The sequence below is a fragment of the Chroicocephalus ridibundus genome, chromosome 5 (assembly GCF_963924245.1).
Source record: "Chroicocephalus ridibundus chromosome 5, bChrRid1.1, whole genome shotgun sequence".
Taxonomy (NCBI): domain Eukaryota; kingdom Metazoa; phylum Chordata; class Aves; order Charadriiformes; family Laridae; genus Chroicocephalus; species Chroicocephalus ridibundus.
Window position 1 is genome coordinate 68,564,797 of NC_086288.1, and position 249,209 is coordinate 68,814,005.

General features: G+C 40.1%; 2 protein-coding genes and 1 long non-coding RNA gene across 6 annotated transcripts; 2 read left to right on the forward strand and 1 right to left on the reverse strand.

Moving 5' to 3' along the window:
* The first annotated feature begins 60,625 nt into the window (after positions 1 to 60,625).
* SHISA3 (shisa family member 3) lies at positions 60,626 to 63,202 on the forward strand. Its single transcript, XM_063336001.1, has 2 exons — positions 60,626 to 60,943; positions 61,831 to 63,202. Exons 1-2 carry the CDS (start codon positions 60,655 to 60,657, stop codon positions 62,280 to 62,282), a joined length of 741 nt encoding a protein of 246 aa, XP_063192071.1. The 5' UTR covers positions 60,626 to 60,654; the 3' UTR covers positions 62,283 to 63,202.
* Positions 63,203 to 70,776: 7,574 nt separating this feature from the next.
* On the reverse strand, positions 70,777 to 195,653 carry ATP8A1 (ATPase phospholipid transporting 8A1). 3 transcript variants are annotated; one of them, XM_063335568.1, is made up of 37 exons: positions 195,367 to 195,653; positions 183,316 to 183,430; positions 181,198 to 181,297; positions 178,769 to 178,867; positions 174,400 to 174,445; positions 170,220 to 170,260; positions 166,613 to 166,686; positions 164,647 to 164,716; positions 163,892 to 164,019; positions 159,325 to 159,436; positions 158,248 to 158,413; positions 155,607 to 155,734; positions 153,856 to 153,933; positions 151,261 to 151,349; positions 149,259 to 149,303; positions 146,570 to 146,642; positions 143,713 to 143,818; positions 142,379 to 142,461; positions 142,238 to 142,287; positions 136,161 to 136,230; positions 135,064 to 135,148; positions 131,166 to 131,305; positions 129,127 to 129,265; positions 127,179 to 127,243; positions 121,427 to 121,599; positions 114,071 to 114,254; positions 113,860 to 113,970; positions 106,835 to 106,909; positions 106,555 to 106,677; positions 104,033 to 104,111; positions 100,299 to 100,360; positions 94,416 to 94,472; positions 93,824 to 93,931; positions 80,793 to 80,881; positions 80,294 to 80,386; positions 72,492 to 72,583; positions 70,777 to 72,141 (listed from the first exon to the last, which is right to left on the reverse strand). In XM_063335568.1, the coding sequence occupies exons 1-37, from the start codon at positions 195,413 to 195,415 to the stop codon at positions 72,044 to 72,046; spliced, it is 3,495 nt and encodes a 1,164-aa protein (XP_063191638.1). In that variant the 5' UTR covers positions 195,416 to 195,653; the 3' UTR covers positions 70,777 to 72,043. The 3 variants fall into 3 exon arrangements, with proteins under 3 accessions (XP_063191638.1, XP_063191639.1, XP_063191640.1); XM_063335569.1 differs by lacking the exon at positions 166,613 to 166,686 and adding an exon at positions 169,310 to 169,383; XM_063335570.1 differs by lacking the exons at positions 149,259 to 149,303; positions 166,613 to 166,686 and adding an exon at positions 169,310 to 169,383.
* A 257-nt stretch (positions 195,654 to 195,910) lies between these two features.
* On the forward strand, positions 195,911 to 215,270 carry LOC134515935 (uncharacterized). 2 transcript variants are annotated; one of them, XR_010071177.1, is made up of 5 exons: positions 195,911 to 196,139; positions 196,414 to 196,680; positions 205,314 to 205,418; positions 211,749 to 211,781; positions 214,865 to 215,270. It is a non-coding gene; the product is annotated as an uncharacterized LOC134515935 (long non-coding RNA). The 2 variants fall into 2 exon arrangements; XR_010071176.1 differs by lacking the exons at positions 211,749 to 211,781; positions 214,865 to 215,270 and adding an exon at positions 207,963 to 209,305.
* Positions 215,271 to 249,209: the final 33,939 nt, after the last annotated feature.

Here is a 249,209-nt window from a genome sequence, read left to right on the forward strand (position 1 = left end):
TGCTCTGTCCCCAGATTTCTTAATTTATAACTGAGGATTGTTGTATCATCTTGTATCATCTTGTATCTTGTACCATCCTCGGAAATATCTACTGGTTTTGGTGCTGGTTCTGCCACCCTTAGAGAAAAGGAGATCAGAATTTAGGTCATTTACATTATTTTAATCTGGACTAACATTTAAAAATTTATGAAAATCCTCTTCCCAGCTGGTAGGAAAGTGGCTCTTCAAGGAAGACAGTATTTCTTGCTCTCCCTCCACAAACATTCATTTCACTTATGTAGGATTTAACTTGCTAAGAAAAAAAGGTTTGTGGGTTTTTTTGCCAGTTTTTTTTTTTGTCTCTCTAGTTCTCTAACCCCTTTTATTTTATAATACTATCGTTACTGTCATTTTCTTTTGCTGGGATAAAAATCCTTTCTGAGCAGCTCTATTAATGACGGAGGAAACCTTGCTTTCCAAAGAAAGGGCGTTAGCTTCCCTAATTGTTGTTTTCAGACCATATATCTGTATGGTGTATTTTTAGACCATATATATGTGGAGACTGTGGCTCCTGGAAAACCCAAGTACCAAGAAAGATAACTGTCCAGGTTTGAAAGAAAATACATTGCCCAAATACATTTGGCCAAAGCATGAGCACAGACATCGCCTGCCTTTCTTTACACTATCTTGCAGACACCCGCGCATCCAGAAAACTGGAAAACTAAATATTTAAACCTGACGCTTGCACAGTTAAGATTGTACATGTTCGCTTACATAGGCATCTGATTAAAAATGCAAATGAAGCCGGCTTCCCTGAGATGCTGACCTGAGATCAAGCTTTCTGAAGACAGGCTATTTCCACTTTCCTCAGAAGAAAGAAAAAAAGAGTCGGGAGTTTTTATTCACCTGCATGAAACAAAAAAATGTGTAAGAACTATTTATAAATATGTATGAATAAATATTTAATTATATATATGCTGAACGGTTTAACTGTTGTTCAGCAAATACATAATTTGTTAATTTTGCCTGCTTCCACTGAATAATTTATTCATCAGATCATCTTTTTTAATATTCACTAGATGATCGGCTGATCAAATCCTGTTAGCTGAATATGTTATTTGATTTTTTTTTGCCCTTTTCAAAAATCACTTAGTCTACTGGAAGAACGCTGCTGTGATTTATTAGTGGTATATTCCATCCAGTCCATGGTGACATTCTTCAAGAGTAACCTCTGAAGACAGTAGATTTCTTGCTCCTGTCATATGATATTAACCTTTTGTAATCCCGACACGTATTAGATGTCTTTGACCAGGGAAATAAAACCCAATGTCCGACAGCACCCTTTTGTGTCACACATTCATGACAGCACATGTATGATGTGTTTTATTTTTCGTTCGATGACTGAATATTGAATTATTTAGATTAGCTACATCAATCAGTCCTATATTCTCATTCATCCAAGTGTCTTCCCTGCAGTTTGTTCAGTAATATGTCTCTGCAGAGGATTTCTTCTAACCCCTAAAATTACCACGTAGCTTCAGAGATACCCTGACATTACAGTGCGGGACAAGATGCAGAAAGGACAGTGTCTCATCCTTTACAAGTCAGCCTTGAAGTCAATCATCTTATAGCCCTTTGTAGCTAGAAAAGGACTTCTTACACTTACCACTTGAAAAGGGAGATTCTTAGCTTTCGATTGTACTGTCTTCGTACCCAGGGAGTTCTGCAGAGATCAGGAAGTAAAGCCATGGTATCATTATGTTTGGAAAATTATTTTATGGTTTTATAGTATTCTTTTACATTTTCAAAATTTTTAAAGCTTCTGAGGATGTACTTTTTCTCTTAAGTTACTGAAACCTAAATATTTGAATAAGGCCAGCTTTGTAAGGAGGAGGTTGTAAAAAGCAGCATCAATTCAATTGAAAAAAAAAAGTTCTCAAGCTAATTCTCTGTAACACTGTTCTATAAGACTTATAGTATACAAAGAATAAACAGATAAAATACCTAAAATCATTGAGAGCACCACTCTGAAATGACCTGTGTCACTTTGTGCCAGTCAAGACGAGCGCCGACATCTAGTACTCGGATGCGTGCGCCACAATCTGTGTGCTACAGCCTAATGTATTCCATATTTCAATATGCATGCATATGTAATAGGCTATATAATATTCCATACAAAAATTGCATTAAGAAAATGTTAAAGTTGCCTAATTCGGCATTTAAAAGTCAGGAAATAAAATTAAGGTTGTACATGCAACATTAACTCCATTCCCTAGTGCATTTGCCTATGATACAGTCTAATTACATGATCAAATATTATTTCTCAGATTATACAGTATAATATCTACATTTTTTTTCATCTTGCAAAGTGTGAGGTGAATTAGGCAGGACCCAGCTAGATTTCTCTAAACCTCGGTACAAAACGACTCCAAATAAATGCGGACTGGTCAGTCTGGAGAAAGCATAACTGCTTATAACTGGGTTATAATAAGGAGTTATAAAACCACGAGTGGTGTAGAAAAGGTGAATAAAGAATGATGATTCACTGTTCTTTTTGCTGTAAAAGCTGGGGGACATTCACTCAAGCAAGTTTAAAGCAAGCTTATTTTACATGCCACACGCGTGAACTCACCATCGTAGACTGTTGAGGAGTCCAAAGTATAATGCATCCAGAAGACATCAGAGAAATGTGTGGAGGGTAGAGCCATTGCTGAGTATTAGGTGTGAGTTACGTGTACAATGCCCAAGACGAGAAATCACTAAATTGTTGGTGGCTAGGAGCTGGCAGGATCTACCTGGGAAGGACTCATTTCATTCTTTTTCTAGTTTTTCTCCAAACAACCACTCCTAACCGTGGTTTCTAAAGAATGGCAATTACCAGTGTTTCCATACAATGCAAAGGTGATGATGATGACAACGACGATGATGACAGTAATATCCTGTATTTAGGATCCCCGCCACAAGGAAAGGAGAGGTGAGTGTGACACCTCTTGGTCTCAGGAAGGTGTAGCCCTTGTTTACCATCTAAGAACCCCATCCTCTGAACTACTCCTTACCGGACATGTTTCTGTGCACATAAATAACCCACCCCACATGGAGAATGGTCGGGGTTGGGAGGGACCTCTGGAGACCATCTAGTCTAACCCCCCTGCCAGAGCAGGGTCACCCAGAGCAGGCTGGACAGGAACGCGTCCAGGTGGGTTTTGAATGTCTCCAGAGAAGGAGACTCCACCACCTCTCTGGGCAGCCTGTTCCAGGGCTCTGCCACCCTCGAAGTAAAGTTGTTTTTCCTTATTTTCATGATTCTAAAGTTAACATAATCTTTTCCAAAATAGTTTTCTTCTCATGCTTATTTGATTTTTTCCATTTTTGTCAGTGCAATTGATAAGTCACTTTCTTAAATATGGCACCAACCTGGTGATACCAACCTAAAAACTATGCAGGACTGTCCTGTAAGTCTCCATTCCTGCTTGCTGCTCCCCACTCAAGCAGGATCTTACCTTAGATCTGTAGACCTGGGTGTTCTAAGCACCGAGTGGAGGACAACTGGATCCTTCTTCATATTTCCCTGCAGTTTGAGGCACACGCACCCGCACCTCAGTGGCTTCTCTCCCTGACTCAGGTGCCAGAGGTGTTGGTTATGGGGTTGTTGCGATCCGCTGCTGGCTGGCGTGGGGTGCCCTTGGTGGGCCACCCACTGATGGTGAGCATCCCTGGGAGCTCTGGGCCAAAGGTGCCCAAAGGGGCATAGGAGGTAACGCATGTTCCAGGTACAGGCTCAGTTCCCGCGTGGAGTGGGGAACTTAAGTGGGGCTGTTTTCCTGTGACATGGGAGAGCATGTCAGGAAAAAAAAAAAGGCAGGTGGAGATGACAGCCATGTGATAGACCATATTCACAATAAATTCCATTTACCTTGCATATATTATCTGCCTGCTTCACCTGCACTGTGACTGCTAATTCATTTCTACCAGGAGTCTTTTTCTTATGCTAATGAGGCTCTTTAAACAATTGTTGCTAAAAACTCGCTGGGTTGCTAGAGAAATGGTCCTTTCTTTTCCCAAAATGCAGAACAGTCCTTCCTTCACTCCCTGACAGGCCTGAAATGACAGTGTTTTTCCACTGGCAGTTTTAAGGTCTCTTATTTCACTCTTTGTTGGGTCTAGAAGTCAGTATTTTACATACTTAAAGATCAAGAAATATTAGTTTGGGGAATTAGATTTTGAGGAAGCGTTGACAGATAGCAAGGTATTATGTATAATTAACACCAAATAATCTACAATTAGAAGATTATGCATACACAAAGGTTCTTTTGGGGAAATTAATGATATTTTAGAAAATATATGAGTGATGATTTTCACTCCCTCTGAAGTCTGAGGTTCTTCATGCCTTTGCAGATACAGCAATACAAAAACAGCGTCAATTTTCCTTTTAAAAGACCTGAGTTGTTAATTTTGTATTCTGTAAAATGTCTGTAACCATCTGTAATGCTGATCTGTCTGTAACATCTCAAGATTACATACCAAATAAAAAAGCCAGTCTGTCTCTATGGAGGGAGGAGTTAATTTTCGTACGTGGGGAAAAACAAGCTCGAAGCTTACGTCTGCCATGCTACAGTGGCTCATACAATGGGATTTTCAAGCAGGGAGGGGAAAAGTAAATGTGAGAGGAATTACAATCTTGCGGTAAGGACACAAACTTAAGGTGCTGAGGGTATGCAGCTGATATCTATCATCAAATTTAAAGTTAACCAGGGCTCTGTAGTTCATCAAGTTTTATGTCCTGGCTCCATAGTTAAGGACGACAGTAGATAGTTGCTAAGTAGCTGCTAAGGAGAGGATCAAAGGGAATTGTCTGAAGGAACACGTGTGGCCTAATTATTTCCTGGGACACTAAGACCTTAAATGAACATCTAATCAAGATGTTTCTACAAACAATGCCAATTTGGCAGTGCAAACCCAAGTCCGGGCATCTTAACTGAACTGTCTTCATTCTAATACTAAAAACCACAGCCGCAGGTCAAGCAGACCCTTGCCCAGGTGAAGACCCTCCCTCCAGGCAGGCGCAGTGATGGAAGAGAACGACAGAGCAGACATTCTAATTCTATGCAAGTCACTGACTGATCATTGTAACTGGGAGTGCACTCCCTTGTGACTCCTGTGTATAAATATAAGGAGGAAACTGCCATGGGGTGTGCTTGATTGGTGGAAATCCACCGAGCACCCAGGCCCGAATATATGCAATCTCTCTCCTCTGGGTGAGAATTGGCTTATTGCACACCGGGCAACGAATCTGCTTTTCGGACAACACAGCTGTCCCGTTACTTACCTGTATGGTAAAGAAGAGGTCGTTAGTAATTTGGGAGGTTTCATTCCCTTTTGTTCTGCCATTTAGGTGGGGTATAAAATATTAGTGTCGTAGAAACACTTTGTCCTGGGACAAATCACTGCACAACACCCTCAGCACTGGGGAATGTAACTCTGCATCTCATTACATGTCTTTAGTGTGGAGATTGCAAACAACCCTGTTGACTCTCTGTTTTATTTTTCAACAGTATTTCTTTTCTTTGACAAATTAGAGACTAACCGTTCCAGTAACGGCTAGACAAGAGGCCGTCCATTTTTTTAACTCTGCGAGAGACCCAGCTACCAGCAGCTACTGTTACTGGAGAGCTCGGCAGCCTTGGTCTGCTCACAGTCCAGCCATGGGGGACCTGTATGAGTTCTCTGTGGACTCTTCCCATCTTGTACAGAAGAATTCCCTTCCAAAATAAGGACGCTAGAACTCTTCAACACTCAGCTCTGCTGGCTGATGTTCCCTCCAGGGACAGATCTGTGGAGGACAGCTGGACATGGTTGGAAGCAGCTCTGTCTCTCAAGAAGTGTCTCCAGCACCTGTGCCCTACTCTGTGTCATTACAGTTGTGCCTGGCCATGTGTGGCATTTGGCACCTGCCTCACAGGTGGCGACATCGCTGGAACATAGCACAAAGACATTTGGGCTACAATAGTTACTGCAACGGTGATGTCCACAGGTGGAGCTGGTACAAAGGCAGCTTCAGAAGGAACTCTTCATAGCTGTGTGACTTCGCAGCATACTTTGAAATGTCTACAAGCCTGAACCAGCAGTATGATGGGACAAAGCAGTTTCTTTTGGAATTGCTGGTGAAAGACAGGCTACAGGCAATATGATCAAAGTTTGGCCATGCCCAACACAGGTAGAGGAGCATTGGAGCTGCGTTTTGAACCTTCTTCTTATTGAACATTGCAGCTTTGGGGGATGGCAAATCCATTTTTAGGTCAGCTAGACTTCAGAAAATAAAAAAATCTCATGTCCAGCATGGAGAGGTTTCGCACGCGGTGGTCTGCGTTCGAGGCAGCTGGTGCTTTGCACTGGCCGTGCCCGAGCACCGTTTGTACCATTTACATGGGGTTAGTTGCTGCGCTATAAATTCAGTCGTTCCTCAGTACCAGTTAAATTCCCTATTTAGGGGGAATCCTCATTCCAGAACATGAAGCAACAAGTTGAACCTACACATATTTCCATTCCTCTTCTTTCATCTCTTCCTTTTTTTCTTACATTTACTCTCCTGTTTGTTTTTCTTTTGTTTTGTGAGAGTTCATTTACTGGTTCATCCCTCCAAGCAAACAGCCTGGGGTAGCAAAATTCGTGGGGGAAGGCAGCAATCAAAGATTTTGGACTCTGACTGCTGTTCTTTAAGAAATCACACCGGCCATTTTAAGATCTCAGCGCTCTCTCTGGTCCCGCCACCCGAGTTTTTTGTCCTTGCAGCCTATTACAGGCAGAATAAGGAAAGAACACAGTCCTGTGATGCAGCTGTGCAGTTCACAGTCTGAGCCTGCAAGTCGGTCTGTCCACAAAACCCCCCAAAAAGCAGCAACGTTCGAATACCTGAGACCTCACTGTCTCACACTTACAGGAGAAAGCAACCAGAGACTGCTTCTTTTGAATATCAGGTAAAAAAAAAAGAAAAAGATATTTAAACAGGCAGGAACTTATGGATTCATTTGTTCAGACTGATAGAAGCCATTAAATGTTTGCAAAGCAGTTTTTCTCTGTAACATTACACTTAATGGGAACAAATTAGCTGAAAGATACGATTGCAGGAATGGTAACAGCAGGATTCTGTATGAGCTTCAAGTTTACAGGGTCTTTTTTCTGTTCCTTCATAAAGTAAAGAGCTCTCAATGTATAACTTCTGTGGCACTGTAAGCGAATAAAAGATGACATAATTCTTTGCGCTTAAAATTAACTTAAGTTAGATGATGCACAGGCACAGATGAGATGTAACTCTGAACCATTGCATTCTTCAGGGCTGGCACAGTTCTTGTAGACTAGGACTTCTTTAATCAACAGGATGAACCTGGTTATAATAAATTAACAAAGTTACATGGCCCAAATTCTGTGTTAAATGGGTCAAATGTTAGTATTGGCTGTGAGAAAATAAAAAGAAGCTACAGAGAGAGCATTAATACGACACTCACAGAAAGAGCCAGATGAAGCTGTATCCAGACTTTGATGGCAGCAGTAGAGTTGTGGGAGAGCTGTCAAGCATTAAAGCATCAAGACTTCATGTGAGAGGACGAACATCTCAAACCTGAAGTGTTAAAGCTTTCCCCATCAGAACGTGCACTGACATCCAGCCACACACTGCAGTGCAAATGAACCGGCTCCGATGCTTAGTCCTTCGGTGTTGCATTTCTAAATGTGCTGTATTAAATAGGCTCCTGCTATTCCTAGCATCAGACCTCCACCCTATTACAACAAAGAAACTGCAGAGGATCTATGATTTCAAAACCACTATCCGATCTTATGTAGTCAGTGTGTATTGTGGGCTTATACAGTGCTCAGCTCTTCCGAAAAGTAAGGTTTAAAGGTTTGCCCAAGACCACATAAGAAAGCTGGCAGAGCAGAATATGATTTAGGATCAACCACCTACCATATGGCACTTACTTCTCCATCCTATGCTGCTTCTTGATCATGCTAAGTTAGTCACAGCTCTAGCAACAGAAATAGGAGGAGTTGTTTATTATCCTCGGCGTAGTAATGATACCTCAGGCCACAGTGACAAGTAATTGAAACAACAGGGGTCTTAGAGATACTTAAAAGCAGAGATCTTAAAATATACAGAAACCAGTGTAGACAAATGGAATGTGTAACTAATAAATTGCCAGCTACTGCAGTATAATATTACAGCCCAAATTCAGTCTTTCCAGAGACTTCCACAGTGCCACTTGCTACTCTTCAGAGTGTAAATCTCCCAAGCTGAGGCTAAAATAACAGCAATAATAATAATTAGTTATTCACACATACATTTGCCTGAAGGGATTTCCGCTTGTAAATGCCAGGCAGGTGAAGAGTAAATTTAACACCAAGGTGTGACAACAATCACATCCAATTAAGGACTCAGTGCTATGCAGTGCTGAATATCTATGGCCTAAAGCTGATGAGGAGTTAATCAAGTAAATAGCGATCTTTATAAATATTGTTGACTTATTGCATTGTGTTGTGCTGGCCTGAAAATATGTTATGTCAGACTGGCTACAGATTTAGAGATTAAAAACAAAGCAAAGGGATTTCTCCGCCGTTGTATTTGCCCTAAACAGATGTCATGGAGCCCTTTATTATAAGCTCTCAGGAAGGAAGGATACAATCTTCAAAGTAAGTCTTATGCCATCAGACCCACTGATGTGTATTTCTCTGTGTTCTTTATTAAATGAGATTGCATTTGATATTTTTCATTTGCCTTTATGATATATTAATAACACTTTACCTACCCATCACTCGGTATTTTCTGCATCGTTTTATCCAGCGCTTTCGCTTTTAAGATGGTCCTAGAATTTATAGTACTATTCCATGTACTGTATGCATTTTGGGCATATATTTTATGCTGCTGAGATATATCATACTTAACAGAAAGTTGTGCAAAACCATAGTCTCACATTGTAATGAGATACAGAGAGATTAAGGCTATTTTAGTACTTTGGCTACTGGATGGCAGATGAAGGGCAATATGATTAAACGCAAGATAAAACTGTGAGCTGAGTGATAAAGCCAGACAAGTACATGAAAGATTCTTCTGTCAGAGGTTTTTCTTATTTGTCATGTAAATATTGCCTGAATGCACTATTACTGAAACTAAAGTTTGTAATTTTGCAGATAGTAATTCTCCATTAGAGGTACCGTTTCATTTATCACTATGGGGTTGTCTTTGGAAGACCAGGAAATAAGACAAAGTCATATAACAGTGATGTCCCTTAACCCACGCTAATCTGACTGTACTGTGTATTTCTTGTCGTGTGCACCATTTGCCAGGGGTGAGGTCTAGCAAGGTACCACAAGTGCTGCCAATGTGGCTCTGCAATGTATAGAATCAGTAGCCGGCTCCAACAAAGTGCTAAAAAAAAAAAAAAAAAGAAAAAGGAAAATCAGTTTGCCAGGCTCTCTAGATCTTCAGTGGGGAGACATAAAGTACATCTGGTGAGGGGTTAATACGCAGAGCAGAGAAGCACCAAGGATTAGCCAGCCGGGTATGCTGAGCAGCAGGATCTACTCCGACATCCTTGTAGATTGTTTCTGCCATAAAAGTGTGGAAGAGAGGAGAAGAAATGGGTGTGACACTCCAGCAACCTCAGTTGACCTCCTTCAGGGCCCAGGGTGATATCTGACAGGCTGAGAGAGTTGGCGTTGTTCATCCTGGAGAAGAGAAGGCTCCGGGGAGATCTTATAGCCCCTTCCAGTACCTAAAGAGGGCCTACAGTAGGGATGGGGAGGGACTCTTTATTAGGCAGTGTTATGATAAGACACGAGGTAATGGCCTCAAACTGAAGGAGGGTAGATTTAGATTAGATATCAGGAAGAAATTCTTTACTGCGAGGGTGGTGAGGCACTGGAACAGGTTGCCCAGGGAGGCTGTGGCTGCCCCATCCCTGGAAGTGTTCAAGGCCAGGCTGGATGGGGCTTTGAGCAGCCTGGTCTAGTGGGAGGTGTCCCTGCCCAGGGCAGGGGGGTTGGAACTACGTGATCTTTAAGGTCCCTTCCAACCGGAACCATTCTGTGATTCTGTGATCTGCTTTGGAGAGGTCCCAGCTCGCTCAGCCCTGGCTTGGGGGTCCTGGTGCTGCACTGGGGAGTGTGGTGGGCTTTGGTTCCCCCAGCTTCAGCCCACTGCCCCAGAGTTGCTGGGGAAATTACTGTAATTTTGAGGGTGTCAATATGTAAAGAATGGGGATGTTAACGGTTGGAATTATCTCTCCGGTAACACAGCATTTGCACCAGGAAAAAATAGGAATCCCACCGCCAGCAATATTCCAGCTCCATTTTCACATCGTGCCGCAGAAACCCAGTCGGATCTAGGCTCCTGGGATGTGGTTGGAGAACCTAAGCCTCACACCACCAGTGCACACTAGCTCTAGCAGGGGAGGAGGTTTGCAGAGGTTGCTGGTGCCTCTGGCTGGAAGGCTGTGGGGGCCACCTGCCCACTAACGCAGCATTGGAGGAAGACAGCGCCCACCATAAGCTGCTTGTGCAAATTGTAGGCTCTGTGTGAGTTGCAAAAATTACTGGCCAAAGATTTCAAACAATGAATGCATTTTTTTTCTCAAGCTATTTATGAACAGGGGGAAAAAAACCCAACCATAAAACCCAGTGATGGGTTGAATATGCTTTGTTTGCCTGGCATTCGTGGATATCTGAAGGAGCTGGGTTGCATGACTCATTCAATCAAGCTGTAGAGATAATGGAAGGGGGTGAGAAATACTTCCAAAGGATCCCATTCTGCATTCTTCAGTCTCCCAGTGAATTCAGTACAGAAGAATTAAGATGAGGTTTCCATCCTTGCAGGTCTTCCATCTCCCTGGTACTTTCTGCATGGCAGAACTGAGACTAAACCATCTCCCAGAGCTCATACGGAAGCTGCACAATTGCCCCTTTCTGTATAATGTTTGTTACACGCTTTTCTTGTCCTACTGCTGCCGGTCCCCTGCCACGCTCTTTCCACAAGGCTCTCCCTGTCATGTGGGGATGGAGACCTGCTGTGCAGCCCCGGGTGTCCTGGTAACGAGCTATCTAGATGCTCTTGATGAAGATCTGGGGTCCCTCATGGATATGTGACACCCAGGAGTAAAATGGAATTATCATTATAAAAAAAAAAAATCTGATCTTTTCATGTCTATAATTTGTCCCTGTGTTTGTGTGTTATTGCATTGCATTAAGCTCCCTCAAAAAGAAAAAAGCTACAATTCATAATCAGAGAGAGAGAGAATAATGCTGGGAATCCCAGATTACTGAGAGGGGAAAAAAACAGCTCAAAATTGCTGCCTGAGATGATTAAAGACACTTCAAAATTTTATAGGGAACAGCCTGCAAAATTGCAACAGAAAATGGTGGGAGATAAGGCAGAAAGGGAGGTGGTTGTCAGAGGGAGAAGTCGGGGGTCTTTTTTTGAAAAAAGTTGCCATATGAAAATATCCTCTCTGGTGTCCAAAAAAAAAAAATGGTGCCAAGAGCAGCTATAACCAAGGAACATATAGATGATCAGTGTCCCATGCTTCATTCAATCAGGCAATCAAGATAATTAGAAAGTATGGGAAAGATTGATTAATGGCCAAGACAGACATTGAGTTGACCTTTTCTTTATTACTACAGCAGTACATTTAAATAGTCTCCACTTAGTAGGGTTTAAAATAGAAAAGTGAGCTGTTATAGGTATAGTAAATGTGTAACTAAGAATGCATGATCTAACACCCCTATACTGTAGCTTGCTTCCCACCTTTCATCTCCACACCATCTCGTCTGAATATCAATTAGTTTAATTTCTTGAATCCATGCTCCAGCAGCAGTACTAGTTACTATCTTAGGGACACAAATTTATTTAACGATAGTAAAATAAGTATAGTTCTAAATGTTTTTAAATCGAAAAATGCAAAGACCTAGGGGTCAGTGTTACTTTGTGAATTAGCATCAGTCGGGTTGTTTGGGGGAATAGGACCGGGGGAACTGAAACAGGGTCCTCATGCTGGGAGCCCCGGGCTCAGTGAGGAACGAGGGAATTTTTCCAGGGCTTCTTGGTGGTACCTGCTCCTAGGAGAACCTGGCATGTCTGCAGTTGGGTAACCTGGGCTGCTGCTTCTTCACGTCAGAGATTTTGGCTCAGTGACCACAACTGGGGACAATGGAGCTGCCACAGCTCCAGTGCCGGCAGTGGCAGTGGCAGAGCAGGGAGAGCAGATGGAAATCTCAAGGGGGAAGAAATTTTTCCAAGGCATCTTTAGCGGTATTAGCCAGTCTCCTGGGTGTGAAGGGAGAGCCACCAAGCAGGCTAGAGGGCAGGAACCGCCTGTGGTGAGGACTGGATGAGCGCATGGTAGGAAGGGGACACCGGTGTCGGAGGCGGAGTGAATAACTTCACTTGTAAGAGAGTAGTGAAATGTTTATTAACATAAAACAGTGATTTAACAAAGTTAGTAGTGAATGCAACAGTGTTTTAGGAGATTCGATGCCAGGGTACACTTGATTGTTTACTGCACAGGGGCCAGGGTCAGACAAGCTCTCAGGGAGACCCTCCCATTGAGCTGAGGTTCAGAAAGGACCCCCTTGCTTTCTAAACTCCTTCTCAGAGAGGAGTCTAGGTGCGGCTGGATCCAATCCTAGTCCCAGACTTGGTCAACGGTTTGTGTCTAAAGGATTATATATGCACAATCAATCCTTAGATCACTTAGCTAAGATTTCAAAGTTTAGCATGCTCTCAGTCACTTACCGAGAATCTGTTGCGGCAAGGAATCTCTCAACCTCGAGGAGAAGAATCTTAAGCGAGTGTCCCCACTCAAGGGGAGATCCTGTTGTGCAGCCTGCTGCTGTGCAGGAGAGCTCAAAGGGCTCTTGGGCTGTCCACTCTTTATGGAGTAAGATAATGGACCTATAGTCATATTCTCATGGGAACAAGATACCTAGGTTCCCACTCCAGACAGGGTTTTGGTTATGTTGCCAGCCATCTCCCACAGTTCAAGTGCAACTCATAACAACTCCTGCTGATGGCCATGGCTTGAGCAGGAGCCGGGGGGGGAAAAAGGGAAGAGCACACCGCCACAACCATGCAGGAGATGCTTGCAAGGATTTGCGTTACCCATAAAAAGAGGTGCTGAGCCAAAACCTGTGGCTGGCAATGCTCACCTGAGAGGGGCTGAAAGTATTACACGGGTTGCAAGTTGCAGGGGCTGGCTTGCTGACTTGTGCTGCTGGGCAGATGGCGTGGAGCTGGCTACCTAAGGCGCACTGCCCTGATCACACAGGGAAGCTGGGACCCAGGTGTGTCCAGGTGTCACGGTTTCAGCTGGGATGGAGTTAACTTTCTGGCTAGCAGAGGGTGTAGTGCTGAGTTTTGAATTTGGGATGAGAAATGGCATTGGTAGCACGCTGGTGTTTTTGGTTGTTGCCAAATGGTCAAGGCCTTTTCTGCTCCTCCCACCACCCTACCAGCAAGTAGCCTGGGGGGGGCACGAAAAGTTGGGAGGGGACACAGCCACGACAGCTGACCCCAACTGACCAAAGGGATATTCCATGCCATATGACATCATGCTCAGTATATAAAGCTGGGGGGAAAAGAAGCGGGGGGATGTTCAGAGTTACGGCGTTTGTCCTCCCAAGTAACCATTACACGTGATGGAGCCCTGCTGTCCTGGAGATGGCTGAACACCTGCCTGCCCATGGGAAGCAGTGAATGAATTCCTTGTTCTGCTTTGCTTGCATGCATGGCTTTTGCTTTACCTGTTAAACTGCCTTTATCTCAACCCACAAGTTTTTTTTCTCGCTTTTACTCTTTTGATGCTCTCCCTCATCCAAACTGGGGAGGTAAGTGAGCGTCTGCACAGTCCTAGTTGCTGGCTAGGGTTAAACTGCGACACCAGGGAATATCCCCCTTTGGAAAAGACTTTAATTTACCTTTTAATACAAAACATCCCGCACTCCAGTGAGAAATGCAGTGAGCTGGGTTCCATAAAGTGACCCTAATAGCAAACGTAAATGAGAAGCAGAGGTAGGTACAGACACGTCTCGGCAGCAAAGAGCAGGAATGAACGATGCTGGGTTTTGCCTGGAGGCAACCCAGGGCAGCAGTTTTGTCAGATCTCACACAAAGATAGGGCACTGTGTATCCTGCCCTCGACAAGGGCAGGTGGGTAAGGGCGCGCATCTGAGCACGCTGCAGAGGGCTCAGTTTCCCACCGAGGGCCGGTGGTACCTGGTGAGGAGTCACGGTGTTTTCTCCGCCACTGAACCGAGGAACGGCGTGTAGTGCTCCGGGCTGTTTGCTGAACAGTGCTCTTCCTCACGGGCAGGTCTGCAGGGAAAAGAGGAGGGAATTAATTAGTAAAACTGGAAGGCATTTAGAATAAAACCCAGTATATATTTGGATAAAAATCCACACCAGCCTCTGTGGTATAATGCAAGTGAAATCAATGGATTTTTACTGTGTTTTTTGCAGAAGTTTACAAAATCTGCAGGAAAATTGTGACATTAAGCAATGTTTACAACTACAGAAAGAAGTTTGAAGCAAAAGATGTTATGTGCTGTTCATTTGCAACAGTCCATTGCGTTCCCCTCTCCTCCCAAACTAGAGCATTTAATTTTGTGGAGTTGAGAGCCACTGACGTATTGTATGAAAAATTTTCTTCTGTTGGTATCTCTATTAAGCAGAAATAATCTCGATCACCAGCACTGGATCAGACATTCAGCTCATGTGAAGCAGCAGAACTCTTTTGGTGTCAATAAACCACCTTGATTTACAGTAGCAGGAGATCTGAGTGCGTATGGCTTTGAAAAATTGAGGTGTACGTTTAGTCATTGTTTCAGAGGCAGAGGCTTGATCTGCTCGGCTGGGAGAGAGCCCCGCTGTGTCAGGCAGCTCTGCCGAGGTCCCGGCGGGCTCAGGGGGACCCGGGCTTGCTTACGGCATGGACTTTGCAGAATCAGCTCCTCGTTGAATAGGAGCAAGTCCAGCACTTCCCGAGGAATGCCTCTTTACCCTAGCCCATCAAAAACGCGCTTGCAATGGCAATTAATTGGTTCTGGGATGCCCTCCAATGCAAATGGCCAGATCCAAAGCCCTCTGTTTTGCTGCTGGCTTCAAAGGGCACCAGCTTAGTCTCTAGGGTGTCAGTTTTGAGACTGGTGCCGGTGCTTTATATGCATCTAGGTCACATCTCATCTGTGACCAAACACGGGAGCTGTGATCCTGCGCTGATCTTGGAACGGGTGAAGGGCCACGTGGAGCCTTTTTTAGCCCCGCTCCTCCACGGGCTGCGGCGTGGGTATGACGAGTGCATGGAAGTGCTGATGATGCCCGTCTGCCTCTGGTGGACTGGACCCAGCCTTCGTAGTCCTGTTCCTATAGCACTGGCAGGTAGGTGAGACTCCACAGCTGGTCTCATTGAGAACGTTGCTCTAACTGAAATAAATAAGTTAAAAAAAAGACTAATAAGGAAATGCGGACCTCATAATATGAAAAGGTAGCTGCATTTCAAACAAGAGGGCAACAAATAACAGTTTTGGAGGCTGCAGAAGGTGCCATCGCGTTAGAGCAGGGTTTGGTTTGGTGTTTCTATTGCATTAAATGCCGTGGAACTGGCGGTTCAATGTGGTCAGATGCAGAGAACTTCTGTCTAGTGCTGGGCATTTTCCACTCTCATTGACTTAGCTGGAGGAAGCTGAGGGAGCTCCACACCTTGGAAGGTGACTGCAAGCTCTGACATTTGAATCATATTAATAAAATAGTTTCCCTTGGTGTGATACGCATTCCCCCTCCCCCTAAGTTTCAAATAATCCTACTCCTTAAAGTAGGAACAAACATTTTACTTATGGCTAGAATACATTTATTGGTAATTTTCACATAAATCAACTTATATGAAAATGTATTCATAATCCAAGCCTTCTCTATAGTGATAAAATGTTTCTGCTTCTGTGGTAGAAAATAGCTTATTATGCAAACAGCATTGCTGGTGTTACATTATGCATGGGAGTCACCTGGAGAACATCACAAAAGCTTCAACCAAAAGGAAAAAAAAGAGGGGAGAAAATCGGGTGTTCCATTTACTGCACCACTTGCCTATTATAATTAGCTGTAAATGAGCTGATATCTGTACTTTGAAATGTATTTCATATATGCCTTGGTAACACTATACAAATAAGAAAAGCAGAACAGAATGGAAGAATATGAAACTCACCAAGGAATGGCCTTGCAAAATGTCACCCCAATTAAAAAGCAGAAGCCAGTTGCCATTTTAAAACTGGTTAGTTGTATTTACTTTGAGAATACCTTGGTTATATTTATATACTACTTGATTTAATTCAGGATGCTGCAAGTTCCCGCTGGACTGTCATTATTATGAATGATATTGTTGAGAAGTTTGATTAAATAAGATCTGCTCGGACCAAAAGCCGTATTGCCTCAGATCTTTTAAAAATAATAATGAAAAAAAAGAATTAGTCCCAGCACAATCATTCAAGGCCCAGTGTCTCACGCGGCCTTTGTTATTGAGGATAAGAGGGTGGATTTAAAGCAAAGTGGGAGGATCACTGCAATAAGGGTAAATCCTCTGGAGACAGTGAATTCTTACAGTTGTTATTGTGTCACATCTTGTGTGAAGTTCTGGAGAGACATCACATATCCGAGCAGCTCTTGCCCAGAGTGGGTTTATGGTCGGGGTTGTTCAAGACAGGAAAGACAGGGCCTACAGGAAAGATGGGGAGGCACTTTTTATCAGGGATTGGAGGAATAGGACAAGGGGTAACTGTTTTAAACTGAAGGAGGGTAGATTTAGATTGGATATTAGGAAGAAATTCTTTACTGTGAGGGTGGGGAGACACTGGAACAGGTTGCCCAGGGAAGCTGTGGATGCCCCATCCCTGGAGGTGTTCAAGGCCAGGCTGGATGGGGCTTTGAGCAGCCTGGTCTAGTGGGAGGTGTCCCTGCCCATGGCAGGGGGGTTGGATCTAGATGATCTTTAAGGTCCCTTCCAACCCAAACCATCCTATGATTCTATGAAGACAAGGTCTCTGTGATTTTGTAGTCTGAGGACTAGCATGCAAGTAATTCTGACTGTTTCACAAACCACTCAGTTTCAGGAATGTACTTAACTCCCTGCACCAGCCCTATCTTCGCCACAATCTTTATGCCTACAATGTTGTTACATCTCTTAAACTTTCACTGGAGGGAGTCATTTGGCTGCGGTCTTCTTGCGGAGGCCAGATGTTTCCACTGTCTTCTCTGTATCAGCTTGTAAACAGTGAGCTCTTGACTTCTCTGATGTTCTTGGCTGTGTCTATAATGTAACTGAATAACTAGTATTTCCCTGAATCACTTGGTTCTGAAAAGTTCTGGCTAAGCTGCAGCAATCTCTTTTGTGATGTATTCGTTCGATCAGCATTTGCGGCAAAGGCAGGACAAACATAAGCAGGGCGTCATTGCCCTTCACAATCTTTTGGTCTTGCCAGCCAGCCAAGAGAGGAGCTTAGCCAGGAGAAAAACGAGATGACACCAAAGTGAGGAAGGGAGATGCTGTGAACCAAAACTGGTGCCCGGTGTCGCTGTTCTATGGCTCGCTGTCAGCCGACATCCATCCCTCTGCGTGGGGCTTCGCCGTGCCCTGCTGCCTGCTGCAGGTCTGCCGTTAGCGTCTGCCTCATCGCCCAGTCTGAGGCAGCCCGAGACCTTGTGCAAACCTCTTCGTCAATCAGCTGTTTGCAACAGCAACATGCCCCAGACAGTCCCCGGGTCTGGGCAGGATGGACTATAACTACAAGTTCCTGCTTTTTCTAGCCCAGCCCAAATTTGCTGTGTCTTTCCGTGTCCCTGGCAGGTATGGCTGTTAAGTTCACCTGATCCAAGGGAAACGAAAAAGTTATACGGCGCAGGATATTGTGATCTCCCCAAACCATGTGCACTGAAGGGGGTGGTCTGAGCTCACCGGTCACTAAGTGTTTGCTGGCCCAGGAAAGTGCGCTCTGACCTCTGAGAATGGCTGGTAATGTCTCACTGCAACCGGCTCGGTTGGGATCCAGGGTTTAGAAAGCCTCATGAGGTCTCACGGCAGCACCACAGCTGTTTTGCTTGGGTGAGAAGCTCGGTGGGGTTTAAGCTGCAGAGAACCGTAACTTCAAGCCAGTTCACACCAGCTGTTATGCAGCAGTGGTACCTGCTGATGATCAGGTAAAACCAGGTACTGAATGAAGCGTCTGTTGTACACTTTTTGGCTCTGCATGGCTGCTGAATGATGCGAGGCAGTAGGAGGAGGAGCAGCTGAGAAAGTATCCCGAGAAAAAGGCTGGAAGTTGCAGGTTGCAAGTTGAAGCTCTTCGAAAACGTGGCAGGGCAATCAGAGGTGGTTTAAATCTCACTTCACCATCCACAAGATACGGATGCCGGCAGACAAGAAGATAATCAGAAGGCAACTTTGTTACTGGCAACACTTTGATCTAAGGCAGCTCATGTGCTTAATGGTTTTCATTTAACTCTCTTTTGGAGACGTCGCTGGGAAGTGACGAAAACCATCACAGAAGAAAAACATGTCGCTACTATTGCTGACATATTCTCTATATAAAAAATACATAATATTTATACATATGTATACACCTGCAAGCATATGTGTATATATATACCTGTCTAAATTGATATCTAGAAATTCAAGACTCAAAAAAGAGAAACACACTCATTTAAAGCCAAAAAGCCAGTCCTGGGGTGCAAAGTCTTTAGTAAGAGACAAGATCATGACAAGAATCTGGGGCAAAATACTCACAGGAGTGACTGTTTGAGAAGCCAGAATTAATCAGTGGCAAAGAAAATAACATTTCTGAAAGGCGGTAACTGAAGCCTTTTTCTGATGGAGGCTACATGAGGTGACGCTGTGGCTGGTAAGGGCAATCCAGAATATTAGATGAAAAGAGAGTGGCAGAAAGTCACGGCCAACAAAAATAGCATATAGAGATGCAATGAAAGCAAATGTAAGCAAAGATAATGCCTGATATTTGGGAAGATATGCAGAATTGAAATGGATTATGTTACTTTGCAAGAGTGCATACGCCAGCAGAGCGTGCACAGCACGGAAAAGAAGATGACAACAGCATCACTAGCTCAGAGCAATTCCTTCCTTGAACAATGGACACTGCTAAAGAAGACGAGTGGAATATTAGCTTGAAATCAAATGGAACGTTTATGAATTTTAAGTTGGGTACAGGTAGACAAGCTGGTGTGGGGCCAGAAACACAGATACTATCATGGAGATAACAGCCACAGGCAGTAGGAAATGAGTTGGAAATGTTGGGGCTTACAGTGGAAAGCTTATCTCTGCCAAGGGAGTGTGTGAACTAAATGTATAAGCAAATAATAAATTAAGAAAAAAAGATATGCAGATGTGCCAAAGGTGGGGGGATCTATTTTTGACTTAAAAACATGTAATAAAATAGTACAGTTATTAAAGTGTAAAAAGACTAAATCTATTTGATAAAAATTTGAGCGGATCTTCCAGAGGGTAGACAAGGACGCAAAAACCCCCAGATTAAATCTGAATAAACCTATTTATCCCCCATCTAATGACTCCAAGACAGGGTGTTCTCCCACCCCAAACCAGAAGTCAAAAGCGCAGCTTGTGAAGTCGTTGCTACTGAATCGCAGAGTGAGTGAAGCATCCCGCCAGAGTGGGTACCATTTCTGGGCACTGCAGGGGAAAAGGGAACCTGTGGTTACTTACTGACATATTAAATAAGGATGTGAAAGCTGACGTCTGCTTCTCAGGGAGTGGCATCCTGGGAAACACGGGCAGACATTGCCAAAGATACTCTGCGTGTGATGTGCTGGTGCCGCCTGGGAAACCCCCCTAAGTGAAAAAGCGTTTGGACTCCCCACATCGTGTCTGCTTGAGGAGCAGCTGAGGAGCTGCTGACTGCACTAGATCATCACGTGTGCCCAGAGGACCAAGTTATGTTCCTGGGGAGAGTTCAGCAACACCCCCACCATCCCGCACGCAGTTTCCCCTTGTCTTTGTTGAAAAATTTGTCTCCACTTTCACAGTCATTTTGTCCTGTCTCTGCCTTGTTTATGATCCTACCTATGTTACAGTACTGATGAGGTGATATTTTTTTCCCCGTTCTGGCTATTATTTATTTAATTACTTAATGAAACTATATTTAATGAGAGCATACTTTGAAGCTCTGCTGCTACTCAGGCCTTGGGGGAGTGTGCTCCCGGTTCATTCTGGGGTCTGGGTTACAGACCTCCCCCAAATCCATGGCACCCTTTGCTTCTCTGTCACGGGACAGAGGCCTGTGTGGCTCTCCAAATGTTATAGAGAAGTCGTCTTACCTCAGCAGGTAATTCCTTTTTTTTATTTCATGAGTTCACCTCTGCAGATGGCTGGTGGGCTGGACCAGCTCACAGTGGTAAATCTGCAGAAAAGTGATTGAGAAATATTAACCGAAAACTCACTCTGCCCCCAAATCAGCACCATAAGTGCCCTGCCTGCCTTTACTAATGAAATGACAGGCCTGCGCAAAAAGAGGAGCAAGACTTAGAACATGCGCAGATCCCAATAATGAACACACAGTTACAGGATGGCGAAGATCCTGCTGCTCTCTGAGTCCAGCATAAGGAAGATGACTCCTTTCCGGAATACAAACGGCGATGTGTGCTGCCTAACTGGTGGTGTCCTGCCTGTGTGCTCCATAACCGGTTTTGCTTCTGCACGGAAATGTGTCATGTCTTCATATTCCACCAACCCCCAAACTTTGTCTTCGTTTTCTTAGAAAGTTTTATCTCACATCCTAAAAAATGATAAGTCCTTTAACATTCATTGTACTAAGTTTAACTAGAAATGAGCAAAAATTAGTTTTGAGGCACACCAGAGAGGCAGATACAGTTTAGTGGAGTGACCTTTCCTCTTCCCAAAGTTGGGGCATCATCAGAAATTGCTTGTTCCTTGAGAGAGGCAGTAGCTGGGCTGGAAAAGGTAGAGTCCCTGCATGCCTGCACCCTTCAATGAGATGCTACGGGTTGTGTCTGCTCCGCTGCAGGCTTTCAGGTCTGGCATGAAGACCGGTGGGATCACACTTCTTGTGATACAAGCTAGTTTTCCTGCTCTTTATTGGCATGCACATGCCAAGACAGAATGTGTTTAAAGACTTGTGTAATTTTTCCATTTTGCTAGGAAAAAGGATGGGTGTGAAAAGAAAAGGTCCGGTACTGATGTGACATATGGTGAGGAAAAAAACCCACAACTGCCAGGCAGCAAGAGGTGGCCTCAAGAACTGGAGGCTTCCCATAAAAGCCTCCCTGGGGAGCTAACTGAAATTTTTGGGTGGTGGCTGGGAGTCGGGGAGGAGCAGGAATTACTGTGCAGGGGTGGAGGCAGGTGGAAAGAAGCCTGTGAGACCACGAGATAAGGTGTCCTTTCAGGCTGCTAGAGAAGAGAGAACAGCGGTGCTTCAGACACAAGGCTGGGCTGATAGGGTAATAGCTTGCTATAGTCAAACTGCAGAGTGGGATTATTATGGCTTTGGATAAGAGCTATTAACTATTGTTAAGGTGATTGATCACTTTTATCATTTTGTTATGGAAGGAGTTTCACAATCAGAGCTAATCATGGGGCATTACCGTGCCCCTGTCTGCTTAAATGCTGAAATCCAGAGATAGATTGTGAGATGATTACAAAAATTGCAAGACTCTCATTTCCATATTGAACATGGACCGGGCAAAAATCATAACAACACATGTATTGCTCAGACACCCCATGTAGGGGAAAACACTTGTGAAGTTTGCTTTCAGCCTCCCGAGAGGGAAACAAACAAGTTTGCTCACTGTTATGTTTAGCTATAACTATATAGCTATATAGCTATATAACTATATAACTATATATCTTAAAACTATAGAAACCTTGTGTTTCTATAGTTTTAAGACTGCAGTACTGTGTATCTCCTATGGTATATGTATGTCTGGGTTCTCCGGTACTGACTTCTGCCACCACTCACAAGATTTGCTGAGGTTTCATCAGGGAAAGCTCAGAGAAAGGTTTCCCTGTACACGTGTTTAAAGCAAGGAGTAATAAAAGTGCACCTGACATGCAGAGGAACAGAGAGGCAGATTTGAACCCAGTGTTTCATGGCCAAAGAGGCATATTCAGGTGTCTCCAGAGCAGTGAGATGCTTTCCAAGAACACAGACTTCCATCTTTCTCTCTCACATAGTGTTGGTAAGGCCTTTTATGAAGCTTTAATCTGAAAAGTAGAAGACTCAAGCTCATGGCCTTATTCTGTCTGCTGGGAAAAGAAAAATCCATATTAATTAAAAGTTATGCAGGTTCTGAGAAGACCAGCTGGATCAAGTCACATAAGTTCTAGGTGAATCCAGTGTGGAGATCTGGTCAGAAATGGAAGAATTAGTCCATGAGACATGCTCTCCAGTAGCACATGGCTGATCCTACATTAAGGTTTGAGGTGCCCAGAACATATCAAATAAATTCACATCTACGCCTTGGTGTTCTCACTAGTGATGAATGAGAGCAAAGAGAATAGCTGTTACCCACACAATCAGTATCACTCGGGGAGACCTTATCGCTCTCTACAGCTATCTGAAAGGAGGGTGTAGCCAGGTGGGGGCTGGTCTCTTCTCCCAAGTAACAGGTGATAGGACAAGAGGAAATGGCCTCAAGTTGCACCAGGGGAAGTTTAGATTCGATATTAGGAAAAATTTCTACATTGAAAGGGTTATTGAGCATTGGAACAGGCTGCCCAGGGAAGTGGTGGAGTCGCCATCCCTGGAGGTATTTAAAAGACAGGTAGACGTGGTGCTTAGAGATATGGTTTAGTGATGGTTTTTGTCAGTGTTAGGTTGATGGTTGGACTCGATGATCTGAAAGGTCCCTTCCAACCTAGACGATTCTATGATTCTATCAGCAAAGTAGCATCAAGGAAGCAGCTCTTTCTGTGCTATTTCAAGGCTCATTTTCTCTCCCTGGGCATACCATAAACAATGTAATGTTCAGCTCCTATGGGAAGGTGCATGTTCAGCTTGACCTTGCAGAAAATATGCATAAACAGTAAACACTGTAGAAATAAGAGTCAAGAGACTGCATGAGGACTGGGCAGAATGGAAAAATACCAGTGACACGGGCCTGGCAAGTCAAACTTGGATTGAATTGTGCAAATAATAAACAGTGCAATAAGAATCCTTCAACGAAGTAGCATGTTATTGTGCACAACATTAATAATGTGCCAGACCAGCAGTGCGTGTGTTCACCAGTGCCATCTCTTGAAATGCTGTTTCTCTGCGATGACCGACTATTACAGGCAAAAAGAGGTACCTCCTACTACAGCGAGCCTGTGTCAGAGACCTCGTGCAAAGAAACCTTTCCCTGTCACTACCTTCCTTGTTTAAAGTCTGTTACCTCAGGCAGATCCTTCCTCACATCCTCCCTGGTATTTTTCCACTTTTGACGAGGAATATGAACTCTTCTGGCCATAAAGCTCCATATTGGCAGAATCTGATTTTGTGCATAAGAGGCCCGGTTCTGCTTTGCAATTATCAGCTTTGTAGTCTATGAACGGGAACATCAGTAAAGGCATGAGCTTTGTGGGGTCTTCTTGGATCGGTGGGTTTCATCACGAGTCCATGTACATGAAACGCCCAAAAGACGTTCATGTGGGTGGTCCTTTGTTCTCCTTTGACACGGATGACCACTGACCGTAACTTAAGCCATCAATTCATTGGTTATAACCCATCTGTCACCAACACAGAAAGAGTCCTGTTCATAGATACTATATCAATCGGTAGAATGATACACACATAAGATGAAATTGGAGATGTTTTATATGATTAAAGGTACCTGCGTTGGGAGGAGATGATTTTGCAGGGAATGGAGGAGAGTCAGTGTCGGCTGATGTGTCTGGATTTCAGACTGCTTTTCGAACAGAGGGGAAAACCAACTCTAAAGTCTTTGAACGTGCATGCTAGCTAGATTAGATTTGTACTGATAGCTTTTGTTTCCGTTCCTTTCTCTCTTGCCTAGTTTAATATGCATGGCTATATATGGAGAAAATGTGTCTCTGTGCTGGCATAGCAAAGATAACCTTGAAGAGTATAAATGAATGTACGTATTGATGGAGCAATTTGTGTTTTTATTGATTTCTTGCTGTGTCTCGCTGAATTCCTAGTATGTAGAATAGGCTGTAACTATTTTGTTATGAAGAATGCTACAGAATATATTTTCCCACACCAATTCTTAAGGGACACGGACAATTTATACATGAGAGTATGAAAGAAAGCATATGGTGTATATTGATTATTATTATTTATTACTATGAGTAGGATTTAGGGCTTCAGCTAGAGATACAAGACTTGAGATCAGAAAAAGGTAGCATATTTTCTGTATCGGAAGGCAGAGCTGCCAAAATGAAATAACAAGATTTTAAGCCTAAAATGCATAGCTTTTCCCAAAGTGGAGAAAGTTGAAGGTGAAAGGGTGACACAGTGATGTGTTCCTGAGAAGAAAGGATGTTGTCGTAGAGCAACGATTAATGCTATCAAAATGCAAATGGGCGGCTAGAAAAGGAAAGGCTGGGCTGTCTCTCCTCTCTGCTGGGGACCAGCTTGTGCTGCGGGTGTTCTCCCAAGCAGCTGAAGAGGGACAAGGTGTGACCAGCATGCAGGGCACAGGGCTGAGAGGAGGATGTTGACCAGATCCAGAGCCAGGTCCCACCCCAGGCCCTGATCCTGCACATCACAGAATCACAGAATGGCAGGGGTTGGAAGGGACCTCTGGAGATCATCTAGTCCAACCCCCCTGCCAGAGCAGGGTCACCCAGAGCAGGTTGCACAGGAACACGTCCAGGTGGGGTTTGAATGTCTCCAGAGATGGAGACTCCACCACCTCTCTGGGCAGCCTGTGCCAGGGCTCTGCCACCCTCAAAGTAAAGGATTTTTTCCATATATTCAGACAGCATTTCCTGTGCTCCTGTTGCCCGTTTGTGACCGTTGCCCCTTGTCCTGTCTCTGGGTGCTGCTGAAAAGACTGTCCCCAGACTCTCCAGAAGCACATACTTCTGGACCTGAGATCCTTTGGTTTCTTTGAAAGCAATTCTCTCCTACATGCACACAGGGGTCTGTAAATTATGGATCTAGTTTGAATTGGTGACACAGTGATTAGTAGCGTTAAACTGCAGACCGCGGATGCCTGTATGGTTGTAGCTTGGTTGGATTTTCTTCTGCTCCTCTGTGTTTTGCAATCCCTCCTCCTATTGCACACTCCACCTGCTCTGAGCAGAGAAATAAAGCAGAGAAAAGTGTTGAGTCCTAGCTCCTGTGAACCCTTGCTGGGCTTTGAGAGTGGGCACTGCAGAACCCCCAAGTGCCGTTTAAGGCAGCTCTATCCCACGTTTGAATCAGGCCTCAACGAAGCTCCAGGAGCAGAAACGACACCTTTCTTGTCTGGTGGCTCATGAACAAGGAGACAAGCAGCGTGTCCATCCTGCAGAAATTAGTGACATCAGAGACACCACATTGAGAAGAAGACACTTTCATTTGGCCCCATATTTGCTATATGAAAGTGCCTGGAAGTGGATGCCGAAGAAAGCACACAACTAAGAGTGCACACGTAGCACGACACCTCCCTTCAGATACCAAAGGATTTTCTAAGCTAGATGTTGCCTCGGAACCTGTGTTCAATAGGTGCCAATGGCACCATCCTCCATGAATTTGTCTTAATTTTGTCTGATCTCATTTAGGCTTTTGGCCTTTGTAACTTCCTCTTGTGTTAAACACCACAATTTAATTATACTGTGTGAGAAAAAGTAGTTCCTTTGATTCCTGCGTAGATCTGGGCCTCTTTATTGCAAATGAGCATACACGGCAATTAATGAGGCTTTTAAAAGGGAGAAGGGAAGCCGTGAAGCTGATCACACAGATCTGGCGTGTGAGGCTGAGCACAAACGTGGGAGTGGGCAATGCCGAAGGCCTGAGCGACTAAAGGCTGGGACCGACAAAACGGAATAGCAGTGCTGTACCAGACCTTGCTAGATTTGCAGGCTTCCAAGAAATAAAGGGAGTAATTATGGGAAAGCACGAGAATGTCAGATCAATGACTAACTGCGTGATATACAGCACCAGAGAAGTTGTGGGTCATCATGCAAATAACCATGCAAGATGAATGCCTGTAAATGAAGACTGTTTTAGGGTATTTCCTCTCCATTCATCTCCTTAACAAGACTTGAACTGCACAGTCCCCCAGATTTGTGTATACCATGGATTTGTACCATTGTATGGTGGTAGAATAAGTTCCTCTTTGCTCTGAGACCTACGTTATTGTTTCTTTCCATATAATACATTCTCGAGAGGAATACAGGACTTTATTTTTGAAGAGTGACAGTCTAAACCTAGGCCAGCTTTTAAACCATGCATTAATAGAGAAATACGCAGGTTTAACAGCAGTAACTTAAAACTGTGCAGTTTCTATGCATAGGTGAGCTGTTAGGCTCCGGATAAGTCAAAGCAGCTCATTCCTGAAGGTTGTGGACAAACCTGTTGATCTTTACTGCAACCTGGTGAACAAAGTGTGTCAGCCCATCCTGGCAGGAGGGCAGCGACTTTGCTGGTCTTCCCTCAGCAAGTGCCAGGGGGACTTCTGCTCAGACCCAGCACTGCTCTTGCCAGTTTGCTTGATCTTTAACGTTGTTTTGTTGGCTAAGTGATCTCTTATTGTCCAAAGATGCTAATTTCCTTCACCCTTTTCATCCTGGCTTTGTGGCATGCAGGGGTGTGTCAGTCTCACAGAGTGAGGGTTTCCAATTGAGAATGGGTGCTGGGGAGGACCCCAGGGCTGGCTCCCCTCACTCTGCCTCTGACCACGCCATGGAGCCCACCTCTGTACTTTGAGCACTTCAGAAAGGCAGATTTTTCTTCACAGCACTCCTGTGGAGACAAATTGGAGAGAGACAAGTGGGCTGACAGCTCATTTGATTTCATGGAAGAGCATCATTTTTGGTATTCTGTTTTGGAAAAGAGCTTGTGGTTCTCCACCCAAAGGAGAGGCAGGGCCTGGTGTGCTACCCAAATGGTCTTTCAAAATTAGACCAAAGGGCTGGTCTAAGTGCTTCCTTGTCTCCAACTGCATTGCTTCAGCTGGAGCAGAGTCTTTGGAGCCCTGCTGCATCTGCCCATGTGTTGCCCCTGGTTGGGCTGATGACCTCAGCTGAGCTGGCATCTCAAGGCACCTTCCTTAAGGTATCTCTGTGTGGAGCGCAGGAGCCAACCTACCTCACGGCCAACTCCATCCTGAAGCTCTGAAACGAGGTATCCCATGGTCAAGCCACCTTTTGACAAAATGCTGCTTTAAGCCCAAATCCATTGACCTTCAAGACACCATTTCTTGATTAACACTGCCACTGCCGGGAGAAGAGAGGCGATGCTAGGGAGAACAAATTCCCACAGAGCTGACTATAGGGCTGCTGTCTCTAATGAGAGCTCCACACAGGTTCCTGTTTCGGTGGGGAATTCCAGTGGCATTTCATTTCTGTGGAAGACACGGAACCTCAAAATTTCCTGTAAAGCAAGATAGACAAATGTTTTGTTTGGCACGGCTTATATTTACAATTTTATTTTTAATTTAAAATTTCTGAACTAAATAACTTGACGATGGAATCAAATTGTTCTAGACCAAATATGTTGCAACAGATGTTATAACTTCCTGAAAATGTTTTATTAACTGAAACAAAATGTTATTGAAAAATCTTCCTGTGAGACATTTCAGTTTCAAGTTATGGAATTTTTCTAATTGAAACATTTTCTGACAGAAGACTTTAAGCACACTTTGTATTCATTTTGCTTGTGCTTTTTTAAGGTTTTTAATGCATTTTTATAATTTGGAAGAAAATAAAAAAAAGAATGATGAAGGCAAAAGAAACTCTTTCTGGGACTGAGGACACTTAGTAATAATGACAGTGCAAACCCAGAAAGTATTTTTAAAATGGCCTGTACACTCCTACTGTTTCACACTGAAGAGTGATTGTTTTTCTAAGCTACCAGCCTTATTTTACACAATGCTCAGATGTTACAGTGCTTTGATTTATTTATGCTGACAATATTGTAAGAAAAAAAACCCAAAACAACCCTCCAGAAGTTCACAGAACAGGGAAACTTCCTGGGGAAGTTTCACATCTCATGTACCATTTGTACCATTTGCTTTTAACCTTAGAAGAGAGTTTCCTGTTTTCATGCATCTCTCTCTGGAAGGAGAAGAGCGGTTTGGTGACAAAGGAGCACTCAAAATACATCAACGTTGCCAAGGCAGAAATATAAAGCAGTAATTCGAGGATCTTGAGGGCACTGTGCAGACTATTAAACTAATGGAACAGCTGTTGCTGACAGAGGGGCAAGGTTTTCAGGGCTTTGGGAAACTCTTGCAATTACTTGCTAGGTTTGGTAGTATTGTTGCAGATGTTCGAAATTCAGACACTAACTGTTCAGCAACTAAATGTAGTGAATACTTCTTGTGAAAACAACTGAAGATTAAGGGGGGATGTATTATCCAACAGGATGATGCCAAAAGCCATTTAATGGTCACTCAAAAAACGACGCCATGTCCTTCCAGACCATGAGGTCGTCCATTCAGGGCTATTGGCTGGTACTTCCATCTCAAAGCCTTTCCTGCTGCTAAGAACATGCACCTGTTTCTCAAAAAGGTGGAGCAGAGTTCATTGTTTCTCTTTGGGCATTTCATGGCCCCTAGAGCATGAAAATCAGTCAGAGGATCTGTTAGCTCTTCAGCAATGGTCTATGGTTGGAATGACGACATGAGGAGCAGGAGGTCTGGGACAAAAGCGCCATTCAGCTTAAACCCACAGCTCCAGTCTAGCAAGACTGACCTAACTCTGAGGCTGTCGGGTACAAACTCCTCTGTCTCTGACTGTGGTGTAAAAAATCACTATCAACTGCTCTGAGGGCCTAATTCTGATGGTTTAGGTATTTGCAGAGACTAGCGGTCAGGAGACCTTTGGGGTGTAGGGAGAAAAGCCACTAGTTTCTTCTTGTTGGTTGTCCTTATAGAGGAGATCGATATGTGCAAACTGGAGGGTTCATCAGAGCTTCCCCAAGAGTTGCATTTCACTAGGCTAGCTGGATACTGAGAGGGGTTTATTTGGATTTTAGTAGACTTTTGGTATTAAAATTATTATTATTAGGTATTTGGTCATAATAGCAAGTTTTGAGTGGCTTGGGAAAACGAAGACCTCAAAGTGTTCTCCTTCTGACCATCAGCATTTCAAGGCAAGTGTAAAGTTGAATAAAGAAATGTGAAGGGCTTGTGGCTTTTCAGTTTGTAATAGCTCCCGTAACCTCTCTCTGAGAGAGGCGGATCAGTCTCCTCTGTATCCTGAACATTGCCTAGAGCCTGTCCTTCTACCTGACAGTGACAACACAGTAGCCACTGCTGGGACTTGTTTTAAAGGTTTTGTGATTTGGGCACAGACAACCGTGTCAACAGAAACTGCAGAAAATTTTCACTTATTTCTACACAGGTCCCTAAAGAAACTTCCATCCAGTTATGAAATACTTATTTTTCAGTACCTCCTGGATGACTGCTGGGTCAGAATCCCATCAGTCTGGATCTTGTATGAATCCACAGAGTAAACAGCAATTTGTGATTTCCAGGCTGAGAATGAAGCTCCTAAAGAAAAAGTCTGATCTTCACTGCTAACGCCTAGTGCCTCCCCTACCAAATTTACCAGAAAATTCTGGAATCATAGCATTGGATGTTCTTTCTTTTTTTTTTTTCTTCACTCTTTTAAAATGATAACAGAGAACTTTTACAAAAATGCATACATCCAAAGCCAATGCACAAATGAGTGTAAATAACACAGGAAATTAAGAACTGAAGGGCTGTATTTATATTGATTCTGTTTTTTTGCTAATAATTATATGGTAACAAAATGCTAAACCAATAGGACCAAATACAAAAGAAAGAGAAAAAAAAGTCAATACTTATTATATTCAGACTCAGAATGGTCAGATAGATATGACCACTTTTTGACACATTTGCCAATATTTCCTTCCCCCCTCCTGTTAGCAGCTGTCTGGTGAAACCCGACGAGTGGACACAAAGGGACAAATCCATCCAGAGCATAACATCAGAGGAATGACTCAAGGGACATGTTCCATCCATTACGATGAACAGGGAATGCAGGCTGATTGGCATCTCTCCCACCTTACAAGATTGTATTTAAAGATGGAGAAATTGCTTTTAGCACATGCTGTTTCCCCACCAAAATGTATGCCCAGCAGTACCCACTGTATTTTCAGGAATATGATTGCCTTTAAAAGATAAGCCGCTGTGGTGGGTTGGCCCTGGCTGGACGCCAGGTACCCACCAAAGATGCTCTATCACTCCCCTCCTCAACCGGACAGGGGGAGAGGAAATATAACGAAAAGCTCGTGGGTCGGGATAAGGACAGGGAGATCACTCAGCAATTACCGTCACGGGCAAAACAGACTCGACTTGGGGAAAATCATTACCAATCCAATCAGAGCAGGGTAATGAGAAATAAAAACTAAATCTTAAAACACTTTCCCCCCGCCCCTCCCTTCTTCCTGGGCCCAACTTCACTCCTGATTTCTCAACCTCCCCCCAAGTGGTGCAGGGGGACGGGGAATGGGGTTTGCGGTCAGTTCATCACACATTGTTTCTGCTGCTCCTTCTTCTTCAGGGGGAGGGCTCCTTACACTCTTTTCCTGCTCCAGCATGAGGTCCTTCCCATGGGAGACGGTTCTTCATGAACTTGTCCAACGTGAGCCCTACCATGGGCTGCAGTCCTTCAGGAACAGACTGCTCCAGAGTGGGTCCCCCATGGGGTCACAAGTCCTGCCAGCAAACCTGCTCCAGCATGGGCTCCTCTTTCCACAGGGCCACAGGTCCTGACAGAAGCCTGCTCCAGCACAGGTTCTTCATGGGGTCACAGCCTCCTTTGGGCATCCACCTGCTCCGGTGTGGGGTTCTCCACGGGCTGCAGGTGGATATCTGCTCCACCATGGACCATCATGGGCTGCAGGGGGACAGAATGGTCTTCATCACAGGCTGCAGGGGATCTCCAGTCTGGCGCATGGAGCACCTCCTCCCTTCTTCTTCACTGACCTAGGTTTCTACATAGTTGTTTCTCTCACTCCTCTCTCCTGGTTGCTGCCAGGCAGGTTTCCCCCCCTGCTTCTTAAATATGTTATCACAGAGGTGCTACCACCATTGCTGGTGGGCTCAACCTTGGCCAGTGGTGGGTCTGTCTTGGAGCTGGTTGGCATTGGCTTTATCAGACATGGAGGAACCTTCTAGCAGCTTCTCACAGAAGACACCCCTGCAGCAACCCAGCTACCAAAACCACGCAAACCCAGTGCAGATGCTTGGATGTGTTTTTTATTCTTCTCATGTATTTATGGATTTATAGGTTGAGGGGAAGTTCCTCTTGGTGGGGGAAGTTTTTTGTTTTGTTTGGGTCTGTTCCAGGAATTAGCATATCTTGTTTATAATAAGAAGGATGGAATCTGTAGGTGTTTAATTAACCTAAAGTAAAATGTGAAAGCTGGTGTCATTACAAAAGATCAGAAAGACCTCTTCAGGCTGCACCTTGCCTTCAGACACTCTTCAGAAATGCCAGTGACACTGCTAAGATCAAACCTGGAACAAATCCTCTTAGTTGGAATCAAATATACTTGTTTATAAGTGAACTGAACTTTAATGTTTCTGAACTTCAATACTTATAAAATTGCCTCCCTGGAAGGCCAATGAGCCAGAGCAGGAGCCACTCTATTGCTCTATTCTTGCCCAGTGGCTTGTACAGAGGCATCCAGGCTATGAGCAAGCCACTGAAGCGCTAGAGCAATGAAGAGGATTGCCCTGCTCCTTGCTCAAGCCTGTGCTTTGCTCTCCTTTTAAAAACTTGATTCTCCAAATATCAGCTATGGGCTTGAAAGAACTGACATACTGAAGCTTGCCAAACGTAAGATGATAGAATTGCTAAGATAGGAAAGGTTGTTATGTCTGAGAGGATGTACCTTCAAGTCTTTTAAAAGCAAACTCTTTGAGTGAACTGAAGTTAGGACGTGAAGCCAGATGGTTGTTCTGCTGAGGTGCGGTGGTGTTTTGTGGCCTTGCTTTATGCAGGATGCTGTCATGTGTCCTACACTTCAGAGTGACAAAGCAATGGGAAGGTCACAAATGGCCACAGTACCACAGCCTTCCTTTTCATGCATCCTTTTTCTGAAGAGGTATGTGGTAGACAGTTCTACTGATAATGTAACCAGCTGTCCAAAATTCATTTGTACCAGGGCAATCTGCATCGTATTATGTCTCTGAGAACTGAGAATGTCACAGGAAAACGTCTTTGGCAAGTGAAATACAGGTTTCTTGTAACTCTTACTTCTAAGTAAGAAAAGGTGCTGGATTATGTCTGGATTATATTAGCGCTCACTTTTGGGGATGATGCTTGAACTCTAAATCTTTGCTTATCAGATCCGTACTAGACAGATTCCTGTCACTGTCTTTCTTGTGGTCATGATTCAAACGTGGACATTTATTGCAGTAAGAAGTGTTACAATCATTAACTTTCTGCGCCTCGCAACATTACCTGGAGGTCATGCATTGCTATCTGGAAATAGTTTGCACTATTCCTAAAGGCTTTAGGGAGTTCCTGGAGTGGCTTTATGACCCTTGGAGGAGCTCTGGGTCATTCCCCTCCACCCGTCTGTGCCCAGCCGGTGGCTCTCCTCAGGTTTTACCCGGGTGATGAGCATTCCAGTTATGTGGCGTCGAAGCCTTGAGTATTGAATAGACAGGTCAGGCTCCGGGTGAATGAATGAGCATCTGCCAGAGGATGCTCATCCAGGGGATGCGGCGGAACACACCGAAGTGTCACGACGGGTTAGAACGTTAGATTGCCCACAGCGTCCGCAGGCTGAGACCCGCCGTACGGGAAGGGCTGATGTTTTTGGCGGTACCCCTAGAGGGCACTCCCAGATTCCTTTTGGAACAAGCTCGCCTCTCCCACATTCCTTTCGGAAGAGGCTCGGCTGGCCGGGCTCGGGGCCCGCAGCCCCTGCAAGGGCAGCAGCGCTCGCCCCGGCACCGAAACGCGCCCAGCATCCGCCGCCCCGGTGGCGAGACGCTGATTTCAACACATCTTGCATGTGCAGCCTGCCTGGACACAGAGCGTGCTCGCTAATGAGAGCTACTAACTTTCCTTAAAACATCACACTTTCCAGAAAAAAAAGCAGTAAGGTGTATAGAAAAGAAGGCTTTTTGTTTGTTTGTTTGTTTGTTTTTTCATTAAGGACCATTGGTTTGATTAATATACACAGCTCTTGCAACAGCTGGAGGATTACTACTGCGACGACCCTACACGGGGAAATGTGGCTGACATGGATGTCCATCAGCTCTTCATTCCAAGAAGCAACCAGCGCCAAAGGAACGTGGTGGTCAGTCTCACATGGGATGCCTGTGCTGGGACTCAGAGACATTTGACATGCTTCCTCCTGCTCTCCTCTCTCTCCTCTGTGCTTAAACTGCAACTGGTTAAAAAGACTTTCCCATGCTTTGAATAGTTTTGAGCATTGCTGAAAACGCAGATGCTGAGTGCTCCCACCTTTACTCCAAATCAAAGGAGCTGTGGAGTGAAGTAAAGCCTCAAAGAAAGCTTGGTACTTCATGAAATTTTATGAAAAGTACAATTTTCTGAATTAATACGTCGAATGAGATAACTTAGATTTCAGGCAGGATTTTTTTTTCACAGTTCTCTATAGCAGGATGATGGGAGATATAGGTAGGGTATACTATACTTCCCAATTCCAATACTTTGGCATTGCATCAATACCTTTGGGGCAGATCTCACTGAAAAGTTGTCCTGTCTTTCAGCTAACAGCGTATGGAGTTTGCCTGAAATAAATATGGATGCTCTTGTGCTAATGGTGAATTCAAAGTCTGCTAAAGTACCGATCTGGCTGTCTGAAAATAAAAGAATATAAAGAAAAAGTCAGTGGCTTTAATTTATTCGGACTACAAACAATGCGGTAAACTCCTATGAATGTTATGGATGCGTCAGTGTTTTCCTGAATCTGCCAGTTACGTTTTTTCAGGGCACAACTCGTATTTGTTTGCAGGCACCAGCAGGGGAGACAGCGTGTTCCGACGAGACGAGCTACAAGCACAGGCTGCTTCAGCAGATTCCAGGGATCTGCTCTCCCTGTTTATTCCACAAAAAAGCGCATCTCCTCCTAATAAATGTTGTATGCAAATACAGCTCAGTCATTTCTACATGAGATTCTAATTCATTCATTTAAAGATGTTCATTTCGTCGTGTATGCAAATTTGCGTATGTAATTCAGCCAAGGCAGGAGCAATCTTTTATTCTCATCACTTCTGACATTTTAGTCAATGATTTATGTCTTATTCTTACGTTTATTAGCCCTCCCTCAGAATGCTAAGGCAGATTATTATGCATTGGTATTTCTATACATACATAAAGCTCATTAAGACTCTTTGACAGAGGGAGGGGTCAAAGTGCAGGAACAGGGGGCAGGCGTTTGAGGGCTTCTGCTTTACCTTCTCTCCAGGCTGGTTGTGCTCATTTGATAAACAACTTTCCCGTGTCACCGTCCTTCCATCTGTACAACAGAGATAGCACTGACCACACTCAGGGGTGAGGCTAATTGGAGTTTTTAAAGCTTTTTTGAGCTCCCTGGCTGGAAGCTGCTATATAAATATTCTTCTAGTCACAAAGAAAATTAACGAGGTACAGTCCTATGTAATGGAGATATCATCCGTTATTTCTAGTTTTTGTCTGCGTTTTAAAGGTGGCTGCAGAAATGGCATCGTCTTCTTCTAGAGACTGCCCTTGTAGATATTCACAGTCACATACTCACTGACTTTTTGACAAAATGCAGCTTTTACTGCTATTTCCTTCTTCTGACTTTGTTGGCTTTCCAGATTGGAGAGACTAAACTGGATTTTATTACCTCCTAGGCACCATCAACAGAATAATTTATCTGGTCTCAATGCCAGTCAGTCAGTCTTCTGTGAATCCTTGGAGGGCAGTTGAGTTACAAGGATGATTGGGAAAGGCCGAATTGTAAGACAAGGAATTACAGAGGAGTCATTTTAAAGGCCTGATTTAACCTACAAGACCTTTACGGCTGGGATGAATGTCTGAATAGAAAGAAATCAGCTGGGATCTCAGATCCCATCTTGAGTCTCAACCAGGTCTCAGTATTTAGAAGAGTTAGTTGTGATAAGACAAAACAACAAGGGATTTTTCAAAAGTCTAATTGCAACTTAAAGAGTGGAAATACATCCCTCTCAGAGTTAGAGCTTTGCCTGCATGATTTTTGGAAATATGTCTATATTTCTATATGCAATAAAGGCAGCCCTGCCTCCTGCAGGAACCCAGTTCCGATTTCCAGAAATATAAAACCGTTGATGGTACCTCTCAAAAGCAAAATCCCAAGCATGTTTACTCTTAGAAATGGGAACTATAAACTCACACTTTGTGCACGGGTAAATGCCACACCATATTCTCGCAGAACACAGCCGTATGTGAGAAACCTGTTCTTGATTCAGCACAGCCACTGCGTGCAGAAGTATTTCACAGTGTCCCTGCAACAAGAAAATTTCTGGAGGACATCGAAGTCTCAGTTCAAACTCTTTTCAAGTAGTTTACCAATTGCCCATGCTGCACACTCCTGTCTGCAGGAGTCAGTTCAAATCACTCCATGTGACGGCAGCTACTGACTGGTCAGCCCAAAGAAAGGATGGCAGCCACAAGAGAGCTAGGATTGCAACTAGGTATTTTCATTACAAGAAAGTCCCATGTGACATCCAGTTCCACTCAGGTATTGTTATGAGTCCTATGACTGTCAAATACACCCAGATGGTTTTGATGCCATGCCCAGGATAATGGGGATAAATAACTTGCATTATGAGTTTCTTTCTAAGAACAAGTAACTACAGTGACACTTAGAAAAATAATCATTTTTTACATTCATCTGATGCTAAAGATCCTAAAGAGAGATGTGTGCACACATCCTGCTGTTCTTGGACATGTAGCTTAAAAAAGTTCCAGTCGCTACTAGTGAGGAAATGTGTTAATTCTAAGGAGGTGCTCGGGAGTCAAAGAAAATGGGGAAAAGAGGCACTGTAGGATCTTACCAATCATCTCCCCTCTTCTAAAATCATGAGTCAGACTCTCCTTTTCTCTCCTAAGCAAACTATTGTAAAAGCAGCCTAGTTCCACAACTCCAAGGCTAGACAACTACCTAAAAAAGAAAAAAAGATTTTTCTAAAAACGACATGATTTCAGGGGCTGGAGCTCTAAGAAAATCACTGTCCATCCCCCTCCTCCTCCTCTTTCTCTTCTCTCTCCTGGCAGGTGGGAAAAAAGCTCCAGTGTTTCATACTCTGAGGAAACACAGCTTGTTCTCAGCATTGCTATAACATTTCCTATTCCGTGTTATAAGGGCATTCCAAACACTTTTTTATTTTATTTTATTTTATTTTATTTTATTTTATTTTATTTTATTTTATTTTATTTTATTTTATTTTATTTTATTTTATTTTATTTTATTTTATTTTATTTTATTTTATTTTATTTTATTTTATTTTTTTATAACAAATGTGAAAAAAAGACAACAGGGATTGAAGTTCTTGCTTTTTCTGGTTTGTGTTGTTACTCAGGCTAGACCTCAGCACCTCACAGAGCTGGCAAAATGGAACAAAAGGAAGAGATTTCATTGTAAATGGAATGGTTTATTATTTATTAATCCTTATCCTACACCACCCTCCCACCTCCCACTTTCTGAGGAGCAGTAGCACACCCACTGAGACTCTCCAGCATCAGCCTCTTCAAAGGAAAGCTGGTAAACAGCTGATGCCTGTCAGGTAACACACACCGTCTGAGACAAATCCTAAAGTTATCCCTCCTTGTCCCAAGGGCTACCAGGACAAGACACCCAGAGCCCTCTCTGTGTCTTCTGCTGCCTCACCAGGTCCTGTGGGAGGGTCCCTGTGCACAGTGTCCCCTCCTGGCAACTTCACCTTCAGCGCCATCCACTGGTCCTGGATACCCTCTGGATATGGGCTTCCTCCAGACGTAGGGTCCCTGCCACACCTCTCATTTCAGGTCTGGAAGGTGTGGGCAGGAGAACACAGAGCTGACCCAGGCGGGTCCATGGCCAGGACAGCCCCGTCCCTCCTCACCCTTCACTCCTCACCCAGCAAATACACCACTGCCTCCTTCTAACTAGCAAACGCTCTGCCAGAGGAACCTTCCCCAGCGCTTCTCAGGGTTTCCTCAACCCGCAATTAAATAAACAGCGCTGCAAATCTGAATTAAGAGTAAACATGGCAGATATAAACCTCAAGGAAAAAGATGCTGGAGGGATGGATATAGTCTGAAGAGAATATACCAAACGATTTATAGGACTATTAAAAACAGAAAACAAAACAAGAGAACCACAACAGTACACAAGGATCACCATTGAATGGGTTTCTTGGGAAGCCCAAATATTCTTTTTATTTGCTCTAAAAATAACACTTTTTTCACGTGCTATAAAGAGACGTTCGCTGTCTCTGCTATGAGCAGACAGTCCCACAGCTGGATCTCCACCGAGGAAAAGGCACAGGCAGTGCAGTGCTGCCACGTGTAGTTAACATGGCTGTTGTCCTTTTATATATAGCACCTACCACCGTGTGGATGCCTTCGAAGAGGTGCTCCAGGACAGAGGCAAGGCTGCGCCAAGAGGGGCACTGTTAGCCCAGTGAGACCAGCATGGGCTCTGATCCCCCTTGTGGGGCGGTCCCACCCACCTCCAACGTCCCACGGGAGGCTGAAGACCCGTTCACAGGCCCTCTTGGTTTGGGGAGGACCTTCTGAAAAAAAAGACCTAATTAGTGCTGGGGAAGACAGGAGTTTAAGGGATGAACGGGGCCAGCGTGGACAGCAAGGAGGTGTGTGGACCACTGCTGAGTGCTTGGTTCTTCTCTCAGCTTGGAATTTGGGTAGAAATCTAACAGCATTTACAGCACTTTCTCTTTAGTGTCCATTGTCTGGTGCCAGGAAGGCCCTGCAGAGCAAACGCTGAACTTCCCTTACATGGAAAAAAGGAAAGACTATTGGACTGAAATGCAAAGTCCAAAGTGATTTCTGCTTTGGTGGCAGATGCCAACAAAATAGACACATTTCCAGGGAGGCACCTGTGTTTTGAGTTTTCAATTGCATGATACATAGTGTCACTGAAAAATCAACCTGGAGCAGCAGGTTCTGTTCCCTTGGCTCCCTCGGCTGCTCTCACTGAGCAGAGCAGGTCGCCCGGCACACGAACCTCTCCAGCCATTTGAACATTTCATAAAAAAACTGTGCTTCTGGAAGGTCTGATATGTTTGCCAGTATCCGCACAGGCCCCAGCGATTTATTTTTTTGGTAGTAAGTACTACTCATTCATTGAACTTCAGAGTTTTCCTGTGTGGTTTTAGAAGTAATTTGGCCAGAGGCAAGAGCTGCAGACCCCATGGGCTGTAGCCAACATTTCTTTCACATAAATCATAGCTTGCTTTAGGTTACATTTTCTTTGGAATGGAAAGCTAATTTGTTTAGTTTTGTTGGTCTGAGGGCATCAAATTGGACCGTATTGTCACCGGTAACAAAAACAAGCTCACAGGCTGCTCAGGACATCAGTAAAGGTCAAACGGTTTCACCCAGCCATAACTCTAAAGGTAGACATCTGATAAGTTCGTCAACGCTTCACCTCTCATGAGCTATCAGTTCATACATCACCCTCAACATGAAAAGGGCCTCATTCCCACAGCTTTAGCACCAGAAGGGGTTTTTTTTATTCTTAAAAATAGCATCTGTGCACAAGATAGTCTTGGAAATTTTATACCAGCAACTAATATCTTACTAACTCAGGCCTTAAGGATCTCCTGGGATATTTGAGTTTATATTATTGTACTATGTATTCACTGCAGTAACGCCTTTCAAATCAAACCTTAGTATTAAATCCAAGCAAAAGATGCAATTATGCTTCCAGCTTCTAAAGGTAAGATGAAATAAGATTAATTATTCAGTAAAATTATTTATAGACAAATTACTTTCTGGTAGCCTCTGTCATCATTATATGTCACACTAACAGAACAATTTTTTTTTTGAATTAAAAGATTCTTTGCTAATTTATCAATTATATGGCCTCTCTCTTTAAAATTTTAATGCTGCACTTTACCGTGCTGTAAAATAATTACAAGGAACAAGAGAGTGGCCTCATTCATGAATGACGTGAGGATGTTCCCTCTGTTCCTAGAGCAGGCGCTACCAAAACCCCACTGGTGACCACTGCCAGTGGACCCCAGGCCTGCAGTCCCAAAGCTTTCCTCCTTTGCTTTAACATGGAAGTGGTCCTGTTAAAAGAGCTATCTCTAACAGATAATACTGGGTATGGATTCTGATACCTTGCTTCTCTCCTTACACTGACTTTGCTGAAGAATTAAAATTTAGAAAGAGTAAAGACATCCCTGCCCCTGAATTTTGGTTTTCTTCACAAATGAAAAGGTTGTGCCACCATGTTACAATGCATTCACCTCCTGATCCTGATTTGGTCTTTTTTTTTTTTGTGATTGTCAAGATTAATAGGTCTGGCTGCATTGATTTTGATGGAATTAATGACCCCAGAGAATCAAAGTTGTTAACACGACCCTGGCTTTGTACGGCATTAAACAGTAAAACAACGTACGAGGTTTCAGACGCAGGAATTGCAGCCTCCTTACTCTGATGATCTTTTAATGTTACAAGGAAGAAAACATTAAGTAAAGCATTGGAGATGTGACTCATTAAACTTTTTTGTTCTAACACCATTCCTTATAAAAGTTTTCTACAAATTAAAAGAAATAAGTAAATTTTACTGTTTCGCATTCTTTTTGCATCCCGTCTTCAACAGGAAGGAGGAGAAAAGAGAGGAGAGAAGAGAGAGAGAAAAAAACCCTGAGCATTAAGAAGCGATTTTGTGTGCTGCCACTGGGATATCTTATTTTTCTCTTGGTAGATAAATAAGTAACCTGTACGCTGGGAAGGAGAGACAGGAGGGACAAAGCGCAACTAGTACCAGCTCCAGTGTGCAAACTGGGGAAAAGCAGATGCAGTAACTGCTCCTGGCAGCTACTCCGAACCCATCACGGTTGCAGGACCATACTCCTGCACCACATTGTTACCAGCAGTGACACGCCGACCGTCAGCCTGCCTTAGGAGAGACCTAATGGCCAAGGGACCTTGCATCCATGTGGCCCGTGGGTGCACCCAGGCTCTCCCCTGGTCCCCATCCTCAGCCGTGGCTCCACTGGGAAGGATGCGCTTCCGAACGCACCAGCCACATGCCCAAACACATGTCTCAAGGCTGCAAACACAAGTGCAAGGGGAAATCATGGCATACAGACATAACGCAAGCTCAGTCTCCCCCTCTGAGGCTTGGTGAGCTTGTACCAGGCAGAAGTTAAATTGCTTATGGTATTGCTCGTAGTTGTGCTTCCACTCACATCAGGTGGCAGTTTTGACTTTTCCTTGGGTGGAAGTTTTTTTCCCTGCAAGATAGTCTAGTGGTTATAGGGTTTGGGTTTTTAGCATTTGAAATGTCCCATCCCAAATCTTGATTAGCATTTTGCTAATTTTGTAGAATCGTAGAATCATAGAATCATACAATTATTTGGGTTGGAAGAGACCTTTAGGATCATCCAGCCCAACTGTTACCAGTCACCACTAAACCATGTCCCTCAGCACTACGTCTACATGTCTTTTAAATACCTCCAGGGGTGGTGACCACCATCTGTAGTCACCACCACTATAACTACCACCTGCTATTACTAGAAGATATAAAGAACCACTGTTCCCTATCTTTTAAATACCTCCAGGGATGTAGATCTTATGTAGATAGATCTCTTCACATGATTTTGCCCACTTCGGATGATTTATTTGTCAAGAACTAATTTGTTATGTAGATGTTGTTTTATCCTTAATTATTTACTAAAGGAGTGTCTTGCAGTAAATAATCTTTAGGCCTGATGACTAAAAAAATCAACATATAATCAACAACTCTTTAGCCTGGAGAAGAGAAGGTTGAGGGGGGACCTGATTAATGTTTACAAGTATCTAAAGGGTGGGTTTAAGGAGGACGGAGCCAGGCTCTTTTCAATGGTTCCCAGCGACAGGACAAGGGGCAATGGGCACAAGCTAGAACATAGGAAGTTCCGTTCAAATACATGGAAAAACTTCTTTACAGTGAGGGTGACAGAGCACTGGCACAGGCTGCCCAGGGAGGTTGTGGAGTCCCCTTCTCTGGAGATTTTCAAGACCTGCCTCGATGCAGCCCTGAGGGATGTGCTTTAGGCAATCCTGCTCTAGCAGGGGAGTTGGACTAGATGATCTCTAGAGGTCCCTTCCAACTCTGAAGATTCCGTGATTCCGTGATAACATATATTTAAAGTACCAGACACAAAAAGAAATATCTTTGGGTGACAGGATTTGTCTGTGGAGAGTAAAGAGATTATTTTTAATAGGTACATACAGTTCTTCAATTTTAATTGTCTCCAGGGGAAGTTGACTAGATGATCTCCAGAGGTCCCTCCCAACCCCTACCATTCTGTGATTCTGTGATTTCCTGGGCAGACAAAATGCTGGATGGCAATTCCCAGCCCACCAGGCTCAAGCAAAGGATTACCATTGCTTTTTGTACGCAACGCCACAGCTCGGATAATCCGAGAGACAGAAACTATCCATCAATTCAACAAATGTTTTTTTCACAGGTCTCCATATTAGATCATTCCCGGCGCCTTTCAGGATGCGCCGCGGCACAAGCAGCATCGTGCAGCCTTGACATGCAATCAAACCGCAACCACCTTATCACGCGGCGATTATCAAGCGGTTGGTAATCGTGCGGCCCCTTGGATCATTCGTCATTCACTGAAAGTGAGCGTTTCCTCTAATCTGCCTCATCTCAGCGAGGCCCTGCTGCAGGTGACTGCTACACCGAGGTGTGCTCGTGTGCTGCGCAAAGGAGCGTTGCGCAAAGGAGCGTTGCACAAAGGAGACTCTTTTTAGCAGATGAAGGGCCAGGCAAACTAAAGGCAGGATTATTGAGCAGTAAGTATTGGCATTTTTGGTGCAAAATGTTATCATGAAAATGTATTTCAGCAGCCCTCCGAGAGAGTAATTTTCAATCAATAATTATAGAAGTAGAGCTATTAAACCTCAGATGAGCAATTCCCCGATATCATAATGCCTCCATTTTCTTTTTCTGATCATGTATTGGAATGAGTTGTTGTAATGTAAAAACAGGTGGAAAAGCGAGACAAGCCATTATTGGGAAGGGCTAAAAGCATAATATGTCGTTCAGTTTTTTCAGCAGCTTGTACCCAAGTTTGAATGAAGAGAGCGAGAAAGCCTGACATCTCCTGTCTGCACATCTGCTTGGGTAGCGGCTGGAATTAAACTTTACGTTGTAGACTTTCAAGAAGAAACAGATTGGTTTCCCACGTACCCATATGTATTAAGCTCTGTGTAATGAAGGCTTGCATGCTGAGATCTACTTGGGATGTGTTTGCTCATTTGCCCATTTCTGATTATCATCAGGATGTTTGGGTGTTAGTTAGGTACTGCAGAAGTAGCATCCTTTGAATACCAGAACATGTGTAGGGAGCCAGAATTTCTACTAAATGATACAAACAAATTAGTTTAATTGTAAACTATGTAGTACAGACATATAAATAACTAGAAAACGCTACGTGCTGGAAGTGGTGATGAGAGGCTTGGAAAGACAACAGGACAACTGGAAGAGAAAAGAGCATGGTGCCAAGAGCGGGTAAACAGTATCTCCGTTACAAGGAATAAGAACAGATTAAGGCTATTTAGCAGGGAACAGAGACAGCATAGGGAGGATGCAGCCAAATTGGGAAAGGCATGGAAAAAGGCTAGGTTAATGGTTGGATTCGATGATCTGAAAGGTCTCTTAGAACCTAGATGATTCTATGATTCGTCTATTCTATGATCTCCTCATCACATGGTGTTTCTTGGAAGCCAGGTTCTGCCTAGCTTAGTGCAAGAATGGTGGCATAAGGGTCCCTTTGCCACCCAAGGCCATGGACCACTCACCATTGCCTTTTTCCATATCAGCAGCCTCCAACCTGGGGAATGTAACTATAAACACTCCAGCCAAAATATTAAGTGGGACAACAGAGAAGGGCTGCCATGCCGATGCAGGTGCTGGTGTGATGGCAGGAGAGCAAACAGCAGGGAGCGGGGAGGAAGGGACATTCCCAGGGTCTGGCTGCAGCCCGGCTGGCAAAGCAGCAGCAGCTTCAGGCAGGGATGGGGATTTGCGCGGCCTCCCAGGAAGGGAGCAGAGGGAACACCACCATCCAACTGCTAGTGGGCAAAAATGGGTCTATCGAGATGTTGTTTCCTGGGATTGTCCTTTCTTCCTCTGTGCTTCATAGAATACTTGTAGGTGTTGTTCCCGTTACTGTTATGTGCACCAGGTAGCGCTGAAGCCCGTCATTGGTTCAAAACCGAATCCTACAGAGACGCAAAAGTGGTGAGTTTCGAAAGGCATATCGCTGTTTGAGACTGTCAGGTGTTTTTTAATTGTGCAGTCAGCAGAAGTTTCAGTACATAGCTGTTATTTTTTTTTTTTTTAATGTGACCTGAAAAGTTTTGCTCCCAAAGGACGTTGACTAAAAATTTTAATAGGTGTTTTAACAGCCAAGCTACATGAAAATGCTCAGCCTTTAAGTATTGTCCCCAGCATTAATAAAATCAGAGGGAATACACATTTGTGTAACAATTATCCCCCAGTTTCTATTTTGTTCCTCTAGATCATCTTGCTTGCTTCAAGTATCCTGTCTCCATGATTTATTGCTAGATCTGCTTTGTCACCATCTGCTCTGCTGTTGCTCGAGAAAGAACAAATCCCCAGAAAACATTACTGTCCAGACTAAGCACCATATAAGCATCCTTCGCACATTCAGCCAAACATTGACTAATGGCGAGCTAAGCTATAATCACGAATTCCCTCCTTTCCTGTTCACTACAGTTCAAATTCATATCAAAAACTTGGTGGAATTCAGCTATCCTCCTTGGGGATATAGGTTACCATCTGTCTGGTTTCCAGCGGTACATTTAAAAAACATTTGTCCCATTTTCATAAAACATCCTGCTGCACAGCAACCACTTTAATATCTAATTACACAACATTATGTATCACATATGTCACAACCAGAATAATTTGACCTAAGTTTTTCTTATCTAGTCTAGTCTGTTTTGCTATTTTAAATTAAGTTATCCAAACACCTACAAATCCAAAAGAATGCCTCTAGCTAATGTAATTAAAAAAAATAAAATAAGTAAATATTGAACTGCCTGAGGAATATTTAGGATCTAATTTGGTAATTTATATAAGATTTTCATTTCAAAAGTAAGCTAGATTTTAAACTGAAGGTTAATGTACTTACCATAGCATAAAAAACAGTAATAAAAACCAAGTTGGTAGAAGCAGGCAAGAGAGTAGCAAAATAGATCGGTTTTTACACTGCCCACATAAAGACAAACACTGAAAATGTAAAATAATAAATTAATCTTCCCCACTCCTCAAATCTTCCTGGCTGTCCCCAGAGGCCTGTGCGGAGGACAGACAGTCATTCTGCGGTCAGCCAGGGGAGAGCATCTTCCCAAGCCGCGTCTACTCAGGCTGCTTGACGCGAAGCTCGCTCAAGTCTTTGTGAAGGTTCCCATTGACTCCACCAAACCGTGGTGCTGTCGGGGACCTCCAGAGAGGGGCTGGGGAGAGGCAGCCAGACTGTACTACAGCCGTGTCCCTCCTCCCTGGCCAACCCACGCGACATCACTAACTGCACCCCCGAGCACCTTTACAGTGCGGTTAAGGATGACCAGAGCACAGATGCTCTGGGAGCACTGTGATTCCAAGTGCACATGAAACTGCTTGATACCAATACCCCACGGGGTGGTGGCATTCACCATCCTAGAGCACTAGCTTGCCTTGCACCACTTTGCCCAGTTGTGCTGTATTTCTGCCTTACCCATGCAGGGATGATGCTCCAGCAGTGGAGGGATAGCACCTAGAGCACCCTGCTTCCCTTTCCCCTGGCCAGGACCTCTCTTCTTCCCCCCGCAAAGTGCTGAAGCAGACCAGAGTAGCCATGAACATGGGCTTAGAGAAGTCTGTAATGGTCTGTAGGTCCTCAGGGGCTTGTTGAAGGTGGGGGATAGGGAAAGTCTTGGAGACTCCACTCAGTTCCTCTGGAAAATCTCCCAGCCGAAGAGTCGGATAAGAGTGTCTCAGGAGTTGGGCCTCAATGAGAGGAGAAAGAGAGAGAGATGTGGGGAAGGAAAAAAAAATATCCTTCCTTCTTCTACCCTGAAACTCAAGTACACCCCTTGGCCAAAAATGTTGGTATCCAGCACTAAGTTGTGTCATGATACCTTTTTCTGCTATGAGGTCCTGGAAGATTCAAATAGTATTTCCCATGGCTACCCTAAGGAGAAGAGTTGCAGCAGACCACTCTTGAGACGACAAACAGATGATGGATAGTAGCAATTATTTTTTTTGAGCACAATTTTTTTTCTGTCTGTATCTACCCAGAAAGCAGCTATCTCATTCACAGCCATTTGTCTAAGAGAAGCTATAAATTTAACTAAAGTTCACAGGGAACATTCACTCTTGAGGGTGGTAGGATACTTCCCCTGTAATCACATCAGTTCTGTCTGCACTGAATCTGAGGCAAATTACTCAGAAGTCTCCCTCAATTTCTCTGAGTCTTCCAGATAGATATGCCATAGTTTGTCCAAAGAACCATGTTAATGGTGGAGTCTGTAGCGTAGGATTCTTCCCCAAAACTCAGAACCACCTTAGATGAACACGCGCCATCAAGAAGCTTGTCCTGAAAGCAGCCAAGCTTGATCATCCAGCCTCTCTCTGCTGAATTGCTTACGTGTTCTTCCACGCGAGGAAGAGTCCGGCTGCTTTGCAAAGAAAAGGTCCATTCCGAGGAAGCTTTATTGTTGGGGCGAGGGACACATGGGGTGACTGAATATAGAGGGGTACCTTGAGAGACTAACTCTGTAATTTCTGGAGCATGAATGACCTTTACGTGAGGTGTATGAGTGGGCAAAGGAGGCTCACATCCCCCGGTCACCGTCACAGTTTGGCTGCACAACGGCAAGCATCAGTTGTCCGGGAGCAATGTCCTGAACACACTGGGGACACTTGGCCAGGCTCCCCGGGGCTCAGAGGGAGAGGCAGTGGTGTCAGCAGCGCAGGCACACATATGGTTGGAGCTGCCCACCTTTGGCAAACAATGATTATTTTCATTATGTTATTAGCGATAGTCTGAATTCACAGCAGTAAATGCCAGATTTTATCTGATGCAATTTAAGAAATGGTCATTGAATTCTCAGGAAGAATTGCAGCCAAAAAAAAAAAAAAAGCAAAGTTTGTAAATCACTTAGATTTTAGAGAACTTGTTCTTTTCTACAGACATCCCAGTAGGACAGAAAAACCTCTTTGTAGGAAAAACTACACAGACATCATATAACATTTCGTTATACTGCCGAGCTAGTCAATGAGATTTAGAAAAAATTCAGACATTGATACAAAAGCCTATTTGCTAACTACCCCCAATGGTAACATTACAGTATCAGGCACAGCTAGCCAGGAGAAAAATAATCAGATACCCATTAAAATTTATCAGCTGTTTCAAGAGAGATTATCTGACCGAGATCAGTATGACTCTGAAGTTATCTCAGAGGAGACCTCCTGAGCTCTATGATATTCAAACCAACAGCTGAATGAGTAAAAAAGAACCCAGGTAAGTATCATAACTTATGAGATATTTCATTATGTCTATCAGTGGCCATCTTACCTCTCCAACTAACCAATAAACAAATAAAGAAATAAAGAAGGAAAGCGATCTCTCCATTTACCTTGGCGTAACCTTACACTTTTTGCTGAGTGACAGAATTTACAACTTCATGCCCAGAACTTCGTTTATGCACCCACTTTTGAGCATATTTGCTCATACAACAGCTGTGATTGCCTGAGCAATCACGCTTGCAGCCAAGGCACAAAATAACCCTCCATTTATGATTTATCTATGCACAGAGGTCTAAGCACTCCAATAGAGTCAGGATTTAACAGTTCATCCCACTTCTCACCATGGAATTAATCAGGACAACTGATGGTAAGGCAAGCCTCCCATTTAATAAGCAGATAATAGTCCTAAGTTTTGCACGCATGAAGAGACAGCATCTGATGTCCCTGACCTGTACAGGGGGGCAGAAGTCAAAAAGGTTTGTATAAACTTATTAGAGATGAGAGTGGAACAAAACAAATAAATTCCCTGTAGGATTAAGTTGCCCTGTGAATCCGAGTGGTCACAAGAGGCCATTGGAATAAAGAACTCACCAGTGCTGTGCAGATATATTTACTCCTCGTACTTAAGATGTTTTTAAGTGCAGTGCTTTTTTTTGGGGCCAGTTGATAACTAGTTTACCTGTGATGCTATTTCTTTAGAGAGAGATGAAGAAATCTGCAAAAGAAAACTGAACGTATCTAATCTTTCGCCCCAAAGCGATGGGAATGCTCTACAGTATTCTTTGCATAAACCAGAAGTACGCACTAAGACGGGATGTTAATTCCATTTTACAACTGCTGGTAAATGCAAGACAGAGAATACAAATATATCCATCCCAGAACATACATTAATAAATTCAATGAGTGTTTTAAGAATCTCAGGTGATCAAAACCAAAAAATAAGAAGCATTTTTTAAATGATTTTTCAAGTCTGATAATTGTTTTAGCATCTTGGTCTCAGTGCAACATCTCCAACTAAATAAAAATAAAAAGCCCTGGCTGGTACAATGAACCTGAGATATGAAAAGTGTCTTCAATTTCAAACATGGCTTCTGTTAACAAGAAGTTACCCAAATTTTGTTTTAAGGAAACAATTGATGAAATCTGCTTGTTAGTTAGAATGAGTCTGCAAAACCCAAGTGTACCTTTGATTACAAGCCAACATGACAAAATGAGCTGCGTTAGTAAAAATGGACCTGAGCATTGCTATATTTACGGTGCTAAAGACTATGATATCCCAAAGTATGTTTTTAATACCTGAGGGATATTGGACGTAGGGTGTGGGAACAAGCCATTGTGAAATCTGTGAACGGTCTGACAACTGCAGCTGAGAATGGCTGATGTGGTAGGAGAACGTCCAGTGTTTCATGTAAAGATGTGAGCTTATATCTTGACTGAACTCTTAGGGGTAAAGACCTTGCAATTCACTACCAGAGAGTTTTGCAGAATACTTTCCTCCTATTAAATTGAACTCTTAAATGCCTGTGTAATAGAGTAACGATGATTAACTGTACAGCATGTGAGCTGCAGAACAGCAGTTTAGGCTAAGAAAAAGACAAATAAGTGGCTGCGGAGAAGTACAATAATTCAGAATTTGAAAATTGTACCAAAGAGTGAAGCAGCTCCTGAGCGAATAAAAAACTTCTCACAGAAACGTAAGATTAACTCTTAACTAGGTTTATCTACATGGTGTTTAGCTGTTTCACTCCTCGGTACTCTAAAGAGTAGGATTTGTAATAGGTCTATTAATCAAAGTGATGGAAGAATAAAATCTTCACACTCAGCCAGGAAGGCATCAAGTCAATATCAAAATCATAACATTTTAAGTTAAAGCCGTCTATCTGGACTTTGGAAATGTTTAGACTACACAACCGAAAGTTAGAAACCAAACATTTGAACCAAGCTGATAACAAGCGATCATTAATTAAGCCTGAAGTCAGCAATCTGGCACTGAAAAAATTCCTAGGACAGTGATCCAAAAGTCTAAAGTAAGATGTCCAAAGTAAGTTCATAATAATTCATCGTCAATTTGAGATGAGATAAGCTCGTTGGAGGAAGCCAAACATGGATAATACAGGGGACTATGGGCAGTCTGTATGATAAATATTAACTTCTCTTCTGAGAGGGAGGCTCATGGGGACTCAAGCTTCAGCTAATTTAGGACCGTTTCTTTATAATTGGATAAACAGTAATTTAGGGCTGAGGCTACTAACTATTATTGATGTTGTCAAAGATTTGTATTGAGATGCCAGCTAACTACCAAACCCAGCTGTTGAACCCGGTTGAGCTAGGCTGTGTCCCAGCACATATTAGTGCCAGCCCTCGCTCCTCCCACCTCTTCGTCTAAAACCCGACAGTTTATCACTACAGGATATGAAAAAACAGCCTCAGCAACAAAGTAATAAACACAAGTGGGATGCGCTCAGTTCACAGCCATCCAGTAGCAAAGATCTCAGCAGCCAGGGTATGAGCAGAGTGTGCTCTTCTGAGCACTGGGGATTTCCAAGGGACAACCCATGGGCTGCTGGTGGTCTGCAAGACATGCAGAAGTGGGTGGTAAAAGTAGAAGCTGCACATATCACTAGTTCTTCCTCTGTGTCACTCTGTGCAATGGTTCCCAGGTTCTTTTAACCACCTACTGTCCTTCAGAAGCTTCTTGAAGAGGACAGTTGGGCATAGGTTAGAAGACATAGGTGGAGAGCTGAAGGAGGGCTCTGCAGTGATGGATTTCCTCTTGAGCTTTTTCATTTGCAAGAGGTAGCCCTGGAGAGGGAGTGAAAAGTTGCCCATGTGCTATTTATATAAACCGGGCGTGTGGTACGCTGGGCACCCTCCTGTTTCTCTCCCCCAGGACTGTGTGGCGTGTCCCTGTGGAGCTGGTGGCTCTGCCTGGGCAGATGCTTGCAGCTCTGTTGTACAGATGTTTTGGACTTGGGGGTGGCCCAAGACTGCCCTCCTGCACTCAGTGTAGACTGTCCCAACCCGGCTCTTGGAAAATACAAGTGGTGGGCAGTAGCGGCTGCTGGCAGGGAAGCGGGGTGAGGTGACAGGCAGCTGGAGAGAGCCAGAGACAGGGCAGGGGCCAGAAGGGAGAGAGCGTTAGTGTATGAAACAGACACTTCCACCAGCAGCCAGGACCTGACGTGGTGCTCTCATAACACAATGAGCAAACTGGGCTGCGGTGACGCCTCCAGCCTGGTGTCCCTGCATCGGGGGCTCTCCAGCAAGAAATGGGATGCGTGCTCCTCCCGCCCTCCTGCATGGTTTCACCCAGCCGTTCTCAAACACGCCCTTGATACTCTAAATGACATCGTTCAGAGAATTAATTACTCTCCAAACTCTGTTAATTCTCACTCCCCACACGGCAGTCATGCACAGTCTGTATTATAATGGCCCTTCTGCAAGGCATGCTCTGCACCAGTAGAAACTGCTGCCAGAAGATGAGAATTCGTGATGTTTTTTGGTTATGAATCCCCCCTTTCAGGTCTCCCAGCGACAGCTCCTGCAATACCCCCGGCCTGCAATGTAGATGGCAGTGCGCAGATACTTTCCTTGGAATATTTAGCCATTAGCTGATTCCTTGACATTTGCTAGAAAACTACTTCACCCTGTAAACAGCAAAAACGAGAACACCTGAGACTATATTTAAACACTATTAATTTCATATCTGAAATAGGAGTATTTGTTAAGTGTTTGCTGTAAACTTTAGTGTATCATAAATCCAGTTGTTTTTATAGGTCAGATCCCAGAAGAAATCCAAGGAAGGAGATTGAAACATAGATAAGCAAAAGAAAATTTCCTTGGGCTGTTGTATATAAGAATAATAAGTAAAATTTAGAAGTAAAGCTATTAATTCCCCAAACACATGACTACAATCAATCTACGTGAATACTTAACATCAAATTCAAGAGCTAAGTATTTTCAGGCAACATTACTACTCTCCAAAATACCTAATGTTTTCACCAAAACATTTTATGAATCTAAATATAGTTCTTTAAAGATTTAGTCCTTTTTAGGTTTCCTGCACCGCAGAACATAGCCTGTACTTGTTCTGCATTCAAAGACATCTTCCTACTCGATTTTTTCCTTGATTAACAACCAGACTTCATAACTCCATTGTACCTACATGGTGGTAAGGCTCTGAACTGCAAAGGGTGGTGGGCTTGTGTTTTATCTGGTTTCTTGAAGGGTAGTCCAAGGCAGGGGGCTGCTATCCCCAACCCGGGTACTCTCAGTCCTGCGCTTAGAGCATTGCCACGAAAGCTTTGGGGCTGGAGCTGGTTTGCAGGAGGTCCACTACCCACGGAGAGACGAGTGGAGAGCAGCAGCCCGGGTTCCGCCTGGGGCTGGGGTTTCAGACCCTGCAGCCTGTTGGTGTCACTGAAGTAGGGTGGATGCCAAGCAAGAGGGTTTGAGCTGACTTTTGCTCCTTAAAGCTGGGTTTCAGGAGAGTCATCTGGTGACCGGCAACTAAGCACATAGGAAGAGATACAAGGTTTTTTCCTTCTCCCGAGGGTTTTATCTCCCCAGCAGGAAAATTGGTGTGGAGACCAAGATAGAAAAGGACAGAGTGTGCATGGGACTGTCTGGCTTGAGCAGAAGTGAGCTCCCAAAGCTGAGTCAGGAGCCCCTAACAAACTCCTAGATCCAACGCTGCTGTGCCGCTGCTCTCCACTCCAGCAGAGCCATAAGTGCAGGGGATATTAGGCGAGAGGGCTATAAATCACACTAGTGGCTGCCTGCTGAAAGCTCTCCAGTGACACTTTTCGCTTGGATGATTCACCATTGCAAACCCTCCCAATCCCTCTCGAGCTGAGGCGCTGAAGGCCAACAGCGACACCGAGTTACCACTGAACACATGGTTATTGCACTTGCACACAAAGATGGAGGCGCAAGTGGTCCAGGCTCCTCGAGGAGCAGATAAGAGGTTTGGCAGTCACTACTCGCTAACCAGCCATGAGAGAAGAGCTGCTCAGGGACGCTGTGCCAGGGGACACAGCAAGGCAGGCCCCCTCGCAGGCACCCTCCAGCCGGGGAAAAGCCACCATCCGCATGAAGGAAGGTGCTATGGGGGACAAACACTGGAGTATGTCAACTCTCTGACGAAGGCAAGGGAGATGCACCAACTAACAGAAGTGGTTGCTCCACAGAGAGCAGTAGGACACAGACACAGAATGTGCCTGGGACTACTGAATTGTGTTCGTGATGATGGCGAGAGATGGTTTATAGTTTACCAGCTTGTTTGAGGATGACAGATGTCATGAGAGAGCCAAAAAGAGCAGCCACATTTGGAAGAACTGTGGCAAGACCTTAACAAACCAGGTGAGTGGGCAGCCCAAGGGCAAATAAAATGCCTGTAAATGCAGCTTAACACAGTTTAGAGAGGCACATTCACACTTCAACTTAGACACTTTACAGGACTTTCAGTTCACTGTATTATTTCAGAGAAAGGGCAGCTCAATGAAGACATCTGCTCAATGTTCAGCTGCTGTCAAAAAATTACCAGGAAAAATATTTTGGGAAGAGTATAAATGTGCCTGCTCCAGGACTTGAGTTAAAGCCAGTCCCCAATTATTACCGATCCAAAGTTTAAAACTGTTATATATTGGGATCACTAGATAAGACCCCTTTCCTCTACATAAATCCTGTTGGGGCAAATTTCAGGACTGTGCACTTGGGACCAGAAACCCTAAATACTTCCTCGGCGTGCACCCTGATCAGTCAAACAGCTTGCTCGCTGCATGGGGAGGAGGGGAGGCTTTTTGCCTCCCCTGAAGCAGTTATCCATGGCCAGAGAGATGAGTTTGGGTTAGGTGAATGGGGGGACCCATCTGCTTCGGGATCCAGAAATGCAGCAACGAGCAGTTGAGGACGACTCGCAGCAACTCTGCTGCCAGTCAAAGCGGCCCCGGGCTCACCCAGTCCCTGACTTGTCCCCAGACTGGGGGGAGCTGAGGTAAAGATCTCCCTTAAATCCTACCCACCTGCTGCCAGAACAAAGAATATGGGCCTCAGCCTTTAACCTCACCTAATCTTTCATTCATTGATTAGGTGATCGTAACTATAGATCTAATTTAAGTCACCAAATGCTAATTTTTTCAGACCTGTAGTGTTTTACGTACTTTGGGAAATCTGCTGTACATAGGAAGTATTAAGAGGCCGTAGCAAAACCAGGAAAAATGCAATGAATGAATGAAATGTAACTATCCTTTATGAACATGCGATGATATAAATGCAAACCTGAATGGGTGGTCCTCAGCTGGTGAGATGTAGCCTGAGGAAACCGGACTGGAGGACCTGAGCCAGAGGAACCGCGGGAATGATCCTGCACCAGAAGATGCAGGATTTGCTCTGGGTTTTCGCATTGGATAGCAGCTATTTAATGCTCAGAATAAACTGGCAACAGCAGTAATATAAGCATTTTTTAAATTCCTGTTTGTAGTATCAAAATATTTAATAAATTACCTAATTGGTTGCTGATTAAAGTGTCAGGGAACAGTTCAGTTTATCAGGTTCAGTGCTACAAAGCAATTATTGTTTTAGGTCCGGCGGATCCATTGCTAATGAGTTATTTGTGCAGAACTTTGATGTGTTCAAAAACATCGACTAGTGCTAGATATTAATGTATCCTACAGAACTGGTTCTCCTATAGTCCTGTAAAGGGAGCATCTTACCTGAGGCTTAAGGCGCTCTATGGCCAGTCCATCTGGAGATTTCTTTACACATCAATTGTCAGTTATGCTCACGCTTTAGTTTCATCATCATCATCATCATCATCGTAATAATAATAATAATGGAAAGTGTATATTTTTAAACCCAGGCACATGTTTATTAGGCACTCTGTTAATTAAGGATTAACCACTTACAGTGCCCTCATATTTAGCAGTATTTATTTTGACAAAAAATTGCATTAGTAAGTATTCACTTTTTCTTCTGGAATGTTCAAATGTTCTTTTTTCTCCGTGAGAGGGGAAAAACAACAGTCGTCTTCATTCCGTGTGAAGCACATTTTCTTTCTATACTCAGGTGTCATGTTCTCTCACATCCTTTCATTTTTTTTTTCTTTTTTTTTTTGTCATTAATTCTATTGCAAGGAAAAAGGAGTGCACACTCCACTATGGAGCAAAGCATGTCTGACTGATGCTATCTCTCTCCCCTGACCTTTCCGTAGCACTAGTCATTAATATGACTATACCAGTAAGTCTGCTTGGGGAATTGCATGGCAATGGCATATTGAGCTTTCCTCCTCTAGCTGGTACTGCTTAAAAATGGTGACAGTGACAAAGATTGTTAGAGAATATAGTTATTTACTAGCAATAACTCATTCTTTGTCCACAAGTTGCCGAGAAGGAGCTGTGTGCCAAATTGTAGCTGATTAGCATTTTTCAGGTGAAGCAGTGGTCAAAATGTGACCATTTTTCAGTCTCTTTTTTTGGTAGTCAAAACCTTTTCCCCTGTTCAGTGCTTTGAAAATACCTCTTAGAAACGCAAAGAAATGGTCATTTTTACACTTTATTTTGACTTCTTCTTTAGGATTTTATTGGCTATCGCTGTTGGGGAGAGTTGGTGGTGCAAATACTTAGTGGTATTGTTTTTTCATAATTGAGAAAAGTTGCTTGGAAAATTTGTTTCTGAATTCAAGAACACAGGAACTTCTGGTTTAAAAGCAAAGTAAACACCTCTTCAGAAAACCTTGCTCAGTAGCCATAAGACAGGCTATTTTTAGCTACAGCTGGAGTGAAGGAAGGGTAACTGCACATCCATAATAAGATCACCAATTCCTATCTCTTCTAGACATCTGTCCTTGCTCTTCTACTTGTAACAGCTCTATGCGCACCTGGATGCTGAGACAGAAAGCAGAGAGCACCACTGCGGTTGAGTACAAGAGATACATTCAAGACGTCATCCTCCCCCTCTACTCTGCCCTGGTGAGGCTACATCTGGAGCACTGTGTCCAGTTCTGGGACCCCCAGTTCAAGAGGGACAGGGAACTACTGGAGAGGGAACAGCAGAGTGCCACGAAGATGATCAAGGGAACAGAGCACATCTCTGATGAGGAAAGGCCAAGACCTGGGTCTGTTTAGCCTGGAGAAGATAAGACTGAGGAGGGACCTCATCAATGCTTGCAAATATCTGAAGGGCGGATGTCAAGAAGATGGGGTCAGGCTCTTCTCAGTGGGGCCCAGTGACAGGACAAAGGGCAACAGGCACGAATTGGAACACAGGAAATTCCATCTCAACACGAGGAAAAACTTCTTTACTTTGAGGGTGGCAGAGCCCTGGAACAGGCTGCCCAGAGAGGTGGTGGAGTCTCTGTCTCTGGAGACATTCCAAACCCACCTGGACGCGTTCCTGTGCAACCTGCTCTGGGTGACCCTGCTCTGGCAGGGGGGGTTGGACTAGATGATCTCCAGACGTCCCTTCCAACCCTACAATTCTGTGATTTGGTGCACATAAGTTACTGTATGTAAGGAAATCTCTTCATCTTTCATGACATGGTCTCTGTAGAGCTCAAGTGTAAGACAAGAGCGATCTCCTAAAGGATAGATGGGAGGTGGCAGGGATAATATGTCCCTTGAACAGGGAGGGCTGCATTGCTGGCTTGAAAATGTCTTCTGCTCTTGTTGCCTTAGAAGGAGAATAATGATTTCTGAAGTTTGAACCTAACTCCTCCACCCAGCAGCGCTACAGATTTCAGATAAGGGAACATCACTGCGATACGTATATATACATAGCAAGATATCAGTAACCCAACATCCTACTTCTTGAGTGAGCGCTGAGGCATTTATAGCGTGACTAATCTTGCTTACTTTGGCAGTTATGAGGCTGAGATAGCCTGACCCTGACATTTTTCTCCAAAAGCTGTAACCGGCTTTCTCAATGGGTTAGTTGTGGGCAAGTGCGTGTAGTGCTGCCTTTAATGGCTGGCCCATGTAACCTTCCCCCTCAAGGGTTCCTGACAGACTTCAGAAAACACGGTAACATTCCTGACTGGGGTGAAAAACAACGCAGCGCCGGCAAAATCCCAGCCATATTTATTCAGAAATAAATCATAGATCATATTAGAAATAGTTATTCAGAAATAAATCATAACGAGTTGACTCTCAGGGCCTGCGGGTCCCAACCCAAGACAGTCCAGCATGATCCCTCCCTCCCAGATAGGAAAGGATGCTGAAAAAAGCAGCAAGAAAGAAGAAGAAAAGAAGCATGTCTCCCAGTGATTGAACCAACCACAGCACGCTTTGTGGTTTTCACAGGTCTGACTTAATTTGCTGATGTAGGCAATGGGACAGGTCTCTGCAGCTGGAGGAGGAGCAGAGACGTGGTGAGAGGTTGAGGCTGAGGCACATCCCGGTGCTCCTGCCAGCCGTCCCGGGCTGGGAAACCTGTGTGGCCTGGCAGGTGACGGGGATGCGTGTGGCCTGGCAGGTGACAGGGATGCGTGTGGCCTAGCAGGTGACAGGGATGCACTTGGCCTGGCAGGTGACGGGGATGTGCGTGGCCTGGCAGGTGACAGGGCTGCGTGTGGCCTGGCAGGTGACGGGGATGTGCGTGGCCTGGCAGGTGACAGGGCTGCGTGTGGCCTGGCAGGTGACGGGGATGTGCGTGGCCTGGCAGGTGACGGGATGTGTGTGGCCTGGCAGGTGACAGGGATGCGCGTGGCCTGGCAGGTGACAGGGATGTGCGTGGCCTGGCAGGTGACAGGGCTGCGTGTGGCCTGGCAGGTGACAGGGATGTGCGTGGCCTGGCAGGTGGCTCTCCCAAGCAAGGGGGTTGCAGGAAGGGCTTTCTCAACAAGCAGCCAAGAATAAGGACGTAGTTTTAGAGAGCAGCGTACAAGGTTTTATTCAGCACAGTCCTTATGGGCTTAATGAAGCAACTCACATAGCTAAAGGGTTTGCAATTTCGATGGTACATTTTCTTTTATTTTTTAGTTTTAAAGGGAAATCTGCTTGTACCAGGCTGTTTTTAGAAGCTGGTAACTCAATTTCGCCTTTATGTTCTTTGAAATACAAGACCATATTTAATGAAGAGCCAGGGTGAAATGACCGATCCTGATGGTTACATCACGCAAGACATGAGCTGAGCCCATGTATCATTACCCTCGTCAAGACGGAAGCGTGACATTATTTAGGAGGGTTTGGAAAATCCAGTCTCTGCTCCGACTCTAGTAGCCAAGCCAAAGTCCTGGGGCTTTACTAACATCGGTAGTGCCCGCCTGAAGCGGTCTCTCAAGCTAGAGCTTCATGGCTGACTGACTTGCTTTATACTCTAAAGGAACCCCAAAAGCATCATAGCGAAAACAGAAAAACAAACAAACAAACAAACAAAAAGCCCAAACCCAGAAAACAGAGTGTAGTAAAATTATTGGTAGGAACTCTGAATCTGTTTAAGGAGATTTTAATATCTGATTTTTACAATCGATCCATTTGGCAGAAGTGAGGTAACTACTGCATGCAGGGATGCAATCATTTCAGAAGTCACTTCAGAAAAACCGTCTGCTCCTGCACCGAAGCAGATGAGGAGTACTATCACGTGCTCTCCCCATAGGTTTGCTGTGGGGACAGTAAGAAAAGCCCGGTAAATAATAATACCTGAAACTACACTGAAATTATCTTCTCCGCCTGTTGTATGACTAATCTCGCCTTCATTAGTTTTAATACCAAGCTTTATAAACAACAGCAATAGCTACATGAGCTTTCAAAAACAGTGTTTTCCGCTCAAAATTAATGATGACACATCACCTGGAAGCTGGAAGAATAAAAAATAAGCTAAGAATAAATAATAAGCAAAATCAGCATGGGTACTTGGCAGGAACGCTGCCCAAGAAAAAGCAGTCTAGAAGTGAGGTACTCAGAGCCATCTGATGCCCTCAAACTGCAGATGAAGGATGCTCACCGACAGTCTGCATGACATGTTTTCCTGTATTCTTAATTATTTGTGGGTTTAGTTTAAAGCAAATGACATAAACGGATGCAAATGAATCTGCTAGCACCTCATATTCTTAAGGATGCGGTTGCACAGATGCAACCTTTACAGAAGGGGAGCAGAGCAAAGGTTTTTGTCTCGCTGGGTCAGAACAACCCAGTTCACCTCCGCTAGAGTCACATCCCACTCTGTAAACTGCATCAATATTTCAGAGAAAGCAAAAAATAAGCCCAAAGAAGTCAGTTAAGAGCCCAGCAGTTCATAGGAAAATTGCTCCTGTATCTTCAAGGTTTCAAGGTTCGCTCTGTGTGTGCAAGAGCAGTACCGAAATCTGCCTCTGATTTTTATTTGGCACAAGTGAGATAGATCCACTCGGGTGATCGAAATGCCATTTATCCACACAAAAATAAACCACCCACATATGCACTTTCAAGCAAATACTTAAGCCCTTATGGGATTTTTCTTGCAGGATGGGGTGATTTGGGATTGAAATAAAGAGAAGGGTAATTGCGGCTGTTTGGGGGAGCCCCTGTACAGCTGCCACCGCGGGGCACAAGAGGGGAGCAGAGAGGAGCCTCTGCCTAAAGGGGACACAAAGACAAACTTTTTATTAACGATCCAAGCTCTAGAGGTGCAACACAGGAGGAATAAACCCAGGTCAAAACCTTGCTGATGCCTGTGGATTGGGACCTCCCCCAGCTACCTCCTCCCCGAGAAGAATCTCTCTGCAGTCCCTGCAGTAGCTTAATATCTAATGTGTATATATATAAAAATATATATCTATAAAAACATACATATATATAAAAATCAGAAGGATTTTTTTTCATTCCTGTTTTTTTTTTTTTTTGGAAGCTGGTGATTTAATTATCAAAATCAACATTCTTATGAAGACATTTACTCAGCAATGCCTACCGAACGTGGCTTTCCTGCAAATCTGACAGGAGGGATCTGTTGTCCCTCTGTCCCCTGCGCCTGAGGAGAGCTGAACATCCCGCGCAGACCTTACCCAGCTCCCGCTCCAAGCCTCATCCTGGTCAACAAAGAGATTCCTTCTGACCTTCCTGGAAGCTGGATTAGGCCTTTAAAAGCCATACATTTTAAAACATTCCATGGAGGTTATGTTTGCTCTAAAACCACAGTGAAGTAAATGCAAAACTATATTAATATTTAACATTGGCCTATAAAAACGAGGAACTCGGAGTCAGGACAGCTGGTACAAGTTTAATTCACATCATCATTTCAAAATGAAAATGCAGAAGAGGACAGAGTATCACATCTTCACGTTCGAAATCTATTTTCTTTTCTGTAAGGTCCGATTTCGTTATTTCTATACCTACACCTGTTAAATAGCCATGAAAAATATTTTGCGTTTATGCAATTTTTTTGATTTGCTTTTCCTATCTGGTAGTTCTGGTTATATTTAAAGAAATGAAAACAGAAAAAAAAATGGGTCAGAGGGAGGGGAAAAAAAAAAAAGAAAAGAGAGAATAGATCAGTTAAAAGAAAAACAAACACAAATATTGTGCTTGTGGACTGTATTTAGGGGTTGGCCAGAAGTCTAAGGTCTTGATAGATGGTTCTCGGTACACAGTTTTATTGCTGCTACACAGCACACTTTGTTCCTTTTGTTTCACCGAACCTGCCAACTTTGGAAATTAGTGACACGGGCATTCAAAATGTTTGACAAGTGGTCAGACGCCGATATACATATTCATACCCCAGCCGTAAATGATGGCAGGAAGTTTCAGATGCAGTAAAAATGAATTCTTTAGTTCAGCCCAACTTTAATATAAGTTTCGTAAGCGCTTTTACTGTGAAAGCAGGAGCGCCTCTTAGATAGCACACAGGGGACACATCATTTAAAGAAATGTTTCTTTGCTTGAACCAGAAGTCCAAATCTGCTCAGTTCATTTAAAATATTTTTTTTTTCTTTTTCCCAAGAATAAATGAATAAGCAGTTCCTTTTGTGGTTTTCCTGATGCTTGGTGACTTGCTATTATTCTTCCAGCAGAAAAAGGATCAGACGCTCATATGAACAGATGTGTCCCTCCTCCTCAGCCCCACGCTCGCCCTCTCCCTTTGGAAAATAAAGGTGACGGGGCCTGGTGTTTGACTAAAAGAGGCTATAAATCTTCTGGGGATATACTGCGATGGCTTTTTGCACGTAAAAAAAAAAAGTATCGAGGAAAGGAAATTGTAATAAATCATACGCCGTGCTTGTTGTGTTGTTTTGTTTTGTTTTGTTTTGGTTTTTAACTCTTGGAAGCGCAGGGCTGCTTTAATGAAGTGCCAATGCCAGAAACCCTTCTGCCGGGGGGCGCCGGGCTACGGGGGGAGGCGGGGGGGCATGTGCGGGGATGGAAGGTGCCCGCGTTTCAGCGCAGCCCGTTTTGCAGAGGGGCCGAGCCCCCGACAGGCTGAATCCCCCCCGCCCCGCTCCCGCCTCCGAAAAACCCTCTTCGCCCTGGCCGCAGCCCCCGCTCCCTCCAGCGGGGGGGCGGGCAGCGACCAGCGGGACGGCGGCGGGGGGGTGGGGGGTGGGTGATGAAGCCCCGACGGCAGCGGAGCGGCGGGGCCGGGGGGCGGCAGGTGAGCCCGGGGGCGGCCCCGCGGGGGGGGCGCGGCTGCGGGGGGCTGCTGGGGGGGGGGGGGGGGAGCTGCCCCCACCCCCCCGGGCGCGGCGCCGGAGGCCCCGCATGGCTCCCGGGGCCGCCCCCTGCCTGCCCCGGCGGGGCGGGCGGGCAGCGGGCCGGCGGCGGCGGGGCGATGGCGGGGCGGCGGCGGCGAGGGCTGCTGCTGCGCTGGCTGCTGGTGGGGCTACTGGGGGGCGGCGGCGGCGGCCAGCCCGGCGGCGGCGAGTACTGCCACGGCTGGGTGGACGGGCAAGGGGGCTACCACGAAGGCTTTCAGTGCCCCGAGGGCTTCGACACGGCGGCCGCCACCATCTGCTGCGGCTCCTGCGCCCTGCGCTACTGCTGCGCCGCCGCCGAGGCCCGCCTGGAGCAGGGCGGCTGCACCAACGACCGGGAGCCCCCGGACCCGGGAGTCACCGCCCGTGAGTGCCCGGTCCGCCCCCACCCCCACCCCACCGCGGGTCCCGGGGCGGGCGGGTAGCCGGACCCCCCCCGCCTCCTCCGCCGAGCATCCCCTCGGCCGCCGGAGCCCGGCCGGGTTGCGGGGCTGGTGCCGGAGCCGGGGTCGGGGCGCGGGGGGGCAGGAGGCGGGAGCGGCTCCAGGTGCGCAGCGGGGGGAGGCAGCGGGGGTGCGGGGATGCGGCCGCTGGCGTTAACTCCGCCGTCCGGAGGGGTCCCGGCGGCGGGGCCCGACCCACCTGGAAGGGACGGGTTGTATTTGAAGTTTGCATCGGGAAACTTGGCGGCGTCCGTTCAACTTCCCTTTTGTCCCCGGGGGTGAGACCGGGCTCCGGTGCGCTGCAGTCACAGCCCCACGGTGCCAGGGACCGCCGGGTTTCCGAACAAAAGGAATCCGGCAGCGCAGAGGGAGGCTGGTGTCCCAAGTCACACGCTCTGCCCTTATTTTCCACCTTAACAGCATCCGCAGCGTTTGAGCTCCGCCGGCAGATTCAGGCTGTTACACTGGACAGTCCCGACAGTTTTGGGGGGCGAGGGAGGAGGAGAGGAGGGCGATTCCTGAGCAAAACCTAACCGGAACCACCAACGGGACACGCTGTAGAAAGCTTTTACCATTGGTAACCATTAAAACTGTCACCAGAAAGTAATGTTGCCTGGTACGCGCGGGGTTTAAACTTTAATTTTGTGCTAAGGATCGTGGTAGGAAGCTCTGTCCTACGAGCAGCTCAGCGTGTTCGTGGGGCTGAAACGGTGCGGGGCTTCGTAGACTCTGTGGAGTTCGTTTCTGCACAGCAGACCTGTCGCTTCGCAGGCTAATGTGCGCGGCTTTTCTTATTCTTTCTTCTCCCAGAACCGATCTACGTCCCATTCCTCATTGTTGGATCAATATTTATTGCCTTCATTATCGTGGGCTCTCTGGTAGCGGTTTATTGTTGCACGTGTTTAAGACCTAAACAACCGTCGCAGCCCATACGGTTTTCTCTGCGGAGCTATCAGACCGAGACTCTTCCCATGATCCTGGCCTCCACCAGCTTCAGGACGCCGTCCAGGCAGTCCAGTACTGCCACGAGCTCCAGTTCCACCGGCGGCTCCGTTCGCAGGTTCTCCTTTCCCCGGGCAGAGCCAGGGTGCCTTGCGGCATCGCCACCCCCTCCGTACACATCCGGCTGCTTCCAGGCAGCCCACGCCGTCCACCTCACCCAGCCATCGGGATTTCTGGTGTCGCCGCCGTACTTTGGGTATCCTCTCCAGCCAGAGCCTGCCCTGGCTGGGAAGAGCTGCTCCGATTTTAGTCAGAGCTGAAAGGAGTGGTCAAGAAATGCCGGGCGTCTTGGGAAGCTGCTGCCGGGGCTCACCCTGACGCGCTCTGGGGCTGCGGAAGCCAGAACCGTTCCCGTGGGTGAGTTGCCCTTGGAAAAGCACAAGGTCTCGTTTGGGAGCTCATTTCCCGAACTTGGATCACACTCACGAATGAATTGTAAAATATCCCAAACTTAGTTGCTCTAAATCAAGTGACCGCTCTGAGTCGTTCAGTCTAATTTGCGCGGAACGTGTTCGGAGACAAGTAGAAAAACCGTTTTGGGATAAAATTACTCATTTCATGGTGTTATAAATGGCGTTTTAACCTTAAGTGCTATTAACTTAGTTAACAGACGGTGGCTGCGTTCCACTGGTAATAATCAGACTAGTTCTATAAAGCAGCGCTAAGCGTGAGAAGTCAGAGAGGAACTAGACTAAAGAGAAGAGTTTGCGGATGCCGAAAAGAGCTGACTGCTTCCCGCTTCCATGAGCAATGAAAATAAAAGAAAGTATTTTGCTATAGATATCAAAATGCGTGGGGTTTTTTAAAATACACATAATATACCTGAACTTACACCGCATATTTGCATTAGTAAACTGTAACTACGATAGGTAAAACTAGTACTAATTACGCTAGTTGAAAACGTGCCAGTCCCAAGCAGCCAAACCATTATCTATGAGAAAAGCAGAATGTATTCAGCAATATCACTAATAAGTTCTCCGCAGAAAATTCTAAAAATGGCGCTATATTAAAGCATATTTCAGAAGGAAGTATTTATTGTTGCCTTTTTGCTCAGCAACGTGTGTTAAGTTGGCCGAACCGATCGCGAAGTTCTATTTGTAAAATTAGCCATGTATGAAATGTAAAGACAAGCTTGTAATTTAAAATGTATTTACAGCATTGACAACACTAATTATTTAGTAGTCACACACACAAAAAAAATAATCAATAAACTGTGTGGTTGCAATGTTGTGTCATCTGTATGTCTCTGTACAGGTAGCGTTGGATGAGCAAGTTTTCGTTTCGATGGTGTAACTATACGGTATTTTTTCCTGTTAAAAATAGTTGAATTTTGCTTTTGTGAATGATTTACGTCTCTAACTGTGCACCTGTTGTGCAGGTTTAATATAATATAAAATTCTGAATATATAGCGAACTAGTAGATCAATTAACGTCTTTTATATGGAACTGTGGTAAAGATGTGGTTAAACCGACACTGATTAGTTGGGTGTTTTAATTTAAAACATCCTGCCCTAGGAATAAATTTTGTTTGCCCTTCTACATTCCTTCCTCCAAGTAAACCAACAAACCAAATGGAAGAAGAAGAAAAAAAAAAGGCATTTAACCAAACACGTGCAGCTAACAAATGGAAAATACACATATATACTTGTGTATGTATACTTATATATTATACTTACATAGACATGTATACTTATTTTTGTGAACAAAGTCGTGCTGTGTGTCAGAATCTGCAGTGTCAGGGGCTGAACTGTCCTATTTTATCAGCCCCAGACTCCCCGTCTATGGGATCTGTTGAAGGACGTTGCAGCTGAGCTGTATTCCACAAGTACCGGCACATCGATGCATGTGGAAATTACAGCACTTCTGAATTACAGCGTGCTTCTCTGGGTTTTAGAAAAGCCTCATTGGTTCTTCCTCAAGAGCTGAATACATATTTTTCCTTAGCAAATATCGAAAAATCAGTATCTTAGCATTTATGAAAAAAAAATAAATTTTGAAATAGTCCTTTAAATATGTTTTTTTTAATTGCATAATTAATATTACAATCCAATAGATTGTACTACTGGACATGTGGATTCTAAGCAGAAAGACCACTTAAGTGGTATACAGTGATTTGTACAACCTGATCTAGTTAAAGATGTCCCCGCTTACCGCAGGGGGGTTGGACTCGGTGGCCTTTGAAGGTCCCTTCCAACCCAACACTTTCTATGCTTCTGTGTTTTAAGTAACAGGTTTTAGCTTGAATGTTGCAATTGTTAATGACAAGCTGAAGTAACGATGCACAGGAGTGTGTGTTTGGTAAAAATCTAAAAAGCAGATTCTGAGTACTTGGGGAATTGCTTGAGAGGTAAGCGTTTTGGCTTGCAAATTTTTAAGAAACGGTCTTCAGGGAAGGGGACGGGTAAATTTTTGCCCATCTTTGATGGGGTTTCATAGAAGTCTCACTGTAAATTTGGAATGGGTAAGAAATACAGGACTGTTCATGAAGTAACTATTTGGAAAAATCATTTAATATTGCAACAGCTGTCAGCTCGGCTGTTTGGGAGCGTCCTGCGAGATCTGCTGATGATTCCTGTATACAGCAGCAACAGACAGTAAAACGATTCAACTGCATTTTTTACAAATAGAAATCTTCAATTAGTAGGAAAGTTGTTTTTTTTTTTTTTTTTTTTTTTATCTAGTAAACCAAGGCAACACAGATCCTGCTGGAAGCAGAAACTTGATCGAGTCTAGTTAAGAAGGTGCAATTTTATGTTCCTGTAAAGAGTGGTTAGCCATCGGAGCCGCCGACACGGGTGGTGGGCAGCTGAAATTCAGTGTTTTTCTCCAGGATGGGCTGTACCTGGGAGGCCGCGAGCTGGGCCCAGCGATTGCCCATGACCCTTTGGGGGTGTAGCCATGATGGTCTCAGCGGGCGGATTTATTAATGTTTTAGCGCAGGGACGGATTTTTGGCGACGCTTGTGTGCAGGCTTACAGATTGTAGTGATTATTCAGCCTAAGCAAAGGCTGTGCAGTTTGCCGCGTAGTGTGAAACTCAGTGCGAAGACCCCTCCGAGCTACTGCCTCTCCTCCCCGGGTGCTGCAAAATGGGTTTAAACCCCATAAAATGCTTGAAGAACTGGACGCACGGGAATAATTTCGTTGGATCGGACGTGGAGAAATCAGCAAGTTTACAGAGTGTGAAGCGCCTCACAGATGGGTGGCCACAGAGTGCAACAAATCCTGCGGGGCGGGGGGGGGTCTAAGGCTGGGGAAGAGGAGGGGTGACCTGTGAAGCAGGTGAGGTGGGGGGTATGCACCACCTGGAAACAGACGGACAGGAATCTATAAGTTGAGATGAATCTATGCACGATTGTTCATGCAGCCACCCTGGCAGTGACCCACATGGCTGAAGGGAAGGGACCAGAATAGAAAATAGGGACCAGGTGAAGGTGACCAGAAAATAGGGACCAGGTGAAGGTGACCAGAAAATAGGGACCAGGTGAAGGTGGCCAGAAAATAGGGACCAGGTGAAGGTGGCCAGAATAGAAGCCCAGGGACCAAAATGCCCATTGCCTGCGCCAGCCAGTTCCAGCTGGATTGAGGGTGCAGGTGGGAACGCCGAATTTCCCGCCTAAAGAAAAGGACCTATTGGCTCTAGATGCTTCTACCATTTATAGGAAATAGCCATTTTCCCGAAACTTGCAGACAGAACACGAATGGCATTCTGATACGCTGTTTTAATGACTGATAAATGTCAAAGATATCATCAAAGATAAACTTTAATGTTTGATAAAAAAAAATCTAAAAATTAGATTTTTGAGTACTTAAGTTTGAAGGGCTAGATGTACGCTTGAACCAAAAGAAATAACTGCTATCAGAAATAACTTTTACACAGTACTTGCTTTACTGCCATGCCGCTTCTTTAACACTATTTTTTAACCATTTCTTTTATAATACTGGAGTTAGTTCATACCCATTTTACTAGAGTGACACCAATCTGAAATAAATCAAAATGAAACAAAAAATCACAGTTAAATTGATTATTGTCATTCACGCACATCATGCACAAAATGCTTCGATTGCCATTAACGGGTAACGGCACATCTGAAACCCAGCCCTTCCCTGGGCAAAGGGTAACAGGGACATGATCAGCCGTTTGTTTTGTGTTTCTACATTTTGGGTGTCTTAAGCATCTATCTCCAAAGTGCAAAAAAGACTCTTCAGCGCAAAGAAAAACATTACATGTCCTTGCAGGAATGTCTGAAGGATTTTATTTGAAACTAGGTAAGCGGTATGATATGTAGCTACGTAAACTCATGGGTTATTTGTAAAACTAATCCCACTGGAATTAAAAAAAAAAAAAAAAGTGACAATTTCAAAATCAGTTGGTCCCTACTGTTCAGTTGCAGCTTGACAGTAGTATTATGGAGATGGAGTAAATTTTTGGCACTTTTTCTGCGTTTTGCGATGTGCTCGGTGGACGTGCTGCTCTGAACAGAGCTTCTGCTTTTGCGGGGGCTGCTGCTCCACAACACCCGTGTAAGCAGTTCCCCAGTCGCAATTACCCCGAGGCCGTAACTCCATGACACGCTACCTTCCTTAGCAAAGGCAGGAGAAACCCCTTTTTGTCGTTTTTATTCTCTCCATGTACAACTTGTGCAAATTCAGGGGGGCTGTGGTGTGAATCAGGTTGGTGAAATGATTCAGCTTAAAAATGACGTTTGCCGTAAGAAAGGAGGGAAAGGATTTGAAAGGGAGCCAGGATCCTTATAAACTGGATTGTAACCCGAGTAATTTCCATGGCTTCATGACTGCCAGCGTAACAGAGGTGGCGACAGGCCGTGTGGTGTAATCTTCTTACACCGGCTCTACTGTTAGAGGCTGGGTATCATGAAACTAACAGCGTGAAAGATGCATCTGTTATCAAACCTGCCTTGACAGGATACAATATCTACAAAATAAATTCATTGTACGGAGCGTTTATAAAGAATCCGCCACCTGTCTACGAACAGAACTCAGTTCAGGGTTGGATACACTGATTTTTGTTCAGTGGGTGGGCGCTGTTAGGGGAAAGAAATACCCGCTCGTATCGTAGCCAAAGGATATGGTATTTATCACTGTTGCCTGAAAAAGGAGATGACATTTCCTTATTCCCACTCTACGATTCTTGTACTGCATATTTCTTTCAAAATATGGCATCAGCCCCAGAGTATGTTTGGGCTCTGCTGCAAATCACTAAATTGCAGACTCATGTGCTCCGCCCCCCCCCCCCCCCCTTTTTTTTTTTCTAGTAACTTTTTCTGGACTTCACATGAGAACTGAAAAAGACATCTCAAAATAGGTGTTTAAAAAAAAAAACACCCTCAAAAACATTTCCTACTTTTTCAGTTTACCTTAATAACATAAGAATTCTTTGGTAATTTGTGAAACGCTATTTCTGATCTGTCCCATTTTAAAGAACCAGGAGCGATGGGATATATGTCTTCCTTTGAAAGTGATCCCTAGCATCTGCAACAATCAATTCAACCAAGCTTCTTCATTTAATGGCAAAGTTTATTCATTTTTTTTAACAATTAAAAGACAAAACATTTAAAATTTGCAGTTCAAAACATGCACGTTCACCAAATGCCAAATGACATGTAACACTGCATAGAACTGAATGTGTTACTAAAAGAGAAGAAATATTTATAAAACACAGTGCATTTAACATCCAGTTAAAACTAAACCTGAGAAACTACCATAAACACCGAGTCAAAAAGTCTTCATTCATGCAGCTTCATAATTTCCACGACAGTTTCAGCAGTAATGGCTTAGTGGAGCTGTAAAACCTCACTTGACCTTGAATGCAAATTTTACTGTTGCAGACCGACCGCTTTCTGCAGTGGTTTGCACATATCAAACACTGAAAGTCTTAATGAAAAATTAAGTCGAAGTAGAAAACCAATATTAATGCGTTTATGGCTTCTGTTCTACAATAAAGAAACACCATAAAATATGATTTTTAAAAAAACCCAACTTGTTCTGGTCACAGCTTTGCGATCACAAATCACTCTCTACATGGAAATGCTTTCGTTTAAGTTAAAAGTATCATCACCTCTCCAAAGCGCCCAACTTCGCACATCACCGCTGGGATGAGCAGTCTCTTACGCTCACAAACAGCCCAGCTGAAGCCTACGCAAGGAACGGTTTGCATAAGCAGGGACCAGGTTTGGAATGCTAAAATATTCCTTTGTTTAATAAAGATCTATTGGTTAACAGCGAGGAAACTGGGGGAGCGAGGGCAGAAGAGGTGGGGGGGGAGAGGGGGGGGAGGAGAAACTCATTTGTTGAGTTTTGTTACCAGTGAAAACATCCAGTACCAAGAAAGCTGAACCGACAAACTCGTTTGCTTACATAGCGCTAGCTTCTCGATATATTACGAGCAGACTTTTAACGAAGGCATTAAAAAAAACAGGGAACAGCAACCACCATGCACTGCCTCAGAACACTTAGCAATATTGCCTCATGCAGACGGAATGATAAATCCATCAGAACTACAAGCGCTTTTACGCAATACACAAGGAAAAAAAAAAAGGGAAAAAACTTCTCTTTAAATTTAACACGTATTCCAAATTACTCATCATTCAAGACGGGTTTAAGTGTAACGAAAGAAGTCTTAAGACACTTCACGCGCATCTTCGTAACACAGTGAATTCTATGAATGCATGTGGACATAATAGGAATCTTCAGCTATCTTTCACTGTTTCAAAATATTTTATTTATCATTTTATACAAATAGGATGACGACTAAGTATAAATCTGTTGAAACTGCTTTGCAAAAATAAGTGTAAAATTAGGAAATGGCAAGAAAAAATTCCAAATACAAATTACCAATAGGTTTGTTAAAATTTGTTTCCTGTTACTTACTCTTTTGAATCATTTATATATATCTATGTATATATTTAAAAATAATCAAGCAACAGTATATAAGACACCCGATTTCTAAGTGGCACTGGTGCAACTTTTTGACGGAAATTTTTAATACTAACTTGTAATTGCTATGCAGCGCATGTGAAACAGATGGAAAAGTCCGGGTGAATTCTGTATTTGATACAAACTTGAATTTTCAAACAATAAGAACAGAGGCATTGTTACGAAAATTTTTGCCTTAACTATTTTTTCTTCAAACAAATGACTGCGCGACCCCCTTATTTTAACAAAGATATGATGTACGAACAGGATGGTAACAGATTATAGTCCTGTGTACTCAACACGAAAATAAAGTGCTCACTGTATACTTGACCTGATTTAAAAATGGGCACACATAGCTAAGATGATCTTACATTTGCAAATGGAATCGTACGAGCAATCAAAACCCATAGTTAGAATTGCCACATTGTCTTTTTTTACTGTTTCCAAGAATTGGTATCATCCAACCACTAATTACCAGAAGTATAGATACAGGAGAAAACCCCATCAGAAGTAATAAAACCGAAAAATGCACTTTGTGAAATACTACTTCAAATTCTGTAAAGATGCAAGGATGAAACGCTGTGATAAGACTACCTTAAAAACCTAAATTACAGTCTAAATTTAGGATCTTAGAACTGTTTCAGTTGCTTTCTTCCTTTTTAAGATAGTTAAACTGGGGATACACAGTGTGTTATTTTCCACAAACTGTATTACAACTGTGAGACAGAATTTTAATTTTGTATCATAGGAAGAATCAGAGATCATATAAATCTCTCATTGTAAATATTTTACAACGTCCTCACATCCTTTTCTGCAAAATCAGCAATTAAACCATTTAGAACAGAAAAAAACCCAATAATAATAAAAAATTTACCCATAAAGAGAGTACGTATAGATTGAGTTGTTTTATACGAGTTGAGTACACCGAAAGATTCTAAAGGAGCAACAGTGTCATGGTTAATTTCAGAAATGTTTTGAAGTTGGTCATTGTCCCTCGGGTGACAGAAAATAGGGATCCCCATTTTAGGAAAGGGGCATGCCCCCAAATTTTTTCTTGCCTTAGGTCAAGTGATTTGGCCCTCCCATATTGATCCATCTATTTATCTATGCCTGCAATGGCTTTTCTGAAGGCAGTTCTTGTCTGCATGACTGACTGGCAGTACTGTTTCTAGTGGGATACGTTCCCTTTGTCCCTGGCTCTTCTGTTTTCTGTTTAAAGATCGCTCCGGGAAGGCGAGAGGAAGACACTGCATTACATGCATGTGAAATGCAGACTGCCTTCCCATTGATCCGCCTTCCTAAATATGTACTTTCATATAGTGCCTTTTGTTGGGTTTCCCGTGTGTATTTATAAGTTGCTCTTGGAATGGAGCATCAGAAACTTGGACAGTGCAATAACGTTCCGTGTTAAGTGTTTAGCTCTATGAACAGCAAGGAGGAAAAGTCAACCTTTAGTAAGTATATGACTACTGAAGGAGGGCAGAGAAAAGATGGGACTGGATGACTTGTTAAGTTGAAAGTGGATGATCTGGAGAGTAAAGAGGAAATTCTCAATTTAACAGATCATTGGGGACGTCATTGTTCTGTTTTTCCATCTAGTTGATCTCCATTCAAGGAAAATAAAGATCATATCTGTGCAATGCACAGAAATTTAATTAAAAACTGCTACTATAGAAAAATGTATTTTCTATAGTAATTATGTTGGGTTTTAAACTCAGAATGAAACATGGACCAAAAAGCTACAAAATTTAACTAAATTCTGAAGTTAAAGTAGCTTTTCTTATTTTCAAACCTGATGGTTGTTGAGTAGTAAGTTGAGAAATACCAAGTATAACTACTTAAAAAAGTTACCACAATGCTCTCATTTAACACCTCCCTCCTTTTTTTTTTTTTTTCTTAAACTAGGTGTGTCTCTTTTTCTGCAGTCACTTCCTCTCCATTTTTCATTAGAGGAGAGGGTATATTGGTATTCTGCACGACCAGTAAGTTGTAAAGAGGCTGCTGCAATGTATTTCACACCTTTATAGGAAGTGGCTTTAGTGCAAATAAAACAGTACATACCACAGACTAGCGAAGGGCATGCTTTGCTCTCTATTTCAACGTACGCATTTCAAATAATTTTAGTGTAAAAATGTCGAAAATTTAATTAATTATTTTAAAATAAGTTAAAACAAACTTTCTTTTTGAACCTACAGTACAAGCAGATACAACTACGCATCGCAAAAATAACTGGAGTTTGCAAAAGGGAAGTAAGGCAGAGCAATTCTTAAAAATTGAACGAAATAGTATGTGTACTCAATTTTACAAGGTGGCAGCCATTTTCAACATATGCAATACGAAATGAAAATAAGGGAAAAGCTTGTATAAGGCCAAAGGTGCAAAGACTTGCAGTTTTGAAAGCAAATGCCGTAAAGGCCACTCAAATTAGACTCACTGTACTGTAAATGTTTCTCCTCAAGTGCGGAGACTCAAGCATGCAGTTCTGAGATCAGGACTGGAGTTAATTTCCTTTCAAATTATTTCTAACAACAGAAAACATTTATGGAACTTCTTTGGCAAACGTTTTTAGGTTAGTTTGACACAAACATCTATAAACGTCTTGACTCAAAATCTTTCTCAAAGAAGGTGAATTAACACCAGTAAGATACTATTTTTTCAGCACTTGTTGAAATCAAAGGCTTGTTATCAACTGTATTTAAATATATTAACACTTGAAAACCTTCACAGATGCTAATGGCCTGCCAATGTAAAGTATGTTTAGCGATCTGACCATTGCCTTCTGAGTATATGACCACTATTGATTCAACTTCATTGTAAAATAAGCAAGCTGGCAACATACAAGGTAAATTCCAATCTGTTTACAAAGGCTAAGCAAATACTCGTTAAAAAATTTAGAGATGGTGTGTTACAGTATAATTGCACAGTGCTTATGTCTACTGAATACACAAATCCAAACTTTATGGAACAAGACCATCACAGATCTTTAAATCTCTGGTAACTGGGCCATGGTCGCAGGTCCCAGCAAAGATCTAGCAGTCTGTCTCACAAAAGTAACTAATAAGGCCTAAATCTCGAGCCGTGTTCCTTCACCATTCCTCCGGCCGTTGTTTTGTGGTATCGTAAGCTCTTATTACTTCAGACTGGGAAACTATTCCATTTTCGTCTTGAGAGAAGGCGTAGCCATCTGCAGATATAAAACAAAATAGAAGGTCATTAAGTTTTGATCAGATGTCTTTTGTTAAAAGCTTTAATAAAAACAATTTAACGAAGGTCAACAGGGTGGAATAAACGTCTTTTCAGCAATCAGTAGGTAGGAAATCCATGCCGTTTCTTACCTAATTTTGCAATTATAAAATAGCAGAAAGAACTCTATGCACTATCTTAGGAATGAAGAGAAACCTACCAACAGGCAAAGAACATGGTCTACTGGGTTTAGAATATTACATTTTTACTATAAACAAGTGCAGCGAAAGGTAGAATTTTACTTCTATATTATTAATGGATATTAATTTCTTTTTGTCAGTGAAAACTTACGAAGCAAGTTTTGCTGCAGAGAGTCAGAGCGATACAAGTTCACATGGTTCTTCTTAAAAACATTCTTCAGTAGTTGGGCTCTTTCAGTTAAGCTACAAAGAAAGTGGACATGTGTGAAAAATATTTACTTACTCTTTACAGTATCCCTTTGAGTCTGTTAAATGGGAAATAATAATTCATAGAATCATAGAATGGTTTGGGTTGGAAGGGACATTAAAGATCATCTAGTTCCAACCCCCTGCCCTGGGCAGGGACACCTCCCACTAGACCAGGCTGCTCAAAGCCCCATCCAGCCTGGCCTTGAACACCTCCAGGGATGGGGCATCCACAGCTTCTCTGGGCAACCTGTGCCAGTGTCTCACCACCCTCAGAGTGAAAAATTTCTTCCTAATATCTGATCTACATCTCCCCTCTTTCAGTTTAAAACTGTTACCCCTCATCCTATTGCTCCACTCCCTGATAAAGAGTCCCTCCCCATCTCTCCTGTAGCCCCTTTAAGCACAGGAAGGCTGCTATAAGGTCTCCCCTGGGCCTTCTCTCCTCCAGGCTGAACAACCCCAACTCTCTCAGTCTGTCCTCACAGGAGAGGTGCTCCAGCCCCTCTAATCATCTTCATTTCTCTCCTCTGGACCTGCTCCAACAGGTCCATGTCCTTCTTGTGCTCAGAATGAATTAAAGGAAAAGTGTACATTCTCCTTTTTCTTTTTAAATTGTGCCTGAACTAATTATTAAGATGATTACAAGCATGTGCGAGGGCAGATTATGAAGTCCAGATCCCTGGTAATGTTTGTACTCATCACAGCACAGGCAAAGCATCTGTTTGAAGCACTGTTCTGCGCTGACAGTACAAATAAATGAATAATGTGAACATTTGAGCATGACCCCTTTAGAAACATGCGGTGTAAAGGGAAGGCACTGGCTTCCTTGACATAGCGTGGCCTGATTAGTGCCAGGTCGAATTACAGTCTTTTTCTATTTTTTTTTTTTTTTTACATAAGACAGTGCTCTTAGCTCAGAAAGCTTTCAAAATCTGACAATTTTGATAACATATTCAAGATGTGCAAGGGACTATATTAAAAAAACTCACACAAAACTCACCAAAAAAGATTTCTTCCTCTAAGTTTGATATTCACTGCGAATTAGAGCTTGTGTTTGAGAGAAATACCCACCTATTGTTTAAACTTTTCCAATGCTGAAAAATCCAGCCCCTCCCCATGTGAACTGGTCTAAAAATCAGTTCACTTAAAAAGTATCTTATGTTTACTCTGAGTATATAGTGATTTAATGTTGTTGTAGTTTTGCCAGATTATCAAAGTTGTTTCTTGTGTAGGGATGTAGGAAGCATAACAGGTTCACATACCTATGTTACTGAATTTTGATCAGTCAAATTACTTTTTAATATTATTGTCAATTAGCTCAACAGACTTACCTTTCCAGGCTACTGACCAGACTAAGTGGTGAAAGGAATGGAACTAGACTGCTTCCCTTACTAGATTAGCATTCAAACCGTTATTACATTAGAAATGCTCATTCTTTCTTCAGTGAGTATATACTACTTATATATGAAGCTGAACCACTGTCTTAAACTGCAGAGACTAACAGTCTCTCTCTCCTTTCTGTTCCCCTCCAGTCTGGTGGTTGAAGCATGTACCAGGAAGTGAGAGCTTGGCTAAGTTGGAAGAGGGGAAATAAACCGATTATTCCCATTCTCACAGAGGAGTTCTAATTGCAAAATCTACAGGGTAAGGGAATAGGCAGGGAAAACTGCTTCTGTGGCAATGTTTTGAATCAAAAGATGGAATGAGACTTCCTTGTAAAAAAGGAATTAGGTACCAGTTCCAGGAGAGCAGTTGGCATCTGCTGACGGGACCAAGAATGGAGAGGCTGGAATACTGAGACACACCTTACTCTCACTCTTTTCACATGCTAGCTCTTTGGAGATTTATTTGTTTGTTTTCATAATTTTTTTTATCCTGATTGCTCCCCTAGGCTGTGTAGGAGCCTTATTTTTTAGTTCAGAGCTACAAACTGTTTAAGTGACAAGGTCAATAAAAAATTAGGGACCGAGGCTTAAACCACAAGGATGTGAATAAATATCTTCATGTAAGATGGAAGGTCAAAGAGGTGGAAGGCCATGCGAATACTTAGATACAGTTATCAGCTCTATCTCCTTTGCAATACATCTGAGAAACCCTTCTTACTGTGAGTTGAAATCAGCAAATTTCTATGTTATTGTCTAATAAAAAACTATTTTATTAAAAACATAGCAGGCCTATTCTGGCATTTTTCTACCATCCCTGTTCTTTGCTTGTGTTCCAGAATGAAATGTTCAGATTGCTTAAATGCTAAGCACTGAAAATACTGCCTTAAGTTTTACAAGAACATGAAGTAAGCACATTTCTTAGTTTATGTATAATGAAGTTTCCACTGCACAGATATGATTGCTGGTACAGAAAATACAAATAAAGTAGGAAATATGTTTGGGAAAAGAAAAGTGCTTCCAGCTATTCAGGTATTAAATTCTGCTCTATTTCTACACTTGAAGAAATACTGCAGGCATTTTATTATGAATCACTCTGTTGCCATTCAAAAGCATATTTAAAAATATACATGAGAACTCAAGAAAACGTGGTTTCGTAATTATCCAGTGGTAAATCATAGTAACTAAACGCCTATGCTCATTATGTGTACCAATATGGACAAGCAGAATATTAACTATTTTTGAATATGAAATGTATATATTGACAGGCAATTAATCTCACTTACAGAAAAAAACCAACTTTACTACTTTATATATTTCTCACCAACCACTTATCTGGTCTAAAAATAATTTCCAAGTGGACTGAATGAAAAACACTGATTATATGAAACAGCATTTGCAGTATGTATCTCTAAAGACATTTCCACAAGTTTGGGCTTTTATTCATGTTATTGTTAGTCTATATAGTATTCAACCCAGTAAAAATATTTTTGTGCTAAGTATTAATACAGTTGTGTCTGCTTAAGCATTACATACAAGGTATCAGAAAAACTGTTTTTCAACAATGGTTTATATACAAAAAGTATCCTTTTACCGTAGTCATTTCAATTTTAAGTACAAATGGCTTTGTGGCATTTCAATTACAATGGCTCTAATGATAGAAATCATACTTTTTGTGGCATAAATTTGTTAATCCACAGAAGCCGCTCTATTATTGATGCTATCAAGGCACCCTCGAGTCAACAGTATTCCAACATGAAAGTTTACGTTCTGTTAGAAAAGTGACCAGGCAAAATTTGCACCTTCTTGCTCAAGATATATTCTTACTTAACTGACAAATATATGTGACTAATTTCAACGTGTTGCCTACAGAATAACTGAATAAAGTCTTTTTGGACAGTTTTGGGGAAAAAAAATGTCTGATTACACATCCTTACACACACCGAAACAGCGAGATACAATAGGAATGCTCTTCCTGAGCCTTCAATAGTAACAGTTTAAAAACAGTTTCGAATCAGCACTGGAAAAATAGAAGGGATGACAGAATTTAAGACTATATTACCATGTCCTACTTTTAAAGCATATGCTAAAATACAATAAAGATCTTTGAAGAGCAGTATTTTAAATAATTTCAATGTAATGTAAATGTCAAATTTTATGCTAATTTTAAGAAAACAGATGAAAGTGCAAGTTCAGAATTTAAATAGAAAATTCCCATCCTAAGATTGTTTGGTAGGAAAATATCAAAAGCCAAAGCCTACAATCTTAGCTGTATTTAAATACATGCAATATCACATCAACACAGTTGCAGAAATCTGCCACAAATATATTCTAGCTGAAAAAACAGCCATAAAATTAACACTAATATACTTAGAATCACAGAATAGTTTGGGTTGGAAGGGACCTTTAAAGGTCATCTAGTACAACCTCCCCTGCCATGAGCAGAGACATCTTCAACTCGATCGGGCTGCTCAGAGCCCTGTCCAGCCTGGCCTTGAATGTTTCCAGAGATGCAGCATCTACCACCTCTCTGGGCAACCTGGGTCAGTGTTTCACCACCCGCATTGTAAAATATTTCTTCCTTACACCTAGTCTAAATTTACCCTCTTTCAGTTTAAAGCCATTACCCCTTGTCCTATTGCAACAGGCCCTGCTAAAAAGTCTTTCCCCATCTTTCCTGTGGGTCCCCTCTAAATACTGAAAGGCTTCGACAAGGTCTCCCCAGAACCTTCTCTTCTCCAAGCCGAACAACCCCAGCTCTCTCAGCCTGTCCTCGTAGCATAGATGCTGCAGCTCTCTGATCATTTTTGTGGCCCTCCCCTGGACCTGCTCCAACAGGTCCACGTCCTTATTTTGGGGGCCCCAGAGCTGGGCACAATACTCCAGGTGGGGTCTCAGCAGAGTGGAGTAGAGGGGCAGAATCCCCTCCCTCAACCTGCTGGCCATGCTTCTTTTGATCCAGCCCAGGATACGGTTGGCCTTCTGGGCTGTGAGTGCACATTGTTGGCTGTTCTCCAGCTTTTCATCCACCACTACCCCCAAGTCCTTCTCAGCAGCGCTGCTTTCAATCCTTTTATCCCCCAGCCTGTATTGATAGCAGGGGTTGTCCTAACCCAGGTGCAGGACCCTGCACTTGGCCTTCTTGAACCTCATGAGGTTCACATGGGCCCACTTCTTGAGATTGTCCAGGTCCCTCTGGCTGGCCTCCCATCCCTCAGGTGTGTCAACCACACCACTCAGCTTGATGTCATCAGTAAGCTTGCTGAGGGTGCGTTCAATCCCACTGTCTGTGTCGTTGATGAAGACGTTAAACAATACTGGTCCCAGTATGGAACCCTGAGGGACACTACTTGTCACTGATCTCCATCTGGACATTGAGCTGTTGACCACTACCCTCTGGATGCGACCATTCAGCCAATTCCTCATCCACCAAACAACCCACCCATCAAGTCAGTACCTCTCCAATTTAGAGAGAAGGATATTGTGGGGGACCGTAGGTCTTCTAAGTAAACATTCAGATACTGCCTGATTGCAGCATCTAGCCAATGGTAGAAAACCTGACCTGTTATCTGTGGAAGTTGAGCCTCTTATTTTGTGTTGTAGTATTTTTAAGATGGGAATGGACAGAGTGGAAAAACTCCTGAATTATCGTTCTCGCTATTTCCCAGTTAACTCTTAATCAAACAGTGATTTATATTTTCTTAGGTTATTTTGGCATTTCATGAAAACAAATCCCGTTTTCTGCTACAACATAAAAAGGTACTTCCAGAGGTATGCACATTAGATAAATATTATTTGGTGCTGAAGAATACACAGTAAGTTTGTCAAAAATAACTATTTGATCTTGCATGAAAAGCACTACAACTCAAGAATAAGTCTCATGCGTGTATTTAAAACAGATGTAGAGGACATGCCTTACCAATTTAACTACTGACTCTGCACTGGTTAAGTAGTTAATCCGGTCTTATGCAATTTAGGAGACCCAAAAATGTTTGCAATAGTTCAATCAAATTTCTGAAGATGCAACTAAGTCAGTTCATCAGACTGTTTCTTTAACAAAGAATACTTTCTCCATGAAGGGTGAAGTTTTGGCCCTTCTACCCGAATTAAGATGTAATGAAAAAAAAAATCATGGAGAGAATAAATCCTTAAGAGATTTTAAAATAAGAGATAAATCCTACTAAGATGTCTAACATCCATTGATTTGTATGTTCGGTGGATGCTTGTATACTTCAAAGAATACAGATCTAAAAATAACTTTGTGGAGAAGGAACGGATCTAAGACACTCTGGCAGATAACTAACCCACTGTCACGAAGCCCTCCTAACAACTTAACTGTGGGATAAAAAGATATTTGTGAAACTAGTGGTGAAAACACCAAGTTCCTCTTACATAAATAAGAAAGGATTTGGAAGACATTCCGTAGGAAGACATTCTAAAGGAAGAGCGTACTGCCTAGACAACCGAAGTAAATGTAGCTGAATTTGGGAATACAAGAGAAGCCTTGGGAATGCAAGTATGGAACACTAAAAAGGCACATTACCTTTCTTTCTTCTACACCCACAAGATGTTCCCCTTTTAGCACTGTCTAGTACTAATGTCTACTTTCTTTTCTGTAATTCATTCTTTTACAACTTTCGGTCTTTGCAAAAGAGCACACAGCATAGATTGCTTCTAGCTCAAATCTCCGCACATGGATATATGAGTTGGTTAATGTGGAGGAAGATCTTACCCTGAAGCTGCCTGAATGGGCACTGCCACTGGAGAGGCATTCCTAACAATCAATTTAGATCACATTTAAAGCACTGTTGGGTCTTGCAGTGATGAGGAAAAGCATGCTCAATGAAGGCATCGTCATCAACTAGGGGATTTTGCAGTACTTCCACAGTATGAAGCTGCTGCCACAAATACAGCATATAGAGCCTGACAGGAGACTCTATACAGGTATGTGCTCCTATGTAGCCCACCACACTAGACTAGGTGCTCCACAGGTGGTGGGATGAGCTTCCAGGCCTCACAGTACCTCCCCTGGTATTTGTCTATGGTACCAGGGAAGATGAACTCCACTAGAGACAAAACAGTCTTGTGAAAATAATTTCTAGGAAAAGAAAGGAAAAGTAGGAGCAAATACATGAGCTGAATATTCCACCCATTAGAAACGGTGGTCATCACCCTGGTATCCAATGTAATTTGGTCTCAACCTGGTAAATCCTAGTAAGCTGATTCCCACAGAACTGGAGGAGGGACACAGTAAGATTGAAGGAGAAAGGGAACTTAAGTATCTTTATGAACAAAAGGTGCTTCCTGAAAATTGAACCTACAGTAAAAGAAGTGGCTGTTTGTGTTTTTTTCTGGTCTCTTTCCATGCATACCTCGGCAGGAAAAGCGCGTTCTTGGCTAAGCCCTTTGCCATGAAGATACTAAAAAACCAGCAGTCAAAAGGAAAGAAAGAACAGGAAAATCAAGTATCAACAGTTTCAGCTTTTTGTAGACTTCACAAAACTCGTGAAAATGAAGACAAGGAAAGAAAGCTCTAGCTCAGCCAAATGGCACTAATGAATTGCAAGGGGGGAAGAAGGGGGCTTTGTCATCTCACACGGCCGTTCAGCAAGCACTTGCTACAAGTTCAGCTAGAGTTAAAAAGCCTCAAGTATTTTAGTGAGTGCACACCTTTATGCTGAGTTTACACATAGAAATTGTCCAATTGTTGAGTTCTACCTTCTCCCTTTTCAAATTACCTGCCTGACCCATGAAGGAGGATATAACAAGGGAATTCTTGTTGAGTCTTAACTTTAACCTATATGAGGTAAGAAATAATTTCATTAAATTTGTTTGCTCTGGATTGCATGAGATACAAAGCCAGCTTGTTCTACTGAATTTCAGCAAATCCCAGACAGATTTTGCTGTTTTCCCCTACGCTAGCAAGAGGTTTTAAAAATTTATTTTATGTTTTTATTATGCTTAGGTCCAATTTATAACTGTGCTAGTGAAGGATGCATGTTTAAACTCACTTTGTATTAACTGTTAACACAGTCAGAGGCGACAGAATTAAAAGTGTACCTCAAGTTTGTTCTCAATGTAATAACTAGAAACATAACAGTCAATTACAAAGAAACACATCAGCTAAAGCCCCCAGTAAAACTTACATTGAAGTGTATGAAAAAACATACAGGCTCAGCAGACTTGAAACCTCTTTACAGATGCCTTTTGCTTGTATGCATTTTGAAAAATAACCTTTTGCCTTTGATACGTGTATAAGGCTGAAAATATTTAGCTTTTTTTTAAGACAATGATCTAAAGATTTTTCAGATCTTTACAGTACCTCTTGCCATGCACAACTGCCCCAGGATCCTCAGACTTTGCTTCCAACTCCTGAACTTCATCCACCAGTGTCTTAAAAGTAGCTCTCTTTACTCTGTAAATAATACAAAATACTGCCAGATTTACTCTTCTTGAAAGTAAAAGAACAGATTTTTTTTAACACTTACATAAGCATTCAATTTACAAATCCATTTTCCCAGATGACTTAAAATTAAGCTTTACAAGAAGAAATATTATAAAGCAAGTCTAAATAATGTATTTTATCAGCTGTTCTTGCAAATTAGAAACAGCAAATATTTATAAAAAATACATGGCAATTATTGAAACATTTAAAATATTAATAACACTTGTAATAAAGTTCATCAAAAACAAACAAGGTGAAAAATAATTTTATATAATCACCAGAGCTGGTCTTCATTTGCTTTTCTTATATTAGTAATTAGAACACACGTTTAAAAGTCAGTACTTTCTCCCGTAAATGTCAGCACTTCCGTACTCACACTTTGTACACTACATCAAAAAGTAAAGCTGTCATAGGAATACATAGAAGTCCCATCCAAAACACTCCAGAGCTGAACAGCATAGCTGCCTGGAGGGAAATAAAGCACAAAATGTGATGGTGTTATGACAAGAACTAGGAAAAAAACCTTAGAAATATCAATTACTTGGTTGAGGGTATCAAAAGCAAATTTAAATGAACCACTCTGGACTCTCTGATGTGAAATACAACTTCAACTCCTTTCTAAAATTGCCTGAGTCGCTATAGAAATCCAGTAGATAGTAAGCGCTAATTCATGTTAAGAAGCTGGTAGAAAGACCACACTGCTTAACTCTTTGAGAGAGGGGGAATCTACCCCTCCACAGCCCTGCTCTACACCACTATGCTGACTGGAGACATTTCCATTAAAATCAGATTTATCGAAAATCCATTCCTCCCATCTGCACAATCTTTGTCAATACATTATGAGCACAATTTCTTATTTGCAATCAACCCGAACAGGATATAATGGTTCCTGACCCTTGATATGGATATTGGACACTGTTACAATCATTTTGCAATATAACTTGGATCAAAGTTCTCTCTAACATAATACACTGTACCACAGTTCCCACACTGCCACAGAACTGCTTAAAAATGAGAACTTAGAAAACTACTAATTACATAATTACAGAAGTATGCAACACATTGTTAAATGATGATCTAACACATTAACGCATGGTGAATTATTTGCAAATCAGGTCATTGCTTTCAGCTGCGTGTTTGCTTTTTTATACACTGCTTTATATTAATACACAGGAATTTCTTCTGTTCATAACTTGAACTTGGTCTGTAAATACACTCATAACTAAAACACACTAAAAAGCCAAAACAAACATCATAATGTATGGACATTAATCGAAAAAACCACTTTAATCTACCCTTGTAATTCATGCCCAAGTATCGACATCAATAATATTATGGATGCAAAGGGTATGATAAATACTTAATGAAGCATCTTACTGAAAGATTGTTTTGCAGTCAGTATTAAAAATACCTTTGTAATGTAATTAGATTGCAGAGAGATTGAAAGTAACATTGCTACAGAACAATACCCTTTCAAATCTTTTGCTTCATTACTTGGAGACTAATTCCTTTCAAAGGTTAAACCTCAGTACATAACTAAAATAAACAAGCTGAGATCTCACTAATATTAATTAGCAGACAAATGCAAGTAGCTGCAGTAACTAAAGTCTAATTTCTGAATGCATGTATGTGAACATTTTGGAATTATACCTGATGCGTTCATGTATAAAAACAAAAATGAATTGTTTTCAGAAAAAAATTCTCATTCTCATATAGGTAAAAAGTTATATTTACCTTCTTTTCGTATCCCAGTTCCTAGTGACACTGATTCTTTGGAAAGTATTAGAATGCATTTGAACTGAAGAACTGGTAAACTTTCCACAGCTACGTTAAAAGGACACAGATATTGCCCTGAGATTCCGCCATTTATTTCTGCCAACAGCTGTCAGCAAAGGTGTAAACACTGAGCAGGAATAGGTTCAAAATAAAACAATTTCCATTTTTGATGGAGGAAAAAAAAGACGATTTTGTTTCAGGAAGTGGAGAAGATGTATTAGCACGGTCACTTTATAAGCAAAGCATGACTTTTGACATACTTGATGAAATACCCATTTCCTAAAACAGCAGCTAATAGGAAACGTCCATCACAACTACATTTTGCAAGACTTGGTATAACTAAGTAGCAATTAGAGAGACGAAGTTTCCTAAAACCCAAGAAAAAACATAAAACATACAACTTGAAGTAACTACGACTCTTATTTCCTATTAGCAACAACATTTTTCAATATATAAGGACATAGCAAAGAGCTGTGCTTGCATTAGCCACCCTGTATTAAATGTTTGCTGGTGAAACAGCAAAAGTGATAATGTAGGTCTTAGGATGTTAATTCTGACCATTGTAATGCTAACTATGAATGAAGGAACAACTGGCGCCTACTATTCAGTCCATCCAGCCTTTGGCTTTACAAATGAACAACATGAATTGAGGGAAAAAAAAAAAGTTTTTCTGCGTCATATTTGAAAGCCTGTCAGATTTTTTTTTCTTTTACAGAGTTAATCCAAACCTAAAAGATTTAAAGCCGACATTCGCATTAAAGACAGAGGGCCTCTTTGTATTTTTTGGACGAAGAGGGGAAAAAATAAAATCCCACAGAGGTATTTCCTTCCTTTCTGTACAAGAAAGCTCCCCCCTCACTCTGTAGAAAACATTTTTGTCTCTAACTTTTCACATCTCTCTACACATAGGCAGGTCATCTGGGAAATGGCAAACCAATCCTTTTCAGACAATGGCACTAACAGGAGCAGCCTGTTCTGGGGACGGACTCTGGCTGCCTCTGTTCGTGGTTTACAAATTGTTCCTAATGTGAGAGATTTGTGGTCTATGCCAAGTTTTCCCCCTTTAGGCCTTGTGAAACCAAATGGAATCTGCCACAAAAGTGGCTCCCAGGGGAATTCAGAAGTAATCCAAAATAAGAGCTGGGAAGCCTAGTTTATTGTAGGATTTACAAATCCTGCAGGGAGGATAAATGATTTGTCATCTGTGGAGCTCATGCTCAATATTAGGACTTTCTAAAGTGAATTAACATTGCTTATTAAGTGCATTGTACAGATTTTTATAAAAGTTCTTATTTTTGAAAAAAGAAAGAAAATGCTGAGAATTACTCCCTTTCACGGCTTAGTGGCAGATTAGAAATCCGGGCTGCAAAACATTTTTAATGCACTGATGAAGATGTACCGTTAGGAAATAACATGCCAACATGAACAGAAAATATTCCCTTTTTCTTCACTATGAAATATTCTACCGAAACAGCTAACGCAGGTTTTAAAAAGCCTTCTGTAAGTAAAGAGAGAAAGATGAAAAGAGCAGGAAAATGCTTGCTGCAGAAAAGCTTATGAAAACCATTTTCAGTTTATCTATTTCAGGTGTCGTCTATGTATGTGGCCCCTCCTTATAAACTACAGAACTATTAAAATAATACCTCCTCAACACCATCAAACCAGCTACAGTTTCTCCTCTCAACAACCTACAGAGACAACTTCATCGGTTTTAGGTATCTGCATGTTTTCCTTCATGCACGCCAAAATACTCACTGTTGTAATATTAAAACAGATTTGCATTTAATTCCCAGTGCAATGAAGTTCCAACAAGTGGGTTCTTGTAATGCCTCCAGTCTTTCTTTGCTTTTTAGAGTTCAAAAAACATCTCATACGTCCTATTAATTAAAGAACTACGTGGGAACTCTGCTTATTAGGTATATCAAGCAGGGAGTCTCTCCATTTTCTGCAAATACCTTTAAAAGAAAACAAAGCCTTACTGGTACACAACACACAGTATAAGGCACTGAAACAGAGGGAGTACCAGGCAGTCAGGAGGCAGATAACTGTGGATATCTGCAGGCAGAATCTAGAAGTTCTTACTTGAACAAATCTCCTACGAGACGAGAAAAATGAGTAAGGATAGACTAACATATCTTCCCTTTTCCCTAGCTCCTCTCATTTTCTTCACCTAAGGATACTACAGACTGATGGACGCTTGTCCATTGCAAGATCACTGATTTCCTCACTGCAGGTGGAATGTATCCCACAGAGGCACAATTCAGATTCTGGTCTTAATTATACAAGGGCAAATAAAAAATATTATCAATAATAAAAATACGTATAAAAAAACCTCACAAACGCAGACATGTACTATAAATGCTAAAGCTTCAGGAACCACCTCTATGGTGACACAGAGTATATGAACGCTAATGAAGCCAGACAGAGCAATACAGAGAATTAACTGAGACCTCGGTCTCCCTCCTACAGATCTGTCCTTAGTTCAGTCCCTTGTTTCGATGATTACTTTAATATTCTAAGTATCCATCAGAACACACATCTTGCCTTTTCCTAAAAATAAAAAAATACAAAAAAACCAGCACATTGTCTCTTCTAATCCAGTAAGTGTTCAATTATTCCATGGGAATAAGAGCAGAAGACACAGTCTCTGTTCAATCACCTTTTCCACGGAAAGAATTACCCTGAAAGTTTCAAAGCACAGAGAAACTTAAATCTGCCTTTTGCGTAACATTCATTCTGGGTGAACCCAGAACGTTGTTCTAGTATTTAACTGTTGGATAAATGGGTATTTTAAAAAAACACAGGTGATAAGGGTCTAACTGTGAGAGGTAGTTCAGGCTTGTGAATCATCAGATTAGCACTTATGTCGAACCATAGTAAGGCATTCGAGGCCGGAAAGAGACGAAATGCAAGACTGCACCTTATTACATGTTCTTGTGGCTAGCTTCGAATGGTTGCTCATTTTCACTTTGTGAATTAAGTTCACAGGCATTTAACTGCTTCCTTGCATTTTATGAAAGCCTAGGTTACCTCAATAGGTATTTCACATTTGGAAAAAAAACCCCAAACAAACCAGCGATAAATCACAGTGCCAGCAATACCTCTTACGAAGAAAAATTACCACTTGCTATCTCTGTTGACTTCAGACAGAAACAGAGATGGAAGAGCTTTCAAAGATAAAAAGCAAGGAAAGAGTAAAGAAAAAAGGCTTCACGATAAATATGAGTACCTGGAAATTTCCTCAAAAAGCTGAAAAGGAGAATGACACAAACAAAAAAAAGCTTCCTCAAGAATCAGGAAGAGAAGCAGGTTCTTTTAGCTGAGAAGGTTGTACTACAGCTTGAACTAACGGTAAAAAAAACCCTTTAGAAAGTTGAAGAGAATTAGTCAGCCTTGATGTGAAATTAGACAAGCTAGAAAATACTGGCAAGGTGAGATTTATGATGCTACTTTTAATCATGCTAGCAACCAGAAAATATTAGTCATTCTGCAAGAAAAGGCTAGACTGTCCTCTTTTGCCTCAGAGTAAAAGATGCAGAGGGGAACCTATCCGAGTCGACCGAAAGATGACATAAGAAATAGTATCTGGCAAAGGAGATGTAAAGCCACGATGAGCACATGAGTTCTGGTGGCTCGACAGAGTTTGTTACCAGGTCAGGGGCTGTCTGCACTGCAATAGGTGGAACAGGAAGGAGTACAGAAAACACTGAGCTTCACTGGAATTTGTGAAGAACTGAAGTAATTCGTCACTACTGTGCTACTCAGGAGAGAAAGTTGTTAGGGAGAAAGGTGGCAGCTGAATATCATTCATCTTTTAAGTGTCATTGTATGCATAACTGCAGCAGGAATGTGTACGGAATTTGACTGTTTAATTATTTCACTGTTCTTGAAAACTGTATTTCAAACATCCTCTGTCAATAAGCAATAGTACCTTGCTGAAAATGTACTACACTAATTACTCCCCCCAAAATGAAATATTTGGGATAATATTTTAATCCAGATTGGTAATAAGCAGTGAGGCAGGAAAAAAAAAATTAAAAAAAAGTACTGGCTAACTCAGCATAACTACCCCAGATACTAGCCACTGAAGAACGGCTATTCTTCCACAAGTTTTGTGATAATGAAATGAGAACTGAGAGACTTCAGTATTTGTTTACCATATAGGGATTGAGGCAATTTTTAGAAATACAGATTGTCAACCAAGTTATCTGACAGGTTCCCTTAAAAGCATAGCACAGTACTTCTTTCACTGAAGAACTTAAAGAGAATCATTGATTTTCAAGTTTTAGGTGCATTATTTATAAGTCCCCCTGCTAATACTGAGGGAAAGTACCACAGCAATTTTCTTAAATATACAACTATTTGAATTTATTTATTATGCTGTATTCTGCAAAAGTTATTTTAATAACACTTGTCTTCTAAAAACGCAGGAGACAAATATCCATTAATAGCACCTTTTACAGCTGGAGGAACAACACAGCAGGGCATAAATCAGAAGATCCTCACAGAGAAGCTGCTGATGAATGGGCTGGATGAACAGACAGTGAGGTAGACTGAAAGCTAGCTGAATGGCCAGGTCCAGAGGGTGGTGATCAGTGGCACAAACTCTAGCTGGAGGCCAGTAACTAACAGCATACCTCAGGGGTCAATACAGCGGCCAGTCCTGTTCAACACCTTCATTAAAGATCTAAATGATGGGTCAGAGTGTACCCTCAGGAAGTTTGCTAATGACACAAATCTGGAAGAAGTGGCAGATGCACCAGAGGGTTGTGTTGCCATCCAGAGAGACCTTAAAAGACTGACAGGAACCTCATAAAGTTCAACAAGAAGTGCAAACTCCTGCACCTGGAGAAGAACAACCCCCTGCACCAGTACACCCTGGGGCCACCCAGCTGGAAAGCAGCTTTGCAGAAAAGGACTTGGGAGTCCTGGTGAACAACAGGTTGAACATGAGCCAGCAATGTGCCCTGGCGGCAAAGCAGGTGAATGGTATCTTTGGTTTCATTAGACAAAGTATGGGCAGCAGAAGTCAAGGGAGGTCCTCCCTCCTCAGCACTGACGAGGTCACACCTGCAGAGGTGCCAGTTCTCCCCAGTACAAGAGACATGGACATACTGGAGCAAGTCCAATGAAGGGCCATGAAGATGATGAAGGGCCCGGAGCAGCTCTCACACAAGAGGAAAGGCTGAGAGAGTTGGACTATCTAGCCTACAGAAGGCTCAGGGGGGATCTTACAAATTGAGGCAGATTCCGGAAGAGAGGGTATAAAGATGAAAAAGCTGGGCTCTTTCCAGTGGTGCCCTGTGATAGGACAAGAGGCAAACATAGGAGGCTCCATCTGAACATCAGGAAATACTTTTTTACTGTGAGGGTGACTGAACACTGACACAGGTTGGCCACAGAGGCTGTGGAGCCCCATTCCTGACGATATTCAAAAGCCATCTGGATATGGTCCTGGGCAACTTTATCTAGGTGTCATGAGTGTTGGACTAGGTGACCTCCAGAGGTCCATTCCAACCTCAACCATTCAATGATTTTGTATACTAGCTTGAATATTGGCTTTGCTCTCCACTAGACTAAAACAAATTCCCCCTTTCAGATCAGACTTTAGACAAATATCTCCCCAGATAAGGCCTGTTCATTAGAGATTGAAGTATCTGGACAGCTACTTTTGTAAAAGTGTGTAAAATAATATCAGGGGATTAAAGGATGTATATCTAGTATTTTAACAAGCGCAATTCCATATAAGCAGGTTATGTAGAATGAGGGAAGCAAGATTTAAGAAACTAATACTGATAACGTAGTATATTCTAATACATCTTTCCTATGTGGTGCAGCTAAGTCATCCAACAAGGAGTATTATTGTTTTTCACAAAGATTCTGCAAACCTCAATCAAATGATCTAAAATTCTGTAAAATACATGCTCGTTCCTTAACTTCAATTTCCGTCAGTAGTTTTATAGATCCCCTGGGTCAGACAGAGCAGAAACAGATGGTGTTCTGGAGAACTTTACAGTGCATTATCTACAGTACCACAATAAATTAAAAATTTCTTCAGATACTGAACTTTTGTTTATAATCTCAATGTCATACTTCTTATTCCAGTAAGTGTTATAATTTTAAGCTAAGTTATTAATCAGGTAGGCATATTAAAAAAAAAAAAAAAAAAAAGGCCTAACAACTCAGAGCACACAACAGTAACAAAACCAAGAGTCAAGAGCTGTACCAGTATGAAATATACAACAGGTTGGCTTATTTTTCCCTCCTCCCCGATTTGGTTTTCAACTCAAATCACAGCCATATTTATTCAAGAAAGAGGTAACCATACCCACCCAGAAATGTATCTATTTTATAATTTTAAAAATCAATCTGTTTTTTTTAAAGTGGCATTAAAAAGAAAATTAGCTTTTTGAATTGCAAGGATGGAAGCATTAATTGAAAGGTTTGAGCAGCTTTATGGCCTACTGACACACGAATGGCAGCTACTCTAATGAGCATGGTAAGTTACAGAGACTTCATTAGTTAATGCAATTATTGCAAGAGAACTACACAGACATAAAAACATATAACGGTTTAATCACAACATCATGTATTTCTTTCAAGTGGGTATAATGCACAACATGACAAAACATGGACAACAGGAAACGCCTCCTTGTAATCCACTGGATCACAGATTTAAAATGCATTTTGTTCAACATCACAGAACAGTTTTGTGTGTATTGGAGAGTCTCAAAAAAAGTTACCACCTACAAAGTAAATATCAAACATGAAGAGACTTGGCATTTACTTTCATATATTTATAAAAACTCCACATGGTTTAAACTGAGAAAATAATATAATTTGTTTAAAAAATACTGAAAGTATATGTCACTTACTCTGTTAATGTTACACATAAAAGAGAAGTATCAACTTCAGTTATATCAATGTAGCAGACAACAACATACGTGCAGTTGATTTACTCAGGTCTGCAATGAAAATGTTCTTCTAGTCTGTAGTGGCACCTTTTTTGAAATTAAATGGAGCTTGTTTCATGTAGTTGGTCAAAACAGCTGTCCCATGGTATGACTCACTTCTCCATAATGATGTTAAATCTAACCAAAAAATGCCTACAAAGAAGTATTTCTTTTTCCTTTCTTATGCATCTATACTTAAAAACACAACTTTAAGAGGTAAAATATTAAGAAAATTAACCTGCAAAGATAGTTGTTCAGATGCTTCCACTCTAGACAGCAGTGACAGACAATAAATAGAGGAATAACCATCACTGCCGATAAACACTGTACTGTAATAAAGCCTATGTTGAGACTGCAAAGTTGTTATAAAAATCACTGAAAATTTTGGAAATGTCTTCCACATTTCTCTCTCACACACTGTGCATCAAGTTCCCTCCAACAGAAATCACGTTTTGCTAGTACGACTAAAATCCTCCTGGTAGAAAAGGTATTTTAATACTTTGCTATAAGCAGATAAAACTTGAACTCCTAGTATTTTAGGATCTCTAAGACTAGAATATAGTCCCCAATTCTTAGAATAAACTCAAGAAAAAAAATTTTCAATGAATGAGTCTAAAGTACAAACAAAAATAATATGAAAGTAAAGAATAACTTCAGCGTAATTAATGATAAAAATTGTAAGTCTTGTTTCAGACTACTAAAAGACTCGTAACTTAAAGTTCATCTGCTCCAGTACCTGAACTAGCCATAGATACTATATGGTTAACTACTGAGGTTATCACACCCCTTTTGTATCGCATATCTTTCTTCAGTTTCACGGCCTATTTTTCCACTTTCTTCTGCTCCATAAATCCTGTTGCTTCTCTCCCATTTTCCATCCATTTTTCCTTCTAGCCTGTGTCTGCAGAAAAACTGGAATAGAAACTGTTTTAAGGCTGACAAAATGTAACTGGTTTCTTGTTTGAATGTCGATTCTAAAGGTTTTATCGGAATTTTACTAACGAAACATCTATCTATCTAAAGCTACTATCAACCAGATGCCTGTTGCCAGTCCCTAACAGATATCAGCTATGTAACTATCAGTTACTCATACCAGGAGAACACTTGTGCCAGGATACCTCTGCTTCTGTGAGCCAGAAGTCACACCTTTCAACCCTTCTGCTGCACTACTTACTTGGCAGCCTAGCTACCACTGTTTACAGGATGTGGGAGTACCATCTAGTTCCCACATGGTGAGGAACAGTACTCTACAGTTGGGAGAAGTTGGTCCAGTGTGGGAGTAGCAATCGTGAAAGACCAGAAACCAAAGATCTTGATGGCAGAAGTGCCTCAGCATTCTAGATCAACAGGGCATTTTGGATCAAAGGTGTCTTTGGCTTTTTTGGTAAAATTCAGAGCAGAAGAGAGAGAAAGAAAAATACACTTGATTATAGTATTAGGAACATGTCAAAGAAGAAGGAGGGGAGTGGCCTACATAATGAACAAAACTGCTGGCACTCTGTCAGAAAGTCATCATTTTTCTTTTCACTAAATTTTCTTTTAGAACACAGCGTTCTGTAATCTTTCCTTCTGTATTACTAACATAGAGCAACACATACGTAAAAGCCAACTTCAGTTATCTTCTCTACAATTGGAATGATACACAAAATGATGGAAACAAAATTAGTGTGCAAAGTAGGGAAAACTTGCAAAAATATGTGACGTACTTGTTCAGTAAGTGAAGCTTTGATACTAAGAGATGAACACAAACCAACAATTCTTATGATTTAACTTCGGGCTGCTAGCTTTGGTGCTCCAACATAAGAGTTTCGAAATATTTAGATGAAACCTTTCCTCTGCATCCAATGAATGAGTTTTCCATAAGCTCCATATGCTTTTTCTCTCCCCTTCAAGATTATTAAGTATTTTACTTTCTTGGAACAGAACCAGCAATAAGCAGCAAGGACCTTATTATTTTCATGACATGAATATGAAGAAGTTAGATGGAATCCTTAGGAGTGTTTCAGTACGTTCTTTTCTGTCTAAAAAAAGTCATGAAACAGATGTTTGTAGAAGACGGGTATCATCATCTAGTTAGGACTGAATGGCTGGATGAATATTGTATCAAGAACACTGACTGGTGAGACTATAAACCTAGTAACGTAGAACTCTCGTTACCAGCGCTAAGGAGCTGAAAGAGAATACATTTAAACTTTTTAAGGATTATAGTTGGTTCAATCTCCTTATAAATCTACAGTTTATTAAAAAGGGGCATTTTTAATGAACACATTCGAAAAAAACACCCCTGAAAAATCCCCTTCAGCATAATTTATCAGATCAAGCCAAGGTAAAACAGACAAAAAGCTTCAGAAGTAGAGGTCAGCTTTTGACTTGTTCATTTAATTTCTGCCAAATGTACTTGGATAAAGTCTTCAAGTCTGACTCGCACATTTGAAGAAATTAGACAAGTAGTATTTGCACAGGCAAGCAGAGATGTCCATATGGATTTGTTTCTATCACACCACAATCTTTTCCACAGTTGAATTTGTGAATCTTTCAGTTTGAATACTTATGGAAGGCCTGGACTTGCTTCAGAGAAACCCAGTGAATCCTGCCCTGCCAGAGACCACCCGGTCAGCCAGGGGGGCTTCCAGGAGAGCATAACAAAATCCTGCTTTCAATCTGAGCTGCAGTATTCGTTGACAGGACTTTTAGCCACAGACAGTAGAGCTCAAACAGACAGACCAAAGCTTTTAAAATAAGCTTTTATGGTCTATGAGATGTTTAGGAGACTTTATTCTGATGTTACAGACTTCTAACTACATTCTTTGAAAGAAAACAAAACCAAGCGTGACATCACCCAACAATACCCTCCAAACAACTGCATGAACCTACACACATCTAAGGCTACTATACAGGTGCATAAGCAAACACACTAGTAAAATAAGATCAGCTGTTTCAAGTACAGATACAGTTTTATCACAATAAATAAATAAACAAATAAATTTTGGGTTCGTAAGTCAGACTACTTTGGTGTCGCGTTGAATTCAAACCCCACGAGTATTTATTTTTGTTGACAGCTACACCTCTTTACAAACAACTGTTTTTCCAAGTTCATAGGAATTACACTCCCTTCAAACATATCTTTCGCTCACAAAAATTTCAGAGACTGAACATGTACTAAGTAAAATATTCAGTTATTTCAACAGTGCAGTAGTCACTTTTACGTCATACCAAGTATAACACAGCCTGCTGCTCCCACTGTGCTTATTGCTATAAAGTTCTTCTCTTAAAGAACAATGTATAAAGCTTTTAGAAAATCTCTAAAAACAACAAATTAAAAAAAATTATATTTCTTCTATAAAATACAGTACATTTAAAAAATGCAGAAGTATGATAGCTTCAATTACTTTAATTTAGTACAATGTACATAATTAATTTTGAGTAGTGGAGGCAACATGTTAATACATAAAAACTACATATATACATGGGTAGGCGGTTATAATAGAGAGGAAAATCAGCAAGAAATTGTGTAATTTCAGATTCATTTTTTTCTTAGGTGCCCAAGTACTTAAGTTAATTCCTTGTGCTTTCCATTAAGATGTCACAGTTATATAAACACCTATATACTAATTTTCCCATAACTGCTTATATGCAGGAGGTGAGATTTGTGGGTCTGAATTACCTCGAAATGAAGGAGAGAGATGCACCTAAATTTCCCACATGCTGCATGAGTTTTTACACTGCTGAATTATATCACAGAAGTGGAGTTAAAGGCACGCACTCTTTTACTGGTGTAAGGCTTGATTTAGTTGATACGCTTTGAGAACCATTAGAAGAGTATCCTTCTGAAACAAGCAGATATTCTCAGTTTCTGATTCCCACTGAGACTGCGCACCAAACTTCTCAGCTCAGGAGGTACAGGCCATGCCCAGAAGCAGACATTAGTGTTTGGGAAATTAATACAAAACTTGTATGTATGAAAAGACGTTTCAGGAACTGAGTGGTTTTGAGAATTTGGGACCGAAGTCCCAGTTTGATCAGCACAGGCAGCAATTAAGCTTCTTTTATGGATTCAGTCGCATTTGCAATATTCAGAGCAGGTTTACACAAACGGGATAATAAATGAAAGAAAAAGCAGTACCTTCTGTCAAAAGATGAAAGATAGAGTACAATAGTGCGTTCCAAGCAGAACATTAATAGAAAAGGAGAAGTCTGCAGGACAAGCAGCTGCTCATGCAATGATACGGCACCTCCATTTTTTTGAGGCATTTTACAGATTCAAATACTTACCAAATTTGTAAAATTGAAGAGGAAAAAAGCCTTAACCAATGCACTACTTGTGCTACCTCATTATAAAAAAACTCCAGCCAAATAAGCATTGTAATTCTGAGTTCTGAATTTGTTAAGACTTCTCTCTAGAAAATTAAAACTTACTAAAGAACTGCAAAGCAGCTTACCTGTCTATTCTTCCTTACTAGACCACATAATCACAGCCTGTTAGTTGAGCTCCATTTTCACAAGAGTAAAAATTCATTCTGTTTTATATAAACATGGCTACCACATTGAAGGTATAGAAGAAGCAACCCTCTTATGCACCTCTAGTTAGCAGAAGGATCCAACACAGACTATAACTGTACTAAAGACTGCAAGAATATTCATTGCGCACATTTGAATATTAGTTAAAATATACTTTTACCTCTCCTGACATATCAGGTGCCATAGGAATGACTGGCCACAAAGAAGAGTAGATCCCAAAAAACACTACCCAAAGTGCTATGCTGCCCCAGATAGCTATATGGCTGAACTGTTAAAACAAAAAAAGAAAACAGTACAATCATCACAGATGTATTATGACATAAAAAAAGATTTTTGCTACTTAGTATTTAGAGTGTCATTCTGACATATTGGATGAATTTTCCGTGCCTCGTAGTAATTTAACTTGGCTACTTCAGTTAGCTATTCCTTAAAGAAAGACAATACTTTCAGCATCAATATTACTGCATTTAAGCCAATTTAAGTTCAATTATAATCAGTTCAAGTAACTTGATTTTTCTAGTTTAAAGATTACTTTAAGCCTTATCCCAATGTCCTCCTTTTCAATATTCAACATCATTTTTTATACGTGGATATTCTGTCTTTCCACACAGTATCCAGAGTTTAGTTTGATACTGTGGGGCAGGCTGAAAAACTGTAAGGGCCTAATATAATAAATAAGAAGAAAATAATACAATTATTCACCCACTCTAATTTATAGAACATTTGAGAATATGGCAAAGTCATTTGCTTACCAAAGTCCAATATGAGGTCTCTAGTCCAGCCTTCAAACACACAGTCAGAACCACAAACTTAAAAAAAGAAGAAAGATAGAGAGGGTTCTTATTTAACATGGGAATCTTACTTAACATACAGAATTGGTTAGTTTTGTTAAAATTTCAGAAGAACAGAAGAAAAAGTTTAATGGTTTTCATACTTCTTGTTTACTTGCACAAATGAAATAAGGGAAAGGATAATCAGTCTCTTAAATTTAAATGTGAGCTCCTTAATAATACTCAACAAAGTACTGTGTGTGTCAGTGGACCTAGCTGTGCAATAGGATCCAAACCAAAGTTCATAACGCAGAAAGCAATCATTTCTATGGACCTGCAGAAGCTATGGAAAAGCCCTTCCGCTTCAATAGAATCTCCTCCCCAAAAATACAGCGGCCCCAAAGTGAAATTCTTCCAGACCACAGCTAGCTGTATTTTTCCTCTTTTTTTTGGTAAGTGTGTGCGCTTAGATCTGAAGTTTAAGTGCCCCTTCAAAATGACCACAGCAAAATGCTACTAGATGATTTAAACATACATTCCAGTAATAACCTAGTAATTGAACACTGAGAACGATTAGCTTCCATTAATAATCTCCACTCATTTGATTTGGAAAACTCTCCTTTTGTATTAGAAGTCTTAAACATTTCCCTTGCCTCCTGGAACTCTGCAAGTCTGGCTCTTACTGAGTCATAACCTTCTTTCCTGATGGTATTTTGCTTACACAGAAAGGGTTGTGAGAAGTGGAGTCCACTTCAGTAGAGACGGCAGTCCCCCTAGTTATGGGGAGGATGACTACTACTTTCTACATGAAGACAGATTTAGAAGATCTAGATGCTGGGCTGAAAACTTGCAATTGATCAAGCTTACACTAGTCTGTCTGAAAAAAAAAGGGGGAGGGGAAAGAAAAAGGTTTTGTTTACGTCATTAGTACTTTGTTAGTAATTGAATGACCTTTGCACAACCCTAAAAAGCCAAAGAGTTAAATGTTGGCAGCCCAAGACCTATGTTCTGCATACAAAATAACAGATTGAATGAGTCTTATGTCATTTTCATTCTTCCCTCTCATTTTTTACTCTGTTCTTATATTTACTCTCTTTATAGAGCAGTCACTGAAAATGTCATGTTATTGTCCTGTAGGATATACTCCACTTTAATTTAGAGATGAGCAGAAGTAGAAAGTTTATAATCCCACAGCAAGAACTAGTTGATTCAGGAAAACTGTTTATCTCCTTCCCTTGAAATTCACACAAACAAGTGTGCTGTTTAGCAAAGAAATAGTTATTACGTTTTGTAACTCGTGTGAACATGTATCACAAGTTTTGCTTTATATGCGATCTGAAGAACATGAGACTTGAAAAACTGAGTCACAAAGACCAAACTCCAACTGTAACAGCTGTAGTTTAAACTTGTTTGTTGACCAGGTTGGCAGCAATGATGTAAAGTAAGTTTGTCTGTGGTTGAACTTCAAGGAGCCTCAGAAACTCAGAAGAAATTTACTTCAATCAGAAGTTGAAAATAACTGGTTAAATATATTTGACAAGTCTTTCACTATGTCTGGTGCACAGAAGGATACAAATCCTGCCAGAAAGCTTTCAACCTAGCTGTAAGTTTATGCTTGTAATTCTGGAATCTCCTATTTCAACTATTGCTGCATTAAGGACAAAAAAAATCCCAGTGCCAGCCACAATTCCATTATCTAAAACATGTGTGAAATCTAATCAGAAGAAAATTAAGGACCATGATGAGTGTTATAATTTACTTATTCTATCCAGTTCTGGTGCTGTATTTGGATGAGTGAAAAAAATAAATTCTGGCCAAAAAAAAAAAATACTTCTCATCTAGTACACTTGCTTGCTACTTTTGAGTCAGTCGTAAGAAAAACATCCTTCTTTAGGATCAGATCAGTAATTCTCATTGCACAGACAAAATGAATACACAAAACAAACACTGCAGGTCTCTACAAAAGGAGACACAGACTACGTGAATATACACCCTCCTTGCATCTAAACTGATTCCCCTCACAAAGCTACCAACTACGCACAGTGGCTTACTGAAGTATTTGGGTTTTATTTCTCCCTCCTCCCCTTGATCCAAACTAACAATAGCTCACTGAATCCTACACAGGAAACAAGAAATGAAACTGGAATTCTGTATAAAGCACTGAGCTTCTTTTAAAAAGACCTCTCAAGAACGCTCACACAAATATTTTCATGGCACTCTAGTCTTATTTGAAATTTATGTTTGAAGAAATAATTCCAGGACATGATATGAATCAGTGCACATTCCCAGCTTTGTAGATCCAAAGAAACTGTATTAATTTCTGAATCCTTTTGCTATTGATTTTTGCACAAGAGATGAATGTAGACTTCCTAAAAACAGATGAAAAGAAGTGGGAAGAATAAGTACCTTAGCTTTTTGATTTTGGTATTTCAAGACAATGACTGACAACTGTCAGTGCACATCACTTCACACGTACAGATTTTTTTTTTTTTTTTTTAAATCTTCAAAATCCACCCTCACCCCCCAATTTTGAAAGTCTCTCAGATCTTCATGTGTACTCCAGACCTCCTTGAATTCCTGTGCAAGAGCAGGAATACATCAATTGCAACCCCCATCCCTCCCCAGATTTTCAATTTGAAGTGAGGGAAAGTAGAGAATCTGGAGAACAAATGAAAAAGCAGGTTGTCTAGACTTATTTAATGGTGAAATAATGTTTTCTTGGGAAATTCTTGGCCATTCTGCAGGTCAAGCAATTAGCCTCTCAAGATGGTGAAGTTTCAGGTCTCCTTGTTGAAAACTCGTTGCAGAAGGTGATAGAACAATTACACTGTGACCTCTGTTTTATCATTTATGGGTACAGCTTGACAAACAGTAATGAGCAGCTCCAGGTTACTATACTGAAAGTTATCAGAAATTAACTAATTTCTGAAGGTGGTGGAAAACATTGCTGCAAATCTGTCTTTGATGTTTTTGAGTCAGCTGATGTCACAGATGATACTCAGATGTTCTGCAGAACCGTAAGATTTCAAGACTTATCCATCAACTCACAGGCGACAATCTAAACGACAGCACTTTTCGAACATTCGGCTCCACAGGACCTAGTGTAATCCAGTAACTCTTAATACAGCATGTAACTTGTTTTCTCCTGGTGCCAAGTCTGGAAGTCCTGGAAGCCAAGTCCTTCTTTTGTAATGAAGCACGGAGCAGAGACTGAGTAGGATGAAGTTCTGAGATCACTTCAGGAATGAACTTCAGCTGTTGACTGCAGCAGTATGTTTAATAATTGTGTTTAACATGTACAGTGCTAACTCACTCCACAAAATGATGGGCAACACAAAGGATACTTTTAGAGCAATCACAGAAAAGGAGATGCTACGAGAAAACTTGGTTTAGGTACTAGGATAGGTGAAGTTATGTAACTCATGTGTGTGTATATATATACACACACACACACACACGTATACACACATAACATACATATAGTTCATAAAATAAGCTTCAGCTGTACTGAGAAAGGTTGCAACTTCTAAGTGCAGTAAACAATGAAACACTTGTAGATAGGGTGAAAACCCAGTGCAGAAAACCTCTCCCCAAGAAGAGCCTGTTTCACTTAGAACAACAGGAGGTTCTGGTGGATACTCTTATGAAGCATTTATCAATACTGGGGGAAGCAGTGACATTCACATAAATGACTGACTTCTAAACACTGCTCGGTGTTATGAGATCATAATACAAATAGACCTGGGTCAGTTGAACTACTTCTGTCAGGACTGAGCTACGGTAACGACTGTGACCTTACATCTTAATTTTATTAAGACTTGCACAGAAAACACTTACCCAGGATATTCCATCCATCCCTAATGGAGATGAGTTCATCATATGATAGATTGCATGACCATATGTAACCACCGCTGACAAAACATGCTGTGCTTGTCCTTTGGAACAGGGAAAGGGAAGTGTAGAGCAAATACACTTCTAAGAGAATGTGTGAACAAACGATTTTTCAATGTGCCAGAAAGAATAATTTTAAAGTCCATGTACAGACTGGCAGAAGAAATTTTATTTTAACTGCCACAGCAGTAGGAAATACACAGAATGGGCTGTGCTCACTCAGTACTTTATGCTCTTTACCCTGTCTGGTTGGTTGAGCAGAAAACACTATTCAAAATGTTCTCTCGTACACAGGAGATGTTGACAGTAGCTACATTCTCAAAGAACTACAACATATTCTATACTACTTTCCCTTTATTTCAGTTATGATGTTTCCCTATTCCCTAAGGAAATAAATTCTGATGTGACTTTCTGTTTGTATTAACGCCCCCTTATTTTGATGGAAGAATTAATTTCTTTTTCTTTTTTTTTGCCAACAACAGAGAGTTGAAAAATTAATCGAACTCTTAACGTTGAAGAACAGAGAAGAGTATGCACGTGCGCAATTTTGCTTCTAAGAGAGATCTTGGAAAACTCATCTATTGGGTAACATTGATGAAGTTCAACATGACCCAGTGCAAGGTACTGCACGTGGGTCAGGGCAATTCCAAGCACAAATACAGGCTGGGCAGAGAATCGATTGACAGTAGCCCTGAGGAGAAGGACTTGGGGGTGTTGGTGGATGAGAAGCTCAACATGACCCGTCAATGTGCGCTCACAGCCCAGAAAGTCAACTGCATCCTGGGCTGCAACAAAAGCAGCGTGGCCAGCAGGGCGAGAGAGGGGATTCTGCCCCTCTGCTCCGCTCTGGTGAGACCCCACCTGGAGTACTGCGTCCAGCTCTGGGGCCCCCAACATAAGAAGGACATCGATCTGCTGGAGAGAGTTTAGAGGAGGGCCATAAAAATAATCAGAAGGAGCACCTCTCCTATGAAAAAAGGCTAAGAGAGCTGGGGTTGTTCAGCCTGGAGAAGAGAAGGCTCCAGGGAGACCTTGTCACAGCCTTTCAGTACCTAAAGGGGCCCTACAGGAAAGATGGGGAGGGACTCCATCAGGGAGTGTAGTGATAGGATGAAGGGTAACGGTTTGAAACAAAAAGAGGGTTGGTTTAGATTAGATATTAGGAAGAAATTCTTTACTGTAAGGGTGGCGAGACACTGGAACAGGTTGCCCAGAGAAGCTGTGGATGCCCCATCCCTGGAAGTGTTCAAGGCCAGGCTGGATGGGGCTTTGAGCAGCCTGGTCTAGTGGGAGGTGTCCCTGCCCAGGGCAGGGGGGTTGGAACAAGATGATCTTTAAGGTCCCTAGCAAGTGAGAAACAGATATTTAACTTCATTAATTTATTCTAGGAGATAAAAGACTAGAAGAAAAAAAACCCCCACAATAGTGACTAATAGCTATGAGAGCAACAGGAGGTTACTGTTAAGTGTGGGTCAGGTGTAATTCTGGCAGTCTGGTTCTCTCCAAACTGATGTGGGCATCCCACAAACCCTGGTTCCATGTGTCTCTATCTCTCTTTCAAGGCCCCAGGATAAATTGAGAGGAAGAACAGAATTGTATCTTCATAAGTCCACAAACCAGTTCCATATCCAATAACCTGGGATTCCTCCAATGCAGAAACTTACCTTAAATTAATGAGCATGATAATTAGGGAATTACAATTCCCATTATTTAAAAAACAGACAGTCTCCAGTAAAGGACAGATGTATCTTCTGCATCTTTTATTAAACTGCTTTGTTTTAAAGACTGGAATTAGAACGCAAAATGCACTTCAAAGCATCTCAAAGAGTCATTAAAGCACCATTTCTTATTCTTGTACTCTAAGTAGAGCATTATAAATAATAATAAAACCACATCTCTTATTTAAGAGTTAAAGATAAAGCCAATATAGACAGTCAGCTGATAGCGCACTTAGATAGCTGCAGCAAGACTTACAGTGTACACAGTGTTTCCCAGGAGCAGGTAATCTGAAGTTTTACCATTGCCGAATACGGTACCTGGAGAAGGAAATAGTGATAGAACATTTAAACATTAAATATCCACAATAGCAATATACATATATAAAAATTTTATTTTTTGTACAAAAGAGATGGTAGCACTTTGGTGTGCTGCGCTAACAGCAGATTTCATGTTGAACTGCATTGAACAGTAGAGATCTATGACTTTTATAATTTTTACTCCTTTAAAACTTTCAGTGACTTCAGGAATTATCCTAGAAATAGGAGCTTTTTGTAACATCATATAACAATAAGAGTAATATTGTATTCAGTAATAATTCAATTAGAGTGACTTTTAAGTTCAGAGATACAGTATCTTACCTTCAGAAAAGTATGAAATATAACAGCTATAGTATACCTTGATAGTAACATGTAAGTAAACAGCAAGCTTAGAGAGTCAGATTTTCACTGATTCTGGATATTTTGGGTATAGAAACTTATCTTTGCTTCTATCCATATTTCTGAGATTCAAATTACTCAATTTCAGTTCTTGAGATGCTTGTTATACATACATTTTCAGAATTTACCCAACTCAAATCTGTGGATTCATATAAATTCATATTCATTTTGCACATATGCACATACACATGCAGCATTTATGCACAGGTTCAGTGCCCTGAAGAGAGATGCGTTTGCATAAAAATCACATCTATTGTGGTTCTTAAGTTCAGAATTCTGAAGTAGTGCATTTATGCTTATTTAACAGAACGTATTTTTGTGACTATTGCCAGAGCACAGGCTTTTCTGATCCCAGTTCTGTGAAAGTTCTTGGCAGACATGGGACACCACACAACTGAACTATCTAGACATGGGGATAGAGAAGAATAAAGGTGTTTTGGTTTGTTTTGGTGGACATGGGGATGGGTTTAAAACTCCTGATTGGGCTTGCCAGAGAAAGGTGACAAGCTGATAAAAACGTTCTATAGTTGAAAACACTTATTTTTCCACTATTCTCAGATAGCATATGGTATATTAAGTGCTGCTAATTAAGTATGTTTTCATATTTCTGTTGAGTGTTTTTCCAGCCTTCATATCACCTTTACACATGCTTGAAATTAAATTCATTTTAGTTGTGGATGAATAGTCACTCCTTTCTTTACTGGACCTGTGAGGCCAGTTTATCACAGAAAAAAAAAAAAAGAGATCTATTTATTTATATTCTGGAAGAAACAGCAGGTGAAAGTTCACACAAAAGACTAGAATAAAAATGCTTGCAAATAGTTCTCCTTAACCTAGCCCTCTCCCATTCCAAGATGAGGAGCTCACAGCGGCTGTCCCCTTAGGTCTAGTAATACCGATTGCATTCCCGGCACTTCCCCAGTTACTAGCACAACAGACTAGCACAACACAAAGGACTACAAAAGCTCTGGAAGCCGGAAAATAAAGCTGAAGCCATGTCTCACTTTAGAGGTTATACAAAAGGGGAAGCAGTTCATGGATCTACTTGTATACGTAAGTTTGGCTTCTGCCATTTACTGTTAGTTGACAAAGCTGCATCAGAAGAAGCTTCTGTGAAGATTTATGTCCTTGGCGCTTTTCATATGCACATGACAGTACATGGAAATTTTGTGTACCATACAATGGTTAGGTCCCATGCAAAAAATTCTGACAAACAATTCTTACAAACCCATACCTATTCTCTGATAGTATATTTCTTGGTAGACTCTACTACAATGCAGGCAGTTTGAATGTTTCCACTTACAGACAAGGAAGAGGTGGACAAGTGAGACTAAAGAGTAAACAGTAGAAAATGCTCAAAGAAAAGGATCACTGTGAGCTTTGAGAGATTTTCATGATCTTCAAGATTTGATTTGCAATGTTCTAATAAATACCTGCTCAAACATGCCACTCTAGTGCTTAACAATATATACCTAGCCGTAAAGAGCATAATGAAGATAAAACAGAGGAACAGGCCGGCAGCTAAGTCTGCTCTCATCAGTCAGAGTACTGGGACTCAGCATCATTATGCACAAAGCTGAGCTATCCCCCATCCTTCCCATTCTTCCTTTCATGTCCCAGGATCCTTCTGTGCCCCTTTGCTAAGAGAATGTGAAGTCTGAGACCTGTTCTCAGAAGTTCCTCTCTCTGGTGGATCTCTTTGGCATTCATCAGCTCCTCCCTAGGAAACTAACAGCATTATTTCCATTTCCTCTTTACACAAATAGCCATCAGAGATTTAATTAACAGCAGCTCCCATCCTGCGTTCATTTCGCCTTCATGCAGAACTCTGTGCACCTGCTGGACCCATGGCAAGTACTGGTTATAGCATCCACCATGTGCACAATCCCCAGGTCCTATTTCTGCTCCCCTTGCTCACCCGGCCTTTCTCTAGGCATGAAAGAGGAAGACAGAAGACAATTTGTTCAGACTTGCCAGCAGGTCAGTTCTAGCCCAGGGGCTGCGAGCCGAGGAGGCTTGTGCTACAGTGCTCTCACAAGTGCTCATGCAAGTGCCTCAGCTTTGCCATTCACACACGAACAATATTTATTCTGCTTCACCACATATACTCATTAAACACTTCTCCATCATTTCATGCATAAATCTCTCACACAGACTGTACAGCTTTGAACGGGGATTTTGGTTTGGATTTGAGGTTGTGGTTTTAGAGTATGCATTGACACTTTGGGACCTCTTTCCTCCTGGGCTGTGTAAACCTCTCCAATGCAAACCGCTGCCACTGAACTCACATCCAGTGGCCTTTCAGAGAAAACAGGTTGCTACCTACCTCCCCTTACTCATCAGAAGTCAGCGAGTACAAAATACTCTGCAAGAAGTTTTCCCCTTAACCTTTTCAGGCACAAGCAGCTGTGACCACCTCACTAACTAGTCTCAACAGTTCCAAAACGGCCATGAGAATATTTCTGTCCCCTACACCAGGGCAGACTGCTTGGCTGTATCAGGGAAACTGAGAAGACTACTAATTCTACAGAAAAGCTGCAGAGTATGTGCTTTTTTTTGCTCCCCACAAAGTGGAAGCGAAACAAAACCCTAGCCCTATGAGAGCTCCGATACACACAAACGTTCCCACAAACGGGAAGCAGTACTTTGAAGTTTCCTCTAATTAATACAGCTTTCCTCCCAGCCATTTCGTTCCTTTCTGGAACTGGTGCACATACAGGTGTGTGTGCACCTTTCTTTCAGGTGCACATACAACTTGAACTAGAAGACAGGACTGAGCCGTCCAAGATGTCCCAGTTTCCTCTGTCATAAACCGGCTCATACAGACATAAACTAATGGCTTAGTATGTCCCTGAAGTAACAGGAGAGAAGGTACGAACATCGGCAGTAAAAGCTTACAAAATCTAAGAGACAATGCAAGGGACAGCAGTGATTTAGGAACTCATAGGTATTTACCATGGTAGTGTATTCTATAAAAAAAATAGCATAATTACATAGCAACCTTTTTTTCTCCATCTCGTTTCAGTTTACTTCAAACTTATTTATACAGTTGTATGCATATGTACATCGTATTACTCCTACTTTATACAGATTTTAAATAAAACATTTTAAATATACTGCATCTGCTCTAGTTCCGGAAATGGTATCTTGAAATTTAATCACACAGAACTTTTAGTTTTTATAAAGCTTTCCTAAAAAAAAAAAAAAAAAAAGAAGAAATTTAGATATTTAGCACTTTTCAACATTTATATTTTTATTTTTCATAATACTTACCGTGCTGGAGGGCTTTTAGTGGAAACCAAAATAGAATGAATGAGTGGAAGAGGCCGTTTAAACAATGAACCCAGAAAACCTAAAGGAAAACAGAAAATCCATGAGAACCATTTGCAATAAACTAGCTCTGTGAACCCTGACCTTTCTTTTTATCTGTGTGTTAGATTCACAAAATGTGTTTCTGTCAGGCCACCACTGTGAAGTAATATAACTGACAGGCACTTTCTGCCTCTTAGCTCTTCATGGGTCATTTGTTTATTTTTATGTTTTGAAAAAAAGTGTGTATTATCTCCTCCTTTTAATTTCAAATCAGAAGGGAAATTAAAATGAATACATATGGGAATATCATCAGAAAAATTAAACTAAACCAGACAACTGGAACAAGCGCTACATTCTAAGTCGGGAATTAAAAAGGACTTTAGCTTTTATAATTTACATTTTGTGTAATAAGAAATTTGGAGAGCAGAACAATCAAAATCAGAGTTTTACGTATACCTACCTACATATTTCCACATATAAAGGAATTAAAACTGGACAAATAAAAGTATCTTCCTTAGACTTCTCCTTACATGCTCCATTCTTGAAGTGCTCAGCCTCATCATATTAAACCTCCTTTACTTTAATGTATTTGCTAAATAATTCAAATTTTACCTTCAAACTTATTTTCATTTGTAAAATATGCCTTTTGAAAAGACCTGTATTAAGTTTAAGCATAAACAACCTATTGAGGCTTTCCATAATACATTGTATAAAGACTTAATCAAAAATACATAATCCATCAGGATAGTAACCATGTTTTTTCATTAACAACGCTTTTGACAATCACAGCCTTTATTGTAACTAACTGATGTGTATTATGAGTGTTAAGGTGTTCAAGCAATTGCAATTAAGTTGCCTGCCTCACGTTTTCCATAATGTCCTAAAGTCTTTTGTTAGATTATACAACTACACTGGGTTGTATGATCCAATTTACACTCCAATACTTTGCACATTTGAACTTGTGCTACTCATTAACCTTTGTCTCTCCTTCTTGCTATGTCATTACCAGAAGTTTTTATTTGACAGAAAGCACAGGTGGGTGCAAGAAAAATTAGTTCTACTTTTCCATTTTCCTGACCAATTCTTATTGTCACATGCTAATCCTTTAACCTCTGTCACGACCTCATAACCTTTGATCCCTTTTACCATAACAAACATCTGCATCTACATTCAAGGCAGTAATGTTTCCAAATCTTCACCACCAACTATTCAACTTATATAGCTGGGAATTTTGTAGCTGGGAAGTTTGTAGATGTTTACTTGTAACAAGTGTCGTATGGGAATAGCTACAGAACTTCCAATGAAGTCCACAATACATCTGCGCAATAATAAAAATTATATTATAGACTTATAATTTAAAAAATACAACTCATGACTTACATTATTGCATTAAAACTACCACAACACGAAAGTGTCTGTATTAATGGATCATGAAAGGTCTTATATTTGTAAAGCATTCACAGTGAAAAAGAAACAATATTTCCCCTAGTTTCCTAACAATTTTTAGGGTTTTTTTTGTGTGAAGGGATGAAGTGAAGGAGAAAAATCTCATATGCTTCAGTGAACAAAGATAGTTTAGACAAATAATTCTATATACATAGGAGTACTCCAGTTTTACAGCCCAAGTGGCACAGAGCTAAGTCCGCTGTATCAGTTCCATGCATCTACTACAGACCATCACACGCAGGCGTTGTTAATTCAATGACAGACTGAAAATGCCCCCAAGTTCAACATACAAAGACATTACTTGAAATGTCCCAATTATATTTAGAAAAATCAAGAAGAATCAAGAGAAGGGATTCTTACAAACATCATGGCACTCATGAAACTGCAGATTGAAGAGAAAGTTTTACTAAGGTTTTTTAATAGATAATATTTATGTCTGTAGAAATTGTGTATTTTGTATATATTTAGAGTCATACATTGCTTTACTACTACTTATGCTAGTCTCTCCAAGATGAATGTCACCTGTTTTCCACCTAAAGTAGCCTCAGACTTCTTTTGATCCATCCTGACAATTCTTAACTGTCTCCCAGTATTTTTTTCCCCAAACTCAAAATTAAACCATAGAATCACAACTCCAAATTGACATAGAACAGTACCAAGTACCTCCCTCTACAAATCTAATGACAGTTCTTATTGTCCTCTGCAACACTTGTCCACAGGCTTCAGTAATCCATTTCCACATAACAGTACCAATACATACAGCCCAGAGACAGAGAGATCTAATCACTTCTGCCTGTAGAAGACAGCTTTATTACCATCAGAGAGAAAAAAAAAAAAAGAAAAAAAAGAATAAAGGCTTCCGTACTTGCTAAAAAAGGATAAGCGTTATTTGCACCATTCAAAGATAAGTAGACAACTGGAAATAGTAATAATAAAAATCCCCTCAACTTTTAATTATGAGCAGCACAGAACCAAAAGGATAACTACACTGAATTCCTATTAATTTCTGCTTTAATTTTATTTCATTGTTTATCTACCTTAGTATTAAAGTCCAGTGCATTTTGGGAAGTCTTGTATAACTCTGGATATTTCAGCATGTTTTCTTTTCGACAGGATCTCTCAAATATTCCAAGAGTTAGCGGAGGCATTGCTGTGAACATCTAGTAGGTGGATTACAAAAAAAAACCAAACAAAAAACAACAAACATAATGCAAAACTTTAGAGGTAAGGAATTCCTTAGATTGCTTACTCAAGAAACTTTCATGATTATGGCTGAAAATAGTTATTTTCAAACTGAGAACGCACAAATCATCTTACCACGTTGTAGAGACCAATACACCATCTTTCAAAAAGAATTTGTCCAGAAAACCCATTGACAAAAGCAAACCAGATCTGAAAAAGATGAGAACTGTATATTACTCAAACGTCCTGCAAGGTGTGATAAATAGATGTTTTTTTCCCTCAGCTTCACAAAAAGGAGTATTTCTAGAACACGTTTACAACTCAGTTGAGGATATTATAGCTTAAACCTATATGAAAAAAATATAAAATAAAACCAACTTGTGTTCAGAACAGATAATGAGCCATCTAGTCAAATATGTGAGCAATTCCACCTGAATATGAAAACATTTCAATTAGGTAGCTATTTTCAGAAAGAATTTTGTGGTTTTTTTAGTATTTAAGAGTGATTTACCTCACTGCATTTTTATTGTACCTAATTCTTAATGAAATAAAAATTCAGAGAAATATCAGGGGAAAAAAATACCACAGGAACCACCTAAAGATTAGAAGCAGTCATCTTCCAGTCATTAGCAAACCTCCTAACTAATAGAATTCAAACAGTAAGCTGTAGACCTGAACTGAAAATTGTACAAAGTCCTTTCTCATACATGAAACTCATGAAAAGATGAGGCTTTCCCAGAGCACTAAACTACAATCACTGCATAAGTTTTACCACTTTTTGATAAGAGGTAAAAAAAAAATCAAATTTAATTTGCAAGGCATAACGGCACATTTTCTTACGTTTTTTTCAGTGTAGCATGCAGCATGACTGCTTTCTTCTATTTCTTACTTCATGCTTGTATTAGTTCAGTGACAAAGTGGAGAGGAAGCATGCCTGATGAATCTTTATTAATAAGCTATACCAAAACTATATTGCCTATAGAATCATTTAGGTTGGAAAAGACCCTTGGGATTGAGTCCAACCATCAACCCCATTCTACAAAGTTCTCTCCTACACCATATCCCCTAACACCACAGATAAACGCTACATGCTTGGGGAAGAGTGGCTGGAAAGCTGCCCAGCAGAAAAGGACCTGGGGGTGCTGGTGGATGGCCAGCTTAACATGAGCCAGCAGTGTGCCCAGGTGGCCAAGAGGGCCAACAACATTGTGCTTGTATGAGGAATAGCGTGGCCAGCAGGAGCAGGGAAGTGATCGTGCCTCTGTACTCGGCACTGGTGAGGCCTCACCTCGAGTGCTGTGTTCAGTTCTGGGCCCCTCTGTACAAGAGGGACATTGAAGTGCTGGAGCGTGTCCAGAGGAGAGCTACCAGGCTGGTGAGGGGTCTGGAGACCAGGTCATATGAGGAGAGGCTGAGGGAGCTGGGCATGTTTAGCTTGGAGGAGACCTCATTGCCCCCTACAACTACCTGGAAGGAGGTTGTAGAGAGGTGGGTGTTGGCCTCTTCTCCCAGGTGAATAATGACAGGACCAGAGGAATTTCTGGTCTGAAGCTGTGGCAGGGGAGGTTTAGATTAGATATTAGGAAGAATTACTTTACTGCAAGAGTGGTGAGGCACTGGAACAGCCTGCCCAGGGAGGTGGTTGAGTCACCATCCCTGGGAGGTGTTTAAGAAACGTCTAGATGTGGCACTTCAGGGCATGCTCTAGGGGCAGAGAGTGTAGGTTGTTTGTTTGTGTTTTTTTTTTTTTTTTTTTAATGGGGGTGTGAGTGTGTATGGTTGGACTCGATGATCTCAAAGGTCCTTTCCAACCATGAAGATTCTATGATTCTATAAATGACTCAAACACATTCAGGGATGGTGACTCCACCACCTCCCTGGGCAAACTAAGTCGTAACGCGACAGAAACTAAACAACATTCTACTCAATTTAAGACTCATGTTTTTCAAGTGAATTTTTAGGTGCTGCTTTGTAGAAAGTTCAAATTTCATTTCACTTTGTTACAGAAGCATGAATTGCTACAATCAATATATGTGTTTATCAATATGTTCCCAAGCTCGTCTCCAGGTGATCAGATTCTATGACCAAGTTGATATTCCTTTATCATCTTGTGGAATGTTTGAACATGTTTGTGAATACTTTGAGATAGAAAAACCACTGAAATTAGTAACTATTAATGCTAAAAATGGGAGTTAAAATCCAGCTAAAATTGCTACTTGTTCAATCGATAAATGAAAAGTAAATATAGATTTTTTTGGTGGCCAATTATTGGAAAAAGATTGCATACAAAATCACACATATTAGAGGCTGCAATGTACAGACATAGAATACCTGTACAGAATGTACACAATGTACACAATGTACAGAAAATGGAATTTTCTGAAGACTTACAATGCTGAGTTTCTTTACTTTGATTAACAGTAACTAGCACCCTATTTTCTAACCTTTCAGTCCATTAACTAAGATGACAATGGAATCACTTATTCTGGTTGAATGAATTTTTATAAGCTCTCATGTATTTTCATTTTTGACTTTTGAAATAGGAGTTATGAATTAACTGTGATGAATTTAGAAGACATTTAGTAGCAGCAGTTTCTCAGTAGCTGAGTATGAGGGAGAAAGATGAGTGCATAATCAGTTGTTCAGTACTGAAAATTAATTATGTGCTCAACATCAGCACAATTTTTGGATGCTTTACAACTAAGCTAAATGTGTGCATCTAATCGAGAACCTCAGCATCACTGTTGGATACAAGTTGTGCTCCTCAACTGCATTCTCTCTTTTCAACCTTCTCATTATGCATAGTTCCTACATTCTTTTACTCCCAACCTAGGAAGACAGGTCTTGAGAGAGGAGTGAAGGACAGATATTATGTGATTGACCCGTACATTTTTTTTTCTTGTTTGTAACAAATACTGGAGTAAATTTTAGAATTCTTAATTTCAAAGGGTTTAGGGTGGTGGAAAATGACAGTTTTAATAGAAAATATGTGACTCAGTGGTTGAGTGTACATTTACATGTACACAGATGTGTACATAAAAATATCATTGCTGCTAATTTCAGACAGTTTAACAAAAGTACAACTCTCTAGGAAGAAAATAAAACAGACCGCAAGTAGACATATATTTGACTCTTCATAACCAAGGAGTATATGCAAAGAACATTAACTTTCTGTTGTGATTTATCTAACTGGCAAAATGTTATAAAACTTTAATTTAAAAAGAAAGGTCTAAATACATGTACTGACTCTATTCCACGTAGTCATTTCTATTAAAGGTAAGTGATGCTAAGCAACACTTGAAAATGTTTTGGAGTGACTGTTTTAAAGAAATGCAAGAATTTATCATAAAATTTCAATTTACAATGGAATGTCATATATGAAGTCACTAGCAAGCCTCTCAGAAATGCTATGCATCATTTTATTCCTTAAAAACCCAAGACTTTCAGTTTTATTTTGTACAGAATTTAAGTTAAAATTTTCAAGCTTTTTAAACTCTGAAAACTACAGTTTTACTGTAGAATTGTAAAGTTATTTTTTAATTTAAAAGTTATTTTTTTAAGTTTAAATTTAAGTTATAATAGTAACTTCCTGAAGCCTTAGCATTTACTTTCTTCCAAAGAAAGCACGCAAGTGACAGGAATTTCAGTTAAGTTTTAGTGTAATAAGGAACCGGAACAAATCTTGGTTAGAACTCTAGATACAAGCCAAGGAGAAATGAAATTTGGTAGCACCCCTGGGTTCTAAAGTTTTTGTTGAATCTATCAAACAATGGCTGGGAAGAGAAACCTTTTAATGTGGTTAAAAACAACGCCCTCTGTAGTAGAAACGCTACTATTTAGTGGAATACCACACATGCTACTTTAAGAGACTGAGCATCATTAAAAAACTGAGCAATTTTCTATTGTTTACAAGGTAGTATTTGCATGCTCACATAAAGAACACCTATGGCTCGAAAACAATTAGCAGATCTAGGGTGGAGGTGATAGTGCAGGGGAAGCAGCAAGGATAAATACAGCCCTCATCTCGAACTGTAAGAGAGGAAGAAAGTAAGTCACCCACTTCTGAACCTTGGACCCTAGAAAATAACACTCTTAACCATACATGAAAAACCTCTGGACAAGTGTGTTTCAGTCTGATATGATGGACAATGGAGGCAGCTGTACCTGCAAAACAGTTTTTAGGACATACTGTACACGATACTAATTTAGGAGCAGATTCACCCACTTCTCTCCTTGGGAGCACATCCTATTCTGACATCTCAAATGACTAATCCAGCCCCCCTAACAGAAGGGCAGGACATAGGCGTCCTTCAGAAGTGTTTTAGGCTATGTGAGGGAGAAGTGAAAATTCAGACCATTTTGTAGTTCAATTGCTACAGAATTTCATTGAAAATGGACTAGATTCATAGCCCATCTAAAATGAGATGGGTCTCAATGCAGATCCCGTATTTCTAAGTTTTTAAACCATATAATGCAAAAAAGTGGGCGTGAGCACAATCGCGTTCTGCTGCCATGTTTTAAACTGAACTTGGTGCAGTTTGCATACATTAAGTATGCCATGGCATATTGAACAACAGCACCGAAACTCTAAACGGTGAGTATATACAGAAAGCCTGCTCATGCTTGGGATTATGTGTGATACGGGTCTCAGTATGACCACAGGCATCCATCTGATCTGTCAGGCAAAGGAAATCGGGAACAAAATGGTAAACTTAAGCACATGAGCAGCAAAAAGCGTCTAACTCAGCAGGGGAGTGAAAAGGGCTTGGGGGAGGGGAAATAATAATAAAAAAATTGATAACCATCATCCAAAGTTTACAGAATGAGAAAGAGGCTGTTACAGCTCTAATTACTTAGTATAATTGAATTGTTTATGTAGTACCACTTAAATCATTTAAAAATCACTTAAATTGTTAAAAGTGGCCATGTTTAAGGATCTGTGACTGAACTTTAAATGTGAACTCCACGTATCTTTCTTCTGTTTGTGTCCTGGTCTTTTACTCTTTTGTTTGAATTTTCCCCTACATGAAACATGAACGACTTACACAGATCTCAAAAATTACTGTTTTCTAAAAATTATAAACCTTCTTTATTTAACATTAAAAAGGTTATTTTGTGTTATTATTAGTTGTTACTAGCTAGAGTAGAACAACAAGTAGGAATAGGAAAATTTTATCCCTCCAATATTGAAGGGAGATTTGTGTAACTTCACAAAATGAGTAGTTTTAACAAGAGCGTACACAGTAATGGGAATTATAAAACCAAAAACAATCCACAAAGGATTTCTCAGATGCTAGGATTGATCTCCACCCCAACCATCATGATAAGGTAATGACAGCTCCCTCAAAATAAGTATGAGACTCTGCATACACTTATCCCATGCAAGTGTGAGGCTTGGTACAAGTTTAAGAATGCATGTTAGCAGTCTATTAGAAATTCAAAGTTTTCACTCGCAATTTAGAATGATACTTCAGAATGTAACCTCTAAAGTTGCTGGGACTAGTCCCACACAAAAGATGAGGTCCATGTTTAAATATCTTTTGACTCAAGACACAGAGTAGAAAAAGTTATTACAGACCACTTCTAGTTTCATGTCATGTGAACAGGAGTTTAAATGCCTACGAACACTAATCAGTGCGCAGGAGTATTGCTATAGACCTTTATCATTTTCTGAAACAAGAATCCAATAGCACTTATTTTGTATGACCCTCCAAATGCCCAGGAAAAAGGCTGTATTTCAGATGAAGTGGAATCTATTACATTACTTGTTTGATTGGTACGGGGCAGTACCAATATATACTATTTAAAAACATAATATGCATCTATTAAAGTAAAGGTAGGTATTTTTAGTTATTGTCAGCTAATAAAAGGAAACTTAATTAAAGCAACTTCCAGACATGCCTTTCATAGTATTATTTTCTGAACTCCAAGACAGAGGAGGTGTGGCCACAAAAGCTTCACAGGCGTTTTCCTGATGAAGCATTTCTGCATATTAAGCAGCAGCTTACAAATACTCATTGAGCTCTCTGCTCCCACGCCTGATCCGTACAAAAAACTGAAAAGAGAGATTCAAGACTGGCAGTTGTCCTTTCTAGAGACATTCAATGATGAATTTCTACCCATTCACTCAGAGTATTGACAGGAGCTATTAACATCTGTGAAAGTTTTCCGAGCTGACAAACGTTGGGTGTACAGGAATTCAAGTAGAAGTCATCTTGTCTTCCAGAGAAGGTGTATATGGTAAAATGCTTGTATGCATGATATATAAAGGGTCATAAACCCATATAAAAATGATCTCTTTGCCCTTCCATCTGCTCAGGAGGCAGAGACTACCTCTTCTAGTCTTTTGTATTTTTAGACTATGATCTCTGTACCTTGCATTTAACTTGCTTTCACAAAGAATACAAATGGTGGGACATTTATATCTCATTTAAGTTATAAATCTACAGTGCGTTTGCAGGTGACAATGACAGAAAATTAGTAAGATAGTATGTTCTAAAGCCTATCTTTGCATGCTTTCCCTAAACATAAAGAATACCTTAATACTGTTTTTTCAAATATTTCAAAAGCTACTGCTAACCAGTATTTCTGGAAGTCCGATCATTTAATCAGATATTCAGCTTTTGAAATGCAGGAACTGAAGTCTGCCATCACTTCTAAAGCAAAAAAGGATCTTTAGTGGATTTGCTTTTTTATGGCTTTCTTCTTTATGTTTTTCTAAACAGGCTACAAACTTGCTACCACTTAGAATGAAATCTATTTACGTTAATAACACAAAAAAGACAAAAAAGGAAAATTTAAAAATGTAAAAAATATGCTAAGAAAAATACACAGTTTTTGGCTACAATACTTGTTCATAAAAAGATATTTGAAGTATTTTCAAATATTGCAACAGTGTAAGATCACATACATAAATACCAAACTTGGAAATATTAACCTAATGTTTATATTAGGTCTAACAGAAATAGGGCATTTTCTTTCAGTAAAAACTGGATACACACTGTGCAAGCTTAAGATATTAATTTAAAAATATATTAAACAAACTAAGAAAGTTTTACGAATAACCATTAACCCCATTGCGGTAAAAATACAGAAGACTGACCAATAAAGCTTATTTTGTGATCAAGCTTTGCAACAGATTTACTGTACTGTAAAATTACCTCGATAATATAAAGGACTATATTCTTGTAGAAACAATACAAGATGCATTTAGCTACTCTGTTATAATTCCAGGCTCCGTGAACCAACAACAAGTTCTTCAAATACTTGAACTGCAAAAAATGAACAAACATACAATCAGAACATGGACACGCCAATATTAAGCTGATATTAGACTACTTTATTGTAGTATTTTACAGTGTAATGATTTACCTGAGCAATTGAGTAGTCTGAAGAATTAGCAGCCTGTAGACCTTCATTCCCACTAATACCAACACCAACATGTGCTGTTTGTATCATACTAACATCATTTGCTCCATCACCAATCGCTAGAGTTACTACCTTAACTTGTTTTTTAACCATTTCTACAACTTCAGACTTTTGAAGTGGTGATACCCTAAGGGATAACAGAAAGAAGAAGGTTTAATACAGGACTTCCATACTTTCAAAACATGCTTCACATTCTGTGAAAAGGTAATAAACCCAGGACAACTAACATCCTGGTCAGTCACACGATGCTGTTATTGCCCTTTAGGCTATATGCTAAAAGCACACTCCCAGCGAAATTCATAGAAAACTTTGATTTGTTGAAGCAAGATGTTAACAGGACTGCAGACAATGTAGATCAAACACCAACAGGCCCCTAAAACAGAGTAATGGAAGAAACCCCAAACACTGTCTTCTTCAGTATTAACTTACAACAATTACAGATTTTGGCATATTTTGTTGTTTTGCTTTCTATTTTCCTGTTTAAATATGTATTTTATAAACAAACAAGATAGTTAAGACAGAAGTCAATGCAAACAGGAACAAACAAAGCGGACCACCGCTATCTTCACAAAGCCTACACTGCTAAATTTGAGGAAGCCAACTGCATCCTGGGCTGCATCAAAAGCAGCGTGGACAGCAGGCTGAAGGAGACAATTCTGCCCCTCTACTCCAGTCTGGTGAGACCCCACCTGGAGTACTGCATCCAGCTCTGGAGCCCCCACCTAAGAAGGACGTGGACCTGTTAGAGATAGTCCAGAGGAGGGCCATGAAGATGTCAGAGGGCTGGAGCACCTCTCCTATGAGGACAGGCTGAGAAAGTTGGGAGTTGTTCAGCCTGGAGAAGAGAAGGCTCTGGGGGGGACCTTGTCACAGCCTTCCAGTACTTAAAGAGGACCTACAGGAAAGATGGGGAGGGACTCTTTATCAGGGAGTGTAGTGACAAGACAAGGGGTAACTGTTTTAAACTGAAAGAGAGTAGATCTAGATTAGATACTTGTATTTTACAATGAGGATGATGAAACGCTGGAAGAGGTTGCCCAGAGAGGTGGTAGATGCCCCATCACTGGGAACATTCAAGGTCAGGCTGGACAGGGCTCTGAGACACTTGATCTAGTTGAAGATGTCCCTGCTTATTGCAGTGGGGGTTGGACTAGATGATCGATGACCTTTAAAGGTGCCTTCCAACTCAAACTATTCTATGATTCTAACTTTGAACATTGACTCTTGAACTCCTGATTCTCCACTTTGTCTAACTGCCAGTAACATCTCCCTTGTTCTTTTCAGGGCTGCTCCAATTATCTGTCATTAAGAAAATGCCTGCCCACAGTTGAGGGGACAAATTATTCCAGGGATGACCCAAAAGCTCTATTCACGAAACTCTATCAGTTTTGGTTCGATCTACCGCTCTGTGTGTCACACGTGTACCTTCCATTTCACATGAAAGTTCCACTCTGTAAACTGAAGTTCATTCCTTTGTAGTATTTGAGATGTGATAACTGAAAATAATATACAGAAATTATGTGCTAGGACTGATGTGTTTCACAGGGCGGGGAAGGGAAGGAGCAAGCCCTAAGCAGTGTGGCAATCCACCCTTGCGCTTCCTGGCACTGGAGTCAAGGATCAGACCCTGCCCCTCTCCTTTCATGGTATAAACAGAAACAAGAAGGAATGCCACCAGACACCAAAAATTCAGCTGTATTATGGCATTTATGCATTCCTAAAGATCCTCACAAACAATACTAACAGCAATGCAAGAAAACCTGTTTTACTTATAACTGACAGCTGAGGCTGGTGACTGATTTCATAATAACGTTCTACAAAAAAGTAAATGCATCAGAAAAAGTTCAGAAAAAAACCCCAAATCTCTGACATCACACTGCTATTATCCATTACCCATTATCAGTTTCCTTTATTAATAAATCCAAGTTACAAAGATCTGAGAAAAGCTGGGAAATCGTAATCTAGGAGTACAGCACAGGCTGGGATCTACTCAGCTGAGGAGCAGCTCTGTGGAAAGGGATCTGGGAGTGCTGGTGGACAACAAGCTCAATATGAGTGAGGAGTGTGCTGCTGGGGCAAAGAAAGCCAACAGGATGCTGGGTTGCATCAACAAGGGCATCACCAGCAGAGATAAAGAAGTCATCATCCCACTCTACTCAGCGCTTGTCAGACCACACCTGGAACACTGTATTCGGTTTTGGTCCCCACTATACAAAAAAGACGTGGCCAGGTTGGAGAGGGTCCAGAGAAGGGCCACCAAGGTGATCAAAGGACTGTGAAGCCTGACATGTGAGGAAAGGCTGAGAGAACTGGGTTTGTTCAGCCTCAAGAAAAGAAGGCTTAGGGGAGACCTTATCACCATGTTCCAGTATTTAGAGGGTGCCTACAAAGAAGATGGAGATTCCTTTTTTACAAGGAGTCATGTGGAAAAGACTAGGATTAATGGGTACAAGCTATTCCAGGGGAGAGTCCAATTGGACACAAGAGGAATACTATTCACAATGAGAACAATCAGCCATTGGAACAATCTCCCCAGAGAAGTGGTGGATTCCCAACATTGGACACTTTTAAGATTTGGCTGGACAGGGTGCTGGGCCATCTTGTCTAGACCATGCTTTTGGCAAGAAAGGTTGGACCAGATGATCCTTGAGGTCCCTTCCAACCTGGCATTCTATGATTCTATGATAAGTAATCAGGGCAAAAGCAGAAACAGTCTTTTGAGAAATTTTGGTGAATATGTCCTTTAGAAATGTAAATTTCACCAAAACAACATTAATTTCCTATGGAAGGAAAGCACTTTCCCACTAAAATAAAGACTATTTTAAGTTTTTAGCCATCTAAGGTTGATCATGATTATTCTGAAACATAGCTTAAAACTGCAGGGGAAACCCAAGGTTTTCTAGACATGCCTTTTACATCCTGAAACACACATTTATTCATGAAGAATTAAGTTTTGTCTAAAATAGTAAATTAAAGTAACAACCACAATTCTTACTAGTTAAAACTTACATAACATGTTGGAAACTCAGACTACTTAAGAGCTGAAAGAATTTCTCCACCAAACTATTCCTGGTGGAGGAATTACCAAGCGTAGTAGAGAGAACTGTTTTAAACCATCAAATTTAATGCAGAAAGGATTAAAAAAAATTTGAGACATTAAGATCTGTCTTCCTGCATATTATTTTATATCCAGATATACAACTTCTGAAATTTAAGCACACTCTCTCTTCTATAAATTCCTTAATATTACATTTGAAGCGTATTTGTTACATTATTTGTTTCAACTACAAGCCCCCTTGTCTTTGTAGAATGACATCTTATATATGCTCGAGGTCCCGCTCATCATAAGCGCATAACTTCACTCTGCACCATGCTTTCAAAGATATCAGTTTATGACTTCAGTCTCTATCACCAAGGCATTCATTTTACTACAGAACAGACTTACTCTTGATCTGATTTCAATGTCACAGAAGAAATAACGAAGGAACAACATGAGCTCCATAGATCATTTATAAAAGAAAAAAGAAAGTATTTTCCATTTTTCATCTAGCAAGTGTCACGATATTTTAACTTAGTCTACTGTATAAATTTATAGGAAGAAAAAAAAACCACAAGCGTTTCAACAAATAGACTAAGCCTCAACACCAGATGGGTTACTGAGTTCCCAGCATAGGGGTACCCTAACGGTGGTTCCTTCTCTCTTCTAGATGACAGTGCTTAACACTGACACGACGTTGTTAATGGAAATGGGGTACATAACATCTACACTGATCTTTGCTCACATACAATAGTCTAATTCCCAGTGGGTTCAGTAACATCTCTGTAGCTCTTCTGGTTCCTCCTCTCCATATGCCAAAGGGCACCTTCTCTCACAGTTCACCTGTGGGTGACACCTCATCACCTGAAAAAACCCCAATGCCTATTCTGTGCCAACTAAGTAAAATTTCTCAAGCTTTACATATATATCAGAGTAGGGTTGCAGAAAATTTAATTGCACAAATTTGCAAAAGGAAAAAATTAAAGGAGTGAAAAATAACACAGCTTTCAGATTGAAGGTAGCTATCTCGTTACTTTATTCAGGACGAGTACCGCCTTATGGTGAACTTGGGATGAAAGCTTCTGGGCAGCAGCCCTTCAGAAGAATTCTGTGGTCCAAGTATATCAAAATGCATTTTGATGATTTTTTTTATATGTTTTATTTGATCTCTGCTGATGAGTACTGTATTAGGACTCATTACAGCCAGCTTCTATAGAAGATTCCTGACATGAGAACTTCTTTTTCATCTTTTTTAAGTTTCCAGGAACAGTGGCTTATTTCCCTTTCAGACAATGTTATAGGGGCAGTGGGAACATAGCACTTACTGTCATTGCCCGGTGCATCAAATTATTGGTGAAACTAATAAAAAGTATCTTTTGTTCATTCTGTTCACTCTTAGCTGTACGTTTTTACTACAGAATAATCCATTTAACATTCTTCTTGCACACATTACTCTGAAGCCAATATGGAGTTGGAATTCAGTTAGTAAAGTCTTTAAGCCAAACATCTGCTTGGAATTAATAACATACACAGATTTTTGAAGTTAAATGTCTACTGAATATTTGTCAGCTTCATCTGTGTTATGGCTAGTCTTTGTAAGATCCACAGGTAATAAATGCTTCTGAACAAGTGAACACAGTCTGAAAACTTCACAGAAAGTGATGTAATTTGCATTTCTAAACCCAAGGAGGGCTTAAAATGTTTACTGCCTTTATATGGATGGAAAAGAGGCCTATATCTTCATTTAGTCAGGATGATGTTTAAGTGATTTACATTAATTAAAAATTACCATTTTAAATTTTTTATTTTCAAGCTCAACGAGGAAATGAAATTTTTGTTACTAATGATGGAGCATTAACAGAAACGTTTTTGTTTTTGGACAGAATTCTGACTTCTGAGAAGCATGTGATATTAAAAAAGCACATACTAAAGCAGTGAGTGCTACAAGCAAATATTGTAGTTTTAACCTGCAGCCAATTTTTAAACAACCACAAAATATGTCCGAGCATATACCTAGACATGTACTGAAACCAGCCGACCTAAGCATATTATGGAAACATACAAATGGCAGAGAGAACGCTACCAGAACAGAAACTTTCATTTTGCTCTGTTGTTCCATCAGAAAGATGCTACCAATAAAAGATAGCTATATGGACAAAATATCCTTCAATGCTCCTACAGATGAACAGAAATGGCAATATTGTCTCTTCAAAAGGCACAAAATATACTTTCAAATCAAGGAAAGAGAAGACACAGAAACGTAGTTTTGAAAGAGCAGTTCTACACGCATCTCCTGCTTGTTACTTACTATATGGAGCAAGACTGGAACTAATAGAACAAGCACAAAGCTCCAACTCGCCTGTCAGAAAGACTACTGCCGTTACAAAAATGTTTATACACAATATAAACTGTATACTGGTGTAAGATCTCAGTTTAAAAGACAGTAAGACCTTAGTTTGAAATTCAGGGTCTTTCATGCTGGAGCATGGCTACAAAGCTAAACCATTAAAAAATTAATAAAAAACCCACTTGGTGGCATAACGTATTGCATGACAGTATGGAAAGACGACAAAGCAGGTGTTTATTTGGATACTATAATCTCATATGCTTTTCCCTGTCCTTTTGCAAGACAAAAAACAGCGCCATTTTGAACGCTGATTTTTCAGATGAATCTGCTTTATCTTAATGGAACATTATTACACTTTCTCCCTGAACACAAGAACCTTACATTTATTTACCTTATTAATCAAAAGCAGACAACCTATTAAGGTTTATTTACAACAGTTTTCACATTTGTACAGACCATGTCTCTACCTTCAGGTACATAACAGGACAGGCAATAACGGGGTGGTAGGCAGTAAGCTTATATAATTTATTGAAAGAAGATGTGAATTTGGTAAGAAATTATGGTGGTGTTTTTTTTTGTAAAGCAACATTCCAATTATAATCAGACATAGCACCCTATTTAAATAGAATTAGACGTAACTTGGATACACAGATAACCCTAGAAATTTCAGTCCTACGTTAATTGTGAGAACTTGAATTCGTGACACTGTTGTATATTGAGAAACAGCAAGCTATAAGGCCTCTAGAAGAGCTTAAATACCTTGTTTCTGAGTTAATTTGTCCTGCTTTAATATAGGAATCAGCTTTTTCTATGCTACTACAAAGGTCAAAATAGTGAAAAATACTTTGAGAACATTAACTGGCTATCCTTGTAATAGTTACCTCAGACACTGATGAAAATAACAGCAATTTCCACAGTTCTGTATTGTTTGATTGCATTTCTAATATAGATATCCTACCTGTGTTGCCAATGATCTTGTAAAGAAAAGTCCTTGCTTATGCTTTTTGACAGATTAATCACTTGGCCTAAGCCAAGCTCTTTAAACATTAACAGCAGCAGTTCTTGTTTATCTAGCTTACCAAGCAGCCAACTCCCCTTTTTGTTCAATCATTCAAACGTAGAAAAGGTGACGTACTGCTCAGGAGATGCTTGCAGTTTTTGAGTTTAAATCCCAAAAATGCGAGACGACCCCAAAACACATAACCTGTCACTTATACAGTCCTACATACTCCTTAATATAAATCTGGAAATATTAGAAGGCAAGCCAAACTGCTTTCACATTGCGTATATTTAAAGAATGCAGACATTTTGTTTTCTTTGATCTGGAAAAAGTTCTCTTGTTATGGTAAGCTTACAGCTCCAATAGCTGATGTTTGAATATCTGATTGCACAAAAGAACCCTAAAACAATCATAATAACAAAAAAGGTGTTTTCATCAGCTTCAGGAAATAAAAAAATCACCCAGAGTAGTACTTTTAACATTTCTGTGCACTTCTCATGCAACGTAAATCATGGCTTACAGAAAAAGCAGATAGAAAATCTTGCATGTGGAGGAAGCTCTATAAAAAAATCCAGATGTGCTGAGACCTGCAGTCAACTGCAGTATGAATTTAAGGTTAAGATCATTGTCTCAGTCTTACTGAGACTACCCTGGATGGATAACAAGTAATTTTTCTAGTTATACACAACCTGAATGACTTACTTTGACAGGTACACCCTGTAGCAGACTGTTCTACAGAAATATTTTGTTTGAATGACTGTATTTCAAAACTTCAGCTACTAAAGTTTCGGTTTTTTAATATATATTTCATGGTTGGACAACATGGATATGTGCATTTTCTGTGAAATAAAAGAAGTTTCTTAACTTTAAAATGTCAATAAAAATACTGCAAAGCAAAAATAATGTAAACCTTACCTGCAACAAATAACAGCTTTACATGATAAAGCCAAATCCAGAAAATACTGTCTCACTCCAAACGTCAAAGCATACTTCAGAGATTTACCATCAATGATGAGAGCAAAATCATTTTCCTTTCTCAAAGCATCACCAAGAGTACTGCAATGATGGCTAAGCGTCTCTCTTGTTCCCTGTTGGACAAAACAAATTGTGTCCATTATTTTTAATTCCTACTGTTCTTAAGTCCAAATTTTTTTTCAGTGTGATCAGAAACACTGATATTTCCTTTCCTGAGGAAATTACCTCTTGATTATGCTATCAAATAGACAGTATCACACGAAAAAAAAAAGTATGCTCAACAGCTGTACTATTAGAAACCACAGTAGAAATGGTGTGTAGGACTGCTCTCATACTCTGCTGAAATAAATGTAAGTTGTGGTGAAACTTTTAATGCTCTTTGAATGGTAACAATACTTGCACAAATGTTTGCTGAAAGATATTGTTAAATAAGTTTTCTATATACCTATGCAAAAGAAAATTCATATATATATAGACAGATAACAGAAGAAACAATTTCTGCTCGTTATTATACAAAATGGTCCTAAATGTTTAGAAAAAAAGTACAAGTAAAAAAGATAATTCAGAACATAAGTATATGCATTAAAACTGATAATTCTACCCATCCTATCAAATTTATATTTTAAGATAAGCCCCCATCAACCACATGTTATATAAAGGATCATATTTTGTATTTTTCAGTTACAAAGAACAGTTTAAACCACACCTACACAAGTCACTATTCTGTGATCCAGTACTGAGAACTTTAGATTATATTCAGTAGACAATACATTCATAGAATCATAGAATTGTTGAGGTTGGAAGGGACCTTTAAGATCATCGAGTCCAACCTTTAGCCTACCCTGACAAGAGCCACTTCTAAACCATGTCCCTCAGTGCCCCATCTACCCTTTTTTTAAACACCTCCAGAGATGGTGAATCCACCACCTCCCTGGGCAGCCTATTCCAATGTTTAATAACCCTTTCAGTGAAAAAATGTCTCCTAATATCTAATCTAAACCTCCCCTGACGTAACTTGAACCCGTTTCCCCTCGTCCTATCACTTGTCACCAGGGAGAAGAGGTCAGCCCCCATCTCTCTACAACCTCCTTTCAGGTAGTTGTAGAGGGTGACAAGGTCTCCCCTCAGCCTCCTCTTCTCCAGGCTAAACAACCCCAGCTCCCTCAGTCGTTCTTCATAAGGTTTGTCCTCCAGGCCCCTCACCAGCTTTGTAGCCCTTCTCTGGACACGCTCCAACACCTCAATGTCCCTCTTGTAGCGAGGGGCCCAAAACTGAACGCAGTACTCGAGGTGGGGCCTCACCAGTGCCGAGTGCTTTTGTATTTGTGCAGAAGGACCTCATAGCCTGCTTTGGGAGGTCACTAATACCTATTTAATTATGGTACAGCTCTACCATTGAGTGTCATGAAGAAGAAAAAAAACCTGCTTGTTGCATTTCTTTCTTTTTGAATGGCCTTCATAGAGCTACAACATACTCTTCTATTGTTTCCTGCTTCACAGCCCAGAAGTAAGAAGGGTTTTAGAGGAGAAAGGAAGATGAAAACAAAACTTCAGCTTATAAAACATTGAATTTGGAAAACAGTAACATCCTATGGCAACAATGTTCCTTTATTTTTCTAGAAGATTAACAATCAAAATGTTGTGCTACTTCAGTGATGTCAGGCATACACGTAAATAAAATTTGGTGTAACCACCTAAAAATAAAACACCAAGAAGTAATAACAAATCTTAACCCTCTGAAATGAAATTAAAGATATTGCTTTGCCTTTCCCACCGAACTTACTCCACCCAGTTCCACACACTGTTGTGTCCATGTTTTTTCCCTACTTTGCTTCCACTGGCTTTCTAAAGATTCATTGGTTTAACTAAAAGGAGATCGGGCTGTTGGGGTTTCATGGCTCTTCCTCTGTAAAAACAGCAAGGGAAACGAAGTGCCACTGTTTAAAATTACATGTTAGAAAGCCTTTAAGATGACAATAACTGCTGTAACTATTTTCTCAGAATGTCTTTTCTGATTAAGAAATACTGCAACGCAAAGGAAGTACCAATTTTTCTCATCTCCATGGACTATTTAGCTTCTGACTAAATTTAAGCAATGCAAGAGCCTGAAACTTCATATTCCTGTCATCTATTGTTTCTTCTCATTCATGCAGTATAAACTCTTCTGTTTAAATTGACCTTAATTTTTTCTCACAGACAGACATGCCATCAGGTAGCTCCAGGCATGCTACATATTAAAAACAAACAAAAAACCCCAAGACAATACAAAACACTTACCCCTACTGTAAACTTGTCATATTTAAAATTCCTTTGTGGGCTATGTAGCCCTACACTGCAATCCAATGCCCAAAATTAAAAGCAGTATCAGAACATCCCTTGTTTGCTTCTACACCATTTCCATTAAATATTTCTCAGTAAAACTGAATAGTAATCAAACTATTTTCTATTGTTATTAATTCAGTTCACAATTAAAAGAATAATGCTATGTTCTTTATGATTTCTGTCTATCATTAACAGTACTATACTGAAATTTAGCACTCCATTAAGTTAATACGAAGGCAAAATAAAATCCAGTGTTCTATACAACTGTAAGAACTTACTAACAAAAACTCTTTATGAAGCTAAGCAGATGTTTTGAGGCTCCAGTCCCATGAACAAGTTATGTGTCAGAAAAGAGAGATACATAAATGCCTCCTGGAAGTCCTTCTAGTTCTATCCCAGCCAATGATAAGTGAGGAGTGGGAATGGGGTATTTTTCTTTTAATTCCATAAGTAAGGGAATTGGTTCACACAAAAGAAGATCTCTGATTACAGCATATTCGTTGTAAACTTACTTCACAGAGCTGGGATACAGTCTAAACAAATATTTATTTTTTTTTTTTTTTTATACTCTAACTTCTTCCATCTTGCATGCTAAGGTCATAATAATGACCAAACTGAGGAGGTATTTGTTTTGTTAAATCTTTATTACATGTCTTAGGGACAGGGGACTCTGCCTGTCCCTACAAGGATTAGAGTTGAGCTAGCTCCTTTTCAGGAGCAGCGACTGGTATGCAACAGATATTGTACTAGTATTGCAACAGCAGGCAAGAACCATCCACTTACTGCCACTCTTTTCAGTACTGTGAAGGGTATGCAGACCAAGAGAAGCCAACCTTCCTAACTCCTACGAACGTACCAACATCTTTATATAGCCCAGAGGCTATGCCCATACCTTGCAGAGCCAAGGAGGAAAGGACTTCCACAGAGCAACTCTTCTCCAAGATCCTAAACACAAAGGTCCCACTACACTGGGATTTTTTTTCTTCAAGGTTTCATGGCTGCTCAGTTCCTCCTGTCTGAGGTAACTGGGTTGTCCAGCAGCCCTCATGGGAGCACAGTTCCTTACAAGGTACGGGACAGAGACCCAGTACGGGAGGTGGATCTGTGCTGCTCACAAGCCAAAGTTTCACCTGTATTCCTTAACAGACAATATTCCAACCAAGTATTACAGACTCTTGCTAGCTGTTGGTATGCAGAAAGAAAAGAGGAATGGCATCCATCCTTGCAGCTGCACTGACTCAGGGTTCTGCAATCAACAGCAGTCCACCCCTCTCTCCATTTCCTGAGACCTGCTCCACTCCTCCATCAGAATTTTCAAGGCTGTTTTTGACTCAATCAGTCGGACTGCAAATGGAGACTGACATCTGATTCCAACCACACCAGCAAGCAAAAAGTAGGACGCAAGGTCTACATTAATCAAATGTGCACCATCAAACAAGGCAGAAAATTTTCAATGGAGTTTCTTGTTAAAATACTGGCAAAGAGTTAGTTTATTATTATTATCTGAACTGTCTCTTGCCCTCAAAATATTTGATTCCTACATTTACCTGCTCCTGAAAAAACATGATCTATGTTATCATCACAGACGGATTTGCAAGTGACCAGTTTGCATTTGCAATTTCAGCTGCATCCCCACGTACTTTGAAGATACTTTGTGCATGTAGGGAAAGGATCTCTCAATCTCCACGCAATCCAGACGCTTCAGTTTGAAACAGGGAGTACAGTGCAGTTACCATATCAGATACCTAAATTATATTTATATACATTTATTTTTAAAATATATTGCTTAATATATATTTATTCAACTTTCCAATCATTGCATTAGAAGTGATTAATGTGCAATGCTTGTTTAATGAGTTTTTATTGGACTCTTTTCAGTAGTTAAATAAAACTACCTCGCTTTATTTCATTACATATGAAGAAGTATACAAAGTAGTCAACCTTTTGCACTTAAAATCTATTAAGTATTGTGGTAGTTCTGAAATCCAGCAGTCTGTGTAAATAACCTAAATATGAGACAGAAGTTCTCCCTTCCATTGGTTAATTTTTACTCAGAGATTGGTTGAGGAGCAAAAAATTTAAAAGCAAAGTTAAGGGCTTGAACCAAAAACCTTTCCTGTTTTTTCAACAAACAACAATCGCAATCTTTCAAAAGCTACCCAATGAACTGAACTAAACTAAGAAAAGAAAATTGCCTCTTTTCATTAATATCACAGGCTACTTGTGTCAAAAGTTGCTTACTGTATCAACAGACTCTGGTTCCAGACATTAATCAACAGCTTCTGCCTGTCCCGTGTTTGGGATTTTATTATAAAATCTTATCAGCAAGAATATGTTGCTTAAAACAATTTATATTTGAAATAGAGTCATAATGATTAAATTCATACTGATGTTGAAAATACATTATTCTAAATGGGTCAAAACATTTAAATAAGCACTTCTCTAAAAAAAAGGTAGTATTTTAATTCCTGTTGTAGCCTACTCTTATATGCTACCATGGAAACCTTCTTACCGATTCTCATACTTTCTTTTCACTTTCCCTCCCTAAATCCTATCTTGAGCAATCTGACCACAATACAGAGTAAGGTAAACTTTATTTCAGGGTTTCCTCCGGAAGCCTTCTGGACAGTGAGTTCTCCCACTGAGGAAATTCTTCTACTTCTAAGTTCATTTAAGGCTCCCTTAGAGGGTGGTAAAAGGATTTAAGTTCTTTCCCTCATGGGATTTTTCTCTTAATATTGCATTCCTACCTTATCTAAAGGATCTCTTCTCTACAAAGCACTATATATTTGCAAGTTAGTAGTTTTAACCCTTACTTGTACTGCAATATCTGATTACCATTTCAGCTGTTTAACCACATAATAACAATTAATTTTTGGCAGATACTAAGTAGTCTGTAAGAAACAGCATTAGAAGGGAATTTAGGATTAGTTTGTTTGGGCCCTGGTAGGTGCTACTAGAAGCGCGTGAAACTCCTGACTTCGCGCCTGCATGGACATAGTCATTTCACTACATGGAATTTGTTTGCTCATCGTTCTCGAGTTCATTTGTGCAGTAGCTACACTGTGGTTTTGGAAGCTGTAGACAAAGTTTCTAGTTATTCAGTAACATTTTGTCACAAAGGCCATACACAATCTTCCAAGTACGCAATACTAAAATTAACTAAGATTATTATAAAAACAAAAAAGTAACCCCCCAAACCAAATAAACAGAAACAACCCCCAATCGTGGTTTTAGCACGTTTTTCTGTGTTTGTCCAGATAAACAGATGCTCCAAGTTATTTTTCAGGCCACCTCCACCATGACGTCTGGATATCTTAAGCAATAAAACAATGTTTCATTAACTGAAAACTTTGCAGATTTTACTTACATCAAGAGAGCCTTCATTTATCACAATTAGTCCCATGTTCTTTCGCAAAAGTTTACAGGAGTGACCTGTTGAAAACATTTTTGTTTTCAAAAATTTTTTCCACAAAACCCATTATAATAACACAAAGCATTTTCTTTTTCCTGTAAGAGAACTACAGACAGAACTAAAACTTCCCCAGATGAAATCAGTGGTAAAAAAAAAAAATAATCATACTGCATTCTATTAAAAATTAGCCAGACGTGTACTAAGTCAGAACAGTCAGAGTTTTCCTTGATGAAACTTGCGCCTGTTGTGCCATATTCGCAGAGGTGCTCAGCAGGAGGACATGAAACAGCTTTACAGGGAGTTACAGAAAACACCAAACAGATATCCCTTAGCCTTGCAAATTTTTGGAATGCAACTTGCATTTCATACAGAATTTGTGTATATCCATGTTCCCATTCTTTTCTTTTATTCTTTGATGCTTTAAACAGAATGTATGCTGCGTGCTAACGATGCAGGCTGCCTAGACAAATATATATAATAAAGTGAAAATCCTGGTAGTATGTGTATTGCCTGAAACCTGAAGGTACTAATGAAAATAACCTTAGATAACTGTATCACGTGCGTACGAGAAGTCTTTAAGATTAAAAATAATAATGGTAATAAGAAGGATCCATATGACCACCCATGTGATGGACTGCATCAAAAGCAGTGTGGCCAGTAGGTGGAGGGAGGTGATTCTGCCCCTCTACTCTGCTCTGGTGAGATCCCACCTGGAGTCCTGCGTCCAGCTCTGGAGACCTCAACAAAAGAAGGACATGGACCTGTTGGAATGGGTCCAGGGGAGGGCCACGAAGGTGATCAGAGGGCTGGAGCACCTCTGCTATGAGGACAGGCTGAGGGAGTTGGGGTTGTTCAGCCTGGAGAAGAGAAGGCTCCGGGGAGACCTTATAGTCCCTTCCAGCACCTAAAGGGGGCCTACAGTAGGGATGGGGAGGGACTCTTTATCAGCAAGTGTAACGATAGGACATGGGGTAATGGCCTCAAACTGAAAGAAGGTAGATTTAGATTGGGTATCAGGAAGAAATTCTTTACTGTGAGGGTGGTGAGACACTGGCACAGGTTGCCCAGAGAAGTTGTGGAGGCCCCATCCCTGGAGGTGTTCAAGGCCAGGCTGGATGGGGCTTTGAGCAGCCTGGTCTAGTGGGAGGTGGCCCTGCCCACGGCAGGGGGGTTGGATCTAGATGATCTTTAATGTCGCTTCCAACCCAAACCATTCTGTGATTCTGTTACCAAAATAATGCCCTATTTTGGGCACATATCCAGGCTACTGCAGACGTGCTGATAACGCTCACACGCAAAGAATATTAAGTCTTAAATGCAGCTTTCATGTATTACTATTTAAAAATACTGATTTATTGCTGTTGAAATTAGTTAATGCATGATTATTTTTTTTCCTCCTTTATAATAAAAGGGAAAAATAAAAGGAAACCTCTGACTGATGGTAAAGTTTATAGTACTTTAATGCACGATGTATATTGTTTTGCTTCAGTTAAGATTATGGTCCCTACTGGCTTTCTTGGAAAGAAGGAAAAATACAGAAGGAAAACTAAGAATACTTATAGTTTCTTAATGTTATTCCCTCTCACTCTCAAAACCCAAACAACGTATTATTTTTAATTCATTTTAGATGCTACAAAAAAGCAAAAATGCCTATTTTTTTCCTCTTCTCTATAGTAACATTAATTTTTCTTGCTCTTACTATTTTAATGGAGCAAGAATCCATTATTTCCTACTCTCCCCCTACCAGTGACTGAAAAATAAGCCAACATTTAAATTCTGGAATGACATATAATATTATTTCTTTTTACAAGATAACTTTCCGTTCTGAAAGCAATTTTACTCTAGCAACCTCTATCACTTTTAAATCTGTAACAAAGCCATCAAATAAATGCAAATATAATACCAATGTTAATGGCAGTCTCTTGTTTGTCCCCAGTAAGTATCCAAATTTTTATGTCTGCTTTCATGAGCGTCTCTATGGTTTCAGGCACTTTGTCTTGTAGTTTATCTTCAATTGCTGTTGCTCCAAGCAGCTGAAGATTCTGTGAACATAAAATATTCAATATATGCAGTTTTTTTGGTTTAAATTCAGTTTTAATCTTTCTGTTTCTTTTGTTTAACTTTCCATATTTACAGCAAGATTAATGCTCTCTAAATTCGTTAACCAGATTTGGTATCAACTAATAAAGATCTTCCAGTTTATTCCTATGAGCCTTAAGTTAAATATCTATGTGGCTTGACAAACTGCACAGTGTGACCACTCAGACTTCACCCAATTATTCACAAACTCAGTAGCTTGTTCAGCAACAGCTACCTTTTCCTGAGGGGCATCTCTCTGATTTGAATACTTAAGGAGTGCTATTATTATGTTTTCTCTTGCTTGTAATGATTTCTCTTCACCTTGTCAAAACCCCCCACCTTGTCAATTCATCTTAATCTTGAAACTATAATCTTGATTATGTTTGGTTTTAACTTCCCATGCAGCAAATCTGTATGGTTTTTGTGAATACAGCCATTTTTATACTTTGTATTTCTGTACCTTTATAACTAGCTAAAACCCTGTTAATGACACCATTATAAATCTAATAATATGCAATCCTGGTTGCAGCATGGCCTGCATACTACATACTGACAAAGTACTTGTGCAGCTAATACAAAAATTTGTAATGGTAGCAGCGTTTCCATGGCATTAACGACGGTATATAGTTTTAAGACTGTCTTGTGCATGTTTGGATAAACTGCTCATTTATGTAAACTGAAGTCCCATGAGTGACTGATGCTATATCCCCTCACTCTTCTTTTTCATGAATTAAGCACTGCAGGTTTTTGAGGCTCTGAATTTTAAGCAGTTTCATCAATGTAATCTCTCTTATCCTTTCCAAGGAAAAAAAACCCAAAACCTAAAATCCCCAAAAAGTCAAATATCAAAACTTCAAGCAATATTGGTCTCGTGAACTCCTTTTGCTTATACATTTAAAAGCCATGGAGCATTTTTGTTGAGGCAGTGAAGTCTAACCGCGTGCTTGGCTGCTCCTGCAGCAGCGGTGCCAGAAACTCAAGGGAAGTGATTACAGCTCTGCTCCTTGTGAGGCTGCATCTGGGTATTACCTACCTCCCTTTCTAGGCGTTCACTACAAAAGAGGTTGACCAAGTGGAGCAAGTCCAGTGGAGGGACACAAAAATAGGCTGAGGCTCGGCGCGCACTGTATTAAGAGCAGTTGAGGAAGCAGGACTAGTTTAACATGGGAAAAAATTAAGGCTAAGGGTAGGATTCCATGGCTTCCCTCCGCTAACTGAAGAAGGCTTGCAGAGAAGCCATCTTCCTCCAAGAGTTACACAGTGAACAGGCAAGAGGCAATAGTCACGTTGTGCAGCAGTAGAAATTTTAATTCAGAAAAGGAGGGAGAAAAGAATACTTGAGCACTAAAAAATTTGCTTACTGCAGCTGGGAAAACTCCCTCCTTAGAGATACTCAAAACTTCAACGCACTGAGCAAGCAAAATTAGCCCTGCTTTGAGTAGCAGGTTTGTGTCTAGATGACCTCCAGAAGTCTCTTCCTACCTTCACTACTCCATGGTTCTATGATCATCACACAAAGACGCAGATGTTGCTTGCCTGTTATTACACTTTTTTACACAACAGAGCAACTCTGAAAAAAAGCTTTCCAGTAGTTCAACTCCAAATCAATACTTTCTGGCAAGGTAGCTACTTGCTGCAAGAACTTTGTCATATTAATCTTTCCTTCATTTTGATCATCTGAATTGCAAGGACTACATGACACAGTTGTCAGTATATTGCTAGATTTTTTTCTGTCTAAGAGTTTTTCCTCAATAATGATTCAGATTTCATGGTATAGAAAGTAAGGACATTAATAAAAACCCCCCTTTTCCTTGCCCTTCCACCCCCAAAAACACCCCCGCCAACCAAGAAAGCTACACATACTTTTTCAATTAGTTCGTAGCTCTCCTCAAGTTTGAGCGCTCTGTTCTGTATAGCTGTAGAAGCACGGTGGTAGCAGTCTAACCACTCTTGATAGTCACTTTCTGAAATTTCAGCCACGGCAAAACACAGAGTTCTTAAGCCTAAAGAGAAAGCAGATAGTATGATTCAGTATTTGTTACTCCCTTCCTTGATATGCCTGCAATGAGTAACTACTAAAAGCTGAATTTATTCTGTATTTTATGTACGCTTATGCCTGATTTTCAACTTACTGCTGTATGTCTTGAAGAACTTCTTTTAACATAGATAAAGTAAAAAACATGATATAAATAGAAATTTATTCAACAGTACTGTTTCAAGATAGCTGAATGGAATACAGGTGATGTACTTGAAGAGAAAAAAAAAAAAGGACATTTTACACAAGATTTGACTTACCTTAAAGTGTAAACAAAACACAAAGCAATCCTAATTACATTTATATACATTAGATTTTTAGGAACATTAAAACTATAAGATTGAATTATATTTCTGAACAAAAATTTTATAAACTTTAACGTTGCTATGTTGGAAAGCAATGAAGTGAAAATATATCAGCATAATGTTACAGCTACCCTCTTCCTCACCCCTCCTCAATATCCTTAGTAAGTTCTCAGTTGAAGTTTGAAATTTACCATCTAGAAGCTGACTTGGAATCCACTCAGGTTTAATTTTCCCATCTCACAGATTCTTTCAGCTTTCCAAATTCTTACAATAAAATCTTTGTGGCAACATTTGGAGATTTTACTTAACAATCTTTGTGCTGGTTATACTTAACAGATTTTTTCCTCCAGTAGAAATCTGAAGTACTACAGTGAGAATTTGAGACTGCAAGATTATAAGAAACATCTATTTTTTGACAACACACATTTACATTCAATTTAAGTAGCTAGGTGTGAATGTTCTAACAGTTCATTTTCACATAGTGTCAGATTCTTAGATTTCCAAAGCATGAAATTGGCCTAACTCTTTATATACTGAGAAGAGTGTTGCTTTAGCCAAATGATGTCTCATGGAGCCACAATTCGCAGACAGATCGATTTAGGGGGGGACAGACAGGACTAATGTAGTCAGTGCCTTTGGTCATTTGCCCACTCTGCTCTAAGGAGATGAACAGCACCATAACCAGGGATGGCTAAACGCAATCTTCATTTGTTCACAGGTTTCTATTGTGAAAGATAGCTCAGCACCAGCAGCAAGTCCGAAATGATCAAGAGGCTGGGCATGAAACAATACAGACGTGTCTTACATCTAAGATAGTTATTTAATATCTTCAGGATGAAAACCGTGTGTAATCTTAACATCTTGACAACTGAACAGCATTAGGAACACAGCGTTTCACCATCCAGACCAAGAGAATAAACTTCAGGCTGACGGATCAACTGATTTTCTTTTTCCCCCTCTTTGTAATAAGGATATGCTAGCAAGGTCCAAAGCAATGAATATGAGGTGAAGGGGAGGAAAGGAATTTATGACTAACAGTGATATTATTTCCATAATTCTTTCAAAATATTTTACACAGATGATAAAATGAAGAAAAGAATGCGTGTACGGAATATCAGCAAACAAGGTCTTCAAGGCATTTGCTTTTTCTTTTTAAATCAGAGACTGATTTTTTTTTTTATTTTTAATTTTAGAAAGTTTCTTTTCATTGTGATTTAAAAGAATCTTCCAAATGAAACGTGGAAAACAAAATATCATTAAGTCTGCTTCTTAACAGACTGGAACAACAACACAGGAAAATTACGCACTTTTTCTATTTATCCAAGCAGGCATTAACACTCAAGCTTAATAAATGCTTAAGTATAAATGCCAGCCATGCTAACCACTTCATTTTTGAACAACACACCAAGAGCACGCAGCAAATGCCAAGGACATACTGTACTGCCACATGAAAGGCTACTCAGGAGAAACTTTGCAACGTCATAGGCTGCAATTTAAATCTGATGCAAAAATAAATACCGATTTCTTTAATCGATTCCAGAGAGAGACATACTTAATTTTTCTTTTTTTTTTTTTTTTAAAGGTTGAATTTTATGCTTTTGAAAGGTTAGCAATTCACTTTTCTGAACAGTAAGTCTTTTCATCTGTTGAAAAGAAGGGTACAAGAAGTACTTGAACAAACATTTTAACACTAATACGTATGTACAGTGGTTTTAAAGACGGATGGAATTTTTCATTTTTTATGTTGATTCATTCAGTCCAACTTGAGTGCTAAGGAAAAAAATTATATCAGCTGTACCACTGATTTAAGAAGAATGGTAATTAAGAATTGGATTGCAATTTTCATATCAGTTCACACAGGATGGCAGACATTGATCTCTGTTTACCTCTTCTGTAACCAAATATATAGTTTTATGACCCGAACTACCTTCACATCTAAGTAATTTTTCCTTAACTGATGCTGGTTAGGCCTTTATAAAACCCCAAACTGACCAATCAGCTCATGCAATTACATTCATGAGCTAAAGGAGGTCTATCTGAGACTTCACGGTGTACCATCAGACAAATATGTTTGGTTTTAGTTCTGCTTTCAACTTTATTGTAAAATTTATTATACTTTGATACTCTAAGATTATTTAAGGCTAACTAAGTGTTTCCTGGAGAGATCTTGATATGGAAAACTAAAAAAAAAAAGAAACAGATCTGCAGCTTGCTTCTGCTGTCACTGACAGAATCAGGAGACTAAAGGTGCTGACTACGACAACTAATCAAAATGCTAAATTCCATTGTAAACCAAATGAGAAAAATTAGACAAGTCACATGTATAATGGACACAAAAAATCTTTCCTGATACAGGAAAACTTGGCCAGACATCAGTTATCACAAGGTAAGGAATACATTTTAGAAGGAAAATATTTTAATAAAGTTTGCTTTCCAGTGTAAGCTTATTTCTTCAGATATGTTAAAGAAATTTAATGTTCGAATAACAGTGTATTAAAAAAACGAAGAGTGAACTGCAGTTCAGATTTCCATAGCTGTTATAATTCTGCTTCCAACTACTTTCTCACAACTCAGTGATAAATTAAAACACTGTGATACTTCACAGTACAACTCTATAACCCTTTACTAAGATACAGAAAGGGGCCATAGCATGGAAGATCTAGAAACTGTGCTAGAAGAACTTACATGAAAGCAGGAACTTTTCTACAGTCTGCTTTCCTGCTTACATCTGTACTGTGGAATCCGCTATTATTAAATAACTACCTGGCTGTTTGTTTCAACCATCTTCATTTCACAGTATTTTAAATTTTACTTACTATTCCTACCTCATGAACCCTCACAGAGGGGTTCCTCACCTTCAGCAACTGCTTTGTAGAAGTGATTGTTAAAACAGCAGAGATACTAAAACATACCATACCGAAAGCTAGTGCTGGCGATTCCTGTTACTGTGACTGGTGACAGAAATAATATAGCATAAAGCTACCTTAAAAGCGCTACGCTAATCAGCTCCAAGCATCTTCACTTTGGCCGCTTCTTCCTGTGTGCCATCCCTACAGATTTCACTGAGCGTGGGACACGGAAGTCATCATGGGAAATGAGATCTCCACAGAAACAAACAATATGACATATGTTTGCGCTCTGGAAAAATATATTTTGTTTAAAAGACTCCACTGGGTACTGTGTGGGTGTTGTTTGTGTTGTTTTTTGTTGTTGTTGGGGGGGGGCGGGGTTGGTGGTTTTAAGCATGAAATTATTACTGAAAGTTCTGAGGAAGAGGAAGACCTTTTTTAGGAGGCATTACTAAAAGATAATTTTCAAACTTAACACGAGTAAAACATTACTGCAACATAAAAATGTAAAACTGAAAGTTGAGCAATGACTGAATTTTGTATTTAGTTTTACATTGAATAATATCACCCACCTTCTGTAGCAAACTGCTCTAGATGTTTTAAGGTGATTTCTTTGTATTTTGAACTTTCAGCAAGACGGTCATAAATTACAGTATCCTACAAAACAAATAAAATGAACTCAGAACAATTTAATAGAAAAATCAGACAAATATGCAGTGCTGTACTAATTTATTTCAGCATCAAAAATGAGTAATTTTATCTCAGAGGAAGGAGAAAAAGGGCATTCCAAATCCTCAGGTTCTTTAAATTTACAAATTCTGCTATGATGCAGTTTTTCTCGCCTACATTTTTTGCCTTTATTTCCCTTAATTTTGAAAAGGGCTGCATCTTGCTTTGGCTTGCCACATGAATTCTTTTGACCTCCTAAAATGCTGCCTTCCTCTTTAATATTAAGCCCACAAGGTAAAATTAGTGTTTCATAATTGTCATTCTCAGGTTTTTGTAGCCAGCTTGATATACAGAATATTAACAACAGCTCCTTCTCTCCACTTGAGTGGATACAGAATGGACATTTATATTCAGTCAACTTCATTTTTTTAAAGCCATTTGGGAACTGGATTTGTATCCCCCTTCCCCTCAAACTTGACTTAAAATAGAGAACAAGAACTAATGAGCAACTCTGCCATTCTCAGATACATTATGATTAAGATATTTTCCCATAGATGCTGTTTTCAGGAAAATTTACTTCTGGCATAACATCAACGGTAGGTTAAAATTCCCATCTACTCACTTATGCTAGATTACCACTTCCACCTAGTGATTCATGCTCAGCTATTCCAGCAAGTAACTTATACATTAAACCATACGTTCATCCATTTTCTTGGTGTGCAGAAGGAAGCAATTAATAGGAAGCATAAAGGTATTAGTCCAGTACAAAGAATAGGATGAACAGGTCTGCCATACCCTCACAGGCAGTTACTAAAAAAAGACTTTGACTGGTTCATTACATTAAAGAGCTACCTAGTAAAACGATGTAAATTGAAAAAGAAATCAACATTCCTTCCCCCACATTTTCAATGTTTTGACTGCAGTTATAACAACCTTTTGCCTTCATATTTGTGTTGGTAGCACATGTTCTTTGACACAGTGAAACCAGAATAAAACTCACAGCTCCTTTGCAGTAAAGTCTTAACTTTCCTGATGGCGTGCGAACGATCACTGACATTCTCTTCCTAGTGCTGAAAGAGAAATAAATGCCCTACATAAGATGGTTTGTAAATATAAATATTTACCAACATTTTACCTAAGAATATCAATATATAGCTTATGGTTTGTAAATATAAATATTTACCAACATTTTACCTAAGAATATCAATATATAGCTTATATAAGACAAAGGAAGTGAAGTAAGGGCTACTTATTCTGAATTATATATTCAGGCAACAGGTATGGAAAATCAGTTTTGTTGTCTACTAATTAGAGTGAATGCTGTTTTCTGCGCACACTTCTGTAGGCCCTTTTCCCCATAAAAACAAATTTGAGAATCTTCATCTGAATACTTTCACTGATCACAAAAAAGGATCTTAAAGCACAAAGCAGCTGAGACCAATATCATAAAGAGGTAGTGCATCACTGACTGTTTCAGCTTTTCCCTCTTTCCCAGCCAACCAGAGTCTCTCATACACCGTACTGTGCCGCAATCCTATTACTGTCAGCCCAGAGTTTCGTTCATTACGCAACTATGCTAAGAATTTGAAAGGGGCTCACCTCATTTTAACTACTTTCTGGCTCTCAGTCATTAATGAGATCTAGTGTTGTTTTTTGGTTTTTGTTTGTTTGGTTTCTTTTTCCCCCCTCATGACTGAGGTAGGAATTGGAGGAAAGCATGGAGAAGACTGTCACTCTCTGCTTTCTGTCTTCCCTTTGAGGTCCTCTGACAAGCATACCTTAGGTTCAAGATCATATTCAGTCAAAACGTGTATTTATACTGTAATTCTTTCAAACCTTAGCTTTTTAAATAAACCCACAAAAACTATTCCAGGAACAAAACATGTCTTGCACAACAGTTCACCGTAAAATACACAAACGAGATGGAAGTAAATGGTCCTTTTCCAATTTTGGTTCCTGTTGGAACTGGATCCCATTTATACATCATCAAATAGCATTATTGTATGAATAGTTCCTGAAGTTCAGACTGACATGGAAAACATCCTGTAAGTGGGATGTATGGAGATAGATGGAGGAAAGAATTTTATAATCACTGGTGAAGTAACTGACCAAATACTATCTTCAAGAAAATATTTTCCTATTCCACCTGTGCATGCACTTTGCTTCAAGTACAGACAGCTGAACAGCAATATTAAATTACATTTTTACTGCAAATATTGCACAAGAGAGCATAAAAAGGTATTAACTACTGCAATTCCTTCTCCATTTCATCTCTAATCCAAAAAACCTCAGATAAGCTGAATTCCAAAAACCCTTAGACATTGTCCAGTTGGGGAATCTGAGTAGACAACAGTGGAGAAATTCAGACCAGCTAAACTACAGTTAAGTTTCCTAAAATAAAAGCAAGTCTCAGATCCACTTTGATTCTCACCAAGATTATCTAGCCTACTGTTACATAAACTCGTTACACTTGCCTGAATGTTCAATTAAGGAACTGTGAAGGAATTACAGTAATTTAGGGTTTGTATAAACAATAATTTGATATATATGCCCTTAACAGGTAAAAACTCATTAGTTTTGTACTTGTCTTGAAATCTTGAAGTTCTGCATGCAGCTGCCTATTGATCTACTGAAGACGTACCAGAGAATAACCAATGTTTTCCTGTAGCATTCTGAAACTTTAGCTATGAAGACAGATACCGAATCTTGACTGACATACATTTTCGTAGTAAAACTGCAATAAAGCTAATGAGCACGACTTACTGTCAAGGACTTCTATCTTTTTATGAGCCTTTTCATTGCAGTCACAGTTTTATTTTCTTTTCTTAGTGAAATACAGAAAACCACAAAATTGCACTACTACAAATAACTGTCAGTGTGAAACCATTTTTTTTTGGTTTGCTTTCTTCACCCATAGAAGTCACATGAGCTACAAAGGTGACCTGGTTATAAGGTGCAAAATACTGAACAGATGTCTGCTGAAATACTGAGAGAGAAAATGCCTGCCAGCCTGGGAACTGCTCGCCTGGAAACCAGAAACATCCTTGAGAAGCACAGCCAGCACACCTCAAGTACAGCTGGGTACCTAGAAACCATTAATATGCGCAAAACAAGGAACTGTAACTGCAACTTATTGTCTGGAAAGGTGAAAAAGTCTGGAAAAGGGAGAAAACCTCCTGAGAAAGTAGGAACTGGCAACTGCTATTGGTTGTTCTAGCTGAAAGAACAGGAAAACACTCTGGAAAAATAAAAATTGGTCTGAAAGAAAATAAAACACCATCATCTATTGGCTGTCCCAGGTGAAAAACAGAAATTAGCAGCATCTATTCACTGCTCCAGGTGGTGGTGTCTTACACCCCCTTATGTCTCTGCCATATAAAAATGACTTGCTTTTACCCAAAATGGAGCCTCTGTCTTTGGGAGCTCCCCCTGCATGAATTGTCGTCTGAGGTCTCCTAGACAGGTTACTGGACCACCACCAGGAACACCTGGCTGACTCCAGACTCTCACTCTTCAAAGTGAGACTTTGTGTGCCACCCGCTTTGAGGCCCCACTCCTGGGAGCAGTTTGGTGAGCACTGTACCCATATTATTTTGAATAATACGCGTGTGTGTGCACACACATAGAGGTAACTAATATTAAGTGTATTTCTTCACTAGTGGTAATTTAGTATCAACTTGTAATATACGGAAATATATAGTTGCTGCTACTATTGATTGCTGCTACTATTAAAATATGAACGTACTTCATTACTCATGAGTATACTTTATTTTCTAGTAGTAATTTGTAGTAATCTGTAATAAAGACATTTAGAAAATAAAGCCTCCACGTCCTTGTGTGTTATGGAATCCTGCAAACCCACCGTCGTGATCTCTATAAACCTGCAGGCTGGGTAGCCCTTTGGGTCATGACAAGAAGGCAAACAGCTGGTATTTCCCAAGGAGTTGCCATGGGATTAGAGATGGACAGAAACATCTTAAGGGGACAGAAACACCTCTCTCAGTCACAAGATTTGACACTTCCAGAATCTGGGAATGCAGAAGTAGCTTGTGATGGGCCCCCTGTTACTTTAAAATCTGTCTTAGGTTTAAGATGAAAATTCCTTCTGAGTGTAGGCTCACAACCACAGAAACAAACACTGCTACAGAGGTATCGGTACCTCCTCTGTCAGCCACTCACTCTTTTTCTACATTTAGAAGTATCAGTCTTTAGTCACAGAACAGGATCACCATATTCTGGACCTCTTTGAATGATGGAGAGGAGATAAGGTCTCAAATGCTCTAGGAGGGCTTCTGTCTGCCTGGTACAACAGCCAAGGCAATGTGGATTATTCATACAACTGATCAGACAGGGGACTAGTCAAGCTATTGTTGTCTTTCAGATAAATACATCAGCATTATAAATAAAAAATAATTAGGTTTTAGACAAGAAGCTTTACTCTGTAACTATGACAGATGGTTTCTGCTAGACTATGGAGGTAACCCCAGGGATACAGATTAGAATCAATCATTAAATGAATAGATGGTACACACTCCAGATATTGAGATACTACTAAATCTATACTCAATACTTGCCAATGAAATTAATTCTAGTGCTAAAAATTCAATTCATCCCTCTAACAAAACAAGCAGATACAAGTCAAAACCTCACTCAGTAGCACTCTAGTAATGACACATTGATGCAAGGACTGATGTGCAATTTGTGCACTGATAGTGGACATCACAGACGACATTCTATGCTTCTGGATCCTTATCTGACTCGGTGCCTTGCTTCCTCCTGCCCCATAGATACATACCCTAGGGGTCGGGTCTGGCTCCCAAGAGACAGCTGCGGTTTTTCTACTTGTTACAGTTCCAGGTGACAGAATACAAGAACAGGCACAACACCGCACAATTCCTTCCTTGACATTATGGAGAGAACCCCGAATAGCAGAGGGTCTGAACAACTCTTCACTTCTTTGAGCTTAAGGTACCACAGCAGTTGTGGCATCTGAGCAGAGTATCATCTACTGGCCGCAATCTAAACTCAGCGCAAGTTATCAAGCGATTAGCACTACATTTCAGGAATGATTGTCAACTGGTTAAGGATTACCACTTGCTTTCCGTTTAGCTACTTCCTTGCCACAAACAAAATATAATTAGCATATTGTATAAGTCTACTACTTCTCTTTTCACAGGCAGAGCTATGATATAAAAAGACAATACCATAAAAAGACAACTCTACCAAGCATTTCTCCAATTTTTACTTCCGTAACATACTTCTCCGAAAGACTATCCTATCAAGTGTTGACACTGTTGCACTCTACTTGCAGAAGAGTCTTATCTGGCTTGTACTGGAAGGTGGCAAGGAATTAGTTTGCATTTTTTCTGGGAAAAATTTGGAACACCTGGAAACTCTTAACTCAATAGTTTAATCGCTACAGATTACTTCTCTGATGGTACGTGCTTCTACCCATACAGATGGTGTTATGTTTTGGAGCTAAAATTTCTCTTGCTGTGGAACAAGGGTGACCTCTAGTGCTTCCAACAAGTCAGTTCCAATCAAAGGTAAATACTGCAGAATAACAAAAACAGGTATAAAAACTGACTGCTTAATAAAGTTGGGTGATTGGTATCCACCAAAAAAAACTTAATCCACCAAAAGTTAAGATTTAAAAGCAATTCTCCTTTCTCCGTATAGTATCCCTGTTTAAATTACAATTTTAGACTGGCACAGAAGTTTAAAAAGATATATGAAATTAATACAAAGATCAAACCCAGAAACAACATAGGAATCCTTCACTGCTACTCCATGAATGCAGTATAAACTTCCACAGATGCCAAACTAACACCACCACTCTCTGTGCTCCATACTTGCTAACTTTCCAGAACAGAAAGTGAAAGAAGTGCCTGCAGAAAAATGAAACGATGGCATAAATCTGAAAAATATCAAGCACATCCTCTACAATACATAAAACCAACACTAACTGCAAGCAGCCATTAAAAGACATTCAAAACTACAAAAATTACTTTCTGTGGAATTTTTTTTTTTCCCCACTGTGGTGATCTTTATGCTTCACATTATTATTGCTATTATTATAACTATAGGCAACTACTTCTCTCATTTCTCCCAAGTTACACATCTTCAGCCTCTCTCTCCAGTATAGCCTTAGATTTTTATTTTTTTGATCTTTTTGCTTCCTCAGCTAAGCTCAAGGGAAACGTAATAGGACAGGAAGGAAAACAATGACTACTTTCCGCAGGCACAATTACAAGTAATCATTCGAAGAAAAAAAGAGAGCTTCCTCTACATATAAATCCCTTCCCCATCCTGTGCCAAAGTAAGCAATGGGCCTACACAAACACTCAGAAGACAGAGGGCATACATGGATACAATTTAAAAAGATTTACATAACAAGTGAAACTGCATCCAGATTTCTTATGGGTACCTTCATAATTTCAACAGCTTTGACAGAGAATTTTTACTGAAAGCAAAGTACGTGATAAATTCAGTTTCCAAGAAAACTAACTGGCCAGCACTCTAGTGATGATGCTCAGAAGAGAATGGGTTTCAGTCTATAAAGTGTTTAAACAAATCATAATTATTCAGGTATATTTAAGGTCAAATGCAAAATTTCATTCTATCAGTCAAGGCAAACGGAAGTTATGTATAACACTTATTTCAGTCTTCCCCCCTACCCCCAAATATCAATTGTTTAATAAATCACATGGTACCAGGGCTTTCAGAAATACATTTAAAAGTTCAAGTACTTTCCTATACTGTCTTTTCACATAATGTTTTGAAGTTTTTAGATAAAGGGTATTTTCAAGCTTCGCGCAAAAGCGAAAAATATTAGCCAAAAAGGAGATGAGGAAAAAACCTATGTCTCCGAAAATGTTTTACAGTAAAACCAGAAGTGTGGTCTTAATCGTGTACACTGCTTCACCTATAGGATGATCACGTATTACAGAGATAAAAACCACACAACCTGCATACTTTGCCTGTAAAAATACAAAAAAATGCAAACATTTTTACCCCTAAGAGAAATTCATGAAGTATTTTCACACAAAGACACTGAGTAGACAGCATGCTGTTTACCTCGTAAATTCCAGCACGTTTAGCAGTTCATATCTCTCTTCCTGTCCCAACTGAAGAAGGAAAAAAAGAAAAATGAGAATTAACGCAAAAACCCTCAAGCTTATTATACAGCAAAATATAATGTTACTCCAAGGTACTTACAGACTCTATGATTACTGAGTCAGGTGTCCTTCCAGTGAATACAAAACGAAGATGCCTGGCTGCTCTGACCAATGCTCCTTCATCTGCAACAAGTCCATTAGTTATTTTGCAGATGTACTAGAAAACTGTTAGTTTACCCCATGATTTAATGGACACAGTCCAAGCTTCTTTATTTTTGGACTTCCTTTTTCCTTTATAGATTTTTAAGATTAGATGTGGTGCTGGAATGAACTCTTTGTTTCTCCCATTAAAACTGCTGAAATGAGTTTACAGTTCAGAGAAAATAAGCCCTGAGAGGAACACGCCTCTCAGCTCAGTAACAAGAACACCCTCTTCGAAGCACCTAGGCAAGCACCTTCCTCAGTAGGGCACTGGACAAGGTACATTTCTTTTTGTGTAGATTCTGTTTTAGAAGAAAAGAGCAATAAGTCATTCCTGTAAATAACCGATATCTTCAATGCCTACATTCAGGAAACATTTCAAGCAGCAATCCAGTCTTCCATAGGCATCTGTTCTCTTCAAATGGCTCAGGATATCAGAATGGAATTTGCTCGCAATGCCTAATAAAATATTGCCAGGGCCCAGTTAGCTTTATTTATGGCCCTACCTCTGCCCTTGTCTTCCAACTGTTGAAGGACACAATTTAGAGAGATAGCCATCTAGGAACTGGGGCAGAGAGGGAAGAAGAAGGCTGGAGACTCTCTGCTTCATGTCATTTCTCCTATTATGAATTTTTATAATACATTAGCAGAACTGAGCATATTTTAATCATTTTTGCCTTGCTTCATCATTTTCTGAATTCAAAAACTGCCTATGAACACAGTAGGCTTGAACCAGAGCTTTTGCACTATAATCTTTTATCAGTCTCTAACAGAACCTACCACAACTTGTATCCTATTAAAAACATTTCTTTTTCACTTTTGATTACAGTCTTTGTTCTAAATCAATACCATGGTTACCAAGTACAGAACAGGTTCACGAGCAAGGACATCAATTTGTCTCCTGGTTTGAGTTCTATTGGCATTTGAGCAGTTACTTCAGTTTTTCACAGCAATCCTACAACACCTTAGGAGTGCCGGATGGTTAATCACCCTTTGCCCTTACACAATGCACAGGACATCCATATGTATTTTCTAAAGCAAATCAGAAGAGTCTAAATCTTTTGACAAAACTGATTTTAGCTGACACCAATTCTTTTTTTTTTTTTTTTTGAGAGATACATTTTGTTTTTTAATCTTGGAAGATGCTGCAAAAAACAATAAACTTTGAATAAAATTTGCTTGTAAGGTGACAGAATATGTTACTAAATGTTCACTCAATTATTTCAGTCTCACCTGGAGATGCTGCTTGATATATGATTTTATCACCTTCTCTTTCTGGAACTGCTGTATGACACACTGCCATCATCGTCAAAAACTCACATATTATAGGTGCAGTTGGCTAAAAAAAAAAAAAAGTCAGAGTGTGATTTAACCAGTAACTAATGGAAATGTAGTAATAGATACAGACAAGTAACAGTCCAGAAAAAAAAAAAGAAAGCCTTTTCCTCTCCTTTAAAAACTATCAACAACTACACAAAACAGACATTATCTGCATTATCTGTATACTAATTTCAGCATCCAGAATAACTTCTTGCTACTGTACTTCAATACTGGCTACACAGATAGAATTTAGTGGCATTTCCCATCATGAGAATCAGAAGTAGATAACCAGAAACACAGAATAATTCAAATAAGCATTTTATAGGGAAGGTAATTCTGAATGCTGTATTGAAAAAATTCTGTTGTATTTGCAGAAGTCTCTTTGGATGCTGTCTTTTTTACTAAAAATATTCCCTTTTACATTACTTGTGTCTAATACTGTATTTGACAACACTTTTTAAGAACCTTTAGAAAGATGCAGCAATCAAACCCAAAAAAGGTGTGGAAAATGCTGCAAGGTCAGGCAGACAGCTTTTAAAGGAAGACATTTAGATAAACGTCTCAGGCACTTCAGAGTCTACAAAGCCGAAACAATTTTAAATGATTTAGCCAAAAGAGGGGAAAAAAGTGTATATAACCAAAATAGTTGATTGTTTTTGATGAATACAGCTAAAAACAGAATCACAGGGTTGGAAGAGACCTCTGGAGATCATCTAGTCCAACCCCCCTGCCAGAGCAGGGTCACCTAGAGCAGGTTGCACAGGAACGCGTCCAGCTGGGTTTTGAATGTCTCCAGAGATGGAGACTCCACCACCTCTGGGCAGCCTGTGCCAGGGCTCTGCCACCCTCAAAGTAAAGAAGTTCCTCCTCATGTTGAGGTGGAACTTCCTATGCTCAAGTTTGTGCCCATTACCTCTTGTCCTGTCCCCGGGCACCACTGAAAAGAGCCTGGCCACATCCTCCTGACACCCACCCTTGAAGTATTGATAAGCGTTGATAAGGTCCCCCCTCAGTTGTCTTTTTTCCAGACTGAAGAGACCCAATTCCCTCAGCTGTTCTTCATAAGAGAGGTGTTCCAGTCCCCTAATCATCTTGGTAGCTCTCTGCTGCACCCTCTCCAGCAGCTCCCTGTCCTTGAACTGGGGAGCCCAGAACTGGACACAGTACTCCAGACGCGGCCTCACCAGGGCAGAGCAGAGGGGGAGGATGACCTCCCTCGACCTGCTGGCCACACTCTTCTTGATGCACCCCAGGATGCCATTGGCCTTCTTGGCCACAAGGGCCCATTGCTGGCTCATGGTCATCCTATTGTCCTCCAGTACTCCCAGGTCTCTTTCCACCTTATTAGTACAGCTGAAACTTGAAAAATGAACAAACCGACTCCTGAATGGCTGCTCAAAAGAAACCCCAGCATTCCCCTTAAGTAAGCTCAAAGCAGCTGCCACCTCAATGGAGTTGTTTTTTTTTGTAGTGTATCTATAGTATTTCAGATTAGTACCAGACTAAGAACGCAAACAATTGAGATAACATTACAATTATTCTATAAAATGCAGTAGTCTCTGAAAAACTAACTTAAATCGATAGCACAGAAACACTATTGGGAGCAGGTACCTGTCCTCTTCCACTGAGGGCTCTTATATCCTCTATGATGTATTCAGAGGGCTGAATCACACATTCTTTTCCAAAGCACTTCAGAACACAATTTAACATACAGTGGTGGCACTGCTCTTCGAATGTGTGCCTGAATTTTTAACTCTAAGATGTGTACAAATGTATTTTTATAGCTGGTATGCTCATATTATATATACTTAATGCTACATATCTCAGAAAAACTCTCAAGATTCAACCACCTGCATGCTAAGGACTCTCTAGACAAAAAGCAGTAACACAATGATGCCTCTTCTGAGCAGTCTATATTACTAGCACTGAAAATGGCCTGTGCAGGTAAGCATAAGAGCCCCCTCTGCTTTAGATATGCTTGAGAGTCCCACTCGGGTGTCTAGCATTTAAGACTGCCCCATTTGTAGGAATAAAACGCTCCACTGTCTGCCGGTAACCGTGAAATTATCCTCCTGGGTAGACAAAATTTAAGGAAAGAAAAGAGTAATTTATTTATTTACACTCTTCAAAAAGAGAACAAACAGTTACACAATTTAAGGTAGGTGTTCTTGGTTATGACTAGGCAAAAACATCTCTTGCACAAATGACAAACAGAAAATGATAAAGATGGTACTATTTCTTAGTCAAATCATAAACTAAGTTACTAACTTTCTGTGAAATGCATTGTCTCTTTGGGGCAAATACCAGGCTCTAGAATGCCTGTTTCATTTCATGATGCACTAACCCCATGGAAGGATGTACACAAAACCAATGTATATGGTTAACTTGACTCTTGTACTAACCCTGGGCACAGAAATCCTAAGTCATGTCAGGACAGTAAGTTAACCTGACTGATCCTGAAAGCGTTGATGGATGTCATGACATCCTATGAACAGCATAACTAACGTTAAAACACCCATAGAATGAACAAGGTAAGGCTATTATATTTCAGACTCTTAACATCTGAATCCTACCATAAAAAAAAAAAAAAGGTCTGGATCTAATTACCAAGTATCAGCAACAAACAGTCATATAAGTATTCATGAGAGCATGCTGATTTTGTGTAAATACATTTTTTATTTATTTTCCTTCAAAGGACATAATCTTTTGAGTTACTGAAAGCAACAGTTTGATTTCACAAAACAATGGTAATTGTTTCTATATAACTTACATGATTGCTTTGAAGATTCTCCAGTAATGATGAGTCACTAAATGTTTTATCTTCTCCATTTTGTGAGCCCTGCCTAGGAATAATTAAGTAGAAAAGAGATCATCATTAGCATATTCTTAACAATTCATATCCAAATCATCCATGCTACTGTGCTAAGGTCAAATGCAAATTTGGTTTATGGCTGTTACAATAACGGCTGCAATCAAATACTGTGAGAAAATGAAATGAAAAGGTACTTGTTTCACATCTCCAAAGTTTACCTAATTTTAAGAAACCGAGATTCATGTAAATACACTTAAATCCAGAGAAATTTCTCTGCTGACTTCAGGAAATGCAGGATAAAGTAAAAATAAATCTACAGTGTAAGACTGTGGCTTCTTGTCTTCTGATCTCTAGAATGAGATTATTGAAGAGACTCAGAACAAGACATGCCCAAAGAGATCACATTTCTTTGAGAAATTAGCAGTTCTGGAATAGGTTTGAAAATGTTTGCAGAAAAAAAGTCCAGTATCTGAAAGAGGTAAGCAAACTGAGTTCACACATCAGGGAAGTCAGGTTTGTTTTCGATTACTCACAACAAAACAGGAATCTAGTAAACTGGTATGATATATAATATGATAAAGAAGACACAGCAACACCAGTGAAGCAGGAAGGGACTGAACAGCTGGCAAGTGGAGACGGTTCTAGAGAAATAAAATCACTAACAACTCTCATATTGCACAAATCTTCTGGTTGAAGCGGAGAGCTCGAAAATGTAGATTTTTGAGCTAGGAAGACTCGTTACTGCAGCTGACTGTTGAGCATTAAGACAATCTAGATGAGTCTGAATCTCAGTGAAACAAAACAGTGCTGAAAAGTGAATCCAGCTGGAGGAAAGTATTCTTTTTTCATCTACTTTTGACCTTTCCTTGCTCACATAATCTTAGAAGACTGCAGAGACATTCAGTGATTTAAGTTGAAGGATAAGCCATATACATCAAAGGCAGTCTAAAGATTCTCTGTGAAAACCAAAAGTTGGTTTAGCTGGTTTAGTCCTGCACTACCATGAAGGAATATAAAGTGGCAGTACCTCCTCTATATAACTACTCAAGGACTCCTTTTTCTAAAAATCTATTAAAGTGAAAAACTCAAAGCATCGTCATTCACCAAGACTTTTTTTTGTAAAATGCAAAACAAATAGATCTTTAAGTGCCAAATGTTAACAACTTCAGATACATTAAATTTGTTTAGAATCTACAGTTTCAGCTTTGTTTGCTTAAAGCTTTCTGACAGAAAGACTTCAAGATATTTTCCAGATTCTTAGTGCTAAAAAAAAGGAAAAATATTTGCAGGTATATGTTGTGTTAAACTGGAAAGCAATACTTTCAAATAAATAATAAAAAGATTTAAATAATATAGAATTCAGTACATTAGTCATTTTAGGACTAAAAATGTTAGTGTCATAAACACACTCTATTAGTTACAACATTTACACACAAAAAGTTTTCTTATGAGGTATCTTATTTCGTATTTACAAGATGTTCATTGCTTATAAAAGAGAAGTACTTTTTTTTTTTTAACTACTGTTCAGGCATCAGTTTATACATTTCAGATGTGCTTATAAAGATTCTGGTATGTATTGGTCAAACCTAGTCTCATTTCTAAATATCTTATAAGCAAGCATGCTTAATTTCATGTAAGCATTGAATTATTTTAATGCAACCACTCACTTGTGTGCCATTAAGTACACTTGTACGTCTTTGTAAGAAATACCTTGCTGATACATCAAGTGAGGATATTCAGGTCACATAAGATTCTGGGGTGTGCACGTATGCCACTTTTTGTATGTATGTGTGTGTGTGGGTTGTTCAGGGTTTGGGTTTTTTTTAAATCTAAAGAACGAATTATTAATTCTATTATCAAGTTTTTTTTCTTTCAAATTTTTTAAACATAAAATGACAACATGTGAAGAGTTTTGTGTGACATACCTTGCTGTGACTTTCGACAAATACAACAGTGATAATTTAAAGACCGTAAATGACATTTGTCTCCCGATCTATCTCAGCTTATTTTGAATGGTATTGCAAATATTTAGTTTAAGGAAGTATGATGAAGAAGTAGAAGGCATCATGCAGATGGCAACAGAAAGGAAACCAGGACTTAATCTTTCCTGAGGCACCCGTTAAGAGATTATGTTGGCCCCAAGTGTATTTGGGTGCTTTAATCTCAGTTTCAGTTAAGAGCTAGGTAGTGCTAATATTCTAAAACTACCTATAGGAAGTAAAATATTAACAATAACTTATTACATATTTTTCACTCTCACATATGGACTTTTTCAAACGTGTTAGAGATTATTACTAACCTATTACTAAGTAACAGTAGAAAAATGCGATCAAAGTTACCGTAATACCAACTACCTTAAATGACAAATCTCTCCAGTACGCAATTCCGAACTGTATAGGATTGTCAGCAACTGTCCTATACCTCAGTGACCCTATTAGCAATTCTATTCCAGAGTACACAACTTAATGACGTAGAATTCTGATGGCATAAATTTGTGTAAGACTCTGTCAGTCTGCATCAATTTGAAGCTAAAATAACTTTTGAGTAAAATATCTCACATTTAGCTCTGTTTCTAAAAATCTCGCTCACTGGTTTTAAGCTTGAATCTTCAACAAACACGACACACTAAATGATCTTTAGAGCTTACCAATCATCTGAAGGAACACTATAATCCTCAGGCTCAGGGCAATGGCTGCACAAGAAGCAAGGAAAGAACAGAAACAGGGAGAGGAAAAAGAATCACAAAGACTAAAAAAGTGGATCACATATAAAAAAGAAGGTAGTTAATGACATTAGATTACTAAAAAAGTTTTAAAGGTATTTCAACTGAGCGTTTTGCTACTGCAAAACATTGCAAGAGTATCATATTTCTCTTGAGGCTTCATAAACTATAAATGACCTTTTTCTTTTTCGATTGAAAGCTTGTCTTCTTACTAACTTATACAAGCAGATAATAAAGGCATTTACCCTGTTTACAAATCTGGCTTTATATTTCAGTATATATACATTGCTAGTTTCCCATTAAACAAAAGGTAGTTTTTTTAATTATCTGAAGCCATGCTAATGCAGCTTGTCTGTCTGAGCTCACAAAATACTGATGAACAAGGCTAGCCATAGCACACGATGGAGTCTGCCCTGTGATAACACGTTTGAATATATCCCAATTTGTAACACACTTAGAAAAGGCATAGGAGATGGAACAATCGCTCCTACCCTTTTCTGTGTTCTCAGCTTCTTATTTGCATCAATACAGAAAGACAAAGTGACTCTGAGTAGAGAGATGCTGTAATGGCTTTTCACTGCAAAGAGAAACTCTGCTTTCTAAACAGTGATGCTGAAAACAGGTCTATGTCTTTTCAAAATTGGGTGGATGGGAGCAGGAAAGTATAGCAAGAAAAAAAATCTGATTTTTTTTTCCTAAAGAAAACATTCACACCCAGGTTTCATAAAGGAGAAATCTTAGAATTTGTGCTATACCAATTTCAGATGAAGATATACAATGAACTGAATATCAAATACTGATTTTAAGTGCCATTATCATTAATGTATTTTTTTTATCTTAAAAAAACTGGTATACAAAGAATTTGAAAATAGGTAGCTCAGAGCAGTTTCTCTGCAGTCATAAAATTACCTCATGTAGTTGAAATTGAGCCTAATATATATCACACACACACACATTTACATATGTATTCGAAATATCAGAGTTAGAACTATAACTGTTAATTAAAATATCATCAGTATGGTTAATGCATTAAGGATCTAAGTTTTTTCAAAACAGAAAGCCTAAATTAGACTCCTGAAAATTAGGACTTTTCAAAGGGATCCAAATGGTAAAGCCACAAATTATCACCTTTAGCACAAGCCCAACGCTTAATTTCATAACCTCTGCCTGATCTCTGCCCAGTTCTGGAGGTGTCTAATTATCTGCTACTGAATGCTCCGAGACTGGCCCAAGTCCAACATCTCACATACTGGTAAGCCACACTGGCATTTACAATGTAGGTTCTTCTGCTCTATTGCACTAATGAGTATTTTCAAGTAAACAGCCTTAGAAGTTTGAGGCTTTTACCAACTCTGTTGAAGGAGTTGGCTGCAACTACTGACAAAGAAATAGTAACATGCTTTGTTTGCATTTATTTGGAGAGATTTCTTAATAGCAACATTGATATTTGGAGTTATGCCACTGTAACAGTATTCATAAAAGCCACTTGAATGTCGTTAATGCCACAGTACTGTAATTCAAATTCTTGTTCACCCTGCATATTATTTAGTGCAAGAGCATATGCCTGTATAAAATATGAAGCATGGACAATGAAACAAGTTTTTGCAAGTATGAAAGAAGAGTTCTTTTTACTAACAACATTAAACAGACTGAGCGATAGAAAAAACATGCACACTGAAGGTATGCTACACCATTAAGCCTTGGGTATTTAAACTTTGTATTGGTTCTCTTGGCAAAAAGACGTCATGACTGAAGTGATGATACCTCTTATAAGTAACATTTCATAGTACCAAACAAACTGATTCATATTTGTAGGTACTGCCAGGTGTAAGTTTATTTTAACTGTACTATTAATGCATGGGTACACATACGCAGGCAGAGGAAGAGAGAGGCACACAGATAAAGAAAAGTATATAAAAATACCTACCCGTAAGCAACTCCTGCTACAGTACACTTCTTAAATTGCATGACATTGCATGTCAGGGTACCCGTTTTGTCAGAAAATATATATTTGACCTAAAGAAATGATAAAATTCATTATACATTAACATTCAGCAGTTATATACATATCTGGTAGAATTCAGGACTATCAACACACTGAATTTTTACTGGTACTGCGATATGCAGAGTTTGTAGAAAAAAACCCACCATACAGTACATAAATGTGGCAGATGCACAGTCCTGATACACATTTCCAAACATGGCAACCAACTGAGATATCAGGAAGCTTAAGCTTGCTTCAGTGGATGGTGGTATACTTTACTGTCCCTCACTCTATGTATTGTTGAAATGCAATAAACTAGTGAAAACCAATGGCTTTCCTAGTAAAATATTCCATTTCTGACAGAAAACAATAAGGTAAAAGAAAAGTATCCATATGCATTTTTAAACCCCTCTTTTTGACTTAGAAATATCTTCTTCAAGACAAAACATTAGTAAAAAAACCAACAGTTCAGGAATGACAAGTTGCAGGGATAGAAATATGTTCCTTTCTACCTACTCCAGTTCTCCTATTTCCCTAACATCATAAACCCCTTCCTCTCTGAAACCACTAGTTAAAGTATTATAAAAATTAAAGCTGAAATACACATATCTGTGATATATTGAAATTTAGTTCAAACCTAATCTTAAGAAAAAGGTTAACATACGAAGAAATGGTCTGCGATGAAACAAAGGCTCTATTAGTCAAAGGTAAACTTAAACTTTTATTCATTAAAATTTATTTCTCATTAAAAAAATAAAAATCACAGTATTCTTCATTAGGAATTAACTGCATTATACATAGAGCTAATAAGGCTACGTATTAGTAAAATTTACGCAGCATCTCCTATTTAAAGATTCTCTTCCTGCGGGATTACGACTTAGCGAAATGAGCAGTTAGAGAAATCTTCCATGCCAGGTTTATGCCTCAAACTGTATTTTTTTGTGTGGGCAGAATGGGAAAGCAGGAATTGCAGCTAAGGAAACTCAACCTTTTCTTCAAACATCAAAGTTTTGCCTTTTTTAAAACCTGAAGATCTCTTGGGGGAAATCTTCTCTTCGTTATGTGCAGACCGCATGTACTTCAGAGAAGGCACTTGCTCTTTTTGTTAGCAGAGTCTCCCTTTGGTTTTCCTACAAAAAATCTGCTCAAATTAACAATCTGTCAAGAAAGTGAAAGTGGACATCCCAAGAAGCCTGACTAGATCTTGGTGCTGGAGGAGTCTTCAATGAGGAAACTTAAAAAGCAAAGGCAAGAACCGTCAAAGTCAAACAGAGGGAATGTGTCTGGGAATGTGAATAACAAGCTAACTGCAGCGAGAGAAAAAAACACCAGACAGATTGCGTAAAATGAGACAGAAGGAATGCTAAGATTGAAGAGTCTCTTCCCCAGCAGAGGAGCTTGTGCTCCCCCCTTTAAGGCCAGGAAGCAAACAATTTTTTCTGCTATCTGCACATAATTCTTAAACCCAGTAGGCAAAGGCCCTGTCCTCTATGTAGACCAATGTTAGAACACTGTAACCTACAACTGCTGTTTTCCCAAATGCAGACCTCTTAAGTATTAGTCCCTAAGACTTGTTTGCTACATGGCTAAAATGATGTTGTTATTTATTGTTCTTGGAAACTTAAAACTTAAAAACAATTTTTACATTTCCATGCAATAAACTAAATAATTAGTTATGAAAACTTCTAGTTTAGGAAATGCAAGAATTGTATTCTTCTGTGTATAATACAGTTCAATTAACTGAGCACATAATGTTTTTTCCACAGAATCAGTTTACCATCACCAGTCAGTGTAACAGAAATAATGATGTTCAGCATGTTTTTCAAGGAAGGCTGCAAATACAGCTGGCTGAAACTGCAAACGTAACATTCCCTGTCCCCCAGACACACTTCTACAAAGTCATCGTCCACAAAATGAACAACGTACGGTGAGCGATCTCTTGTAAAAACCTTAACTGATTTTATAGTATTAAAAGAGAACTCTAAAGCAAAATGAAGAATTCATTTCAAATTTCTAGGGCTTAATTCAGCTGTAAGCCCCCGTTCCACTGACTGCTTCCAATCTTCAGTGGTAAAAAAAAAAGGGAATTTATACAACAATGACAAAATCCTAAAGCATACCCACTGTCTCTTCTGAGCAAGGCAGTAGGTGTGGAAAAAAAAAAAAAGACATACTGAAGATGCATGTTATCATAGCGTATATACGGAGCCTAAATTTTTGTGCCACAGCCAGCCTTAAAGCTCAGAATTCCTCTGATTTTGTAAATTTAATGACACACTTCAACCTTCTGTGATTACCACATGCACACTGGTACATAAAGCAGTGTTTGTTCATTTAATACTGGCTTCAAAAATGTAACTCCCACATATTGCAAAGTGTTTTTAAAAATATCTGACAAAATGAAGAACAGACATAAGCAGAGCGTAAGGCAAGAATATAAGTTTTTTTAAATGAATCATCACACTGTTTTAATAATTTAGATTGTAAAACCACATGAATAATTCCAATACCGAGTTAGAACCAGTAATTTTTTTCTACCTGTCCAAGTTCTTCATTGAGATTGGAAGTACGAGCCATTGCAGCAGTGTCTGTAGGTTCATAGTGCATGTCTATGTCCTACAGATTAAAAAAAAAAAAGTATATATATTTAAAAGTTAGTCTTCCACAACTTATTACAAAAGTAAAAAATAGAATAGGTAAGCGTAGAGTAGCAGATTGAACATGAATACAAGTTATCTACTTATGACAATTTCAACATGGGAAGCCACAGACACAGTCACATCACTTCCAGAAGTCCCCAGAAAAAAAATTAGATTTCCTCTTTAAAACAAAAATCTATATGATTCTTTGAGATTTTACTCTGATTATTTCCAGTGATTTGTACCATTGAAAACCATTGTACCCATGTATCTAAAATAGATTTAGCAACAAGCAGTAATACTACATTGTAACCCTTAAAGGGAAGTCATTCTTATCTGTTTATATTGTATGCACAACCAGCCACTTCTAAATAGCAAGACAGATGTACCTTGAGATAAAAAGATTAAGATAAATTTAGGAGTACACAATAAATATAGAGTACATAAGTGGTGGGGTTTTTTTTTTGTTATTTACTTGTTAAAAAAAAAAGTAAACCAGACTTTATTTTTAAATACAGCAGAAGATTAAAACATTATGAAGTATGGCAATGCAGTGCAACAGATTGCAGATGACCAACTTCTCTATACCAGTATGATATGCATACACACAAAGATAATGTTTAAGATAATAAGTGTCCAGAGTCCCAGATTAAGATACGTTAAAGACACCTAATCCCTCATGATGTGAAATGGCGAGGGAACAGAAGTTAAAGCCGTCTTTCAGATTTACAATTTACGGATTTACAATTTACGGTTGCCAATTTACACATTCAAAATGGGTCAGCCTTTGTTGAATATTTATTTTAGAATATAGAACATAAAGGAATAATTTTGTTGCATTCTCTTATTTGTCAACAAAAGAAATGGAGAAATCAAAACCAAATGACTGGTCACAAAAAGATTTAACTTTTATTTTAAAACATACACTTCCACTGCTACTACATACACTTTCTATCTGCATGACAGTGTATCTCACACACACAAATCTATTTCACACATTTGTTAAATGTATCAGATTAAAGAGTTCAGAATGGTATGATTAATCTGCATTTGGAAAAATTGAAGGCATGCTATTAAAAGCACTTACATGCCTTTAAGGAGAATACCTCACCCCAACCCCAGGCAGAGTAAACCCTTGTTTTGCTCCATTAATTCACTAAGAAAAAAAATTAAGGTATGCCAAAATGATCTTCGCATGTTTTGTAGGAGATAATACTAACAGACACTGGCTTTGTAGAAAAACGCCCACATTAAACTATGGTGGTGGTGGGAAAAATCATCAAAATACATAAAAAATCCAAAACATGGGCTATGTTTAGAAAGAAGAAATGAAACTGGACAAAACTCCACTGGACTGCAAAGCACTTTTCTCTGATCACTCTGGATGAAACTGGGATCTGAATATTAATAATGAGAAAGTACAAAGCACTTAAAAACACATTCCAGAAAGCAAACTGGTGCAGGTATAAAAGCAGTAAATAAAACCTTTTATTATTACCTTCCCAGATTCCAGTAATAATAAACAGCCTAAGTATTTACATTAGGAAAAAGTCTGAAAAAAAATGTATAACGACAAGCAATCAACTGTTTAACTTACTTGTAAACCACTTGATTTTAGAAGTCAATGGATATTGTAAAAATGATATTTACCCAATTTATGAAATATGCCTGGATAAATTTAACAACTTCAAGCGTAACCAACAAACTGATTGGAATAAGATTATTGAAGAGAATGATAAAAGTCAAGAAATTCAATCCAAAGTTGCTTGCTCCACCATCTGCCAAAAACCAAAGCAAATAAAAAAACATTTAAGACAATACTTAAAAGTACGTATATACAGAGTCTTCAGAGTATTGCATTAAGTTTTAAAATTATTTTTTAAATGTTCATGTCTAAGAAGAAACTTGAGAATTAATTACAATATGACTTGCCTATAAATATGACCTTCAAAAGAGATAAGGATCTCTATTATAAAGTGGAGTTCAAATTTAGCAATCTTTGTCATCTCCAATTTCTGAAAAGCAAACTTACCAGCCATCCTCTTTCATTACATTTTAAGATCATAATATGGAAATATCTCTATATAGCGACTATATTCTAAACTCTAAATTTTAGAATGTTGTATTTTTAAATGGGGAAACGTGGAGTGGAATTTTTTTCTCTATTTACCCTCACGCCTTCCTATTCTCTCCTTCCAGCCAGCAAAATACTATGAAAAAGGTAAATTTACACCACATGAAAAGAAAAGATGAAATCAGAGTTTAACGAGAGTTCTAAAAGAACTGGAAATGTGAATATTAAGATTTATAACAAGCAGTTTTATATTGCTTTTCCCTTTGGAAGTTTTAAATACCTCCAACAGTAGCATCTCAGAGAGGATGCGAATGGGAAATAGCAGTCTGCTCTCCACTATGGCAAAAGGGTACAAGATATAGCATGCCTGTCTCTGTTCAAAGACCTCTCAAAGAAAAACAGTCTCAGACAGATTTCCACGGCCTATGGAATGTGGATCTGGCTGCTACTCTAAGATCCAAGAGAACAGGTTTTGGATACTTTCATTAATACCAATTCCAGCATCAAATGAAGTAGCAGTCTAAAAGACCAGACAGCTAACATTCTCTATGACATTGATATTCTCAGTAATGACTACTGAGATGAAAGGAAGTTTGATACCTATTGCTACCTGTAAATAAAAGAATATTAAGACATTTATTGTTAACATTACCACTTCTTTTATCATCCACAGGCAATAGACTGTTCTAACTAAATACTAATAGCATTCAGAAAGATGGGGCACTGCTGGGAACCTGTTTCACTAGCACATAAAAATTAAATAACTACAGGGAAAGGGGAATAAATTGCTTCTTACATATTAAGAGTACCTGCTACAAGAAAAAGCAGGAGCTGAATGCAGCCTTAAAAGGGCATACTTTACAAAACCCAGCACAATTTCATTTAATATGCCCACATTTCACGGGGCATATAGCAGAAAATAAACTGACAAGGATAATCATTTGAACAGCAGACAAAATATCAGTGGCCACTATTTCATGTTTCTTTTATCAGGACTAAAACCAAAAGCTTCTGAACTGCTTCACTACTGTACTAACCAACACATTCTGACAACTTTTACATTTCCCAGAGAGGAAAAAACAAAAAGCACTGATAAGAATAATCAGATGAAAAATAACAAGCGAAGCAGCACATCTAAAGCCATCCTTTAATACTATAATACTACTGGAAATTATCAGTGTTCCATTAATGATTTCACTTTTTTACACCTCAACATGGAAATACAAAAGTTAAGTTTCTTCCTTAAAAAAAAAAAAAAAAAAAAAAAGAAGTTTCTTTCTCAGCATCAAAAAAACAGAACCAAGGTTCTCAATAAACAAAAGTTCATCATAAGTGCAGACAACTATTTTGTTCAACAGAAACTTTAGGAGAGTGCCTTCAAATCAAAATTCTAAGATTTTTCTTTTAAAACTTACCAGCCCACTCCCAAATCCCTACTTTGATGACTACCTTCAGCAGCTTTGTATTCAAAACTGTTGTTTCCGGAGCAGAAACTCTAGTTCTGGTTCTACGGCCTAAGCGAAGGCGGCTCTGGGCCCCCTGTAAGAAGTGCTGAAAACGTGAGTAACTGACCACAAAGTATATTTATGAAAACTTCCTGTAAAGCAAATTCCCTCACCTAAAGTCAAATTATGTCAGTATGTTGCATGCTGCCATGAAGGCCTCCATAACATCACATTGCCTCGCATCCACTGTGAGTACAGCCACCCAGTGTAACACATTAGATGAGATCTGTTGTGCCTCTTTTACCTTCTTTAGGAGCAGTCTGCTAAAATCTCACGTTGGCAGCCAATAATTAGTTAGATCCCTGTATAAGAGTTATAATGCCACAGCATCGTCTCCTGGGATGAAAGAGCTTAAAAATTCAGGAAAGTCACTGCAGCTTTAAATGTAACCCGTTGGTAATAGCTGAAAATGGCTTTTGTCTGATGTCTAGGGACCTGACTGTTTATTCCAGTGGAATGCTGATACAGACCTTGCTGAGATGTAGAGGCAAACAACACAGCTCCCCTTCCTGAACTTAGCAAGAGCTCAGACAGCACAGTAAGGTAAATTTTATACTTGCTGTGTGATATGCCTAGCTGAATGCCTTCAGTCAACAACCAATAAAGACAGACTGATAAAAACCACACTGTGTAAAGCATGGTCATCATCCTCCTTTCCAAATATGAAAGGCAACAGAACACTGAAATATTAATATACTATTTTACATCTTACAGTTTAGATCAAGATACCAGTCTCTTCCAGTATGCCTTCGATTCCATATAGCTGAACCAATAGAGCAGATCAAAGACATGGCAATAAGGATGCAGAACAGAATCAAAATCTGAATATTTGTAATCCGTTCCACATTAGACATTTTAAGAGGTGGACTTGTTGAATTCTGCAAGAGAAAAAACAACAGTGGCTATTAAATATTACAAGAGGTACACACAGTTCTCACCTTTCAAACTACATGTTACTGCATCCTTTTCTAAATATTCTCCCAAAAACATCATCATCATAAATGGCATAACTGTTTCACTCAAAAGAAAAAAAAAAAGGCAGTTTATAAATCCATGAATCAGAACATTAGATTTGTGTCACAGGCAGTTTAAAAAAAAAAAAAAAAAAAAAAAATCACACAGAACACACCTAACAGCAACAGCTAACACTAAACATTAAAAATAAATTTGCAATCACCTTATCAGTCCTACAGAAGACAACTGTTAATACAATCAAACATTTCCAAACTGTTTTACAAATCAGAAAAGCAATAAATAAGAGACATGCATGACCAATCTGAAAGTATTCTTTTTTCTCAACAAATGCATCTCAATTTTGATATTTCACACAGCAGTAGGAAAAGTAATTTCACAGTCTGAGAATGTTTCTCTTCCCTCCTCATTTTGCAAATAAAGTTTCTCTTCGTGTTCTGACAAGAATGCTTACCTTTGTACTTGAAAGAAAGCTCCACAAGAGGACAGTTTTAGGAGCAGTCAAAAATAAAAAAAGATGAACAGGCAAACTATAGTGATCCAACTTGCTCATAAAATAGTTTTCAAAACACAAGTTACAAAATACAATCAGTGAATATCCTTCCTAGTGGAAAAACTACTCTGTGACTAAGTGACTAATAATAATGAGGAATTGCTTTATTTTTTATGGTTTTACTTCGTAAGAAAGATGCTCTATTACTGGCATTTTAACTAATATATTGAATCTAGCCATGTTCTCTGACAGGATTTTCTGTGCTGTGTAACGGCATAACAAGGTAACAAACCAGACAATTTAGAGAAAATCCAAGCGACAAACCTGCATAAGTTTTGTGTCATGTCCCGTATAGACAACTATCCCATGAACCCACTGAGTATTTCTCAACTGAGCTCCGCGTAGAAGAATCTGATCAGACCCCAATGGAACAGTACTAGAAGGAAGGAGTTTTATAATTTAGCGTTAAAACAATCAATGTCAACGAATAAACATAACCAGCAGTTCTTAAATCTTATTAGCTAATTCCTCAAAATTTAGATGATTATTGTAAATATGCTAGGAACCTAATTTTCAGAGTTAACTTTTTGGGAGTGTTGACAGAGAGAAAATGGGACAGTTTAAAGCAAGTCCAAAAATGGAAGTTTGCAAAAATATTACTTACCACTTAATTTGATTATGGACACTAAAGATATGGTATTACATAGCAAGCATACTGAAACTTATCAGGGGCTAATTTACCTTTGATTCATGAAGTTTTTTTACTAAGTGTAAGATGAAACTCAACTAGTCTTACAAAACTTGTTTTTCCAAACGAATTTTCAAGTGAAATAATTTTCTGAACTATCAATATAATCCACTCTTCCAGTGAAGTAAGTACCCTTTATGAACACCATTAACTGTTTAAAACCCACAACAGTATTTCCCACAGCTTTAAATTGCAAAACCAAGTAAATTTCCTTCTGTTATTCTTTTCAAACTGCACTGAGTAAATGAGCTACAAAACCTCATAAGATGTTGGAAACATTTAACTGTCTTAATTTCAGACAGATGACTTTATACATATACTGTAGCTCAGGTTTTTCTTAAAATATAAAAAGTTTTGGAAAACTGTTACTCTATTCGTGGGACAAACAATACCCTATTTTTGCACTTTTCTTTCTATAAATACCAGCTAGCAGTTCTGACTTGTCTACAGTGCTCTAGTATTTGGTATTCTAACCTAAAACTACTACCTCTACAGCTGTTTGAAACCAACACATTATGAAGATCACAAATAAATTGCTTAATAACAGCAACTATATCTCTGATACATAAGCTATAAAGAGTCTGAGGAAACCAGGATATCGGGCAACATTTTTGGTAGCACAAAGCGCATGAAGTCAGCCTCAGTGAGTAAGTTTCAGGTAACAATTGTTTCTGGTACATCATGTCCCCTTCTCCTCTCACACACAAGCTTTTAAGAGTCAAAGACTGCAAGTCAAGAGGAAAACCCACATTCTTCCCTAAAATTAGCAGTGGCAATGTTAATTTGCAGAAACAAGAAAAAAAAAAAAATCTATCTGGAAAAATATTTGAGTGCTTTTACATAAAAACCGAATAAATAAAAAAACCCACTCCACTACAACTTAGTCTGCTTACTTTTCAGGAAACTATCACATAGCACACTGACTGTTTAAGGAATCATTCTCCCCACCAAGTAAGTACGTTTCAGCAACTGAAATGCTGAATGATATTGCCATGGAAAATAATTTCCAGGTGCAGGCAATTCATCAAAAGAAGGAATCGAAAAAGAAAACTGAAATATAAAACATACTGAGATTTACTTGCTTTCTAAATCTCAACTGTACTGCTCTTTTATTTGAGTTGTTGTTCATATCATGGCAAAATTAAGAGAATAAATGTCCTTTCTAGTATGAAAGGAACTGCTGGGGTTTGAATTACACAAGAATCATTAAGAGGGACTCCTGTTGCCATCAAAGATTCCTTCTGCACTTTTATTTATTTATTTGTAGGCCTGGATCAGAATCATTCTAAGACTTTTGGACCATTCATCAGCACACCACAAAGACATTTCAAATAAGGAATGGATTACATGCCATTCCAAGAATAAGTAGATATTTTTAGTCTATTAACATGAACAAGAATGTCACAGAAGATGAAAGGCATTTAACCAGGGTAAGTTACTTTTACGTTCCCCACAGATAAACTGGAAACCTTTTCAACTATGGACCTTCTCTGTAATGCCAAAAGACTTTCTGTGCTTCTACGACTTCCTATCCCTTTTACTAACACAAGAGTCTCTAGGAAGGCAGAAGTCAAAACTTTCCACTCTTAATTCTTGTACTCCTTGTAGAGTCAGGTGAATTCTAAGACTCTTCCTCTTTCCCCTCTTCAAAACTGTGAAGAATATGCAGTAAAGTCCTTTCTTGATTCTTTTTTCCATCAGGACACTAGCTGATGGAATGGATACCCTTCTCCAACTTGGGACAGGAATTTCTCCTCAAGGGTCTGTTATTGGGAAGACAATGAGAAGAGAATTGAGATTGCAGCCAATGGGAGTCGTCTCCAGCAGAGCTGCTGCACAGACCGAGGAGATGAAAACAGACAGCAAAACAACCAGGGACACAAAAAGCCCAGATCTGCCAGGTGTCACGCTGACCTCTAATGAAGTGATGGTGCAATGACTTGACAGAACCCTCAAGTTTCTATTTCCTGGCCTCAGCCTTCTCAAAACTGCTCCAATTCACCTGATTCTTCTTGTATGCTATGTAACTAATGACTCAGCAACATACTTGGGCTGCATTCCGTAAGGGATGTTTTCAATGGGGAAATACCTTTCAAAATACTTTTCTGCCAGGGCTGTCAAGGGTATATTAAGAGCTAATAGTTTCTAAGACACATTTGAAAACTTGCATATCAAAATTTTTTTCTTAAGCATATTTCACTCTTATCCAAAGATTTCTTCAGTATGCCTTCAAGGAAACATTTACTTTAGGTCTGGATAATCAATATCTTCCCTTGTTTTCAACTTGCTCACCCTTTGTCTCTGAGCCATTCTCTGAGTCTAATCATAATTTCAAATTTATCCAGGCTAAAAGAACTTTTCTCCTTTCTCTAGCAATTGTCTTCATTGTCTCAAACCAAGTGACATGCTTCTGTATATTCCTGAGCATAACAAAGAGCTGCACGCTTTATAGATAAGAGTTAACACACTCAAAAGCTGAGAATGCCTCTTTCTGTCCACAGATTTAGCTAAAAAGCAAAATAACTGTAGTGGAATTCTACCTCCTTGAATACTAAGCATCCAAAAGAAAAAAAAGAGAACCTTTGGTTTTTTGTGTTGTTCTCCCATGAAGGGGAAAAGAAAAGACTGAAAAGTTCAACCAGATACAACATTTATGGCACTCATGAGTTATCTAAAGGGAAAGATGAGGGAGATACATTCTCAGTATCCTCCAGTGTTTTTGCAAAAATGCTAACATGGTAGTGGATAAAAAGGAAATAACAACTGCTGGATCTACGCAATCTGGTAGGAAGGTCTTAAGGATCTGGATAAATAAATATCAGTTGGATGAACCTGTGCTACCTCTAATATGAGCTGAAAGAAAACTCATCCCTGATTTTTCAGGTTGCAAATAAGGTCAGGATCCAAAAAGAGTTACTTACCTGCAATTCTTTTTCACTGAAGGTAAATATTATATTAGAGCCACACTTCTAGACTATCTTACTGCACAGAAACTATTATTCAAAATATTCCAAAACGGAATTTCTCAAATGACAAATTGCTTGACCAGCAGATGGCATTCCTCCTACACAGTCTTGAGGCACAATAGCCATCAGCACATTCAATGTTTCTTTTTTAAATCAGATTTTAAAATTAAATAATTAGATTAAAAAGAAAAATATGTTTTTCTCTCTAGACAGGGAGGAAGGATGAATGTGTGGATCTATTATAACTATTACCTTCAGAGAAGAATTACAGGTAAATGTTTTTCTCTTCTTAACGACAAGTACAGTGGAATTAGAATAGATCCACCCTCTTGTGACTGAAAACTCCCGGAATGCATCTGTAAGAAATCAGTAAATAAAAAACGGAATATAAAAAAAAAAAAGGTATTTAATAATTAATTAATACTATATATATCAGTCTAAAACCACAAACATGAATAATATTGTATATGGAGAAATAAATGCCTACCAAATAAAAAAGAAATCCTGTAAGTCTTTGGGAATGAAGGACTCACCAATTCTGGAACTAGTAATGAACTTCATACTCCTAATACATCATGTTCGGTTCAAACCCATAGAACACTCCATGTATCACTATTTGGTAAGCAGTTTTACAAGCATGTATATTCCAATTGCATTGAACCTGCCTATTTTTACAGTAACATACTTTCAGTAAGCTAAGGTATTAAATGCCTCAGACACCAAATTAGAAGAATTTGAGGTATATAGTGACAGACTCAGTTCCACTCCAGACTTTGACACACAAAAGAAAACAACAATAAAAAAAAAACAGAAAAAAAACTACTTCTATTCAGTTTCTATAACAGAAACTTAACAGGCAAGGGATGAGATACTTAAGAAGAGATATTCCAGAACTATTAGAATTTGATTAGCACTCCCTTCTATTATTAATAGCTACTGCTTTATGAAGGTCAATTAGTACAAAAAAGAAGTTGTAGACATTAGAAGTACAGTTTTACCCATTGTTTTTTTAAAGAATGAAGTCTAATAAAGAATACATCAGAAAAGATTTTTACCTCTCTGGTCTTAACAGAATAAAGGCTTTACTATTCATATTTTAACTTAAGTAGTTTAACAACATATAGCTATCTACTGTTGGATAGAACATACTGAGATGATCTTCGCTGGATTTACATACCCATGCCCATCCAGTCTGATGTTTCCAACAAAGTCATAGAGATGTCGGTTTGGGCTCTCACATTCAATTCTGCCTGAAAGTCTCATCAAGCTTTCTATATCCTTTATGTCTGATGTTAGTGGCAAACCCTGTAAACAAAATTAGTTAGTAATGACATCAAAAATCACTTTCCAATAATTAAATGTACTCTAAATCTGGTAGTGCAAAACCAAAAGAAACAGTATCGCTAAGGGAACATAATGGGACTGCTACCACTTCGCTATCACACCGCTGCTACAGACAGTTAAAAAGTCACCTTGGTATCTTGAAACATCATGATGAAGACAGGGTCATAACCCATCATGCAACTCAGAAAGAATGTCCCGGCATGGAGACTGCATACTCAGTCAAAAACTACGATTCCCTACCTGTCCCTTGAGGACAATATTGGCATTATCAGCTTCTTTCTGCAGGGCTTCTCCCTCATGTATCCTCTAAAACAAAACTAATACCCAACTACAACTCTTTCCACCTATTTTCCCCAAAAACCCCACCCTAAACCAAAGTGCAAGGTATGGTTTAGGAGTAACCACTTGTTCCTTCCACTTAATTAATTGAACAAAACCTTGTATGATGTCAATAACCCATATATTTTTATTCAAAGCGTTAAAATTTCACAGTCTTCTAAACTGGACAGTAATGTCATAAAATATGTTTCAATAAGCAATGATAGATGAAAGTAATATTAGTGATATTCTCAAAAATGAAACTCCTACCTGTCGAATTTTTAAGTTTGTCTCACCATCTAAGTTAGATGTTTCGATGTAGCACATAGCTTGCGGTTCACTATTAAGAAAAAAAATTCCTTAGTTTTAAGTTATAATGTCAAAATCCACGAACTTTCTGTAATCTTTTAAAAGTTATTTAGGCAATTGTGGTTTGTTTTTTTTTTTTTTCTTATCAAATCTTCGGAACTACAATAATTTACAGCCAAATCTGTAAAACCAACAGTACTTTACATTTTCAGAAAAGGTTGCCAAAACCTACCTACCTTACATGAAACACTGCTAAAAATGCTGTACGTAGTAAGTTTTCTATGTTTTTACATGAGATTAAGATACAGACACAAATGTAGTACATCTGTAGTGCCTACTACTGTAGGCAGCAGTAGTTTAGACATGGAAGTTTTCTTGTGAAGCGTTCTCTTATAAAAAAATGTCTAAATTACGGATAACACAACACAGGTTTTGAAACATATCTGTCCTCTATGCAATTTTAAAAAGCTTTTTTATAAATGACAAGATTTAAGTTTATGCAGAACATTACTACTTGAATAGTTCATCTATGTGACATGTACTGCTAAAAGGCTTATTGCATTTAATTTTTTTCAATACCATTTGATATGTAACACAGCAGTATTTTGTAAAATACTTTCAGGTTTTAAAACATATAAACATTATAGGAGTATTAACTATGAAGACAGAGATACAGAGGACAAATTACTTTTCTGCAAATTGATATTAAACAAGAACACGTCTAGCAGGTCAAGATTTCTGAATTACTTCACTCAGCTCCCATTTTCTGGACATGAGGATCGAACACTTACTACTTATATCTATAATAGAAAGATGTCTTGATCTTGTAAAGTCATAAAAATCCTCTTCAACTTAAAAGAATAAATGTTTACTCCCTACACCGCTTTAAAGCTTTTAATATTTTTCTTCTTTCTAGCATGAGATTGAAGCATCACGTGTTTTTTTAAAACTTGCTTTCTTACTGCAACAGTGGCTACTGATAAGTGACTTAACTTTATCCTGCAAGCATTTTAAAACTATGTAGGCCATTCTAACATTTTTCTAAAGCAAAAGCATTAAGATCTGATAAATTATTATCACAAATTCCTTTTAGGCTAGCATTTTCTTCTTGGCAAACTTTTCTAAAAATGTAAATAACTTCTGTTTAGATCTTTTGGATGGAATCACCTGTATAAAACTTTATTACAATTCTAGCATTTTTATCAGTTAATAGTAAAAAACAAACAATATTTTTGTGAAGCACTTTCGAAACAGACTAAGGCAGCAAAGACATTTTAAGTGAGACACATGCTTAATTGTAATTACTGTAGCAGATAGCAGTGACCTCCAAAGTAAGTTACAGATAGATCAAGGCAGGCCCATTGATTTGTTAGGGAAAAACAAAGTGCGGTAACAGTGCAGACAATAGCATAAAGCTGACGTCTCTAAGAAACATGCATTTTGTCACAATACACAAGAACAGCGCTGCTTTTGCCATTGCATGCAGCAGAGATTGTGCAACATCCAAGTTTGTGCAGAGGGTCCTCTACCAGTCCTACCAACATTAAACTACATTCTTTGCTGGAAATAGTGGGTTGGTATAAACGTGTATATTCTTCTTAATTTGCTCTAAGGAATTAAACTTATATTTATCCTGGTGTTTTAGTGTGTGTTTATTCAATGACAACTTCTGTGACAAAATTTCATGGGGATAGTGTAAAAACCAACGAGGACTGAAACAAAATTTCATTTCTTGGAGAGTTATCATGCATTTACACTTTAATGATCTGTACTCTTAGCAACCGCACCCTTTCTAATTTTATAAATGTCTGGGTTTTGGTGAAGAAAGGTGAACAGCAAAGCAAAGATTATCAGCACGGCAGTGTTCTTCATATTTGGTATATGAGGACCCACATACACATATCCTGTGCAACTGCTTTATTCTAACCTTGATGACAGACTGATGAGATCAGCTGGGAGATGTTCCCCATTGGTCACTTTCACTACTTCCCCTACTGCCACCTACACATCCCAGTTTGAAAATGATTAGAACAAAAATAAGTGACGGGGGGAAAAAAAAAAGAAACAAAACAAAAACCAAAAAACCAAATGGACAAAGACAAAAAGACAGAGTTTGAAATTATTATACAAACAATACATGTTAATTTAAAATGTCTGATGACAATTTTTTCAAAATCTATTTTAATCAGGTCAGAAGGAAAAGCGCTAGAATATTTTCATTTTTACTTGCGTGGATTGTTTTACTCTAAGGCACCAATTTTAAGCTGCAGAACAAACTGGTATTGTAGGGTAAAAATAAAAAGTTGATATGCTTATTTCTCAACTGACAAAGTTTCTAGCCACTCCATACATTAATTAAAAAAGTAAAAGGCACAACAAAAGATTCTCCACCAACTTTTCTGAAAAGTCAGGTGACAAGAACCTTTCTAGGTAGACGTGTTGAAATCTTGTATTTTGTTTCAGCTTTGTAAATTTCAATTTACACTGAACTAGCAAGAACCAACTGGAATTAAATCCCAGAAGTTTGTGTCTTTCTACTGTAAGAGATTATAGTTTCCTAAAATAATTAAGATCTTATTCTCCAGAAACTGCTATTGCTGGTAAAAAGAACCAAATATTATTAGTTTGAATTAAAACCAGGCCCACAGGCTTGCACTGGTGTTGAAACCTAAAATGTAAGCGGGCACGAATGAACACCTGGAACACAAAATTGACGAGACCGTCTTCCTGGAGAATGTGTGGCCATGTGGAGATAAAAAGTAGAGAAGGAGAGCACATGCTGGTATGGAGGCAGAATGAGAGGTAATGTCGTAGCACAGGGTTCTCTCCTGGGAGGTGGGCTGCAACAGGACTCTAGGAATATAACTAAGAAGGAAGTTTTAGCTGGAAGAAATGCCTGAACTGGACCCAGAAAAGCAATCATGATTCAAGGAGTCCCCTTTGCAAACTGGATCCTAGAAGAAAACCTGACAGGAAAATTCAAGGTGAGGAATGGTCACATTGGACAGTGTGTTCTGACAAGGGTGGTAAAGTGAGGTTAAGCAAAGAGGTAACAGTGCTGATGAGTCCAGTAGCAGCTAACTATTATTTCAATTTACCAACACGTGACAGAGGATTCCTTCAGGAGGGACAGGGCTCAGAAAGGAGGCTTTGCAGGCAGTTGGTATTTTTCTGTGTGCAAACTACAATTGGAGCACACTGTGATGCAAGTGTCCTCCAAATCCAAAAGGGCAAAACAGTGAAGACATCAACACAAAGACTCAAATTTAGGAGCTTACTCATGAAGATTATAAAGTTGCTCTGAGAGAATGTGATCTGTTTTGCTTGCAAAACACTAGGGTTAGCATGACAGAAGCTATTATCAGGCCAATAGAACAAATGTTCTTTGCTACATGGTGTATTGCATATGAAGGTGGTGGAGAAGCACCAATAACATTTATAAATGTTTCTCGAAGTACAGAAGTAAAAGGTTTATAGAGGATACTCAGTACAAAAACATCTCAAGTTATGACAAACATTAGTACCGAAGACAGACTGTGGGGAAAATTTACAGTGTTATTTGGCAACTACTTTATACTTCGTAATAATTTAAGAGAAGTGTTTTAGAAACAGCTACACTTAATTTTGAGACATAATGGAAGATGGAATAAACAATATACTAGTCTACACCACACAGTCTGTCACAGAAACACATAAGACCCTAACATTATTAATTGTATGTATGAGTGGATTTATTAACTTCAGTGCGATCATAGAGGATTTGTATCTAATCCATAATCATACACATTACAATAATGCTTCTGCTCGTACCAGAAAAAAATATGGAAACTGCATTGTAAACATACAGTAATAAATCAAAGTAAAACTGATCATATTTAAATAATCTTCATTGCAAAAATTCTTAGAATATGTTGTCTATTGACCTGATCAAATAGATGTTGAAAAATGTGCATCTTCCACATAAGATGTGGATTTCTTAAATAAAACTGTCCAAGGAAATGATGATAAACAACCTGTGATTGTCCATGGTAAAAGAATCACAGCATTACATGCTACAAATTAAGTCCTGCTTTCAGTGCTGAAATTATTCACAATATATATATATATATATTAGAGAATAAAGTGAATATTCAGCTCAGAGACAGTGCTAATTTGGTGGTTCACATCTCGTTCACTTTTTTTTTTTCTGATTCAACTATCAAAATGGTGACTATATCTACTATAAACTTTTCTGTTCCCTGTAATATATCCATTTTAATTTATTTATATGATGCAATTTGTTAGGTACATATGAAAAACCCAACTTGGTTAAATACGGCAGTTGAAGTCGAATTTTTAGACAGAGAATCAGCCTTTTTTGTATTATATCCAACAACAAAGTAACATACTAAGTTTTTCTTAGGGGTAAATTGAATGCCAGTGTAATTGTAAAACTGTAGTTGTCACAGTGTGAAGAAACACTGCCTGAAATTATAAATGCCCAAATGAATAAAAGACTACGCTTCAGAACAGCAGCATTTTTGTTTATTCCTTATTTCCTTGGAGCAATCACAAATAAATAAATAAATAAATGCAGGGTAGAGAAACCAGCCTCTACACTATAAGCATCAGTGGGCATCTCTACCTTGATGAGAGCAGTACAGTGTCAGCAGGTATATACTCTTTGCCTTTTATTATAACTATATCTCCAACATCTACCTGAAAGAAAACTGGGAATTGGTTAATGGTCTCAAACAAAATATGTTATCCCTTTGTTTTAAGCACAGTAAATATTTACCTGCTGAATTTGCCAGAAAGACTGTTAGAAACTCACACGCTTAGAGAAGCCTATAGGTATTAGGTACTCAAAGGTCATGGAATTGTTTGGAAATCTATTCTTTAATAGGCCTAATCTGACCGTCTCTATGCAGTTCTTTACTTTTGCTAGTTACTGTAAAATATTTTATTGGAAGACTGAAGTTGAGTTGAAGAAGAAATTAAGCCCCCCTAAGTTCTGTTGCAACACACTATATATATTTTTTCAGGCTTTCAGGCATGGAAACCAATAAAACTAAGGGACTAGATAGATAGCATAACACTTAGTCATTGAAAGCTACCTTTAACAGTTCCTTCCTGACTACTGCACAACAGTCTTTAAAGTTCTCCTGGTTAAAGCCAAAGAAGTTCATGAAATACAACAAAGTAAGTGGTTTCCAGAAAGAAGTTTCTGCTTTGGCATGCCAAATAAAACTAAGGAACTGTATAATTTTGCCATATGCAAATATTCCCAAGTAAATTATATTATTCAAGTTATTTTCCACTAAACTTAAAGCCCACCATTTAACGGCAGTTTTGCCTGACTCATGACATCAAAACTGACTTCACTTAAAAGTGCATTTTAAGAGACAAGTATTAACAAGCAAAAAAACCAGAATACAAAAGATCATACATTTTGCAACATACCAGTTAATTCTTATCAATGACAATTATCTGGAGAAATAAAGCAAACATTAAATCTGCATTATGCTCTAAAAGTCACCAACATAAACACACACCTTTTCCCAGTGGACAATCTCCCATGCACCATTTCGTAGTACTGAAAAAAAGAAAAAAAGAGAAGAAAGAATTTTCCAGTCGTACAATCTAACTGCAGTATACAGGTATGTGTTAGATTCCTTATCAGACACAGCTCATTTACACAATATTTTACACCATGCCTTGCTTCTATAAATTCAGCTCAAACATTTCAATTATACAGTACATATTCTGTGTAACAGTTTTTTGTACCATAGAATCTTATTACAAAGTCAATAAGAACGTTTTACACTGTTTGAGAATCAACAAAATCTGGTATAGATTGTATGATAACGTGGTATTTTCTAAATTAAATTAGTAATTGCAATAAAAAGTTCAAAAGTCAAAAAGTTATGAAATTACTGGGGGGGAGGAGGGTGGAGAAATAAATTCAAGAATTTTCTCAGTTCAAATATTGATGAGGTTCATACAAAAAAGATTCACAAAAAGCCACCAGCAGACTTCTCAGTATTCAGCTGTTCTTACTGTTATTGTCATGTCAGAGGACTTTAGCATCATTGCAGTCGTCTCCTCCATAAACATATTGGAAATCCCCAAAATCATTCCCCCTAAACCCATGCAATTTAGCCTAAGATTTAGTATAGATTTTCACAGGCAGCAGCAATTAATATTGCAAGCACACTCCACCACTCCAGTTTTAAGTATTGCTCCTATGATATAAACCCCATGCCTTGTTTGCCAGTTAATTGCCAAGAATATGTTTTCAGAGAATAATAAAGGTGCCTTTTTTTTTTTATTAGCACCAGTTACAAAGCTATTGAAGATTAATCTGCAAGAAGCAAATGAAATTAAAAGAAAATGTATTGCCATGTATGAGTACTCAGATGGCTCCGAGACTGTTCTCTTTCACTCTGTCTCTCTGCTTTCAAATTGCCAGGATGCTTACCTAAGTACCTGATCAGGATCCAATTCTTATACAAGCATGTGTTGATTTCAAAAAAGTGGATCAAAATCTGGGAATACATATGGCCTTTACATCTAAGTCTTGCTCTAGGTTCTGTCCAGATTGACCCCTCTTCTTGTATTTCTCAATTATTTCTGCAAGTCATTACCGAACCTCCTTAACAATTCTTTAGGAAAAGATAAATTCTCTTACCCCTCCTTCCCCAGATTTATTAGTGCCATATTATGCTCAGGGCAATGGTAAATGGAGCAATCTCCCTTTCGGACAGTACGCAAGATATTTAATGACTGTCTCACCAATCAGTTGATCATTACGCAAAATCTATTTTGACAAACTATTTCCCTTCACTGGGAAGACTACAGATCCAGAGTGAGAACTGGTTGCAATACTGTCCTAAGGAACCGAAGACATTTCATAATTGTGCCACCAACTACATACTTCCATCTCCTTGTGTCAGCAATACCGTTTGTGAAGCCACAGCATCAACCAGATGAGAGAACTGATGAGGATTAAAAATATACCTTGCAGCAATCCAGATGACTAGGTTTCACAAATAGCTGAAGCAAAGTAACTGCCAGTGGAGTTCTGCAGGTCTGAAATGCAAATAAGCTGCCAGAGGTGTCCAAGGGCTTCTTAAAAAGTGCTGGCTGCAGAAGCACCTGCACTGCTGAAATACATCCTAAGGCTGTTTCACATGCATCCAAGCTGACCTAACATAGCATTGCCACGGCAAAGGGAAGGTCCTCTTCTGCCCTCACCCCATGCGAAGGTGTGTGCCCTCACTGCTTAATGCCTGCTGCCGCTGGTGTTTGTTGGACCCCTTCATGAGCCAGTTTAACCCACTAAACGGAAGGAAACTGTCAGCTTTCCTTTCTGGATGTTTCCTGCTGGTTTAGCTGGTTAAAATCAGCTCACAAATGGATGAGTCGGACTCATCAAAACATCCTGAGACACCTGAACTCTCCAGAGTACTCTAACACTAACCTGATCCAATAAGCTTTTAAGCACTATTAACATACACTGACATTTAATTAAATCCATTTTCTTATAAGAACAAAAAAAGAAGCGGTGTTGCTATGCACCTTTTGCATAATGGTTAAAGAACTTGTGCCATAAAGTCTTCTGCAGTCTGGCTTTCACATTTGTATCTCCCGTTTTTCATGTCTTTAACAACAAACTTTCAAAAGCACACTCTACCTGCCCTACAGAAGACTACTTCTCCACACTGCAGAATCACACACTTCTTCATGTCTGAGTGTCTGATGGTGTCCTGCTATAGATGTATGCTGCCCGAGGTAACAAAAATCATCCCTAATGCAGCCTAATAAATCAAAATCCTCTGCGAAAGGTTTTTTATAATAATGGAAATTTAGAAAGTTAATTACTTAAGGTTAACTGAGACACAGACGGCCTTTAAGGAACAGACAGATGAAGGAAAACCCATATTCAGAATCTATACATTCATATTCTATTTCATTAACAATTTGGTATGTTTAAAAGGCAACCAAAGGTGGAGCTGGATATATAATGTACTACGCACATTGCTACTTTTCAGCATTACAGAACTGCTGAACCCATGAAAACAAAGAGAGTGAGCATCATACTGATTAAATATTTAATTATTGCTTTGACAATAGGCTGTATTTGACAATACATTTAAATATTGCTTTGACAGTACACTAGGATCAATGTTGTACTTATTTGAATCCTGCATTAGCCTAAGAAACTTGTTTCTCAGTGCTAGCAATATTTTATGTATCCTCATTATACTTTCAACTTCCAAGACGTGTGCATGGAACGTTCAGGAATTTTAGGAACAGTCACCAAACAGCTGACCAACTAGGTAACCCAGGAGAAGAGGCAGGAAGGACAGTAAAACAAGTTTTATTTATTTAAAATTTTGTACACTCTGGGGAAAAAAAAAATTAGAAGGCACTTCAAGATTCACTGCCACCTAAAACTGATGGCTGCAATCTCAAAAGCTATGAATGCTTGATGAAAGCATTGAATTTTGGATGCCTACATTAGCTTTCCTTTGGTTATCTGTTTCTCCAGGCCTGTTCTCTGGAGATTCCTATTCCCAGTGCTTTCAGTCAATAGATTTATCTCCCTGCCCTAAGCCCTCCAATACCTCCTATTGAGATACATGCTCAATAGTTTCATAAGTTACCTTCCCCCTCTGTCCCCCATAAATTTGCAGTAAATTTTAAGATTTATGTACAATTTAGGTAGGCTTTAAAATGTATGTTTTTAAGTTAGAGACATTTCCAGTGGCTAGCAGTGGCAAACAATACTGACCACTTCCCTCTCTAAAAAACTTAAGGTTATGTTTGCTATTTATTTAAAAAAGATTCCATGTAAGATTCTCCTCTTTGTGGTATTTTTCATACTTTCTGCAATCAAATTCACGTGACACTCACTCCTCTTCCTGTTCATAAAAGCAGGACCAGCTCTTTCAAGACAGGCCTACCTTAGAACAGATAACATGAAAAGTTAAAGAGCGGCAAAGCAGGAACTTAAACTTGGGCCTTCCTACCTGACAAGTGTGTTTAGGACACATTAGCTAACATCTCCCTTGCTTTCTGAGCTAAAATAATCCTCTGATTTATACCTTTTCTTTTCTTTATTAAAATGTTTGTTTCTTTGTTTTTTTTTAAAAAAAAAATTACATTCCAAAGTTTCAGTTTGGGTACACTGGCTAAATATCTCATTATCTCTAATCAAACTATTACATTGATTTCATATTAAAAAAACAAAATAAACCTGTATTCATCCTTATCCAAAGTTCCGAAGCAGCACAGTAACATAGTTCCATTTTATGAATTGTCATTCCAATTGCAGTTTTCCAAAATCAAATTATTCAAGATTTGCTGGTTGAAAAAAAATTATGATTTGCATACTTAGAAATGCATAGACTTTTCACCATAATCTAGACCCACTAAATATAGCGGTGATTATGATCTTTTAACAGCTACAGCATCACCTGTGATGAGTAAATATTAAAGTTTCTTAGGAACCTCATAAACTTAATCTATAATGTATCCCATTTTGTGGGGCTAATGTGACTGCAAATTGTTATTTCAACTGTTTAGATTCCAACTTTTGAAATAATCTGCATAAGCAATTTCCCACTCAATTACCTCTAAGCAGTTCCGATGACATTACCACTACTTGCAAAAAATTCAAAAAACAACTCCCCACAAACCACAATTAATAAGCTTTAAAAAGTTTCCTACCTTGGGTTTGTTTCTTGTTCACCGCATTATCAGCTTTATGCCTTTTCTAAATTAAAAATGCATAGTGGTTAAAGACTTTTGTTGACATGATAAAGCTTTCACACTTAAGATAAAAACCACACGTATCACCCCCTCCCACTCACCAACCCCAAAAAACAATTTTAAAAAAAAAACCAACACATTTTAAACGGGACTATGGATCACTTGCATAGTTATATTCATCAGGAAAGTCACACCCAGTTCCAGGCTAACCGTGTTGTACTAAAATGTCCTCCCATGTGCACAATCGCTATCTAAACAAGTTCCGTATCTACGGAAGTGGTTTATACGTGTACGATAACTTTGCCCTTTCCTGCAATCAGGAGATGATTCTACCAGAGCAAAGATCATGGAACTATTCTTCATACAAGTATCTCATACAGAGCTGAAGTCAAGCAACGACTGTGTAAATACATGACTTCACTTGCACAGAAGTGCCTGCAGACTTCAGCAACACTAACAAAACCAGACAAAAATCAACAACCCCTTCTCCACCTAAACAGGCCATGATGTCCCTCAGTTTTAATATACCTGTGAGTAACCTTCTGACAGAAATATTCTGCTGCAGCTGGTAACCACCAGCATTTTCAAGGTATAATCAAACTCATCTTAGCTACAAAAACCTTAGGTGACCACTAGTTTAAACACATTATTTAAGACTAACGAACTCAGTGCTTCCTGAACAGGAACAGGATCTGAAAAGTTACTTTAAAAAGAATTAACTGCTTTAAGTAAGCTTTTTGAAGAGAGCTACAGAATTCATGCCTTTGAAATACAAAGAAAATCAGAAGCAATCGTGTAAATTGAAAGAAAAATAAATCAAGTTACTTAATGGATGTATTTCTAATAAAATGCTGGTATGACTCTGAGCAAGCAGCTCTTAAAAGGTCACCTTATCACTTTGCAACAACTAAGTTAAAGTATTACCTTACACTAGATTTTCAGAGATTATCAGCAGATTCTCCTTTCAAAAAGATGGCTGATTTTACAGATAAATAACCTTTGATCAATGGGAAGGCATAACAACTTGACCAAAGCAGGTGTTTATTTGCCCACAGGAAGAGTCTCCTCCAGCTTGAAAAGTAACAGTTTAATGTCAGTTGCTTTCTGAGCTATGATGGGTGAAAATCATTGGAAACAGCCGACAATCTAGCACTGCATATCACAAATTTTGCTGGCACTTCTGAAGCATATATGGAAAACACATGCTGTTCATGAATAATCTTAGTTTTCTGCTAAGATCTTCGGCTTCTTGGGATTTGGTTCTTGAGCTGAAAGTATTATTTTGTTAAGTATATGTATTGATATCGATATATAAGGTTCCCATCCAAAAGCCAATTAATCTTGCTTTAGTATTAGATGAAGATAACCATTCCTGGAGATATTAGATATCTCACTGGGTAAAGAAACTAAGACATGATGAAAATTAAATGTTAAGGGAGAACACACTGATATTTTACTACACAGCAAGTGGTCATCTTTCCCAGGGAAAAAAAAAAAGCACAGCTGTCAGAGTCAGCCAAATATTCCTGCAGGATATAACCAACAGGCAACATTAGATTTCATACCTGTTTGACTACAAAACTAAAGCAAATTGTTTTGTTTGGACTATAGTCTGTGAAACTCAGCTGTGCAAGTGAGAAATTGATGAAGTTACCATCAGCTATATACACATATATATACACATATACACACAGAGCCTTTAAATTAGCAGCTAAATTCTCCCAATCAGCTCCTTCACCTCATTCAGTTTCAAAAAATTACAGCAGGAATTAACTACACGCTGAGGCAATGGAAATTTAACAGAAAGAAAAATAGTATTTGAATTGCCTTTAGATACTTGTGTAGTATATTTGGAAATGTGAACTTTATTGTTATAGCTGATACATGCAAAAACCACCTAAACCTGTTCTCTGTTTCCTCCCCATGTCAAACTGTACACTTCAAGTTGCAAAAGGCAAATGGTACAAACAAATGACATAAAAGTAAGGTGACTGGATGAGATAATTTTAAAAAGGACACTTTGTACAGTAGCAGCAACCTCAGTTTTATATTTGCCTAGACACTGACAGATGGTGTAAGTCTGTAAGCATTAACAGCAGAACTGTTAAAAATATCTGAAAGAACATGAATTGATTTTATGTTTTTTTTTTTTTAAAAGGGATTTTGTTTCTGTAAGGAGAAAGCAACAAAGACATGTAAGAAGAAGGTGACTATTGGGAAGTAAATACTAGAAATGCAAAATAGAACAAAAACATTTAACGGAAACACCGTTGTCTCTTTCAGGACCACTCAACTCTGTGGCCCAGGAGCCTCGTACACCCCAGAGGTACAATATATGTCACTACCATCCATCCACAGAGGTAACTGAGGAGATTGAGTTAACTGTATCGGCAGGAAAGGCCGCATGTGCCCAGCCACCCTCCATTTCAGAGCTTCTTTGCAGCTCACCACTCTTCCTCTTGATCATGTTTCTGCATATACATTGTAATTCTGCTCAAATATAGTAAATCTGATGTTCCCAGAAAGCCGCCTATTTGTGTGCAGGGCAAGACTATACTACCTGCAACACTTTCCAAAAATCAAGAGAACAGCCCACAACATCAAAACCCAGGAACGCTACTCCTCTAGTGGACAAGGCACGCCATATGATGATGCATCTAACTTCTTGTCCTCAAAATAAAATGTCTGCAGAACTAAAAGAGAACAAGAGAGGATTAAGAAATTCTTGGCATCCAGAGTAATTTGGTAAAGCATCAAGACTAATCCCTTAGATACAAAAAACATCATCTGAAGCTAAATGACTCAATGATGTTATGCAAATTAAATAGCCAGGTTCTCCAACAGCAGGCAGGAAGGTACTCTGAAAACTCCAACATCTTTTGTATGAAGTAAAACAGAGCCTGAAATTCCTTTCCCTAGACACAGAATAGAAGAAGCCAGTATGGACCCTACCCACAAAACAGAAGAAGGCAGAAAGGACACGTTGGTTATGACAATATCACAGCTCTAAGTTTTCATTCAATGCAAGAAGGAAGCAAAAGCATCACTACCACAAACACCAACTGGAGAGAGCCAAGGAAAGCCTGGCGTAGGTGGGGGCGCCTGCCTAACAAGGACAAGTGTTTCATGGGCGTTCCTGGCCATCAGACATCAGCAGATCACAATTAGCACCAAGACATGAAAGACTAACAATAAATTACACCGGGCTGGAGCAACTGGGCAGAGTGAAAAAGGCCTATTCCCCTTGCTGTCTACAAAACTGTGCCAAGTCACAACACTGAAAACAAGGATTTTATGCATGTGACTTTAGAAATAAAGGGATGCATCACATGTATGGACCTGGATTTGACAACTGGAAAAAATCCATTTTTAAAACTTTAAAAATGGCACATTAGTGACCTGTACTCATTCATCTCAAATGTACTACACCAAATAGATTACTATTCTAAACATACTGAAAGCGTCACGTTATAATTCCAGTAAGAGGTTAAAAGACACTTTTTAGAAAGGTCCAGGAATTATTTGGTCATGAAACAAAAATCCATCCAGTTTCAGGTCTGTAGGACAAGTGAAGATGCTGGAGACTATGCAGCCTCGTAGATCTGCAACTCTGAGTTCCTGAGGGCTTATCTATTTTTCTCGAAAGGCACCTCAAATAAAGATGTAAAAATAAAAAGGATTACGGAAAGATTTTTTTTTAATCCTACCTTCTTCATGGACTGGACTAAAGTCAGAAGTTCTCACAACTTTTCTGTAAAATGTTAGTCTAGTATCTCATTCAAAAATTGATCTTAAATCCAGCTCACAAGTATAATTATTGGGAGTAAAGGACTCTGCTCTGCTCATGCAAGAAGAAAAAAAAATTTTCTAACCAAATAAATATTTAAAGGTTATTTGGTTTTAAAACCAGATTTCACCTGAGATGAACTCAATAGTTTCCAATGTTCTTTTAGCAGAGCCCTTGCTTGAGAAAACTAGCAATGCTCTCGACTTGACTGGGTTCTGTGGAGTCTTTGGGTCCAGTTCACACTTTAGAAATATGCTTGTACTTCATTAATGAGAAGTGTTTTCCCAGGAAAAATCTACATAATAAACACAACACTCAGTGTTTTACTCTGTTATTGTTACTTACATATATAGTAAACACACTTTCAAATCATAACATCATATCCTAAAGATTTCATCTTCTGAAGTAAGCAGCTTTAGAAGCTTTCAAGAGATCCAGAAGGCAAAAATGGTTCAACACAGAATTATTCAACAAATTTTTGTAATACAATCTATGAAAAATTTAAAAGCTATTTACAAAATATGGCTGTTAAATACTTACAATATCCTCTATTATCTCCTTCACTGCAGCTACAGCTAAAATAAATAAGAGAGGGACCAATGTTGTGTAACGGCCTGTTGGTGATACATCTGGTATTTGCTATTAAAAGAAAAAAAAAATATTTGTTTGCATTATTGGTTGAAAAACATATTTTTAATACAAGAAGCAGTACTTCCTGTGCAAATACAGACAAGGCAACTGGATTAACATTTTAGACATGGCGATGATTATTTCCAAGAGAGGGTTATCATCTTCAATTCAAAAGAAGCTGATAGAATAAAACAACAATTTTAAATAGCACAGTATTCAGAGGAGTTACTTTCAGAGGTTTCAGTGTCTGCAGCACACTCACCTTTATTTTCCTGTTTCAAATTAAATAAAATACATATTTATAAAATACAATTAATTTTTTCAGTTTAGATTTTTGTTAGAGTGGACACAAGTCCAAAGTATTTTTACTTCCTTACAGTTTTAATCTCTAAAACATATTTTGTATCACACTAGTTACTAATTGACAAATTTCAAATAGCTGCTTTCTGCCAGACTATTGTAAGAAACCCATTTTTGGTAAGCAGGTATGGACACAGATGATGCAAGTTAATGACAACATTGATAGGTCAGAGGATTGCTGCCTTACAATAGGCAATGCAGCCCATATGACTACAATGATATCTTTGCAAGAAAAGAATACACTAGTAAGTAATGCCTCAGTGTGGTTAGAAAACATCCTCAATTCATCATAAAATGCTTTGAAAAACAGCCAATGTTATTTATGTATTATGCACATTTCTTTTTGCTACCACCACATTGTGCATCTGAAAGAAAACAGGATGTTATATGTACGCATGCAGTTTCTTGGAGTAAGACCAATATAGATGTATTTTCCAGGTTACTCTAGACCACATTTTTCAAGCAATTACATGGAAAGCAGGCAGAAAGTTACTGCTGGGCAAGTGCCTATGTGTTGGCTACAAGGGAAAGGCATCTATCACTTCTTGAGCTCTTCCTACCCTTTAATTTCTATATGTATGCCCAAACTCCCCCATTCCAATTACACGTTATTTTCCAGGCGAAATACGAAAGCAAAAGGAGCAGCAGCCCATACTCTGGTTCCGCTACCCCGTATTTCTTACTCCTGCCAGTGCAGTCTCACTGATAGCCCGATAGTAGATGGTGAGCTTGTAAGTCCTAACATCCCACTTCCTAACATCCCAAACACCTACCTGCCAGCCTCTCACGCAGTCATGCCAAGCCTCAAACAACTTCTGAAGCCTCACATTCTGTGTTGCTAACTTGATGTGCACAGTGGCACCACAAGAAACACTGCTGGACCACTGGATTAGGCTAAGATGCCAAACAGGGTCAAAAGGATGCTTATTTAGAAGCCACAGGTTTGCAGGCAGACAACCTAGTGAAATCCTGAACTTCAGATTTTCTCCTCCCCTAGAAAACGGTGCAAGCTACCTGGACAGATGTATCCTAAGAAACTGCTCCAAGCACTTACAGAAGCAGCAAAGAAACCTGAATAAGTACAGAGGCATCAACTTTCACTTGCTGAAACATCTGAAGTGAGGGAGAAAAAAGTACACATGGCAGCATATACGCCATTATTTTAGCAATTTTTTTGTGGTATGTCAATTCCTAACACAATGACCTCTACAACATTCTAAAACATGCACAAGAAATTTTGCAGAAAATGTGTGTTTATCAAATATGATTAGAATACAGAACTAGCCAATGGTAATTATCACAGCACTTGCCCACAGTTAAATTTTCATTCATCATCAGCTACTGCATTCATATAATAGTATACAAAACGCCACAATCTACTTTATCGACTTGAACTACTGTAAAATTAAAATATTTTGATGTATCTGCAAAACATTATGTACTTCTTCAAAAGAGTCTCAGTAAGCTGGGTCAGGGATAGCCCTTTACAAACATACTGAACAAAGCTACAGTGGTGGTATAGAAAAGATTGTGTGCTTTCTTCCAAGCCAGCACAGTTAACCAGCTGGAATATGGGAAATAGCTGCTGAAGTACTGGACCCCACTGCTGTTTTTCTTCATCTAGCCTCAACTTCAATTGTTACCAGCTTCACTCTAAGAATACAGGTTTTTAGACAGTACCCTCCATTACGAGAAATGGGATTTTCCTGTCACAACAGTCTTTTTCACCTGACAGTATTTTAGCTATACTAAACCAGTTTTACAGAAAAATCTCTGTGTGTATTGTGTTATCTCCAAGGAGGAAAACACACAAAACCACACATTTATTAAAGGTACATTTACACAATTCAGCTATTCTGTGAGGCTAACGAGCTCACAAAGAACGGTACATCAAACTCAGTGTCTCTACAAAATATCGCCTATGGTGTAAATGTGCTCTCAACAAGTTTCAAATGTTAGCATCTTATTGTTGATCTTACCTGAAGTAATGCAATAAAAAGAAAAAATGCATTAGCAGCTCTTCTGAACTGGGAATAAAGGAACCTTGGCAGGAATGTGATTATGTTGTACTTTGCAGTGCTGAGAGAGAGAGACAAAAACATGCATATTACAGTTTGAAAAATTCTTCAAATGTATTCCTTCCCTCTCAGTTACACAAGCTTTGAAATAAAACGGAACCTTTTGCAATTTCTGTGCTAGCAAACACATTTGTTTTGGCTAAAAGAGAAACTGAAAGACTTCTACAGAGAGAGTCCTGCAGGCGTCCATAAACCAGTTAAGCCAGGGAAGCACCTGCCACCTATGGAGACTGTCACAAGCTTCATGTTGAGCCAAGAAGATCCCTTGTCATCTCTGCCTGCTCTGTGGGAAGTAGTCAAGTTCTGCTGCCGCTCAGTTACAGGCAATGAGGGGAAGTGGTGAAAAGCTGGCCCAGGTTGCCCAGAGAGGTGGTAGATGCCCCATCCGTGGAAACCTTCAAGGTCAGGTTGGATGAGACTCTGAGCAACCTGATCTAGTTGAAGATGTCCCTGCTCACTGCAGGGGGTTGGCCTAGATGAACTTTAAAGGTCCCTTCCAACCCAAACTATTCTATGATTCTAAGAAAAAAAAAAATAAAGAGAAGGTAGCAGGCCGGTGGTTGTGCCACTGCTGAGGACGCAGGTAAGGCAGGCTCCACTACCCTACCCCACCAGCCATGGCATATGCTGGGCAGGTAACTCTGTGCAATGGCTCCTGTTCAGACAAAATTTCTGGGGAAAGAGGTGTAACAAGCATAATGAGAAGGGTGCTAAATCAGGACCGAGGAGCTGTGGAGCCTCTGCATCAAGTATGAGTTTGCAGAATTCAGTGTAAAAAAAAAAATGTAACAACAGGATCAGCTAAATTTAAATGGTGCATTTAAGAAATGATTAAAATTACAAAACTCTGTTAAGAGATAAAAAAACCCTATACTCTTCACTGAATGTAAAGTTCACTTTTTTAAAAACTGATAAGTACTGGATATTAAGTGTAGTTTTACTAAGGCTGAAAGAACAGAATACAGTTTCACGGAATCTTCAGAGTTGGAAGGGACCTCTAGAGATCATCTAGTCCAACTCCCCTGCTAGAGCAGTTTATCCTAGTGTAATAAGCTCTGCTAAGCCATCATCACAAAATGTTTGAGCTCCCAGCTCTTTGACAGCCTTACATTTATTTAAAAACAGACTGTTACCATCTAAGGTCCTAGTAACAGTAACACTGAAAATAATCATGCCAAAAACTTAAAAACTAAAGACTTATAAGAATATTTAAACTGGTTTTAAAGTCAATAATATTTAATTTAACTTAGCATAAAACAGTTGATTTAAAGGTGCAATTAATATATTCTGCAAAAAGTTCATCACTGTCAAGAAACAAAGGGAAAGACAGAAAAGGCAAGTCACGTACATGAACCAAAAGCATTATAAAACACCAAGTCCACGAAAAGAAAAAGCCCACCACGTTATTTTCACTTGGGACAGGGATATCTTTGCATTCATTTACTTTGAATTTTAACATCAGAACTGAGGGCGTTTTCAGATCGAAATATACATTATTTATGAGTATTCAGTGTATTACTTAAAATTCAGTAAAAACAAACAAAACCCCACAACATAAACCATCAGCAGAGTCCTAAAGCTTGAACTTGAAATTCAAAACTAGTTTCATAAGCCACCACAGCATCTTTGAAGCTGGTTGACTGAAAAAGACAGTTTCCAAAGCACAATGTCAAGCTCAAGAGAAGTGCACCTACATTGGCATCCAGCTACCAGAAACATATTCAGAGGTGACCGATGAACTGAACTGAAAGCTGAAGAACAAATCCATACTCCAGGGATATGCTGATGGTGCAGCTGTAAAGGCAATACTTTCCCACCCCAATCTTAAAAAATTGGAAGGTCAGGTTGTAAACAACGCAGCTGTGCTGCCCTCGCTGGTCTGCTTCACTCCCCCCTCCAGAGTCTGAAACTGTAACCAGTGGTCAGAGGAAGTGGCAGAAGCAGAATGCACAGAGTCTTCCTTCATTTTTGCTATGCAACATTCTGAAATTCAGTATTAACAAAAACACTAATTAATACCTGACATGATTATTGCAGAATTTAGTTAGCTGGGGCTGATTGATGAATATAGTTCTCAGTTCCTCTTGATCAGCTAGAGAAGTTTTCTCTGAAACATCATCTGTCTTCTCATAGCCTGTAAAAACATAGCGTGATTTTCCATATAAATAGGTTTATATACACAAGATTCAAGGCACTTTATGAGAAGAAAATACTTCTATTGTGAATGTGAACTAAACGCATTTGCTTTTCTCACAATAACAAGTAATGATCATTTAAAAACAAAAAAGTTTCAACCTTTTGAATCATTTTAATTAAATATGAGGATAAAAGGTATATAGTCAATATGCTTTGTGTATATGATATGGAATAATAACTGTAAAATCTGCTGAATTCATAAGTACACCTAAATAGCTTGTGTCACTTCATGGCAATATGAACTATAGTCTATTAATGCATCTGGTCTGAATCCAGAAGTGAGAATACAATAATAAATTTCTATCTCTCCCAGCTGAGTGATCTTGAGTTAAAAACCGGCAGAATTCTTGAAATCACTTCCAGTACTGAGGTAAATATTTTAAAAGAAAGACATCACAAGAAATATACAACACTAACGTAAGAAAAAGGCAAGAAATTCAAGAATATACCAGTAATACCAGGTAACGTGTAATAAAAAATGTAGCTATATGACAAATACGCATTACAAACTCCGAAGATTGTACAGAGTGTACAGAGTATTGTAGAGATCATTCACCAGATCATTTTCAAGTTTTCCATGTAAAACTTAACATTGGTCACTGCTGAATTCATAGGAAAGTCAAATATTTAAAGGGAAATTTACTGTAACTTTTATACAATTCATTTCCTGCACTGTATCTGTCCAAAATACACATAACACACTTCCCCCTTTCTGCTTCTTTTAAACTAGTGTTACACACATGCACACATCCTATAGTAGTGTTACAAGAGTTTGCAAAAAGAACACATAAATAGGTAAATTTCTTAAGAAAACTCTGTGAAAATTTAACCATTAATCTCAATGGTAGAAAACGTGTTTACCAAGAGGATGTCTGAACAATGAAATTAAATACACAAAGCATGTGTCTAGTACAGCTACCTTAAATCAAAATGACTAATTCTATATTTTTGCACAAATCACCTCTTCTCAGAAATACTCATAGAAAATTCATTGTCACAATTAAAACTAAGCAAACACAGGAAACCAATGAAAGTTACCCTACAGTGAGATCGATGATATTCTTCCAGTCCTCAGGAACCCTGCCAGACTGCTATGACCTTTCAAGGACAAGCAAGAGTGGCCTAACGGTGAGACCTGCCAACTGCCTCTGCATTCATGAATGCATCTCATCAGATCCCATGGATTTGTGTATTCCCAGTTTAAGCGTTCCCTAACCTGGTCCTTCTCCACTGAGGTAAGTCTTTCTTGCTCCAGACCTTCCCACTGGTATCAGGAACCTGATAGTTCCTCATACCAGAACCTGTGGTTCCTGAAGGCTCATCTATCAGTAGAGACCAAAGTTGAGAAGGCTCCAAGTCCTGCATCCTCTTCGGTGTCCTTTGTCCTGCAGGTTCCCTGTTCCATTCATCAGCAGACCCATATTTTCCCCAGTCACCTTCCTCCTGCTGTTACACCTGAAGGAGAACAAGAAGGGCTTTCTACAAGCCCCTCACCAGATTAAACCCCGGGCAGGCTTTGGCTTTGCTAGGTAACCCCACCCCTCTATACTCCTCTCCAGCCATCTGTCTCTGCTTTCACCTCTTATGTTCCCTTGTCCCACTTGAGTTTTGTCAAGGGCTCCTTGCTAATTCATGCAGTCCTACCATGCCCTTCACTTGATTTCTTGCTCGTTGTGATGAACTCAATCTTGAGCTGGAAGGACATGATCCTTGAAAGCCAAGGCCACTAAGCATTTGTTAGTTAATAGGATACCATTCCTTCACCTGCTACAAATTTTCTGCATGAGACCGGCCAGATTATTCCCAGAAAAGTGACATGAGTATATTCTTCGTTTGGTGTGTGCTTAACTTGAAATGGTATTATTAGAGTTACTGACGTTCCCAGCATCTGCCTCCACTAGTCAGTGAAAGCTGAGCTTTGTGTCTATTCTTCTATACGAGGAATCTTGTACCAACCTGCATCATGACTTTCATCTGTAAAAGGGGATACCAATGTATTCTTCTCTCTCAAGACTTTTCACTAACATTTTGTCAACCACTCAGCCATTACATTGACAACCAACAGGCCTAAGAAGTCTATTCAGGATGGAGCTTGTAAAGTAAACACAGGTAGGGCATAAATCAATCACCAAAAAGCTTTAAAATAATGGATAATAATAATCTGGGTGTGTATAGCTGCTTGTTAAATAAACACGGATCATTCTGTATGCCAAATGAAAAAGTTACATAGAAAAAAAGCTATGTTAAAATGCAACTGAATACAGCAGAATGTATATGCATGTCAAAGATAACTAAGGCTGTACATGAATCTTTACAAACAGGTTATGCAAAATCAAAGTCATCCTCCAGTCCACTGGCCTACTACATAGCCTCTTACCTATTATATGCAGAACATATATTTCAGACACTACCATGCAAGGTCAAGTCTCCACACATTGTGCAAAGACTCAGCAGCAACTTGTAATTTCATGCCATTTGCTGTTCAGAATTCACAGATTCCATTACTATGCAGGAAATCACCACTACTACATTCATCCACTGCAATTTCTCTATTCCTTTCCTTCCAACTTGCTCAATGAAAGGCACACATCCAACACACTTCTATTAAAACTTCAGTACGTATCTCAAGACAACCCTTCAGAGGACGGGCAGCCTAAGACTGGGACCACCTGAACAAGCATCCACACAATACTCCTCAACTCAAGAAACTACATGGCGCAGGTCACAGACTAAGCGTCCTATTTCCTGTTCTTGTTGCTACCTCTCCTTGGAGTAACAACCATCATACAACTGGCTATGCACAACCTCCAGTACAGAACTCCATAAACATATATCCCTATAGCACAACTGGATATAGGAAGACTAGTTTTCCAGTCAAGCCATAAATGCACATCCAGTCACGTGTTTATACACCCAAATCCATCATTCCCAGTACAGGACAATTACTTTCCAGTTGCTTGATGAAGGAGCAAACACAAAATATGGCTCCTGTGAGAGCCCTCAGGTGGAAAAGCTGGAAACTATTGTGTCAACAGTACCAACCTAGCCTGACAAAGTTCAGGAAATAAGGAAAGAGTTTGCACATTTGCGGAATGTACTACTTTAAAATTAAAGTATTCATTTAAAAACTTATGCCAGTATAAGCCTTGAATACTGACAGTGATAAAGCAAATATTAGCAGGCATTAAACACTATATATTACCTGTTTGTTAAAAAGACTAACAAACTGTAGGCACTTATTTTCATATATCAGTATTACAGCATTTATTTGTTCTCTTTAACTAAAATGACAACAAAAAGGTGCTGAGGAGCTTCGTAAACATTCACTGCCCCACTTCCTACTACCTTGAATTCACTTTTTTCAATTTTCACTTAAAAAGCAATCTTAGGAGTTAAGTTCTGAGCCTCACACATAGCCCTTCATACTTTGCAGCTTCAGAAGAGACATCCCTCCTGCCCTAGATGCATTATACTATACTGATGCTTTAAAGGTTACACATGTCCCACCTCCCTGCCTAAATTTTATAATACATTCACTAGAGTATACAGACTGCTACACAAAGCTCAGTATCAAGGAGATATAATTTTTCTTCTCTGTTTGTGTGTGTTTGTCTATATGTGTATACACTTACACAAAAATACCTAAAAGATTATGCATTACTGAAGTTATTATATAATCTGAAGTGGTAAATATGTTTAATTTAAATGACTAAAATGTTTTCCAAGCAACAAGAGACACAAAATGTTCTTCGAAATGCTCTGCTTTCATATAAGATTATCAGAAAGAGTGTAAATAAAAAAAAAAGAGACACTGAAATTTTAATTCAGCATTTGATATAGAGCTTCCACATCCTATCCTCCCATGCTGCCATTTCTTTAAACGTCCATATACCGTCCTTTGCAACACCGTTACATCTTGCTCGCATCCCCTACACAAGAACTTCAGTGAAGAGTCAGCACACCTGAGTTTCAACTCCTCTGCAGCTATGCGTCTATCCTGGTCAGCTGCCTAATGCCTCCCCAGAAATTGGGCACACTCTTCTTGCCAGGTAGCTGCTGGTTTTCAGAACTGCCTGAGGTCAAAGAGGACTCTGCTGCACAGCCGCAAGGCAAGCCAAAGCTCAGGCACCATTTCTGGGCACTCAGCATGCCAAATGTCATCAGGGACACTAAACACCTGCATATGGGACAGGCCTTCCCTACAACAATTTTTTTTTTTTTAAAGTCAATACATTATGTTTTACAAGTGAAATTTTCCACTAATTTGTCAGATACAGGACAGTATGTTCATAGGTACTGTGTTGAGCATGACTGGGAGTTCCCCACATGATGCATTCACTAGAATCGCAACTAAAAATTATCTATCACATTCCCAGGGTTTGTTTGTATTTCGCATCTTCAGAAAACTACCATAAAGCATTTCTAATTTCTGCCATGTCTCGCCCACACTCATCTAGCATAAACAGATTAAATCATCAAAAGATTTATTTTAGTAATTTTTTTCAAATACAATGTGAAAGGAAATCTTCATCCTATTTTATTTACCTAAGGGGAATAAAGAATTTGACAACAACTGGTTGGCACTCAGACGGCCCAAAATAATGCCAGGAACTAAAATTAAAAAGGAATATGCTTTTCAACAAGTAAGGATGTTAAAGTTATGGTAGTTCATATGTTCGTTTGAAATGTCTACCAATTTACAGTCAAGAGGACAGAAATAAAGGCTGCATATTAGTCCCATTATTACAATCCCTGATGAAATCTGTCACCTTACAGGAAATAATGTCTAAGACACATATCATTTCAACTATTCACTTTCAAACATGAAGTAGGACTTCTATCAAACTACACTCACACACCTGAGCCTAACTGCATTACATCACCCCCTAACTTTTAAGAGCTACCCTTCCATGAAATTTTAAAAGCCCAAACTATAAGCTTGAGCTTAACTGCTGACTAACCTCACGTTTCAGTGCAGCAGGTCTACATAAAAGCTCACCACTTTGGAGACAAAAAAAGAAAAAAAGCGCGCTACTAAGTGCTATACTTCTTCCTTCAGAAGTGAGGATCCGTTGGCATTAAACCAATTTGTATGAACTCAGCCGATTAAACAAATAAGCAGAGGCCAGCCTGCCATAAAAACATTGTCTACAAGTAACCGCAAGAACAAATAAAGCATACCCATACTTAATGGAAGAGAAATTTCACCAGATCATCTCTTGCTGAAAGTAGCTACATTTTTGATAAAGGTGTGTTTGAAAAGGATGCATTTAACATACGCTAGGAATTAAAGAGAGTTGGTTGCCCTTCTGTAACCCATTAGAAGGTTCCAAGACAACAGAAGAGTATTGACCTAAACATTCAGAAAGTTGACTAAGAAAAAAATATAAAAACCTAAAGTACAGAATTCAGAAATGAAGAATAAAACCTATTCTTCATGCACAGACAATAACAAAGCATCAGCTATTACAAAATTCTGATTATGAAAACTCAGTGTAAAGAATAAAAGTAAGAACTTAAGATGAAGCAATCATTCTAATCTCTTTTTTTTTTTTTTAAAGTGTAGTCATTGCTGTGTTGCAGGTATTAAACTGATAGTGACCTAACTTGCTTCTTGTTTGTTCATTGCACTAAGCTATCAGAAATGCATTATTCCAGGGCTTAGAATTAAAAGTAGAATCACTCTTTTTGGCCTAAAGGCCACAACAATTTAAGGTCACAGCAAATTCTGAAGTACTTCTTAGTCATAATTTTGAAGTCTTATATTTAGCAAGAGTAAAACAGCACTTATCACATTTCAAACAGGAATCATAGAATCTTCATGGTTGGAAAGGACCTTTGAGATCATTGAGTCCAACCATACACACACAAAAAACCCTGCTACAATCTCTGCCACTAGAGCATGCCCTGAAGTGCCACATCTAGATGTTTTGTAAATACCTCTAGGGATGGTGACTCAACCACCTCCCTGGGCAGGCTGTTCGACTGCCTGACCACTCTTTCAGTAAAGTAATTCTTCCTAATATCTAATCTAAACCTCCCCTGCTGCAGCTTCAGACCATTTCCTCTGGTCCTGTCATTATTCATCTGGAACTGTGATGCTGTACTAATAAGACCTGTCATTCAGAAAGAAAAACAAATATATTCCAAGACTCTTCTTCCTCTGCTGCTGCCTGCAAAACTGCTGATATTTAACTGGAGTTGAGCTGATATTTAACCACAGCTGAATTATCAAACAGATTCTATGACGTACATTCTTCCATGCCCCCAATGACAGAAAAGCATCTGACTTGAAAAAAAAAGTTTAAAGTCAGCACTTTAAAAAGAATAATAAGAAATGTCAACACATCATACTACGACAATTTATTATGCAGAAATGGCAAGCTTCAAAACTAATTTCCTCTTAATACTCAGAATCACACTTTCTGATAATATATTTTGATTATTTTATTATTTTATGTCACTGCAGGGCCCAAACCAATAAAAATGTGCTTCAATATCAAAAGGAATGTAACTATTACCCTAATCAAAAAGCTCATTTACAAAGCTGTTGCATAAACTAGAACGACTGTACATAATATTTTTGTTCTGCGCTCTGAAAGTTATTTGCTAGCAGAACACAGAATCTGGAAATTATTGATGGATAAGCACAGAACACCACGAATTTCATTCAAAGTCACTCAATAAATAACGGAGGTTTTGATTCAGGATTTCCTTCAATCTGTTCAAAATTAAAGAATGGAAGTTAAGTTATATGCAAGAGTGGGAAATGGCAAGAAGAGATTCTAAACAGAATTGCTGCGAATTCTGAAAGTATGGAAACTGGGTAGTTTGTTCCCATGGTACAAGCTGTACCCAAAAAAAAAGTTCATAGAAAAATGTGTATTTTGCATAGAATACATGTTTTCATTATGCAGCAAAAATAGTATCTTCATCAACAACAAAGCCCAAATAAATAACCAATGAAACAAACCAACAAAAAAAGCCCCCAACCAACCAGCTTGAGCTTTCTCCAACAAGAAAATCCATTGAAGACCATATTTTATTTCCAAGAATAAATTTGGAAGAAGCAACTCTGTTTCAACACACAATATTTGCAGGGACTCTTCCTAATCCTGTTTTGATAATAAATTTTCTAAATTAGTAAAACACCACCAATAAATTCTAAAGAGTAAGCATTGCCCAAATATTTTCCATATATCCAAATTTTCCTTTAGGTAGGGTAGTTGAACAGTTTCAGTTTCCATTCCTTAAACTAGTCTAATTTTCATTACAAGAAATTAACAAAGGTAAATACAAATAGAGTGTGACATGGAAAGAAAACCATCTCAAATCACCAGAAGTATTTTAATTAACTTCCCTTAATCATTAAAAAGTTAATTTTCAAAGTACAGCACTCAAAAGCTTTGAAAGCTGGTGCTGTAGCCAAGAACATCTCACATGAGTAAGTCTGCTAGCTCACATTCCCAAAGAACGCCGCACAGTTCAGAGGGTGTCATTATGAAACAGAAGGTCCCTTCAGAGGTATTTGTTATAAGGCCATGACACACCTTTGATGAGAGAACAGGCACTGGGAACCTGACCCGTCAGTCTGTCCTTCTGAGGACTCAGGGCACAGAAGGGAATTGTAATGACCTGCTTGAACCTGCTGGTACCACAGAGATGGCCAAGCCTGTGCTAGAATTAGATCAAGTTTTTTCATGTTGCAAAGCACTGGGATCTCAGTCTGCAAAACAGACTTGGCAGAAAAAAACCAACAGACACAAGTCACCATAATGAGCACTACATCTGGTAAAATGCTATACAGTCCTATAGAACATGAGTAGAAACACCCAAGGATATATTCAGCATTACAAAAACAGACAGTCCACTGAAGGCAATCTGATGACTACTACAGAATTTCAAAATACTGTCCCTCTTCATATGAAAGTAATCTCATCTTTTGCACAACTTCGGCTTCACCTAAGTTTTCATACAGGCATTAAGCTCCAATAATACAAAGAACTAGTTATTACCTACTTGTTGTTGGTAGACAGCACCATGGCACCTCAAACTTCTACCCTTTCTCAACGATATAATATAGTTGACTAAACTCCACCAATATACGGATGAAAATCATTAATGCTTCAATCTTCAGAGAACCTTAATAAGAACTGCCAACCACAATTCTACTCTTAGAGTCTCTCAAAAGAAATAACATGCTTTGAATTATTACATTTTATATGATTTAATAAATGCATATATTAACTGTGCAGCTACATATAGCTAAAATAACCAGAGTTAATTACTGTATTTAATAAAGCTAGATGTAGGCTACACTACTCAAAGATTCCCCATGTGTTTTGCAATTGCAGAATACACGACACCGATGCTATTTCCACAGCACCAAATGTCTGATGCCCAGGTACAATGCTGAGTTAAGATTACTGGTGGTGAAAACACATGTAGCAATTTCCTAAATTCATTTAGGAGGCCAGATCTTCCATGCCTTGAACAAGACTTCATTGATACACATACCACTTTAGAACTGCAGCGTTTCCTAGGCTTATGGTGAAATGCAGGTGTTCTGCTATGCAACAGGAACAATAGGCACAAAAATCTATTAAATAAAGGTTATAAGCGTACCTGGTTATCTTTTATCAGACATGAGGAGCACAAGAACCTGCAGAGGTTTGGAAGAATGCCACAAAAATAGTAGTTCCTTTATAACCAAATCCTTTTCTCTATGCAGGTAACATTGTCTTACAGATGTTAAAACACCCACAATTTTTATTTTGTAATAATTTACATACTGTAGTATCAATTCTTCTGTGCAACTGTCAACCAGTTCTTGGGACTGATACATGTGTGCATCGTTCTGACAGTTCCAACTTAGTTTATTTCATCTGAGCACAACAGTTGATTTTCTCTAATAACAGTATTACTATCTCCTCATATCAGAGAGCACTTAGTTCTGAGACGATGTCAAGACTGTCCAGCCTGATAAGGTAGCTCATGATCCATGGAAAAGGTCTCTGAAGCAGAAATTCGTTGCTGCAGTGACAGGAGAAAAAATGAGGTTTTAACCTCAAAGACACAATACAAAAATTCTAGAATAAGGGAAGTAATATTAAGCTTGCCTATCATATCCCTACAAGTCTTAGGCTAATCTATGGAATGGTCAATGTCATAACAGCACTTATGGGAGCTGCTGTTTGTGATTACAGTATTATCAGAGACTTCCAAAGAACACATAGGGACCCCACCGATAACAAAAAATTCCTACTCTGCACTGTAGCTAAGACTCTGATGGAGGTCTCTGAAGGCAGTCTTATCATCACTTTGCACAAGAGCCTCCTGTGATGGACAGATGTGCTGGTATTGGCTGGGATAGAGTTAATTTCTTTCATAGTAGCTAGTATGGGGCTATGTTTTGGATTTGTCCTGGAAACACTGTTGATAATAAAGGGATGGTTTAGCTATTGCTGAGCAGTGGTTACACAGAGTCAAGGCCTCTTCTGCTCCTCACACCAGTCCACCAGGGAGTAGGCTGGGGTGGGCACAAGAAGTTGGGAGGGGACACCACTGACCCCAACTGACCAAAGGGATGTTCCATACCATATGATGTCATGCTCAGCATATAAAGCTGTGGGAAGAAGGAGGAAGACGGGGACATTTGGAGTGATGGCATTTGTCTTCCCAAGTAACCATTGTGCATGATGGAGCCCTGCTGTCCTGGAGATGGCTGAACACCTGCCTGCCCATGGGAAGCAGTGAATGAATTCCTTGTTCTGCTTTGCTCATGTGCATGGCTTTTGCTTTACCTGTTAAACTGCCTTTATCTCAACCCACGAATTTTCTCACTTTTACTCTTCTGATTCTCTCCCCCATCCCACCGGGTGGGAGTGAGCAAGCAGTTGTGTGGTGCTTAGTTGTCAGCTGGTGTTAAAACACAACACCAGAGCTAGGGTTCCACAGTCCTTTTATGTCACTGTCAAATGCTAGGGATGAGACCCACATTGCAGAACTGTGGAGTTCTCTTTTTTTAGAAAATAGTAACATTTACTTACAAAGAACTGTTCAGAAATGGCAGCCACACTGTCCATACGTGTAGACTAACTAAACTTGGAAGCCATTTATCTCAAAAAGAAACAAGGAAGTAAGAGACTCATTGACATTGGTTCCATTGTGAATGAACTGAGTATAAATAAACTGAACTGAATATAAATAAAATGAACGAGTAACTGTCACATTAAACTAAGAGTAAGAAAACAGTAACAGTTTTTAAATTATTTTTCTTTGAGTGATACTATATATAGTATGAGTCAATAACTCCACTGCTATGATAAAAACTATCACATCATTTCCCAAAAGCGAAGTTTCTTAAAAGAACTTTCATACCTATTTTCAGACCTAAAGAAAGTATTTTTCAGAAGCCTCTTAAATCCTGTATTCAACTGTTTTACAGTCATCCAACCTTGAACACTATTCAAATAAACTAGACTTTCCCCTTCCCCCCTCTTACTGCATCTGCACGTCTTAGATATTTTACCTTTAGGGAACACCACATTTGTTAATAACCATTAAGATTCCTGTAATTAGATCATTTTGAAGAGATCATCAATTTTCCCAGTTTATTTGTGCTAAGCTTGTAGTGAAAACCAACTGTCTGGAAAAGAACTGAAATTAAGCCCTGAAAACCTGGAGATTTAACTAGTACCATTATATGCATCTACTAACCACTGTGAGTATAGCAGCATGGCTGCTCTGGTTGTACATATATTTCAGAAGTGTCCCCGGAAGGATGTACCTTCTTCCTTTCTTCTTTGAAAGATACATTCTTCTCTTTCTTGGCCAGCTAACATTTCCTCGGTAAAGGCAGAGCTAGATCTCCTACAAACCTACTTTTGGGGGAAGAAGGCACGTAACATGGGAGAAACAGGAAATGAACACTGAGATAACAGCCTACTTCCAATCTACCTTTCTTCACGCCCTTCGTAGCACAAGAAAAAAAAGGAAAAAAGAAATCCTTTGGAAGAAGGATAGAGGGAGAAAGTTTCTACTTCCCTATATAGCCAAACAAAGCCAAAACCCAATCAACTGGATGTAATGGTTTAAGTGCAAAAACTTTCAGACAAAGGGCTAAAACCTGCATACCTGCATCATGACAGCGACATTGCAATCACTACCTAGAGCAACTGGAAATCATAAGCTGTCCCAACACTCTGATGCTTTGGTATCAACGATGTCAAACATTACTTTTGCATGCAACAAATTAATATAATTTCACTTCAGTGATTCTTTTTACAAGGCAGTTCCTGACACGCTGTTATCCGAAGGCACGCAATCCTAGCCCTTAGGCAAGAAACACCAGCACGGTCTAAAGCTTTCAGGTAGGTTCCCTGTATCAGAAACCTTGATTTCTAATGACCGATGTACACTTAACATGCTACCGATGGAAGAGGCATCCCACCTTATCCCTAGGAGGAATACCCCGGGACAAATACCCCAGGCCATGAGCCGCCGCCCGGGGCCGCGCAGCCAGGCGCACCGGGAAGAAAAAAAACAACCGCTGCCTAGGGCTCGCCGCCCCGGCGGACAACGGAGTGCCAGTCCATATGAGACAGCCCGGAGAACGACTCCGCCGCCACCAGCAACGCCATGCCCGGCCGCGCCGCCACAGCCCCACCGGGGGATGCAAGGGGCCACAGCGGAACCGGAGGCCGCGGCGAGGGGCGGTCGGCGTTGCAGCAGCCGTCGCGACACCGGCTCCCGCCGCGACACCGGCCGCCCGCCGCTGCCTCCTCCTCCTCCTCTCCCCGCCGGCCCCTCCCGGCCAGGCGGCGCAGACCCCTCCGCGGCGGGGCGAGGCAGGGGGCCCGGGGCGGCACTTACCCTCTGCGCGGCAACGGATCTCGGACACCGTTTTCTGTACTGCCGGCATCGCCGCCGGGCGGAGGGGGGTGTGCGGTGGCGCGGCCGCTTCTCCCCCCCCGCGCCCTACACCTGCCGCACGCCGGAGCGCGACCCGCGCCTCAGCGAGGCCGGGAGCGAAGGCGGCAGAGCTCCGCGGCGGCTCCCCCGGTACCCTGAGGCAACACGCTCGCGCCGCGGCGGCGCCTCCCTCCGCTCGCGCCGCCGCTCCTGACTGACAGCCGGGGCGCCCGCGCTCCGCGCTCGCCTTCCCCCTCCGGAACCTACCAACTCCGCCTCCCCCCGCTACCCACCCGTCCTCCGCCTCTTCGTCCCGCCGCCATCTCCCCCCGCCCCCCTGGGCTCAGCGTTGCTGGGCGGTCGCGGCGTAACCGGGCACCGGCACTATGGGCGGTTTGTGTCCCGTTTCTGAAGCAAGCGATGGCTTTCCGATGTGCGTGTCTTGTCGTCCCCCCCCCCCCCCCCCCCCCCCCCCCCCGGACAGGAGGGGAATGGAACGCGCCGAGCCCTGGGCCGCTGCCCGGCGCTAGGGGCGAGTGGGGGAAGCCCCGGGGAAAGGCCGGCCGGTGTCCGCGTCCCTGGGGACTGTGTCTGGGACGGCGGAGCTCAGCCTCGGCGGGACGGGAAGCGGTGGCGTGGGGCCGGGCGGGGCGAGATGGGCTGCTGAGGGCGGTGGGCCCCGTGCGGCGCAGGCTTGTCGGGGCGGTGCGGCCGGTGCGGCCTGGGCAGAAGAGGTGAGGGGGGCGGAGGGCGGCAGGGCGGGCGGGAAAGCCTGCAGAGCTGCCCGGCCTTGTTTATCTGCAGAGGGCACTCCTTCCGTCCTTTGGTCCCTTACACAGCTTGGCGAGGTGTACATGAAGCGAAGGGCGCGGGAGCCGTCCATCCTGAGAGGGAATGTGAAAGGTTGCTCTGAAGCCCCCCCTCAGGCGGAGGGAGGCTGGCTGCCGCTCTCTTGACAGGCAGCTTTCAAACTCTCGCCCAGCTTTTTATTTTTAATCTCTTCCCCAGTCAGGAGTACCGCAGTTTGACAGCCCTGAGTCAGTGTGAATCCAAGCTCTCCTCCTGTGTGGGCTGGTGGAAAGGAGGTCCCAGCTACAGATGCCTCAGGCTGAAGCAGCAGTGGCATTTTTACTTCCAGACTGTTAACGTGACACTTGGGTGACTGCAACAGGCTGAGCAATGTGTCTGTGTCGCGTTCTCCCTATGTCTCAGTAAAAACAGCCACAGTAAAAGCAGCATGGAGGAAGAAAATAGAAAAGGTGATAGGATTTGGAGGTAGGTCTTCTTGGCATAATTATGTTTTGCATCCATTTCAGCCAGGCATAAAACATACTGACTGCCTAGAGGACAATGGAAGTTATGAAATAGAATAAAGCTACTATTGTCCCACGAATCTTGAGAAGATTTGAGGCTGACATGTCTGCTGAAGGCCACCATTGTGTCCTCCAGAAAGTACATAACAGTCAGATTATGGATGTGTGATTACTGCTGATTTTACAAAGCATACATACATGCATGAGAAAATAAGATATATATAGTCTTTCTTAATAGCAACAGTCAGTCTTTCTGTTTGATAAAATCATACACATTTAATCTGTAAATTGATCAAGCAGCACTTCATCCATGGAGAAAATTGAACCAAGAATTTCTTTCTCTTAAATTCTGAGCTCAGATACCAGCAAAGAGGAATACTTTGCTTCACAGAAGACTGCATTGGGAAATAAATGCACTTCTTTTTTTTTTGAAGCCATGGGCCAGAAAGCCTGCTGGAGCCTCCTCTTCAAAAGAGAATGCTCTTCTGCATCATCCTATGCAGCAATCTGTGTGGGTTGTTTGTGTTTTTGTTTTTTTTGGGGTTTGTTGTGGGTTTTTTGGTTTTTTTTTTTCTGAACCAGAAACAAAGATTGTAGAAGGATCTCTCTTCATGGTTTTTTACTGGAAAAACAAAATGCCTGGAGAGAACATGCACTGCTCATCCAGTTTTAAGAAATACTCAGTATAGATCAGTCAGCCGTGGGTGGAGGCTTGGCCGATGCAAGTTACTTTCTGTAAGAAACAGCTTTTAGTTTTCTGTTGAGATTCCATTGAAGCCTGGCTGAAACAGTCATTTAGGAGACTATATATATATCACTCCCAGCATAAATAGGGCACTTCCGTGAAAAAGGATTGTGGGGGGCAGGTGGTGGTGTGTGTTTGCAATTCCTAACAGCTACGCTATTGTTAAAAGGCTGCAGCCAGACTGCGAAACTCAATATAAATTTATATACGTGCCAGTCAATATGCATTTTCCCCCAAATCACTGCAGTGCCGGTGACAATTAGAATTGTTGCTTAAATCCACTTTTAAATCCCATTTTATGTCTAAATATTTTTTGGCTCTAAGATCCCTGGCAGGTGGCACTTATTACTGATACCTTTGGGCAACTGGAAATTTACCCACTTGAGTACAGAAGATACTAAAACAATGCTGCCAAATGCTATTTAAAATAGCGAATAGTTATTTTACAAACAAGGCCACTATCCATGTCACAAAATAGCACAGTAACAAAATTAGTAGCTTTATTCTCAGTATATTTTTGTTTACTCGGAGTTATTGCGAATGCTTAATATCCCATTTTTTTTAAAGAAAAAGCCTTTTGTGAATATATAGTATGAATAATATTTTAAAGAAAGGTAAGGAATAAGGTTCTGTTAAATCTTACCATGACTTAAGAAGTTTTCCTGTTTTCCAGTTTTTATTCTACAAAGCCTCAATGCTAAGCTAAACACATTTAACCATTTAGTTACACAACAGACAGTTTAGCCAGATGTCATCCAAATGTAGGAAACTCAACCACTGTATTTCGTAACAGCCCCCATCCACTTGCAGTATTACTCCAGGAGAAGCCCTGTAGCCTCTATTCTTTCTCCCCTCCCCCCACAAGATCTACTGGCAGAACCAGCTGGCCCTTATATTTATTTCTTTGCTTTGGAAAACAAATAGATGAGCTCCATCCCTTCACCTCTTGTGTGGTAAATGCAGCCTGTGTCACTCAAGCAGTTTCCATCTCCACACACCACCATCCTTGTTTTGATAGAAACAGGTCAGAAAAGGCTGCTGCAGATATTTAAGCTGAGAGTATGCTCAGTTTACACACTTGAGAGTATGCACTGTATTTAAGGAATCCAATATTTGGTTCTGGATTATCACTTGTTTGGAATGTGCATGAGAGGGCTGCAAAACAGAAGCAAGCCAGTCAGCTTTCCAGCAAAGGTGTAAATTAAACAGTATGCCTATATTATGCTTTAAAGATTAGATGACACTCTAGATTGAGCTTTGATTTCAGTGTGTATTTTGAAATATGTTGAGGCTCTGGTGGAACTGATAGCAATTTATTAGCATTATTTTATTAGCAGACACTACTTTTTGGCACGAAAGAGCATAGAAACCTTGTTTTTTAAATATATGCAGAGAAATTGAATATCCAGAGGGAAGAACAAGTTATTTCAGATGGAGAAAGAGCCTTGCAATGACAGCTGAAATGTTGAGCTAGTAAAAGAAAATTGTGAAAGGCCTTGGTTACAAGTCTATTTGTATGTGAAAAATATCACAGATACTACTTCATTGTTTTATGGATTAGACTGAGCTATGATGAGACAGCCCTATCTCACCAGTTCATCTCCAATAACTTTCAGTGGTATAGACTACCTAACCCAACTGAAATCGTTTTTTGCAAATGATATAAACATTTTATTAGGACTTTAAAGATAGAAGTTTCCATTATTTATGATATACCAACTGTCCACTGTAGTAGCCTCCCAGAGTGAGAAATACGCTCTTTAAAGTGAATGCACAGGGAAGTTGAGGTCTGCAGGCTTGAAGTATTCACAAACTTGACATATATAAAGATTTAATCTAGATTTTTGCTGTAATGCTATTAATGTATATGAAGTGGTGCAATTTTCCTTTGTGATACAGTGTCAGAAAACAGGTGGCCAGGTTTCATACAATAGTCGAAGGGAAAATCAATACTGTAACTGCTGCCTCTTTTCCGGAGTTGTCTGGAAAGGATTTCTGGCATATGTCTTTTTTCTGCTTCATAAAATATTGCAGCAACTGAAGGCTGTGCAATTAATCTCTAACTCTCAATATTTTAACCAACACCTTTTTAGTTTAATATATAAAATACTCCCATAGCATGGGAAGTTTCTAATGAAATGTTATAAATAGCTGGATCTAAAATGTAAAAATGTACAGGGAAGCAGCCACTTCAGCTCAGATGAGTCTATAATTTGCCTATCAGCTAGGAGAATATGTATGGTATTGCTGAAGACTAAACCAGTGCTGTGCTCTAAGGAGGAAAAGCACATTCTTGCTTTCTTTACCTTCTTTGACCCTCTGAAATGATAACACTTGCAGGCTTTGCATACTGATTTTTAAATCCATTATGCGTATGTCTAAGCATAAGCTTCTGCTATCTCTTCTATAAGCAGATCAGATAAAGTGCTTTGAAATTCTACCTGGAGCCGTTAAAATGGTGACAAGTTGTTTTATTTACAAAATTATATGTTAACTCATTGTTATTTTCTAAACTTTGAAATCTGTCATGTTAGGTTTGTTTAATCTCAGATAAGTATACCTCCAAAGCAAGTTTATTTAAATTATTTGACTTAAAATTGACTTTAAATTATTGACTATTGCTGATGTTTCAGGTACTCCCAGTGAAATTTCTGACAGTTCTTTGTGTGGTTTAACAGAAATCAACAAATCTTCCGTTTGCCCAAATGTGGCATCAAATACATCAACTAGCCTACACTCTGTAAAGCCAGCAAAGTCTATCCAGTGTTCACATGTGCTTATCAATATCTCACTGCAAGATAAGAAGAATTCTTTGTCTTCTACTTGCTGTTGTTTATGTAAGGTTGCTTTGCCCTTAACTATTCTTATAGTCAATCCCTCTGGCTTAAAAATAGATCATCTGTGGAAACAGGCTGTGAAGTTTTCATTATAGAATGTGTTTGATCTGTACAAGGCAGTGTAAATTTATATTATGTGTATCCTTTATAATTATGAAAGACAAAACTTCTTCCCTGAGGCAACACATGTTAATAAAAGAAACCTCAACCCCCTGAAGTAGATATTTAGACGTATAGAACGTACCACAAAACACATCAGATAATTCAACCTCTGGGCCGATTTATAGAAGCCGGTGAAGGCATTCATGTTAATTTCTCACTCAGCTGCTGTAGCGGTGCTTGAGTGCATAAACAAAGCATAGGAAAGCAAAAAAACCCAAACAGAAACAAAGCAGATCCAGAGTGTAACAAATATATATCTGTATCCTTTTTCTTTGTAGACCCAGCTCTATACCTGAGCTTAAATGTCCTTTACTCAAATTTCTTTTATGCACTATTAGATTCACATTCAGGGCAGTGGAAGAAAAAGACTTAGGGATACATAATTCCATAGCATTGGCCCAAACTCACAGTTACTTGCAACGGAAATCTGCAAGGACAAGTTCTCTGGTGTGCTTCCTGTAACACCTTGTGGCAGCATCAAAGGGCTCACATCAGGCACGTTAGTTCCTGAAAAGGCATGATCTTACATGCTAAAAGGAACTGGGGTAGTTGGAAGCAGCCAACCTACAGATGTGCACAATGGTGCAATGCAGCTGTGGTCAGTTCTTGCTCATTTTTTTAGCTTGGCCGTGGAAAGACTGTACAGATGTGTGTGCCATCAGGAACGTTTCTTCTGATCAACAAAAGTGAATGTATCAGTACTTCTTCAGATCCACCTCATTATCCTTTTCTGAGAGGGTGAGCATCATGGGCATCACAATTTTTTTTTTTACAAGTGGAGGGAAAAGAAGTTATTCTTTATCTTTTCCCAAAACAGGCTTTCCCACAACTCGATTTGCACGTAAGAATGATGGGATGGATATAAACAGAGAGAGAGGTTATGTGAAAAGAAATCCTCTGCTGTCTTGATAGTACCATATACTTCTATAGGAGTTGTCACACATGACTTCCAAATTCTCACCTTTGGAATCTTTCTTTTACCTTTTGAACAGATTTTAGGGTAACTTTATGACGTAGCAAGAGATGCATGTTTGAGGATCGCATATTTATTTGTTCTGTTACCTTTTCAGGAGTGTGAAAAGGTGAGATACCTGTGTTCTCTTCCTGAGTGTGCCAAGGGACCTATTTTGTGACCTTGGATAAGCACTTCCTGGCTGCTTTAATTCCATTTATTTATGATTTGAGCTGTTTGCAGGAAGGTTTCTGTCTTGATATTCATTTGAGTAGTGCCAGCCCCACTACAGTGGGGTCCTGCCCTCGGTGATAATGCTGACAACAGTGCTCAGCCTTTTACAGGAGGTTCAACACCATGAAAGGCTGGGCTGAAATGACCATCATCTTAGTCTTAAGTAGTGGATATAGGTCCACAGCAGGGACAGTTTCTTACAGAATTGCCAGTATCTAGCAGCTGTACGCACAGGACCTCGTGTGCTACAACAGCGTAAATGGGAAGAGCAGTCATACAGAAGCAGACAGCTAAAGGAGAACATCAAAGTCCAGGCCTGAATGTGACTCTCTTGGTAGTCACTCACAGCTGTAGAAACTGTGAGGAGGAAGAACATCATGCCCGAAATAAAAACTCCGCCAGGAAACAAGGCAAAGATTGAACTCTTGCCAGATTTCTTGGCATTCATAGTGGGTTCAAGGGTATTGTAGCATTCTGCAGGCATCCCGTGATGTTTGTGAGGCTGCAGCAAACACACAAACACCCATTGCTCAGCAGACAGAAACCAAAACTGTCGTGCTGGTAGTTTTCAGTATAGTATTGTGGTGGGCAGATTTGTCACAGAAGGAACATGGCACAGGAGCAAGCATTGCTGGCACATAAAGAAAATGGATCAGGAAGAGCGTGGCCAACCAGATGGCCTCTTTGTGGCTAATCACGCGCTTATGCAAATGCTAGATTAAAACCACAGAAGAGAAACAAAATGCAGATGTTTATATTAGATTGGTTTCTTCTGTGAGGGACAACCATGTAAGAAAACGCTAAAAGGGTAATGACAAGTGGTGTTCAAAGGTCTTTATTATACAGCATGACTATTTAATCCTGCAGTTCAGTGATTACTTTCACTTTAAGAAATGAGTGTAAATTTAAGTTATATGGCTTTACATTGATAGCAATAGTATAATTCGATGCTGCTTTCCTCCACTTTATGCTGACTTTAACACTTTCAATTTTAAAGATGTTATGACACTGTAAACATGGAATAACTGGATGGTGAACGAGGCCCCTGAAGTTTCAACTTAAAACAGCTGCAGATACTTTTCCGATAGCATTTCTAAAATGCTCATATCCAATTAGATACATGTTTCTGGGAGAAACATGTCTTTCCCTGATGCCACTGCACCCAAATATCGGATGGCCTTACAAGAGAGAGAAAACAGTATGTGGTGTGGGACTCCTATGTTAAATATTAATTAATCATTTAGTTGCAAAACTGCAGAGCCTTTGCAGAGATGTAGGTGATTTACCTGATTGTCAGAGGAATGCTTTATGACATTGCTCAGAAGAAACTGAAAATAAAGTCAACTGTGACTGGGCGAGTCATGACTCTGAACATCTGAGCTTGCAGATTCTCAGTGCAGTCGGCATTTGACAGCCAAATCTCTGAAGGTTACACAGTTTGCTGGATATATTCTGTCCCAGGACTACAGGAAGAGAGCAGGATTCCTGACTGTAATAGCTCTTCCCAGTGTCTTCCCCAGTATCAGGAGGGCCATTACTACATTAACATTCAACCAAGAAAAAATTTAAACTTCCTTTGCTTTCCAGTGTCACTTCTGGAGACAGTTGTGTGCCAAGGAGGACGAAGTGTGATTGCTGGAGTCAGGAAATAGTTGTGCGTAGGGCAGACAGGAGTAAAGGAATATTATACCAATCAAAGGAAGAGAGGTCTGGCCTGTGAGTTAAAACAATGGATAAAGTGTCTTTAACTACCATAGTACACCTTGTTTAGGGTATCAAGAAGCTCATGCTTTCTACAGAGTTATGGACAGATGTCTGGTGTTTGACACTGGGGTGGGCGTTTGTCCTAGTTCTTGGTTAAGAGTCTCAGCTCTTGGACTGTTTGGGTAATAACCAAATGTCTAACTACTCCAGCAACAGGTAAGGTTTGAAACCCGTGACTCGCAGGATACTCATGGAGTTGACTGCAAGTGATTGTCATGGAGCTGATTGTCATGGAGTTGACAGCAAGGGATTCCAGGAGGATCTTAGTCCATCTGTAAAAGAATAACTTTGCAATGAAGACATCAGATGATTTAGATTTAAATCTAATAGTTTTAATGAAAAGTGAAAATACCCTGCATGCTGGCTTTTTTTATCTTTGGTTCTAGAACACCTTTAAAAATATAGGAAGTTTTCCTGTAAGGTTACAGAGCCAGTTTGTCACAATTTACAAGTCACAGCATTCTGTCTGCCTGTTGAACCTTATTAACACACGCATGAAACACTGCTTAGTTTAGACTTTGATCACAAACCACTTTTCCCGAGTTCCCAAAGAAGTTTCCTTTCACGCTGCTTTTGTGAAAACTTTCTTTGGACATCTTCCACATCCTTCAGTGAAAAGAAAAGCTCAGAAAGAAATCCTACATATGCTGAACATGACAGTCCTTTTTGCTATTGACCTTAGGGGTGCAAGGATACTGCCTAGAATTTTTGCCGTAGTTTTAAACCCATCATGTTACTATCTAGTCAGTAAAAGCAAACCACAAACCTCTTCTGACTAAAAAACACAGTGCCAAATAATGTTATGCTATAAATTAGTATTATTCTGTAATGATCTGACCCATTGCATTACCCATTTTCTTTCTGTCCTGTCTACGGCAAGGTAGTGTGGGGCAATTAAAAAAAGGTGAAGGGCAGAAGAGCATTCTCGTGTAATCTTTAAAAGAGTGTTATTACTAAATGAAGAATGTAATTATCTATAGCCTGTGTTGGATGTACTTGACATGGTATTTTACTTTCTAGTACAGTAAATTCAGTCTTTAACGTTCATTTAGCTCTGCAGTATCACGGTGAAGAGAGCTGTAAGACTACCTGGATAGAAAGGCAGCCATAACATTCAAAAAAGAAGAATCTGAGGTATTTTGTTTCAGGAGCTTTTGAACAACCAATGTGAGGGACTAAAACATCCTGCTTTTAGTTTAACAGTATCCATTTGTTTGCACACACTGGACCTAGCATATATCTAGTTGCCCAGAAGTAGTATTTACCATTTTAGAAGAGCATTCTTTTCATTTGTCTATCTCTTTGGTAGACTGATCTGCTGTGTTGATGTAACTGTAAGCGTTTACAATGCATATTCTCTTTTACATAAATAAGTAAAGACAAAGCTGAGTAATGAGCTCATTGCTCGTGTACTCAAAACCTTGCAACACTGGGCCCTTATGAAATGTTCTAACAATGTGCATTTATGAAATAGTTTTCTTAAAGAGTGTACTCAGCTAATGCTTTGCATGACCTTTAAACAAAATAATGTCCTTGTGCTGGGTTCATTGCAAAATGAAAACATGCAGCATGGTTGGAGTCTCTGAAAAGCTTTGAGAGGTTCTAATATAGATGGAGTGAATCTAACATGACAGATGCCCATTCTTCTGTGTTGGGGAAGTGAGAATTCATGTTTTATTTTTGAGAAGTTTGACATGCCAAAAAATCTCTGTCAGTCTGGGTAATCAACAGTGTAACAAATGATTTAGCTCGTTCTCTCCTCCCTTTTTATTTATGTATCTTCACACTATATCAATTATGTGCCGTTCTATTTCTGTTTTTCAGAACCATAACTCGCTATATGATTAGTCTGTTAAATCTCTGCATGCGTGTCCTCTAATACTTTGTTTATATCTTAACAGGCCAGATTCGTTCTAGATATACTCAGGTAAAGGCAGTGGAATGAAATCAAATGAAATGAGCATTGACTGGCAAGTGGAGTGTTAGAAAGGTGTGCAAGGAGCCAGGTATGTATCTTCCATTAGTCCAAAATAACGCCTGCTCTCTGATTGGGTGACTTGGCAGAGACAGGATGATCATAGCTCGTAGTTACCAAGCACTTAGAACAAGCGGCTGTACTTTATGTATGTGTTCCCACATGTAGCAGGTTATCTGTTCTAAATCTGAATTTAGCTGAGTGTGTCAGTTTAATATATGACCTTAGAGGTAAAGATGGGCTAAATGTTTCTGTACAGATGGCATCACTCGAGGGTGGAAGCTTAGCAGAGTTCTTGGCATTGAAGCTGAAAATGCCAAGCATTATCTGTGTCTATGATAACTCTTCCCCATAACTCAGAAACTGTAGCTTTTATAATAGTGTTGGGAATATGTAAGATGCTGTCTGATCCTATGCAGACATCCAGCTAAACTCCTGACCAAATTTCTGGTATCACATGGGACCTATTTTCTTCTGTAATATGAATGCGTAGTTTTTCAGCAGGACCTCTAAAAGTTCTCATGGACATTAGTGGTCCTCAGTGGGTCTGCAGAGGCTTTTTAGCATGAGCAAGGAAGTGGGATTTTTTTAATCATCGTCAAGGTAGTATTTCTTTTTGTTTTGTTTTGGTTTGGTTTTTACTATGAGCAAGGAAGTGTTGGGTGTTTGGGTTTCTTTAACCATGAGCTAGGAAACGTTAGTTTTTTACTGTGAGGTAGGAAGTGAATCTTTTTTGACAGGGACCAGTTACAAACTTCTGTGAGTAGAATTTCCTCATCTTCTGCAGTGTTTTTCCACATAAGTTCTGAAAAGGTCACGAAACTTGTGCATATTGTGTGCCTTATGCCTTCAGGATATGCTCTGCATCAAAATTTCACTGATACTTTCCCATCGTCTGCATTGAGTAGTTCCTGTGTTGTAGAGACCACTAGGACTATAGCCACCATACACCAGTGCAACATCTCTCTCTGAGTCAGAGCCTAATGGCATTACAAGGTCTGCAACAGCTGCTGCCGAGATATATCTGTGACTCATCTGAAATCCTACTATGAATAAAGCACTAATCCAGCATCATAGTCTATTCTGCTGGCCAAAGAAGAATGCTAAATATAAATAAATCTGTAACAGAATGAAAATACGGTGGAAGGTTGGTAAGATTTCAGAGAAGTCAAAAAGCCCTCTTATCGCAGAAAAGGAAAATTTAAGGGCAAATGAAAAAAGCATTTTCTCTAAGTGTTTCACTTCCATTTCTCTTTTAGTTCTCTAGAGGCACCAACATCTTTTTAGACACCATAAGACTAATCTAACGTTTATCTGAGAGAAAAAGATCACAAAAATATAGACTACCAAGTGAAATAACTTACTGTTACATCAGATGTTTGGAAATTAAAGTAGATTATTCAGATTTTGAAATACAGAACAGTATTCACCGTGGGTGAAGTTTAACTAGTTCATCTCATGTCAGCTGCAAAAGCTCCATCAGCTTCAGTAATGCCAGTTTTCACTTTGTATCTCTTACCAAGCTCATTTGATGCACGCTATTGTATAAACATTAGCTTCCTCTAAGCCAAAAAATATTGCTTTATACATTCTTTTAATTCTCAAACATTAACCTGCTGGAAAGAAGGCTGTTCCTACTCAGAGAAATACTTGCTATAAACTTAATTCTGGAGAGATCACTTTGACTGTCACTTTTCCCTGCTCTGGAATAAACTGAATTCAGTGTCACTGGCTGTAAAGATCGGAATTGATAAAACTGAATGTGGTTTGTGCAATGCCTCAATTTTAATAAGCTTAGTTGTGGCTTTAAAACCCACTGAGATGGTAATCTGTTTATATTTCAGCTATACCAGGCACAGCTGCAGTGTGCTTAGGACCCAGAGAACCGAGTGGTCTCGAGCCAAATGGAACTCTATGCAGACCTAATATAAGGGGAAAGTGTAGTTTACCAAAGATAAATGTGAGAAAAACAGGAAGGAAAATTATTTTTTGCTAAATGGGATGCTTTTTTTGGGAAAGGGGAGGGAGAAAAGTAAAGGCACTGCACCCTCTGTTATAGAAGAGCAGCATGCATCCCAGTGACCCCTTTTTATTTACTTGTTTTCTTCACTAAGCTAGAAAGCAGATATGAATTTAGCTCCAGATAATGCCTCTCATTTCCTGCAGTGATTTCCACAATTGTCTCTTAAAATGTGGTTGATAATAACTTTTGGTAACATTTATAAAATTCTTAGTTTAGAACAAATGAACAGTATTGCTCACTTTTCATTCTTCTCTAGTAAAGGGGTAAATATAGAAAACTAACTAAAACAACTTTTAAAAATAGCAATTTATAAAATTATGTATTATTTTACAGTCATACTAAGCATTTCCTGTATATTTATGGAGACCATTTTAGCTGTGGAGATGAGTTGACTCTAATGATTGGCAATGTTGATTCATTAATCAATGTGCTGTGATCAAACACGAACGGCAACAGAGCAATGACTCAGCATTCAGCACATGCTCTTTGCCTTACTTTCCTTTCCCAAAGAAAATGTGGCGAAGGGAAGAAACAGATTCCTTTCTCCCATAGGGAAGGAGTGGAGAGGAAGAGAAACCTACTCCGGTTCCCACAGGCTCCCTCCCCTGCTCTCGGTTCTCTCTTTGCTTCTACCATTTTCGCTCTTACTGCCTTCCTCTTTCTCATGGGAACTGCCTGTAGCCACCTGGAAAGAAAACGGCAGCCTCTGCTACAATTGCCACATTAGGGTGTCAAATATATTCTGGCAGTATGACCACAGGCCACTCATGGAAAGCAAAAATAGGTGCTTCTCTCAAGCAGAAGCTGAAGAGTCCTGCGAATGTGCTGCATGGTACCGGTGTACCAGCTGTGTTGGTCAGTGCAAAGCTCCGCTGGGTCAAGAAATGTTTGCGTGCACAAGGCTGAGGCAGAGGCTGCGAAAGCTGGCTCACTTATTTTGACGGATGAAGAGTCAAGATAAAACCAAGGAGACACATACACTAATTGGATTCTCGCTGGTTGCACGGAAGTGTTATCTCAACTGGGTTTGTGATTAAGTCATTCTGGGGATGGGATGCTGTCATTGAAAAAGCACCTGTTTTAAACTGCATTTGACAGGTGATAAAATTCATATTATCAGCTGAAGTCCCTGACTTTGCACACGTAGATGAGAGTAAAAGAAGCAGTTTTGAGCTCATCCTTGCAATCTCTGACCCGAACAACAACTTCAGCATGCTTTTTCCTGTAATATGAGAATCTGATTTTAGTCCTGTACATGAAGATCCTCTATTTCTATGGAAGACAAATGGCTGGTTGCAATGCTGCACCATTTTTGAAAATAATATAAACTGCAAGAGAAAAAGAAGAAAAAATCTTAGCTGGCGACAGTCATCTTATTAGGTACGTTCCATACATGATGATGGCACAGAAGGAAAAAAAGCAATCATGAGTGGTCATTTATGAAACAGAAGTGGGACATTCATTCATAGTGTAAAGGGGAGTACTGGGAACCCCATGAGATGCTGGTAATCTCTTTTACAAGAATTACTATAGGAAACTCATTCATTCCCCATTCCGAAACACTTATGAATTATTCAGTTAATCCTGTCTGGGGAGATAAATGTCGCATGCTATAGGAGCACATGCTATGGTATTTATTAACTTAGTTCGATGTTTCACAGGCTTCAAATTTGCTTTTCCATAATGACAAATATTATTGTTTTAGTTCCTGTATTTTGCTTCTTATCACTGAGTTTACAAGAACCACCCCCATCTGTGTTTCTACTTGACAAGTTTTCTGAAATGAATCAATTGAAAAATGTTTGATGTTTTAGAAATCTATTGTAGACATTCTGTCTCAGATATTAACAGTATCTGTCAGCCACCAAATAAACACAGCTTATCTGGACTCTTTTCATGCCTTGGAACACTTTCATTAGATCTTAAACTTTATTTTTAATCTAGGTCTTATGTCGACAGTGATGTAAAGTTCAAACTGATATGTGTTTATGAACTGTTGAAAATCAATACATTTGATGAACAGTCTGGCAAAGTACCGAACAAATCCTTGTTATCCTTTTGGGTGAAGAAAGTTTGGATGATTTTAGAGTGCTTGCTGGGGTACCATGCAGTGCCTTATGGCACAAGTTACTGCCACCTCATGCTTTGTCTCAGGGCTGCAGTCCTCAAAGCTCAATGCATTTGTCATTCTTTAAAACAGTCCATGTATTTTATAGACAACCCGTTTCAGTTCTTATTTCACCATGAAATACTTAGTATATTGGTTCAAAGCCACTATTTACATCGTTAAAGTGAAGATGTCACTGCTCTGGTGAGTGCCTTTCTTACTAAAATTGTGCCTTGGTTACAGTGGGAGCAAAAAGGATCATAGACCCATAGGATGGTTTAGGTTGGAAGGGACCTTAAAGATCACCTAGTTCCAACCCCCCTGCCATGAGCAGGGACACTTCCCACTAGACCAGGCTGCTCAAAGCCCCATCCAGCCCGGCCTTGAATGCTTCCAGCGATGGGGTCGATGTCCCTGGGCAACCTGTTCCAGTGTCTCACCACCCTCACAGTGAAAAATTTCTTCCTAATACATAATCTAAATCTACCCTCTTCCAGCTTGAAGCTGTAACCCCGCATCCTATCACTACATGCCTTTGTAAAAAGTCCCTCTCCAGCTTTCTTGTAGGTCCCCTTCAGATACTGGAAAGCTGCTATAAGGTCTCCCTGGAGCTTTCTCTTCCCCAGGCTGAACAGCGCCAACTCCCTCAGCCTGTCCTCATAGGAGAGGTGCTCCAGCCCTCTGATCATCTTTGTGGCCTCCTCTGGATCCGTTCCAATAGGTCCATGTCCTTCTTGTGCTGAGGGCTCTAGAGCTGGACGCAGGACTCTGGGTAGGGTCTTAACAGAGCGGAGTAGAGGGGCAGAATCACCTCTGTTGACCTGCTGGTCACGCTTCTTTTGATGCAGCCCAGGATATGATGCGGTGATGCAGTAAAGAGCTTATATTTCACAGTGAAAAGGGACATGCCCTTTACCCGGTGCAGTTTTTCCTTTTGCAGTCCTTTCTTTAGTCTACCCCTGCAGCAGACAGCTGAGTGGCCAAAGAACAACTTTTCCATGTTGGGACCTGCTCCATTTCACTACAGCATTGCAATTGCATTTGTCAGCTGCGTGCTAGGATCAAGAGTTAGCGTGCTGACAAAAAGACCAGTAGTTTTCCTAAACACTTTCTTTCTAGGAAAAAAGTCAGGCTTTTCTCCCCCCTAGAAACATCTCTCATTCTCAGTGTGTGCTTAATCTGCCATCATCTTCTTGTAAAAGATCTGAGGATTGTTCGACCTGACACAAACCCTGTCTCTGGTACAGCAAAGCAAGTTGGCTGAAAGAGTCCCTGTCAAAAATATTTATCCAATGGCATCGCAATGTGAATGCACCTGATTATTCTGAAAATATATGGAAGAGCACGTATATCAGGACAGTGCGTGATAATTCTACCACAGATTTAACCATGTAAGAGTATTCAGCATCTAACTGACAACCCACCTGAAAAGAAATGAAAATCACTGAAAAAACAGGATGTGTGCAAGAATCAGTTTTAGTGATCAAAGATGACTATTGTATTAACAGAAGATCAACCCAGTTTCTCCACAGCCCTTGTGCTTGGGGCACTGGCATGGGCAGTTTAGCTGCCATCCCCCCATCCTGGCCCCCAGCCTAGTCCCTGCCCTGCCAGGCATCCCCGGCCCTATTTCCAGCCTCACATCTTCCCAAAAGCTCTTTCTGTCTCAGTACGAGAAAAAAGGGCAAAATCTGAATCCTCAAAATAGAGTATAAAATGACTTTTGTGCATATGCATATATGCATGCCTGGGTGGGGACACACACTAGATATATGTCTATATTTCTTTATGAAAACAAAGAAGGAAATAATTTCAAGTGATTTTAGGTGCCCAGGTCCCAGGTATCTTCATTAGAGGCAAAAGACAAAAAGAAATGCAACTTCAAATAAAGTACTGTTTATCAGAGATATATTTTGTAAGAATTATGAAGTAACCATTCTCTGAGCTGTACATACACCTGTGGTGCTATAATTACATGTTATTCTCTGGAAATTCTTATTTCTGTGGAGAAGAGGAAGGGAATGATGGATGCTTTAATATAGCGATAGTTTTTCCCCTCGTGTTTACAAGTATGCCTTGAATTCCCCTCCTGGGTATTAAATCATTATAATTCCACTTAACCTGAATCTTCCTTGCATACTTTGATTTTGTGACACCATTAAGTTTATTTGGCAATGGAGTTATTTTCATCCTAATTATTTTTCTTGTCTGTGTTTGTTATTTTCATAAAGTGAGACAGAGACTAGAAAGAAAGGAAAAAAAAGGTAACCATAAAAATCCTAATATTTGCATACTGTTTCATTTTGTTTAACCTAGCGACTCTCCATTGTGAAACATGCTGGTGATCGGTGTGAGACCTGGCTGGAAAAAGTCTGAGTTACCGGTTAGGTGACACATTAACAAAACTACTTTTTGTAGTTTTGTAGACTGCTTAGGATCCAGCTTCACTAAACTTATAATTTGGGAAATTTGGGTCAAACTTTACTTTTCTATAGAAGGACTGAAATATTCTTAGGCTTTTTCCTACTTGATTGTTTTTTCCCCACCAGAACACCAACATCTTGCTGCATGTGTGCTTTTTACACAAATGCATTGCTTCAGTTACCTTTCTTTGTCTTCTCCTCCCATCCCTGAGTGATATTAGATGCATCCTCTATATTAAACATTTTTAACGAGATGTTAACCATGCATTTTCTAATCTTGCCAAGTTTTTATTTGTCTGGGTTTTCTCCTTTATCTGCTGTTGTTTGGTGGTTAAGTCTAATTAACTCACCTTATGGAAGACTTCTCAAATTATTTCTGCTAGCAGGAGTAATAATTCATCCAGATAAGCTTTCTTTTGTAAATTAGAAGATATTGAAGATATTTACTTCTCACTTAATAGTAAAAGATATGTTGGTTTGATCTTTTGTCACTCCAGGCCATGTGTTCCAACACAATGCATGAGGACTCCTATCTTTTTTTAAGAAAACATTTTTTTCACCCCTTTACATCTGAATGTGCTAGAACACAGGGGAGATGCTGGTCAAATTAGTCAGTTGTTTTGCTTGGGCTGTTGATTCTGCTTCTTTTTTTAAAGTTGATATACTTCTGTATAATTTTTTCCCCTCATTTCTAGAGACGTTTTATATGGCAACTTTTCTTTCCTCTGAAAAATTATTTTACTTTTCATCAGTTTCTTCTTTCTTGAAATACAGTTACGCATTGTACCAAATGAGAAAGAAAAAAAAATATTAAGTGACAATGCTAGGTGAAAAATGAAAGCCTCAGTCTAGAAATTCAGGATCCACCTGAACTTCAAGAGTAGTGATTTTGCCTTATCTCCTGGCTTTGCCTACATTGCTCTGAGAAGCAAGGTAACAGAATAACTTAAGTCTGTCTCTCAAACATCATGGTAGTAGCCATAACACTGAAATTCAGTTGTACTTTAAGCCTTTTCTTCTTTAAACTAAGTGACCTTAGAAAAGCAATGTCCAGAAAAGACTGGGAATCTGATTGCATCAAGATTAACTGACCAGCCTCTGCCCTCAGCAATTCCAGTTCAAAACGTTTGGTCCTTCCCCTTGTCTCCCCCACCCCCTGCTCCCAGTTTCCTCCTCTTGCTCTTGTCTTAGCATTTCAAAACTTTTGAGCGTTTAACGTAAACAATTATGGATAGAGATGGTAAAAACTAAATCTGAGAATTTTTCCTCCCCTCCCTTTTTTTAGAAAGAAATTCTTCTGCAGTCCTGACTTGAATTTTGAGAGGAGATAGGATATAATTTAAATTCTATTGTACATTGTTCTGTCAGGAGATTTTCCAGTTTGTAGTTTAATTGGGTGATTGGTAGTATAAAATAAGAAAAAACATTTTGGTAAGCTTTAAAAATCTGCTTAAACTGGATTTATAATTCCTTATATGTCATGAGAGGAGATTTATTTTAGACCTACTCTTCTATTTTTGGCTGACTAGTTTCTAAAAATACAGTGAACTCTCCTGACACTATGACAAAGAATTGCAGTTACATTTTAATGCCACCCTTGAAAATATGTGGGTTTGGTTTTTGGGGTGGTTTTTTTTGGTGTTTTTTTTTGGTTTGGTTTTTTTTTTGCATTAGGAAGGGTCTTGCTACAAAGCACTGCTTTCACAGGTAAATGATAAGCATATATGGTACAGAAGGTGTTCTGTTGGTATTGCTGATACCCAGCAGAAGAGGAAGAAAGCAGAAGCAGACATTGCACATTGCAACGGCTCCTCTGGGATTAGAAAAGAAACATTTCTCTCAACTGCCAACAGTGTCACAGCAGCAGATTCCTACTGCTTGATTACAGAAGTGGTGAGCCTTCTTCATTCTTTAGGGCTTACTTTGTTTTCTGGAGGAGTGGTGTAACTTGGCTTTGGTGTCCAAACTTCCCCCAGGCTCTGTGTATCGCACACAACACTGGACGTGAGAATTTGAATTAGTTTGTTCTTTTGGGTTAAACCAGCACAGGTGGGAATGTCCACATAGAAAACGACGTGTGAGCCTTTGTGTCCATCTTCCTGATGGAGCAACTACTGATGTTACAAGCTCTGGGGACCAACCCATGATTCTCCTCACTGCAGTCGGTTTCTCTGGTGGGTCCTTAGGGAATAGGGGAAAAAACAGTTGAAACTTGGCTGTGCTTTCATTCTCTCACTTCTTTTAAGTCTTTTCAGTATCCCACATTCAGCAGCATGGTTAGGAATTGATTTTTTTTCTTTTAGAACAATTTTAATAGTTCTGTCTCATTTAAGTTGTTCCTTACATCTGAAAGACAGCAAATCTGCTTCAACTGGTTTTAGAGAGGATAATAAACCTCTGTAACAATGATAGCTAGAAAAACTGGAAGAATTTTTTATTTTGTGCCCCTCACTTTTTTTCTGGAAGAGCCTTTTCCCTTGCTGTTTGCCTTCTGGTTTTGCTACAGGCTCTAATGAGAACGGAGACCATGATGTGCTAGGAGCTCTCAGCCACGGAGAAATTTAGGATTATGCAAATTGGGTCCATAGTGATACCACCCTATCTTCTGAGCCAGCAATAAGGTCTATCACATTCAATAGTTAACTTTCAAGACAGTAAATTCATCTGTATAATTTTCCCACTTTAGTCAATAATGCACATTTGCTAGGAGTTCAGTCATCTATATTATTTTAACTTTCTACATTATCTGTTTCATTCTAACCACCCAGTCATTCTTTCTTGGCATCACACTCACACTTCCTCCGTCTCCCCTTCCGTGAAGAGTCTTATATTTAAATATTGAATTAGTGTTAAGTGAGGAATCATTTGAAATGTCTAGGAAATGGATTTTTAAACACTGATCTAAGCTATTCCTTCTTTGTCAGATATTACCCACATTACTTGAAGCAATCCTGTGCCATCCTGCATCATGCACCACCACAGATTACTGGGTTGAATGCATAAACTTTGGGGTTTTTCAGATTCAGACTTTCAAACAAACTCTACACATGCTTGGAAGCAGTTTACTTTCAAAACATTTTGAAGAGCAGAACTTCTCCTCAGATGGCATCCGAAAGAAGTGGGCTTCAGCCTTGGGCACAGCCACCCTGGCACAGGTCAGAAGCAAAAGGGCACACTGGGAATTCTGCAAAACCAGCATTCCTAAGTGCTGGGCATTGTAAACTTCATGATGGACAAAATACAAGAGTACTGGGATGTATTCTGTAAAAGGTTTATACCAAACAGTGGCAAGGATGAGGGCATGAAATTGCAATGTTACTCAAGCGTGAGCAAAAGTGACAAACAGAGCCTTTATGTGGTGTGTGTTATTTTGGAGATGGCATAAATGTTGAAGGAGCACTTATTTCCTCTCTAAACTTTTTTTTTTTTTTAAATATGTATACCGAAAAAAGAGGGGGAGGGGAAGGCAAAATGCTGTGATTCATTATGTTATTCACTTTCAGCAGTTGCAGAGAAAAAAATCCGGTCACTGACTTCCAAAGAAAATCTATGGTGTAGGCCACATTAATATGGATATCTCTAACTCAGGACTGAGAAAGATTATTTATCGCATTATATAGAAAGAAGCTTTGAATTTTCAGAGTGTGGACCACATTCAAAGAGACTGCACAACTGCTTCTATTTCCAGTCTCAAGTGAATGGGTTTTTTCTATTTGTAATTGAGAACATCCCTTCGATAATCACAAGGTATAATTAGGTGTAATAACATGAGAAAAGAATGCATGTGGGTTTTTAAAACTTAAAAAAAATAAAAAAAATACTCTGTGTACTTCTGCACACACACACTTATTTAATTTTCTTCTCATTTTTCCTCTGCTGTATCCCCTTGTGCTTAACAGCTAAAATGAAAAGGAATGAATACCTGACTAACCAGCTCTCTGCAGCTTGGAAATCTCTGTTGTAAGGAACTTCAGAAAGAAAACAATATTTTGACTTTGCCTGTTAATCAATGTGCTGACAGTGCTTGGGAAAAATTTAATGACCGTTTTTGAAAGATTATCATAGGTAGCTTCAGTGTCGACTTAAGTCATTAATTACATTCTGCTCACTTAAATTACAGCAGGTTCGTTTGGGCCGCTAACCATATTTGTCATTTATGTGGCTGATTCCAGTGGGAGCTTTATGTGTTTCACTACACAGTAAACCACTTCCGCTGAGCATGCAGTAGCACGCTTCAGAGCAGCACCTTGCTCCTGCTGTGTGTTGCTTCTATTGCGGATGGAGTGGTGCGCGTTACTTGTAGAGACAAGCAGTGATACTTTTATTGATACAAAACACAGATTTAACAAGGTTCGATAGTAAATGCGACTGTGTTTTAACAATATTCGATGGTAAGGCACACTTGGTTATTTGCTGCATAGAGGCCAGGGTCAGACAGAGCTGTCGGGGAGACCCTCCCGTTGAGCTGAGGTTCAGAAAGGACCCCCTTGCTTTCTAAACTCCTTCTCAGAGAGGAGTCTAGGTGCGGCTGGATCCAGTCCTAGTTCCAGACTTGGTCAATTGTTTGTGTCTAAAGGATTATGTATGCACAATCAATCCTTTAGATCACTTAGCTAAGATTTCAAAGTTTAGCATGCTATAAACCACTTACCAAGAATCTGTTGTGGCAAGGAATCCCGGAATCTCGAGAAGTAACCTTGAGAGGCATCCCTGCTCACCGGGAGATTCTGGCGTGCAGCCCACTGCCATACGGGAGAGCTCAAAGAGCTCTTGGGCTGTTCACTATTTATGGAGGTAAGATGATTGACTTATAGTCACATTTCCATATCGACCACAGTAGCAGCAGTGTGGTTAGGTGGGCGTGCTGCTCAAGTTAGCCCTTGGCTATGGTGTTGTTATCTGTCTCCCTAAAACCACATTGAGCCATCACGACTAGATCCACCACAGTGGTTATGGGAGATAAAGGTCAGGTTGGTGTCCTGGGGGGAGAGCACACCGTTACAGCTTCAGAGACAACTATCTTTCCCTGTGGGTTTTTAGCATCTGGAAAACACTCGTGCACATCATGCAAAGAAAGAAATATTACATTGCTTTATGCAAAACAATATCGTTCCCATTTCACTTCTCCATTCCTTTCCAAGAGGTTTTTAGGTCAGATATTGCTATTTAAAAGTGATCTCTCTCTCTCACTCATGGCTCAAGCAAATGAGCTGTTTGCAGGGAATCTGCTGGAAATTGCAGTGGAGGAAGAAATCTTTCTATAAAACTACAAAACAACTGCAGTCCCAGAATAGCAATGAGCTCCGGGAAGCCCTTTCTTAGTTACCAGAATTGCTAATTTATGGCAAGACCTGTGTATGTGATATGCTGTCTTGCACCCAAGAGATGCTGTCTGTCTAGTTAAAAAGAGCCCTTCCTTGACCGGGGAGAGAGGCGGTTAAGCTTCAGCCCAAAATAATAAAGTAAGGCAGAAGTTTTAAACATACCTATATTCCATTCATTAACTATCCATCATAAGGAAAGATCTGCAGAGTCCTAACAGCAACTTATCACGGCTCTGTGGTTTCTGATGGGAAAACAAATACATCACATAAAGGGAATAAAGTGCTTTTCTCTGGTTATCATTCCACTCCAGGCTTTTGTGTCGCAGATTGTCTGGCAGACTCTCACAATTGTTTCTTCCTGCCGCTTCTGGAAATGATCTTCTCTTCTCTTCACTAAAGAGAAATATGCCCACAGCAGAGATGGGTTTTATTTGCGGTATTCTTTTGTATTTTTCCATTTTACCATTAACTGATTTTTAGCTCTCAATCTCTTTCATGTGTACGAACATCATTTCTGTCAAGACTTGTACGGCGCTCCAGGTAATTGTTGATATGTCTGAAATCTGTGTCCTATTAATGTATTCGTATTGTTGTTAAATCTTTGATAAGCACACTGGATCTGAGTCACCCCAGAGACTGCATTGAGAAAATGACAGTGCACCTCAATGGTGCAAATCTGGCTGCACACGAGGAGCTGGAGGATGCGTAGAGCAGGTCCCGAAGAGATGGGTCTGATACAAAAGTACATGCACAGCTGAAACTAATACTCACTAAATGGACTTTCCTCTTTGATTTGTTAGAATTCGCCTGTTCAGGCTATCCTGAAATGGGGTGGGTTATGTAAGAATAATATCGAAGAACTCTGCTTTTGACTTTGAGGCTGATCATCCATCTGATGAAAGGGAACAGCAGGCATTTGGATAAGAACTAGCTGGCTAGCCCATGCTCAGAAAGTGCTCTTCCCCCACCCCTAGTCCTCCTCCTGGGTAGCTGAAGCAGTGGCAGCTCCTTCTCCCGAGGCTGCTCTCCCAGTGCTGGGCTGCAGCGGGGCCAGCTGGCTCCTTCCTCTTGCCTGGCTACGGTGCCACCTCGGAGACACACCGAGTCCCCACCTGCGCCAAGGCCTGAGGGCTGGACGCTGGCCTGTGAATTGCAGGAAATTTGACTATGATTCAAATGGATGCCACTAAAAATAAGTCTTTTTTTTTCCCCCCTAGCCAACGTGACTGCAGAGCACATTTCCGTGTGAGCTGGGGAAGAGCACATTGAGCCTGACACCTGATGAAGCGTTTAGTCTCTGCCTGGCATCCTTTATTTGATGAAAGACATCACATGTGGAAGGGTAGCATTGCTGGCTCTTTTTCTCGTGACACCTGAAAAACCTCAGAATGAAAAGGTTGGGAAATGAGCGTTTCCTGCCTCTCCATCACTTCCAACCCCACCGCAGAACACGTTTATTTTTTCAGTTACTTTCTTCAGCTTCCTGTGTCCGCAGCATTATGTCTGTGCTTGTGATTCATTACGTTGCTTACGGGTGTTTAGAGTCTGGAAGCCTCCTGTAAAACATGATTTGTAAATACATCCTCCATGTGAGATGGGGAAGAAGAGAGGACTCTAGCACTTCCCTGCCTGCTGCACTGATCAAGCATGAAGGTAGGAAATAAAAAAATATCTGCCCAAAGAAATCTGTTCTCTATTGAAAGAGCTTAAAATGGAGGTTTAAAATTAAGAGGAATGGTAAATTATATGTGCACATGCATTTAACAGTAAGGTTAGCAACTGTTATCAACTGTTTGGTTTTAAATCACAGATGCAAAATCAATTCCCCCCATACTTTTGAGAGAGAGTGAGAGCTAGAGGGACTGAGGATGCTTTGCATTAGGAGGAACGTCCAGGCTGTTCCCCTCAGCTCTTCTGCCCATTGTAGACCATTGGTTGATGTTTCTCTCTGCTCAAAGCATGTAAGAAGAATTTGGCAGCTAAATGCTGTCAGAAATGAAACGGAGTAGTCCCACATGAGATGTGGTGGGAAATACAAAGTCCGTTTTTAATCTGGTTTTCTGTAACTTTGATGTCACTGACTTTGCAACTTATTTGCATGTTTTTTCCTGCGTATTTCCTAGATTTAGCCACTCCAAGAACTGAGGAAACCAATGCTGCCGTAGAAGAATCATACTGACTATAACATGGCAGGGTCAATCAACAGTATTGAACATTTTAGATCCAATACACAAATCTCTTGACTCTCACCAGGTGAGACAGCAGCTTGTCACTGTTTGCAGAGCGGCCCTGTGATGAGGACAAGATGTGCCTCTGCTAAGAGCTGAAGGATGGGGAATCTGGTGATCTCTGGCCCCGTCAGGGTCTGAAACGGAGAGTGCTGTCTGGTGCAAGCCCAAGGCTGTGCTTCTCTTTTCCTCTTTGCCCTCTCCCTCCCTCAGGTGCAGATTCTTTCTGCCTCATCCCAGTACCCTCTCCTCCTTCTCTGCCTTGAGACACCAATTTCTCTCAAAATGGCTAGAACCAGCCTCTTTTTCTAGCGGTGAATAGTCTCCCTGAAACCAAAACAGAGATCTGAACCCTGCTTTATTCAAGCACTGCTACTCTGCTGCAACTTTCAGCATCCAGGTGGTTTTTTCCATAGTCACACAGATCCAGCCACTTGCTCGGCTGCAGCACCCCCCAAGGACTGGGAAAAACAATGGCAAGCAGATTCCTGCTTAGGTAATTGAACTGTTTCAGTAATGTGGAAAAAGCAGTGCATTCCCTTCCTCCATCGGCTCTCTGACACAGCAGAGTATTTTTTTTTCCCTGCAACGCTTCCAAAAAAACTCAGCCTGAGGCAGAGAACCTGGCATTGAAAATTTTAGTCTGAAATATAAACAGCCAAAATAGGATCTTTGAATGGAAACTGTCAGGCGACTGACAATAGGTGTTATTACCAGCTCTGTCTACCACTGCATACATCCAGGCTCCTGTGCACGCTGCTCACTGCGGCACACTCAGGAAAGGAAGAGTTGAACAAGGGGGTTCGAGTATTTCTCCTTAAGTTGCTTACAGCTGTTCAGGTGTTTTCCATTTTATCAGCATCCGTGGCAGAATGTGGCATAAAGAATGCATGAATATTATTAAGCAATTAGCCAGGTGACGTATTTGGGTTTTATATTACCCTCTAGTAAATGTGTAACACTCAAACATTAGTAAGTGATTAAGTATTCTGCTGGGTCTCAGACCATAAGTAATTATGTGCCATTTTAAAGACAGACAAAGGAGTGATATAAAATGCTTAAATAAAAAAGAGAGAAAGTAGGGAAAGACAGACAATTCTCAAGAAGATAAGAAAAAAACTCATGATCTGCATTAGCTTGTACTAAGAAGATACTGATGTAGCACGACGCACTTAAAATTACAGCTGCATCAATACTTGATAGGAAAAAATAATTTTCCTTTTGGCTCAAACTGTGAAGAAAACTCTAATGTTTCTACTGAAATAAGAATTCTTCTGAATGTCTTACACAAGTCTTTCAGAACTTAATCACAAAAATAGCTCCTTGTCATGGCCAGAAGTAAAAGTGGTCTTTTCTACCAACCAAGTGGCAAATAGCCTCTCCCACCTTGTAGTCAAAGAAATACAATTTGTAATCTACTCCATCCTACCAGCTCAGCCTTCTCCCTTGTTAGAGGGGAGCTTTATTCCAGAACACCCCTTTCCCTCCCCCAAAGTACTCACAGTTAGGAAAATGATACTTGTTTGCTGACTTGAGACTGAAGTAGAACTGCCATCTTGGCCCCTACCAGCCATTTGGGTCCTTGCCATGTTAGAATAAGTAGACTAGGTGTACTACTACTAGTGGTAATAGTAGACGACTAAGTAGTGCATTGCTCTAAGAGTGAGTGCTTTTTACCTTTCCCTGTTTGACAGTGGTGGAGAGAGATGGAAGCCATTTCCATCACAAAATCCACATGCAACTGAAAACAGTAACACCAACACCAATAAGAAATACAGGAGGGCTTGTTTTCTAACACCTCTTCCACTGACTCCTCTCTGTTCATCCCGTGTGCCGCAAAGTGACTGGGACTATCTAGAGGTCACCTGGGAGTCCAGGATCCTTTTCCAGTAATGTAAGGCTGGCTGTCCCAAAAACAGCTCTCAGAGAGGCCGGGTGGCAGCAGAAGCCTCAGAACTTAGCAATTTCGTGCAACAGCTGGACCAGTGCTGGAGTCCTAACGAGAAAGAAGAGCAAGGCTTCACCCCTGGTGGAGACTGTGGGAGATGCTCCTTTGCAGCTGTATCTCTTCACCCTTTCTGGGATGCCTGGCCTCTACTTTACACACCTGTATAAAGGGAGTGAAAGGTCCCAAACCACTTTCAGCTAACACAGAACAGGCTTAGCTGAAAGAATCTCAGATAAACTTCAAAGTGGAGGGTTTTTTTAACCTTGACTTTAGGAGGCTCTGTGTAATTGATCTGCACAATAGAATGAGTCCTGAGATAATTTCCATATGGTGACAATATTTAGTTGGAAATCTAATGTTGTTGTTTCAGTACTGCTGGTTGGAGGAAGACTAGCATTTGCCTTGCTGTTCTTGCTATGTGTGTCCCTTCCCACCTATGCACTGCTTAAAGTAATTTTTCCAGCAACACCAACCCAGACTCCTGGAAATTAACCCTTGATGGATGATGTAATTTGAGTGATGGATTCTTGTATATCTTTGTAGAGTAGAAGCACCTTAGCTGTTCCACCGTCAGATATTTTACAACCAGCAGTAACAATAAAAGAGAGAAAGCAAAGGCCTTGAAAACTATTCACATTTTTCCTATTGCTATGGAAACAAAATGTTGTTGTTTTTTTTTTCCACACATCAGTACATGCTATTATGCTTTATTACGAAACTCTGGTAATGCGTGTCTTCTTATAATGGAAGGCTTTAGAGCTTTATGTAACTTATGTAACCTCCCCTGAATTGTTGCAGAAGTGGTAAGTCTAGACTATGACGTAATGTTTTACAGTACAATTTTAACTTGAGATATTTTGCGTACCAGCCTCTGTGGTCACTGTGACAGGGGCTTCTCTGCCTGCCTGAGAGAAACTTGGGTGGGTTATTTGAAGGCATTAGAAAAGCAGCTACAAGTGATGTCTCCAGGCAGATGCTGAAGGTACAAGAAAGAGATCTGAAAGACATCTCACTATATTCAGTGAAGGCAATGCTATAGGTATCTCCTCAGATGCAGACGGCCCTTTGGAGATCCCATTACGTGCTGTTAATCTCACTTCTGCGATCTGCCATGTAGACTTCTTTTGTGCTGTGTTGGGGGGAATATCTTAATTTATTTCTTAAGACTCTTTGCCTCTGCTTTTCTCAATACCCATACCTAGACCAGCTGTGGAAGCAAAACACCTTTTTCCTTAGAGTTTTATGTAGGCAGTATGTCCTGTCACATACTCTGTGAACAGTCAGATAATTCGGAAAAGCTGAAAATCAATTAACCCGTGCCTTTTTCGTGCTGTAAGTGTTGAGTGTGTTGATGTCCTACAGAGAATGGTGTTTTGACACATACTTTCTACATGAGGCAGCTCTGACTGGGTCTAGTGCCATCCCATAAGCTGGTCAAGCCCAGGTGTGTTGGGTGTTGGTGGAAAGGTGTTGGTAGTGGGTGGGCTGCAGGGTGGCCTCTGAGGAGAGACTGGGAGCTGCCCTGTGCTGGCCACCCCCCAGGACACAGCTGAGCCCACCATCCAAGCTGGTGGTGCCTTGATGAAAACATATTTAAGAAACGACTTATTTTCTGTCAGGGCAGAAAAATACAAACTAAATGATGGGGCCTCCTTTTTCCCTGTATAATAATCAGGAGAAGAGACACATGCAACAACCCCTGTTAATCCCAGCCCCTCCCAGGAGAGTTAAGGAATATGCCTTGAGGACTTTCCTTGGGCGCCCAAGCCCGACTACTGGCTAGTATATTGGGTTTGCGTGGCAAGGTTTTGGTAGCAGGGGGGCTACCAGGGTGACTTCTATGAGAAGCTGCTAGAAGCTTCCCCCATATCCGATAGAGCCAATGCCAGCCAGCACCAAGACAGACCCACGGCTGGCGAAGGCTGAGCCCAGCAGCGATGGTGTAACACCTCTGGGATAACATATTTAAGAAGGGGAAAAAAAACCCCTGCGCAACTGCAGCCAAAGAGAGGAGAATATGTGAGAGAAACAACTCAGCAGACACCCAGGTCAGTGAAGAAGGAGGGGAGGAGGTGCTCCAGGCGCCAGAGCAGAGATTCCCCTGCAGCCCATGGTGAAGACCATGGTGAGGCAGGCTGTGCCCCTGTGGCCCATAGAGGTCCATGGTGGAGCAGATATCCACCTGCAGCCCGTGGAGGACCCCATGCCTGAAGGAGGCTGTGACCCTGTGGAGAGCCCGTGCTGGAGCAGGGTCCTGGCAGGACCTGTGGCTCTGTGGAGAAAGGAGAACACACTGGAGCAGGTTTGCTGGCAGGACTTGTGACCCCGCGGGGGACCCACACTGGAGCAGTCTGTTCCTGAAGGACTGCAGCCTGTGGAAGGAACCCACACTGGAGCAGTTCATGATGAACCACAGCCCATGGGAAGAGCTCACATTGGAGAAGTTCTGTCTCTTGTGGGTGCGACCCCATGCTGGAGCAGAGGAAGAGCGTGAGGAGACCTCCAACTGAGGAGGAAGGAGTGGCAGAAACAAGAGGGGTTTGTGGACACGTGGCATCCAGCCAGCATTGCTCAGCTGTTTGCTCAGCTGAATCCAGCTCACTCACCTCCCCAGGAACAGTTTCCAACCTCATGCTCAGCACTTCCTGGGAGCCTGAGAGCTGAGGGACCAGCTGGGGAGGCCACTCCAGCCTCACCTCCCCCTGATTCAGCTAGGTTCTCCCAGGACTTCTGTCATTTACTTTTCACGGTAAATGGAAAATAGTAAGTGAAGGTTCAGGATCAGACCGAGTGGTCCTACTCTTGCAGCTGCTGTCAATCCATCTCCCTCCTGGAGCTCATAAACTAGAAACTACTGTTGCAGACTGGCTGCCTAGAAAGAACTATTTTCCACTTCTGGCTCTAAATTCATCTAATCTCTCTGCTACTCATGCCAGTCCTGCTGAGTCAGCGCCCTTCTCTGTTGGACCAGCCTCTGTATTTCCTGACTTCGCAACTCCTGCATTGTTAGTTTATCAATTTTCCAGCACCTTTGAGCACACAGTAGAGAGTGGGATCAAAACCGGAGACAATAGTTTTGTATTGCATATCTGGAGGTCTTTTGCAACTCTGCATAGAGAAAAGAAAACCCTAGCACACCGCTGCTTCCTTGAGTTCATGCAGAGACTGCCATGCAACCCATCCATCTACTGTCAACTGATGTAGGTGCAAGCCAACAGCTGGGGTTTTTTGCTTAACCAGTGAATATACTTGCTGTACTGGTGTTTAGTGATCATATCAGCTATCACTGAAGTCTTTTTTTCACAGACACTGTGGCCTCTTGGGATCCATACAGGAGCATGCAGCAAGGAGGTTGCATTCCTTTTTCTGCCATGGAAAACTTGAGGTCTTGAAAAACTTGTCTTTCACAGGGCTCGGCGTGCTCACAGCAGAGATGCTTTGCTGACCTGTCTCTATCACCTCCACTTCTGTCTGTCGTGGGAGCAAACCATCTTGGAAACTAGCTACCTGCAGTCTTACTTGGGAGCGGACTGTCTGTGGGTTTTTAGATACTGGGAAGAAGCCATGACTATCTGTGTTTATCATCTGGTCTAATACGGGTGCTGAGACCATGATTCTGGCTTGGAGACAGCATTAGAAGAGAGAAACGATAGGGCTGATTTGTCTGTATCTAGATAATCATAGGAAGATAGTTCATATTTGGGGTGGAATTGCCAAATGCTGGCCAGTTCTGAGACAGGGTGGAAAAGAGAGGGATATAGTGCTATGGAGGTGTAAGTGTGGCCAGGAGATCTACTGGGGAGGGCTCAATCCAGGCCAGTATTCATCAGCATCAGGCTGAAATTTTAGAGGAAAAGTTTAATGGAAAATAAACAGACAGTAAGGGTTTTAAAGAGTTGCCTATATGATGTAAATTTCTGTTTAAATTTCTCTCTTTTTGTTTAATACGGACAAACCTAGGCCATTAAAACCACTGAATAATTTCTAATAATACTTGGTGGCTAATTTTAACATAATAAAAATCTTTGGTGCTATTGAAGTAGAAAACTTTGAACGCTAACCATTTTGCTTTGTCAAAATATTGTAATTTCACTGTCTTTGATTTAAATGTAGCTCCTTAAATCTCAGCTACACATAAGAAGTGAGTCATGAATTTAAATGGCATGGATTAAAGTCTAACCAAAAATACTCATCATTTTTGCAGGAGATATTGATCTTGTCTGTCCTTTATATTGTAGCCATGTGTAATACAACATGGCTGTTACTGCCAATAGGGTATGTTCACATGAAAGGGAAGAGATCCCACTAAAAACACTGTGTTTCTTATAGAATGCCCATGTACCTGCAGGACATGTATTCTTTTAAAAATATCTGTGATGGCAGCTCCCGTGTTTTCTGTTCTCATTTCTAGAAGGGAGACACTTTGCAGTCTTTGCCCAGTACACATAGCCTGGACATTTCTGAAAGATGAATTAAAGTAAAGCATATTAGGCACATGTTAGGAGCACAGAAGCAAAAAAAAAAAAAAAAATTTTTCCAAGTGGGAAAATGATGAAGTTGCAAACTCTAACTCTAAACCTAAATACCTGAACTGACATACTTATCTGGACACGTGCATTTCCTACAAATCTTCCTTTCCCGTCTCTGTACTGTGAGGAGCTCTTTGTACAGACCTTCCACTGACTTCACGTTCATCAAGATCTCTGCTACCTGGGTAGCTATGCGCTCCATGGTTTTCTTTAGTAATTGCAATGCTTTGCAATATATGTAAATATATTTATATTCCTGGTGTATATATGTGTGTGTGTATATATATAAAAGTATATATATATATGTTCCAGAATCCCGCCTTGTGAAGATTTCAGGAATACACTGCCAGGATACCAGCTACGGGGAAGAGAGATCGGAGAGTGTTGTAGGGATCCTTCCCAGCAGTTTCATGCCTGTATTTTCTCTCACATGGTGTAGCATGTCTCCTTCTCAGAGCTAGTCTCCAAGCCCCGCATGTGTCCTGGGGACACTGGGGTGCAATAGGTAGGGTTTCAGTTACACCAGGCTATTAAGTAGACCTTGCAACACAGAAAGAAGTTACTTGCATATTCATTCCCGTACTTCCTTTTTCTTTAAATGCTTGTAGTGTTGCAGAAATGCTTATGTATAATTCATTCGCTATCTTCTTTCCTCAGGTCTGCTTTTGCATTTGCTGGCATAGTGCTTCTAGACGTAAGATTTAATGTCAAGCTCTGACCCATCACTTCCACATTTCATATAGTGAATTGCAAGCTTTGTTTCTCTAAATAAATAGGGGTTATCTCGCTTGATTTTCTGGGACTTCTTGTCACCCCGTGTGCAAATTATCATTAAGGTTTTTCCGCTGACCCGCTGCCATCTTAACATCTTTGTACTGTAAAATAATTTTCTCACACAACTCGTGTGCTGTTCCCAGAAGAGTCACGTTAGCATATATATGTGAGCTTTTGGGGATTTAAGTTGAACTCTCATAATCTTTTTTAACTTCAGTGTTGAGTTTGAATTATTTTTCTTTGTTTGTTTGTTTTCTCTTTACTTTTTTTTTTCTTTTCCTTCGTCTGGGCCTTTTTCTCCTTAATTTGCCTTATCTCCACTCATAATTTTTGTAGTCTCAATTGAATCTTCACACACTGATGCTATTCTCTTTTCTGGACCCATTTCACCCTTGACCAGTCTTTTCTATTGGGCAGTTCCCCTCTCCTTGGCCTGAGATGTTATCTGCTAGCATGGGAGTCTAACATAATAAAGACTGATTATCATAAAATGGCATACTTAAACCTGCTTGGAAAAAGCCACAGTGGTGAGGAAAGAGGAGATAAGGATCTGAATACATGGCAAGATGGGGAAGACTCACTGCTTCTGAAATAACCAAAACAATGTTGTAGCAGGAGATGAAATCATCTGGAAATTGGCTATAATTTTTCGCTCTAAAGCAATCTCCTACTAGGTAAAGATATCAAGATGAGCAACTAAAAAACATATGAGAGAAACCTGCTGCGTTTTTCACTTGAAGACACAAAACACATTCTTGTAGAGTATCCAACTGTTTGTTTTTTGTGTTTTGTTTTTTTTTTTAAACTATAATTTCTCATTGCTCTTTTATGGCTCATATCTCCCATGCAATAGATACATTTGTACAGTTTTCTCCCACCACTTTTGTAGATGGTGAAGAAGGACAAGTGATAATATCAAAACCAGCCTTGAAGATCCCATAGAAGGTGACGTTGGATGACCCCATGCTAAGCTGCAAGGAGGCAGTCAGGAAGCCACTGAAGCAAGGTAGTTAGCAAAGTGCTCTAATAAGGCAGAAATAGTGAATGTAGGGCTAGAGACATGCATAACGCTTATTTCGCCTGAAGCAAGGTTGATATTTTATGGTGGTGACATTTTATTTTTTTAATAAAAGGGGAGGGGGACCAGTAGCTTTCGGTGAGACAGATAACTCAGGGAAGGAAAAGTAGCTGACCGTAATGCTGAGAGGTGCCCTGTGGAATGAATGTAAGGTGAAAACTGGAACTGGAAGGAGATCTAGCAGAGTGGGTCATTCAGTTAAAACATCAGCTTAACATTTGTTTAACAGAGAACAGAAGAACTGATGAAACGGTGAAAGGTTATTGATGGCAATGGCAAATCTGACTTTAAGGCTGTCAGTCCTGTAGTACATTTAGTATGTTATTCTCTTATTCTCCAGGAAACATTAAGGTCCAAATCACTATCCAAAATAAGAAAGCAGCAGTGATTTTCAGAGCACCTACCCTGGTACATGAAATGATCTACTGTGGCTTTTAAGCTTGAAGGAGGAATGAGCTTACTGAATTAGAGCAGATGGACCTTTGCTCCTTGCATAGTCTTTAGAAGAACGGCACCATATCAGTGCCATTTCCAAGTTTCGTGTAAGAGATATTACAGCACCTTTACTGGCATTGCAAGTTTTGGATGATGTGACCTTACAAAGCCTGCCTTGTCCTAAGGCATGTCCCCATCCATCTCTGTGTTGCCGATGCTGTGTGCTATAAAGTACTTTCTCTTTTCTGGTGTATGTGCATTCTTATGAAAAATAGGGTGCCTTCATAGAAGACATGTCCTGGCACACCTATAAGCAGAACAGCCATGCTTTAAAAGCAAGGCTGTAAGCAGTATCACTGATATTATTCACTGCTCCAGGACACTTAGTGAGCAAAAGCTGTCTGAGATGCTTTCTAGGGTAGCCACCACGTTCATGTGGTGTATGAGACCTGTGCTTCTGGTTTGCCGTTGGTAGCCTGAAAGCCAGGATCTTGAGAGCCAGGAGGCAACTGAAGAGCCAAGGATAGGCTTTCCTCTTGTTCAGGTCGTACCTCAGCCCTGGTTTAGCAGGTGTCTGTCATGCCAGAAAAGCATGAAGACTAAGGTGCCTCCTTGCCAAAGTGTGGTATGGACACAACTGAGGCCTCTCCAGTGAAGATGCAACTGGGGTGGGTGCAAGAGCATCACTGAGCCTGGGAAACTGGGAGAAAGTTGTGTGATCCTACCAAAGGGCAATATGTACACAGTCTATGGCCAGTTCTGGTTTCTGGTGCCTTAATAGGTCATTGTCTCTGAATGACTTGTTTTTTAGTATGGCACTGTCCCTTGAGCTTCTAATAGGAGGCTGAGCACTGCTCAAGTGAAAAATAAGCGATAAAGCTATTCGCAAAAAACCAAAGCCAGCCTAAAAGCCCTATTAATCTTCCATGGACTACCTGATACAAAAAAAAAGATGAAATTTATATATTAGCTGCAAGAGGATAGTGTTATTGCAGTGTTGTAGTGTGTCCCACGCTAAATTTAAGAATTTATATTAACCTTTAGAAAACAAGTTCTTGTAGGTCAATGCCTAGAGGAAGAAGAGTAGCAAAGTCAGTAAGTAAGATGGCAAGGATATTGTTTTCTTGGAAGAAAATCTTGTAGATCCCTCTTCATAGCGCTCACTCGGGGAAGAAGTGGTTAGAGAACTGTTGTGTTATTGTTACGAGAAGTCATCTTTTATCTAAATTTGGGACTTTGAATCATCCTTGCCTTGTCTGATTATTATCATAAAAGACTGTCATTAATTTGGTGGCAGGCAGAACCTTTGTACATCCAGCTTTACATCACAGGCTCGAAAGAAAGATCATTGCCGCAACTATTTTTGAACTCAGTATTCATCTCCAGAACACCCTCCAAACAGTAACAGAAGAACAAGATCAAATAATTTTGCTCTCAATCATAAAAGTAGTCCAGATGGAGAACTGCCTTTCCCTTTGAGGTTCTGTGTGGAACGTCCGCTTTTACTGTGAATAGCTGCTTTCAAATTTCATGTAGCTGAACAGGCACACATCACTTACCTCTTCACCTTATTTATAATACAATTTTCCCCTAAGCAGGGGAGATGTATGCAGTGATTTCTGCCTCCCAGGTCTCACTACAAGAATGAAAGCAGATGAGACACTCCAGAGATCACAACTTTGAAATCAAATCGGAGTTCAGATTGTGTTCAAAGTCTCTGTGCAAGCATTTTTCCTCACTACATTTCTGCTTACATATTTTGCAAACCTAGAATTACATACCGAGGAATGGGATGACAATCACTGGTTCCGTGTGGACATGACCAAGTGACCTTGGTACAAAACTTCCATTTGTTCAAACCGCTGTTATTGCACTTTCATTTTTGTAGTGGCTAACTCCACAACCTTAGGAAAAACACTCAGCTGGGAGACGTACAGAACGTCTATCTAATGCTGTCACTGCCAGGTGCTGCAGGCTGCTATTGTTTCCTATGTCCGCCGCTTATTCTTAGTAGAAGCCGAATTTATCACTTTTGAAGAACTCAAAAGGATTTTACTTAGAACTCTACTTCCATTTTGAAAAATAAACCCCAACTTTTGCCATTTTTTCTGAAAACAGACTAAGATTGCCTGCTGCCCTGCGAGGCAACTTAACATATTACCTTATTATCAAGTGTCAGTTTTGTAATGAAATTTTAGCTGGAGGTGTGCAAGAAATAGATTTAATTTAGACATATACAGAAATCCTATTATGTATATGAGAAGCATGCACCTGCATTGTGTTAAAAGTGTCATAAATAGACATCTGCAATTTCTGTGAACTGTTTTAAGGGACATTAAATGTCACAGGGCACTTTGTACTGTAAGGCAAAAGTATTCCATATACACCCCATATATTTGGGTTTTTTTTAATTCTTTTTTTTCCCATAAATGAGAAAAAAGGTAATGTAGTAAGAGAATAACTCAGATTGCTTTACACTAATTGCATTCCAAAACATTTTGCATTTTTAGATAACATAATCGATGGGGAATATTTAGCATAATTTCTTCATATCATATAAAATGTTTTATATGATGTTTTATAATGTTTTAAGTCTTCAGAAAGAAGATCTGAAATCTACATCAAAGATAAGTAAAGATGTGACCGTATTTGTACCAGAATATCGGTTTCATGTGTGATTTCACACTTGGGTGTCGTTTCATGCTCGGGTGATTGATTATCTGCCCATTTAGTTAGACGCTTTTCTTTGCAATTGCTCTGACTTGCACAGAACCTCAGTGAAGAGGTGGATGACTGGCACAAACTATTGTATAACTATAGTTTAAGCCTCTACATTTATACCTGTCTAAGGCACTAATGTAGTTAGTCGTAACAGTGAGGAGGTACAATGAAATAAATTTTTAATCCCTAAATAATGTTCTTCTATTTCTTTTGAGATTTTATGGGAATTGCAAAAGTAAGGAAGAATGTCCCTAGGCCTTCATTATTGGTTATTGCGTGAGCCTGAGTGTGAGGTTAGAAGGACTTCTGGTCCTCTGGCTTGAAACAGGCTTTTATAAGTTTTTTAAAAAGCCGTTTCCAAAAAATGGATTTTTTCTCTTTAATAAAATACCAAATCAATTTCACTTTGCGAGGAAGTAGCCACTCTTTCAATATAGAAGTACTTGGGAGCTATAATAGTGCTCCAGTATAAAGAAGAGTGAGTTATAAACTTCTGTTGTAAAGTACCTGGGTTCATTTTATGGAGTGTCTTTTTGCTCTTATACAATAAAGATAATGCAGCCTGTTCTCAGCGCATCTGAAATACATTCATTTTCAAACTTATGTGTTCAAGAGCTACTGTATTATTGCCCAGTAAATTTGATTGCAAAAGGAATGAACCATTTTCTCATGTCTGTTACTGCTGATTTTTTTTCTTCTGATTGCAACAATCCTGAATCATTCTTCTAATCTCTGGAGGAGTTAAAAGATTAGAGTAAAGCAATCGTGCATCATGTGCTTGAAAACTTGGTTAAGTAAAACAGCAGTGGTTTATTTATTTTTTACAGTGTTGTTGATGTATTTGCTGTACTAGGATTTATAACAAATAGACGACTGTTGCAGTTTTAATTAAATGTGACTGGCTTAAAATGTGGAAGTGGCAAACAGGAATTCCGAATTGTTCTTTGCTTGAGGATGGGATTTCGTGTTTGTGCCTTAGAAACATATTTTTGACATGAAGGTCACAGTTGGATTGGCTGTTTTAATACATAGAGTACAAATTAGACCCAGAAAAGATACTCGGACATTTATGAACTCACAGAGCAGAACAAATATTGAAGGACATAGTAAAAAAATCTGGTAAATATTATAACCCTATAGTCTATAAAGGTGTTGCTCGTAAAACTAGAGGTGGCCTCTGTACACCAGTTTCCGTTCTGCAGTCTGCCAGCCCTGCCAGTGGAACATCAACTATCATACCAACATTCTCAAATAGGAAGATCTACATTAGAAATGATTACGTACTTCATAAACTCCATGGTAATGGGCTTTACTTGCAAGATGCAAGTAGTGTGGTGAGCCGGACTAGGGAAGTGATCATCCCCCTGTACTCGGCACTGGTGAGGCCCCACCTTGAGTACAGCGTTCAGTTTTGGGCCCCTCGCTACAAGAGGGACATTGAGGTGTTGGAGCGTGTCCAGAGAAGGGCTACAAAGCTGGTGAGGGGTCTGGAGGACAAACCTTATGAAGAACGACTGAGGGAGCTGGGCATGTTTAGCTTGGAGAAGAGGAGGCTGAGGGGAGACCTTATCGCCCTCTACAACTACCTGAAAGGAGGTTGTAGAGAGATGGCGGCTGACCTCTTCTCCCTGGTGACAAATGATAGGACGAGAGGAAATGGGTTCAGGTTACGTTAGGGAGGTTTAGATTGGATATTAGGAAACATTTTTTCACTGAAAGGGTTATTAAACATTGGAATAGGCTGCCCAGGGAGGTGGTAGATTCACCATCCCTGGAGGTGTTTAAAAAAAGGGTAGATGGGGCACTTAGGGACATGGTTTAGAAGTGGCTTTTGTCAGGGTAGGTTAATGGTTGGACTTGATGATCTTAAAGGTCCCTTCCAACCTCAGCAATTCTATGATTCTATGCAGGTGCTCATCTTATTAAAACAAGAGGGAGACTTTGTGCCATGGCTGGCTTGCTGCTCAGCATTACGGCGGATTCTGTCTTCATTAGCTCATTCATTAAACACCTTATTTCCGTAACTGCAGATATGTGGAAGTTTTAATTAATCTGTCTGCTAGACCTTCCTCCCTGCCTCCTTCAGCAATAAGAGTTGTACTCTTGTGTGGGTCTACTCAGCGTATCCTCAGGAAGCCCGAGTGTACTTTGGAATACGCATGGGACTTTTGTGTTCCTTTTATGCCATTTATGAAACACCTGCTGATGAGAGAAAGGCTTTTCACAGACTGCCAGGTAGACTGCGGCTCACTTGGCTGTCATCAGTAGAGGACTCTTCATGGCCAGGTGACAGGAGTATGATCTGACTGAAACACCATGGGGCACATAGAGCCTCCTCAGCTCTGTCACAGCGACTTTATTCTGCCTTCACTTAATGGAGACATTTTAAAAAAAAACTACGGTCTGATCTCTCAAGGGAAAAATGATATATTTTAGCCAGTAAACTGATGTCAAGTGAACTAAACTAGGATTAATCTGAAGAGGATGGAATTCAATATTCATTGAACATTGAATGTAATATTCAATACACTGTAATATTCATCGAATCAGTGAGATGTTTTCCATTGACTGCCATGGATTTGGCTCAGAGCTTTGTTATCTCTTTTTGCTGGATCATTCCACTTGGCTTCAAAACAGGTACAACTCTTTTTATCAAGTGAATCAGAGAAAAAAATTAAAACATTGCTTTATCCATTTTCCCTGGACTTATTTCCTGCCTTTTGGGAAACAGATTGTTTTTCAGTTTAAGAAATTGCTGTTGAGGAATAGACGGACTTTGATATTTTTATTCATATTACTAAGAACCTGCCATCATTGCTATTTTTTTTTTTTTTGTGTCAAGATGAAGGAAAATAAGAGAGTTCCACCTTGAGCTATGCCCAGGTATTGCAGGTAACTGATAGCCTCCTTAATGCTGTCTGAGCACATTTAAAAATTAAAAAAACTATCTCCGAGTATGTGACAGTATATAACTAGAGGTAGCAAAATATATACTCAGTGAAAGGGAAGGAAAGACAGGTACAAAGTTCATTGCAATTTCATGCCAGAGAAGTGTGCTGTATGATTTATCGTTTCTTCCAGCTGCCATATAAGTATTTTTTTCTTCCACATCAGTGGCAACTTTCAGCCTTCATTCTACAAAGACAGAAGTAAATGTCATTTGCTTTCTTGCAGTCGGTGGGTCTCCCCATAATGACCAACATTATGTACTTACAGGTCTGAGCAAGCAGAGGCACGCTACTGAGGTTTTTATTTTCTGCTCCAGATAAAAAGGTATGTTTCAGACAGAACATACAATTCACAGGAGTGAAAAAACATAACTTTGGGGTGTTCAATGCCTCCCATGGCAGTGGCTACCATGAAAGTGCAGAATAGGCAAATATCCTGTTGGAGGAACACTGTCATAGAATCTGGGACTTTTGTTTACAGGTTTGCTCTTGTTTCATTTTACCTGTGTTCCTGTATTTTACGTTCTGGTTTCTTCATAGGCTCTATTCAAATTCCTGTATTTATAATTATTGCTATCTTCAAAAATTGAAAACTCATAAAGAAAAGGAAAATTGTTGAGGACATACTTCTATAGTTGCATTACCACCTTCATATATTTTTTTCTTTATGGTTGTTGATTTTACATGGTTTTTTTCATCACAGACTTGGCAATTTAAATTCTTTTGAATCACCCTTAATGTTCTTGATGCATTTTTTTAAAATTACTTCTTACATTTGCTGCTATTTTGTAATGATGATTTTTCTCTAAGTATTTTACATAGTCTGACTTATACTTCCTCCATTTTGTTCACCCTGGATGTAAAGTGAAAGTCTGCTTTTATTATCTCATATCCCAAGCACATAAAGACCTGGTTCCTTAATTGAATTCTAAACATCTCAGCTACTGCAAAAGTTGCTGTCTCTCCTGGCTTTATACGGAGTCTCAGGATACTTGGAGACTCTCAATAAAGCTTTTCTTCTCGAGTTAGATTATGATGTTCTTTCTGGAAAATAAAGTAAAATTGGGACTATGAGAACACCAGAATTCACAAGTCAAAGACAAAAATTTCACCAGCATTTTAACTCATAAATTTTAAGCCAGCCTGCCTAAAGGCTCAGCATTTATGAAAGAGATAGCGGCGCTGCCACGGCTTCTCTGTGTGTTATCTCCTTACCCGTAACATCGCCAGAATTATTTGTGTGCTCTGGTTCCCTCTGTTGTGCAAGGTGCGAGCACTTACGTCTAAGGAGAACTTTGTCCAGTTGACAGAGATAGTGCATATATATCTGTATCTATATCTATAGATAGGCTTTGAGTTAACAGGAATTCTGTGTTAATATTTATAGTTTCTTGGTTCTGTATGTAATCACAACCGTATTTATTACGCTGATTTTGCCATTGCTTTTCAAATATGTATATTTTTTTGCAGAATTTACCAATAGAACCTGAACAGCTCAGGGGTACCTGATCCCAGAATTAAGCATAATGTGCCACCTTATAAATCCAAAAGTTTGAATTATATGCAGCAGGTGTGATGGCAGTCCACAGAACACAACACTCTCCCAAAATAAGCTTTCTGTGTCCATTATCTTTGACTCAGCACTTTCTAGAAAAATCTTCCTCATCACTTTTCTTAATGGAGAAAGTCAGCGACATTCTGTCTATAGCCCATCTTTTTTCTTCTTTTCCTTATTCTTCCTCCTGTTGTACTTACTGCTTCACTCCTATTTTTCCAATAATGCCACAGTAAGAATGAGTCATTGGCCAAGGACAACTAGCGCCTAATGTTGCAAGAGCAAATAAGGAAAACAAAGTCAGAGAAGAAATTTTCCAATTTGTTTCCTAGCAGTGACACAAATCTTTAATAATGTTTTCATTGATTACACTCTCTTGCTCAGCGTTTACGCTAACAGAAAAATTATTACAGTCTGTAATGTGCAGGACTCAAGCACTGATGAATGATTTACTGTGTCTATCAGCTACTTAATTAGAATTAATTATTCATAGACTTCCCTGATGAAAGACCTCATTATTACAATAATCATATAATGTAGGTTGTCAGTGTTTTCTGAAATACCTTGCCTAATGGGGTTATGGAAATTGCTTGTGATTTTAGTCTAGCAAAAACAAAGATTAGAAAGAAGCCCTGAAATGCGGTGTGAGGATTCTCTCACTGCTCTACATCAAGGCAATCCAGCAGATTGCTCAGCCCGGTGCATGGCCCAGACCAACCCTTCCACAGGAGCACGGGGTGAGGACATGCCGTGGTCCAAGTAGGCTGTGAGGATGCGTTATGGTCCTAAAGAGGCAGGACCTCAGCAAACTCGATGCAGGACTGAGATCTGGTGAGGACAGGAGCAGGTGAGTGTCCGTTCTGTCTGCAGGCAGCCCTCTGCAGACTGCTGAGGTGATGGGCTGAAACCTTTCCAGAAGCTGGTGCTTCTCTAGAGAATGTCAGCTATTGCTAACTGGCATTAACTGATGCTAGCAGATGTTAACCTGTGGGAGGTGGGAGGAGGAGAGCAAGGGTAGCAGGTTCTCTTATCAATGCTTATAAATACTTAAAGGGTGGGTGCCAGGAGGATGGGGCAGGCTCTTTTCAGTGGTGCCTGGAAACAGGACAAGAGGTAACGGGCACAAACTGGAACATAGGAAGTTCCACCTAAACATGAGGAGGAACTTCTTTAAGGGTGGCAGAGCCCTGGCACAGGCTGCCCAGAGAGGTGGTGGAGTCTCCGTCTCTGGAGACATTCAAAACCTACCTGGATGCGTTCCTGTGCAGCCTGCTCTGGGTGACCCTGCTCTGGCAGGGGGGTTGGACTAGATGATCTCCAGAGGTCCCTTCCAGCCCCTTCCATTCTGTGATTCTCTGAGGGAGCTGGAGAGCCAAGGCTGTCTCGAGGACCACGAGAGTCCTCAGGTGAATGCCACGAAAGTTCCTGGCACTGCACACTTCCCTTGCAGATCCAGATCAGATGTCTTCATTAGAACACCCCTGCCTTGATCATGCCTGAACATTTTCCCTTTTTGAGGTGTTCTTTAGAGTTTCGAGTCAACTTTAAAGAGCACCCACTTATTTTAGGGTGGAGTTCTTCTATTTCAGATGAGAATAAGTGGCAGAAACATGGTAGGACAAAGTTAAGTTTGCTTGAAAAGAGTATTTTCTCTGCCATGTGCTGCCTTTGTCTTCATCACCTACACAGTAGCATGACAGCAGCCCCTGAGGAGAGGTCAGTGATTAGCTAACGAAATACAAGGCACAGAGAAAACCAAGTTGTAATAGCTACATGGCTGCATATATCATAGGAATTCCAGGGCCATTAGTTTTAATTAGGCAATTTATTAAAAAGATATTTTTCACACAACATATTCATGCTTTTACTCCCTGATTACTGAGAGGACAGTGAATTGGCAAAGGCTGTATAAACGAGGTTTGAGGGCTCCCACTTTGGCAGTGTACTTAAACCCAAACTGGAGAGAAAATGGCCTGTTTACAACTAGAAATGAAACTATTGGTGTGTCATTGCTTTCTTGCTCATTGGGTAAGCGGTAGTTCCTATTTACTTTGTGACCAACAAAAAGCTTTCGGAATTTCTCTTTTGCATTTTTTAGATAGCATTTCCCAGTGGCGCTAGCTATGGAGAAAGAAGCAAACAGGGTTAGTTTGTTAGTCAGTGTTTCATCTAGACCAGAAAGAAAGAGTGAGAATGAAAGCAGCCAGGGAATGTGGCATCTTCTCACAAAAGTGAATTTCTGCCATGAAACGTAAGGTCTAACTCCGTATTTTATCTTGACGGTCTTTGGGCAGCAGTGTCTTTGGTGGGAGATTTCCTGACAAAATTGGATCTGAACTTTTAGATTTCCTAGATCTATTTTTATGCTGCCTGGAAAGGTGCCTGAGCCAGGGCAACCAGCATCTATCCATCTATTCTTGGAAATGAGGCTAAGTTCACCTAACTTAGATCTCAAAAGGAAGATCTCAACCTGCCTAAGCAGTAAATGATCTGAACTACTTTCTCTGTTGTGATTGATGATGGCTGTCAAGTCGAGCTGCTGAAGTATCTCACTTAGGCTTATTAGTAGGGGTGAGATCCATTGACTTGTTCAGGCTGGGATCCATCTGGAACAAACTTTTAGTCTTCGGCACATGCCAATAAATGTCTAGTGAGGGCAAAGCCCCGGCTGACTGCTCTGGTGATCACTAGATTGCTGGCTGTTAGCTTGGTGCTGTTGAGGTTGTGAAGGTAAGAGTTACCTCTCATATGAAAGTGCAAGCTGCAGAAATGTGGGGAAGGAGGAAGGAAAGGAGAGGGTTGGGAAAGAAGGGGAAAGGAAGTGAAATGGAGCAATCCCCTTCCCTCCTTCTGCAAAGAACGTGAGAGGCTTTGTGCAGTTGGTATTGCTCATTCTGACAAAAAGCATTTAAACAATTTTGAACTTTCTGTGAAGTTAGTATAAAATAGCAGTGCTTAGAATAGCACACCATTATTAATTCTGAAATTGTTTCAAAGTCCCCCTTTTCCTCCCACTCCACGCATTACATAGACACGGTTACTGTTATTTTTATGCTTAACTCCCAGTATATCTGAAAATGAACAATGAAGTATGCTCATATCACGGAATCAGGAAAAAAATACATACATCATTGAATTCTGCTTCAGTTACACAGGTCTGTAGCATGTATGAGGAAGCCTGTTCCTCAGCTCTGGGCTGAAACTGGTTCAACCGAAGGCAATAGTAGCCCTTTTAGCTTTTTCAGTATTTGGAAATATAGAAATCAATTTAACAAATTTCTATTGACTTGCGTGCATGAAATTATTGCACTACCATCTGCTTTTCGCAGAAGTAGATGTAAAGCTATAGATTTTTGTCCAAGCCTGTCAAATAATCGTGGTCATCTTTTAAATGCCGAAAAGTTGTTTTTACCCACGAGTTCTGGCTGTGATGTTGCTGCGTGCCCTGCCGACACAGAGCGGGTGGGAGTGAGATATCGTTGCCCTCAGAAAATACTCCAAGCTTGTAGTGCCATCCGGCGCGTTCTGGTCAGGGGAAGGTGTAATCGATGGAGTACCCACTTCGGTGTGTTTATTTACTGGGATGCATCCCCTCGTGTGGCAGACTGCGTGCATTGCACTGACACGGGAAAAGAGGCTTGGAAAGCTTCAAAAGACCTTTGCCACTCCTGTGGCAAAATTCAGCATAAGTAGATGCTATGACATATCTCTAAAGGAGGGGTCGGATGCCAGAGGAAGGGAAGAAACTGCTCGATCACTTTCCTGTTTCTTTCTGTGAGCGTGAACGGGGATGAGTTCAGCAGAATTAGGCATCGTGGGTTTTTGGTTTTCCCCAGACTTTTGGGAATGTTCATCTGGGACGGTGCTAATTACGAGTCAAAACAACTCTTAGCTTCCTCCAGGAAAAAGCATTCGCACTTATGGCAGTGACTCAAATTAATTTCACTTACCATATGAGTCAAATATGAATCATGATGGATAGAAACATAATTCCTGATCGTCTTGTGATTATTTGTTCTCTCTGAAAGCCCTGTGTATATATTTGGCTATATTTTTTTTTGGTGTTTGAATATATTTTAACCTGACGTTACATTTTCTAACCAAAAATATTTTTCCTTACTGTATTTGGTAATATTTTCAACATCTTTGTTCTACAACTCTTCACAGCTCACCATTTATTCTGCCATAAAAGCATACTAGGTCTGTTGTGAGGGATCAAGGCACAGTTTAGGCCTAAGCTAGCATGGGACTGGGCATTGTAATCATATGGTTACAAAATATTTCAGTCACCACTTTGAATACAAGTGTATTTACTTGCTCTGGATTTTGTAATGTGCATTCCTTCTTAGGGAGCGGGGAAAACAACACAGTCATATCTGTGTTAGGAAAAAAAAGGTGTGTCAAAACTAACATGACCGACAGGCCTGGGGAGAGGATAAGAGAAGTATAAACATGATGTTTTGCGCTGGTGTTTTACAAAATTAATGTGGTTGTGGCTAAGGAGAGATTTGTCTTGGTATTCATAATGCATGGCAATGGCACTCTTATTTAACTCTCACTAAATAATGTTCTGTGGGATAAATTTCACTTTTTCCCCATGCAAATTTCAGAATTCAGTTTGCCGTTACTATTAAGGAATCCAGGTTTTATTGGATTTATTTTACTGACAAATATCTGATTTTAAAATGTGCCCGACTAATTAAATTCAGGTTTAACGAAAACACAATATTTGCAAATTTTTTTTACTGTTCCAGGACTGGATGATCACACTGCTGTTTTTCCACAGTGTGACAGTGTAATGGTGGCAGTCACAGACCGGGAATGGGGGGACTGTGTATTTTCATGAAATCATAGGTCCATCTTCACTGACTGGGGCCACGCGATCGTTTCTTGTAACATCCTCTATGTATCACAGGCCATTATTTTTCGTCCATCTACTCCTGGACTGAGCCCCGTCCCTTGGGCGTTCCTGAAAGTTATCCAACTTGATTTTAGGACATTAAACATGCATTTGGCTTCAGTTTCTCATATTCCATTGTGTCTGAATGGAATTGGACAGAAACTCGGCAGAGTATTGTCGTGTCTAAATAACATGATGCTGTGCCTGCTTAGGGATCCCCGGGCTAGTTTTGAGCAAGCTGGCACGTGTTCGCAATGGTAGGGCAGCCTTATGCAGAGGTAATACCACAAATTCTGGAAGCCATTGAGGAGGAGATACAACCCTTGTCTCTCAGCTGGGCTTGTTTGCACTGCACTGCTACGTCTGCACGACTTTCCGCCACTAGCTTGTCAAACACTGGCCAATATCATCGCAACAGTTTTCTGCTCTAGAGCATTTTCTCCAGTCTGGAATCATTTCTTTCACCTTGCAAGCATACACCCAAAAATTATTACCATACTCTAACACTGGGTTTATCAGTACCAAATCCACTAGCCTATATTCATTTTCCAACAATCGAGATGAATTTCTGAATCTAGTATTACTCAGAGATATTTTCCAGATTTACTGCTTTCCTGATTCATTTTTCTTGGCTGTTTAGTTTGTATGCATTGTTTCTAGATGTAAAAACCTACATTTCACCGAGTCAAACGGTGATTTTGAGGTTTGGCTTTTTTCTCCTCCCCTCTGATTTGTTCATCTTTTTAACATGCACTTTATTTATACTGTGTGATCCTGAGTTGTAGTCATATTTTTTCATTTTGCAGTACATCAAATACCTTACAGAGCTGTCTGGGTTGCATCTGCTTAGTTATTTTAAATCAACAAAACTTATGCTCTTAAAAATGCAATTAGATTTGTTTGACAAAACTAATCTATTTCCTATAAAACCATGTTGACTGACATCAGGTAGATTCCTGCAATTCTTAATCAATTAAATCGTGTACCAGCTTCTCCTTGATTTTATCCAGGATTCATGTCATGCAAAATTATACTCTTTTTGAATCCTTTTCTTTTTCTGTTTTGCAAACACTTCTTACCAAGAAACCCATAATAGACAGTGCATTTGTATACAGCAGCTGGGCAGTTGAGAATGCATTAATTACTATATTACAGCAGTGGCACTTATTATTTATTATGCCATCATCAGAGAACACAATTAAGTTATTGTAGAGTTGCTATGGTTTCCGAAGGAGGTGCAGTGCAGACTAATTACCTCAAGATGCCAGATGGTGCTGAATAATTCCTGAGCAAATGCCCCATCACCTCTGCCTCTCCTACGTTTGTATAGTAAACAAAACATTGATAAAATGGAGGCTGAGGACGTAGTGATTTCCCTTTATAGGTCTCCACAGGTTTCTGTTTGCCCTGCGCATATTTACATTCTTCAGACTTTATTGTTTAATTTTCTCCCATCTGTGCAAAGATCCTAATGAATGAGCTGCAAACAAGCGTGTAAGTAAACTCTGCTGCTGGACATCTTGACTGCAAATGCTTCATCTGCACTATACCGGCCATTTTTGTATCGTCTGTCATGGCTGTCCTGAGGAACTGTAGGACAGAAAGATGCCTGATCCTGTCCACAGGGCAAGTAAGCTATAAGAGACATTTTAAGCACGGTCTACACCCAAGATTTCCCTTTAGCCTAAAAACTCCCCACTTTGCGGATCATAGAAGAATAGAATTGTCTAGGTTGGAATGGAACTTTAAGATCATCGAGTCCACCCATTAACCTAACACTGCCAAAACCACCACTAAACCATGTCCCTCAGCACCACGTCTACCTGTCTTTTAAATCCCTCCTCCTCTCCCATCCCACCTCCAGGGATGGCAATTCCACCACTTCCCTGGGCAGTCTGTTCCAATGTCTGACAACCCTCTCAATGAAGAAATTTTTCCTAATATCCAACCTAAACCTCCCCTGGCACAACTTGAGTCCATTTGCTCTTGTCCTATCACCTTTTGCTTGGGAGAAGAGACCGAGCCCCACCTCAGGTAGTTGTAGAGAGTGCGGGACATCCTACAGTGCAGCGATGTAGATGAACATATATTTGGACTTTAAGCCTGACCTATAGGATGCTCCACATAGCAGTATACATGCAATCATTGGGATTTAAAAAAATTGCAAAGCTTAAAGACAGTGAAGTTTGAGGCCACTCACACTTAGAGACAAGGCTTTCTTGTAGATCTGTGCAGGATCACGCAGCTGCTTTCTCTTTCCTCTCTTTCGGTGGTCAATAGGTTATTTGGGTGTCTGCAAAATCTTCCATTATACAGCCTGAGAAGAAAATAAATAGATGAACTACAGGTCTAGACATGTAGCAAGTACCAAACTGTAACTTTATCATCAGGGGATACAACAAAATATGAGGCCACAAAGAAAAGTCTTTGGGATAGTGAGTCAAAGAGACTCATCCTGTAGTCCAAAAATTGGGGCTGGCCTGAGCATCAGTCCACAACCAGGTAACCTGCAGTATCAGGTCAATACAAGTAGGTCAAGGCTTTGGGCAAGGGCTTTTGTGCACTACTGCTGCTACCAGTATCATAGGATTGCCAACACTCTGCCCTCAGAAACAGCCTTTTAACTTAGTGCATCACCCATCCAGAGTTTAAATTCAGATTTGCAGTGTGGTTGGTCTTGGAAAACAGCCATGAAAAAACAGAACAGCAAATGTTTCCCCTCCAAACTCAGACCTTGCCTATGTAGAGCTTGCTTAGGCTTTTCCAGGTATTTGGGGTTATCTAACTGGTATCTCACTTCTACAGAACTTCATGGAACTTGCTTGTCTCTGAGGTGATCCAGGCTGGTGGGGCTCCAGGTTTTTTTAGCTTCTCTGTGGTGTTTGGGTAATTCCTGTTCTGGGGACTCTCATGAGCACAGCTAACAGAGGCAGCCACAGATGCAGCATGCTTGCGTGTCACTCTCTGGGTTCTGCTTTGGGAGCTTCTGGACCTTTTGGGGACAAGGTCCAGGATCACTGGCGAATGCTTGGGAAACTTCTGAGAAACTTAAGGGTGCCTGCTATTGCTGAGTAGGGACGAGGTAAGGGGAGATATAGGGCTGTGATCTCAAGGAAGCTCTAGTAGCTTCTAACAAGCATGGTCAGCTGCCCTTTACCCAGAGGGACTGAGCCTTTGTTGCAGCTGCCACCAGTTAGGGAGGATCAAGCACCCTTTTAGTTGGTGCTTGGGACAGGACTATATAAGAACTAGGTGCTTTATTGTGGTGATGATGATGTATAGTAGAGCAGTTCCCCAGGAGCTGTTTGTGTGGTTGTCCCTGCTAGGGCAGAGGATTTGACACAGGCTGAGCTTCAGATGATAGATGCAGTCCTACAACTCCCAGGCTGCAGGAGTACATGGGTTCTCTCTCTGATACCAGGAGAGATGGCTTTCTGTCCTCCTGGAGCTGTGCTGCCTCGGAGGAGCTGTGCCGCCTCGGAGGAGCTGTGCCACCAAGTGGAAGAGTTATAGGAGGAGAGACGACTGTGCCGCATTGGAGAAGATAGGAGCTTCTCTGAGATGCAGGAGCTTGAATAGCCCTGGACCTCAACTGCAGTAGAGAAGCAGGCAGTGTCCACACCTAGTGATGAGAAGGGGAAGGATGGAAGCTGGTGACCTCTAGCACCAAGAGGAAGGATTCTGTTCTGTCTAAGGGCTTACAAGTACAAAATAGGTCCGCTACCCACAAAAGTGAAGAGAAGCCAGATGTGCCTTCAAGCAAAGGATCCGGTCCACCTCCGGTCCACAAGGAATAGTTTGGTCAGAGGAAATGAGGTGCAAGAATGGCAAAATGGTGGCTCTGAAAATAAAGTAAATTGGGCATAAGGTATAAAATCAGGTAAGAAACACAGAAGGGAGTGGATCTCCTGATGCTAGGAGCATAGATGTCTACAAACACTAATGAAGCAGACCTGTGGACTGGGATGCTGGGTTGTCTTCTGGGGTGCTGGAGGGAGCTCTCTTAGGTGACCCGCTGAACTCTCCATCAGTTCTATGTCTGAAAGACTTAGTGTGGTGTACGGTAGAGACCGATGGACTTGCAGCCAAGTACTAAGTGGTGGGGGGAGGAAAGGGTGATAGAGTTGTAATTCAATAGTGGTTGTGTGTGTTTCATAATACTTGAGTGATAATAGCTTCATAATTGTATGCAATAATTATGCAAAATGATATAACTAAATCAGCAGTAGTGATATGCTTATTATTTAATTATATTATTAGGCAATTACTTTCTTACTAGTGTATTGCTTAATCAGTAAATGCTTAAGCCTTGTAGTCTCCTACATCAGTCATGTTTCAAGCCTGCAGGTATGAGGGTGTGAGTCAGACCCATGAAGTAGCCATGTCCAAAGGAGAATATACTTAAAGCGTCACAGATGTAAATATCAACTCTTATTTTGCAGTATTGGACCTTAGGTACAAAAACGTCTGTCTGCCTTGTCAGAGTCTTTAAGTACTTAAACAAGAAATTAGTTTAATCAAAGGGAATTACAGTCACTGCCTCAGTTCAAGTTCCATTTGAAAAGATCTTTTAATTTCTGACTGCTGCATAAATTTTGGTTCGTTCTTGATTCCAGCAAAGGAAATAATAATTGAAATGCCCAAATCAAGTGAAATACTACACTTCTTCCCTTAAAGTACTAGCTTCTTAGAAACACTGAAGACAGATTGCTTTTTCAGGTCAACAAGCCAGAAAAGAAAGCTCTGTTAAAGCATCAGCCAGTTCGCTTTAGGAATATGTATGTTTCCCAAGACAACACGTCCAGCTGCACGGTTAGTTTGAGGATAATACATATAATTCTGCTATAATAAAATTATTTCATTACAGGAGCCAGAGAGGTCTGAAATCACTTCTTGCATTGCACCATCTATTGATCATGAAACAGCAGATTGCGTACTTTCATAACTTGTTGGGAAATGACTTGGCTGTAATCTATCCTGTTCCAGTCAGAGGAACTGTGTATTTCTTGTATATAGCTAATAAGCCAGGGCTTTACTCAACACAAATACTTGTACTGCTGAAAGTTTACAAGCCAGATATTCTAAATAATAATTCTATATTACTGTAGAAAGTAGAGTAGGTATTCAACTCCTCCAAGAAGGGGGTCAGAGAGAGAAGGCAGGCAGAGCGGCGAGGCTGAGGGGTGGGGGACGCAGACCAAGCAGGGGATCAGAGGATGGAGAAAATCAAAGCCAGGACTGCGGAAGCTTTGCTAGGTATGCAGACGTTTCTGCGATGACTACTTAATTTGCCGTGGGCTTTGAATTTGATTAAAAGGCTTTCAGAAAATTGTTCATAACAAAATATTTGCTCCTAATGAAATCATTACATATGAAACTAAAGGAAATTATTATACAAATTAATAACTTTCTCACTCCGCTTTATTTTCTAGTTAACGGTGCCTGAAAGTTAGAGGAAAGTGTTTCAAGTGGGGAGAAGTTTGGACAGAGGAAGGGAGGTGCAAATTTGACACTGTACAGGAGCACTAATATACATGCAAATAGTTTGTCAAATCAAACAACAAATGCTGAAGAAGTTGTGGTATACAGATGAAATACATCAATACACTTTTTTTTTTTTTTTTGGAAAAGAAAAAAAGGATCACCAGCATTTTTAATTTACTCTGAGGTAAAGTGAGGCTCTCCTGGCTCCAGCTGATGACACCAAATTCAATTACGGTACACAAAGGAAACTTGCCAGCTTTTGAAATCAGTCATCTGGCGTCTGCTGGGCAGCGCAGCCTGTGAAATAAGGGTTACAACCATGCACTGACATGGAGGAAACGATTCTCCTTTTCTTCCAAAAAGAAACACAACAAGACACATTCGGGCATTTCACTGCAGTGAGCGTGCATGTGTGTACATCTGCTTTGGCTGTAGTCATGGACAACCGAAACTTGGACGAATTTAAACTTCATGTTTGTTTCAGTGAAGTATTTATCATTATAAAGCAGTAATTTTACAGTACATATGTATTTTCAGTAATACAGCTGTGGTATTCTTGTAAGCTATGTCATCACACTATATGCCTACTTTCATACCACAATGAACATTTTTTCAGACCTATGAACCGTATTATGTGATAAGTAATGACCTAAGAAACTGAAATATATGTAATCAAAGGTGTACAAATGTCTGATTTTTTTCAGCCACAGTGTTTGCTTAAAGTATTCTCTGTATAATTGTGGGCATCACTTACATGAAAATTTACACCCTTGTGTCTCATAAAAATAATCAATCTGTATTCCATGGACAAATAACAGTAATACAGAGCTTGTAAAAAAACATGGAAAGGCATTCTGTGATGATGTCTTCATTTTTTGCTCCAAATTCAACAAATTAATGGTTTTTAAAAAGCAGTATTTTAATGTTAACTATAAGCAAATACAGTGTTAAAGATGTAGGTGAGTTTCCAAAGCTAAACCCCCCTGCCTTTAGTGTTCCTGACATGAACTTTATCCTGTTTGCTCACGCGAATAACTCCCTTCCCTGCTGCGCTCTGAGTTGCCCTCCTGTGTCAAGCCGCCCCAGGCAGAGAGCAGAAAAAGCCCCCACTTTACCACTTGACCCTCTCTCAGCTCACTGTGGCTTTAACCTTGTGGCTTATTGTGTGCTTCTGATATTTTTAAAGGAAAGAGCGACTGAAACATCAAAAATAAAATTTGACAGGTGGCGTAGAGTTCAATTTTTTCATCAAGAAAGCCTGGGACAGCCATTTGAGTCCTAACAGTGGGCCAGCTCAGGTCCATGCCACGTGTTACCACACTTGATGTGTAGTCTTTGCGCTGCTCAGAAACTCCAGCTCCTATTGTGAGACTTAGGTCTGCCCAGTCGGAGTGAAGTACCTAAATATTACTAAGGGCCTGGGTAATCGCATAACATACGTGGTTACTTCAAAGCTCTGAGTGCTTCTGCCATTAGCTACTGGCACCAACCTCCACAGGTCCAATCTGTCCCTGTAGTAGGCAACATGGGCATCCCTCTGAGAGAGGTCCATAGTGATCTGGTCTGGAATGGAATATCAAAATGCTCTCACTAAACTGCCAGGTAGGACAATTAAGGCCATGTGAACTTTAGATGGTGCTGTATCCAGCATCTGTAAAGAAATTCACACCTGAGGTCACTCTAAATCGCAAGTCCTCCCATGGCAAGGGGTGACGGCTTAGGGGACTAGAACACCTCTCTTATGAAGAAAGGCTGAGGGATTTGGGTCTCTTCAGTCTGGAAAAAAGACAGCTGAGGGGGGACCTTATCAACGCTTATAAATACTTAAAGAGTGGGTGTCAGGAGGATGTGGCCAGGCTCTTTTCAGTGGTGCCCAGGGACAGGACAGGAGGTAATGGGCACAAACTTGAGCATAGGAAGTTCCACCTAAACATGAGGAGGAACTTCTTTACTTTGAGGGTGGCAGAGCCCTGGCACAGGCTGCCCAGAGAGGTGGTGGAGTCTCCTTCTCTGGAGACATTCAAAACCCGCCTGGACATGTTCCTGTGCAACCTGCTCTAGGTGACCCTGCTCTGGCAGGGGGGTTGGACTAGGTGATCTCCAGAGGTCCCTTCCAACCCTGACCATTCTGTGATACTGTGAATTGCTTGCCAGCTGTTCCCAGGTTAAGCAACGTGGCTGACTGATGAACATTTTTGCACCTCATTGTGAAGATATTCCACAAAACAATTAGGTTCCTACACACTGCAGTAATAGGGACCTGGTAACAACTGCCAGTAGAAATCCGTGTAAGCAGGTGGTTGATGGATTAGCAGATGCCAGGTTTGGGGGTCTCTTCTCAGTGAAGGGAATAACTTTTGATGTGTGGCTTAGTGACTGCATCTTCTACTAGCCAATAGCTTACACAATAGACTGTACTGAGGATGCTCAAGGGAGATGCAAGGTGCTGTGTGCACCCTGTTGCACCTCACCCTAAGAGACTGGATTTGGTAATCCTTGCAGTTTTGCTGTGAGTGTCACAATAACTGGTGATCTTTAGCAAAAATAGTGAAAAATGTGGAGATCTTCAGAACCTGACTGGACATGGTCCTGGGCAAATGCAGAACTGGTGAAATAAAAGGATTGCATGAAAATCACAGAATCACAGAATGGTTCAGGTTGGAAGGGACCTTAAAGATCACCTAGTTCCAACCCCCTGCCATGGGCAGGGACACCTCCCACTAGACCAGGCTGCTCAAAGCCCCATCCAGCCTGGCCTTGAACATCTCCAGGGATGGGGCATCCACAGCTTCCCTGGGCAAAAATATCTCAGCTTCCATGAAGAATGAGATTACTTTCCCTGCAGTTGGAGGGAAAGGTTTGAAAATATCAAAGGGGTGCAATAACAGGATTGACATCAAAGAGAAAAGAAACATACAGATTTTAAAATCATAGAATATTAACCCTTTCTGAAGATTTTAAGTGGCCTGACTCATGATTTCGGAAATATCATTGGTGACTAAGAGTCATTTGGGTCACTCGTTGGGACATCCTTAAATAATGTGATATCTGTGCTAGAGCTAAACCACCAAAACACTTATTTGCAAGGAATCTTCACCCGCCCAGTTGATTTAGCTTTCATCTGGGTTTTTGTTGCAGAAAGTAAAGAAAGCCTGCTGCAGGAAGGTGGGAATCTGTGCCAGGAAATGTAAGATGCAGAAAAATTTGTGAGGGAAGTCTCACAAATTATTTGCCCTGGAACAGAAGTGTCAGTAGAATGGCAGCAGAGAGATTTTGAGTCCAATAAATGCAAGTCTTTGGAGACCACAATAAACCGGGATTCTAGTGACAGTGCATGGCTATGAA

Coding starts and splice junctions, on each gene's coding strand:
- SHISA3 (XM_063336001.1), top strand. CDS start 60,655: ATGGCGGGGCGGCGGCGGCGAGGGCTGCTGCTGCGCTGGCTGCTGGTG. Junction 60,944..61,830: donor GGACCCGGGAGTCACCGCCC/GTGAGTGCCCGG, acceptor TTCTTCTCCCAG/AACCGATCTACGTCCCATTC.
- ATP8A1 (XM_063335568.1), bottom strand. CDS start 195,415: ATGCCGGCAGTACAGAAAACGGTGTCCGAGATCCGTTGCCGCGCAGAG. Junction 146,643..149,258: donor AGTGTTCCTTCAGATGATTG/GTAAGCTCTAAA, acceptor AATTATTCCTAG/GCAGGGCTCACAAAATGGAG. Junction 114,255..121,426: donor AAAGCTGTTATTTGTTGCAG/GTAAGGTTTACA, acceptor GTTATCCCTTAG/GGTATCACCACTTCAAAAGT.